At 53.3% G+C, this 258793-nt stretch overlaps 15 protein-coding genes across 25 annotated transcripts; 7 read left to right on the top strand and 8 right to left on the bottom strand.

The window, feature by feature from the left end:
- The first annotated feature begins 37243 nt into the window (after positions 1-37243).
- TNRC6A (trinucleotide repeat containing adaptor 6A) lies at positions 37244-84343 on the top strand. 9 transcript variants are annotated; one of them, XM_065645225.1, is made up of 26 exons: positions 37245-37364; positions 38037-38084; positions 40412-40447; positions 47459-47549; positions 50963-50984; positions 59270-59608; positions 63581-63628; positions 66146-68731; positions 69541-69705; positions 69869-70044; positions 70351-70431; positions 70883-70934; positions 71965-72107; positions 72766-72903; positions 73114-73242; positions 73352-73429; positions 73690-73900; positions 74482-74514; positions 77084-77215; positions 78699-78857; positions 79177-79317; positions 79833-79940; positions 80160-80378; positions 81092-81162; positions 81253-81392; positions 81606-84343. In XM_065645225.1, the coding sequence occupies exons 1-26, from the start codon at positions 37360-37362 to the stop codon at positions 81979-81981; spliced, it is 5727 nt and encodes a 1908-aa protein (XP_065501297.1). In that variant the 5' UTR covers positions 37245-37359; the 3' UTR covers positions 81982-84343. The 9 variants fall into 9 exon arrangements, with proteins under 9 accessions (XP_065501304.1, XP_065501297.1, XP_065501296.1 ...); XM_065645224.1 differs by having other exon boundaries at positions 80157-80378; XM_065645232.1 differs by lacking the exons at positions 63581-63628; positions 74482-74514 and adding an exon at positions 72449-72595 and having other exon boundaries at positions 37244-37364.
- Positions 84262-88751, bottom strand: LOC135994583 (uncharacterized). Of its 2 annotated transcripts, XM_065645234.1 has the most exons (9): positions 87626-88751; positions 87370-87482; positions 87240-87298; positions 86949-87106; positions 86656-86818; positions 86380-86571; positions 85417-85638; positions 84594-84747; positions 84262-84455 (listed from the first exon to the last, which is right to left on the bottom strand). In XM_065645234.1, exons 1-9 carry the CDS (start codon positions 88224-88226, stop codon positions 84381-84383), a joined length of 1737 nt encoding a protein of 578 aa, XP_065501306.1. In that variant the 5' UTR covers positions 88227-88751; the 3' UTR covers positions 84262-84380. The 2 variants fall into 2 exon arrangements, with proteins under 2 accessions (XP_065501306.1, XP_065501307.1); XM_065645235.1 differs by lacking the exons at positions 84262-84455; positions 84594-84747 and adding an exon at positions 85072-85147.
- LOC135994440 (collagen alpha-1(I) chain-like) lies at positions 88282-91047 on the bottom strand. The gene is made up of 4 exons (XM_065644979.1): positions 90546-91047; positions 89643-89762; positions 88658-89476; positions 88282-88334 (listed from the first exon to the last, which is right to left on the bottom strand). The coding sequence occupies exons 1-4, from the start codon at positions 91045-91047 to the stop codon at positions 88282-88284; spliced, it is 1494 nt and encodes a 497-aa protein (XP_065501051.1).
- A 1106-nt stretch (positions 91048-92153) lies between these two features.
- NDUFAB1 (NADH:ubiquinone oxidoreductase subunit AB1) lies at positions 92154-95358 on the bottom strand. The gene is made up of 4 exons (XM_065644939.1): positions 95008-95358; positions 94342-94429; positions 93055-93166; positions 92154-92326 (listed from the first exon to the last, which is right to left on the bottom strand). Exons 1-3 carry the CDS (start codon positions 95320-95322, stop codon positions 93075-93077), a joined length of 495 nt encoding a protein of 164 aa, XP_065501011.1. The 5' UTR covers positions 95323-95358; the 3' UTR covers positions 92154-92326; positions 93055-93074.
- Positions 95359-95580: 222 nt separating this feature from the next.
- Positions 95581-104247, bottom strand: PALB2 (partner and localizer of BRCA2). The gene is given in 14 exon segments (XM_065644649.1): positions 95581-96000; positions 96795-96943; positions 97749-97836; positions 98200-98316; positions 98484-98645; positions 98924-99009; positions 99462-99623; positions 99883-99966; positions 100567-101360; positions 101474-103366; positions 103722-103803; positions 103880-103939; positions 104018-104127; positions 104130-104247. Coding segments are annotated over 14 exon segments (4137 nt in total). The 3' UTR covers positions 95581-95768.
- On the top strand, positions 104189-109101 carry DCTN5 (dynactin subunit 5). The gene is made up of 7 exons (XM_065644651.1): positions 104189-104254; positions 104412-104480; positions 104592-104710; positions 105224-105335; positions 105893-105995; positions 106264-106355; positions 108762-109101. The coding sequence occupies exons 1-7, from the start codon at positions 104207-104209 to the stop codon at positions 108780-108782; spliced, it is 564 nt and encodes a 187-aa protein (XP_065500723.1). The 5' UTR covers positions 104189-104206; the 3' UTR covers positions 108783-109101.
- An 884-nt stretch (positions 109102-109985) lies between these two features.
- On the top strand, positions 109986-115071 carry PLK1 (polo like kinase 1). Its single transcript, XM_065644650.1, has 10 exons — positions 109986-110366; positions 110602-110770; positions 110870-111014; positions 111452-111545; positions 112327-112546; positions 112857-113015; positions 113213-113290; positions 113751-113905; positions 114319-114501; positions 114865-115071. Exons 1-10 carry the CDS (start codon positions 109986-109988, stop codon positions 115069-115071), a joined length of 1791 nt encoding a protein of 596 aa, XP_065500722.1.
- Positions 115072-116141: 1070 nt separating this feature from the next.
- ERN2 (endoplasmic reticulum to nucleus signaling 2) lies at positions 116142-126669 on the bottom strand. Its single transcript, XM_065644668.1, has 22 exons — positions 126568-126669; positions 124347-124464; positions 124029-124062; positions 123395-123467; positions 123077-123149; positions 122815-122937; positions 122628-122729; positions 122142-122403; positions 121958-122036; positions 121719-121869; positions 121010-121131; positions 120642-120818; positions 120125-120374; positions 119763-119853; positions 119462-119651; positions 118976-119075; positions 118576-118775; positions 118291-118438; positions 118067-118194; positions 117729-117852; positions 117443-117510; positions 116142-117375 (listed from the first exon to the last, which is right to left on the bottom strand). The coding sequence occupies exons 1-22, from the start codon at positions 126667-126669 to the stop codon at positions 117184-117186; spliced, it is 2907 nt and encodes a 968-aa protein (XP_065500740.1). The 3' UTR covers positions 116142-117183.
- Positions 126670-131641: 4972 nt separating this feature from the next.
- On the bottom strand, positions 131642-138136 carry UBFD1 (ubiquitin family domain containing 1). Its single transcript, XM_065644927.1, has 7 exons — positions 138030-138136; positions 137530-137790; positions 137252-137460; positions 136078-136143; positions 135767-135872; positions 133245-133327; positions 131642-132011 (listed from the first exon to the last, which is right to left on the bottom strand). Exons 1-7 carry the CDS (start codon positions 138055-138057, stop codon positions 131901-131903), a joined length of 864 nt encoding a protein of 287 aa, XP_065500999.1. The 5' UTR covers positions 138058-138136; the 3' UTR covers positions 131642-131900.
- Positions 138137-138200: 64 nt separating this feature from the next.
- On the top strand, positions 138201-145263 carry EARS2 (glutamyl-tRNA synthetase 2, mitochondrial). Its single transcript, XM_065644926.1, has 9 exons — positions 138201-138421; positions 138869-139024; positions 139878-140067; positions 140348-140820; positions 141572-141680; positions 142556-142709; positions 143535-143665; positions 143793-143928; positions 144506-145263. The coding sequence occupies exons 1-9, from the start codon at positions 138364-138366 to the stop codon at positions 144587-144589; spliced, it is 1491 nt and encodes a 496-aa protein (XP_065500998.1). The 5' UTR covers positions 138201-138363; the 3' UTR covers positions 144590-145263.
- Positions 145264-145484: 221 nt separating this feature from the next.
- GGA2 (golgi associated, gamma adaptin ear containing, ARF binding protein 2) lies at positions 145485-155785 on the top strand. Its single transcript, XM_065644977.1, has 17 exons — positions 145485-145512; positions 145933-146017; positions 146104-146179; positions 146650-146748; positions 147974-148097; positions 148389-148492; positions 148963-149043; positions 150415-150552; positions 151330-151411; positions 151893-152012; positions 152273-152437; positions 152685-152740; positions 153021-153139; positions 153939-154112; positions 154676-154841; positions 155271-155381; positions 155644-155785. Exons 1-17 carry the CDS (start codon positions 145485-145487, stop codon positions 155752-155754), a joined length of 1839 nt encoding a protein of 612 aa, XP_065501049.1. The 3' UTR covers positions 155755-155785.
- A 732-nt stretch (positions 155786-156517) lies between these two features.
- Positions 156518-175161, top strand: COG7 (component of oligomeric golgi complex 7). The gene is made up of 17 exons (XM_065644679.1): positions 156518-156831; positions 157218-157366; positions 157868-157984; positions 158165-158333; positions 160150-160232; positions 161008-161130; positions 162858-163056; positions 165083-165210; positions 165796-165950; positions 167105-167221; positions 167727-167792; positions 168587-168773; positions 169811-169951; positions 170402-170485; positions 171412-171526; positions 172212-172355; positions 173753-175161. The coding sequence occupies exons 1-17, from the start codon at positions 156666-156668 to the stop codon at positions 173917-173919; spliced, it is 2310 nt and encodes a 769-aa protein (XP_065500751.1). The 5' UTR covers positions 156518-156665; the 3' UTR covers positions 173920-175161.
- Positions 175162-177603: 2442 nt separating this feature from the next.
- SCNN1B (sodium channel epithelial 1 subunit beta) lies at positions 177604-193311 on the bottom strand. Its single transcript, XM_065644921.1, has 14 exons — positions 193272-193311; positions 191145-191373; positions 187916-188234; positions 186563-187019; positions 185524-185717; positions 184596-184699; positions 183955-184118; positions 183401-183508; positions 180136-180253; positions 179498-179573; positions 179255-179312; positions 178936-178997; positions 178580-178655; positions 177604-178141 (listed from the first exon to the last, which is right to left on the bottom strand). Exons 3-14 carry the CDS (start codon positions 188224-188226, stop codon positions 177776-177778), a joined length of 2094 nt encoding a protein of 697 aa, XP_065500993.1. The 5' UTR covers positions 188227-188234; positions 191145-191373; positions 193272-193311; the 3' UTR covers positions 177604-177775.
- Positions 193312-202571: 9260 nt separating this feature from the next.
- On the bottom strand, positions 202572-215758 carry SCNN1G (sodium channel epithelial 1 subunit gamma). 2 transcript variants are annotated; one of them, XM_065644505.1, is made up of 13 exons: positions 215651-215758; positions 213962-214286; positions 212453-212747; positions 211823-212016; positions 210767-210870; positions 210159-210322; positions 207240-207338; positions 205935-206052; positions 205462-205540; positions 205316-205373; positions 204913-204974; positions 204636-204711; positions 202572-204281 (listed from the first exon to the last, which is right to left on the bottom strand). In XM_065644505.1, exons 2-13 carry the CDS (start codon positions 214276-214278, stop codon positions 203892-203894), a joined length of 1956 nt encoding a protein of 651 aa, XP_065500577.1. In that variant the 5' UTR covers positions 214279-214286; positions 215651-215758; the 3' UTR covers positions 202572-203891. The 2 variants fall into 2 exon arrangements, with proteins under 2 accessions (XP_065500577.1, XP_065500576.1); XM_065644504.1 differs by lacking the exon at positions 215651-215758 and adding an exon at positions 214698-214780.
- On the top strand, positions 215265-238419 carry USP31 (ubiquitin specific peptidase 31). The gene is made up of 16 exons (XM_065644503.1): positions 215265-215864; positions 224328-224465; positions 224936-225024; positions 226089-226181; positions 227292-227427; positions 227919-228063; positions 228838-229021; positions 229710-229821; positions 230405-230499; positions 231020-231097; positions 231598-231727; positions 232900-233019; positions 233167-233392; positions 234156-234314; positions 234999-235151; positions 236189-238419. Exons 1-16 carry the CDS (start codon positions 215265-215267, stop codon positions 237718-237720), a joined length of 3990 nt encoding a protein of 1329 aa, XP_065500575.1. The 3' UTR covers positions 237721-238419.
- The last annotated feature ends 20374 nt before the right edge of the window (positions 238420-258793 follow it).

Here is a 258793-nt window from a genome sequence, read left to right as displayed (position 1 = left end):
AGGATAATGTTGTGCACGGGCAGATGTAAAGCTCCGAAAACTAGGACACGAAATTTAGTTAGAACCCCTAGTAATTGTTTCGCATTTTAAAAGTAAAGGCCATGAAGGAAAAATCTTACATCCATTGTTTAACGAGAGGGAAGAAAATGGCTAAACCAGCAGCGGTAAATGCGTTTGCTTCATCTCCACCAGCTTTGGGGAGATTTAATTTAGTAAAATACAAGGCTCCCGGGCTAAAGAAAAAGAGTACGTTAAACAACGCGTGAGCTCCATTTTTGACAGCTTCTGCCAGCTGCCTTTCCTGATTCTAAAGGGATCGTAGGTGTGATGGTGAGCGGGTGGTGGGTTGGTGGCGAGGGCTGTGCTGCCTGCGGGAACAGCGGGCTGGGGGGATGCTGTGGGAGCGCAGGGGATGGGGACACACTGGGGGACATCTGCTCTGCCCCACAGCAAACCCCAAAACCCGTGGCTGGGGCCTACGACAGTGTCACCAGAAGAGTGGTGACATGCCAAGTCCCCGGTGGCCGCGGTCGGCGAGGAGCTGCCGCCAAGCTCCGCGGTGCTCGCCACGGTCAGTACCCGCGGGCCAGAGGACGCCGCGCTTTGCTGCACAGCCCGTGAGAGGCGCAGGGCCAAACCTGACACGGAAATGTCCCAGCGCAGGTCCGAGCCTGCAGAATCCCAGTGTCCGCGCTGGGTGGGAGGCGTCCGGCTCTCCGGGGTTTGATGTCCTTCAGCCCCCTGGACACGTCACCCGCAGGTAGGTCCCCGTGGGTAAAGGCACCATTGTATATTCTGTAGTGTCCTTCGCGTACCCGTCCTGCCCGCGGTCACCCCCACCCCTCACCGTGCTCATCCCCTTCGACCAGATGTTGGGGTTTGTGGAAGGAGGGACACGATCTGATTTCTGCACGCAGCTCGCTGTGTCCCGAGGCTGCAGTGTTCGTTACTGGACGTTCTAAAGTTCCGAACCTCGATGCCGGGCAGAAGCGCAGCTTGTAAAGTAATGGTTGGGGCCAAGTTGGTTGTTATATTCTTGCCTCGCAAGTTGAGGTGTTCATTCTTTAGAGACTGCGTTTCGTATTGAAATGGGATAAACTGAGATTTGCGTTTTGCATCGTTGCGCTGGAACTGTGGTCCACGGGAAGGTTTTTAGTATAAAACAATGGCTTGGCGAGCTCAGCTGCCCACGCGGCTGGATCCTGCGTGACCACAGCAGCCGCGGAGCTGCCCGGTGTGCGGCCGCGGGGCTGGCGGGGGCAGCTGGGGCTGGCGGGGGCAGCTGGGGCTGGCGGGGGCAGCTGGGGCTGGCGCAGCCTGGGGAACCCGCCGGCTCTGGGCCGTGGCGTCACCTGGGGGGCTGCTGGGGAGGGCACCTGGCAGGAACGTCCCCTCCTCGCGGGGCACCTGTTAACAAGTCAGGCAGAGAAGGCAAAGGCAGCCCAAGGTTGAAGGAGGCAACACCTCGGAATGAAACTAATTAAAAGGAAGAGCTAATCAAGGCCTGGAGCTCTCAGGAGCCCCACTGGGCTGGGGGGAGTGCGCCGTTCTGGGGAAGGAGGCTCCCAGACGGGGGCGGTGGTGACGCTGGCGGGGGTCCCGCCGGGGCGGGCAGCGGGGCTGGGTCCTGCCCGCGGCTCAGCGTGCTCCTGCCCCTGACACCTGCAGTTCTCTTCACCTGTTCATCTCCAGCTGAAAAACACGCTACCTGTGAGGGCAGAATCAAATAATACAGCAGTCGTTGTCTCTTCCAAAACACATTTAATGTTTTAAATGTCTGCAGATGGATTTTGCTCTCTCTGGATGCCACACCGGAAGCCGTGGGCTCCTCGTTATCTGTCACTTCTTAGCTTCTGCCACTGCTGGTGTTGAATCTGTTAATCACAGTTACGCTGGGAGGTTGCTGCTTTAAACGTTCCAACCTCTGTGCCTTTTGCTGAGCTAAATCCGTTCGTGAGGCTTCGTGGATGCCTGAGCGCTCTGCCCAGGGCTGGCGCTGGGCTTTCCTAGAGACAGAGTACAGCCGTTTGCTTGGGGGGAGTGTCTTTCATTTGGCCCCCCTAATGTATCATCTTGGAGTCAATTTCAATTAAAAGTGAAATGTTCGGGTGATTCCCGGCCTTTTAATTCCTCTCTGTGTAGAATATGCTGTAAATTTGATAAAGCATAAAACTAGGTATTGGAAAGCCAGCGCAGGCACTTCTCGCTGCCTTGTCCAGGGGGGCACCAGCTTACAAAATAACAGGCTTGCTTTTGTCCAAAATCCACCTTGTTGGCCTTTTTTTGCTAGATATTTGGTGGTTCTCAAAGCATTTACCTGCAGCCCATCCCGGCGTTGCACCATGTCTCCGGCAACATGCGGCCCCATTGGCTTTTGTGAGTACAAACCAAACCCTGACACGCAGTGAACAGGCGGTGGCTCCATGACGGACACGGGCACCCGCTTCCCGCCGGCTCAGGAAAGGCGAACCGGAACGCCGGGGGGTTTCTTGCTCCCTGCTCGGTGTGTGCCGTGGGCAAGCTGGCAGCGCCCAGCCCGGGACACGCGGTGCCGGCAGCACGGGTGCCCAGGGAACCGCGGTGCCCTTGGAGACGGTCCCGCTCCGCAGCACATGTGGGATGGTGGCACCCGTCCAGACCCACTGCACAGTGTTCATCGTCTGTGCATAATGCCCCATTGGGTTGTACCGGGCTGCTCTAGGCAGGGGAGACGGCGGGAGGGTTTTGGAGGAGGAGGAGGATGGTGATGAGGAAGATGCTGCGTGGAGGACGGGATGCCAGCAGGACTCCAGGACTTTGGCTGGTGAACCGCGGGGGATGCGGGTGCCGGTGCTGCCCCAGCCCAGCCGGTGTCCCTGGCGCCAACACGGTCACAGCCGAGCCTGTGACACAGGTTTCCCTCCATGGGCGGCGGGGGCTCCACTCGCGGTCACACCCTGATCAGCTGCGGCAGAGCCCGACCTGTCCACACATCCTCGCCTGCTCCGGTGGAGACGCCTCTGCCAGGTCCATCAACACCTGTTCCTTTGAGAGGCAAATGTGAGTTGAGTAATTAGCAACCATGCATTTGGTGGCGAAATTCCTCAGCTTTAGTTTATACGAGCTCTGCTCTGGCGCGACCCCCCCAGCAGCCCTGGCTGGGTCCCCTCCCACCCGTCACCCCCCACAAATGGGGCAGGACGAGGATTTTGCAGGCAGGTTTTTCATCCACATCTCGTGTGTATTTGCACACGCCTGGGCTTCTGTCGCCCTTTTGTGAGCAAAATGGTGGTTTGGTAGCAACGAGCAAGGGCTCCTTGCCAAGTCTCCCTAATTAAGATTAAGCATATGCAGATTTGCCTTGTTTTCAGCTAATGACAGCTGCAAACAATAATTTGTCGTGCTTGCTGACTGTTGATTGGTAAGACGAGGCCAGGTGAGGGTTGAACCCAATCTGTGCTGGCCGGGGCTCAGCCCGTGCCCTCGGTGGTCCCAGCGCTGGGCTCTGCTGGAGCTGGGACTTCTCCTGGTTTGTTTTCGGCGCTGCCATCAGCGCAGACAGATCGTGATGTTTTCACAGGAAAATCAAGATAGATGCCTGCATACGTATCTGACATTTGTAGTTCCAAGCCGGCCGCCTTCATCAATTTTCTACAAGCTGAGAACCAAAGCAGAGACTAAACCGTCCTTCGCCAGTGCAGCTCAGGAGGCACCTTGGCATCTCTCCAGAATGCCTGGGCTTTTTAAGGACATTCCCAAAAAGAGCTTGATTTCATTATCTTTTAATTATTATTAGGCTGATGAAAGAATAGAGCTTTTTTGACAAAAGGATGCCTGAACAAATCATGTACTCGGTGTCACAGATGAAGACACTCTGTGTTGTTTTAAGGACAGCATGGAAATGAGGACATGGTGGAAAAAACAGTCACTGCGGAGACATAATTATGTTCTATCTGACATACATTCCGCTCGGCCATACGTGCCCCGTGGCCGTGCGGCTCTTCCCCGGCCCGAGCCCGGCGGAGGGGACACGTGCGGGTCGTGTTCAGCCGCGCTGGGGATTCCTCCCGGGGTGTCTGGGGGATTCCTCCCGGGGTGTCTGGGGGATTCCCGTAGGTCTCTCCCAGCATCCAGGGCACGGGGCAGTGGGGGCACCCCTGCAGCGCCGGGGGGATGCCCAGGGCAGCTCCTGCTCTGCCCCACGGACGGGGGTGCCCTGAACACGGGGTGCTGGGCTGGGCTGCGCCCCGGAGCTGCTCGTCTGCCGGGTACGTCCAGGCTGCCCGTGCTGAGAGTTCGCGTCCCTGACCCCGAGGGCCCCGAGCAAACCGCGCTGGGTCTGAGAGGGGACACGCGGCAGCCCGAGGTGGGGAGGAGGCAGAGACACCCCTGTCCCACCCGTCCCATCCCGTCCCCTCCCGCTTGCAGCCTCAGCCGCTGGCCCCGTGTCCCCGTGCCCGGCGCTCGGCTGTCACTGGCCCCGTCCCCGGCACAGCGAGTCCCCGGCTCTGAAACGAGCCCGCTCTCCTCCCATGGGAGCTGAGCCAAACGCTCAGACACTTCCGAGACCATTTCGGAGCGTTCCTGATTTTAACTGAGTTTACTTAATTATTATTTACTTTGACTGAAGGAGCTGTTGTATTTAAATAACTCTGTTTTTGCCAAAACGCTGTCACGGAGAAGCTGCTTTCCCGTCGGGAGCCCTCGAACGCGGGCTCCCCTCCCAGCCCCGGGCTCGGCGGGCGGGAGCGTCACGGCTGGTGCCGCCGCTGCCCCGGCCGGGACCTTTGTGCTCTTTCCAAACGCGCCTCGAGCGCTGCCGGTCGGAGCCGGCGGGGCTGGAGCTCTGGGCTGCGCCGCAGCGGGGCACCCCTCCCGGGGTGAACAGCCCCCTAATTACAGACAGCAACAAGAACCAGCAGCTGAACTGAATTATAAGCAGACACCTTCTCATTTCAAATCATAGTGTGGGCTTGGTTTTCATTCCTTTTTTTTTTTTTTTTTTTCCCCCTTGTTTCTCTTTTTTTGGGGGGGGGGAGGGTGTTTGTGTGGAGGGGGTTTTGGTGGGTTGTTTTTGTTTTGTTTTGTTAAATTACAGTTAAACAGCTTCCAAATTGTCCTCGGAGCTTGAAACACCAGCTCTCGACAGCTGCGACTTTCCATCTACCACCGACGCTTTGCCATCTCGCGCCTGGGGACAGAGCCAGGCAGGTGACATTCCACGGGGACCCGGATCCGGGTGCCCCCCCAGGCTGGGTGGGCAGAGGCTCTGCTGGGCTCCGGGGACTCCCCCCGCGCCGCCGGCAGGACGGACGGACGGACAGAGTGGAATCCTGCTGCTGTTCCATTCCTGAGGTCAGGGGTTACGTTTGGGATCCCACCTTGGCAAGGGGGCCCTGTCCGTGGGTCAGCTCGCGTCCGCGGGCCCTGGGCTGTCCCGGGGAGGCTGGGGGAAGGCAGCAGGAATCCCAGAGGGCTGAGCCCGGCAGCCCTGCGCTGGTCGCTGAAACAGCCGTTCACTGAGAAGCTGCAAAGCAAACTGGAGCTGGGCGCGTGGGCAGCGGCGCTTCCCTCCCGCGCCGGTCGCGCTGCGGCTCCGGTGGGTGCGATGGTGTCTCACGAGCATCTCACGTGTGGCTGCTCTGGCTGCCCAGAGATCTGTAGCTGCCACATGGAGGAGACAGGGAAAAACACCCATTTGTACGGGACTGTTCTCTGATCCAAGCTGCTGAATATTTAACAGAAATCATTTGTGACCTATATTCGGCATAATTGCTGTTATTGCAGGGTTGGCGGCGGCAATGTCGGTGCAAGTACCACAGGACGCGGTTCTCTCTGCATTGGTTGTGCTGGAGGGAATTGGGGAGGGGGCTCGGCAGCACCGGTGTTGCCTCCGGCCGCTTCGCCAGCGTCTCCCTGCTCCCCAGGGCTCCTGCTGCCCCAAACCTTGATGCAAAGACCGTGCAGGTCTAAAGAAAATACAAAGCAAATCTAATAGTACAAGGTGAGATCAATCCCACCATGATGCTCGGTGCGTGGAGGGGCCTGTGCCGGGGGCTGCCCCAGGGACCGGGGTGGGGGTCGCCCGAAGGTGCATTTCAAGCTGTGGTGCTGGTGCCGGGAGCCTTGTCCCCCACCCCTCACATTGTCCCTTGGCCCGTCGTGTCCTGATTCGCCCAGCTCAGGTGGCTTGTGCAGGACGAGGGCGGCCGGACCCGCTCCCTGTGGCGAGTGCTGCCCGCCGGGCGGGGGCTGCGCCGGTGCCTCCCCCTCTGCGGGCGCTGCAGCATCGCCGCGATTGCCCCGCTGAGAACACCATCCCATCCTGCACGTGGGAAGGATTTTTGCACCCAGTAACGCTACTTTCCTATCATTTGGTCTCCTTATTTGGTATTTCTTTAATAATTAGTGGCAGATTTTGCACTCATGTTTGCAATTATCTGAATGCCTTTGGGACATGTTCTGCCAGATAATTGAATCTCCTTGGTATGTGACTGCGAAGATTGTTAGTGAGTGCAGGCTGGAGCCAGAGAACGTTTTGGTGTCATGTTAAGACAAATTAGGCTTTTTCATTTTAAAAAACTAAGGGAAACAACACATTTTGCTTTGCTGTCATCAGCAAAAGCTTTGCTGAAAGCCTGTGTTGGAGAGGGAAATACATTATTATCAGTAATTAACTGGATGTACAATTTAATTACATGCAGTGGTGCTTTCCTGGGCTGCAGCAAATCCCCCCGTGCCCGACTCGTGGTGCTGGCAGGGCTGGGGAGCAGGACAGCGGGTCTCCGGCCGGACAGACGGACGTCTCCGTGCAGCCTGGCTGGGGGGACAAGAGCGGGGACCCTGTGCCCAGCCCCCCGCGTTGGTGCTGCCCCGTCCCCTGGCAGCTCCCACGTCTGCGTCCCTGTCCCTTGAGCTGCTCTTAACGTTTCACTTTTTCTGTTTTAGCACATAGCGCTGGGATTTACTGTGCCGATCTAGGGAAAGGAAACTCCCAGCTCTGGAGCCGTTGTTGACAGTAAGTGCTGTGCAGCCCCTAAAAGCTTTGCCACGTGAAGGCGAGGGGGAGCAGGGGTGGGAACCAGCCCTTCGGCTGCAGCCCGAGGCCCGGGGACACCCCCGGTGGGGACAAACCTCCGGGTGCCCCTTTGCTCCCGCTCTCACCTGGGCAGGTCGGGGTGTTTGGTTCCCCTTGTGACAACACGACGGGTGCACGAATCCCTTGGGTGTCGCCCCACCTGGTGGTCCCGTGGCCAGTGGCCGTGGTGGGGGGGCGCAGCTGGACCCCCCAGGACACAGCACCCGCTGCGCTGCTGGCACTGAGGCAGCAACAGGGGCCTCCGAGCACGCGTGTCCCGTAGCCTGCAGGCGCATCGGTGCTCCGTGTCCTGCCAGCGCCGCCGTGACCTGCCCACGGCCCTGCCCTGGCCACGGGACGTCTGACACGGGGTTAACGTTGTGCCAGCCCTGCATGTGCCAGCCCCGCGTGTCCCTGCCCGGCGTCCGCGCTGCGCCCCAGCCACAAAGCGGTTAATCGCCGTTGATCGCGGCGGCGTGCTCGGCGCGGCTCTCGGAGGCAGCGCCATCCTCCCCGCTCTCCAGGGACCTCATGGCATTTTGCCCAGATGGCATCGGGCTGTGTCTCAAGGACATAACACGGCGCCTACGGCTCGGTGCGGCAGCGCTGGAGTGACAGATGAAGCCGGGGCGCTCCGTCATCTCTGCCGAGAGGGAAAAAAAGCTCCTGAAAATGCCGGGTCTCCCGCCGGCCGCTCCCTTTCGCCTCCACGAATGAGCTGGGACCCGGCGGCCGCCCGGCTCGCGTGGTGCGGGGCAGCGCCGGCCGAGCACGCGGGGTCCCCACGCTCCACAACGTCCCCTCCCGCCGGCAGAGCAGGTAGGTGACGTGTCCCCGCCGTGTGACCGCGTGCGCAGCCCATCCCGCATCCTCCCGCCCTGGCCCGTGTTTGGTGGTGCCAGCGCCGGGCAGGGCGCTGCGGGGGCTGGCGGGGCTGCCCGGCACCAAGGGGCTGCCCGGAGCCCGCGGGTTTGTTTTCTGTCGTGTCTGCCCCATGCTGGGCATCCCAGCAGCCTGCCCAGCGCAGGAGCCCCGCTCCAGCCACGCGGTGTGAATTTTGGGGCTGTCGTGTGCAGGGACAGCAGCTGGACTTGATGATCTTTGAGGGTCTTTCCAACTCAGGATGTTCTATGATTCTGTGATCCGCAGCTGTGCAGGGAGAGGGCAGCACCCGGGGACCCCGCGCCGTGGGCTCTGACCCCCGTACTGACTGACCCCCACGCTGACAGCACCAGCGGTGTTAAATCCTGCTCTCCTGGGCCTTCGAGCACCGAGGGGACACTCACACTGACCCCGACGGGTGGCAGCATGGGGGACAGTTGGTGTTTTTGGGGGTGACACGAGAAGCGCTTTGCTGTGCTTGTGCCGCGCTCGGGTCCGGGTGCGGGGGGTTCTTGGGGCGCTGGAGGGAGCGGTGGTGCACGTCCTTCCCACCCGGGCCAGCGGGGTGGCCGTGACACCAGCTGTGTGACACGTGGCCCTGACACCTGTGATGTCCTTGCTCAGCTGAGTTTTCTCCGTGCGTTGGCTGCTGGAACCAACAGGGAGATGATGACATGGGGACGGGAACAGGAGGGCACGAGCTGCTCGCGGGTGGGAGCTGTGGCCACGCGTCACCCGTTCAGTGACAAAAGTGTCTTGGGGAGGGACCCACCATCAGACAATGGGCCAGGCTGGCACCGCAGGGCTTCATGCAAGTTGCCTGATCCCAGTGGTTTTCCACCCGTTTTGGCTCCCTGGATTGGGACAGTGCTGGCATTGATCCCCCTCCCCATCAGCTGAGCCTCTTGCACCAGCTCTGAGCTCTCATGGTGCTCTGGGAAGCTCAGCGAGCGCCTGTTACAGCACCGGCACACGCCAAATTCACCAACAGCACCCAGCACGTCCCACCGATGGGAACAAGACCCCAGCCCCTTGTTCCCCGTGCCCAGAGAGGAGCTGGCACAGCGGCTGCTCTGCCCTCACCCCGGTGCCGGGAGTGGGAGCTGCAGCCACCAGTGCCCGTGCAGGAGCCGCCGTTTCCCTGCCATGCACACAGCTGATTTAATATGAAATGAAAACTGGGTTTGTTTTTCTCTTCCCCCCCCCCCCCATTCCTGCGGCGTGTGGCCAACAGAGTGTTCCCTTGCCGCGGTTCGTTAGAGCCGGCACAGCCGCAGACACTCGCTTCCAGCGGCCGCTGTGTGCCGGGAATGCCAATGAAGCTGCCGGCACGCAGCGAACTGCAGAGCGTGTTTGTCCTGAATGCAGAATAATTAATGGTTTAGAGGAATCAAGTGAATTATGCTGGAGCTGTTGCCCAATTAGTTAAACTAATTGCAAAGTAAGGAGGGCTACCAGGGACCCCGGCGTCCCACGGCAGCCACGGTGTCCCCGTTGCCACCCAGCCCCAGCCCTGCCGCAGGAACGGCACCGAGCTGCACCGCTTGATTTTCATAGGGAAAATGTTCTTATTTGTTTGTACGTCTGTGTGCACACAGAACAAGATTTTTAATTTCAGGCTGTCGATGCCCAGCAGAGCTGTGGCTGGTTTGTAACTGGGTCTTTTTCCCCAATATCACATTCCCCCTTAACGGGTCTGGCCCCCGAGGGGTCGCGGTCCCCGTGTCCTGCCCCAGTCGCCACTGTCACTGTCATTGCCAGCAGCGGGATCAGCCCCTCCGGTCCCATGGGCGCCACGGGGAGGTTGTGTCAGGCAGAGCGGGAAGAGATGCTTGTTTGTGGAATCACAGAAATGTATGTGCGCCGTTACTTTCTGCTTAAAATTGTGAATATTTCAAATACTGCAAAATTCTGCACTTAATACAGCAGGAACAACCCCTCCGAAGGGTTCTGCCTCTAAGTCTGGCTGGAAAAATAGATAGATATATCTACGTATTTCTATATATGCCTGTATATATAGATGGGTGAGGGTTTCCGTAGGGTGGGGAGCGCCCGCGGTGCCGCTGCGGGACCAGCCCTGGCTTTGTGCGGCGGGGCGGCCGGGCGGGCGCTCATTGAGTTGTGCTTCCCCCTGGATCCGCTGTGACAGATCACAGCTTGATGGAGCCGCAAACGCCGAATAGCGACAGAGGCGTCAATTTAGTTATTAACAAAGGACGGGATTCAAATGGCGCTGGCACAGCTCCAAGGCGCAGGAGCTTATGAGGAGCGCAGAGGGTGTATTAAATATTCATCGAAATCTTGGCATTTCGTTCCCGTCTCTCACTCTCCTGCCCCCTCCCCCCCAAATTATTTGGTTCTAAAGGTTAGAAGCCTGCTTCAAAAATTAATTATTTCATTAACCCCTTATAAATTAGATTTTTACAAGTAAGTTTTTTAGGGTTGACGCAAAACGGGTCATAGTGGCACTTCATCAGGTTTGCTCGTCACGTGAGCCCTGACCCCGGGCACGTGACGGTGCCGACCGATGCTCACGGCAGCATGTGACCCTAAATGCTACGTGAGCTCAAAAAAAAAAAAGGAAAAAAAAAAAGAAAAGAAATTTAAATACAAAAATACAAGCAGGTCTGTCTCCTGCCGTCACCTGCCCGGTGGTGGCTGAGCCGTACCTGCCGCCCGGGGACGGGCGGGCGCGGGGAGCTCCGTGCCGCCGCCAAGCCCTGCCCTCCTGTTGGCACCACGGCTCCCCATTTGGTGAGTTAACAGATCCTTCCAGCAATTAATTGGCGCGGCGCTGCTCATTAGCATGCCGTGCGCGGGCGGGCGCTCCGCCGCGTGCAGCCGCGCACCGCGGGAGCCGCCGGCCGGCCCTGGGGAGCAGCGCGCTGCCCTCGGGGGTCACACTGGGGTGCGTGTCGGTGCCGCCGCCCTCCCGCCGTATGGACACCGCGGTGCTGCACAAAGGGCTCCCACGGGCGGGGGTCCGGGCGGCCGCTGGTGCTGCTGCCTCCACGCCGGGCTGGGAACAGGGACGTATCCCCAGCGGGGTGGCTTTGGGGGGGCTGGTTCCCTTCCCTTCCCCATCCAAGGGGCTGTTGGTGCCGGGTGCTCGTGACGCTGGGCTGCCGATCTCCAAGTGGCGGCTCTCGGACAATGTGGGGTTTGTTTTGGCGCTCGGCCGGTGCCTCGGTGCTCCCCAGCGATGTCCCCGCCGCGGTGGGGCTGCTCGCTCTCCCCTGCGAGGGGAACGAGGGTTGAATCCGTAATGCCGGCGGCGCGGGTGCCGGCACAGCCCAGCCGCGGGGCCGCAGGAGCCGGCGCGGCGATGCCCGACATTAGGATGCAGGTCCACGGCATCTCCCTGGAGACCCTGGGAACCGAGCACTGGGGACCCGCTGTCTGGCGGGGCTGGCGGCCGCGCTGGGAAGGGGCAGCTGCAGATGAATTACCGCCCTGTTCCAGCACCGGCCTTTGTTCCTGCACATTGTCGGAGGGAAACCGGGGAGAAAAGTGAAGCGGCTCGGGCGCAGCCGCCGTGCGGGGCAGACAATGGGCCCAGCCCGCTCACAGATCCCACCGTGCCAACGCAGCCAACGCAGTTTTAAGTATCAGTAACAATTTTTTTTTTTGTCCTTGAACTAATTATCCACAAAAGCTCTTTTGAGCCGACACTGAATGTGAATTGCTGTTCTGGTGTGGCATTGTAACTGTAGCGATCCCATATTTAATACTCCGGGCATTCCCGGGCGATCATTAGCCCCTTTGTGCCGCTGAAGGAAGCCATATGTTTCAGAAACATCTTTAAAGATGCTTGCAGAAACAACAAAAAAAGGGATTTCTGTGTGTTGCTGAATGCGGCTGCCAATCACCCGGCATCCCGCGCTGGCTCCCTTGTGCTCGCCTGGAACGCGAGGCGGCGGCAGCTTCGGTAAATATGAGCTTGTGTTTCTAGTCAGGATTTGCAGTCTGGGGGAATGAGCTGTGCAAGATTTAATTGGCACAAATGTCCGCCCTGCCCCTTTTGCACATTTGCTGGCTCTCCCAAGTCTAACTCTTTTTTAATTTGATTGCGAGGAAGCAACTTCTGTGGTGTTGCTGCTTGAGAATAATTTTTCTCTGCTGCTTGTACGGATTTTTTTGACTTGCAGCTAGCTCTCCCTGCGAACGAGCCCTTGAACAAACAAGCAACCCGGGCCCTGCCGCGCCGTCCCCGGCTCATTGCTGCGGCTCTCTCCGGAGCCCTTTGCTCACACCCTGTATTTTTATTCAGTTTAACTGGCTTTGTAATAGTTTCGTGGCAAGCAATTCTGCTCCCATCAAAACTCGCTCATGTGAATGTTCCCCTGTGGTATGAAGGAGACAAATAATGAGGACAATCGATCCCTGTCAGCTGCACGGGCACAGGCGAGCGCGGCACAGCCGGGCTGGAGGTGCCAGCACCGGGGCTGCAACCGGCTACCGAGACCCACGTCCTCAGGGAAACAGCCCGGGCTGTGAGGAGCAGGAGGCTGCTGCCAGCAGCCCCGCAGAGGGACAGGACCTGGGAAGTTGTGTTCAGCTGGGTTTTAATCTACAAGGGCTTTGAGTGCAGGTTTGCCCCTGGGCGCCGGCCGCGGGGAGCCCTGTGCCAGGGCTGGGGTGGCTGCAGCCCCGTGGTGGGGTCACAACCTGCGCCTGTTCCCCCAGGCACCAGGAGCTGGTTCCTGGGTCCCTTACACGGTGCCACCGAGAGGACGTGGCGCCAGACCCCCGCCAGCCTGGCGTCCCTCCCCGTGCCGTGTGGAGCGCACAGTCCCCACGTTGCGCACCCACAGCCCTGTGTGCGTGTGTAGCGGTGGGCACAGCTCCCGGTGGGTGCCGGGACCTCTCTGCTGGGTGTCTCGGGGGACAGGACGCCCCTGGGTGCAAACCTGCTGCGGTGCCCCAGTTTTGCTGGCCAGCGAGTGGGGTGGCTGAATCCCACCGCAGCATCACCCCAAACCACAGCAGGGAGCCTTCCTCCCCCTCCTCCTCCTCCCCCACACGGCCTACCCCCCGCTTCGGGGCTGGCAGCAAAGGCGGGTCCTGGCAGGACCAGCTCTTGCACCCCGTGCCCAGCTCCCCAGGCAGGACGGACCCCCGGGGCTGCCCCCGGGCACTTTTCTTTCAGACTGGCTGCCTTGCCCGGCGATTCACATGCAGATCACCCTCCTGAGCAGCTCCGGGAGCCGCAGGTCAGCGGAGACAGCCCGTGCAAAGCGGGGCACAGTCACCGGCCGGGAGCCAGTGGGGTGCCAGCGCCTGGAACCTTCCCCCGGACCAGGGACCTTCCCCCCGGGCCCGCGGTTTGCCCGGCCGCTCCGGCCGCAGCGCCCCCGCACCGCCTGGGTCCCGCAGCTGTCGCTGCTGCCGAGTTCGCTTCGTAGCCGTGGGTCCTGCTGACACCCCGCTGCCCCCCGCGAGAGCGGGAGCCCCGAGGGCCGAGCCCCAGGACTGTCCCCGCAGCGTCCCAGCCCTCGCAAACCCTGGGTGATGCTGCGCGGTGCCCGGAGCGGCAGGAGCCACCCGAGAGCAGAGGAATTCCGAATGAATTCATCAAAGGCTGTTAACAAATGGCTGGTAATTAAGAAGGCTGCCAGCAAACGGAGGGTTTGCTGTGTGTGGCCCCCAGGAGGCTGGTGGGGAGGCGGGGGAGCCCGGGCAGGGCTCTGGAGGGCGCCTGCTCCGGCCCCAGCCCTGCTAAGCCGGGCTTTGTAGAGCCCAGCCTGGGCACACTGCGCGGGATTGTCCCTGTGGGCTGGCTGTTTGCTTCTGCTTGTTCACGTTGATGTCCAGCTTCTCCTGTGATAGATTAAAGCCCGGGGATCTGTTTCTTCCCCAGATGCAGTGCCACATAGTGTAGGAATGGATTTAAACCCAGGTGGGCAAAGCCCATCCCTGGTCCCACTAGAGGAGGGTCCCTGTCCCTGTCCCCCCCGACCCTCATCTCCAGCTGTCCCTGCCTGCCTGCTCTCCGGGTGCCCCATCCAACAGCTGGCACACGAAGCACTGCTCTCCGTCTTGATTTAATAAGTATCTGGAAATGTCATAAAAGATTGTGTGATATATCACATATATATATGTGATAATAAAATATCAGATGCAGGAAAATGACTAGCCAAAAGGCATTTGAAAAAGGGAAGAGTGTAGACACAGGAGATTAAGACACTAATTCCCATCCCTTGTATGTCCTCCATCTTCCCATGTCTTGACAGACAGAAACAAATGCCCCCTCTTCCTGTGGAGCACTCTCGGCCTCTCCTTGCTGTACTGGAACCACGGGGTGCCCGCAGCCCATTTATTCTCAAGATTTGATGCTTTATCACTTTCAAAGGGACGACTCGGCCAGCTCATCATGCATTCCCACTGTAAGCACTTGCACGTAAAGAGCAGATAAAGATTCTGATGGTAATAGCTAAATTTGATTTTTGACACTCTGAAGTATCTCTGCAAATTAAAGACCTGCAATTTGTGCCTTTATTTAGACCGTGCAACAAGACAACAGGAACAAAGACAAAAAGCAAAATGAAATATAACTCACATGAGTGTGGAGGTGCCAGAGGGTCCCTCTGTAACCTGGGCTCTGTGAAAGTAAGAGCTGTGGGTTGTTGGGTTTTTTTGTTATGAATATAGCTTTGAATCAAATAAAATGCCAGTAAATTCCCAAGCCCAACACCAGTGCAATTAAGACAGGAGCCAGATCAGCAGCTAAGTGATGGATGTGTTAATGTTTTAATAGGCTGACCACCTCATAAATAATTTGCCCAGTTCTAGAGTAACTGACCTGGTCACAGTGGTAATAAAGGGCTGTCCCCTGGGTTCTTGTTCAAAGGCTCAGCAAACTCTGCCAGGGAAAGTCTTAAGTGGCTTTTAACAATATATATTTTATATCATTAGAGTCTAGTGCCCTGCTAATTCAGCAGCCAGTGCAAACACCCTCAGTTCAGCTCTGTGGATATTTCAGTTCAAAACGCCCAGAAATGATAACCCAGAGAGACTTCTGCGGGCGATGGGGACCTGTGTGCGGAGCGTCCCGGTGCAGCGCGCTGGGGTGGTTTGTGAACACACCGGGACGGAGCCCAGCCCGGGGAGGGGGCCGGGGCTCCCTCCAGCTGCTCTCCTGTGTGTGTCCGGGGTGTTGCAGTTGTTTAGCGGGTGTTCCTCGCGTGCGCTGGCCACTCCTGCCCTGTGCCGGGGTTCCCCTTGCACGCCCTGCAGTGCATTCCAGCAGCTCTGCTCAGCCTGGGGCGGGCAGCTGCTTCCTTGTGAGGTTTTCTAACCTTTGTCATCATGGTGGCCAGGCAGCTCATGGCATCTGCAACTCTACCCGTAGCCATAGTGTGTTTCTTTTAAAATTTTTTGCGCTGTTAATTCAAGCTTAACAAAACTCGGCTGCGTCTCAGCAGGCTGATGTTGTTTTAATTGCGTGGTGCTGTGGGATTTGTCGCATTAACCGCTTTGTGGTGTCCGTGGGATGGGCCAACGTGGTCGTGTTTCTGTAGCTGCAGATATGGAAGATACTGAACACCGGAGTCATTTGTCAAGTAAAATCAATGGCAAACATCTCCAGTGCTGCTCCTCCAGTGTAAGGGACAGTGAGGAAACAGCCCCGTTTTGGAAAAGGGACCAGTGCGGTGACCAGACCGCGCTTTGCCGTCTGCTGCTCTGCCGGGGCTGCCGGGCGCCCGTGTCGCCTCACCAGAGATGGAGAACCATCCTCCCCAACGTCCCTCCTCCTCCTCGCCTGCCCTCCTGCACACGCAGCCTCATCCCAGTCATCGGAGGCAAATGTGGCTGTAATGAAAAGTAAATTTAATATCCTTGCCCCTATTTTTGTAAATTAGTTTAACCGTCAGCTACAGAATAAATGATACCTAATTAACCATTGGGGGAAGTTCACGCAGAAGCGCTTGGCTGTGAGGTGATCACAGGGAAGCACGATCAGTGACGGAAAATGAACAAGATGCTGGCTGTAGGAAACTGTAATTACAGAGGACTGACATACTGTGAGCTGTTTATGATAATGAAGAGGTGCATCAAATCAAATTAACCTTAGTTATCTAACACAGAATGCGCCGAGGACTTGTCTCGCTAGATGCTAAATCCAAAACTGGAGCAGTCGCTGAAGTCAGAAAAGCGGCTCCAATGCAGGCACGGGTGGTGGCTTTTATTTAAGACGGTTGATTGTGGCCGGCCGGGCTGTGCGATGGCAAAGGCCGGCGCAGGCAGGGAGCCGGCAGAGCTGCCGCCGGCAGCCCGGGACGCCGCAGCGCTGCCGGGAGCCCCATCGCCGCCGGCTGCGTGTTGGTGGGGGATCGCCCACGGCAGCATCGCTGGGCGAGCGGCCGTCGCCGCCGAGCCCCCGCCGTGCGCCCGGAGCCCCGCACTGCGCCCACAGCAAGGTGGGTGTCGCGCCCGGGAGGGGGTAACAAAGCCGGGGGGTTGGTCTGGGCCCGGTGGGGTCTGGCTGCAGGACGGCAGGAGGTTCCCTGCCCGGTGTGCCAGGGATGCCACCGGCCGCTCCCCATCTTGGGGCACAGGATGCGAGTGCCACGGTGGAGGTTTCACTCGCCCGCCTCTCTGCCCCACCGAGGCTGCGGCGCTCGCGGGAGGAGCGTTCCCATCGGGATCCCTTCACAGTGACGGGTGAGTGACCTTTCAAATTAACCCAAACGCCCTGTTAAAGATTAATGAGCTTTCTAAACAAGGGTCCCTTCTGTGCGCCGGGCTGTTTGCAGTGCTGCGCATCCCTCTGTGCCGGAGGACGGGGTTGCCGTGCCGCGGCGGGGCTCTGCCATGCTGGGGATGCTGGAGATGCTGGCACAAGTTCAGCGGGGCCGGGGGGGTCCCGAGAGCCCCAGGGAGGGGGCGAAGGGGCAAATACACTTTATGACAGTGGTTCTGTCAATAACATTAAAAGGCTGTTTGCGTCAGCGGTGTTTCCGTGGTTAAGGGGATGCCGGCCAGGCGCAGGTCGCTCGGGGGCAGCTGCCGGCTGGCACGGCTCAACCAGGCAGAAGCCAAGGGCGAGAAAATGAACCAGCCTAATAAAAATGCCTCTTGCTCATAGTGTCCCTGTCCTGATGGCCTGCTGACTATCCGAGTACTTGATTTGCTTCTGAACATTTTGTTCCATGTTGTTTTGAATTGGTTTGTTGTAGAAAATATTTGCTCAGTGCCCTGTGTGCCCACGGGGGCCTCTGGGGAGCCGAGTCCCTCCTCGGGGAAAGGATTCCTCTGCAGGACTTCCCACTTGTTGGCAAACCACAAATTGCATCTCCAGTGAAAGGCTTTCATCTGCGTAATTCAAAGTGTTGATGGATTTTGGAGCACCTGCTGCCCGGCGTCACAGCCTCGTGGGCTGCCCCGCGCCTCCCCGAGCGCGCTGATCTCTACCCTGTGCTGGCAGCCCCCCCGTATAAATCAGCACTCCAGGCATCATCCCAGTCATTCCTCTTCTTGTGCTGGCTTTGAGTCCCAGTTCATGGTGGAGGGCGACGGCTTTTGTGGTTATGAGTTAATTTTGCTTCTTTCCATCAATATGAAAATGTCTTGTGAGTCCTGAGAGTTAATCACTATTATATGGGAATAGAGAGAGGAGATTTTCTTTAATCCCCTTTAAATGGTCTCCAAATGAGGGTTCGAACAAGAATGACTAATGACAGACATGGTTAAAGTAATTTCATAGGTGAAGCTTTGATGGGAGCCCTCCCAAGCCCAGGTGTAGCCCTGGGGGACCATGCACTCCATGCTGCACATGCAGACCTCCTTGCTGTAGTGCTTGAATTAAGCAAACTAGTTAATTTCTGGTTTGTTTTTACCAGAGGATTCCCTTTTTCCATTGAAAACATTTTTCTCTATTTTCTGCAAACCTTTTACTTAGCACTGCCAAATATAATCTCACTAATGGGTTACTAAATCCAGATTCACTTAATAGCCAGCTACATCTCTCATATCTTATCCAATACCTCTCATCAAAGGGTTCCCTCTGCACATACATTTGTCTTTCAAGAACTGATAGCAGTAATGAAGTATGAAGTCAGTGAAATGTGTCTGAGGAACTCTCCGAAGAGGATGCGTTCAGCTGTGGAAAACTGCGGTGGTAAAGCTGTGGTACCAGGTGCATCTTGGATAAAGCACCGGCTCTGTTCCGCGGCACCGGGTCTGTTCCGCAGCACCGGCTCTGTTCCATGGCACCGGCTCTGTTCCGTGGCACCGGCTCTGTTCCGCGGCACCGGCTCTGTTCCATGGCACCGGCTCTGTTCCGTGGCACCGGCTCTGTTCCGCGGCACCGGCTCTGTTCCGCGGCACTGGGTCTGTTCCGTGGCACCGGCTCTGTTCCGTGGCACCAGGTCTGTTCCGCGGCACCGGCTCTGTTCCGCGGCACCGGCTCTGTTCCGTGGCACCGGGTCTGTTCTGTGGCACTGGCTCTGTTCTGTGGCACCAGGTCTGTTCCGCGGCACCGGCTCTGTTCCGTGGCACCGGGTCTGTTCCGCGGCACTGGGTCTGTTCCGCGGCACCGGGTCTGTTCCGCGGCACCGGCTCTGTTCCGCGGCACCGGGTCTGTTCTGTGGCACCGGCTCTGTTCCGCGGCACCGGGTCTGTTCCGTGGCACCGGCTCTGTTCCGTGGCACCGGCTCTGTTCCGTGGCACCGGGTCTGTTCTGTGGCACCGGCTCTGTTCCGCGGCACCGGCTCTGTTCCGCGGCACCGGGTCTGTTCCGCGGCACCGGCTCTGTTCTGTAGCACTTACCACTGTGATGCAGTTTTGGGGTACAAGCTCTTCCTCCCCCTCAGGTAATTTCCTGGCAGAGCAAAAGTCTTGCAAAGCTGATGTGAGGGCAGGGAAGACACATCTGACAGACCAAGGCGATGATGGGGTTTGAATTCAGGTTCCACTTGACCGACTCTTCGGGATTTCCTCCGGTTGTGGCCTGGGGCAGCTGTGGAGCTTCCCCGTGCTCCAGCCCACCGTGCTGCTTATTGCTGCTTATTGCTTATTGTCTGGAGAGGCAAAATAGCTACTGTTTATGAGATACTTGTAAAAAGCTGAATCTAAGTGCTTGACTGGGTGTCTCTGCCCTGGCCTGTCCCCGTCACCTCCCCGCTCGGGCGTTCTCTTGCATTCTCTGCACGTTCAGCTGGCACCGGCTCACTCGTGTCCTGGCTCCCCTGGGGACTTCGGGGACATGTTGCTGTTTCCCTGAATCCCTGTGGAAGCTGCAGCCTCTCCGGCTGCTCCTGTTTAACACCACTGCCATGTGCTGTCACTCGCCAAACTGCCATCTGTCCTTACACACCGTGAGCAGCAAGAGATCCCCTTCTAGGCCTGTAAAACAGCAAAACGTGCACAGAGAAAAGTGGAACAATACACGGGACAAAATCAGGGTGTCCCATCCCTTCCCCACAGTGTTGAGAGTGATTAATGTGACACTATTGCTGTCCGTCTTGTGTTTGTCTAACTATCATTTTCTTGTTGTTCACATCTCTGGAGACCCGATCTGGCGGGAATGGCTTGATGGATTATGTATGAAATACAGGTCAACACATCCAAGTGTTACTGCCTCATAATTTGCTGCGCCACAGAGGCCAATATAGATGCCTTGTGTTATTAATTATACCAATATATTTTCATGAGTAATGTGATTAATTAGGCTGTATATATTCCAGTTGCAGGCCTGTTCTGTTGCTGTGTTTGTTCTTGGATGGAGGTGGTTGGCGCAGAGAACAGGCAGCACCTTGGACTGGATCTCGTTCCTTCTCTTCCCGGGGCGGCGGGTGCTGGGAGGGTCGGCGCTGCCGGGGCGCCCCGGCTGCTCCTGCACCGCAGCCGCTGCCCGCGGCCGCTGCCGGGCTGGGCGTCAGCTCCCGGGTGCTCGGCGGCGGCAGAACGAGCAGGGAGATGCTGAACCGGCCCGAGGGAGAGTCCTGCCCGGGGCAGCCGGGGTCCCGCGCCCGGGGTGGCTCCAGCCGCGAGCCAGAGCCCAGCACTGGCCTCGCTTGTAGCGCTGCGAGGATGAACGGCATTTAAAATAAACCATAGAGACTCGTCTGCTCTCGCTGAACTTCTTAAAAAGTATGTCAGCGAAGTCGTTCCTGTAACTCATTTTTATTTTCCCTTTACAAGCTCAAAGTGCGGGATCCAACCCGCGCTCGGCGTGGTCCTGTGCCGCTGGCTTACGACACCTGCGGGGTTCGGGTTCCGAGGTGGTTTTAACCTGTCACAGGCGAGAGCCTGATAAGCTGTTGTCAGTCTGCACAGTGCAAAGACGGGACAAAGAGTTTGCAGCTTTTTTGCAGCGTGAAGATATTCACAGAAAACAAGATTTTTGACAAAAGCAGCATCCTTCCCAGCTTCCCAGGTGCACTTGCTCGGTGTCGGGGCTTCAGCCTCCCTGGCAGTCCGTGGCCTGTGTCCCTCGCTGTGTCACAGCCAGCACTGGGACCTGGCAAGTCTGTGGTCGCCCTGCTCAGCATCACCAAACCTTGGCAAAGCGCCGGGCTGTGCCAGGCTCCCCGGGCTGAGGGGCCTGTGCCTCGTGTCCTGCTCTTGCACCCGGAGCTCCGCTCCCGGCACTGCAGCGGAGCTGAACCCTCTTCTGCCTTTTGTTCCCATAAAGGTCAAAGAGGAGTCACCGTCCTTTAAGTGCCAAGAAGAGGCCTTCCACCCTCCCGTGCAAGAAGACTTTGAACAGTAAGGCAGCTGCTTTTTCCTTCCCAAACGGTTGCTGCATGATTGCATGTGCATTTATTTTACCCTGGCTGGTTTTTTTCCAACTTCTTGTCACGAGTTTGATGGCAAGGGTTTGTTTCTTTACTTTTTCCTGTAATTTATCCTTAGCAGTCTAACATAAACAGTCATGTCGGTGATGGGATGTTGTCCTGTCCTCCCAGTGACGCCTGAGTTGCAGTTTTCCCATCACGTTATTCATTCAGTGGGGACGGCAGGGACCGAGGGGGTGTTAGTCCTGGCTTCTCTGGAGCCTCTGGGACCCCTCCGGGGGCACCGGGAGCCGTCTCTGAACCGCAGCTCCACGGGGTCCTGCAGCACCCAGCTGGGGGTCAGGCTGGTGTCAGCCAGTGGGCAGGGGGACCCCATTTCTGGGTGACTTTACTGTCTCACTGGAAGGGAGTGACTTGCACCCCTCAGGGGACAGAGGACAGCGAGCTGGCAGGGCACAGGGTCAAACCCCGTGCCACTAAGGCGGGCAGGAGCTGCTCCAGGCGCTCCTTTGCCATCCCTGCCTGCAGAGGGAAGCAGCTCTGTGGCCCTGTCCAAGTCTCTGACATTTTCAGAGCGCTCTTCTTCCTCCTTTGCTCGAGAGCCAAAGCTCTCCCGGTGCTCTGGTGGGGCTGGGGCAGGCAGAGCCCCCTTGCCCTGTGCAGGGCCGGCTCAACGCCGGAGTGGCAGCGAGGGAACGATTTGCTGGACGGGTCCATCCAAAGGCAGAGCGGCACAGACGGCGGGTCAGCTGCGGCCATTCGGCTGTGCGGGACCTCCGTTGAATTATGGCCATGGTTGCGCTTGGCACGCAGCCTGACGTGCAATCCCTGCCAGGTCGCTGTTCGGGATCTCCAGAAGCTGTGTCTGTCTGTCTGTCTGTCTGCAGCCCTCATTCAGGCCGTGCCATCAGCTCGGCCCGGCCGTGCAGAGGCGGCTCATCACCTCCGCCCCGGCGCAGGGTGTTGTACCAGTAAAACTGTGCGTTGGCTGGGATCACCGATCCCGCTGGGAGACGGGCAGAGGCTCTGCCAGCTGAGTCTGGAAGGACGCGTGCGCCCTGCCCTGTGTCAGAGCACGGTGCTCGGGTCAGGGTGAGGATGATCCCCCCGTCCTTCTCTCCAGCTCTGCCTGGAAGGCACCGGGGAGCTCAGCATGAAGTGAAACCTTCTGGTCCTGCCCAGGGATTCACCCATAAGCCAGGGAGGAGCCTCCTTTATTCTACATTTAGTTCTTGGGATTGACTGCCCCCTGGGACAAGCCCATTGCTGAAAATGCGTTTTAGAAGCTATGGTCACAGTCAAAATTAAATCAGAAAATGAACTATTACTCAAAGTGACTGGGAGTTGCTCAAGATTTATATGCTTTGGGCAGCTGGAGCTCCATTTGCTGGGATACCTGGGGAAGCCGCCGCCACTAGCACACCGTGACCGTTTGCAATTTCACACCGCTTTAAACTCACTCTCATTGAGATCGGGGAGATGAAAAATGTCTTTATTAAAGGAAGTCGCAGGTCCCCGATTGGCTGCTGAGTGTGTTCTAACGTGAGTGTGGAGGGCAGGAAGGGTGCGGGGGCGGCGCGGGGGTCACCGAGCTCCCAGGGGAGCTGGCAGGGCACAGCAGCTCCACACAAAGGGTTTATCTTTGGTTTTCCTGCTGCTTGGAGCAGCTCGAGGTGGTTGGTGGCATTTACTTTGGGCCGGCCAGGTGGGCTGTGAAGCCTCCACGGCCCCGCAGTTCTGCAGGGGTGGGGGGACGTGACCCCCGCGGGGTTCAGCACAGGGCTGTGAAACACGGGGACGCTGGGGACAGCACAGGGCTGTGAAACACGGGGACGCTGGGGACAGCACAGGGCTGTGAAACATGGGGACACCGGGGACAGCACAGGGCTGTGACACACGGGGACACTGGGGACAGCACAGGGCTTGGCTGTCCCACAGGCCAGCACTCAGGTGTGCATCTCACTACCCATGCAATATCACAGGTTTTCCCGTCCCCTTCTTTTGTGGCTGTTTGTTCCTTGTCCATAAATCTGCCGTAGTCCCACTGTAACGCTCGCTCCTGTCCCCTGCCCTGGTACCCGACCAGCTGCCCTGCAGGGGTGTCCCTGACCAAGTGGCACCTTTGCTGCAGGACAGCAGAGAACACCCGGAGCGCTCGGCTGCTTCTCACCTTCTACGTGTCAGAGCATCCCGGGTGCCGCTGTACCTCACCTCTGGCTGGGACCCTCCGTGCTGGTACTGCCCCCAAACCTGGTACACGTGTGCACACGTGTGCAATGTGCTCAGTTAAACATTCTGTTATTTGTGCTCCTACAAATAAGAGTCTTGGTGAGCGATCCCTGCAGGCATCCCGCAATGGTTCACACCTTGAGCAACAAACAACGTATGGCAGAGGTGGAGCTGCGCGGGGAGGTGGTTGTGCTTCCCGCTGCTCTTGTTTCTCCAGCAGACCTTTGTGGGTATTCACTCCCAAATGATCTTTTATCCTTGCACTTGTATCTTTACTCCAGGAATCATGCACTAAACCTGAAGTCAAGCACAGACCCTCCTCCCAGCTCATCCAGCCCCAGTTTACAAAGGGCTCTGTTATTATCCCTGCATCCACACTCTCTAACCCTGTAATTAGATGCTTAGACTATGATTGCCCCATTGTCCGCTGGATGGGTTTAATCATTCTTTTCTCCTACAGTGGCAATTTTGTTCCAATTAATTATTTCAGTTTGAACAGCAATAGCTGGTTGAGTTTAGAGAGAAATTAAAAGGGTAGAGGAGGATAATGAAGAGTGAGCTAACTAGGGAGAGATGCGAACAGCGCTGTGCTTTTCCCTGCTGCTCTTCCAGGCCCTCGCCTGCTCCCCAGAGAGCTTTTGGGGGCTGGAAAGTGTTCTCGCTGGAAATGGGGATCCTGCAGCCACAGAAGCGCTGCCTGGCTCATCCCTGCCTGGGAGGTTCTTCACTGGGTCTGATGGAAAAAAGAGGTTATGCTCACAGTCCAGCCCGGGAGGGAAAGCGTTTCTCATTCAGGCTTTAATCAACGCATCTTAAACCAGTAGAGACAGGGTAGGTTTTGGCTGGTTGCGCCATATGCCTTGTGTTTTCCCGGCCAGTGAACACACGTCCCAGTTCAGTCCCAGCTGAACAGAACCTGTGGCCACGTCCCATGAGACTCTCCTGGGAAGCAGCTGCACAGTGACGCGATGGTCCAGGCGGGACCTGCGAAAGCAGAACAAGGTGCAAAAGAGAAGTGATGTCTGGTCCAGCATTTGCAGGTCAGCACCCCCTGAGAAAGAGTCTCTGCAGTCCTGGCTCTCGCCAGCCCCGGGGTGGTTTCCAGAGCAGCGTTGCCGCTTCCACGTGAGCGGATCCGGCTCTGGCTGGAGGAGAAGCAGCAGGACAGGACCTTGGCTGGCGGGACCCCGGGGCTCCCCCAGCCCCACGTCCCCCCGCCTGCTCGCGGCCAGGGCTGCCTGCCAGCGGCACTCAGCCGTGCCCGTGCTGTCACCGTGCGGAGCGTTCGCAGCAATCTGCAGAGCAGCATCTGGTGGGGTTCCTTCCCGCGCTGAAACATCTGGCTGCTTGGCCAGCTGGCAGATAGGAGCTGCCAGCCAAGGGCAGACACGCATTCCTGGTTTACAGCGCCGTGGCGAACGGGAGCAGGGGACAGGGCTGGTGTGTGCAGGGAGGAGCAGGGCAGCTCCGTCGCTTTGCTGTTCCAGTCTCTCCGTTCCCCCAGCTCGCGGCTGCACCTTCCCTTCCCGCGCGGGCAGCAGCAGCAAGCCGGGGCAGCCGCAACATTCTGGGTCCGTTCCTGGCTCTCGGTGCAGCGCGAAGAGCCTGCCAGAGCCACAGCACCTCTGCGAGCCCATCCCCAATGCTTCTGGCCTCCGTTACTGTTAGACAGCCGTGTTTTTTCTGTTGGTGTGGCTGGGGGAGCAGCAGGGCTGGAGCACCTGCCGGGGGGATGCTGGGGGGTTCTGTGAGACGCATTCAGCCACAGCCAACAGCAAACTGTGATCACCAAATCACTCATTAATTTAGTGGAATGACCAGCTGGCATGGGCACCATTCTCAAGGTGATTTGGGATGCAACTGATTGGAATTTTAACAAATTTTTTTTTTAATGTTAAGATTAGACAAGGTTTTGAAAGGAGAGGAAAAAAAATTTAATGCCTTTCAGGAGTTACAAAAATGCTGCCTGTGCAATTCATGTATAATTCAATGAATTCAAGAGTGGTTTGAATATTTAAATTATGTATGATCAAAGCAATAAAAAAATCTGCATTTCCTCACTCGGAGCCCCCCAGACATAATGCTCCCAAGCATCCCCTCCCCAAAAGGCAGCTCCTCACTTCCCAGATCTACGGAGCCTCGTTACTCCAAAGAAATTGACTTCAACTGGAAAAATACAGCGGATAAGTGCAGCCACTGTTCTTTAATAACTTGGCGATGCATCGCGGCTCCGGCAGCGCTGTTGCCAGGGCAATGGCCGTGGCGGCCGCAGGGCAGGCCTGGGGAGGGTGTTGGGCACAGTGCAGGGTGCAGGAGCCCCCGCGCTGCCCACACACTGCCCGCACGCTGCCCGCACGCTGCCCGCACACTGCCTGCACGCTGCCCACACACTGCCCGCACGCTGCCCACACACTGCCCGCACGCTGCCCACACACTGCCCGCACGCTGCCCGCACGCTGCCCGCACGCTGCCCGCACGCTGCCCACACGCTGCCCGCACGCTGCCTGCACGCTGCCTGCACACTGCCCGCACGCTGCCCACACACTGCCCGCACGCTGCCCGCACGCTGCCCACACACTGCCCGCACGCTGCCTGCACGCTGCCTGCACGCTGCCCGCACGCTGTCTGCATGCTGCCCACACGCTGCCTGCACGCTGCCCGCACGCTGTCTGCATGCTGCCCACACGCTGCCCACACGCTGCCCGCACGCTGCCCGCACGCTGCCCGCACACTGCCCGCACGCTGCCCACACGCTGCCCACACGCTGCCCACACGCTGCCCGCACGCTGCCCACACGCTGTCTGCACGCTGCCCACACGCTGCCCACACGCTGCCTGCACGCTGCCTGCACGCTGCCCGCACGCTGCCCACACACTGCCCACATGCTGCCCGCACACTGCCCGCACGCTGCCCACACACTGCCCACACACTGCCCGCACGCTGCCCACATGCTGCCCACACGCTGCCCACACGCTGCCCGCACGCTGCCTGCACGCTGCCCGCACGCTGCCTGCACCAGCAGCAAAGCTCTGGAGGGGAGCAGGAGCCCACCGAGCTGCGACCCCGGCACTGCCGCCTTTCTCAGGCTCTGCAGAACAGCAGCCCCAGCCCTGCCACGTGTCCCCCAGGTTTCTCCGGGGGTTGTTGGTCCCATGCTCCAAACCCCGTGGATGCGTCCGTCTCCTCTCCCAGCTCCTCTGCTCCAGGGCTGGGATGCGGCAGCTCCCCGGCTGCAGCCATGGCCAGTGGGGCCAGGAAAAAAAGGAAAAAACACAACAAAATGCAAAGTGCTCCCTCTGCCCCTCCCCTGCCCTCTCTCCAGATGCTGTAAATTTTCATTAGTATTCTGTAATTTAATGATCTATTCCCAGGAGAAAATTAGTCTTCAATTTAAAAAAAATCCCTGTTAATTTAAGCATAATAGTAGAAGAGCGATGTGAGTGTGGGATCCCCGTCCTGCAGCTCCTGCTCCTCCCTCTCCGCAGCCTTGCAAAGGGCAATTACGAGGGAGAATTTTAATAATACACTAAAGTCCTTTTGAAATCTCCCAAACAATTCTGCAAAGAGGTTCCTGGGGGCAAGAAAAGCAATTTCCTCCTGAAACAAGAGGTTATTTTGAACTGGGCGAACACAGCGATGCAGCCGAAGGTTGATGCTGGAAGCCAGGGGGAGGCAGGGATGTGCTGGGAGAGGTGTCACCGCACAGCCCGGTGGGAGATGCTGTGGGTCCCTCCGTGATTCATGATTCTATAAGGCTGCAGAGCCTGGCTGTGCCTGCCTGCCCCGGGCCGGGGCCGGGGCACCTCTCCCCCGTGCTCCCCGCTGTGCCGAGGGCGGTGCAAAGCCTGCGCCAGCCGGGAGCCATCTCCTCTGCAGATATTGAGACAGATGATGGTGGCTTTGTTCATTAGAGGCTGTGGCAAAGGGTAGGTGCTGGGAGTCTCTGTGCTGGTGAAGAGCTGCGAGGGGAGCTCATTAACTTGAAAAATTGGGTCCAGAGGGCTCATTTGTCTGATACCAGTTCACTGTTTTTTCTAGTAATGTGGAAAATGAGACAGGGGGATCTGAGCCTCTCCTCTGTGACCAACTCTTTGATTTACCCCTTTCTTATTCATGTCCTCTCTTTCAAATTGCCTTTAATATTGTTTATTTTCCCTAGGTCTTAAGCCTGCCCATGCGGAACACAACCCTTTGCTCCGTGGTGCCCACGGGACAGCCCCGCCACTGCTGCACTTTTGCGCCCTGTACCGCAGGGATGCTGCCCAAGGGGCCGCGATGCTCCCCTGGTCAGGCCAGAGCAAGGCTGGGGAGGGTGGAGATGGGGGCTTTGGCTCGTCCTCTGCCTCAGAGAGGGGCCGCGGTTTGGGCTGAGCTCCGAGGAGAAGGAGAAGGCTGCCGAGCCCCCGTCAGCGCTTCTGCCCCCAGCAAACGGGCGTTTGGCATCTCTGCTAATGGGCACCAATGTAAGTGACGTTCCCTGCACAGCCAGCCGTGCCCCGAGATGTTGTTAAATTAGAAGTGAAATCTATTTCCTGTTTAAAGAGAAAAAAAAAAAAAGGCGAGTGAACTCAGAGTTAAATATAGTTATATGATATGTAAATGAATCTGACAACTGAGTGAATAAAAAATGAAGCTTTAAATTATTGAAGGGTAGGAGGAGATGGCGCATGCAAATAGCATTAATGTGGAAAGAGGCAGCTCTCTGAACAGGGAAAGGAGGTTTTGAAATATAATTATTTCTTTTAAGAAAAGGGCTACACATTAAACAAAAGCCAACAGAACCCACACGTGTTTATTTCAGAGGTCTTTCCATCCTGCCACTTTATTCTCCTGGCTTTTTTTTTCCTGCTGCAAAGCAATGAGAGAAATCGAAGGCTACTGAATTTTTTAGCTTTAATTAAAATAAGATAAATTAAGTTTTGATTGCTACAAGAGAATAAGTGAGGCCCAGAGATGGCCGATCACAGGCTGCCGTTGAGAAGCCCGGGAGAAGGTGTTTGCTAATTGATTTAGTGAGGACGGGGTTCCTTGGCCCTCAGAGCCATCACAATCCCAGCCTGGTTTATCACCCACCTGCAAAGCCTGACAACTTCCAGCACGTTTGCAGAGATAGCACAGACTTAATTTAAATGGAGAGATACGCGTCCTGAGATTTGAGCCCGGCAGGAGGGGGCAATGGCACCTGGACCGTGAGGATGCTCTGGGTGCTCTTGCTCCAGTTCCGCCACGTGTTGCAGGGACCGCGGGGCTGAGGAGGATCCTCCGCAGGCCGGCTCAGGAGCATCTGCAGAGCGATATTGAAAAATAGAAAACTAGCTGGTTATTTTTATCAGCGGTAAAGCTGACAAGGAATTCTGGCGGAATGGGCACTCTGCGAGTGCAGTAAATGTCCTCATTACCTTCCCCACAGCTATATTTATGCCTCTCTGACCCTCTTCAGGACTGACAGGGCAGGTTACGGCTTTGCGTTTCCTAATTCAGTACATGATGGCTTGGGACGAGTTGTTAAAGCTATAGATCAAAATGTCATTTATTAGAAAAGTGCGTCCCTGGGGATTCTTATCCTTCGTTTATTAGTTGTCGTGTGCTGACAGTGTGCTGTGTTCTGTCTAATCTGTCTTTCCAGCCCTCATCGCGGCATCACCTGAGAGCTTCCCAGGGCTTAAAAAATGTTTTGCTTCCCGCTCCCTTCCGTGCTCTGCGAAGCCAGTGAGGGCTTCAGGATTTATGAAAAGTGCATGGGATTTATTTTCCCATTCACTTCCGAGTCACCAGTGGCGCGGGGTCCACCGCTCCCCGCAGCGGAGGAGTGACCCCAGGAGCTCCCCCAGCCCGGACGCTGCTGTCGCAGGCTGGGGTGCTGCCGCGGAGCAGAGACCTCAGGTGGCCCTGGCATCCGGTCAGAGTTCATTGAAATCATTCTGAGTAGTGACTGGAATGCCTTTTTCAGAGAATTTGAGCGCTCTGCAGGGGCTGGATGTGCCGAGCTCAGGCTGTACCTCTGCCCGGGTTTGTGCCTGCCACACTAACCCGTTAGGGCAATTCCGCCCCCCCGCAGACAGCTTTTGCAGTGACGAAGTGGGCAGGGAAGAGTTTTCTTCCTTGGATCCCCCCCTCATGTTCACCGTCTGCTTGGGGGATGCTGTTCATTCTGCTTGTCCGCTCCTCAGACCAGCAAAGCCCCGGAGCTGCGGGAGCTGCGGGTGCACACGCGTCCACCCGCACGGCCTGGCTCCCAGCTGCTAGGCAGCAGGAAGCTCTCCGTGCTAGATGAAGGTGGAACTGGCAAATTCTGCCACGTTTGAGTGAGACACAGATTTTGCCACTGAGGCTCCTTTGCAGGACGCCCGGCAGCACCCGGCACAGCACCCGCCTCCCTCCCCGGCAGACCTGGTCACGGGGCTCGAGGAGTTTTTGGAAAAGCTCCTTTCTCAACTCTAGGAAGTCCTCTGTAGGATATCTGTCTCACTTTACAGACTTTCTGCTGCTTGAACCGTCGCCCTTGGGCAGCTCTCCCTCCATGAGCCCGTGAGGATGCTGCCCTCGTCCTCCCGGCCGTGGTACCCGCGTGCCCAGCGCAGGGTGTGTTTGTACAGCGCTGGGCAGTGGGGGAAGCGAATAACAACCTGACCCATGCTACAACGGAGGCTAAACCTGCCTTGCTAATGATCTGACTGTATAAAACTCAGATCTCACCACAACCCCGAGAGCTGCACAGAGCTTGGAGGAAGCGCTTTTCCTCTGAGCTGAGAGCCGGCTCTGTCCTGCCTGGGGAAGAGCTGCTGTCGATTTTGTATGGCCGACCCGTTGGTAGACCAGCCACCCTGTTCTCATGCCCGTCCCTGGTCCAGGGAGCACCGACGAGGACTGTGGTGGGGAATCTGACGGAGCCAACCCAGTGCTTGGGTACAAGAAGCCCCGAGTCTCCACCTTTCTGTTTGAAGCACATGCGCTGCCCGAGAAACCCCTTCCCTGGCCTTGCCCCCCCAGGACAGCCCCGGTCCAAGGCACCAGCGTGACAAGGAGCTGCATCTGGTCCTGCCTGCCAGGTACAGCCCCTCAGCTGGGCACCGGAGCAACCACTGACCCTGTCTCATGGCTCCAGTGGCTCCCAGTCCATCCCAGTGCGGGTCCGTTCGTCCCCCAGTTTGGCCGCCGTGTCTCCATGGCAACGCGCTCGCCCTGCTGCAGCATCCTCGGCTGCCACTTCCAGCGCCGCATTTGTATTCCCAGCCTTTGTCTCCTGCTCGGCGCTGGCAGCCGGCCAGGCCAGGCATCCATTTCAAAGCAGCCTTTGTTTTATCAGTGAAATAGCTGGTCAGAAATACACGAGGTTTAAGCAGGCCGAGAACAGCATTTCTTTGCTTTTCTTCTTCCGCCCAGCCAAGATGCCTTCGCCGGGCAGAGCTGTTACCTGCCCCCCAGGAAAGCCCCGCAGGCGGCACATCTCCTTGCCAAAAGCGGCAGACACGGGTCTGTGCCCGCTGCGCTGTGTCAGACAGGCAGGAGCAAGCGGGGGGAGACATGTTCTTTCTATGTCCCGCTACCTGGGCGGATCTGAAATTTTCTTTCGCAGTCAGACGTGTCATTTTCAGAGCAACCCTGTCCCCGGGGTGGATTTGCTGAACTGCAAAGCCCCGTGGCTGAGACCCCGGTCCCTGGGCAGGGGACAAAGCTGCTTGGAGCACAGGAGCCCGAGGGCAGGATCCTGCCGGGCGCTCTGTCCCTGCTGCAGGGGCTGAGCGCTGTTCGCCGTTCCCAGCCTTGTTGCCAGGGGAGGTCAGGGCTGAGAAGATGTGTTGATATGGCACATCTGCCCAGTGTGCACGGATATACGCCGAAGTGTGGGTGTAGGTGCATTGATGCAGGTTTAGTGGAGACCTTGGCTCCCAGGCGCTGTGCTCCTTGGTTCTGGTTCCTCAGAGGTCCTTCCCCAGGGTGGGGACACCAAAGGGGACACAAAGGAGGGCAGTGGTGCGTCCCTGCTGAGGTCCTGGCGCTCCCCAGGGCCCCCCGTACGCTCTCAGAGCACGAGGTGAGGCAGGATGAGAAAGGAGAGGGTGTGGAGAGGGGTGAAGACTTTGTTAAGGGCAGAAGCAGAAGCCCCGTATCTCAGCCTTGTCCAGAACTAAGGTATCTCCAGGAGCAGCCCATCCTCTGATAAAGGTGTCCTTGGGCAGCAGGAGCTGGGCGGCCCTGGCGGCGGCTGTGGGGAGTTTATCTGGCAGCAGGAGGAGGAGGAGGAAGGTTTCCAGCCCTGGAAAGACCCAGAAGAGCAACCAGGAGCACCAGGCCAGCGATTACAAAAAAAGCCCAAGCGGAAAAAAAAAAAAAAAAAAAAAAAGCCTTTTGCAAGAGATATAAATAAAAATAGACAAAAATGAATGAAACACTGGGGATATACTCTGCAATTTTTGTCAAGTCAACACAGATTTGGAATGAATGCGATTCACGCACTGCGCACCTGGAGCCAGGGACGGTGGAGCTGTCGGTCCAGAGCAGCAGACCCCAGTCTCTGTTATCAGAGAATTCTGGAGTGTTTGATACTGTGAATCTCGGCTGTCCTGCAGTGCTATGTGGACACACCAAATAACTATTTTCAGGTACATTCAGGAGCAATTTAAATCATCGAGACTTTAAAATTAGGGTTCTGAAGTGCAATGCAGCCCTGGTAAATAAAGATTGGACATGTCTATTGCACTGCACCGCTTAGGAGAGCGGGGTTGCGGGGACGGTGTTATTGGCTGATGCAGAGTGAAATCCAGGCTCAGCGATTCCATTTTGCAGTTGGCAGCTTTCCCAAACGCAGATCAGGGAAAGCACGTCGGACTGGCTTTAAAACACAGGGAAATTCTTTATCTTTTATAATGTTTTGCTGATTTGAAGGGTAGGATTAAACTCCCATTTAATCACCCCAAGTTCCTGCTCTCCGCTGCTCTGATCACTCTGTAACCATGATGATGCTGGGAAGGCGCTGGGAGCCTGGAGGCAAGGCAGGGAATTCTCTCCTGAGCACAGATCTGCCACTGTTTGCTGCTGCAGCCTGCGAAACAGGCACCGCCTGGTTAATCATGAGCCTTAGCCCAAGATTTTATTTTCTGGCTGGTTTCCTGGTCTGTTTGGAAGGCAAGCCCAACCCTCTCCCTTAGCGACTTGCAACTTCGTCGTTTGTGTTTTCTCCTCCTAATTATGGATCCTACAGAGACCCAAATGTTCCTCACTAACACAGACAGCCCGGCTGATTTAACGGGGCGGCTCCTGGGCAGGCATTGTTTGTATGAGTAAGCACTGCCTGTAGTACCTTTGTATCGCCACCTCTCACCATCGCTGAGCTATTTTTAAATAGCTCTAAAAATGCATCCTGTAAATAAAGCCTCTACAATGAACAAGGAGAGAAGCTTCTGAGCAGAGCAACACACAGAGCCCCTGTGTTAATGAGGAGACTGGTTTCCCTTGTCTGTCAGATCAGCTCATTTAGATTATTTAAGTCAAGTGCAATTTTGAAAACAATCTGTTTTGCTCGTGACAGCATCTTCATTCTGTGTAATGATGCTAGATGTAGCAAGCGGCAAAGGGTTATTGACGGCAAATTCTCTCCTTTCCCAGGCCCGCACTTCTCATGTCGCTGGATAACAGCAGCCCCTTGCTTTATTCTCCCCAGACATTAAGCAGAACGTATTTTCTAAAGTGTTTGCTTTCCAGCTCCGCGCTGGAGCCTTCGTTTTGCGGGAAGCCCTGACAACAAACTGCAGATAACGCGGAAGGGTGGAGTGGATGGGAAATGTTGAAATGGCACCAGTTCGTTTTTAACTTGTTATCAGTATGTTTCTCTGTCTCCTGTATTCTCTCGCTCCAATTATATGAAAATCCCAATTACAAAGCTCCTGGGGGTCCGCAGGCAGCGGGGCCGGGTGCGTGCCGGGCTGGCAGGGTGCAGGTGTGGCTGCTGTTGCTGGGAAAAGGTATTTGGGGATCACTGCCCAGGAGGGCATGTTTACCCTGTGGTGGAAATGTAACCACAACGATCCGTCTTTGGCAGCTGCCTGGATGCAGGGCAGGGTGTTTGCCCTTGGGTAGTTGTTTCCACGATTTCTGATTTCTTCTACATCCATAGTGCTGTGGAGACATTCAAGCACACAACCAAAAAGTAGCTGACAGTCTAACCGCAGTGTTAACACCACCAAATACAACACTGCCCACATCTCCAGCGTTGTGCTCAGAGCGGAGGGTCAGCCCGGGAAGCAGCGAGTCTGTTCTGCGCCGGAGATGTGCGGGGAGGGTCTGCCCTGCACCGGGACCCCTGGCTTCGCCCCTTTTCTGCGCGGTGCACGAGCGCCCGCGAGGTGACCGTCGCCTGGTGACACCTGCGCTCAGCGCAGCCGGCCCGACCGTGCTGTCGATGCGAGGAGGAGCTGACGGGATGAGGAACAGGGTCAGTTAATGCCGCAGATCTGCTGACAGCGCATAACCAGCTGCAGTAGAATATTTACAAGGCAGAATGGAAGCAATTGCTGCAGCGCTCCAGTCGCTAGGAGCACGTGCATAAATAAAATTAGAGAACAATCTAAAATAATAAAGAAAGCTACAGACCTTGACTATGAATTTTATTGACAGTGGTATAATATAGTTAACAAAATGACAGAACAGGAGTACATCATGCATTTATTAGCCTTCCTGAGGCCAGACTTAGCAGCAGTCCTCCTACATCAAGATAAGATAAAACAGGACTGCTGTGAATGAAACAGCAAGCTAAATCGAGTGGCAGGAAATAACGGCTTTCAGTTACACACTATTACATGACAATGCAAATTTTTTCATATGAAGAAAAATAAACGAGACCAAAATTAACTTCCAAGTTATTAGGAGAAGTTAAGAAACTGATTTCAATTTGTCAGTGCCCTTTTAAGTACATTGAAAGTAATACAGTCGCTTTATGCACGTGCACACTTGGCTCACAGCAATACAAGCTGTATTATTAAGCCTCTAAGGAAAGGACAAAAATACCCTTACTGGCCACGCTGCATTGTCATAAATGCTCATCTTCCATAATGTAGGATCTTCTTCAGGTGAAAAATACTTTCCTCTGTTCATGCTGACAGAAAGACAGTTGATATTGCAGCGGATTCCCAGAGACAATTGCTCGTTTGTGCATTTATTTCACAGGTGAATAACATAGCATTCATTTTCTCAATAGCATTAATAAGAATGGTAAAGGCCAACTGCAACTGGGCTGGTAAATTCTGGTGATAATGTGCAAGCTGGACACGAAAAGAGAGTGAGAACTTCCCTCTGCCAACAAAACCACTTATCTCGGCGGCTCTTACCATAGAGCAGACAGGATGACGCTTATTTACATGTGAACAGCGGAGGAGACTTGAGAAGAAAACTTAATTCCTGAACCGTAGGCACCTACAATAACAACTCAATAATAGCTTTTAAAGACTGTTTTGCAGAGATGTGGCTACAAGTGTGACACATCCTCACTGCCAGTGCACCTGGTATGGCACCGGTTCCTTCCCAGTTCAAACCTCCTAAGCAGAACCCGATGATCTGGTTCCCTGTTTCGATGCAGCCTGCTAAGAGGGGCACGTCTGCGTCTAAGGATTTTACCCTGTGGGCATTGGAAACTAGAGGTAGAAATTAGCCATAATGTTTTCAAATGCAGGTATGTTAAACGGGCTCCAGATTTAAAAGCAGTACTGTAAGCAAGCTTCTTATTCTATATGTTTCTTCTTTACCCAGTAATAACACTTTAAATTGCTCTAACTAAACTTAAAATACATTTACTCTGTGGACTTGGACAAGGAAAATGAGATTGTTTCTCTTTCATTTTGAGGCATTTTGCAGCTCTCACTTTCTCAGGGTTTGGGCTACAAGGAGCCAGCGCAGCGTGAGTTCCCCCTCCTATGGACAGATCTCTACGAACCCACCGCTGTCACTGCCCCACCGCTGTCACTGCCCCACCACTGTCACTGCCCCACAACTGTCGCTGCCCCACCGCTGTCACTGCCCCACAACTGTCGCTGCCCCACCGCTGTCACTGCCCCACCGCTGTCACTGCCCCACAACTGTCACTGCCCCACCGCTGTCACTGCCCCACCGCTGTCGCTGCCCCACTGCTGTCACTGCCCCACAACTGTCGCTGCCCCACCGCTGTCACTGCCCCACTGCTGTCACTGCCCCACAACTGTCGCTGCCCCACCGCTGTCACTGCACCACCGCTGTCGCTGCCCCACCACTGTCACTGCCCCACAACTGTCACTGCCCCACAACTGTCGCTGCCCCACCGCTGTCACTGCCCCACAACTGTCACTGCCCCACAGCTGTCACTGCCCCACCGCTGTCACTGCCCCACAGCTGTCACTGCCCCACCGCTGTCACTGCCCCACAACTGTCGCTGCCCCACAACTGTCACTGCCCCACCACTGTCACTGCACCACCGCTGTCACTGCCCCACCGCTGTCACTGCCCCACAGCTGTCACTGCCCCACAACTGTCATTGCCCCACCGCTGTCACTGCCCCACTGCTGTCGCTGCCCCACCGCTGTCACTGCCCCACAACTGTCACTGCCCCACCACTGTCACTGCCCCACCGCTGTCACTGCCCCACAGCTGTCACTGCCCCACCGCTGTCACTGCCCCACCGCTGTCACTGCCCCACAACTGTCATTGCCCCACCGCTGTCACTGCCCCACAGCTGTCACTGCCCCACCGCTGTCACTGCCCCACCGCTGTCACTGCCCCACAGCTGTCACTGCCCCACCGCTGTCACTGCCCCACAGCTGTCACTGCCCCACAACTGTCACTGCCCCACCGCTGTCACTGCCCCACAGCTGTCACTGCCCCACTGCTGTCGCTGCCCCACCGCTGTCACTGCCCCACAACTGTCACTGCCCCACCGCTGTCACTGCCCCACAACTGTCACTGCCCCACAACTGTCACTGCCCCACAGCTGTCACTGCCCCACCACTGTCACTGCCCCACAACTGTCACTGCCCCACAGCTGTCACTGCACCACCGCTGTCACTGCCCCACAGCTGTCACTGCCCCACCGCTGTCACTGCCCCACCGCTGTCACTGCCCCACAGCTGTCACTGCACCACCGCTGTCACTGCCCCACAGCTGTCACTGCCCCACAGCTGTCACTGCCCCACAACTGTCACTGCCCCACAGCTGTCACTGCCCCACCGCTGTCACTGCCCCACAGCTGTCACTGCCCCACAGCTGTCACTGCCCCACAGCTGTCCCCTGCCAGCCTGTTCGCTCCCCACCTCGCTCTTTCTTGATGTGACTGTTCTCAGTTCTCTCTCACTATTCCCTGCCAGCCCTTTGACTGGTTTGAGTTTTCTAAATTAATTTCTGGGATGTTTTTTACTGAAGCCAAGTACAGTAACATGGAGTGTGGCTCATATATTCCTCCCTCTTCATTTTACGTGTTTGATGTTAGAATATCTCTGTGTAGTTTTTGGATTAAGCTTTGTGTTCACATAAATCAATTTCTAGCTAGGTTTGCAAGCGCTAGATACTTTTTAGCACCCTCTGTCAACCCAATGAAGTCAGCAGAAGGACAAAAGAAAGGCTTATCTTCCTCTATGGTGGTTATTTAGACATTAGTGCTTTTCTCCCATCAGTTTTGGTAGAGTTATCAATGCCCCAAAGTTCAGAACTGAGCTGAGCACAGCAGCAGTGGCCGGGAGCTGACAGAGCTGCCCCACAGGGAAAAATCCGTGTGGAAATGTGTGTATGTTCCTGCCTGAGCCTCGTCCTGCACCGCTGGGCAACCACGGGCCTTTTCTCTCAGGTGTTTCACACCACAGCACATGGAATTACGTGTGAATTCCAGGACAGGGCCCACAGCGATGCAGTAACCGCCGAACCGACCACCTGGCCAAGGGACGGTGCTGGGGAAGGTCACCCGGTCCCCACGCTGCCCTGGCTGGTCACAGGGGTGTGTCACTGCGGGGCTGTGTGTGTCACTGCGGGGCTGTGTGTGTGTCACTGCGGGGCGGCCAGGCCGGGGCACAGAGGCCCCTGTGACCCCCGGGCCCCTCTCCTGAGCGGGGCGGCCGCCCGGCCCCGCACACACGAAGCGAACGGGCGGCCCGGGGCAGCGCGGGCCCCTCGGCGGAGACTCCCCCGAGCCCCCGGGCCTGTCCCGCGGGGCCGGCGGGGTGGCCGCAGCCCTGCCCTCCCTGCCGCGCCCGGGCTCCCGCCGCGGCGCCGTGTCCGGCAGCGGGCGCCCCGGAAGTGCTGCGCGGGGCGGGGTTTCCCTTCCTGTGCGGCGGGGCCGGGCCGGGCGGGTGAGGAGGCAGGAAATGGCGGCGGTGCTGCAGCTGCAGCTGCCGGGCCCTCCCGCTCCGCACTGCCGGGCCCAGGCCGCCTAGAGCCGCCGCGCCAGCGCCGGGCCCGGGCCGCAGCCACGCCGGGCCGGACTCTGAGCACTTTACATACATGAGGTAGCGGGCGGGGCCCGGCCGCGGGAAGGGCGGGCGCCGCCGAGCTGAGGCGCCTGCGGGGCCGCGGGCGGGGGAGGGGCCGTGCGGCCGAGGAGCCTCCGCGCCCGGGGCGGCCCCGCTCGGGGGTGGCGGATCGGGCTGGCGGCCCCGCTGCGGGGGGTGGGGGATCGGGCTGGCGGCCCCGCTGCGGGGGGTGGGGGATCGGGCTGGCGGCCCCGCTGCGGGGGTGGCGGATCGGGCTGGCGGCCCCGCTGCGGGGGTGGCGGATCGGGCTGGCGGCCCCGGCGAGTCGGGGGCCGGGTGCCCCCGGGAGCGGGCCACGGGAGGGGCCGCGGAGCCCAGAGCCTCGGGCTCGGTTTTGTTGGGTCCCGCGGGGCTGCGGCCCCTCAGCGCCGGGCTGCGCGGGGAGGGTTCCCGGGTGCGCTGAGGCAGCGGGACGGGGCCGGGCCGGAGCAGCGCGGTGCGCCGGGGCTGCCGCGGCTTCTGCCCCGCTCGCCTCGCTGGCCCTGGGCAAGCGCATCGTGCGATTCCTTGGCAATCCGCGGGCTCCCGCTTCCTCCTCCAAACCCAACATATGGAGCTCGGTGTGCGTCTTAACCCCGCTCCGCTTTTATTTTTCACTTTGTGCTGCATTGCTGTTGACATGGAAACCAACACCACTTTCTGTTCCAGAGAATTGGAAGCTAAAGCTACCAAAGAAGTCGAAAGAAAACTAAGCAGGTAAGATACTCATTTAAATTCCCTCCCACAGTTCAGATCAAGAGTTAGCCTTGGGCTAGAAATCGTTGTGGGCTTTATCTGGAGCTTTTATCTCATGATAATTGTAATGATAAAACCCCCTTGAATTTGAAAATGTCCTCTATTGCACAGAGAAATCTCTGCAATTTTAGTTAATTCTATCAGCTAAACACCTTTTTAGCATGGTTTCTTATGCAAAATAAAAATATCAGGCTCTATAATAGAATTTCTTTAATAGGGTAGGTTTTTGAAGGGGAGGAATAACTTACTTTTCTGTAACAATAACTAACAGTAACTAAACAATGTATGGAGGGTTTGTTTGCTTTTTCCTATACAGTTCTTGGTAAGTATCGTTGGGAGCCAAGAAGTAGTTGCTTTTGACTAGAAATTCACTTTGAACTCAAATACAATGTATCTTGCCATATAACTATTAGAGTTTTGCCTCTTTACGTGAAGAGTTAAAGACGGTGAATTTCCCAGTAGCAGTTATTTGAGGACTCTGTAGAATGGACAGTTCCTTCTTTACATTCCTTAGCTGAAGAGTCAAGAGTTGAATGAAGAATTCTGTGCCTGTAATATACACCACTTTTGTATTTAAGAAGTTATTTATTCTCCACCATTTATTTTTAGTAGGGTGACTTGCTTGCAAATATTTACCTCTCTGTTGTTGACATTCTTTGTTTTCGACTTTTGTCCTACTTTCTTGTTGTGTTCTCTTCCAGTTAGGCCTCAAAGAGACTTTTGCTTGTAAATTTTAAGGGCACTTCCACTAGGGCCATTTGAAATGTGCTGAAACCCTGAATATAACTGATGGAGTATTAGTTTTTGTTGCTTTGTCTTTTTTCTTATTTACTGTGCCTAAGCAGTCTCTAACTTCCAGATTGATTTATGATTGCACTGTGGAAACTGGTTTTCCCCTGCTGCCATGGGTGTCTTCCTTTCTTAGGTGATATGCTTAGGCATTTATAATTTTTCCAGTTTTGTTACTGAAATGTATGAAATCTTTCAGATACACTTGGCATATTGCTTTTAAATACAATGTCAAGGTCATTGTTAAATGGACTTTACTCGAAGGGAATGATTTCAAATTGCAACTCTTTAAGTAATCTGTCCACAAAAGGCACCAGAATGCGGTGTAAATAGAAAAAAAAATCATTGGCATTCTGTGGAAAGCACTCAGTGTCTACTTGATGCCAGAAGCGATTTCAGGACTATATTATTTAGATGAACCGAGTGCTAAGTTCAAAGCAACATTGTGGTACAAGTCTCAGTTCTCTGGTTTTTGTGAGTCCTGTCCCGCTGGCAGAGGGACAAGAGGTGACAGGGAACGATGGAGCTGCCCTGACTTGGGGTTCGTGGGCTGGGGACAGAGCCAGGTCTGGGTAAGTGCTGCTCTGGAATGGGACTCTAGGTTCTCTGACACAGAGGGATATGTTTTATGCATTTAAAAGACTCAGAACTGGCTTTAATGATAATGTACCCGTTGTTTCGGAAACCTGCAGTCTAGCTGGTTTAGGTTTAGCGAGGGAGTTTTCATCACGTGGGCACAGAGCCTGATAAAACTGTGCCATGCCTGCTCTAGATCCACCTGATTAATTGTTTTACTGTTGTAGGACTCAACAGATAGCCCTCATTCTTTCTGTAATGTCATTATTTGCAATCTTATTAAATTTGCAGTGCCCTAGTCAAATTGTAAAAGAGCAAATATCTTTTCCTGGGAAAGGTAAATAGACCTGTGCTACAGTTTTTCTTAATCTAAAATTGGATGATGTATATATGGGATGCTGGCATTGCTGCAGGGATGTTGTGAAGTCAGCTTTGGAGTTTATGCTTCTAAATTAATGGGCAGAAAATACTTTTTTATATTACTAGAACTCTTGGCCTGGGCTGCGGGTTCACGGTCGGATAAGTATTATGGCTTTTACTACAGCTTGTCCAGTTGGAGTGATTAGTGCTTTAAACTCAGGATTAGTAATTTGGCTTGTTTGGCCTTTTGGAAAAGAATCTTCATTTAATCCCTGTTCTCTTACAAAATGCAGATATGCCTGGTCCTATGCAAACACTTCTGGTCTCAAAAATAAACATAGTGCATGATTTGCAACAGTAATTCAAATAAATCTATTGCACACTGTATCATTGCATAATGTTCCAAATTAAATGTCACCTGTTTAATCTGCTGCTGAACAGGAACTGTCCATTATTAACTGGAGAAATGTGAGAGTTAAATTTGGTTACAGTCGGGAATGGTAAAAATCACCATTTCGTTCTTCTGATTTAAGAAATAACTTTTTATTCTGTTTGGTAAACAGGGCTTTCCTGCCTCATTTATGTGGAACTGAGAGAAGGTAAATATCTGAAATATGTTTGCAATTTATTTGTTTCCAAACACGGGAGTTAGACTCCTACTTCACAAGCATGCACGTTACAGGGAAGATGCACACGCTGCTTTTTCTCACCTGTGTTTCTGCTCTGGAGATTCCCTCTGCATTGCTTGCAGACTGTCCATGTTCTAGGAGAGGAAACTTTTTACCTAAAATCGTGTAGACCTCTAGATTTCATACATGTATTCTACTAACTTTCTGCTGTACTTTTTTTTCCCCCACTCTTCCATGTTAGAATAACCACCATATTTCCATGAGGCTTTCCTTATTTGCTTCAAAAAAAGATGAGATGGCTCGGTGATAGAGGCGTAGAGAACAGTGAGAACTGTAGTAGTTTCTGTTGCTGTTTAAGCACTTGATTTTCTGTTGGGCGTTTGGGGGTGTGGATTTTCTCCTGATAAAGTTTTTGTGGGAAGACTGCTGCTGTCATATGGGACAAGTTTACTGCGAAGGGACAGCATTCTCTTCATACATCTCAAGACCTTTGGAGGTACTTAGGCAAACCCATGCGTTCCTTTCTCCTCTACACACACTTTTCCAGGTCATGCCTCATTGTCAGGTTGCCCCCATAAGGTAACTTGCGATTACCTTTTCTTTTTGCAGCCTTAGTGCAGACGCGTTGTGCTTGTTGAGTCTGCGCTGGTACAGAGGAAGCAGCCCAGTGTCCGGGCGCTCTTAGGTTGAGCTGCTGGACTTTGCAGTTGTTTGGGTTCATGCATCTGCTGCAGGTACCCTGTGTGACCAATGTGGCTATGGAGATGCAGTTTAATCTGTCATCTTCGGTTCCCCGTTTGTAAATGAAGGTAGGGACTGTTCAGTAGTGCTACTACTGAAGTCTTGTGTATTTAGGTTGTAAACTTCTTGGGAAAGAGATGTGCATTTTGTAGGCTTGTGTAGTGGAGAACATCGCAGGTGGAACTCCAGGGCGAAACTGTAACACAGCCATTATTCCAGAACTATGACATCTTTACAGTGCGTGTAGTTGGGAGCATGGTTTAGTTGAGCCAACATCTGCAGCAGGAAAACAGGAAAGACAAGTGTATTCCAAGTCATTGATAGTGGTAGCCGTGGTAGTTAGAATTCTATTGCTTCACTTTTAGGGTGATCATTTAAAGACTGAGGTATTTAAAAGCAAAAAAGAAAGTAGCTGACACGTTTACTAATTAATTATTCATTGAAGTAATTGTTTCAGTTTTTAACTTGGCAGCACCTCTTCTATATGTTAATAGCTGGAAAGAATTAACACACACACAACATCTGTAAATAAGTGGTTTTGTTTTGTTATCGGTGCCTGAGGCTTTCTTTCCTCCTCTGTAATATGCTGAGTGGTTTTAGTTGCCAGAATGTTTCCATTTAAGGCACTGGTGGGTTTTGTTGGGGTTTTTTGTAAAGTTCAAAGTACAGTTTTCTATTCCATAAACTTGAAGAGTGCTCTTTTTGGTGTAGTATGCTATTTTGTGGGAAGCACTGATAAAGGAATTGGAGGATCCTTTTTCAATCAAAATATGCATTTTATAATTGTTTCTTCTGTAATACTGGTTTAGTAGAAAAGCTAGCTATTGGTTTTTATAGAAACTGAGAAATCTTTTTTTTTGTATTTTTATGTAATTGCATAATTTAAAAAATGTTAGGGAACTTGTTAGAATACAGAAAAATTACTGAAACTTAGTCTCGGCAATATATTTGAAAGTCAGTGTAAAATATCAGACATAGGTTGAACAGATACTGTGTGCATGCGTACATGTTCACCGTCTTTGCAGAACTGTAAAAGATTTTTCAGTGCCAGATCCTTCAGTGTAGCTGTCCGACAGTGTTCCACTGGGGCATCATGAGTTAATTTGTAACTGGAAGGAAAGCAAATGGTGGAAAGCATTTATTTCTTTATTTCCCCAAAAATTTATTTTATATATTTGTCACTGGCAATTTTAGAGTGGTTTCAAAAGCCACTGTGTACAATCACTGCTAATTCTTACTTTGGTGTTTAGTCCATGTAGTAAATAGGTAAAAGGTAAAAGTCCATAACTAGTTGGGCAGAACTGCTGGTTGAGGTTTGGTAGCAGTTGTGCTGGTGCTGCTCCTATGTCCAGGATGGGCTGAGGGACATGCATCCTTTTGGGAAATGGACCCATAAATCTCTTTTACCTGCAGTTAGGAACACGGGACTGCTCAGAGGGTGGCCGGTTGTTCAGCTGGGCTCCTCTGTCCAGTGGCAAAGTGCTTCCCCTGCGCCACCCCTGCCCGCTGCTGCCTGAGACCAGCGCCACGCGGCGTCACCCATGTGCCGGGACCAGCACCACATGAGGTCACCTGTGTTCGGCATGCAGGGCCACAGCAATGGCACCAAACCCTGGCAGGTGTTTCAGAGGCCACCTGCCCACAAGGCCTTTGGGAGAGCCGCTTCCCAGCCCGGCTTCTAGGAGCAGTTGTGGGCAGGGCAGCGGTGTATCAGAAGCTGTGCAGCGGCGTATCAAAAGCTGTGCAGCGGTGTCTCCAAGCTGTGCAGCACCATCTCGTGGGCCCCGTGCCTTCTGCAGGGCTCGGCAGCGCTGTGCAGAGGTGTGTGCTTGGCCAGCAGCTGCCAGCCGGGAGCTCTGCAGCACGTTTGTGAGGGGCTGTTCTGTTCTCCAGCGTGCGGACCCCAGGGCCCAGCGGGGCGATGCTACTGCGCAGATGGTTCGGTTTTGGTGGGTGCTGGTAACTGGCATTAGTGGGAGCCGCGACCTGCTGCATCACAGAGCTGGAACTCCCTGTGTGCAAGTGATAAACACTTGCAGAGATAAAAACCGAGTTCAAGTCATCATAATGCAGTGCCATGTCCTAGATCTTAATTTGTGTCAGAATTCTTTTCGTAACTATAATTTCCTCATTGAGGTGACTAGAATTGTAATTTTATTGTAGCATAACGTTTTCCTTTTGTATATTATAACAGCAAAGATAGCATGTTGCACAAACATTAATTACTGCATCCTCAGTATGTCTTTCAGGGAAAATACTGGTGTACTTGGTGCTCCTCTTCTGTAACGTAAGAATGAAGGTTAAATACGTGTGTTTCAATCCAGGTATTTTTACAGTGCTGGAGCTTTTGAAATTAAAGATCAATGTAACTTTGTTTTCAAGAATAATATAATGTGTGGAGTACTTAGCAGGAATAGGTAGCTAGTAAAGTCTAAAATGTTAAATGGCAAATACTATGTAATACTTCTCTTTCTCAAGGAGCAGCATTAAAAATGTAGCTTGTTTATTATATGTTCTAATCGGTGTTGGAATCCGCTGCATAAATACTGTTATTTGCTGTCTGTTGAGACAGCCGTGTGTTAATGTGTTAGAACAGAGGAAACTTGCGCTTTCAGCTGTCAAGAATGGAAATTCAGGAGTTCTGCTTTAGATTGTGATGACTTGGCAGGCAAATCTGAATGTGTTTCTCTCTGAGAGGGTAGCAGGGATGGGACGACCTTCCTTGAGAGATTTGGCTTTCAATGAAGAACATGGGCAGTAAGGGCCTTACTGTTGTTGTTATTTCACTGTACAGCACGTTAGTTCTGCTTTCCAATCACTGAGGTTTAACGTTATAATGGTAATCTAATACTCTTTTAAAAACTTATCATGAATGGGTATGGTTTTTTTTTCAGGGGTCATCTAGGGTCCTGGTGCTAATCACAGGGGGGTTTTAATGTGTTCTGAGCTGGCTTTGTCATCTAAAATCTATTTTTCTTAAATACTTGAAAACACATTTTCTTAAATACTTGAAAACACTGAGGGTCAGTGTGACCAGCATCAGTTTGGTTACAAATGCTCAGGATGCCAGACAGCAAAGGACAACACTGATGTAGTGCACGCATGTCACTGCGGGTTGATCATTACCTCAAATTTGCAAAGCATTCAAGGGGTTGCTTTAGCTGACGCTGGCCAGCTGTAATTGTTTTCTGTAGTTAACCCGATGGCTTAGTTGTCTGTGAAATACTTTTTGATACCTAATTACAAATGTAAGATTGCTTTTTGCTGTAACACAGTCCTCAGTGGATCTTGTAGCCAGATGATAAAACTATGATAAAATGCAAACTAGCCAAGTTGAATTTGATAGTTTGTGATTTGTCTTGCAGCGCAACTGACATAGAGGAGTGTCAGAAATAACATTTTTAGGTTTTGTTTTTTCATATCTTAACACATCAGAAGGAATTATTTTAAAAAAGAAATAACGTACACTTGCTGTCTGTTATTAGAAAATGCTAAAAGCCAGATTTTGGTCTGTGGAAACTTTTCAGAGTGGTGGTTGGTCCGTCTGTGGTATGTTACTGTGTGTGTGTGGTGGAAAGAACACTGGGGTTGTTTGGCTGCTCCGTGTCCCAACGGCCGCAGCTCTGCGGCTGGTGACACCCGCGGCGGCACGGGGCGGGTCTGTGGGAACTTGGAACAGTCACCCTGCGAGGGGCGGGGGAGAAAAGGGATCTGGGGTACAGTAAATCAGTGTCATTCCAACAGGAGGGAGCACTGGGAAAAGAAACAGGTAGAAGATGAATTTGGATTTGCAGCGAGAATGAAGATCTCGGCAAGCAGGGATGAAAACTGCTCTGTCTGTGTGGTAGTTGCTGTACAGGCACACGTAGCCATGCTCTGAAGAGTCTCTGTTTACAGAGAGAAATCAGAAAAAGTATTTGTAATTAAGAAGGCAAATACATGTTAATTTTATGAATATAAAACTTTCCTCTCTCCATACAAATAGATTTTTACCATCTAGATAAAGCATAACTGTTGTCCGGCAGTATTAATACTATAAAAATAGATTTGAGAAAAATGCTTGAGTTACCCAGAATGTCATCATATGATATTTTTTTTTCCTGTGTGCTAATATTAATAGTCTCAGAAGTTTCCATGCCCTATAAATATTTGAGGTATTGCAGACTTTCTTCTTCCACAATGAATATCATGGAGAGTGCTACCAGATCTCTTTTTGTTTGAAACTACTGTTAACAATAGCCAAGTGGCCACGAGCTTTGAAATTTAAATATAAGTATTGTTATTTCGGCCTTGTCCTTACTGGGAGGAGAACCATTTGAACTGTCCCAGCGGGACAAAGGAGCAGTTCAGAGCTCGCATGGGCAGCAGTAATGTGGCTGTTGGTGTTCAAAGCTGCATTTTGGAGGCAGACAGGACCCATTGTCACAAACGGGGTGTAAATTCTCTTCCATCAGCTGTTTCATGGTGTTTTCTTTTACAATAGTAAATAACCTGTGTGACTCGATTGGGTTTTACTGTCCAGAGATCTCCAGAGCAGCTTTGAGCCTGAGCACCTCTTGCCACTTCAGCTGCAGCTCATCAGACGCAGCGGGTGCAGATTTGGGAGAACGTCAGTTCCAAACGAAAAGTTTAAAGGACAGGACTTAGGCTAATCTTGGGAGGTTATTCCGAGAGTGAATTTGCTGTCTTCCTTTCCTCAGTTGACACCTGTGGAGTCTGTTCGCACATCCCACGCAAAGTATCGTAGAACTGAGGTTGGTCCGCGGGCCGTGGGTGTGCACTGGAGCGATGGGAGGATTCGGGACAGGGAGGGGTGTGTGCCGGAACCCAGGTACATCCTGCACAAAGAGGGCTGGAAAAACATTCTCAACCGATTTTTTTTTTTTTTTTTTTTTTTTTTAATCTCATCCACCTGACTATATGGTCAGGGCTTGTGGGCCGAAAGTGTCCAAGCTTTTGGACTTGGAAACATTCCTGACCTCGAAAGGGCACAGAGGAGTCTTGCCAGCGGCCTTTCCAGTGCCCTGAAGTGCTTTATTCTCCCAGTCTCAAACTCTGAAGTGACTGAACATGAGTAGGTGGTCTCTCCCCTGCCTTACGGTGTTCTAACGAAAGCAAACTGCTGCCACTGTTTTCTTCTTCAATTCAGCTATATTGTTGCTTTCTAAACTTCAGAATCCTGCTTTCTGTGAACAATTGTTTTTATCCTCATGTATGAAACAAGTAACTGATCCTCGGCTGCACGTTCCGTGTTGTCACGAGCTTTTTGCACCATTAGCCCAAATGCTTTTTTATCTGCCTGTTACTGCAGTCTTTTGTCAGCTTTGGGTTTGTTCTCATTCTTACCCAGAATCACTGCATCTCTCCAAGCGTGGTCTTAAATAAGAAGTTTGGGTTTGTTATCCTGAAATGAGTATCGGATATTGGTTCCTCCTGGCTCTGATAGCTTGCGAGTGTGCTTGCACAGCTGCAGTTCTTCCTGCTTTTTGTGCTCTTCATGTTCTCCCTCTTGTCTTGCCTTTGCTGAAGTCTGTTTTTAAACAGCATCATCTGGAAAGTGATGTTGCTGCTGAGCCTTCTGGTTTAGTGTGTAAAATTTGTATTAAGTGAATTTAGATTAGCGTTATAAGTTTTGGTTTCACTTTTGCCGACGTACAGTTTTGTCCCTGGTGTAAGACGCTCTAAAATTCCTCTGGTCTGACCATGCTCTTCAGTTTGCATCCCTTCTTGTTCACGTGTCCCTTATGTCAGCACTACTGCCCATACAAATACACAGCAGCCGAACCAGCCCCTGCTCTGGCAGGAGAATGTGTGTGTGGTTGTTTCTGGCCGAGGTGCTGTTCAGGATCCGTTTGCTGGCCGGGCAGCGGGGCGGGTGCCACGGGCTGCGTGGCCGGGGAGCCCATTGCTGGGCGTGCGGGAGAGCACAGGGTCACAGGAGCAGGTACAGATTAAACAGCATCGGAATTTGCGCTGGGTTTTGAATCAAATTAATGTCTAAGCCTTCTTTGTAAGTTTTAGAAAAAAGGAAGTCTTAACTTGTAGCTTGACACTGCATCAGCTCTTAAAGTTTTGTCACTTGTGATTTGCAATGAAAATATAGTCCCTGCAGAAATGTTATCCAGTTAGAAGTAAAATTCCCCAGTTCTGTTGTGTCACTGTGAAATAATTGTTCTAAAATGATTCTAAGTGTGTACAGATTGTATTTTGGGAGAGTTAATTACAAACTGTGTGGTTCAGGGATTTAGTGCAAGAAGAGGAAGAACAGTTGATGGAAGAAAGGAAAAAGAGAAAAGAAGACAAGAAGAAGAAGGAAGCTGCTCAAAAAAAGGTATGTTGAACATGAAAAAGCAAAACCCCGTGCTTGTGCATTACTTCTGTGTCATCACCAGTAAATACTGGTTTAGCTGTTGTTATTCAGAAGTGTTTTCTGCTTAATGGTTCTTTAAATGTACTGTCAGTTAGTGGTAACTGAGATATTGAACATCTTAGTTCCTTCAGAGATTAAATATTCTTCTGACGTGACCATTCTTTGTCCTGATTATCACTTGAAGTGGTTTCAAGTTTGAATATTTCCTCAGTGTTAGTGCATTTATTAGTAGAATAAAATTGACAATTATTTTAAGACAGAGGCTTCCAGCTGTATCCTTACTTTAGTGTATCTTGTCCTTCAGTATAGAAATATACATGGCATAACACAATTTGCATTAGGGAAGGTGAATAAAAAGAAAATATTGGCAGCAAAGGTATTTTGGGATGGAAACATCCCAGCCATGTTTGTAAACACTTCAGAATTACTGTTTACTGCCAAGATATTAGTCATGGTCAGTGATTCTAAATATTAACCCTGAGTCTGAGAGACACTTGTAAATCTGGTTTTAAACCCACGGCCGTTTCAGGCTTGGGTTTGCTGGCTGGTGGTGGCAAAGCAACCCTGCTTATTCCGATGATTAATGCTAGATATTTATTGCATAGTTAAAAATCAGCAGTCAACTCTCTTTGTTGACTTGAATCAAGGTGTTTGTTGTGCACCCATACAGAACTAGGTATGGCCAATCTTGCAACAAATCTAAATGGAATAGTACAGGAGGAGTACTCTTAGGAAAGGTATTTGCTTATATTTCACAATAAGAGTTTCTTCTCAGTAGCTGACAGCAAAGCTACCTAATAATTTTTGGACCTCACTTGTAAATTGATAAGAACTTTTCTTCTTGGAATTCTTATTTAATCAGAAATTGTAATGGGAAAAGAGCTGGTTTATTTGTAGAATTTGAATCTTTTAAATAAGTGGGTCTTCATAGCTGACTTTCTCTTCCAAAATATAGATTATTTTCATGAGTTTGAAAGGCATGTTCGAGAGTGAGATTTGTAGAAGAAGTAAAAGCATAAATGTTTTTTGCAAGTGGAGAGACCAGAGCTTTGCCTAAAGCTGCAAGTTCTGCCTCCACTTGGCTGCGGAGCCCGGGCTGGGCCGATGGGAGCAGCCCCCGCTCTTCACCACGTTCACGGAGCGGGGACTCAGTGAGCAGGACGGGAAGAGGCTATGGCGGAAGAAGGAGCAGGATGCCACAAGGATGCTCATCTGCATTCCCGGAGAACTTCGACTTGATCTAGATGAAAGAGAATGTACCTCTGAAAAACCATGGGGACAAACAACTGCCAGTTAACTTGGCTGGTAAAACAAAGTCCCAGTACAGATGTGGCTTGATTCTGCATTAGAATGAAGACTTGTTAATGTAGGTCAGAAAGAAGGGAAAGTCCCTTTTTGGTTCTGTTCATATTTGTGAGTAGTTTTGGACTGACCAAAATTGCTGTTTTTGTCTCGTAAGCTGACTTTTTCCGTTCGATCTCCTAAGAATGTGCTGGTTTGTATTATCAACCATAGGCTCTCCAGCAAAAAACTTTAAAGCATTTAATTGTGCATTCAGTACTGATACATTTTGCAAGTCCTTAGCTGACATATGTTCAGGTTAGTGGTTTCGTTTTGTTTGGTTTGGTTTTCTTTCAGAGAATAGCACCCTAGTATAAAAAGCAGGCGGGAGCCTTATCCTATGACTCTTTCTCTCTGCTGATCTCTTTGGGTGCTGTGGGTAGTCAGAAGCTGGGGAAAAAAAGAAGTATAAGTTGTCTCGTTTTCTTGTTCATGGGTCAAATGCCAAGCTGATGAATTGATTTTTTTTTTTAATTATTATTTTTTTAACTCAAGCTCATTTGAGTGAAGCTCTGACCTGCTCATAACATCACACTGCGTCTGCACACCAGGTTCCCTGCCAGCTGCACACAGACCCTGCAGCTCAGCTGCACACACAACTTCGCAAGTCTGAAAAATATTTTTTTTTAACCAGATTTGTTGAACCAAGAGCATAATGAAGAGTTGTGGCTCCATGTAGTACAGCAGCTGCCTCTGGGGGGCTCAGGAGGAGGGCGATGGTGTTGGAGCAGTGGGGCGGGTGCGGGTGAGGTGGGCACGGCCGCAGCTCCCTGTGCTCCGGAGTTCTGTACGCTGGGTGAGCGGCCGTTGGCTTTGAGTTTGCTGTCCTGACACCAGGGGCTGACGCGGTACTGCCTGCAGAGTGGATTTGCTGCAGAAGAGATTTTGCAAGTGTCTTGGTCTTTAGCTATTTTTAGCAATCTCTTAAGACCATAAATAATAAAAAAAAAAAAAGATGATGCTCAAGGTTTCTTGGGAGCAAGAGTCTACATTTTGAACTATTGGACAGTATAACTTAATTTTTTATATGTATTGTTGCATTTATCAGTTTAAGAAGTTGCAAAAGAGGGTTTTTCTGTTAGTGTACTCTGGATTTCCAGGCTGTGGCACTGAGAGTCATTAATGAAGTGTCAGTAGGCAGCCCTGACATTGCTCATGTCGGAATCTCACCGAGTCTTACTTCAAATCAGTGAATCCAATTCTTCTTGGATTCACACGCTCTCTCTTCTTTTCTTTCTCCTCAAGGTTTTAATTATATGCAATAATAACATAAGAATTATAGCAAATTTATTACATATTATGAAGATACACAATACAATAACTAAAATGGGTTGTATACAGCTACTAAGGTGACCATACCAAATCAAATCTCATTTTGCTTCGGCAGTAATGCATTTTAAAAGTCATAATTAAGAAAACTCTAATTTCAGATAGGAAGAACTGTGATTTGTGCTTTTGAGAGGCCCTTCATGAAGTCAGTTTCAGCACGTTTTAGAGTTAAAATGGCAAAATTAAGGTGCGCTTCCATACAAGAAATGCTTTTCTCCCCATTTTTATCCTATGATAAAATGTTTTTAAAATAGATCTCTCATTTTGGCTGTATCACAGGTGTAACCAGTTGAATCGTGGAAATGAGAGACTTAAAGCTTTTGCATTTGCTTTGTTAGTTCTTTTAAATTTCCAGGCCCTCCCTCTTCCCCTGCCACATTCTGCAATAAAGTGGCGGCCGTTCCTTCCTTCCAGGCACAGTTTTAAACTCACTTCTAACATCTTAATTTGCAAGTTTAATTGTCTGTTTCATGTAGTTATCTTTCAAATTAGCGTTGTCTTCTATAACAGCTAAACAGCTTTCTAGGCGTAAGGAATAATAGGCATGGGTTAGTTAGACACTTCTGAAGTAGATAATTAAATAACTTTAAAAGATTTTAAAAGAGGAAAGTCAAAAGCTCATGTTCCTTTATCAAGTGGCATGTGCACATGTGGTTTTTCTCTTATCTGCACAAATCACTGACACTTCTTTTTTCTTGTTCTAGGCCATTGAACAAAAAATCAAAGGTAAGTTAGAGTTATTTCTATTCTGTATATTATTTCTGCTTTTTAAAATATGTTGGATCAAACGGGTCACCTGAAAACACCTCTTGACACTAAAATATGGGATCCTTGAAACTTCAATTGCACTTTTTCAAACAGTGACCACAAAAGACTAGAAGAGTAATGGTGGCTCAGGGTTCCTCCCAGGGACTGGACTCTGCTGTTCTTCCTATTTGCTGTTCTTACGTACTTGTACAGCACCAGGTATATATGTGATACCTGGAGTTCTTTGCCTTATTTGCTCTTTTCCTTTTCTGCTTTGTTTGAAAAGTGCACGAGCACTGTAACACTTCAAGTATGACCTTGTGTGTAGAGATCCACGTAATGGATCTGTTGAAAGTTAATTTCCAGATATTCTAAGTGCAATAGGGATTGGAAATGCTTGGTAGACAAGTGATGGCTATGTCTGGCTTTAACTGCTATTGGATGTGGAGGATTCCTCCTCACAAAGCGATGATCAAATTGACAGTATGTGAAAGCTGTAATTTCGATGTTCGGTGGTGGGCTGGGAGCACCCTGGTTATTCGGAATGTTTCTGGGGTTTATACTGGCTTCTATAAATGGGAAAAAAAAAGATTCTTCTCACTTTAATTCTAGTTTATAACCTGCTGGTTGGGAAGTGGATAATAGTTGCATAAGTGATCAGGTGGAGTGCTTGCTGGATCCCTGGGCTTGGGGGCCATTTGGTTTAATTTGGTACTTGTGCAGTGGTAGGAACAGGAGCTGGGAAGCCCTGCTTGGCAGAGACACGATTACTGGTGGAAAATCAAAAGTGTTTGAAGTGCTGTTCTGGCATGAAGGCAGTAAGATGGTGGAGGACGAACTGCACTGGGGAAGAAGCAGAGAGACAATTGGAAGTGTCCGTGACGGGGCATGTTGCAAGGTGCGTCCTGGTTGGCGTGTGGTGGAAATGGAGGAGGCAAGTTCTCCTGCCAGGGGCTGCGGTGCCAGGTATCAGGAGACATATTCATGTCTAGTTTCTTGGAGTGCCGTGTGTACTGCGTGTGTTTGAATGAAGCAAACAAGCCATGGATGGAGCAGGAGCAGCAGGTTTGCAGTGTGCGAGGGAGCTGCGCGGAGGGCAGGGGCCCAGCCCCTCTGCCTGTGCACCCGGGGCTGCGGTGGGGCTGGGCGAGCAGCCGGGGCTCAGGGCAGCAGCAGTGGCAGCAGTGACAGTGACAGTGCCCGTTCTGTAGGCACTGGCAGTGACAGTGGCAGTGACAGTGGCATTGCCTGTTCTGTAGGCGCTGGCAGTGACAGTGACATTGCCTGTTCTGTAGGCGCTGGCAGTGACGGTGGCAGTGACAGTGGCAGTGCCTGCTCTGTAGGCGCTGGCAGTGACGGTGGCAGTGACAGTGGCAGTGCCTGCTCTGTAGGCGCTGGCAGTGATGGTGGCAGTGACAGTGGCAGTGGCAGTGCCTGTTCTGTAGGCGCTGGCAGGGCCAGTGGCAGCAGCGGTGGTGGTGGCAGGGCCAGCAGCGGTGACGGTGGCAGGACCAGTGGCGGTGGCAGGACCAGTGGCAGTGGCAGGGCCAGCAGCGGTGATGGTGGCAGGACCAGTGGCGGTGGCAGGGCCAGTGGCGGTGGCAGGGCCAGCAGCGGTGATGGTGGCAGGGCCAGTGGCGGTGGCAGGGCCAGCAGCGGTGATGGTGGCAGGACCAGTGGTAGTGGCAGGGCCAGCAGCGGTGATGGTGGCAGGACCAGTGGCGGTGGCAGGGCCAGTGGCGGTGGCAGGGCCAGCAGCAGTGGCGGTGACAGTGGCAGGGCCAGCAGCTGGTGTTCCGTCTGTGCCGCCCTGGGGGTTCTCTGGGCTGGCCGGAGCTCCTGGCCCCCCAGCCCCGCTCTGCTCGCTGCAGTCAGTGGGAGTTCTGTGGTTGTCTGTAGGCACAGAACGGAATACTTCATAAAACTGCTGGAAGAGTATTATAATTAATAAATATTCTGCGTTTGTTATCTAGAGGACCCTTTTTCAGGCAGCGCATGGAATTGCATTTGAAGCGCAGGCTGAGCGTTTGTTTTTTTCCATATATTCCTGCCATAAAGGCTTCTAAGATAATATACCAGATTTAGAGACTTGAGAAAGTGTTTGGTTTTATTCTGAAGTAATAAAATATATCCGAAAAGGTAGTGAAGAAGGAAAATGAGCTGGTACTTTGCTGTAAGGTGCATTTGGAATGAAGGTCTGGCCTGTGTTCTGTGCTGCGCTGGCATCCGTGCGTCACATCAGGGCCGGGGCTGCAGAAGCAAATGGCTAAAAATAGCCTGAGGATGGGAGGGCAGCAGTTGTGCTGCTCCAGCTACCTGACGGGCATCTTCACAGGGAAAGAAACGCCTCTTTTTGAAGGACAAAGTAAATCTCTTATTTTTTTTTCATTTTCTCCTTGGAGGCCTGATGTTTACTGATGGAAGTATTACGTTCCAGCTTCAATGTTATGTTATTATTAAAAGGGTATTTCAGGAAGTTTAGCAGGAATTTAGAGAGTTGTCAGAGGAACACAAGCTGGCGATCCTTCTGAAGAATAGACATTCGGATACAAAACTTTTTGCAGCAGTTTCTATAGGAACAAAATTCGCTGCTTATGTTGCACATAACAATTTCATTGTTTCAACAGTTTTGCCTGCTTGTATTCAGGAAGCAAATTAATGTTTCATTAGTTTCCAAGTTTCCATCACGTTAACATCTTAAATAATTTATTCTGTGCATGAGCTGAAGATAAAATACAATAGTATAGGATCTCTAAATAATTCAGAATTATGTTCCTTCTTTCAGAAAAGTAGCTGGTTAAGTAGTGGGGGTGGGTAGAGAGGTTATTTTTCGGTTTTAAGTATAGTTTGGATGACTCAAAAATGTTGGTTTAGCGAAGGCAGAAATTGCTGTTGTACCAGCTGAAGCAGCTACCAGCGTGCATGCAAAATTATGAAATTACCTTCTGAGGAAGTTAATAGTGCTGATTTTTTTCCTCTTATTCAGGATTGGGAATGGAAGTAATGAAGATGATGCTGATATAGATGCTTCTGGTTCGAGTAGCATTTTGATACTGTAGTATTGTTAAAAATGCATGTACATAATTCCTGTGAATTTCAAGTATTCTAACCTGTCTAGTTTTATACATCTGGTTTTATTGGAAGAGAGAAGAGGCAGTTCCTAGGAGTTGGAGATGAATGTATTATTTAGTAGCTACGAGGAGGTTTCTGAGCGCGGCAGCTCACATCACTAATGTGTACATCCACAAGTGCCTGCCAAGCACGCTTGTACCAGGGATTTTAGGAAAAATAAGTATAGTTTGAAAGTCTTTATTTGTTGAGAATACTGTAGAATTGTCAGTTGTCGTGGTGTTCCTTCTGGCTTGGCAAAATACGTATTTTTGCTGTGGTTAATGCTAGTGCTATTAAAGACAGACAAATCAATCCATTTACCCCGAATTTCTCCTAGAACAGGACTCTGCAGGCTGTGCCGCAGCCAGGAGTAGCTGATGATAGGTCAAGCGCTGAAGTGAACACTATTTCAGAAGAATGTTGGAGGTTTGCAGTGTGTACTCACGCCAGTAACCGTGGGGTGCTCGGCGGGGTGGCGTCTCCTCAGGAGCTGCAGTGTCTTTTCACACTCTAGTGTATGCCGTGGCCCCCAGGAGGCCCTCACACAGCTGGGGGTGCCGTGGGGTGCTGGGGGGTTACTGGGAGCGGTTTGTGCCTTGGAGCTGAACTCGTGTGCCGGGCTCTGCTCTGAGCTCCCGCGGCGCAGGAGGCACAAAGTGCAACTTCTGCTGCAGAACAGACTCCACTTTGAATCAGCCACTGAAGCGGAAAGTGCTTTAAAAATAGCTGGGTGTGGAATTGAAATCTTTGACTCATATTTCCCACCTTGGAAACTTCTTATTCATTTTCTTCTCTGTGAAGCAAAACTGCGTGAACACACTACTCTAACTCGTCTGGGTTTTGTTGTTTGCGTTTGTTTGTTTGTTTTCTTTTCACTTGCCTAACTGTGCTTTTCCTGATTGGAAAAAACTGTTACGTTACCTTTTAAATCTTAAAAGCAGATAGCAAAAGTGACCAGAACAAGCAATGCTTGCTGTTAGAATCACCCGTAGGAATGGCACACAGCTCACCTTTGTGCGGATCAGCAGGGGTTAATGAATTGGCAAACAGTTAGATATTTTCCAGATCAGCTCGCTGAGCTTACAGCTGCGGCCATTTTTCCACCACGAAAATTCTAGCACTACATCTTACGTGTGTGAGCCGAACGCCAGGCTGCTCTGCCCGCCCCGCAGCGTCCGCCCTGCCAGCCAGGGGGTCAGGAGGGACCCCCGCCCGCTGGAAGAGGTGGCTCCAGCAGCAGCCGAGGAAACGCTGCCATGCCAGCCTGGGGCTGCTCTTTGTGTGCTTCGCTAGACCATTTCATCTTGGGACGCTGATTTTTGGGCGAGCGCGAAACTGTTTTCCATCTGCATTAAAGTTACTGAAGCAGCTGCCATTTTTTCCTGGCGGGGGAGTTGCGTCCCCGGCCCCGCTCCGGGAGCTCCGGAGCAGTAAAATGACACCATGCTGCTCCTCCATTTTCTAGTGCAATCTGCAGCCTGGGACAGCAACACCAGTTGGAAGCGTCTGTCTTTGGAATCTCTCTGCAAACTCTTAACTGCACCATCCCCTGCTTTGTGGGTTTGCAGCAGGTTTGTTCTTCATGAAAATCTGACATTTTTAGTATTCGTTTCTGTAAACTTGCTAGTACTAGTCAAGTAGATTAACTGTAAGTCTGTTAATATTCTCTTTCTGCCTTAATATGATTCAAAATCAAATATTGCTGTGCAGAACAAACTTCTATTAAACAAGCAACTTGTTTGTAACAAACTCAAATATTAAGATAATGATTAAGGACTGTTAGAATTTATAGTAGCCATATTGGAATATTAATGTATTATTTATTCTTCTGAGAAGTTGTGGGCCAGAAAATGTTGGACAGGATAAATTGTGTAGCTTAAAACTTGGTTGGTGGTACTTAGGGCAGCAAAGGCAAAGGAATTCTGCTGCGCTGCTCATTAACGTCAGTTTGAAATTAATGTACGAATGTCAACTATGTATTCTCTAATGGAACTGTATTGTCTGCTGAGATTTCTATGTAGTTTTCTGAGCACAGTAGAAAGAAGTACCATCATTGCTAAGGAAATGAATGCGTAGAATACCTGAAAAATGTAATTTACTTAAACCATTGATGAAGTCTTGTTCATGCTGTGGCTTCGGGGCTGGCTTGGCAGGCGCACCTGGTTTATTAGTTGTACTCTTTAAAGCTGGAAGTGGTTCCACTGGATTCTGTTACAATATGCACTTTGTCTTAAAGTATCTTTAATTGGGAAAGTAAAGCATTAGTGTTGCTGTGTTGCGGTACTATCCTAAACATCCTACTGCAACTCTGGATGATTGTACTTGATCTCAGAGGGGCGGTTGTGTGGATGGAACCGGTACTGGAGGAGAACGGAACCTCGTTGAGCACGTGATGAGGTGGGTGTTGGATTTAAAAGCTCTTCGAGCAAGGTGTGCTTTCCACTTCAGCTGACAGGAGAAAAAAGCAAGCAGTTCAATAGGCGTAGAGCAGGCTGGGGGGGTGTGTGTGTCCCCGAGTGGTGCCGTCGCTGCGTGCCGTCGCTGCGTGCCCTGGCTGTGGTGCCCTGGCTGCGGTGCCGTCGCTGCGTGCCCTGGCTGCGGTGCCGTCGCTGCGTCCCCTGGCTGCGGTGCTGTCGCTGCGTGCCGTCGCTGCGTGCCCTGGCTGCGGTGCCGTCGCTGCGTGCCCTGGCTGCGGTGCCGTCGCTGCGTGCCATGGCTGTGGCCGGGCTGGCATCCGTGGCGCTGGCAGCACACGCTGTGGGCACAACCGCCTTAACCAGGAACAGGCATCGGTGTCAGGCAGGAGGCACATGGGTAGATCAGAAAGTTCACATTTGGGCAGTAGTTACCCAGATTGAGGTATGTGATGACTTTTTTTTTTTTAATTTCAAAGCTTGTTGCAGTACCTAGACCAGAGAAATGTGCTAAGTGCTTACAAATTCTTAGCTACTTGCTAAAATAGCAAAATCCCCAAGGATTAGTGATTTTCAGGGTTTTTAATTGTTTTTAAAACAGGAAAATTTTAAAATAAATAAATGTAGGTAGATTTAAGACTACTTTGTGAAATTCAGTTTTGATCATAATTTGGTTTTGCATTATATGCATCAAAATGTGCAAGGAATCAGAATCACCTGCTCTCTTGATATAGGTATCAACTGAAATTGATGGAATCTGATATGGCATTGGTGTTTGGTGGGGTTTTTTTTATCAACTTGCCAATTTATCTAATAGCTTTTGAACATTGTCTGTTCCCCGTTCTCCATGCATTAAATTGCCTTATGCCCAGGCCATTCCTCTCCGTAATTCTGTCCCTCTGCAGTCAGGTGTGAAATGGAGAGCGCGGGGTCGGAGCTGGGGGAGCTGCCGAGGCTGCGGCCCCCCTGCTCGGCCCCCCTGCTCAGCCCCCCTGCTCAGCCCCCTCCCTTCCAGCCTTCTGTCAAACACATCTCTCTGGCCACCTGTGAAACGAGCAGGTCCCCACATTTTTCTTTATCTACTTTTCTTAAGTAGCCTAAATATAATATTCCTTTAAAACACAACTAACTCGGTTGCTGATTTTTAGGAGAGATTTTGTCCTCAAGGCCTTCACATTTGTGTTTTTCAAAATATGTAACTGTGTATTATAACAGAAATTTTAAAAAACAGTTATAAGCAGCACTGACAGATTCTTTAAACAGAAGATTAAGGAGTTTATTTTCCTTTAATGTTTATTTTGTATTACATCTATCTGTTCCTGAAAGTGAACGGTAAAATGGTCTTTAAACAAAACGAAAAAAATGTAGAAGTCCCAGACAGCTACATTTTCAGTCCTGCAGTACCAGTATTCCTGCTGCGACACATCTGAAACTGAAATGGAACAGGGCAGGGAAAAGGTTTAAGATGCTGCTGCTCGGACCCTCAGGCTGTGGATGTTTGCATGCTGCCAATGTGCAAAACCGTTCTTGACAATAAATACAGTTGTACAGGAGCTGAAGGCTGGTGTGTAGAGCCAGAGGCGAGCGTTCCCGAGCTGTGCCCTTGCTGGGAGCACAGGAACGCTGTTTCCCTTCGGGAACTTCTAAAACCGCTGGTTTCATTCTGTGAAGTTCTGGATAGAGATGGTGACCTGACCAGGGGGACAGTCAGTGCTGCGGGAGCTCCTGGGCGAGTCTTGAGGTGTCTCAGCCAGTTCCATGGTAAATGTAAATAGGCTTTATGGAGGTCTCATCCAAGAAACTGGAAAAGTGCATGCAGACATGAGTAAGAGAAGGGGTCGGGAGCGCAGCTGTGGTGGTGGCTGGGTAGCGGCAGCAGCACAGGGAGCACCCTCCGGCTCACGGTCTCGTCCCACCGGGACAGCCCGTTCACCAGTTCTGCTCCCGAGCCCCCGGCCTGCGGCTCCGCGCTGAGGCTGGGAGTCACGGGTTTCCCTTTACTCAGCATCTGAGTTTGGTGTGTTCGCTCACAGTTGACTTCTGCAAATGATTTGACCTTCATCTTGCCCTGAAGTGGCCATGCTGCCAGGACCGAGCGGTAACGTGGAGCTGCAGTTGCGCGTTTGGCATTTGATCAATGCTGGCGCAGTCCTGCCAAGCTGGGAATGGGGATACCTGTGTCATTAACTATTCCTGCTGGCAACAGATTGGCTTAAGGATATTAATATATTTTCCTTTGGATGTTAAGGTTGATAAAGCAGGCAAGTCTTAACAATGTGTTCTTGTTCACCTCTTGTTCTTTTGGGGCAAGACCGTAACATTTTCTTTATACATAGAACGTAAATTTCCCATTGGAGTGAGTTTTTTGGTGGTGGTGTTTTTGTTAGAACTTCAATATTTTTTAAAATAAAGTTTAAATGCCAAAATAAACTGGCATAGTGCTTATTTGTCAGGAGAAGCTATAGGAAGCTTGTTAGTAGTCGCATACTTTAAGAGAGATAACTTTGTTAGGAGTGATAGCAAGACATATTTCTTACTTCCAGATCTGTGCCATTAAAGCTGTGAGATTGTGGGATAATTGAGCTTTTAATGAGGAATGAGTTACAACTTGAACCAGAAGCAAATGCTGCCATTACATCCTGTATAAGCACACCTAAGAATATTGACTCAGTCTTCGATATTTCGAGTTGCTGTTCTCCTGAGTAACTTTGTCCAACTCTCTCTTTCCGGGGGGAGCAGTGCCAGAACAAGCCAAGGCCAGTGTCAGCCAGTCCCAGCCCCAGCCCGGCCCCTCCAGCGGCACTTCCAGCGGAACCAGCACCACCAATAATGCCAAGCGGGCCCCAGCCAACCCCCAGCAGCAGCTCTTGCCTCGATACCCTCCTCGGGAAGTACCACCGCGATTTCGACACCAGGAACAGAAACAGCTTCTGAAACGAGGGCAGCAGTTACCGCTTATAGCTGCAAACCTGGGATCGACTCCTAAAGTATTAAACGGCCAGTCGGGAGGCAGCACCGTCACAAGTAAACAGCCCGTGACCAACGGAGAAGTGCCGAACAGCAGCAAAAAACAGCCAGGTGAGGGGAGGTACCTTGCTTTCTTTCATGAAAATGGAGTCGTTTAAATTCAATTATCAGTGAAATATTTGACCTAATATTATTCAAATTTTAAATGTAAGCTGGAGCATGATGAGTGTTTTCCTGTGTCATAGCTTAATATTAAACATCGCAGGAGGGTTTCAGCCCCCTTTGTGCAAGTTTTGTGCTGACATGTTAGACACCCAGATTGCTCATTGTTCCAGTGGTGCCCAGTAGAATGTCTGTTTCTGAACGGGTGTTGAAGCCAATGTGACCCTGTGTTCTGAAGTTCCCGTCCTATCCGAATAACGATCCGAGCGTGGGCATGGTACAAAGCATCTGTTTTGCATCGGGTTTTGATAGATCTCACAGGGAAGGGTCTTCCCAGAGCCTTCTGAACAGCATCTCAAGACTGGTTTTTTCTTCATATCTGGAGATATAGATCGGGTACAACTTGTTTAGAACAGCAGAGTTGCTTTTTCTTGTTAGGTCAGAGGTTTTTCTTTGTTCATCTACCTGAAGTTTGGTTGTCTTACAAAATGGATCAAACATTACCTTTATTACTATTACTATTTGAGTATAGTTATCGTTTGTTATTTTGGCTTTTTAACATTCTCTTCAAGTACCCTTTTAAGAGCAGTAAACTCATCTGTTACATGTGCATTGTTTGCATTCAGTGACTGTACTAGCATGGAGTGCCCCAAATTTTGGTGACAATAAAAGCAGTCTATTTTTGGTTGGAAAAAAGTAGCTTTCTTTATAGGGATCTAGATTTTCAAAAGGATTTGGTGTTAGTGCATGCTAACACTTAATACACCGGGCAAGTACTTTCTTATTTTTATACTTGTATTTATTTTTTGACATGCACGTGGGAGTCATGGTGTAACTTGCTCCCACAGATAGTTTCTTCTGAAACTTTACTGAATTCCCAGTGTTTCTCAAAATCAGTGTTTTATACACTACAAAGGATGTCACATTGAGCTCCTTCAGTTACAAAAAAGATTTCTGGAAAATAGCCTTGATACTTTAAGTTCTAGTTCCATTTGGAGCTGCTCTGGTCACTGAATCCTGAAGCAGCAGTATTGAAGGTGGAAGTGAACAATCAAAGCATTGGAAGCAGTTCATCCGTGTGCCCCAGGAGGAATGTTTCCGATGTTACTTTCCAGTATTATTTTTGTAACATACTGATGGAACTCTTAAACCATTCCAAGAAGTGATTTTTAAGTAGTTCTTGGTTTGGTTTGTTAGTTTGTTTTGCTTCACCTGTGTAATTTTCTTCTTGTCCATAGTCAGGTTTAGATTAACCTTTCATACACCCACTTCCTTCTAAGATGAAGCTTTTTCTCCAGCATATGCCCTTTACTGGTCAAACTGTGTGGTAGCAAGTAGTGATTTAAATTAAAAATCACATGTAAACTTATTTAAGAAATATTACACTTTCTACAACCTATTAAACCTCCTAATTGTACCTGGAGGACTTTTTGAGTATACTGGCCTTCATTTCCCATGTTTTGTAAACACCAGCCCAGTATTGAGTTGGTCAGGTTCCCATTAGTGTGTTGTGTTCTTCCCAGTTTTGCCCGATTTTGTGCTGGTGTGGCCAGTCCTGGGGCTGGGACACGTCACCGTGTCCCATGCGGTGCTGCCACTACGGAGGCAATGGCTTCACCGGGAGCAGTTCTGCGGTTTGAATAGTATGTGAGTTATCTGAATAACGTATCTACATGTCCAGCTGGGGAGTGAACGGTTCTGAGAGCCCTCAGGGGAGAGGAGGGTTGGCCAGAGTTCCTTCTTTCTTCGGAAGATGGTTGTGTTGTCTGTAGCGCCCCGTGGGGTCCCTGTTGGCTGTGTTGGCCGAGGTCACTGGTCGGGATGGACCAGCGGGTCCTGAGTCTGTGCGCTGGAAAGATCTGCCCTCCGGTATAACCAGCAGTAACGTCTGGTTCGGATGGTTTGTCATGTTCTTTGAGAAATGTGGGTAAGATGATAACATAAAAGAAAATAATACCTCAGTACTGGATTTTTGTCCTGGTTTCAGAATCCTTTGTGCTGAACTGCCAGGGAGGTGATGTGGAGGCTGTTGACACCTTTGGAGCTGAAAGGAAATCATCCCGTTTGCTGGCCCAGCCTTGCTCTCCCCAGCTCCTCTTGTAGCCTCCAACAGCAACTTCTGGGTGCTCTCCTTGTCGTTGTCTCTGAGATTAAAAATCTCATTGCATTTGACTTATCCGTAGATCCCTTCCTAATGAAAGAATATCCCTATAACAGGCTATTTGAGTTAACAAATTTTATACCTTAAGAGAGTATCTTTGAAAATTGTTAAGTACTTGACTTTTTTTTAGAAGCATTATTTAATGGATATCAGGATTGGTGTGTGTTTTAGGGCTAAAAGAAAAACTGGAGTTTGAAATGTTGAAGTCAAAATTGCTGGAATGGTTAAGAGCTGCAGTTGCTGTATCTGCCGTTCCCTGGAGCAGGATCTGTCCCAGCTCAGGGCTCGGTCTAGCTGGGTGCTGGGTGCTTTGGAACAGCCAGGGAACGCAAGTACTGCACAATTTAAAGTCTTCCTCTCATTGCCCTGCCCACACTACATTTTTAAGTCTCTGCTATTGGGAGAATTTTTGAATTATATCAATGGGGAAAAAAAATCTCTAGTGTTTTGTGTGGACAATAGTCTTCTGCTTTGAAAATTAACCCACTTTCTTTAGAAGATTAAGCAGGGGTAGACCTGTGGGTTGTTTTTCTTCTGCTGGTTTTTAGGACATTTGGCATATCTTTTTAATAAAGACACGTCAGTGAAGCTCACGCCATGTAGTACTTCTGAAACAGACAGTCTTGTGCCAAGCTGGTTATTTTAAGAAATAGACATAAGTAGCTCTTTAGCAGAACATTTTCATACCCAGCTCAGTTGTTTGTTTTATTGAAATTTTCCGCCATGTCTAAACTTTAGGTGAAAGGAAGGTCTGGAGTGCTGCCTTGGTGTGTTTGTTTCCCCCTGTGCTTGGTAATGCATCGGAATAGCCAGGTGCTTATTCCACAGTGAAATGGTTCACACAGCGAACTGCAATATTCGCCAGCACTAACTGCTCCCAGCTGCGGCCAGCGAGGAGAGGACGGAGCCCTGGGGCTCCCACGTCGGTCCAGCCCGGGGTTCCCCGCTTGGCGCGGGGGCTTGATCCTCAAAACCGTGGTACAGCCAAAGCCTTGGGAAACAAAAGATTCTTCCTGTACCTTCAGGGTTTTTTCTTGGTTATTGCAGGAGCCAGGGAAGGAGTGAGCAGTTGGGATTTGCAGCTAGTAGGGACAGAGGTTGATTTTATCTGGGAAACATGGCCTTAGATGTAACAGTGATGGTCTCCAACTGTAAAATGAATGAATTTGAAACATTCACTTTGGTTCCATGTGCTCCCTATAGGACACTGAAGAGGCAGAAGTGATGCAAGAGTGGTCAGTGGAAGTTCGTTATCGCACACTGAGGTTCAGTCAGAGCTGGACCGTACTTAGTTATTTCCGTTTGCTAAATCACCTGGCAAAAGAAGGACTCTCAGCTGGAGAAAGTGTGCCATTCAAATGAGATACAGGAACTTGGTCAAGTTTCAGGGCTGACCTCTGAAATTCTACGTTAGTACAGTCAAAACTTAACTGGTTTTGATTTCCATTATTAGAAATTCTTCATCTTATTTTATATAAATCAAACTTCTAAAATCAAGGAGGTGTTAAATTGGATAATTAAATGCCAAATGTATGAAAACTAACTACTAGTGGAAATACTTAGTAGAAGCAGGCAAATGGCCAATGAACGGATGTGCTGCGAGAGGGGCAGCTCAGAACTGCTGCTCACCCCCGTTCCAGCCGGCTCCCGGAGCCCTTTCCAGCAGGGCTGCCCAAGGGCTCTGGGGACTGTTCTCAAGGGGCCAGTTTACTGCAGTAACACTTCAGTAATTTTCTTGCTTTTTTTTTTTTTTTTTGTAGGCATGCCTCCCATTCGGGACTTGGTGAGCCACTCCCCTAACCAGTCAGGTTAGCTATTTAAATCTCACCTTGGTTCGCACTACGGGTGTTTGTAGTAGTTATGTGTTTCACGCAACTTTGTCTGATTTTTTTTTTTAATTAATTTTTTTATTCTTTGGCTTATGTTTTTTAATAGCATGTGCTGTGTGAATGACTGACTTAAGTAGACTTGCTCTGTGCCATTACATATTACATTTGGTTAAACATTTTTAATTTTCAAAAATGCATCAGAATTCATACCAAAAAAAAGCATTTTTTCCTAAGGACCAAAGGTACAGTAATTGGCCAGGTACAGTGTTGACAGTCTGTGGGTACCAGTATGTACTGGAATTGGAAAAGGAGATGGGGGCGTTGAGATTCAGGTATTTCTTCATTTACACTTCTCAGTCCTACTGTTTAGTTTAGACCATGTGATGATACTTTAGAACAAACAAACTACTGTAGAACATACATATGGTTTCCTGCAAACATTTCCTGCAGGGTAACTCATAGCTAGAAAGCATTAAATTATTAAATTACTGAAAAGATCCTAGCAGATTACTGAATTGTAAGAAACTCAGGTTTGTGTAAATGGTTTTTTTTGTCCAGGATTTAAGCAGCAAAAGTTCAGTTGTGGCTTCTAAATAGTTTTGGGAAGAAAACCAAGAGCAGCACTGCAGGCTGCTCCCGGCCGGTTTTGCAGTGAACCACACGTAGGATGTTGTCAGCTGTAAATTTTCAGTGTTGAGGGTGTTCTTGTGTTATCTGCCAGGTATGAAAAACTGGAGATAATACCTTGTGTATTTAGTATTTGTATACTTTCAGGAGTTTGTGGGTTGTGGAGATGCAGACAGGAGTATTTCAGAACAGCAGCTCATACTGGAAATCACTTACATGCTTTTGTGTCCAGGAAAAAGATTGTTAGTCAGGGTAGTTTTGTATATAATCAGATAAAATTCTGGATGACTGGAAATTAATCATGATGTGCTGTTTGTATCTGCTCGTTACAAACTGTGTTTCTCGCGTTGTGGTTCTAACGGAACCCCGATTGCTTCAGCTCTCTCCAGCTCCCCCGTCCCAGTGGCGGATCCCGCTCGGGGCTGCTCCACGCCGCCTGCTCTTCAGGCAGGGTCTTGGCTTAGATTCTTTATCACTGGAGCGTGAATAAAGCTGATATTGATTAAATGTTAGTTAAAAATAGACCAGAACTTGTTGTGCATCAGTGTAATACTCAGTAAACTATCCACAGTAACTTAAATGTGAGCTGTTTATTTGTCCCTAAGCGTTGGTAATTGTAGCTTTTTGTCACTGTTGGCTCTGTCTGTTAAAGTGAACAGGTACAATTTCATGAAGGTATTTGGGCAAAGCGACTATACCTTCCAGTCTGATGTAAGGAATGTGCTGTAAAATCCGCTAGGAATGAGCAGGAGCTATAAAACCTCTGTTCTCTTATCTCTAGGTACATATATTTTGAATATTCGAAGTAGAGGCAAAAAAGGGAATGTTACAAAGAAAAGTTGACATTTTCTTTTGTTGAAATCCCGTATGTTTTAATGGGCAGAGCGATGCAGTTTGCTGTGTATCCAGCCATCGAGCGTACACTAGTGTGGTTATTCTTTCAGCTCAGGCAAATACTGAGCGAAAACACTTCACTGGCATTTTATACTTGTGTTCTGTTGCCAACTTCATTACTATTTTTCACACTTCCACAGCCTCATCTTGTGTTGCACCTGTCTGGCTGTGTTTTGATGGAACGGTTGCGGGGGAGTTCTCTGCAGTGAGGCTTCAGACATAGGAGATGAAAATCGATAGTACTTCTTTTGTAGCAAATACTCCTTGGAGCCTGTATTTAACCATGGAAAGTTTATAAGTGAATTAGGATGTATGGCTTCTTGAATCCCAGACATGATCAGCTTATTTATTGAAAAAGAAACAGTAGTTCTCATATAAATGAAAATGAGAAGTATCAGTTCAACTACTGCGCTTAATCGGTACTTCTGCGGGAGCTGAACTTCACATTGGTCGTGTGGGTTTTTGATCCGATTGTTGTTGTCTAAAACACAGTATCTTAAATAACTTGTATTTAGAAATCATAGATCGTGTATTTTAATGGGTTTGCGGGTGTGCGCGTTTCTCTGGCTATTGTCATATGGCAATTGGTACTGCTAGGTCAGTCGAATATCCTGGTTAGATTTCTGCTTTTCAGAATATCTTTGATTTTATATAGTCTTTAGGTTTTTGTATGTATGTTTTTACAAGATACTTTGTATATGGTGCTATAGAGTATTTTTTAAAAGTGTGCCTTCAGGAGTGGCTCTTCGTGCTGTTGTGAGTGCGGCTGTGTGTGCTGGTGTGAGTGGTGTGGGTGACGCGTGTTCTCAACATCTGTACTCAGAAGCTTTCTCTGGCATCTTCAGTGACCCTAGTGTTAAAATAAGTAGAATAATCCTTGCCTTAGTATCTTGAGACTATTTCACCTCTTCTGCTTAATGAAGTAATAATACTAAATTTATAAGAATGCTCTTGGACTTTCCTTCTTCTCTTTAGATTTGAACCACAGTGCTCTAGGATCCCATTATGAAAATTCTCACTGGGGACCAGTCTCTTCAAATAGCGACTCCAGCACAAACTGGGACAAAGTTATTGTAGACGGCTCTGACAAAGAAGCATGGCCATCAATCACGGGCAGTGACCCAGAGCTGACTTCAGAATGTATGGACACTGACTCTGCCTCTAGCTCTGGCTCAGAGAGAAACCTCGTTATCATGGCTTCAGGGAGCACAGGTGGTGACAATGATGGCATTCGAAACGGCATTGGACACGGTTCTCAAAATAAGTTTGTGGTTGGTAGCAACAGCAATAATGTGGGCAATGGAAGTATTAATGGGCCGTGGGGTTTATCCCATGGAACCATAATAAGCACATGTCAAGTTTCTGTGGATGCTCCTGACAGCAAATCTGAAAGTAGCAACAATAGAATGAATGCTTGGGGCACCATAAACTCTTCATCAAATGGAGGGTTAAATCCAAGCACTTTGAATTCAAATGGCAACCATGGTGCCTGGCCTGTACTGGAGAACAATGGACATGCCCTGAAAGGGTCTGTGGGTGGTAGCGCTGGCACAAGTATTCCGTGCAGTACCATAGGTCAGATAGCGAATAGCCAGAGTGTTAACTCGAAAGTGGGTGGTTCAGCCCATGGTTCCTGGGGAAGCCTTCAGGAAAATTGTGATTCTGAAGTAAATGGTACAAGGAAGGTTTCATTCAGTGGGCAACCTCAAAACCTTAACACTGAAATGAATGGACCAAATAACACTACTAACTTTATGACCTCTAGTTTACCAAACTCTGCTGGTTCAGTGCAGATTAACGAACTGCCTAATAATACAGGGCACGGGGCCTGGCGTGTGAGCACAATGAATCATTCTCAGATTCAGGCCTCTCCAGTTACAAATGGCACTTCCATTTCTCATCTTAGCAACGGTGAGGCGAAAAATGGTGGCTCTTACGGTACTACATGGGGTGCCTATGGTTCTAATTACTCTGGAGACAAATGTTCAGGCCCAAACAGCCAAGCTAATGGTGACACTGTGAATGCAACTCTAATGCAGCCGGGCATGAGCGGGCCTGGCAGCACTACCTTTCCAATGAGCGGGAATAAAGGAGGAGGGGTGTGGGAGGCAGGGCCAGGCAGCTCCCCGAACGTGCCTTGGGGAGCTGGGAATGGGGCCGGTGCTGGTGGGAGTAGGAGAGGATGGGGCAACCCTGCCCAGAACGCTGGCACCACCATTTCAAACGGGGAATGGAGTAAACTGCCCCCTAATCAGCATTCCAGCGAAGGTGTGAATGGCAACAGCAGGAAGTTTACAAATGGGTGGAAATCTGCTGAGGAGGATGAGCTCAACAGCCAGAGTTCTGCTGCTTCTCAGATCACTGAGCAGAGCAGCGCATGGGCCAAACCAGGTACGGGGGACAGTGAAGGTAGTTCGGAGAGCACTGGATGCCATGAAGACAGAGTAACTACCGAAGGACAGAGTCGGGAGAGAAGGAAAGTTGACCAGCATACGTTACTCCAAAGCATAGTGAACAGAACTGACTTAGATCCACGTGTCCTTTCCAACTCTGGTTGGGGACAGACTCCAATCAAACAGAACACTGCCTGGGATACTGAAACATCACCGAGGGGGGAAAGGAAAACTGACAATGGGACAGAGGCCTGGGGGGGCTCTGTGACACAGACTTCCAGCTCAGGGGGGTGTGTGGATAGACCTAGCCCTAATAATAACGATACCTCATCTGTATCAGGGTGGGGAGATCCAAAGTCTGCTACAAGGTGGGGAGACTCCAAAGGGTCAAACAGCCAAGGGGGGTGGGAGGAAGATTCTGCTGCTACAGTAATGGTCAAGAGCAATCAATCATGGGGAAGTGGCAAAGAGGAGAAGTCGTCTTGGAATGACGCTCAGAAGATCAAACAGGGATGGGGAGACGGACAAAAGGCCAGCCAGGGTTGGGCAGTTCCTGCCGGTGATAGCTGGGGCGAAAACTCACGAAGTAACCATTGGGGTGAGGCTAAGAAATCCAGTTCGGGAGGAAGCGACAGTGACAGATCAGTATCTGGTTGGAATGAGCCAGGTAAATCAAATTCTGTCACTTGGGGAGGTAATAATACAAACCCAAATAATTCTTCAGGATGGGATGAGCCTGCAAAGTCTAATCAGAACCAGGGCTGGGGAGACCCTCCGAAACCTAATCAGCCTCAGGGCTGGGGGGATTCATCCAAGCCAATCAACTCTCCAGAATGGAACAAACCCGATGTTGGCTCCTGGGGAGCTCCGGCTGCCAGCACCAAAGCCCCGGGCTCCGGCTGGCTGGGGGGGCCCATGCCAGCGCCAGCCAAGGAGGAGGAACCCACCGGCTGGGAGGAGCCGTCCCCCGAATCCATCCGCCGGAAAATGGAAATTGATGATGGAACTTCTGCTTGGGGCGATCCGAGCAAATACAACTACAAAAATGTGAATATGTGGAATAAAAATGTCCCAAACAGTAGCAGCAGTTCAGACCAGCAAGCACAGGTACATCAGCAGCTACTGTCTTCAAGTGCCATGTCTAGCAAGGAGAGCAGTTCGGGTTCTGGTAAGACTTGCTTTTACGCAAATTTGAATCTTTTGATAATTGTTAAACAATTATTTTGTTCTTGCTTCATATAACAGTAATTTAGTTTCAAAGCGGAAAGGGGAAGGTGCCAGTGAAGTACTGGTTTTATTTGTAAAAAAGTAACAGCAGTGCTTGTAGATATTTGATATTTTAATACAGATTGGAAGATCTGTTACAGTTTTAAATAGCTTGAGTAATAAAGACTAGACAGCTCTACTTGAATTCTGGGGTGTGGGAGCACAGAGAAATTATTTGAAGTAGTATCTGAAGATCAAAAGTATTTTTCTTCATTAGATTCTAAAACGATTAAAACTTAACGTTGCCAAGAGCCGTCCCAAACCAGCGCTGGGCTGCTGCGGGCAGGTGGAGGGTGGTGGTTTGATACGGACTCAGGATCAGACTTTCTGATCTTGCAGTTGGAGAGCCCTGAATAAAGACGCTTGCAGAGCAGCTCGCATGGTGTTCAGGAAGTGGTTTGTGCTCTGTCTCTTTTTCAGCTGCAAAGAGGAGTAGCTTAAATATGAGCAGCTTGTAGGAACTTCGTATCTTGGAAATTTGTGGTGTTGTCAGAACGTAATTCTTTACATACGCAACTTGTATTTGCGGGGGGGTAATGGAACAGCTTACTGTTGTAATAATTACTTTCACGCAGAATGTAAATATGTACTGATATGCTTTTTATTGTATGTTACGGGTCTAGAAAAGGCAAACGTTTTGAGTCTCTTTAGATAGATAGCCTTTTAAATGCTGTTTAAAAACCTGCCAATAACTTGTACTGCTTTACAAAGGTTGGGGAGAGCCTCCTGCTCCAGCCACTACTGTAGATAACGGGACTTCGGCGTGGGGAAAGCCCATGGACACCGGCACCAGCTGGGGAGAGCCCATCGGCGACGCCGCCGGCACCTCTGGCTGGGGAAACGCTGCTCTGGGGCAACAGGCTCCAAATAAACCCGGTGAGTGAGTCCTGCGCCGGCTTGGAGGAAGGTGAAATACTGCTCCAGAAGCTTTACTTTTTGAGGGCTTTTTTATCTTGAAGTGAATGTAAAGCTAACTTGTGTGTAAAGAGCAGTCAGTTGCTACTGAAATGTTAATGTGCTGGATTTTTTTCCCACCCAGGGCCTAAATCTATGCAAGATAGTTGGTGTGGAGATGATATGCAGCTGACAGGCAGTCGTCAGACCAGCTGGGAGGAAGAGGAGGATGTAGAAATTGGAATGTGGAACAGCAGTTCTTCACAAGAAGCTAACCCATCTTTAAATTGGCCACCATATATGAAAAAAATGCCCACAAAGGTAATTCTGGCCTGTGAGATGTCAGGCCCAAACCTAAGAATGCAAGTTGGCCATGGAGAGGAAAAAATTTTAAAAAAGCAGTGAGGTTCCTGAGCGCTGCTGCTCTCCTGGTTGGTAAAATACCCCCCAGAGGAGGTTGAGTCAAGATTTTTGCACTGTTGTCACTTCTAAAAGCGAATTCAGAACAGATTGCTGCACCGAGTACCGTTAAGCTTTAATCTTCATTCATAACATTTTATGGTGTGATTTAAGTGGTAGGTGGTAAACATCTTCTGAGTATCACAGGAATTCCTTTCTGTTTTTAAGGGAGTAATGAAAGGTGGAAATAAGCAAGACGAAACATGGATCAATCCATTCATTAAGCAATTCACGAATCTCAGTTTCTCAGTAAGTATCTCCCTTTACCTGGTTTCACCGCTGCCTTGGAGTGTTGGTTAAAATGTACAAGGGTTAAAATGCTTCACTGCCTAATGTTCACTTTCATAGTATTTTTCGGTTCCTTTCTGTTTGTCTCTCCTCTGCCACCTGTCCCTTTTCTTTACATCCTCATTACAAACAGACCTATTTATTGATGAAAAGTGTGTGAACATGCCCAGGTGTTCATCTGGCAGTCTGCTGGTTTCCTGAGTGTAACATGAGTATTTTGGTGAGGAGACCTGTGTTCAATGGCGTAACTGCTAAAGAGAGAAAATGCTTCAAAACAGCAGCTGACTTGTCTTGATTTTTTTTCTTGAATTGAATTGAATTAGCTTGAATTGAAATAGTATATATGAATCTCTTTGGTTTAGCTTTTAAAAATATTATTATTAAATAATGATGATTCATTTTATTACTTCAGAGAGAATCACCAGAAGAAACCATACAGAGCAATAAGATGGACATGTCTGGAGGTAAGAACAGGAGAACCTAGCTGGGCTTTATTGCTTTCCTTTCCAGTCTCTCTTTTAGTTTAGATCCTTCTGTAAATTACTTTTTCAAAACTATATATAATATATATAGTTATAGCTACATATAGTTAAATATACATTTCCCTAAAGAAAAGGAATACCCTTGTAGAGGAAAAAAATAGTGCGTGTGAGTAACGCTACACACCTGAATCATCTGGTTGCTCTAGTAATATTATCCCTAAATCAAGCTGAGCTTATGTATTAAGCTGACATGACAGAATGTTCGCAGGGTAGGCGGGTTGGTTCCTGCAGTGTGAGTGTCTAGATTGCCTTCTGGATGCCTTCACCAGACATACCCAGAAATGTTCCCAATACCACACTTGCTCGTTGTCGTTCATTCTTGGAAACACATTTTCAGTTCTAAGAACTAAATTAATACTGAACAATTATTTTAGAAATGTTTAAACCTGAGTATAAAATTACACTTGAGCAGTTTTAGCTTTATTTGAATCGGTTGAATTTTGTGATTCCTCTAGCTAATAAAAACCAGTATAATTCTTTAATACATAATAACAATAGATTATAATGATAGGGTACTTAATTAAAAGTAATTGTAGCATTGCAGTTTTTATTGTCGTTTGATACTACTTCAAAGCCAAGACAATGTTTATTGCTACTAAAAATAAAAGTTGCATTCACAACTGGAAACTCAAGTTTAAACTATTATACTTCCTTGTTTTTAAGGGAAAACTGAGAATAATATTTGGTGGAGCCTAGCAAAATCTGGTGACACTTTGCTGATTCCAAGTTTTAAGTTGTCTATAGCCATTGATTTGTAGTGTTTCCTTTACCTTTTCAGTAAAGCCCAGATAGCTTAAAGCTGAACTGATGTTTTCTTATAGTATAAACTGATGTTTTCTTTTGTTAGTATGTAGCTTGAAAGCAGCACTAGGTCAGCCCTTCCTAAGCATGAACTGGTTTTGGAAAAGTGAATACCCTGCAGTGTTGTAGCCGCATCTCTCGCCTCTCGTAGGGTTATTGCAAGACAAACGGATGGAGATGGATAAGCACGGCCTGGGGGTTGGAGATTACAATCGTGTGGTTGGAAAAGGCCCCGGTTCTCGTCCTCAGATTTCCAAAGAGTCTTCCATGGATCGCGGTCCTTACTTCGATAAGGTCAGTGGGTGTCTTGGGGGTGGACACTTCTGACCTCCCTTGACTCTGCATTCTAAGTAGTTACTGTCTGCTCCTCACCTTTCTGCGTTGAATGGAGAGGAAAGTTAGGGCTTTCTTGTTAATCTCTAAGATATACTTTATTCTTTTTAACGTACTGATATATAATAGTAGCACTTTCTGCAGCCCGTTTGCAGATAACTAACCTGATCTCTTTTGTTTTCTGCCTGTTTCCTGCTGGTGCTGGACTGTCCTGTGACTCTTCCCTTCTGTGCCCGGCCATGGTTTCTCCCTCTGCTTGCTTGCTGGCTGGTTGTTGCGCCTCGGTTTGTCTGTCCCATCAGGATGGCATTGTAGCAGACGAGTCCCAAAACATGCAGTTTATGTCCAATCAAAACATGAAGCTTCCCCCTTCAAATAATGCACTACCTAACCAAGCCCTTGGCTCCCTAGCAGGGCTGGGTATGCAAAACTTGAATTCTGTTAGACAGGTAAGGCTGTGTGCATATCCTTGGCATGTTACTTGACAGCATTGAATACCTTTTGATTTAACATCCTAGCTACCGATGTGTTTGTGTGTTTCATTTCTAATTCAAATGTAGAGGGGTGGGAGAAGCAGCATGAGAGGTTCGTTGTCGCTAACTGTGCGTCCTCTCCCCAGAATGGCAATCCCAGTATGTTTGGTGTTGGTAACATAGCAGCACAGCCCAGGAGCATGCAGCAGCCTCCAGCACAACCTCTTAATTCATCTCAGCCTAATCCACGTGCTCAAGTGCCTCCTCCATTACTGTCCCCTCAGGTAATTCACTATATAGAACATTCTATGTATAAATTACCAAAAAGCTGCTTCAGAAAATTGTGGTTTGCTTATTGGTGTTGCTGATACTTACTCTGTAAATATTTGAAAACGTATTTGGCTCCGTCAGTGTTTCAGAAACGAGGTAACTGTCAGCACGAGGTTATGATATTCTACATCTGGTCTAACTCTTCGCACTGGTCCGTTTTGCAGGTTCCAGTATCATTACTGAAGTATGCACCAAACAACGGTGGCCTGAGCCCACTTTTTGGCCCACAACAGGTAGCCATGTTGAATCAACTGTCCCAGTTAAACCAGCTTTCTCAGATCTCCCAGTTACAGGTAAGCTAACAAAGCCAGTCACTCTGTGTTCTGTTTGAAAGTCTAAGTAGAGACTTACATCAGCTATAAACTGTTCTTAAAAAAACCACCACAAAACACTGTCTCGTAGCGGTTGTTGGCTCAGCAGCAAAAAGCGCAGAATCAAAGAAGCATGCCTTCTGGTGGTCGTCAACAGCAGGAGCAGCAGGTAAAGAAACACGTTTATTATTAACTTTTCAAACTATCCTCAAAATCTGATTTTCTTCCTGAGCCGCATTTCTTGTTACAAATTGTATTGAAGTGTGCAAGAGTGAATGGGGTTTTGGCAAGTTTAAAGGAGTGACTTTGCTTAATGCTGGGGTTTTGCTGTGCTCGGCTGTGTGGAACCCAAAGATGTGCTTCGTTATCTTGCTTTAAATGCAGAAAAGCTTTTGCTTATTTATAGTGTGACTGCTCTGGTTTTTTAAGGGTCGATCTCTTAGTATGCAGCAACAGATGATGCAACAGTCCCGTCAGCTCGATCCAAACCTGTTAATGAAGCAGCAAACTCCACCTTCTCAACAGCAGTCACTCCACCAACCCTCCATGAAATCTTTCCTCGAGAATGTCATCCCCCACGCTACTCCTGAGCTGCAGAAAGGGCCATCACCAATAAATGCGTTCAGCAGCTTCCCGATAGGTGAGTGTCTCCATGCTCATTTCATACGGTCACTGAGTGCTTGTGTGACACACTGCATTTCTTTTCACGTCTCCTGCCTCCTCTGAAAACAATAGTGATTGTAATCCTGGTAGCACTTAGAATTACTGCTTCCATTACAATCATTTCTGGGGCTTATCCAGTAACCTTTGTTCACCAAAGAACTTTTTTCACAAGTAGTTCATTCCCAGAAGTTGACTGTATTTCACTGCAAAAAAAAAAAAAAGGTCTGTCTCCTTTTATTTCTTTTTTATCCTCTGGGTCCCAAGGATGACACAAAGTCCTTTTGTAGTTATGATTCCTGGAGCTAAAGGACTTTTAGAAGTAGAATCCATACAAAGAATACATTTGTGTGGTCTTATTTCTTTGGATTTTAAAAATATTTTCAATGAGTCTGGAATTGCATAGGTAGAACAAAATGTTTATTTCCATTTTAGTGGTTTTGTCCAGGAGAGAAAACTTGTAGCTCTGCATTTTTAAAGAATGGTTGTCTCATTTCAGGCAAAATGTCAGAACGTTTATAAATACAAACATCACGTGTTTCTTTCTCCCTACATTTCCAGGCTTCTGTCCAATTTCTACTTCAGAAATTCCAGGCTCGTATATTTTCTCCTTACTTTAGGTCCCTTTTTAATGCTGCCTTATACTTAGTACAACTGTTCACCATTTACCTCTTGTTCCTTATTCCTGTTTTTTTCCTCCTCTTCAGTTTGCTTTCCTTCTATGTTATTCTAATTGGGTCCTTTCCGTTGGGCTCATTTCCTTTGCATCCTCGCTGCCCTTTGTAGCAAAGCCTGTGTGATGGAGCCGCTGCTGCCCGCCGTGTGCTGCAGGCGGGTGTCCGGGGGGGGCCAGGCCATGCTGTGCTGCATGTGCCGCCCGGGGCTCGTGCTGTGGCCAGTCCTGGCTCCAGGCTGCTGCTGAGGAGCTGCTGCTGCTGCTCAGCATCAGGATCTACCAGCTGCGTTTGTTCCAAGGGCGAGGTGTACACGTGGAGTTCGTTTAACTATTAGAGACATTATGTGAGGCCTAATGAAAGGAATATTTAACTTTCTCACCAAACTTCCTGCTTAGTAATTGCATCCTGCCTACACTGGGTTCCTTTCTGTTTCATTTCTTGAGTGGAATTGTTGTGTCCTATTGTTAACAGCTGCTTTCTCGCCTTAATCATTGCCACATTTCAGGAACCTGCAGTGCATGTAAGATGGCTTTGAGATCCCTCAGGAATCAGCTGCAGTGTCCGTAAGGATCCTGGGGGATCCCTTTGGGGTGGTGCTGTGTTGAGCTCCGTGTCGCGCAGCACTGCGCTCGCTCCCCGGCACAGGGAGAGGGGCAGGAAGAAGTCAAACTCGCGGACTGAGATACAGGAGGTTTAATAAGACAAAAAAGGAAGGGAAAAATAATCATAATAGCGAATATACAAGACAAGTGATGCACAATGCAATGGCTCGCCACCTGCTAACCGGTGCCCAGGCAGTGTCCGAGCAGCAGCCCCTGCCAGCTTCCCCCGCTCACATACGGAGCGTGACGTGTCCCTGGGCTCAGGTGGGGTCAGCTGTCCCATGTCCCCTCCCGGCTCCTTGTGCGCCCCCAGCTTCCTCCCTGAAGGGGTGAGAAGCAGAAAAGGCCTTGACGCTGTGGAAGCAGCTCAGCAGTAACTACAACGTCCCTGTTTTCTCATTCTCAGTCCAGAACACAGCACCATACCAGCTGCTAGGGAGAAAATCAACTATCCCGGCCGAAACTGGGACAGCCAGGTAGTGATATGAGCAACTGGAGCCACACGCAGTCCGCAAATAAAAGCTTAAGGGTAGAAATAGTAGGTTGCTGGAATGTCTTCACCCTTTGGTGAAGAATTGAGCCCTGCAGCCCATGGGGGCCCGTGGGGAGCAGGGGATGCCCGAGGGAGCCGGTGACCCTGGCAGGGGCTGTGACCGGTGGAAGGGACCACGCTGGAGCAGATTGTGAAGAACTGCAGCCCATGGAAGGGACCACGCTGGAGAAGTTCCTGCAAAACTGTCTCCTGTGGGTGGGACCCCACGCTGGGGCAGGGGAGGAGTGCGAGGAGGAAGGAGCAGCAAAGACAACGTGGTGAACTGACCGCAGCCCCCAGTCCTGTCCCCCTGCCTGCTTGGTGGGGAGGTGGAGAAATCAGAGGGAAGTTCAGCCTGGGAAGAAGGAGCAGGGGAAGGTGTTTTAAGATTTAGTTTTTATTTCCTATTGTCCTACTCTGATTCGATTGGTAATAAGTTAAGTGAATTTTCCCCAAGTTGAGTCTGGTTTGCCCACGATGGTAATTGCCAAGTGATCTCCCCGTCCTTATCTCGGCACACGAGCCTTTTGCGATATTTTCTCTCCCCTGCCCAGCTGAGGAGGGAGTGGTAGAGCAGCTTTGGGGGGTCCCTGGTGTCCAGCCAGGGCCAGCCCCCACGGCCGGGAGCTCGGGATCTTGCAGACATGCCAGGGGCCAGGGCGTGGGCAGGTTGTTCAGGCCCAGAGGAGCTGGTTCTCACAGGTATTTAGACTGGTTTGGCTTGACATTGTGTTGATTCTCTCATTTTGAAATGCAGACAACAGCTTAGAAGAGGCAAAGAAAAGTTCGTTTGTTTTCTCTTAGTGAGGTTTTGATATTCAGTGTGAACAGGATAAATGGAGGAGTGGGGCAGTATTACTGGTTCAGAAGCCCAAATGGGAATGAGGTGGTAAGTGCAGACACCAGTGCAGAACTTCTGCTGAGCCAGGGGGGTACAGACACCCCCTCCTGCCGAGCAGAGTGACTTGTACAGCCAGCGTAGCTCTTCGGTGGACAGCGCTTCTGCTTCGGACAGATGCGGGCGCTGGCTGTGGTGGGGCTAGACTGGCGTTAGAAATGCCACTTTTTTTAGGTGTTGACATTTTTGTTTCTCTGGCTGCCTCAGTGGCTCCTTCCACTGATATTTCTGCATGAAGAATCAGCTGAGAACTTGGAGCGCTTTGCATTGCTTAGCTTAGCTGCTGTCTGTAGTAAGTTCACTGTGTTCAGTGCTAGAATGTTTCTCAAAAACAAACTTTGAAGCATGAAATAACCATAGTAATATGCTCTTAAATGTTTATTAGGGCAATAGTGGTAATTAGCAGAAGAAAAACATTGAGTCTGTGTTTTTCATGAGCTCTGTATGTTTTCAGGAATGAACTCAAACTTGAATGTAAACATGGATATGAACAGTATTAAAGAGCCACAATCTCGGTTGAGGAAGTGGACTACAGTAGACAGCATTTCTGTGAACACATCGTTAGATCAAAACTCCAGCAAACATGGTATGTTAAACGCGTCACTGAGTAGCATTTGACATTACACATCAGATTTTCACGTTCCGGGTATAAAATGCACGTTTTCTGTATTTAGGTCTGTAGTTGTAACGACTGTGTTGCCTTTGGCTGTCAAAGTTCGTGTCGTGCCGAACTCGGCTCACCTTGTGCACAGCCCTTGGCTTTTCTTGAATGTCCTGATTGCACAAGTGATCTTGTGACCAGATTTAGTAGAAACATTGTGCAGGATTCCTTTTTAACCAAACTTTTCTTTAGGTGTGACCATCGCCACTAGGTTTACCTTAATCTGGATTGGAATGCTTCATATACTTTTAAACCAAAAGCTTTAGATTTTGTAGTTTTCTTTCCCCCCACCCTGCTGGCCTTAAGGTGATTTGTGGGGATTTAACTCGGTGTGCATGCTTACTGGTCATGTCTGACATGTTTAATTGCAGGTTTTGGTTATGAATGTGTACGTTTGCATCCTAAAAGTAAGGAGAGCTTAGAAGGGATAGACTAGTACCATTGCTGTACGTAGTTTTAGTGGAGGTGGGCTTGGTTTCTTTGTATTTCATTCCAGTAATCAGGATTCATATGACTTTTCAACTGTTTCAATTGCTTGAAATCTCATCCAGTAAAAATCTGAGTCTATGGCACAAAGGTTCTGTTTCTAAAGATAGTTATAGAATGTCTCCAGTCTCCTGTTACTGTTCAGTCTTCAGATTGTTTGGATATTTTTAGATTTGTCAGCTGGTTTAGTACTGTGACATAAGGTGCTGCCTTAAGCATCTAGCGGATGTGTCCTGTACTGCACCGGGAACCTCTGCTGGTCGTGCAGGTGAGCGCAGGTCAGAGGGCGGTTACTCCAGCGGCAGGTAATGTTTTCTGAAGAGTATTAGGAATTTGATTATTTGAACTCCATATTGCATGGAATCGCTAGTAAAAGTCATTCCCTTGGAAATGAAGAATATCTTTGGCTTTGCTGTCTAGTAACTTCTTGAATTTTTCCTTACAGGACTTGGACAGAATCAAATTGATTCTGTACAGTGCTTTCCTTCCTTGCTCTGCCTCCAGTGATTTTTTTTTTTTAATTTTTATTTTTTTTCCCCCCTCTTCCAGGAATCTGAGTAGAATTTACAGAGCTTTGCAGTAGCTAAAGATCCTTCAGTTTTGTAGACATTTCTTCCACAAGCCCTCCCATCGTGGAATATATTCACTACCCCTGTTAGCCAGCTGTGCTTTCACAGAATGCTCTTACCCTCTTGAATTAATATTTTACTTAAAAGATTATTCTTATGGTTTTCTCCTGAATTATTCAGAGACATTTCATTTTAGATTATATAATCCTGTGTGACTTCTGTATAACCTGAGATCATAAGGGGACAGTATGCTGCTATATATTTCATGAATGCTTTACAAGGACATGTTTTCATATAGATATGTAAAAATATGCTATGCAAAATATTTGATGACTTTTTTTTTTTTCCACTAGGTGCTATTTCAAGCGGTTTTAGGCTGGAAGAGTCTCCGTTTGTTCCCTACGACTTTCTGAACAGCAGTAATTCACCAGCCAGCCCTCCTGGATCCATTGGGGATGGCTGGTCCCGTGCCAAATCGCCCAATGGCTCTAGCAGTGTCAACTGGCCACCAGGTACGGCCCCGTGCTCATCACCTGCGCAGGGACAGGGACATGGCACAGAGCACCGAGGCCGTGTTCTTAGCAGATCAAAATCAAGAGCAGTAGTTTCATTGCACAAAGTACGTTGCCATGCTTTGAGATTTTACCCTGGTGAGATGGGACCAGAAAAACTAGAAAGGAAGTGAATGAAGTGAAAAGAAGACTAAATTGAGTAAATGAAATGCTGAAAAGGTGTTGGAGTTTCAGTCGTTAAGGGATGAATTGTTTAGACAGCTGTCTCCTGCTAATAACCAGCAAACAAAATAAGCTTCTTTTCTGAATGTGTTCCTAGAGTTTCGGCCTGGGGAGCCATGGAAAGGTTATCCAAACATCGACCCCGAGACTGACCCTTACGTCACTCCTGGCAGTGTCATAAACAATCTGTCAATTAATACTGTGCGGGAAGTTGACCACCTCAGGGACAGGAACAGTGGTATGTTCAGATGCTGCAGTTTCTAATTAATGCTGTACTAATCTTCCTTCAGTCCCAGAGGCAGACTGTTTACTTGGAGATGTGTTTGCTACTTGCTCGTCTGTTTGTTTATCGTTTGTATTGTGGATTTCATGGCTGAAAAGCTCATCTTTGGCTCCAGCAGCACCACTTGATGCAATGCAACAGATGTTTCAAGAATGCGGGCAGAGCGAGCGAACGCTGCTGATCTGCATTCTGATGTAATTGTGTGCGCAGGGAGGCAGCGTGTTTGAAAGCAGGCAAGCAAAACCCTGCGATCGAGCCACTGCAGAAATGCAAGGGGCTTTACTTGCAGCGAGCACAGGGTGCTGCCCGCTGCGGAGCGTTTGCTGCCAGTGCCTCTGGGTCAGGGATGAGCACAGAGGAGCGAGAAGATCCCTCGTCTGACTGTGTTCGGCCTGGACTACAAATCCTGCCTTTTGATTTTATTGCATTCGTGATGCACTGTGCTGTGACCGACTCTGTCTTTGTCGTAGGGTCATCCTCATCTTTGAACACCACGCTGCCTTCAACTAGTGCCTGGTCATCCATTCGTGCCTCCAACTACAATGTTTCCCTCAGCAGTACAGCACAAAGCACTTCAGGTGATGTCTGCTCACCTTGCTCTGAGCTGGTGTTTCTTCACGTGCTTCGGGGAATACTAAATATTAATAAAAAGTACTCCTGAGGTCCCCTCTGAGCGGTAACTTCACTGATTTTCCAAGTAGCTATTTCAATGTCACTCTGATTTAGCAGTTTTTATTTGTAGCAAGGTGACAGTTCCAGCATAGTGATTATGGTTGTCTTTCTATGTCTTTTAGTAGCCAGAAACAGTGATTCCAAATCAACGTGGTCTCCTGGATCAGTCACTAACACCTCTCTGGCTCATGAGCTGTGGAAGGTCCCTTTGCCACCTAAAAGCATCACTGCTCCGTCCCGCCCACCCCCGGGGCTGACAGGCCAGAAACCACCGTTGTCCACTTGGGATAATTCCCTTCGTTTGGGTGGAGGATGGGGAAATTCTGATGCCAGATACACCCCTGGTAAGGATGTCTCTTGTGTAGGAAGGCTGTGTATGTTGTTGTCAAGCCGGGGAGTCTCCTGTGCATTTGTGAGGTCACCCGTCACTGTTGGGAAACATCTGTGCCATTTGTCTCGCCAAAAGCAGAAGCTGATCTATATATCCTAAGCTGCATTGCAACAGACCTTCCACTGAATGAAACGGAGGGAGGGCTGGGTGTTGTGTGCAGCAGTAGCGTGGATGGCACTGGGGGTTTTCTGTCCTTGGTGTGAACCATCTCCAAGCGCTTTCGGAGTCTGACTCTGTGCAGCTGAATGCACTTGCCCGTTAAGCATTTTTCAGAGTGGCTCATACCGTAATGAATTAGATCCTGGTAGCACAGGAGTCTTCAGACAAGCTTCAGAACTATTCTGAGCTTGCAGCAAGAGTCAAAACAAATATCTTTGTATTTTTGCTTCAATTATGATTATCTGACAGCAACATAGCTACTTATGACTGTATTTAAATGATCACAATGCTTCAGGAAGTAAATAAAATGAGTAGGTACAGACATCAAGTCCTGTACCATCCCAAAGTAGCGTTCTAATGGTTTTAAGTCTGGAAAAGATAAGTACTACATGAGTTTTTCTTGCTTGTGAGTGTTCCCGTCAGCCCGCCGCGCAGCTTCTCGTGCTCCCCCTGTGACCCGCTGCTCAGCGTGTCAGGGCACTGACTCCTGTGTTTTCCCTCTTTTAGGTTCAAGCTGGGGTGAGAGCAGCTCAGGGAGAATAACAAATTGGCTTGTTCTAAAAAACCTTACACCTCAGGTAAGGCTGGAGCGGGCGCGGTGCTGGCAGGCGGCTCGGCCGGAGCTTTGCACGGGCTGCTCTCACGTTCTGAATTTGTTTCATCCTCAGATCGATGGCTCAACCCTGCGTACTCTGTGCATGCAGCACGGTCCACTAATAACATTCCACCTTAACCTCCCACATGGTAATGCTTTGGTCCGTTACAGTTCAAAAGAAGAGGTAGTGAAGGCACAAAAATCTCTGCACATGTAAGTTCTTTCTCTTTTTTTAGTCTAAGTTTTAACCAGCTGTGAATGTTTTGTTGGGTTGGAAACACTTTCTGTGTGCAGGGGCACAAGAACTCTCAGTGCCAGCTGAACATCTGCTGGGCTCGTGCCGAGGTGTTTGCGGCGCTCGGCAAGTGCAGAGGTGAGGAGGAGGATGGACTGGTGGTTTAAAACCTGCTTTCTTGTCCTCCACAGGTGTGTATTAGGGAACACTACTATTCTTGCTGAGTTTGCCAGTGAAGAGGAGATTAGTCGCTTCTTTGCACAAGGCCAGTCTCTGACTCCGTCTCCTGGCTGGCAATCTCTGGGATCCAGCCAGAACCGACTTGGATCCATTGACGGTTCCCACTCGTTCTCAAACCGTAATGATCTAAATCACTGGAATGGTGCTGGGCTGTCGGGAACTAGCAGTGGAGACCTTCATGGCACTTCACTCTGGGGGAGCCCCAACTATTCCACGAGCCTGTGGGGCGCCCCGAGCAGCAGTGACACCCGGGGAATTAGCAGCCCGTCCCCCATCAACGCTTTCCTTTCTGTTGACCACCTGGGTGGAGGTGGAGAGTCCATGTAACCTTTTACTTTTTTCAACTAATAAACTGTGACCTCAAGATGTAACAAAGCAGCACTAATTTGGACTTTTCACCTACAGCAAGGGGGTCACCTGTGGAAACAGTTACTTTCTGCACATTTTCCACTTTGTTTTAGCCCAAAACATATCAGTTTGAATACTTGAATCATGCAGGCCAATATTATAATGTGAAAAAGTATATATTTACACTTCCAGATAGTGCTATCCATATAAAACTGCTTGGAATGAGCTCATTTGTGTATATTCATCATGTTTATTCTTTGAATTCCATTTTTTTTTTTTTTGCATTTTGCTGATAATGTTGGAGTATGAGCTTTTTTAACTTTGCACTGAATGGTGTTCTCTCTGTCTAATCGGCAATATCGGGGAGGCAGCAGTTCACGTGTAAATGTTTACTCAAGGATGTTCTTAACAAACAGTGTGCGCTCTCTACTATGCCTTGATGTTTGCCTACCTTACCGTGGTGTTGTGGCGTTTAAAGATCAAGTTATGATACTGACTTAGGATTATGAATGAAAGTATTGCACCAGTTTTTTCATGTATAAAACTAAAGAATTTAGCTCTACAGTTTAAAAAACTGTGGCCACAGCTGTGACTTGCAACCCAGCCTGCAAGCCAGGGGGGTCCTGCACTTTCAATAGGCTTTCAATTTTGTTTTGGGGGTGCCCGTGTTGGCACCTTCTTGTTTACAGAATATTTTTTTTGTTTTTTGAGAAAAATGTTTACTCTTCCATCATTTTAAAAATTTTTAAAAAGACAAAAAAAAAATTGAGAATGAAAAAGATGCTTTCTATCTCTGGGAATAATGAACAGTGTTTGGCCATGTCCTTTTGTTTTCTATTCCTGTATCCTAAATCAAAGAGCATGGCTCTCAGGAAAACCAGTTCCCCAGTAAAAACTCCTTGTAGTTTCTTATAGGAAAAAAACTCAACTTTTAGCACTGATAATACTTATTGCTCTGTAAGACTTTTCTCTGCCAAAAAAAAATGCTTCAAGCTGGAGTTTGACATACCGCTTTCTGACGCTGTCTTTTTCTTAGTGAGTGGTGGTGGTTTGCTAATAATCTGTAGTTATACGATTTTTTTGTAATCCCATCGAGTGGCTCCGTTTCTGCTCTTGTGACTGTGTTAACGTTTAACTGTCGTACCTTAAAGCCGAACTGAGTAACTATGCATTACTGTAACCAAGGTCTTGGGCTTACAGAATTGTTTGTTGTATAAAAGTTTTAAATGTTTAAAAAGTTCTCGCAAATACTTTCTTGCAAAATAACGAGTTACATCTTTTTTTGCCACAAAAGGTATTACATGATGCTTGTTTAGTCCATGAATTAAAGACTAGGCAAGGGTAAAAAATTTTAACAGTGCAGAAATCGCCATCATTTCATTGCCTTGATTCTAACTGTTTGTGTCCGAAGATGCAAAAGAAGTCAGTGGCTTTTAACTGTTTACAAATAGAATGTGATTGTAAAATGTACAGTTTGGTTGTGTTTGAATTATGAAGTTTCTCCAGATATTAATAAATCATGATGTTTTTGGCTGCTCAGCATATAACTGTCTATTTTTTGTGACTTTATTTGTAGGCTGTTTTCTATACAATGAAAATATCAAAACATATGATAGCTCTGTATTCCCATAGTTTGATTTTCTTTTAGCAAACATGATTTTTTTATGAACAGATCTGCATTTTATTCTAGCAAAACTCTCCCTCAACGTACCCACTCTGAGATGAGAATCTAAGGGTAGAGAACTGCAGCTTGCTTTTCGTTTTCTATTCGAGCACCTTGGGATCCTCTTGCCCTCATCCTCGGTAAAACTTCAACGCCCCATTTCCAAACGCCCCCACCATTTGTGCCCAGCTTGATGCTCAAGAGGACATTGCAAATAAGGAGAGCATTTTGGAAAATAAACTTTAATGCTTAAAACGTACTGGTGTTTAAATTTATACCTCATTTACATTAATCATGATGAACAATGCAGCAGCGCTTAATTTGTATTTCACTTTTCACAGTGGCTTAGCTTGTTCTGAAATGGCTATAGGGCAGACCATATATGTACATAGTATGATGTGACTTCAAAACTCTTTTAAGACTTTATTTTCCAGTTGCCGATGTAAGTCATTAACTCGTTGGATGCCAGCATTGTGTGTTACCAGACACTTCTCTGTACCTACGTACGCTGAACCGCTGTCCGGCCCAGGCTGGCTGTGCAGGCTGCGACCGGGGCCGAGCGTCGCGGGGACGCTGCCCGGTGGAACCGATGTCACACCTGCCTCGATTGTATTGTCCAAGTGTTTGAAATCCCTTCACTGAGCTTGTTACGTGGAAATAAAATGTGGTTGGTTTTACGAGCTGAACCTGTTGCCTGTGTTTTGGTGCGTGGGGCTCAGGCCGTCCAGCTCCTCTCCAGGCTGCCCAGCTCCATCCCCTCGCAGAACGAGTGGGGCCGTCGGGCTTTGTGCTGCGGAGAGACCGGCATGGGCTGCTGCACCAGGAGCTGCCGCCCCCCGTGTGGCCGCCCCGGGACGCTGAGAAGGGCGCAGCCAGGGCCCCCCCCGGCTCTCCCACCACCCAAAGCCGCTTCCCACCCCCTGCTCACCGGGGGCTGCCGGGACAGCTGCTGGAGGAGCGGGAAGGGCGTCCACGGGGTGGGCTCCATGGGCCAGCTCGACACCGAGATATCGCTGGCTTTGCCCGAGTCCACCATGGGGTCGTTCACGCTGCTGGAGCTTGTGTCCCAGGCGTAATGGAGACTGGGAAGAAAATTAAAAGAAGGGGGAGGAGGGGGCAGGAGTGAAGCTGTTGCTGACAGCAGCCCGGGCCCCTCAGCAGTGGGACCCTCAGCAGTGGGACTGTGCTCGCAGATATTTTGCTCCCGTGGGCGACGGCTTGCTGCACCGTGTCCGTCTGCAAACGCGCTGCAGGTCCCTGAGCTCAGCACAGCAGCACTGGGCCCATCGCTGCACCGGGGCTGCGTTCAGCCCCCCCGGGTCTAGTGACCTTTACTCATGGAACTGGAAACTTTCAGGGCCCTTTTTCCGTTTACACCCCTGGAAGCTGATAAGACTTTCTCATACCCACACACACAACCACGCTGTTTCCTGCAGCTCTGAACTCTTCTGCTGTTAAATCAGTCCCCAGCACACAAAGCTCCTTGCATAGGGTGGGAAAAAAACAAAACAAACAAACAAAATACACACCACAAACCCACTTAATTTCTCCTTGGACACCACAGGCTGCAGCGGAGCCGCAGCTCCGCGGTGCTGTTGGTAAGTGCAGGGAGGGCAGCGCTGAGCATTGGCTGCAAAGCAGAGGCACCAGGACAGGCTGCTGTGCCCCAAACCCCTCGCTCTCCGCATCACCCCTCCCCTGAGCAAAATAAAGATGAGCCCTCACTCTGGGGCTCAGCAACCCCCCCGTACCTGGGCTGGCCATCGGGGCGGGCGGACAGTGCCAGATGCTGCTTGGGGCCGTGGGTGACGCCAGAGTCCTCCCGGCAGCTGCAGCTGCTGCCCCAGATGTGCAGGTGCAGCAGCTCCTCCGAGGTGCTGAACGCTGGGTTGTCCAGAGAGGTGGCCGAGGGTGGTCCAGAGCGCGACCAGTACCGGGCTGAGACGTCGTCCAGCCGGCAGAACCGCCGGTAGCTGTGGGGACAGGCAGGGGCTGCGGTGGCACCGGGACACACGGACACACACCCACGGGCACACACAGAGACATGTGCACAACTCCCACCCCAGTGACTGTCCTGCAAGCACAGGGCGCAGGTTTCCACCCAAATTTCATGGCCCCAGGGCCCAGCCCCACACCCTGGGTGGGAACAGAGCCTGTGACACCAAACAACATCTGGCCGCAGCCCCACAGCTGTCACGGTGGTTTCCTCGGGATTGGGGCTGTGCCGGAGCCCCCGCTCCCCCTGCAGCCCCCGGGCGGAGCCCAGCGCGGCAGCCGGCACATGGGGGACACCCCACTGGGGGCATCGGGGTCCCTGGGACCGTGTATGTGGGGGTTCCCCTGCCCGTCTCCTGCGTCTCCCCGCCATGTGCGTGCAGCAGCACAGCCAGGCCTGCAGCCTCCTGCCCACACGCTGCTGCCCCAGGGCTGGTGTCCCCTGGGCACCCCCCGCCACTGCCAGACACACAGACACCCACCCCGCCCAGGCTCCGTGCGATGCTGGTACCGGCACCTCCCGGGCCCCGCACGTGCTCCCCAGCCCAGCACCTCCCGCCCGCCGCTATCGGCCGCCACAGAGTGTTTTTCTTGGCAGAGCTCGGCTGAGCCCAGCCCTGCCCGAGCGGCAATGCCGGCCCTGGAGCTGCTGCCACCGCCCCCAGCACCCCGGGGAGGGGCAGGGACACCCCCGCCCAGGGCCACACCAGCCCCCTCACCTGCTGCGCGTCTGGTCCGCCCTGGCCTCCAGCAGCAGCACCTTGAAGCGGCGGATGGCGACGGCGGCGAGGACGGCGCCCAGGAGGATGATGCTGAGCAGGACCCCGGCGGCCATGCCCAGCAGGCTCTGCTGCGTCACCCGGTAGTCACAGTGCAGCCCCATGAACCAGAAATCGCTGCCGACGGGGCACCTGCGCCAAGGGGGAGCATCAGCCACCAGAGGGGAGGGACAAGGGACAGCACCCGTCACCCCCGGCTGGCGCTGGGGCACTCACTGGCACAGGGGCCCGCGGTCCGGGAGGTGGGTGCAGATGCCATGGTTCTTGCAGTAGTTGCGGTGGCAGAGGGAGGTACAGGTGGCGTTCCCGGCCGCCCCGGCCGCACAGGTGAAGCCGGCCTGGCAGGTGAAGAGCTCAGCGCAGGGGTCCAGCGGCCGTTCTGCAGAGACACGGCTCCGGCTGTGCCACCCCCTTCCCTCCCCGCCGAGCAGAGCCGGGAACAGGACGTGCCCGCCCTGCAACCTGGAGGGTCCAGCGGCCGCGCAGCCCCGTGCACACCCCACACTCACCCAGAGCCGCGTTGTGCAGGACAGGGGCATCACCCACCGCCAGCCCCCGCCGGGCAGCGCCAGAGCCCAGCGTGGCATCGAGGAGCACGAACAGCCCCGGCACCGGCACCTGCTCTGCCGCAAACAGCGCGTCGTACTCCAGCACCACGCTGCCCTTCCTGCGGGGAACCCACGGCTCGGAGCCCCAGCTCCAGCCCCACACCCCGGCCCCACCGTGGCCCCGCAGCCCGATGCTCCCCATACCCTCCATGCCGGGAGCATCTCACGCTGCGGGGCCAGGCAAGCACTGACCTGATCCTCGTCACCTCCAGCCACAGGAACCCGGGCACCGACATGAAGAGGGGCGAGACCTGTGCAGGGAGGGAGCTGAGCGCGATGGGGCCCAAACAGCAGCCCCCCGGAACCCCCGTCCCGCACCCACCGTGCGGTTGAAGCTGCGCAGCAGAGCCCGGCGCTCAGGGGACCCGGGGTCCTGCAGCGCAGGGACGAACCCCATGTCCAGCACCAGCTCACAGGGGACGCGGAGGACAGAGACTGTGAGGGGGAAGATGTGGATCAGCACAACAGCGCCCCGCTGCCTGCCCTGGGGGCCACCGCTCACCCCCCCAGCTGATGGCTCCTCAGAGCTCTTCTCCTTCACTGTGCCCAGGCAGAGGGTCCCAAGCCCCCAGACCCACCTCTCAGGAGGGGTGGCTGATCCTCCACGATGAACACCCGGGGGGCCCTGCCTGCCCCGGCGGGGGCTGGCGTCACTTGGGGGGTGTCAGCGTCCTGCCACCCTGCAGGGCTGCTGGATGGCTGGACCAGGTCTGTGTCCCCAGCAGCTAGAGGGGACCCAGGGCCCCCACGATGGCCCAGAGTCCCAGGGGGCTCGGTGGGTGGCTGGGGGGACTCTGGCACCATGGTGGGCAAGCGAGTTGGGGGCCCCGGCATCAGCCCTGCCACATCCCCCTGCAGTACAGCGGCCCCGGGCTCCGGCGTGACCATCCCCACGTCGCTGCGCAGTGCTGGGCTGGTGGCAGCCGTGGTGGCGGTGACAGCAGTGACGGCGCTGCCCATAGCAGTGGTCAGCCCCGGGGAAGGCACAGGCTGGGATGGAGGCGGCTGCTGGGGGGGTCCGGGGGCTGCAGGGGGGGCCGGGCTGCCCAGCTGCCGGCTCAGCGGGGCAGTTGCTGCCCAGGGCTCAGCGTCACCCACTCCCACTGGGGTCCCCCCCTGGATTTGGGGGGTCTCAGCAGGATCCCCCCCCGAGCTGGCATGGGGCAGCCAGTGCCCCATGGATGGCCCTGCCAGGGGGGTGCCCACAGTGGGGCCGAGCCCCAGGACACCCCAGTCAGTCCCCAGGGTTGGTGACGTGGGTGCTGCAGAGCCACTGGCTGGGACAGGCTGTGGGGAGGGGGGGACATGTGGGGACCCCGGGCTGGCACGGGGCACTGTGCTCTGTGCCACTGCGGTGCTGCCTGGGGCCACCGCAGTGCGGGGCTGCCCTGGCACGGCTGGCGGCCACGGGGTCTGTTCCCCGGGGACACGGGGGCCAGGGGGACCCTCTGTGTTGGGTGGCCCAGACAGCCCCAGGCTGGGGGATGTCACCCCTGGGGTGGCAGCCGTGGTGCTGGGGACAGGCGGACCTGACCCCTCGCCTGCAGCCGGCAGTGGAGGTGGGCCCGTCCCCCCGGCTGGCTGGGCTGTGCTGGCCACAGTGTCCTCACGGCCACCAGCCCCCAGGGACAGCACAGAGGGGCGAGGGTCAGAGGGGGGACCCTGTCGGGCAATATCTGTCCCATGCCATGGGCGAGAGTCAGACCCCCGTCCTCCCACTGGCCCCGGCAGCCCCTGCTGCATCCCCCCCAGTGTCCCCATGGGGCTCAGCAGCCTCTGCAACCCCCCCGCAAAGGGCGATGTCCCAATCGTCCCCTGCACAGTGCTGGCTGTAGCCGGTGTGCTCGAGCGGGTCCCTGGGCTGCTGCCCCCCAGCGAAACAGTAGCACCCAGACCCTCCCCGGCCCACGGCTCTGGGGATGAGGAGCCGTGTGAGCTGCCCTGTCTCTGCGCAAGCCCTGTGGGGGACCCCCACTGCCCCTCGGCAGTGCTGGGCACTGTTGCGGAGGATGGTGAATGCAAATGGGTCCCCTGTGCGGTTGTGGCACTTCCCGCCATCACATTTCCTACAGGCTCAGTCCCAGGGGCAGATCTGGTGGCAGAGACTGTGTCTGGCCTCGTGGGTGCTGGGGTGCCCGCACCGGTCACCCCCAGGCTGGCACTCGGTGGCCGCTCGCTGCCTGCAGCTGCCTGCTCAGCGGTGCCCGCAGGGAGCGGGGCCCCCGGGCGCTCGGTGGCTGCTCCATCCCGCGCCACAGGCCCCGGCCCCTCCCTGCCTGCCCAGGGGCCTCTGGGACTCCCCCAGGGGCTGGGGGGCTCGGCAGTCCCGGCGGGGGTCCCAGGGAAGGGCAGCGGCTCAGCCTCCGTCCGCAGCTGCCCCACGGCCTCCGGCATCGGCGCCCACGCTGTGCCAGCTCCTCTCTCCGGATCTAGGGGCAGAGGCAGGAGTGGGGGATGCTGAGCAGGGCTGACCCACGGACGGGACCCCACAGCCGCCAGCTCGGCACCCCGGGCCCCAGTGGCACCAACACGTGGCCGGCACGCGGCGTGAAGGACAAAGGGCTGTGAGCAGGACAGCCCCAGCCCCGGCAGTACCTGTCGGGCAGCGCTGCCCCATCGCGGTCCCCAGGTGGGCGCAGGGGACAGCGGTGTCCGGCGTGGAGCCCGTCCCGCTGCCGAGCCCCGGGCAGAGCTGTGCACAGCACTCCACGATCACTGCGGAGAGGGCAGCGTGCGCTGGTGTCGGGCATCGGGCATCACGCACCAGCATTGGGCAGCAGCACTGGGCACCACGAACCACCCACCCACGGGCAGCAATGCTGAAGGAGATGCTCAGGAACGACCCAAACCCGGCTGGAAACCACCTGCCTTCGTCTCAGCAACCAAAACCGATCCTGCCCCACATACTGCCATGTGCTGGAAACGCCCGTTTTGCCCCGACGCAAACCACGGTCCGGCAGAGCCGCCGTGTGCTGGTACCGGCACCGCCGGGCCCGGGCTGAGCATCGCGCCCGCGGCCCGGCCAGGACCCGGGTCCCGCTGCTCCCGGAGGGAGCGGGCACCTTGCCGGGGTCCCCGGCAGCCCCTCGGCCCCGCTCTCCGCCTGCGCCTCCCGGGGCTCCCGCTGCTCCTCCTGCCGCAGCACCGGCCGCCTCCGACCCCGCGGGGCCGCCCGGGCCGCCGGTTGCGCTCACGGCCCCGCTCCCCCCAGCGCGTGTCCCCGGGACCCCGCGGCTGAGCCCCGCTGCGGGTCCCGGTGACCCCCGAGCAGCCACCACCCACCGCCCCAGCGCGACCGGGGAGCCCAGACCCACGCGAGCCCGCCGCCGCTGCCGGCCCCGCCGCCGCTGCCGGCCCCGCCGCCGCGAACCCCCCGAGCCCGCCAGGCTGCGCCGGCGCCGCGCCCGCAGCCCCCCCGAGCCCGGCGAACCCCGCCGGAGGACCCGGGGCTGCGGGGAACCCCCGGCCGTGCCCCCCGCTCCCAGCCCCGGCGCTCACCTGCGGCGGCCAGGAGCCGCGGGAGCCGGAGCCGGAGCCGCTCCATGGCGCTGCCGAGGCGGCAGGAAACCCCCGCTGCGGCGGGCGGAGGCGCCGGGAGCCGCAGCCCCCGGCCCGGTCCCGCCCCACCCGCCCCGGCCCCGCCCCGGCGGCCCCGCCCGGCCCCACCCGCACCCCGGGGAGCATCGGGCCGGGCGGCTCCGCGCTGCCCAAACGCTGCGGGAGCTGCGGGACTCCCGGGGGGAACGGCCCCGGCCGGTCCCCTCTCCCCGGCTCGGCCCCTGTCCCCCGCCGCGGGCCGCACCGCCGTGCCCGGGGACAGCGGGGACACGGTTTCTACCCGCCCGCCGCTACCACCGGTTTGTCCCAGAGCAGCCACATCGGAGCTGCCGGGGCTCCGGGGCGCGGGGTGTCCCCAAGGCCACCTCCAGCCACGCCCGGCCCACGGCAGAGGCTCCTGTAGGACACCTCTGGCTGCATGTGACTGCACCTCTGGCTGCATCTGCCTGCGGCTCCTTCAGCAGATCCCCCAGGGCCACGGCACCGAGCGAGGCCAGCGGCACCGGCACCCTGGACACAAAGGGACGGCTCTGCAGCCACCGCGCTCCTGCCGCCGAGCCCGCGCCTCGTGTCCATACCCACAAAGAGAGAAACCACCACGGATGTGGTGGCCAAAATGACTGTTTCCCCCCAGTTCAGCTGTGTCCTGTTCAGAAGCTGTTTGAGCACAGATTTGGGGTGAAGGAGCGATTAAGGAGTTTCCAAAGGCACAAGCCTTGCACGCACAACGAAAGCAAAACTCAGGCCCTGGAGGCGGAGGGTCACCCAGCACCGGGCGAAGCCAAGAGCGAAGTGCAGCTCCAGAGGAAGACCCGAGAGCAGCCACACAGGCACCATGTGCAGTGACAACGGACTCGGGTCTATTTTCCATCCTCCGTCACCCCGATTGCCAGAGGACACATTATCAAGTGACACTTCCTTGGCTTGCAGCCCAGCAGCGCCTCTTTGACATATGAAAGTGTTTCTTGGCTCAGGGGAAAAACTGTGTAGTGTCCAGAAATAACTTGTTTCTGTCTCAGGAGAGATTTAAAGCAAGGCTCCCGTGCTGAGATTAGTTGGGCCGACAGAAACGTGGATGTGATTTTGCTTTTCAGCAGCGGGAAAGTCATTCCCCACCTTGATTTTCCATCATGAAGACAGAAGCCTTCCGAACAGAACTTGCTTGTTTTTACCAGTACTGATGAAGAGTAAAGGCAGCAGAGGGGCAGTTTATCAGGAAGATCAGACACGAGCAGCGAGAGCAGTGGCGAGCGACCACACCAGCGGGCACGGAGCTTTGTGCGCAGCGGCACAAGCCGCACAGGCGCTGCCGGCGGTTTCGCACACGCAGGGAGGAGCAGGAACAGCAGAACATGCTCAGTGAGACACTCAGCGCTGCCACAGCCACCAGCAGCTCCCCAGCGCTGGGGCACTGGGACCAGTAACAGCCCGGGCTGGGACGGGAGTTGGAGCGGGGGCAGCTCCTCGTCCCTGGTGCCCCCACACACTGAACACCAACACAGTTGGCCACCCACAGAGTGTGAAACAGAAAAGCCATCAACGCAACAATGGTCTTATATATTTATTCCTTTTTTTTCCTTGTTTTTAAAGGACAAAAGATTCAGACAGTTTTAAATACAACGTCCAACTACAACTTTCTGATGAAAGCAGCAACAGTTCAGCGTGTGCGTTCACATTCACACCCGCTGCCACCAGCCCAAGCCTCGTGGCAGAGACATCTCCTGTTAAAAAAATAAAATCCACATATTCAATATTTCATCAAGCAAGAACTACCACGTTTCGGCACAGAAGAAGTGGGTCAGGCAGACGAGACCAACACTGAAGAACAGCGGGGACAGGCACGGAACAAGCCCACAGCTCTGGAATCGCTGGGGTTCCCCTGGATCAGAGCAGCCGCAGGCACAGGCCCCCCCAGGGGGCAAGTGTGCACAGGAACAAACAGGAACAACCAGGAGCCGGAGGATCTGCTGCTGCAGGCCCAGGCCAGGGCTCATTTCCCCTGCAGCCCCGAGCGCAGTCGCTCCGATAACCCTTTCCTGCCCGTTTCCCGCCTGCCGCCGTGCCCGGCTGCGGCTGCTGGGGAGGACACGGTGGCGCAGGGCAGCTGGAGCTGCGCAGTCCCACCTCGCACAGCCAAGGAGCGCCAAAAAGATGCATTTTCATGACTGAAGTCAATTTGCCATTGGCTGTTAACAGACCTGTGGATAATCTGACCGTTGGAAGTGCCACGCAGGGCAAGGTGAAGGTCGCCGGACCCCACATCCTCCTCCAGCAGCAGATGCCGCAGAAAACGCAGACACATCTCCCTCCCCGCTCAGAGCGGGCGGCTGCTGTCACCCTGGAGCTGCCACACAGCCCTTTGGCGGCGTCACCTCATGCCACACACTCCCCATGCGCCCTGTGCACACCACCATCCCCAAGACACTCGCAGGGGCACGTTTCTACTCACCCGCCTTTGAAGAGCTGTTTCTATTCATAAACATCCTTCTTATCTGCAATGTAATCTACTATCTCCTGCGGGCACATTAACTTTTCTGCATCTCCATCAGGAATTTCAAACCCTGCAAGAAAGTGCACAGATTCAGCCTCAAACAATGGAAACAAGGTGAAGGGAAGCAATTCCTGCTGGCTCAGACACGGCTTGGCAGGGCACGGCCGGGGGTGGCTGCTCCGTGTGTCGGAGCCAACAGCTCAACGCTGCGCTGAGTCCCAAGCCACGTTCTGCCTCACGCGACATCGCCTGTGGAGAAGGGACCAGGCTGAGCCAGCCAAAAGTGTCCCCGCGCCTCCTCAAAGCCACGAGCACCTTCTCAGAGCTGTGCAGCCCTGTGTGTGGCAAGAGGGGATGTTCCTGGGGACGTTCCCGGGGACATTCCCAGGGACCCCGGACCAGGCAGAGCCCGAAGCCCCAAGTTCAGGGGCTGCTGTCAAAGGTTTGTACGATCAACAGCTCGCACGGAGACACAGCCGGGGCAGGAGCACAAGGGCTCTCAGCGGCGGAACTGCTCAGAAATGCATTCCAGAAAATGTATGTTCTTCTCTCTAGCGCTCACGGCCACACGCTGACACTCCACCCACGCTGCCCCATAAGTGGATTAAATATCTAGTGTTAGCAGTTGCTCTAGAGGTGAAACATCTGCTCAGGTTTCAGAGAATGACCAAACCTCAGGGATGTTTATGGCCCAATATGACAAATTAGGCATGTATGCCAGAATTGAAGAGCTTTAAATAAGAGCAGGAAGGAGGCTAAAATGATGTAAAAAGAAACTTGGAATATAACCTAACAAGGAGAGAACCCCACTTTTTGTCTAGTAGGATCAAGTACTGAGGGTGAAAAAAATTCCAGTGAGGGAAAATCTGGAGTATGTGTGATTTCACAAGCAGGAGCCACAATCAGCTCCAGATGCAGCCTTGGTGCTAAATGCAACACCTGCTGCCTCCACCACCCCCTCCCCAGCAACAGGACGGGCCGCGCAGGAGGGACATGAGGACAGAGCCCTCGCTGCTCCCGGACACACCCAGCAGATGGACAGACACCTTCTCCTGCCTCCCGCCAGTGCCACCAGCAACCAGCACACGTTCTCGCTGACAGAGAACCGCACGATTTTCTCTGAATTACATCAGAGAAAAGTCAACGTGACTATTCACAGAACTAATGCTGGTTTGCTGGAGCTGCGCATAAGGCTCAGCCAAACCCAGGCAGGGACGGATCCAAGCGCGAACAGCCCCAAGTTACCGAACTCGTCTTCCATAGCCATGATGATTTCCACTTGGTCCAAGCTGTCCAAGCCCAGGTCCTTCATGAAGTGGGACTCGGCTGTGAGCTGCAGGGAGGAGAAAACCACAGGTCAGCTGCCGTGGCCACTGTGGGCGGCTGAACCTGAGGGGAACCACCGGGCTCAACCGGGCCCCACGACCACCTCCATCAGCGGGGCCAGCAGCACTGCCTGTCCCACCCGCACAACCCAGTGCCGCAGCTGGGCACTGCGGGCACCGCAGCACCGGGCACTGCAGCACTGGGCACTGTGGACACCGGGCACTGCAGCACTGGGCACTGCGGGCACCGGGCACTGCAGCACTGGGCACTGCCAGCACCGGGCACTGCAGCACGGGGCACTGCAGCACCGGGCACCGTGGACACCAGGCACTGCAGCACCGGGCACTATGGACGCCAGGCACTGTGGCCACTGTGGCACTGCAGCACCGGGCACTATGGACGCCAGGCACAGTGGGCACTGCGGCACTGGGCACTGCAGCACCGGGCACTATGGACGCCAGGCACAGTGGGCACTGCGGCACCGGGCACTGCGGCACCGGGCACTGCGAGCACCCAGCCCCCCGGCCCCGGGCCGCACGGCGCTGCCGGCCGCCCCCCCGCCGCCCTCGGCCCGGCCGCACTCGCCTTCTCCGGGTCGATCTTGTCGTAGAGCTTGAGCACGTAGAGGACGCGCTCCTTGATGTCGGCCAAGGTGAGGGGCGGCATGTCGGAGAAGCGGCGGCACGGCGGCCCGCCCGCCCGCAGGACACCGGGCAGCAGCGGCGGGCAGCGCCGGGCCGCCCCGGGCCGAACATGCGGCTGCGGCGGCGCCGGGGCCCGCGGGCGGCGGGGGCAGAGGCTGCCGAGCGCGGCGGGCCGCGGGGCGGGCGGGGGCGGCCGGGGCAGGAGGCGGCGGACACAGGCCGGGCGGACACAGGCCGAGAGGACACGGGCCGCCATGGTGACCTGTTCCCAGCGGGCACCGCGCCGCCACACAGCGCGCGCGCACGGCGGACGGGCGGGGCCGGCAGCGCCCCCTGCCGGCCGGAGGGTGCGCTGAGCGGAGCCCGCGGAGCAGAGCCGCCCCGGGCTGAACCCCCGCAGACCCGGGCTGAACCCCCGCAGACCCGGGCTGAACCCCCGCGGAACAGCTCTCCCAGAGCCCCCGGCACGCCCCAGCACAGCAGCAGGCACAGAGTCATTCCAGAGCAAACCAGAGTCGTTCCAGAGCAAAGCGGTTTAATGTCATTGCACGCAGCGGGGCGCCCGGCAGCGCCCGCGCAGACGGTGCCCGCCCGAGCGCAGCGCAGCCCCGCAGAGCCCGTTACCGGCAGCCCCGGTGCACCTGAGCTGAAGCCGCAGCCTCCACCGGAGCTGCCGGGGATGGGGCCCTCGCCCCCGCCCTGTCAGGCCGCTCCTGGCTGGGGCTGCCGGTACCGGTAGAGGCAGACGGTGCCGTCCCGCTGCCCGGCCAGCAGGCAGGTGCTGTTGGTGGCCCAGCGGGCCAGTGCCCAGCTCCCCGCAGGGCCCGGGGGCAGCAGCGCCGTGCAGTGCCCCAGCAGCAGGTCCCACACCGCGATGGTGCCTGACGTCAGCACGGCGGCAGCAGAAGTGTCCTTCACATCACCCTCCAGGTACCTGAGGGTGCACACACAGGTCACAGTGCTGCAGCTTGTTTGTCAAAACACCGTCACACCGTTTTGTAAAATGAGCTAGTTTTAAATGTAGAAAATTAATAAGAAAGTTTAAGCCAGCTGGAGGAAGTCAGGTTATGTCAGATGCTGTTTCTTCAGTGCACCCAAGAACAAAGGCTGTCAAGACAACCCTTCCGCAGCCTTGGTACATACTTGGAAAATGTTCATTAAACCAAGATCTAAACCCGCTCACACCTGTGCACGTAGGAAGTACGACTATGGGTGTGAGTGCACTGCACAACTGAGCCTTAAAGAGCTTAGTCTTCAAAATGCAAGACTTCGAAGGAAAAGGTCATCTGACTGCAAACAGCTGCTGAACATAAACAAACCCAGCAAAGTGCTCATTAACGGCACAAAGGCTCAGAGCTCACATTTGCTGACATATCCTCAGGGGATTTTGCCTGATGAGCCCAGTTACAGCACTTCCACAATCACTTTGTGGGGGGAGAAAGACAAAAGCGTCCAGCGTGCAGAAAACTGACACAGAGCTCTGGCGCGCGGACCCCCTCGCGTGGTGATGCTGGCAGCTCCCGGGTCAGGACACAGGCTGGCACGGGAAACCGGCAGGAAACAGCCACCACCCTTCCCCCTCCCTGCCCGTGACAGGACAAACGGCAGTGACGGCCACGGCCTCTTGTCATGGGCAAGATGGCAAATGGATCCTTGCCAGCAGCGATTGTCCCCCAGAACCACCAGGAAGGAGTCACAAAGGCAGGACACAGTCCCCACAGTACTTGCCTTCCAGTGAGCCCGGGCGGGAGGGACGAGAACATCACCCCTGTGCTCCTGGCTGTTCTGGGGTTGAACGCGACCACACGGAATGCAGGGTTTCCATAGGACTCGCTCTCTTTGGCATGTGGATGACTTAAAACAACAAACAGAAGGCCCTGGTACACAGAGGAAAAATACATCACTAAAAACAACAGTGAGAGGGGAAAAAAACCAAAGAATTTTACACAAATTAATTGCTACATTCTCTCTATAATTGAAGCCCCACAGACAGTGATGCATTATTTTTACTGAATAAAAGGAAACGGTTTATTTTCCTTATCAAATTAGATAAAAACCAAAGCAGCTGCTGACTGATAAGGGCTGATGCAATACAGCACAATGACAGCTCAGTGACCCAATGGACTCATGCACTTCTCTTTCTACCTGAAAAAGCTAAACTTCCTGTAGGATAAAGTGACATTTAAAGCAAAATTTCTGGGCTTCATTTTAACGCCTAGGAGCTTTTAAATTTAACAAGATTTCCAGGCAAGCCAGCACAGCTGAAAACAGCGGCTCTCTGAGCAGCCACAGGCCAGCAAAAAATCTGCTGAGACAGATACTCTGAGGAAGTCTCCGAAGAGTCTGACTAAAACATCACTATTGGACGAGACGTTCTTGTCCCAAAAAGTTTAATGCTCACTTGAAACAATTAAATCCTGGATAAACTACACAAATCCACCTGGAATCACAGTGCAGGGGGAAGCAAGCATCTCATTTCATTAATAGACTGGAGAAAGCCAAGAGTTCAAGGTAGCTGGCATGGCTTATTCCTCCTAGTTAACCTGTTCTCCTTTGAAATATCTTCAGTGTATCTAAACAGAGCTGCTATTTCAATCCACTCTAGAAACCCTCATCCTTTAAGTCCCCATCACAGTCAGTGCAGTCCATGCATAAACCGCACATCATATTTCACAGACGTACAGAGTCGGAATATGCTTGATGGCAGATGGAAGCTGGGTAGGAATAACCAACGCGCATCTTCTTCAGGAGCTGGCCTGTCTTCAAATTCCTGCAGTTGGTGAAAATACAAATTCTGACTGCATTTCCATTCTTTATCGGTTATTTTCTAGTCATAGTTACATCACTACGCAAGACAGACACAGTTTTGGTTCCACATAAACCAGACTAAGAGAAGAGGCCACAGGAAGAGATGCAATGAATATGCTGCAAAAGCAAGTGGAATTACAGCAGCATGGTTGGTTCACTGGTACCCACTGAACAAAGTCACGGCGCTGGACTGTGGGCCCTTGGACAAGGGTCATTAACAGGCAGATCAGCTGCCAACCAACACTCCTGTGCACCACCCGCCGCCAGCCCTAACAGCCACTGCGTACGCCTGCGGAAATCCTTGAGTTGCAAAGGAAACACTGACCAAATGACAATGCTGTTCACTGTGGTGGTGCCAACTAAGGCGTCGCCCATTCCTTCTACTTCAGCAAAAGCTAAAACAGTTTCTTCGGGGGGCATCAAAGTCCATCCGTCCTTGATCCTGAACAGCAGACAGCAAGTGAGAACAGGCAGTGGGATCACCGTGTGCTCTGTACCCAGCACACCTCCAGAGAGAAGAGGAACCCCACGCTTTTCTACATCCCAGATGTTTCCTTGCTTTTCTTCCACCTGCCACACTGAGACCCCCCCCAAAACAAGCAGACTCACCTTCCCGTCTCCGAAAGCGACGTGATTTCCACTTGCTGCTCGTGCGCGGTCCTGCTGCTGCTGACCAGCCTCCTGTCCTTTAGCCCAAGAACAGCTTTTATATTTCCAGTTTTTACTAGTGATTGCTTCAATGAGTCATTCTCAGAAGATATTTGCAAGAGCCTAAATTAAGAGAAAAGCAGACCTAATGACAGAAGGAAGCATAACTCAAACATGCCATGGCGTATAAAAACAAGCATTTGTTTAAAGTCTACCACCTCTAGTGGCAAATAAGAAAGTCCTTCTAGTTGATTTTTAGAAATCCCTTCCATATTTTCCAACTGTTAAAGCAACTGAGAAAGTGACACATAAGTAAGAGATAATTTCAGCCAGTACACAAGAGGAGAGTTAAACTGCAGCTATTCGAGGTGCAAAGTGCTAGCAAGAAATAAATACAACACCTTATTTCTCCAATCTCCAAATCTCCCAATGCTATACACACGAGATTACAGGTGTCCGGCAGAGGAACGATCTGTATCACAGGAACCTAGGACAGCAAAACAAGAATTCAGTGTCACCTACAAAGTCCCTTTGAGTTCATTCCCATTTTCTAGAGTGTTTCAAGTAAAATGATATGAAGCAGAACTAATTTTCAGACCCAGCAGAAGAAGTACACTTAGATTAACAAACCCTGTTGACATAAGAGACAAAAAATGTCTCCAGGGAGCATGAGGGGAAGGAGCACAAGTCAGGGGCTGCAGCCACCATTCAGTACATGAAGCATCAAATTCCAGCAGATAACACAAGCCCACACATGCTACTGGCCTTCTCCGTCAGCAGTGCTAAACGTTCTCCTCTGCTGCCTGATGGAATGAAAAATTTATGCCACCTAGAGAACCAACCTTGGACCCAAGACTGCAAACTCCTTCTATCTTGGGAACTGACGCACTGGGCCAAGAAAGTTGCCCCAAATTCTCCAAATAAGGATTGTGTTCATACCTCTCCAAGCTGCCAGGTATGGACCTTTCCCCAGTGGTCAGGTGCCAGAGGTCTCCAGAGGGACACGGCGCTCTCGCCCGCGGTCACCACGCACAGCTCCCTGCTGCCCGCTGCTTCCCACCACACGGCACCCACGTCCACGGCGCAGCAGCTGCACGAGTCCTGCCCAAAACAGAGCAGTGCTGGTTGGCTGCTGAGAAACATCTATCTGACCTGGAGGTTCAGGCTGAGAAAAACCATCGACATTCAGTGTGATGAGAATTGCAGCATGCTTTACCACAAGTGAAGACAGACCTGATCAAATGAGACAGCAATCTATTTTGTTCAACTTGCCATTCTGCACTTTCTGTGGCATTTTTGTTAAACTGGGTATTAAAGAGCTGCTACTGACTCAGTAAACAATTATCCAATGTTATCCCACCTTTATCTTTGATACAAGCTGCAAGCTCTCTTCTCTCACGCCATCAAGCAGTACTGGAATCAACTCTTCTGCTACACCTTTTTTCTGCACAAAGAAGTAAAGAATGAGGATAATTCAACTTTGAAATTACATTCAGCATCTGCAAGAATGAGGCAGAAGTGTGAATTCACTCTGCATGCGGTTCCTGGAGAGCTCACGTAGCAGCACCTCTTTTTGTACTTGCATGTCTTTGAAAAACAAGAGATCCCAGAAGACAAGTTATTTCCTGGTTTCACCTGAAAATTGTCTTTTACCACCACCGCATCTCCCAGCCTTCAGACATGAGTCAATCAGTACCCATCCTGCACACAAGTCTGTTAATCTCCTTTACCAAATCCTAGCTGAAGATTTTCCTTAGAGTAGACTAACACGATGTGGGCACCAGAAACTTTTTTTTCGTATACACAGTTCAAACACACATCCTGCAATGACACACATTTCTGGTTTCAACAAGTAAGATTGTAAAGAATTTGCTCTTGAGGTCAAAAGACCTGGGGCAAGAGATGAAAACCAAACATTTATTAAGTCAGCTAAAAGCATGCAGAGCTAGCAGCAAAGAAGTCTTTCCTCTAAAGTCAGGTGAGACTCTGGAAAGCGGATTTGCCCACAAAACCTCTGGTTTAGTACCCTTGGCCAGCTTGTTACCTGTTCAGGGGAAGCTCTGCAGGGTCTCTGCCGTTTGCTCTCTGGCTGCTGATGCTTCTCCATGGGCACAGCCTCATCAGATTTATTATCAGGACCTCTTTCAGCTTCTAAAGGAAACGTTGTACCTCGTTCCTCCTCTTTTCTAGCAGATCCTGCACCATGGCTGTGAGAGCGCAGGGGAACGGCAGAGCCTTTGCCTTCCCCATCACCCAGGCACTGGGAGGAACGCGGGCTTGCCTGTGAGGGGGGCGTGGAAGGTGAGAGGGGGAAGATCTCACTGCGCCCTGACGGTACCATGGCTGGGGTTGCACCCACCACCGGGAAAACAGATGAGATCTGAGACTCAGCCTGGGTGGCAGCAGCAGCTAGGACAGTCCCCATGGGAGTAAACAGCAATTCATGGGTGGAAAGTTCCTTCTTGGAAGCTGGGCTTTCGAAATGAGGTAACCGAGGCAATCCATTTTCAAAAGGCAAACTTGAATCACTTCCGAGACTTTTTTCTTCTGGATTCATTTGTGTGTCTTGTGTGTGTTCTGAAGCTGCACCATCTCCAGACACACCAGGGACAAAATTCTCCAAGTCATTTACAGGGGAAGATTCTAATTTCTCAAGTTTTAGTAGTCCAAATTCCTCATCCGGTAAGTGAAAGTCGCTGATCCCCAGCTTGGGGAGCAGCCACTGCAGACTGCGGAAGGAGAAGAGAGAGCCGCAAGTACCGGGGGCCACGGCAGGGAGGCCAAGAGCAGCAGGACCCTCTGAGCCCACTGAACAGCTCCATCCTCCTTTGTTTTCATCTAGACAAACACAACAAGAGAGAACATTACATCATAAAATAACCAGCAACCAGCTTTTTCAGAATCTCTCATCCCAATTAATGTTTATATTGATGTTGATACTGATTAAGTACCTTTTGGGACTCGACTGGCTCCCTGTCTTGCAGAGGAACGCAGGGAGCGCCGAGGAGGGACGTTAATCTCTAGCAGCTGCTCAGCCCTGCAGGCTCCTCGCACATCCCGATTCTTGACGTGCTCCACTGGACATTTATCAGCCCGACACAAATCCAAGTTGGTTGCTGGCTCTCCTGTACGGCTGGCAAAAGTTTCATTCCCTGGGTTCTGAGAATCGCTGTTCTGAAGTAGATTTTGAACCTTTTCTAATGGAGGATTCCAGCACTTGCCAAGCACTTGGCTTCCTGCAGCAGGGTCAGCGCCTGCTGGCTGCACAGCACCCGTCACTTCTGTCTCTCCACGAGCCGCAGCAGCAAACAACCCTCTCTCAGCTGAAGATGATTTTTCACAGTTTTCCTTTTTGCTCTGGCACTCACTGGACAGCAGACTGCTTTCCCTCAGTGCTGTGAGATCCAAACTCTCCTGCAGTTCCTGCGACACTTGATGCACAGGGCGTTTGCAGGTCGACTTTCTTCTTCCCTTTTGTTTCCTCTGCAATCGTCTCTGACCTCGATTTGTGCCAATGACACTGTTTTGAGAAATCGATCCCAGTGAAGTGCTGCTGCCACTGGACATGGGAGGAGATTTCTGAGGACTGCTCGAATTTGCTGGATCATTTTCTGCACTGAGAAAAGGGAATGGCATGATCTCTGACTCCAGATCATTTTCAGCTCTTTCTTGGGAGGGCTGATCTGAATTTGCATCTTTTTGCTTGCACTTACTTCGCTGACTTTTCTTGCTTTTGCCCAGCTGGCTGAGAATTACAGCATCGAGGTCCACTTTTCTCTGGCAGTTAGCCATGCGTCGAGTTGTCCTGACATAGTACTCAACGGGAAAGAGAAGCCCTTCAACCACCGTGCAAGAGTTCAGCGTGCTTTCAGGAGCTGCCACCTCCTCTGAATGAGAAAGTTTTGACTGAATTTCAAGCTGTTGATTTTCTGACAGTTCTTCAATATTGCCCAGAACTGTAGGAAAGGGATGTAAGCTCTTAGTGTCACTTTGATTTCCTTCATGGCTTTTGCTCTTGGTAGTTTCACTGTTATTTCTGTCAGCAGGCAATACTTCATTTTCTGACATGAAATCCAAGAGCCTACATAATTCTTCCTGATCTCCACACATACTCTCACTGTGCGTTTGTTCTATTACACTGGAGGAGTCTTTTCCTCCATTGCCACTGGTATCCAGTAAAACGGAGTCGCTGTTCTCCGAACATGGCCGTGCAGGCTCCTGGTTATCAGATGAGGCCGTGGCCCCGGGGCACTCAGGCTGCCAGACATCGCTGCTGTCCCCCGGCGCACACGGGGACAGCTCGGGCGCTCCTGGAGGGACAAAGTCCTCACGAGTGTCTTGCGCAGCTCCTACTGCTGCATCAGGAGGAGCAAAACCGTTTTCTGCTCTCTGCACAAGCACTGGTCTGGATGCTCTTTGAGCACCTTCCTCAGTGTTTGACAGACCGCTTCGCCTGAAGACTGGCGACCGAAGCTCCTCAGTACTGGCAATTTGGTTTTTCACCATCTCACCGGTGTTGATTAGAATCACATCACGCACTGATTCCTTTTTATCTGATGCCGGAACCTTCGTCCGCCTCCTCAGCTTCATCAAGCTTCTGGAGGCCCGGGTTTTTTTCTCCTCGGGGGCAGGCCCGGCGGTCCCACAGCACAGGTGTTCCTGGCTGCCCTGTGCACTTCCTGCCTGGGAACCATCCTGCGGGCTGAGCTCTTTAGTGAAGAATCCAGGAACCTGTTTAAATGTGACAGGTGCTTTCTTCTCTGTGTCAGGATCAGAGCAGGTTTTGGTCTGTACCTGAGAGGTTCCATGTTTGTCAGCACTAGGAGATACGTTATCTCTAGAACCTGTAGGAAAAAATGTCACACGTGTAAAGTACTCCCAGCAAAGTCCTGTCCAAGAAAAACAACACACAGTATAATCAGATGCCTTTGGAAGGAGAGGGATCAGAGCGCACTGCAGAGCTGGCGAGGAGGAACCAGAGATGTTATTGCAGAGCACGGAGCAGCAGGACGGGCGGGGGGGTGTGGGGACAGGGGATGGGGACAGCGGGGACAGGCAGCGCTGGGCTCTGTCCCGGCTCGGCCGGACGGCCCGCGGGGGCTCCGAAGGGCGATGACGGCCGCGCCGGGACCCCCGGGCGAGGTCGAGGGGGAGCACACGGCAGCTGGCGGGGCCTCCGGGCCGCCGGCCGCCTCCTACCTGCGGGGCTCCGCTCCCGCCGGCCGCCTCCCGCCGCCGCGCCCCGGCCGTGGCTCCGGGCCCGCTCCGCTCGCCGCGCCCGCTGCGAACACAACACCGGGCAGGGCTGGGACCGGGGCACCGGCACCGCCCGCCCGGCCCCGGCCCGGCCCGCTCACCCGCAGCCGGCTCACGGTCTCGCTGTACTCCCGCCGCAGCAGCGCCAGCTTCTCCCGCAGCTGCAAGACACAACGCACCGGGCTGGCACCGCCGCGCCCGCCGCCCGGGGCCCCGCTCGCTCCCGCCCGCCGCCGCACCTTCTCCTTCTCCACACCGCTGAGGGCCCCGCCGGCCGCCGCCTCCCCCGCCGCGGCCGCCGGTCCCTCCATGGCCGCCGCCCGCGGGAAGCGCGTGTCCATGGCAACCGGGCCGCGGCGGAAGCACTGCCTGGCGGGAGGAAGTGACGCGACGGAAGCCGGGCGTGGCCGTGCGGAAGTGGCGCCGCCATGGAGCTGAGCGAGATGCTGTACAATAAGTCCGAGTACATCGAGACGGTGCGGGGGGCACCGGGGGCCGGCTGAGGGGCATCCGGGCTGGCTGAGGGGCATCCGGGCCGGCTGAGGGGCCGCGGCGGGCTCGCCGAGGCGCTGGGGTGCGGCGGCGGGGCCTGGCAGGCGACCGCAGTGACCCGGCCCTTCTCTCTCCCCGCAGGCGTCCGGCAACAAGGTGAGCCGGCAGTCCGTGCTGTGCGGCAGCCAGAACATCGTCCTCAACGGCAAGGTAGGCGGCGGGAGCGGCTGGAGCAGCCCGAGCGCTGCAGGGGTCTGTATGACAACTGGTAACACGGGGAGAAAACGGAGCTCGTTTATTTCTCTTTGTTTTCTTCTCCAGACAATAGTTATGAACGACTGCATCATCCGCGGTGACCTGGCAAACGTGCGGGTGGGACGGCACTGCGTGGTGAAAAGCCGCAGCGTCATTAGGCCGCCCTTCAAGAAGTTCAGTAAAGGGTGAGAGGTCCCTTCCTTTAGGGGGATTGACGTTAAAATCCGTATACCTGAAGAGTGTATTGGCTTGGCTGGGGTCTGTATGCAGAGAGCTGTGCTCCTTGAACAGCAATTTGCTGAATGATGTCCCTCTAAACCTGCCTCTCCCTCAAACTTTTGGCTTTTCCTTGAGGGTTGGAGTTCTTGTCAGACGCAACACAGAGAGGCTGGGGTATATTAGAACAGCCAAGTGAAGAACATGTTTCGCTTGTTCTTTGTTTATTCACAACGTCTTCCTGTTGCTCACTTGGGCCACCCTGTAGCAGGAGACGAGAAAAGCCCCGTGGCTGTTTAATTTTCCGTAGGAAGTCCAGAGCCTGTGTAATCTTCCTCAGGTGCTGTTCAGTTTTCCTTAGTGTCAGCTCTGTCCCTGGTCCCAGCCCTGGCTGCGGTAGACTCCGCGATGTGATTTGGGGTGTGAGTGCCGCAGATCAGTCTGTGCATTGTACACTGGAACGAATCCCTCTCCCATCACAGGGTGGCTTTTTTCCCTCTCCACATTGGGGATCACGTCTTCATAGAGGAGGACTGTGTTGTCAACGCAGCCCAGATCGGCTCCTACGTCCACATAGGCAAGAACTGCGTCATTGTGAGTGCCGGTTCTCACTCTTTTCTTTAAACTTTTGGGAACTCTGGAGGCTTTGTAACAATACCGGAAAGGTATCCGCACTGATTGGCTGGAGCAAGCACGCTCATCCCTGCTGTTCCTTTCTCCACCTTTTCCCTCTGCACAGAAAGTGCAGCTTTTAGTTTTGCTGGTCTGTGGATAGCGGGTCCCAACAATCTCGTGGCTGGTGCGACTGTCCGGGAAGCACAGCCTTTCCACCTGGTGCCAGTGGAATTGTGTTTCTGCACAAATAACAGAGAATAGTCAAGGTTGCTGTCTGCCGAGTTAGAGAAGGCCTTGCTGGGTTACTCTGTGACTCAGTTTTTAGGTTCCAGTTTGCACTTTGACATGTGTCCAAAAAAGAAAGAAAGTGAATTCTGTTGGGAAGAGCAGTCAGTCAGGGTAAAGATTTATTCCCGTGATTCCTTTCACAGAATGTGATTTGAGCAGTTAAACTTGTTGAAATTTAGGTAACTTAGCAGCAGTAAGCAAAAGCATACAGTATTTTCAGTATAAACTTTATGTAATCTCTTTTTTAGGGTCGTAGATGCGTTTTGAAAGACTGCTGCAAAATCTTAGACAACACCGTGCTACCTCCTGAAACAGTTGTCCCACCTTTCACAGTCTTCTCGGGCTGCCCAGGTACGCTCCCGCTTACTTCCCTTGCACAGAATTGTGGATAACATGGATATTCTTATTTTAAAATGAAATTGCTATAGCAAAGTTGCCTCCTGGTGTTTAGTGTTTTACAGGAGCGATTCTGCTGTGTTGCTCTGCATGAGAAGAGCCCTTTGCTGTTCTGTTAGTATTTACTGACAATTTAATCCAAGTCACTGCTTTGAATGTTGAATATAAGCTTATTTCTGCTTTTCCCTGCCAGAACGTTGATGGTTATACTCTTTTCTTCCAGGACTCTTCTCTGGGGAACTCCCGGAATGCACCCAGGAGCTCATGGTCGATGTTACAAAGAGCTATTACCAGAAGTTCCTGCCACTCACTCAGGTCTAGTAGCCCGTTTCCCACGTTTCGGAGCGGTGAAGGCAGCAGGACTTGCTGGGCAGGGAGAGGGACATTCAGCGGCGCAGGGCTCGGCTCTGCGCTGCTCTGGGCACTCTGCCCGTGTTCCCAGCACTAACACTTGACCAAGCCGTCCCTCATCAAAGCTGCTGTGTCATGTCGTTTAAACTTTGTGTGCTCATTTGAATGTAATTCACTCCATGTTGTCTTGAGTTGTGCCATTAAATGTTCTGGCGCTAGGAGAGCTGATAGAACTCCCTTTAAGGCACATCCCCTCGTTGCAGCTGGGGAATGAGGCAGAGTTGACAGCGCTTGCTCTGCAGCCTCAGCTTGTCTTTCATGTCCGTTCTGTCCCTAACCCAAAGCAGGTGGGTTTCCGTTCACTAGAAGCGTTCTCCATCCCAGAACGAAGTGCTGTGTGGCTGGTGTGTGTTATGGGCAGTTACTCAGCAGGGTTCATTAGACCCGCTGCTTCCCTCTGGACAAACACTTGCTGCTCTGCAGCCTGTGTTGAGGCGATGGTCTCTTGCTTTCCTGTGTGCGGCCCTAGATTCTCTCCAGTCAGGACAGGGTATGGTTGATGGGCCTGGGCCTGGCTCTGGGGCTCCTGGCTGACACGCCGCTCTGTGCCTGGCCCGGCAGGACACTGCTGACCTGCAGCTCTGACACAGACGTCAGTCCCGCACTCTTGCCCGTCACGCAGGGTGAGGATGCTCATGGCTGTTGCGTGTGCTCCCTCCTGAATATTGCAGACCTTAAAGAGCCAAAGGGCTTCGGGAACAGGATTGCATGTCGCTCACAGAATTCACTGCAGCAGAAAGGGAGTAATTAAAAGCAGAAACCAGAGATGGGTCAGCGAATGCTGCATTTGTCCCCACTTATTACCCAGTATGTATATTTGCAGAAAGCTCTTCGTTGCTTGTCTGCATTGTAAAACTTAAGAAGGAGGTTCAGACTTCTTGGAAAGAGTGAACATTTCATTTTGGGTGTGTAATAGAGCAGGAATAATTCTTGCTGGGAGCAGCTCTGAACCTTGGAGATGGCTGACACTCGCGTGTACCTGACTGTGTACAGACAGGTGGATCTGCCTGCTCCAGCTGTGTGATATTAAAACTGAGTGTTGTCCTTCTCTAGCTCTTAAAACTGGGGCTCCTGTGTATTGTAGAGTAGCAGCTGGGGACCAGGAAACGTATTTAGTGACGTAGTAGGTGAACGGCTGTGAGATCAGCAACGCTGGAGCCTTCAGCTGCTCTGTTATACCGACACCTTACATAGCAAACAGCTGTACGAGTACTAAAGCGTGTAGTAGCTGCTGATAATCAAATGTAAAACCCCCAACTGGTTTGTTTGTATTTTTACTGTACATAAATTAAAGCCTCTTCAGTTGTTCAAGTGACTCAAGGTTGTGACTCTTCAAATCAAACTTGAGAGTAGAGCGAGGTTCCTGCTGTGCCTGAGCTGCAGCCCCTTGTTCTGTGTCAGCGCATTAAAAAAGTGAAGTACAGTGTGAAACAGCTGCTTCTTTCTGCCTCTGAGCTGACGACTTTCCCCACAAGTGATTCCAGGAGTGCTGTTTTGTAGTGGCTCTGACACAGAACGTCTTTGCTTCTGTTCTTTGGGCTGAAGTGAGAACCTCATCTGGTACAGGCTAGAAGTGCTGGCTGAGCGGCAGCTGCGTTCCTGGAGCGGGAGCCGGGGAGGCGCAGATGGAGCTGTGTTCCTGCTGCCGTCTCCGTGGGATCAAGGCTGTCCGTGTGAAAGGCCCAGGCTCGCCACTTTTTCTACCTACGTGAAAAAGTGTTGAATGTTCCTTATGTTTGTACCACAGGCCGCTTCGTCATTGATTCCACCTTCCCAAAACACTTAGTCCTGCTGACCAGCTCTTGCACGAGCCAGTTGCGGTGAGGGGCTATAAGAGCCCTCCCCTGTCACAATCCCCAAGTTTGGGGATCCCTGCAAGATTTCCTGCAGGTCCGATGTTTCGGTGTTTGTGCTGCCGCTCGGGAGCGCGACATTGCCCTGTGAGCTGGCTGTGTTTGGTGAGGAGCGGCTGTGTGTGCTGTGTCGACATGGTGTCACTGCAAAGTTTGAACACCAGGTAGTTTCACCCGGGTCGCTGGATTGGTGGCCGCAGTTGGGCAGTGTGGAGCTGTGCACCCCAGAGGGCTGGGAGCGGCGGCTGCCAGGCTGAGCAGGAGGAGTTTGTGAGTGGGAACGGGGCAGCAGCTGGAAAACCCGAGTGATGCCGCCCCACGATCACTGGAGCAGCGCAGGTGTGGTGCATGGAGGGACATGTGGCTGCACAGTTACGTGTTTCTTGGTCTGTTTTTCCCTTTAGCAGACTGAGTCTATCCTTCTGCCTTAATTAAAACTCTTATTGTCTCTGTTAAGGTGGCCTCTGCCAGGGTCTAAAACCAAGTCACCACTGAAGATCTCAAATGTTCAGCACTGTTAACACTCCTTAGATTTGGCCACTTTATCCTCCTGCCTGCGGAAGCGTCCCTGTGACCTGGGCTCACCTCTGCGCCTCTGCCAGCCCTGGAAGGACAGCGTGTTGGGCTGCAGCGTGCTGTGACACCCGGGGGGTGACACGTCCTGGTGGCACTGCGGACGTAGCACAGTGCAATGACCATGAGGTCCCAGGCAGGGCTGTGCTGTGCAGCGAGGGCAGCTGGGGGTGCACGGGGAGCAGGGAAACCCCTCTGCCTGGAGTCTGGTACAAACACAGATCGCTTCAAACACCCAGTCGCTGTGTTGCTTCGTTCATCCCGGCTGCGTCACTCCCGGCGGCTCTGAGTGGGGCTGTGTGTCTGTGGGGAGAGGGAAAAAGCCCTGAGTGGGGTCGGGGACAGCTGCGCTCAGCTGGGACAGCGTCACCGGGGGAGCGGGTGGGATCGCACAGGGTAACATCAATGGGAGTCCCGGGTGAACGGAACGGGGTCCGCACAGGAGCAGCGGCCGGAGGTGTCACAAACCGCCGCGGGACACGAACCGTCTGCGGCAGCTTCGTTCCCGGAGAAAGCCCGTCACAAACGCCCCGTGCCGTGCGCTGGGAGCCCCGGGACCCCCCGTGGACGGCAGAACGGGCAACCGGAGCGGCGGGAGCCGGGCGGGGGCCGCGGGGCTGCTCCTGCCGCGGGAGCTGCGCGTGGGGAGGCGGCCCCCCGCGCCCCGGACACCCCCGCGCCCCGGGCACCCCGGGCTGTCCCGGGCACCCCCGCGGTCCCGCAGCCAACGGCCGCCGGGGCACGCACCGCCCGGTTCCCGCCCACGTCTCGCGGGGAGGGGGCGTGTCCCTCCCCGTCGCCGCGCCGCGCGTCTCTGTCCCTTTAAGCGCGGCGGGCGGGCGGGGCGCTCCCATGGTGCCCCGCGGCGGGCGGCGTGGATTTTAAATCCTCTCGGCCAATGGGGAGCGGCCGTGGGCGCGTAACGTTCCGGAGCCGCGTTTGAATCGGGCAGCGCCTGCCAGCGCGTCCTGCCGCGTCCTGCCTGCGCTGCCCGCGCTGCCCGCTCCTGCCGCCCCTGCCGCCTGCTCGGCCTCCCCAGCCTCCCCAGCCTCCCCAGCCTCGGCCCGGCGCAGCCCCGCTCCCCAGCACCGCAGCAGCCCGGCGCAGCATGAGCGCGGCGGGCGGGAAGGCGGCGCGGCCGGTGGCCGCGGTGGAGCCGGTCCGGGCGGGCAGCGCGGCGGCGGCCGGCGGGAAGGAGGTGCCGAAGGTGCTGACGGACCCGCGGACCCGGCGCAGCTTTGTGCGCGGGCGGTTCCTGGGCAAGGGCGGCTTCGCGCGGTGCTACGAGCTGGCGGAGGCCGAGAGCCGCGAGGTGTTCGCGGGGAAGGTGGTGCCCAAGTCGCTGCTGGTGAAGCCGCACCAGAAGGAGAAGATGTCTATGGAGATCGCCATCCACCGCAGCCTGGCCCACCGCCACGTCGTCGGCTTCCACGGCTTCTTCGAGGACAGCGACTTCGTCTACGTGGTGCTGGAGCTCTGCCGCCGCAGGGTGAGGGGCCGGGGGGACCCGCCGGGCCGGGGGGTGTCGGTGTCACCCGTTGCTGACCGTCCAGCGCTGGAACCGGCTGCCCAGGGCGGTGCTGGAGTCACCATCCCTGGAGGGGTTGAACGGATGGGAGATGAGGTTCTCAGGGACAGGGGGCAGTGCCAGGGGTGGGGGAACGGTTGGACTCCCTGATCGAGGGCGTCTCTTCCAACCAAAACAATTCCGTGATCCCCCGCAGTCGCTGCTGGAGCTGCACAAGCGGCGGAAGGCGCTGAGCGAGCCCGAGGTGCGGTACTACCTGCGCCAGACCATCCTGGGCTGCCAGTACCTGCACAACAACCGCGTTATCCACCGCGACCTCAAGCTGGGCAACCTCTTCCTCAGCGATGACATGGAGGTGAAGATCGGTAGGTTCTGGTGACCCCGCACCCTGCCAGCCCCCCGTGGCAGGGACCACAGCCCTCCAGGGCATCTCCAGTCATGCCCCATCTCCCCGTCTCTCCCAGGTGACTTTGGCCTGGCCACCAAAGTGGAGTACGATGGCGAGCGCAAGAAAACCCTGTGTGGGACCCCCAACTACATTGCCCCGGAGGTGCTGGGCAAGAAGGGGCACAGCTTCGAGGTGGACATCTGGTCCATCGGCTGTATCATGTGAGTCAAAATGCCTCTTGTGTGGTCGCGGGGACAGGTGATCCCTGTGGTCCCCATCTCATCAGCCCCTCTGGGTTTCAGTGTGAGCTGAAGCTTTGAGTGTTCCAGCCCAGAGCTCCTGCCCTGGCTGAGCCCCGGCACGCGATCCCCCCGTGCTGCGTGCAGGCTGACAGGCCGTGCAGCACGGCTTCTCGGGACACTCCGCACAGCCCACACTCCCCAGCTGCACCTTTCCCCCAGAGCACTAGATCCCAGCTTTGTTTCCAGGGCAGGAACCAGACCCAGCACACGTAGCTGTCTGCGCGGCTGCGTGTCTGATGCCAAGTGCGTTCCCTCAGCCAGGAAAGTCGCAGGGCGTGCTTAGGATGGGGTCACATCTGCACACAAGTCTGAGTCTCTTTTGCAAAACTGACACCTTTGTGTCTGTTAACATGCAGGTACACTCTGCTGGTGGGGAAACCGCCTTTTGAAACTTCTTGTCTAAAAGATACATACATCCGAATCAAGAAGAACGAGTATACTATTCCCAAGGTATGGAGCTTCCCATGAGTGGACCTGTTTACCCGGCAGCAGTTCTTGGTCAACCTTCAGCTGCACCATCCTCTTCCTGGAACTCACTGGGCTCTTGCATAACACTGAAACTGCTCTTACTGCAGTGCCATGAAGGAGATGTGTCAGTTGGTGGTGGAGTGAACCTGCAAGACCACCTTCCTACTGGGGAGGCAGCAGGTCCCTTTCCCTGTAATCCAGCAAAATTCCAAGCTGGACAGTTGGCATGTGGGGTTAAGTGGACATGCTCAAGTCCATGAGGCCTGGGCCAGGTGCCCAGCTCATCCTGCTGTGGTTGAGTCAGTCTTGCTAAAGTCAGCCAGCTTTAGGCTTTGCATGCTGCCAGGAGGTCGCCCTCCGTGCTGGCCCTTTCGCTTTCCCCAGGCTTGTGTCCTGCTTGCCTGGCACAACACAGGAGCTCTGCTCCAAGCAGAACTTCTCCCACATTGTATCTCCAACACATTTGCCACTTGTCAAGGTTTGATTGCAGGGTGACAAACTGTGGCAGATGTATTGTTAACCCTCTCTACTCGTTGCCCCTCTTGCGGGACGTGCATCCATCCTTATCAGTTCGGTGACCTTGCATTCCATTGCTATGTCTACCAAAATATGTATCTAACTTTCAGAAAAGTGCAGTTAGTAAGAAGACTTTAGCTGACAGGAAAATTCACTAAAAGAGAAACTCGTTTTTTAACAAAACCAGGACACCACTAGCGCGTGTTGTCCCCTAACCCATCTCTAAACTCTGATGTCTCCTCTTCAGCACATCAACCCTGTAGCTGCTAACCTCATCCAGAAGATGCTGAGGTCTGACCCTGCCACACGCCCGACCATCAGCGAGTTGCTGAATGACGAGTTCTTCACGTCGGGATACATCCCCAGCCGCTTGCCCACCAGCTGCCTCACCATCGCACCGAGATTTTCAATTGCTCCCAGTGGACTGGAACAGAACGGGCGAAAGCCGCTGACTGCTCTCAACAAAGGTATGAGCGGGTGTCCGGGGTGAGGCTCGGCGGGTGGGAGCCTCCCTGGCCTCCAGCAGGGCCCACAACCAGCCATGGGGAGCGTGGTGCTCCCTCCCCTCACAGTTCTTAGGGAAACCTGGAGCGTTTTGTGAGTGAGAGGGCTCTCCTCGCTCTCTGCCCAGAATCAAAGCAGGGAGGAAGCACCAGCACTAGCTTTAGCTATATGGTATGTAACATGTTTCCTATAGCTAGGGTAGAACGTGAATCTGGTGCCTTTAGACACCTGCTCCCTGGGCATCCCGCCACACTCTTCTCTTTCCTGACGCAGGACCGGACAGCCCCGCGCTGGAGGCCCTGCCGGAGAAGGAAGATGTAGCCGGGCTGCGGGAGCTGGGGGATGCCGTGGACTGCCACTTGGCTGACATGCTGCAGCAGCTGACGGTGGTCACCTCGGCCAAGCCCTCCGAGAGAGTGGCAGTGAGACAAGGTGAGGCTGGGGACAGCCCCGCAGGCACCTCCTGCATAACTTGTTTCTCTGTCACTCCAGTGCCGTTGTCTGAAGTGAGAGGCTGGAAGGCTGAGAAGCAATGGAGTAGCTACTTACCTTTCTTTTGGCCTTGCTTGCTTGCTGGGGTGCACAAGATGCTGTGAAATGTCTTCTAACAAACTCCTTTCCTTTTGCAGAAGAAGCTGAAGACCCAGCGTGCATTCCCATCTTCTGGGTTAGCAAATGGGTGGACTACTCAGATAAATATGGTCTAGGTAAATCACACGGGGGCAATACTGCAGCCTCTTCGAGTTTCTGAAGAGGATGGGGGAGGCTCGGATTTGGGTGTTGCATAGGTCTGGCTCTTTAATCACATATTCCAGTGTGTGTGGGCAAGACCACCACCAGGAACAGTACCCAGTGAATGTTACCAAACATCACCCCTGGCCGCTTTAAGGTGCAAAAGGACTCCTACTGCCCTCGCCCTGCAGCGAGCACCTGTGCCCACCATGGCCCTTAAAGCTGCTGCTGCAGCAGGAGATGCAACAAGGGAGGGTGACAAACCCAAAGGAGAAAAAGTGTCACACAGGCCCCCACAGAGAGGAGACTCTTGAGACCTGGCAGGGACGTGGGGGGATGGCTGAACCCGCAGATGACACAACCTTCTGCCGTTGTACTTCACACAACCGGTGGTCCTGTGTATTTGGAGGCCTAACAGACTCCCTTGTGAACCAGGTTATCAGCTGTGCGACAACAGCGTGGGCGTTCTCTTCAATGACTCCACTCGTCTCATTATGTACAATGACGGGGACAACCTGCAGTACATCGAGCAGAACAGCACCGAGTCCTACTTCACCGTGCGCTCCTACCCCTCGGCCTTGAACAAGAAGGTCGGTCGTGGGGCCAGGAGCCCTTGCCTGGGGGGCGCTCCAGTGAGGCTGCTGCCAGCGTGTTGGGGTTTGCTGGCAGGGTGGGTTCTGGGGAGAAACACCAGTGACTGGGGGTCATGGTCACTCTGCCTCTGGCCCCAGGGGCAGACACTGGCAGCTCTGGCTGTTTCTAGTTGCCATCTGAAGCTCATTTATGAGCATCTTCACAGAATTAAGTGCTCACAAGCTTTGCATGTGCTAAAGTGTTCAGTGGAGCGAGTATCAAGTATCACAGACCAAATTAATTTTGAGTGTGAGAATTTGCACAAGTTTTGCAGTGACCCCTCGAGTTCTGGAAGCTGTAAGGATGCTCTGGGCTGGCAGCAGTCCTGACCTCCCTGGGTTGCTCTGCTCACAGCCTCTCCCCTCCGCAGGTAACACTACTGAAATACTTTCGGAACTACATGAGCGAGCACCTGCTGAAGGCGGGTGCCAACATCACGCCACGGGAAGGAGACGAGCTGGCGCGTCTGCCCTACCTGTGCACGTGGTTCCGGACCCGCAGCGCCATCGTCCTGCACCTCAGCAACGGCACCGTGCAGATCAACTTCTTCCAGGTGAGCCTGCTGCTCCGCTCTCCAGGGCCGCAGCTCCAGCGGCTGCGGGATTCCCGCTGTGCCGGGGGCAGCAGGAGGGGACAACCTGAGCCAACACTGCCCGGTGAACCCAGCACTGGGAGGCCCCTCACTCACCTCGCTGACACTTAAGCCACGCGGACATTCCTCACGAAGGGGCTGTCCCTGTTAGCAGGAGGGAGATGCTGTGCAGGTGCCATGGTCTTGAGCTGGCTGGGCAGGTCGATTTGCCTCCCTTTGCTGCAGCAGGGTGCTCACTCAGCACGCTGCTGGGATGGTTTATCCTGAGAAAACAGTCCCCGAGGAGCAGGGCGCTCAGGGTGACCGTGTGCTCTCTCCCCACAGGACCACACCAAGGTCATCCTGTGCCCTCTCATGGCTGCTGTCTCGTACATCGATGAGAACCGGGACTTCCGCACGTACAAGCTGAGCCTCATCGAGGAACACGGGTGCTGCAAGGAGCTGGCCAGCCGGCTCCGCTACGCTCGCACCATGGTGGAGAAGCTCCTCAGTTCAAAGTCCAGCTCAGCCCGTGTGAAACCCTCCGCTTAGACCTTGTTCTTGATGGACTCCACATCTGTGCCAAACTGTCCCAGCTGTGGAGGGGGAGGTCTGGCAGCATCGCTGCTCGCACGGTCACCTCCCGTCGCACGGCTGGGCTCCCACTCCGGGTGCACTCTGGTTGCCATAAGGAAGCCCCCGATGTGGTGGGGATAATGTTGTTCATTTTGACTGGTATCCAAAGAGGTTTCTTGCTCCCTGTTCCTAATAGCCTATTTTTTAATTGCATACCTAGTCTTTTTTTCTAATTTCCCGAAGCCTGACTTGGAAAACAGCCCTCCTGTGTGAAGCTCCTGGGCCTTGAGATAACAAAGCATGGGGAGAGCACAACTATCATGTAAGTTATTTGTACATGTCTGTGCCGATGCTCCAAGCTTTTGTTGTCTCTTTTAGAAATTCCAGTAAGATATTTAATATGCCCAGGGTGAGACTGAGCAGTCAGCCTTTTAATACTGAAATTAATCTACAAGAAACCTAAACTTTTGTATGTTACATAACTTGATTAAAGACTGTTTTCCTGCAGCATTCCAGGCTCTTGTGCTTCTCTTTACCTTGCTGTGAGGGCAAGAGCAGCACTTTGCCTCGGCTGCCCCTCCAAGCGAGCACAGTTCGAGCGCTGAGCTGAGCCCTGGCCTGGGCTCTGCACAGCCACAGGAAAACAGCAGCAGCTGGTGATGGGAAATGGAGAGAGGGTTCATTTGCTTGGGAGATGCTTGTCACAAGCAAGAAAAGCCCAGGGATTGCTCCTGGAGTTTGTGCTGATGTCCCCAGCAGTGCTGCAGGGGAGGAGACCTGGGGATATCACAGGAGATGTGCTCTGACCTGCCCTCCCCTTTCTTTACCACATGAAAGATGCTAAAAAATGTGACTACATAAATAGCAAAAGTCCTCTACTGTAGTAGGCTTTGTCAGGAGCCCAGTTGGCTTTGCTGGCTTTTCTTCTCCACATTGCTCATTGCCAGCACCTTCTGCTGCTCTCAGGCCAGTTTATTTCTAAACAGGACATGCTTTTTAGTTTAGTTTGGGGTTTTTTTTATAACATTCTGTACAAAATGCTCTAGGCCATACAGTCTCCTGAAAATAAACCAAATATACACCCCTTGTTATCCGTGTAACAAAACCCCACACCCCAGCACATAGAAGAATCAGACTGTACAAAATTATTGCTGTTTGAGAGATCCTTGCCCAGGGCTCCAGCTGCCTCCTGGGAAACTCAGGAACTCCTGGAGCTGTCAGAACTACAGCAGCCCTGGGGCAGCAGAGGCTGCGGGAGCTGCAGGCACAGGCTGTGCTCAGAGGGAAGGGAGCCCTGGGACAAGTGGGAGCCCTGGGGAACTGCTCCTGCCCAGCACCTCTGCTGTACAACCTGCTCAGGGCTCCTGGGCACAGGGCTGACATGGGGGCTCTGGCACAACACTGGGCTGCTGGTGGCCAAAAGGAAGAAGACCTTTTTCTCAGCCCAGCCGAGATGAAACTGTTGATTGTGGGGATTGTGCTGGAGGCCGTGTGCCTCCCCCGGGGCTGCTGGCACTGCTCATGCAGCAGCCCTGATGCAAACAGCGGGTCCAAGCCTGGGCAGCTGCTGAAAGCCCAACCTGCTGTGCCTCAGCCCTGGGCTGAGGGATCAGGTCCAGTGACAGGCTGTGTCACAGCTGCATGCTGGCCACTTGTCCGAAGAGCCACTTCCCTGGGTGTGTGGCACAGGATGAAGCTGCAAGTCCCTGGTGACCACCCCGCAGGGACCAGCACCAGCGTGGCTCTGTGGCTCTGCTGGTGCGTCCCTGACGCAACACGCATTTTTTTCTTTCTTCTCAAAGCACAAGGTCCACCACAGAGATTTTTCTTGCTCTCTGTCACAAATGCTGCTGAGTCTGGCTCTGAGTGTTTGCAAAGGCGGGTGCCCAGACGGTCCCTCTAGGTCGACAGCCAGTACCACCCTCCGCTCGCTGCTTCTGGCCTGCGCTGTTGTAACCCACGTTACAACCACGTTACTCCGCTCTGGGGAAGGGGGAGGACGCTGGTCCCAGCTGCTGCGGGACGGGGCGGTGGGGACGGGCAGGGCGCAGCAGCCGGGCACCGTGGGTGTCGTTGCCGTCTGCCCCCTCACTCGCCGCCACCGCCCGGGTCCTGGCCGTAGTAGGGCTGGAAGAGCCGCTCGCGGGCGCAGCCCCTCATGGCCCCGTGTGTGTGCAGCAGCAGCCGCGGGAAGCGGGAGGTGAAGTACCGCACGAAGCCGTCGGGGACGGAGCCCAGGGCCGCCTGGACGTCGGCCGGCAGCTCGTGGTAGTGATGCTTCTGCGGGAGAGAGCGCGAGGTGAGCGGGGGGCTGGCAGCAGGGCCGCGGGGGGCTGGGGGAACGTACCTTGTTCCGCATGGCCCGCAGGAGGTCGCGCACGGAGCCCCCCTTGTAGGTGCGGAACTTCCTCAGGTCTGGGAAGAGTGGGAGAGATGCTGAGCAAGGGGGGACGTGGCCAGAGCGAGGGGCACGGGGCTGCCGGTGCTGCCCGCCCCGGCAGAGCACAGCGAGCATGGCAGCCTGCGGCAAACCAGGGCTCTGCCCTCCCAGGGAAGGGCTGGCACGTTCACACACCCTGATTTTTGGCCCCTGCACACGAGCAGGTCCTGCCCAGTAACGGGCCCAGGCTCACCTGTCTGCAGCGGGAGGGAGATGTGCATCCTCCAGTTGGTCCTCACCACCGCCCGCCCCCCCGCCTCCAGCGCCGACACGATGGGTCCCGCAGCCGGTTCCTTCTCGATGCGGTCACTGACGTCCTGTGTGGCCAAAGCGGGGATGGGGGGAACGGCACTGCCGCCCAGCACTGGGGAACAGAGCCAGGACCAAGGGGGAACAGAGAGTTTGGCCCTGGCCCGGACCCAGGGACCCTCCACCCCTCCCAGGAGTAGCTCAAAATGAGCACATTGACGCAAACACAGCTGTTCCCAGCACCTGTTTTTCAGTGCACACCTACGTTCAGCACACGCTCACCTGAAAGAACTGCAGCTGCTTCTCCTGACTCCAGAAAAAGGGATGCACGAGGACGGCGGGGGCCGCGGGCCGGCACTGGGGCTCAGGGCTGAGCATCGCCGCAATCAGCTCCCGTGCAACGACCTTGTCTGGCAGGTGAAAAAGCACACTGGAGAAATAACCCCCCGAGAAGGGCTGGGAGCTGCACCCCACAGCTCAGGGCTCCCCGTGGGGATGGGTCTCACCGTGAGCCTCCTCCTGCAGGCAGCTCAGCTGGTACCAGCCCGACAAGATGTTGGCCTGGCGCCGCAGGCTGTCCCCAAACGCGTGCTGCCCCCCTGACAGCACATAGTAGAAGATGCAGCCGGCAGAGAAGATGTCCACGGCGCAGGTCTGCAAAACAGAGAGGGAGACGGGACCTTGCAGCAAAAGGCGAGGAAGGTTTCACCTCCCGCAGTTTTCCATTCTTTTATTGAAAACGAAGGGCTGAAGAGCACGTGGGGGGGGGGGTGCATCTGCAGCTCACTGACCGGGTTCTCCTTCGGGGCCTCCTGCAGCAGCTCGGGCGCGATCCAGCCCTCGGTGCCCGGGATGCCGGAGCGGAGGCTGAAGCTCTGTCGTCCCCCCTGAAGCTTCTTGCAGAGACCAAAGTCAGAGATGACGGCTCGGATCTGGCCGTGGCAATTTGGGACGGAGATGAGGATGTTACAGGGCTTCAAGTCCCGGTGCACTGCGCAAGAGAGCACAGTGTCACCTGCCACCGCGGCGGCAGGGCTGGCACTGCCACCAGCACAGGGCTCTGCCTGCACCCTGCATGCTGCTGCCCGAACCCCAAGGGATGCTGCCTGGACCCCGCAGCCTCAGCTGAGGATGGGGCCAGGACATGGCATACGACTTTCCTGCCCATGTGTTGCCCTCCTGCCCTCTCACCGATGCTGAGGGAGTGGAGATGGGCCAGCCCGGCCATGGTCTGACGCAGCACAGACACCGGGTCCAGGCCGCGACGATCGAAGCCGGGGCTTTCCACGTACTGGAACCACACAGAGGTAAACAGAGATGAACCAATGTGCCCCTGGTTTACTGAGGTGGAAAGTGAAGGCTTAACAGGAGACTTCTCGCTGGGCTGAGGGTGCCCAGAAGGGAATGGGGAACAACTGCCCCTGCCATTGCCGAGGCTCGGAGCTGCCTGCTCCCTCCTGAGAAGGGAAATCGGCTGGACAACAAGGGCAGGGGCTCGACTGAGCCCAAAGAGGCTCCAAATGCAGGAGCCACTGGCTGCCAGCCCTGTCCCTGGGCACGCACAGCACGCTGCTCCCAACAGCACAGGCAGAACCCCGGGGACCGACCTGCAAACACAGGGATGGGACAGCCCAGATCAACCACCAGCCCCAGCAGCAGCCCCAGGACCGGGCTCACCTCCTGCAGTGTGGCGGAGCAGAGCTCGATGGCAATGTAGTGGAACTGCTTGTCCCTCTCGGTGCAGAAGTAGCGGACGACATGGGGATGCTCGTCCGACTCCCGCAGCAGCTGCACCTCACGGTCCACGAGATGAAAACACTCGGGCAGGAGGCGCTTCACGGCCACGTTCCGGCCATCGAACTGTCCCCTGCACGAGGGTCGATGACGGTGTCCATGCACAGCCCTGCCCAGCCGGAGCAGAGCCCAGCACGGCTCACCTGGGAGTGACACCCAGACTTGTCACAGCCACGGCACCCACCTGAAGACAAAGGTTCCTCCAGCTCCGTGGCCCAGCACGTCCTTGGGATTAAAAGAAATTTTTCCAACTACAATCACGTCTGGTTCTGCATCTGCAGAAGAACAGGAAGCCAGCCATCCTTCAGCCTGTGAGCCTTAGTCCTGTATGAAGGACACCCTGTTCTTTAACCACCCAGCCCTTCCTTTGGCACTGTTACTCTTGCAATCACTTTTGTGCCCATGCTTATCCAAGGGCAGCTCCTGCATCTCCTCCCACCCCAGCTGGGCTGCAGCCTCATCTGTGGGGCATCTGCTCCTGCTCTGGGTGACACCATCTGCAGACAGAGATCCCCACACACCTCACCCATTCCCACCTGCACGCACCTTCAGCAGCTGCCGGCACAGCGGGATCCGTGCTGACCATTCCGTTAGCCAGGTCCTCCGGGCGGGCCGAGGCGCCGGAGCTCTGCGAGGGCTGCACCGTGCTGCCCTGGCTCAGCCGCGGCTCCTCGGGCTCCGCAGGAACCTCCTCCCCAGGGCCCCGGCCCGGGAGCAGCATCTGCTGCTGCTGCTGCAGGAGCTGGAGCTGCTGCTCCAGCTGCCGCTGCTGCACGACCTGCTGCTGCTGCAGCTTCTGCAACAGGACCCATGGAGCACTCAGCCCCTGTGCCCAAGGAGGCTGGGGCAGCATGGGGCTGGGCACAACATGTGTCTGCACATCTGTCCCTGCACCTGACAACAAGCTGTGCAGCCCTCGGCTCCATCCCGCAGCGGGTACGGGACACATGGGAGCTGTGCAGCTCGGTGCAGCCCCCGCACCACGTGCACTGCAAGGCCAAGAACAAAGGCGCCCCTGGCCCTTGGGCAACGGGATTCTGCATGGGCAGCAGCCAGCACTCACCCTGAGCAGCAGGGCCAGGACTGTCCCCCCCAGCAGGGCTGTGCCCACGGCGGCCAGCAGCAGGTCTGCGGTGCCGGGTTCGGGGTACACCTCCAGCTGCTCCCCCGGCGTGGGCTCCGCTGGGGGCTGCCCCTCGCTGCGCACAGCTGGCTCCTCCGGGCTGCTCGGGGCCAGGAACTGCAACACACACCCAGGACTGGGTGACACCAGAGGGACAGACTGCTGGAACCCCCCCGCTCCAGCCCTGTGGGCAAGACCCCCCTCCTCGTGCCACCCCACGCTGGGGACCCACTGCCCAGCCCCTGCAGGGACCCAGCGCTGCCTGAGGTCCCCAGCACAGAGGGGGAACCAGCAGCTCCAACACCCACATCATCGAATGCGGTCCTGGCAGGAGGACCCCGGGGAATGATGGTTTCCGTTGTCTTCCTCAGGTTCTCGGGGAAGGCTCGCAGCATCGTCGTGTGGACCACAGGAGGCAGCTCGTGGTGTCCTGTGATGGAGAACAGACATGACCGTCAGTGGTACTCTGGTCACAGCACCAGTCCCCCGTCCCCACAGTGCCACTGTGCCTGTGCCAGGCAGGGTGCGCCTGGACAGGGGGTGTCACTTCTGACGGGAGGCACAGGAACCGCCACAGTGACAACCTGCCGGCTCTGTCCCCTGCCCTCAGCACGTGGCGGGGTCTGACCCTCCTCCTCTGCACCCCCCGCCATGGCCCCAAGACACCACCCTGATTTCCAAACATGCCAACAGCCATCACACCCGCGACAGCAATCACAGAGCAGGTTAATTAAGCCAACAGCTGCACGCAGGGCTCAGTGCGCAACAGCACAGCCAGCCGCACAGGGGACTGTGAGCTGGGCTTCAAAATGTCCCTCCCAGGGGGAACAAGGGTGGGCTGCAAGCAGCCCCGAGTCATGGCAGCCCCCGAGGGTGAGCCACAGACTCGGCCCCACTCACCCAGTTGTGCAGAGCAGCTCGGGCTGCCCCCCAAAACACGCCAGCAGCTGGGGCTGCCCCCCCCAGACACCCCAAGCATGAGGGTACAGGGGATGCCCGTGTCCCCAGGGTCCACACCTATGAGCAGCCACTGGTTTTGGGGCGAGGTGATGCTGCCTTGTGGGTACTTGACGTCGGTGCTGGGCATGATCTCGCACTCCCCCGACTCTCTCATGGTTACATCGTCCGTGGTGGGGCCGTCGATCCTGGCCAGCGTGATGCCCTGCGGCTGGGGTCCGGCAGCTCCTGGAGCACCGCGCAGCCGGGACGTGCGCCCGCGGCAGCACAGCCCGCACGGGGACAGCGGGGACACTCACCACCAGAGCCACGCTGCCATGGACCAGGGAGGTCAAGGCGTAGAAGCCGGCTGCGTGCTTCCCCACGTAGAGCGCTGGCCTGCAAGGCAGGGACACGCATCAGCCTCCCACCCGCCACGGCTCAGAGCGGCCGAGCACAAACAACGCAGCTGCCACTGGCTGCCACAGCACCGGAGCCACATACAGCAGCTGGGTCTTGGTGGCGGCGAAGTCCCGCACGGCCTGGTAGCTCCAGCGGAGGAGGGGGATGTCCTGCGAGTGGAAGGTCAGGTAGCGCAGGGTCTCCATGGCCAGGTTGAGGTGGGGGACGCGGCGCAGGCTGTCCTGGTGCCACACGTAGATGCCGACCACGGGCGAGCCGTAGTTCTGCGCCCACAGCACCTCCCCGCTCTCCTTGTCCAGTGTCACCACCAGCCCGTCCCCACTCGAGGCGAAGTGAGCCATTTCTAGGCAGAGCCAGAAGGACGGGGCCATGCGGCCGTGCTGGCCATGGGGCTTCGTCCCCCTCAGCGCTGCCACTGGCCGGGGGCTGTTCCCGGCTGCTCTGCTCGCACGAGCCGCAGCCGGTGCAGCACCCGCCTTCCCCAGCAATCGGCACAGCTGGAGCTGCCGGCCACGGCAGCGCCACCGCAGAGTCCCTGCGCAGCCGGTGGCTCCCGCGGGCACTCACTGTAGGGGTAGGACTCCTCGCAGAGCGGCGCTGAGTAGTCGGAGAACGTGGCATTCCAGCGCAGCTCCCGCGACTTGGTGTCATACATGGTGATGACGTACTCTGGGGACAGGAGCAGGGCACGGGGTCACTGCCCAGCGCCCCGTTCCTGGGACTGGAGGGACAATGGGGAGCGGGACTGGCTTACGGGTACGGCCGATGTAGAGGAGGGGGCTTGACGGGCACAGACCATCCCAGGCCTCCGTTGAGAGAGTGGTCTGCTTCTCTCCTGACCTGGGGTCCACGATGAACCAGGTGTCCTGCTTCTTCCCTGAGAACAAAAATACATTTTTCCATCAGTCTCTGCAGCTCTGCTGTCTGTCCCCGAGAGTCGCCCACCGGGCTTCCTCCCGTCGCCCCCCACATCCCCATCCCCGCTCAGCCCGGCCCCCGCGCTGGGCTCAGCGTACCGGTGTAGAGCACGCCGTCCGAGCTGCGGCACGGTGAGGACTGCACCAGCTCCGGGATGGTGAACGGGAGCTTCTGCAACACAGACGGCAGCGTGGGTGGGGGCAGGACAGCCCTGGGACACCCGCTCCTCCTCCCGCTCGGCCCCGCCGCAGGACAGGCTGGCGGGGAGGAAAGGTCCGGCTGGGTTTGCTCCACACCGCTCGGCTGACGCCTTCCCGGGGCCGCGGACCAGCTGGAGCAACCGAAGGCCCTGAGCTCGCCCCGTCCCCAGCCCAGTGAGCCCTGCGGCGCAGGGGGATGCTCACAGCCCCACTGACCATCAGGCCTTCTTTGTTCTTTCCTCCCAGGACGTACAGGCTGCCGTCGTTGGGGTCTGGCAGGAACGCTGGCCTGGAAAGGAGAGAGGAGGGTGAAACGTGAGCTGTCCCGGACACATGCCAAGGGCTCCAGAGGAGCCACACTGCAGAAACCCCTTCAGCAGTTTGCTCCAGGGTGATTAAAGTCTCCTGGAAACCTCCAGCCCTGGATTTGGGAGGAGACGATCCCCCCGGGTCAGCACCGTAACTCCACCTGCCGCCCCCGCCCCGCGGCCGTGCTGGCCGGTGCCCTTTCCCCCCGGGAGCTCTGCTCTCCTGCTTTCCCCTGCGCTTCCAGGGGGATTTCCTCAATTCTCCCCTATTCTTCCGCACGTGCTGGTGCTGAGAGCTTCCCATCTGCCTGCAGAAAGGCTGCAGTTCAGCGGCAGGGAGCAGCTATTCCTCATCTTCACGCAGGAAGTGCCAGCACAAAGGGCAGGTTTAAGGCGAAGCCACGGCTTGGGCTGGGGGTTTGTGTCTCCCGCTCTGTGCCGTGAATCGGCTGGTTTGTCAGGGCAGTCGGCACTGCCGAGAGCCTCCTGCGCAGCCACCACTGCCGGCCCGGCAAGGGGACTCTGCCCAAGGGGACACTCACTCTGCCACATAAACCGGCACCTGCAGAATGGGATCTGAAACAGAGAACGAAAGGCAGACGTCAGCGGCCGATCCCCGCGAGCAGGACAGCGTGGCAGTGTTTACCCAGCGCTGCCGTGCCCAGCCCACAGCGTGTTTGCTCTTCAGACCCAGAACAGGCACTGCCGGCAGTGGGGTCTTGCCCCCCCAGCCGCTGTGCAGTGTTCACTGGCCTGGAGGAACCACTGGCCCAGAGCGGGACCAGCAGGAGCCCAGCTGGGGGTGCATCCCCAAACCTGGGGGCCAAGCTGCGAGCCAGCAGCCCCAGGGCACCACTCACCATCCTTCAGGGTCCACTTGATGTCCCCAGTGCTCTTGCTCACTGCGTGCAGGTGTCCATCCAGAGTGGATACGAAGAGCAGGGTTTCTGGGACAGTCACAGCACCAGCTTTGAGGCACTGAGGACAGAAACATCGTCTTTAGAGAGCAGGGCCAGGCTGGGGGATGAGCCCCCAGGGCTGTCTGATGTGCTCCGCAGCCCCTGCACCGAGCAGCCCCCCGCACTGCGCACACCACGGGGCAGTGCCCAAAAGTCTCTTCTGGTCCCCAGTGAGTCACAACTGGGAGGGAGAGTAATTTAGTTCCTTGCACCAGTGTATTACATTTGCTTCTTCCTCCAGCTCCACCTGCACAGGACACCCACAGAACTGCACCTGCTGACGGCTGTTCGGAGGTGCTGCGTTTTATAAATCTGCAGCAAGAAGCCCCAGCACTGAGGTTGCAGTGCTTGCGGCGAGTGGCACCACCAGCAGCGTGTGGCACCCACGGTCCCGGCTCCTGCAGCACTGGTCCCGTGCCACCGGTGCAGTCCCGTCGCTGCTCCCAGCCACAACTCCCGGGTGCCTTTCTAAGTGTGACACAAACAGCCGAGCTACCGGCTCCTTCCAGAAACAAACGAGTTGGGTGACTTTTCATGCCAGAAATGCAATTAATGGTCACCCTGGCCTTTGAAGCTATGGATTTCAGCTGCACTGACACTGAGGGAGTAATTGCAAGCTAACGCTGGGAAGAGAAGCTGCTGCTTCTGTGTGCAGTGTCCGTACAGCGAGCGCCAGCTCAGCCAGCGGCACACACGCCAGCCTCACCCCGTTGGCAAACAGGGACCAGCAAACAGCACAGGGACCCAAAGGGGGAGGCCAGGTAGGGCTGGCTGGGCCATCCCGGTGCTGGGGAGCCAGCGCAATGCCGGGCTCACTGCTGTGCCCAGACCGTGCCCACACCTGAGCACGGGCCCGTCTGGAGAGCAGAACCTGATGCAGTGACAGACCAGCCATGGTGCGGTGGGGCCAGGGAACACGTTCTCCCTCGAGTCACTGGAATTCCTCCAGCTCCCACAGCCCAGCAGCAGCTGCAGGTGCCAGGTCACCTGTTTCCCGGCTGTTCCTCCTGCCAGGAGCATGCACCAGCTCCCTCCCAACACACCTCACACCCACTCCACTGCTTCGAGTCCTATTCTTTTGTTTGCCCTTCTTGCTTAATTTTTAAGCCAGGTCAGAGCGAGTTTCCCCGCTCTGGCTTTGACCAGAGGATGCAGTGGAGCAGGCCGAGGGGTGGCAGCTCCTGTCACCGCTCCCCAGCAGCGCGTGGCCCCGCGGGCCGGTTCGCTGCTGCTGCTGCGATGAGCCCGGCCAGCAGACACAGAGCTCTTGCGGTGTGGCCACCTGCACCAGGGAAGCAACCGAGACCACTGAGCCCTCCAGCTGTCAGAGCTACAGCGGGCTCTGTGCTTGCGGGTGCTGCTTTTCCCTCCCCCCCGATGCTTTGCAGTTTTTTCCATCTCTTCGGCAACTACTGTTTTGTGGGTGACAGGGCGCTCAAACAACGGCCTGGCTGCCCAGCCCGCTCCCCGCACACCATGGGCAGAACCGGGAGCACTGGGTGCCTGGGAGCTGCCACCCTCCCCTGTGCTCCCAGCCCAGCCCAGGAGCGCAGCTGCTGCTCCTCAGGGGTGTCCGCAGGCCCTGGGCTCCCCAGGGCTCCCCCACGCCGGCCGGAGCTCCGCCACGGGCTCGGGGCACGTTGGCTCCCCCGGTGACAGCGGGGGACAGGCAGGGCCAGCCAGAAACCCCGCGGCAGCGCCCGGAGCAGCACCGCTGAGCCCTGCCCAAGGCCGGCACGGTGCCCTGTGCTCGGAACGGCACCACGAGCTGCCCCCGGCCCCATCGGGCAGCACCTGCCGGGCAGCAGCGGGCAGGAGGGGCCGAGGGCTCCCGGGGAGGGGGCCGCTGTTCTCAGCCCGGCCGGGCTGGAGGCGCTTTCCTGGGCGGAGGGAACAGCCCCCGCCCTGGGCGCTGGTGCTGCCCCTCCGCCGGGGCGAGCGGCGCCGGCCGCCATCGCGCACCCGCCGCCACCGAAACGTGCGGCCCCGGGACCCGCCCCCACCCCCCGCACAGCCCCCGCCGTGGACACCGGCCCCGGCCACCCCCCGCTCCCGGCCCCGCTCCCGCGGGCTGGGGCTGCGCCTGCCGCCCCCCGCTCCCCCGGGCTGTGCGCGGCCGTACCTGCACCGGGAGCGCGAGCAGCAGCGGGAGCAGCAGCAGCGGGAGCCCCCGGAGCAGCCCCCGGAGCAGCCGCGGGCGCAGCGGCGCGGCGGGGCCGCCCATGTCCCGGACATGCCGGGGCCGCGGCGCTGGAGCCGGGCCGGGCCGCGCTTATCGCCGTGAGTCAGCGGGGCCGGGGCGGGTCCAGGATGCTGTTTCCTGCCCCCCCGGGCCGGCCCCGTCGCCCCCGCCGCGCCGTCGGTGTCCCGGCCCCTCGCGTTTCGCGTTCCCCGACCCCCGCGGGCACCGGCCCCAGCACAGCAGCGGCTTTCACACCGATCTGCGGAAAATCCCTCTCGCTGGTAAGGCGGGACGGAGCGGGACGGCCCCCCCGGCCAGCGGCACCTGCTGCAGGAGCAGCACCGGCCGGGCCCCGCCGGACACACCGAGCCCGTCACTCGCCTCCAGCTTCGCCCCCGGGAAGCGCAGGGCAGAGCTGCTCACACAGGAGCAATTCCCAACAAGACCGACCGGGGGTGAAGGGACCCAGCTCCCCCATCCGTGAATTACGCCCGTGCCCCTGCAGGTCGGGCACACCTGGACATTAAACTGCACAAGAACCTGCCTCTTTGTGCACGTTAGGTGGACTAGAGATCACATTTTTGAACTTTATTTCAGTGATAATACTATTGAACTATTGTAGCCCTTTTTTTTTTTTTTCAAATGCCACCCAAGGAAACTCTCTAAAGCCGGAAACAAACACGAGCAGCATCTGTCCAGCGTTACAAAGCCGCGTCCGCTGAGCACCTGTTCCTGTGGGCTGTTCCACAGCAGTGGGGCCTCCGGCACAGCACCGAGCTGCCTGCACGTCCAAATTACAGTGAGCATACTCAGCACGAGGACATCTACAGTTACGAACAAGATTAAACCCCGGGTTTGGAGAGGGAACTAAAAAATTGCCCTGTAATTCACAGCCTTTTTGTATGAAGTGACATAGGGCAGCAGGAGAGCCAACCCCTCGCCCTGGGAGGAAGGCACCGATGGCAGCAGCGCTGACGAGCGCGGGTTCCTGTGGATTCCTGCTGCATCCATCTTCCTGCCAAAAAACAAACTACGAACCGTTTGTAGTTGTTCACAGTTGTTCATGCGGTCGGAAGTAGATTTGCACGTACAGAATGATGAAACACTCAAATGCAGAAATACTTAATTATCAAACTTTAATTCATAAGACTAATCTTACAGAATAAATCAATAAGATAACCAGTCAAGGTTACACTTAAAAAAATCCAGCAGTGCAAATCTAAGACTAAATATGTCATCTCCCCCTCCCCCGGAATAGGCAATAGATTATTTAAAAATACCATAATGCATGGTACTTACATATTCCATTTAAAATAAATCTGCAGTGGACACACACATCTAAGACTTTTTATTTTTTTTTTAAATATATAAAACCAAAGAATTAATTGCTTAGAATACAGATAAGACATAGTGAACTTCCATGAGCCACAGAAAGCGAATCCTTGGCTAGAAGGTAACACAGCCGTATGTTTCATACAAGACTTGAGACAGCTCACCTGGTCCCCATCCTCCCTCCCCCAGTGACAAGGACATCAATGAACACAACAAGGTGCTAACAATCCAATCCTAACGGTGCGAACGGCTGGAGTACAGAACTGAAAACGGAAACAGCTGTGTTGGAAAAATCAAGTTTGGAGGAATAAAAAGTAAACAGAGGAAGGACAGTCTGGAACCAAACATGGCAAACGGGCGCGGGGAGCGGGTGAACCACAGAGGAACCACTTCTCTGGCCCTTGGCGTGAGAGAGCAGATAGAACTGCGTAAGTCCAGCGTTCAGCACGTTGTCTGCATGTGTTACCAGTTATGATGTATTGCATGTTAACAGTTTCTTATCTAGTTCTTTGTATTCAGGTCACTTTTTCTCTTTCATCGTCATAACATCCTTATTTCAGTTATACATTTCTCATCAGCGTCATGAACGGAAATTAATGATTTATTTTAATCTAAAACTTGATACAAAACGCTTGTGGGTAATACAAGATTTCCATGCAAGATTCCATCTCCGTTCAAACCCACACAAGGTTTAGCAATGTACTTTGCATTCCCAATGCAACACTAACCCAGAACTGGTCGCGCTTGGGATGCACAGAGCAAAGGAAGGAACACTCGGCTCGGGACAAGGAGAGGTGAAGAAAGCCGGGGTGCTGGGCACGGGGAAGGACAAGGGACAGCACGGGGGGACGCCACGGGAGGGGGGTGCAGAGCTGCGGGGGGAGACACTGCCTGGGCACAGGAGCTGCAGCCCTGCGGTGGGGGAAACGGCGGCGTTGTGCCGGGGAAACCCGGGTTCACGTTACGGGCGCTTCAATCCCTGGTTAGTAAAGCCAGCAAAGCGCTCAGCACAACTTCACAGCCCAGAACGTTCACACGGAATCACACAGATAGACAACGGGGATTGATCTCCATCGACAGGACATCATTGAATTGTCATTTAACTGAACGCGTGGGAATCACCAGATAGAACCATAAACTTCCTACGGCAGATGACGCGCTGGATCCCAAAGCAATCTTTATCAGCCTACTTAAAATATTGGTTATATTTGCACTTTACTCACAACCCTTATGTCTTACTGTGGACTAACTGCCAAATTCCTCCACAGGGCCACTTGTTGTGCTGAGTCTGCCCTGGAGACGACCACAGATATCAGAGAGCAAAATCCCAAGCGAGGAGAGAGGCTGGAAACGGCTCCCGGTTAGGCAAGCTGTGACACTACCCAGGTCAAGAGATGGGGTTTTCTTAGATGTTAATGATCATTAGCCAAGGTCAGTAATTGCCTTGGGAAAACTGGTCTACACCAGAAGATACAAAGCTCCACAACATTCCAAAAGAGAAAAGATCTTAAAAGCAGTGCTGCCAAGTTCAGTTGGAATATTCATTTCAAAGAACTCCCAAGAAACCTCCTACATTAAGCCAACAAATACCAATTAAAATATTTTATGTAAGTATTACTTCCCTGTACTTCAATTCAGACTTTGCACTTAGAACAAAAAAGTGAAACAACCTCGTTTTTCAAATAAAATGCAACTTGAAAAGAAGCACCTACATAGTATCACATCTTCTTGTAGTATTTTCTTCTCCATGTTTGAAACTGCTTTGTAACCCCAGTTTTTATATTTTCTTTTGAGATGAGGTTTTGTACCTGGCTGCAGCGACTGTGCCCTTGGGAAGGGGCAGCGGGAAGGACGGACCCTGCCGGCCCCCCCGCCTGCTCACTGAGCGGCACCGGCACCGCGAGGACAGGAGGGAACAGGGCAGGAAAACGCTACACGAACGTTCGGACGGGCAGGTCCCAGCACGTCAAGTAGCGAGAGGAAGCTGGTAATCACAGAACCAACCAGACAGCAAGTTAAAGGTGACCCCAAGCGACAGGGAAGGCCCGCTTTCTTTATCCTGTGGCGTGTATTCTCCACCAGGTACTGAATCTTAAATTTAAGCCTTAACACCGGGATTGGCAATTAGAAATGTGATAGCTGCATTTAATTTGTAATTTTACCTCCAGCTAACTGATGCCAGCTCCAGTCCCTGCAGCTCCTGTCCCCCCGCGTTATCTCAAACACGCTGCGGGGGGCTTGGACACAGAAAGGAAAGGTCTCAAGCTACAAGAGTAACAAGCACAGCACTAGTTTATATGAAGGATATGAAACACCTTTAAATTTGGATTGCATGAATGTTCTAACTGAAAATACAAACCAAAAGTTGCTTATGTTGCTATCAAGAGTCTACAGGTAAATACGTAATATTAACACGTACCATAAAGTGAACACTTTGCCCAGCCTCCCAAATAAATGCTCATTTGGGAACTTGCACCTGCCGAGATTCAACTGAGCTGTATCAAGGAGAGTGAGAAATGGCCACGGAGTCCATTAAGATCAGCTGTCCCTACAAGGCTGTTTCTCCTTGAGTTTCACAGAATGTTGAGCTACTTGCATTGCACAAAGTCAGGCCTACAGTGTTAAAAACAGAACAGCAATCTGTTAGGCGCAGGTTTAACACCGAGCAAGACTGATTCAGTCTGACTGCATGATACAATCTGTTCAGGACTGCAAGGTCCGTTCAGAAAACCTGAGAGAAATGGCACGTGAATGGCTGAGATGACACGCAGAGTGTCACAAACCGACGGCGAGGAGCGTGTGTCAGACGGGACGGGATGCAAGAAATTCCTGTAAACTTGAGCAAGAGGAAAAGCTGAAAGGTGATTTAAATTTCAAAAGATCGGTTGCTGGATAGATATTCTAAATTTGGTAAGATTCACTGAATAAGATTACTATGAATTTTCAAATCCAGACCACACAAGACTACTGCAGCTATTCAGGATCCAAAACGGCACCTGAGCTTCTCTGTCCCCCGCTCCCCACCCTGGACAAAGTGGGAGGTCTCTGGTTCCCACGCTGCGCAGGACCCTCGCGGGGAAGCAGCATCGCGGCGACCGCAGCAGCGTGACCAGGAACACGCTCCCGAGCCCGCGGCACCGGGGGCAGAGGCAGCGGGAGGGCCGGGGCGGGTGGCACGGGTGGGGACGGGGAGCAGCACCGGGTCATTGTGGTCACAGAACAGCCACAGTGGTTTTCACCTGCTGCAAGCATGCTACACCCAGCACCCACCCCCAGCTTCCAGTACTGAAAACAGGGGCAGGGGGGAGAGAGAAAAAAAAAAAAAAAAAAAAAAAGAAAAAAAAGAAAAAAAGAAAGAAGCAGGGCATCTTTGGGTTAAAAAAAAAAAAAAAAAAAATAGTTTTGCTACCAAAGAGTCAAACCTGAAATAAAAGGGCCAGCAGAATATGGCTTACTAAACATTGATTTTGCATACTGTTTATTTTTAAAAAACTGTTTCTGAAATTCTCAGTCACAACCAAGTAACTAAATTAAGTCTAACGCTTGTAACTGAAAGATTATGAAAATATTTGTTTTTGTTCAAACCATGTAAAAAATCCTCAATAATACATTGTAATATTTTCTTTTTAAAACTAAATTGGAAGATCAACTCTCAGCAGATTTAAGTGTATTACACACAATATTTTGTGAATTAAGATTTATTGATTTCCATTGTATTTGCTTTAAATATGGTTGAAGCTGACTGCAGAAAAGGGATGTGAAACTTTTAAGTTAAAAGTAAACTAATGGTGAAAGAACATCACCTCTGGCTTCCATCAATGCCTCGTTTATCATATTTTATTAACAAGTTCCAGGACTATCACATCCAGGGACGGTGGAGGCCTCTCCCAGCAGTGTCCTTAGCTTTGTGTCATTTTCCTGTGCCAGAGGTGAGCGTGCTTTCAAAAATACTGCCACTTGCCCAGCACCGTGTCTTTGATTGCATCAACATATTGAGTTGGTACCCAATAGACCCAGTAGTAAGATGCTTCTGTTGGGCCCAGCTGAAACGCCTGCAAAGTTAAAAACGACAACATTTACCAACGGGAAACACAACAGCTGATACCAGCGGACAGATATAGCTCATCCCTACAAAAATCAAACCAGTCTCTTATTCCTACTGCTGCCTTACAGCACTTGGTGCACACAGCATGTATTGGGTAAGCATTTAAAAAACCATTCGGCAGAGAAACAAGAACTGCAAAGTGCCCGTTCAGATGATGAGCTCTTTCCTTCCACGATATCACAGCAGCAACGAAAGCTCTCGGCCATTTGAAAAACACGAGGAAACTATTCTGGAAGACAGAATCTGAAGTGTAACTCGAAAGAAACGACCACAATGCCAAACAGGAACTAAGACAATGACCATGTTGTCACGGTCATAGCATTTCACAGAGTTTTATATTTAGGTATAAGGTCCTGTTCCCAAGTGCTGTCAGCACAAACAGGAGAGGAGCAGCAGGGCATGCAGTAACCTCTGCCCTTGCTTCAGGGTAAGAGTTTATTGGAGCATATTCTGCAGAGGATATTTTCTTACGTGGGTGACCAAAAATCAAGTATTTGTACAAAGACTGGATCAGCACCCTCCTGCAGACAAGAATTTTAAAGTATAACATTTCCCCTTTCTTCCCCTAAAGAAGGAAACAGACTTTTATAAGGAACTTACTTTGATGGTCAAAGTTAGTTAATGTACTTTGCAAAGCGAGACCTTCAAAAAACCCATAGATTAAAAGAAACAGCCAATAATTCAGTAGAATTAGCAGAGCTCTCTTCTTAAATGTGTAACTTTTCTAGACCAAATACCAGTTTTTCATAAAATTACACATGGAAAAAAATGTTACAGCATCAAATCACTGTTTTATTTTAACCTTCAGCAAGGCCTCTTGTTTATATAAACAGAAACTAGAAATTAAACTAGATACAGAAAAATACTACTAACATTAAAAAATCAGGAGCTATATTGTATCTTGACAGTTTTAACACTGTCACAAGACAGAAGATATGAAATAATGCTTAAGCATTTAATGTTGGTGTGAAATCACGCCAGGTTTCTATAACGCAAAGAGCAGATATTCCGTATGCCACCCAAACATGTGCCCCGTGACACGGCCCACGGCCGCACTCCCACCCTGCAGCACACGAGCGGTGCTGCTGCCACCTCCGCCTGCTCCCCTTCCAAAGCCTCACTCTGGGTATTTGCATGACGGAATTAGACGGGATATTATGAAAGTAGACACTTTACTCACCATCATGTGATAATCCTCATGTCCTTCAATAGGTTCACTCACCACATTTTTAATGGACCCCATGGGTAACTTTTCTGTTCTCTCTACATTAAAATTGATCAAAGGATTATTTCTGAGGGATGAGGAAGCAGCATTTCAGATTCATTTCAAACAGCACCTCACGGCTGCCAGCAGTTCCTCACGTCCGCAGGCTCCTCTCTGGGTGACGCTGGGCACCCGCTGCCGAGGAGACGTTTCCCACATCCCACCGCCGAGCTTTCCAAGGAATCCACAACTGGATCACACAGTTCCTCGCATTTTACACCTCTGCACCGTATTAAGTGTGACAGCGTGCCCAATTCAGGCCTGAAGTGAGCGGGTGAGGGGAAAACCCTGCCTTTGTTTAGCGTTTCCCACAGGAACTCCACTCAGACTGCGGGATTACTCACCATAGTGAAACCTGGTCCAGGTGTAAGACTATTCGGGACTGAGTTCCAAGGATTAAACTAAGCTCTATGGAAATGACAAGGCTTAAAAAGCTGAATGAAGATAGGACACTAACGCTTTGAAAGCCTAGTCCTGGTTTTACCCTGAGGCAGCGTTCAGCTGTTACTGTAGAAGCACAGGGAAATATTAATGAGCAAACAGGGAAAGAAATGAGAAACCGAAGAAAAAGATTAATAGAGTGACATGCCAGAGTAATGTCAGCCCGCCAGAGGCAACCAACGTGAATAACAAAGTATGCGGTTCCTGGCAGATGTTTCTGTCTCAATTCTGTCCTCACTTCTTTCTGAACACATAACTTCAAAATTTTTCCTTTCAGTTCCAGCTTTCAGTGCCAGCTTAAAATTATCTTCTTGGACATAGGACAGAGAAAACCATAAACACTCTACAAAGCAGAAACTGAACTATGAATTTCTCAGATATACCTAACTAATTTGTGTGATCCAGAAAAAAAGCACCTACCTAAAAAATGCACACAGGGAGAAAAATGTAGCGATGTGAAGACAAACATTCCCTACCTAAGCTGACTCCGAAACACCCCACTCAGACTCGCGACATTCATTTGTTGAGTAAAATCTTACTTTGCACTACTTTAGCATCCTGCAAACCAATTATTCTTCGTGAGATCTCAGCAACAGACAAATCCGTATTATCAGTGTCGCTATGAAAATGACACCGAGCAAGTGAGAAACATCCACCTACACCAAACCTCGGAGTACAAAAACATACAAACTGACTAGCCGAGCAGAGGGGGGCTGGGGGGAAGCAGCAGATTCAACTCTCCAGGACTAGCAAGTGAAAAACTGCATTAAACACCTGGTCGGTTTTACTCCAGCCCTTACGTGGCAGCACCTGCCACGAGTTTCTCAGAGCAGGAAGGAGTTTTCCCCAACCACCGCCAGCAATCACGACCGTTCCCCAGGGAAGGGAGCTGCTGCTCATTTGGAGAAGTAGGGAAACAGGTTACATGAAAAACAGCTGACTACAAGAAGAATCAAATTTCACAGTTTAAACACCACTCTAGAATACTTCAGAAATACTAAACTTGAAACTCATCTAGAAGATGAAGGAAGAGGATTAATTACCTAAATACTAATAATGCATTTAGAACACATTACCAATAACAAAACGATGTGGCTGCCCAACCTATAGAGGAAAAAGAACAATGTCTTGCAGCATCACTGCGTCCAAGAGAAAAATCACAGCAACTGATACCGATCGAGGTTTTAAAGCCAGAAAAACCTTCCCAGTCAAGTCTGTCCTACAAGGGAAGGGTCAACAACTTCTGAGATTTCTGCTTCCTTTGGCAGTGACGCAGCAGCCGGAGGCGCCATCCCAAGCTAATATTAGGATCCAAGGAGGTGACTGTCCCGGACAGTGAGCAAGCGCTGCTGCTGCTCTTGCTCATCACTACAACACTGTCCTGGCCACCGCAGGGGAGCTGGGCTGCCCTGGGGGGTATAGGGGACACGTTATCAGCACCAGCAGCTCCTCCTGGCACCGCTCAAGCCGTAAACTGATTCCTCTGCACAGCAACACGCACCAGAGTTCCTGCAGCTGCACCTCGCTGAAACAAGACACCTGACTAATTTTGGTTGGAAGGACAGACAACGACAGAGATGCCAGAACTCCGAGTTTTAATCCCGGTCTTAAGATTCCCTTTCGAGTCTTAGCCAAGTCATTGAGCCTCTGTACGATGTTGGCCCCAAACCAATGTTTATGAAAGTGCTTTTGAGATATGCCAGAAATGCCAAATATTATCATTTACTTTTGCGGCTATGAATAGCAGATTGGAACATTGTTTTACTGGCACAACTTAACTCAAGTTTTTCAAGAAAAGAAGTAAAATATCAAGTAATACTCAATGATCTGGGAGAATGGCATTTGAGAAGAGGAAGCAAAATTTAGTTGTGAAGTATCACAATACCAACATTATTCCCTAAGCACCATTTAGACACACCAGAAGCTATTTCTAGGTCACGCAACTCACCTACAGCCCAATTATCAATTACTCATGTCAGAGTTTGGGAGCTGCTCACCTTTTGTTCCAATCCATAGCTGGTCTTGCTCAAGTTTAAAGGTCAATCTGACTTTCCCCCCTGACTTGTTGTACATGCCCGATAACGGCACTGTTGGCAGCCGCTCCTACAAAGAGGCAACACAGTAAGTGACGGTGAGGGACTCAGACAGGAAAAGCTACATTCTCTTAACTTCTTAAGCATAAGCATGATCCATCTTTCCAGTTTTCTGCTAAGGTAGCAAAGAACGATTGAACCAGCAAAGAAAAGTCTCAAACCACAAAAAAGTCTCTCTCTTCTGATTACAACATCTCAAGTACTTACGTACTTACCTGAACACCTTTAACAGAAGGCATCACATCATCGGGTTTTCCTTTATCCAATACTTTTCTGTGTTGCTACAACATAAAAACAGAAATTAGAATTTACAGAAACGCGAGAGAACTTCTTGATTTACTTCCAGCTGCACACTTGACTGTATCCTGATAGCATCAAGAGACAGTTAAGGACTGTTCATGGTCATTTATCACACAGGAAACGGTAACTTTCCAAGTTAACTGAGCACTTTCTACGGCAGTCTAAAGAAATTATAGAAATGAATAAAACCCCAATATAATGCAAAGGTTAACATCCTTTCCAGAATATACATATACATAACTATATATCTATCAAAAATTTAAAAAATCCCGAGTCCCACTTTACTACCGTGCATGCTGAATCACACAGCTGGCATCTGGTGAGACAGATTTAAAGTAAAGTGAACGGCAGAAAACGCTCCACATCTGACAGCGCAACGTGTGGCAAGGCGGCCACAGCCATGGATCAGAGCAGCGGTAACTAGAAAACCACGCTCATGGCTTGTTCGTGGCTGAGTACCTTTAAACAGCAATGGAACTTACAGTGAACTACACTAAATTCCAGAAAAACAAAAGCATGTTTCACAAAGTTCAGCAATGCACTATTTTATTTTTAATCAAGTTTACTTTGAGGAAGGTATGGGGCTGGTAATACCTGGAGCTGAAAACCCTTTCTCAGCCCCACACCACAGCAGCACCATCACCAACCAAGCTGCGCCGTGCTCTGCTCCCTGCTCGAGGAACATTCAACACCCGCGTTCCCTTCAGGGCTGGGACGGCTGGAGGAACTGCTCTCACTGGTCATTTCGGCAGCAGCTTTTGGAGATCAAATTGTTTTATGCCAATAAAAATTAATTATTTTTTGGATAGAAATAATCTAGACTGTGTTTGAGCTAACAACCATTAAATATTTCGATTATTTACCCCTGTCTGAAACGGCAGGCTGCACCCAGCACCAGCGCTGCTGTGCAAAGCCCCAGGCTCTGCTACACCCAACGTCCCTCTGCTGCCGAACTCTGCGCAGGACCCTTCTAGCGCTCAGCTGCAAGAAAATAAACCCCACCTGCTCTGAGGAGGAACAGGACCCAAAAGCGACTGCAGAGTGACACAAGAGATGCGTGTAAATGACCGCGTTTGAGCCACCACTAACCTTTTGTCTGCAGAGCGGCTCCTTCTTATTTTCTTCAGCTTTGACCTCCTGTTGAGCGGCTTCTTTCGGTGTATTTACTGCTAAAACGTCATTGATGGTAGAGCCGACGACCATGATTTTGGCTCCGTTTGTCACCTTGATCTCCCGCAGCGTTTTCTCCTCGGGCAGCAGCCCCTTGAACATCACCTTCTGCATGGCGGGCGGCAGCCCTGCGGGGAACACGCGTTAGGGCCGCGGGCCGCGGGGCGGCGCGCAGGGCCGGGCGGGGGCCCACGCACCTGTGAGCGAGTGGATCTTCTGCTTCAGCTCGGCCCCCGTGCTGTCCAGGCAGAACTTCACGTCGTACTTGTTCTTGTTCCAGATGACCCGCAGCTCCACCAGCTCCCGCCCGCCCGCCGCGTCCCCGCCGTTGCTGACAGACGCGTCCGGGGGCTCCGGCCGCTCCCCGCCCTCCGGAGGCCGCCCCGCGGCCGGCGAGCCGCCCTCTCCACCGCAGCCCCGCGGCAGCTCCTCCGGCTCCATGCCCGGCTCCGCGGCACCTGCGGGAGCGGACAGGAAGAGCGCGGCCGGCGGCAGGGGGGGACGAGGGACGGAGGGACGGACGGACGGACGGAGGGAGCGCGGCTGCCCCGGCGCGGCCCCGCTCCGGCCCCGCGGCCCCGCCGCCGCCCCCCGCCCGCAGCCGCCTCCCCGCGCCGCCGCCTCCCCGCCCCGCCCCACCCCGCCCCGCGGGGCCGCTCGGCCGCCCGGCCCCGCCGCGGGCAGCGCGGGCTCCTACCATCGGCGGCGGAGGCGGCAGCGGCCATGATGATTGTGTACAATCCGCCGCGGGGCGCGCCGGGAAACGCCCGCCGCCGCCTGCTGGGCCGCGCCGGCTCCCGTAGCTCCGCCCCCTCCGCCCCTCCCAGCGCGGTGGGCGGGGCGGGCAGGGCCTCCCCTCGGCCCCTCCCGCCGCCGGGGCCGTGCCCGGTGCGGCCCGCGCTGCCGGTGCCGCGCGGCGGTGGGACGAGGGCGGTGGCGCCTTTACGGGACGCCCCGCCCCCCGGCCGCGGGGATTGGCTGCGCGCCGCGGCCGGAAGCGGCGCCCGCGGCCACGTGGGCGGTGCGGCGGGATGGCGCGCGCGGTGGGAGCGCGGGCGCCGCGGGTGCGGTTCGGGCCCAGCCCCACAGGTAACCCGGGCCCTCGCCTCCCGGGGGCTCCGCCGCGGGCGGGGGCGGCGCTTTGTGTTGCAAAACGAGAATTCAAGCACTTGGGGAGCCTGTGCCGGGGCTGCGGCGGCGCTGCCGGGGCTGCCAGACACCCGCTCGCTCTGCGGGAGCTGCCGCTCCCCGGGCCGGCTTCGCCCTGTGCTGCGGAGATACAAGGCGTGGCTGCGGCTGGTGGCGTCATTCCAGCGGCGCGGCGCGGGGGCCGGTCCCTTCCCGTGAAAAACCAGGGAAATGGCTTTTCCCGCCGCCTCGGGGGGTGCCACCGCGTGCCCGGGACCCCGGGGGGCCGGTCGGTGTCCGCAGCGTGGGGTCCCCGTGTCCGTGTGTCACAGCCCCTGCCCGCCGCGGGTTAAAACCTCTTCATCAGGCCTTAAATTATAATCTTCTCCGCTTTCCCCACTACAACAGGTTTCCTGCATTTGGGCGGCCTGCGGACTGCTTTATACAATTACATTTTTGCCAAAAAGCACCAAGGGACCTTTATTCTGAGGGTGGAGGACACAGATCAGAACCGGGTGGTGCCTGGAGCTGCAGAGGGAATCGAGGACATGCTGGAGTGGGCAGGTACTCAGACACGTTTCATCTTTACTTACCGAGAGGTTCTCTTCTTTTTAGATATTAACAGTACCCAAATTGGGAGTATTTTTCACAATAGCAAGCTCTGTAGTGTTTCGGGTGATGAATTAGTTGAAATATAGTTATTTCTCCAGTGAGGCATCAGCACAGTCCTACTGGAAGCAGGTTTTACAGCAGGGAGAACTGGTTAGGCTTGGCTTGGTTGCCTAAGTGGCCCAACGTGCAGTCGTAACAAAGATTGTGCACAAGGACGTGACGGGAAGGTCAGAAGTTGGAGCTCACAGACCTCGCTGTAAACTGCCAAATTATGCATGGAGTATTTGCTAAAAGAGATCTGGAGGTGGACTTCTCATTTTAATCCTCTGCTGCTTTTTGAGCTTAAGTGCTAAAGGTGAGGGCGATTTTAGAATACAGAATTATGATAAATTGAAGAGCCAGATCCCACAGGTGCTGCCATTCATGGGTTTGTAAGCTGTGAGGGACTGGGACTGTCGCATTGATAATAAGATTTGGACTAGGTGAAATAACTGGCCAAGGCCTCACTGTGTTTCTGTGGTGAGAGTCTCCTTTGTGGTCAGAAGGGCAGACGCTACCTGGTGTGCGCACACCTGGCGATATTTTGCTCCAAGTAGCGTATCATTGCTGCTCAACTATTTACCGGCTTCTGGTGTGTTCTGCTTGTCACTTCACACACGCGGTTCTTTAATGCTGGTGATGCTGGCTGCTGTTCGGCTCCTGAGTCCTCAGCTGGCTGCCCCGGGGCAGGAGCCGTCTCTGCGTGCTCTCCAGAGCCTCACTGTTTGATCTGCGCTCTCTAAGTCCCGTCACACGGATATTGCAGGTATTCCCCCAGACGAGAGCCCTCGCCGCGGCGGTTCCGTCGGGCCCTACCTGCAGTCGCACCGGCTCGAGCTGTACCGGAGCGCCAGCGACGCGCTGCTGGAGAGCGGGGCCGCCTACCGCTGCTTCTGCAGCCCCCAGCGCCTGCAGCTGCTGAAGAAGGAGGCTTTACGGAACCAGCAGACCCCGCGGTAGGACTCCTTGGCCCCTGGGTGCTTCCCTTGGTGCCGCACGCTGGTAAAACCCCACAGAATGCGCGGCAGCAGGACTGTAACCTCGCTGCCCGAGAGAGGAGCCAGCGTAACCCTCAGGCTTAGGGCAGCAGCCTCCAGAGATGAGGTGGTTTGACTGGACGTGTATGGGGCAGGTTACAGCTAAAATTCAGGGACTGATTTAGAGATTTGAGAATGTGAAAATGGCTTATGAGGTTGGCCTATGTCGAACTGAGACCTTCATTCTCCTTTCTCTAAGATACGACAACAGGTGCCGGCACCTGACGCCTGCAGAAGTGGCCGAGAAGCTGTCGCGGGGCCTGGACTGGGTGGTGCGGTTCCGCCTGGAGAAGGGCGTGCAGCCCTTTTGGGACCTGGTGTACGGCTGGAGCAGGCACGAGGTGGCGGACGTGGAGGGCGACCCGGTGATTCTCAAGGGGGACGGCTTCCCCACCTACCACCTGGCTAACGTGGTGGACGACCACCACATGGGCATCAGCCACGTCCTGCGGGGAACCGAGTGGCTGACGTCCACGTCCAAGCACCTCCTTCTGTACAGAGCCTTTGGCTGGGACCCCCCGCAGTTCGGCCACCTCCCGCTGCTGCTGAACAGGGACGGGGGCAAGCTGTCCAAGAGGCAGGGGGACATCTTCCTGGAGCGCTTTGCTCGGGACGGCTACCTGCCCGAGGCGCTGCTGGACATCATCACCAACTGCGGCTCTGGCTTCCCAGGTAAGCACAGGCTCAGTGCCGGACACTCCTCTGTGCTGACTCTGGGGAAGGGGTGACGTGTATTTTAATAGCTGAGCACCTTGGCAGTGCTTGAAGGGATGAGGAAGCAGGTGTCAGGCGACCGGTCAGTCACTGAAATGCCACCAGGGCTCTGCAGAGCTCTGAAAGGCTGGGTGGTGTGCTGAGCAGTGGGAATCGTTCTGTGCAGCCATTCACTTTGAGTCTGATGCTTAGTGGGCTCCCATTTAGGATGGCATTCATTTCAAGGTGAAGAAACTGCCTGTGAACTTTTGGGAAAACTTGGATTCTGTGGTTAATTATCGCAGTGCTCTGTGTTACGTCTGTTGCACTTCTCGTTTAACCTGAAAGACCATGAGAAGTTGAATCAACATCTCCCTTTGTTGCTGTTGCTGTGTGGGGATCACAAATTAACTTGCGTTTTGGGAACTGTGCTGGGGAGTGAAACCTTCCTTGGGCAGTGGAGCCTCCCGGCTGTTGGTGCTTTTTGGCTGTTCGGGCTGTTCCACGTCCCCGTCCCAGTTCCTCGCCCGGCTCTCAGGAAGGGCAGCGTCCCCGCCGTGAGGTCCCTCCTGTTTGCTGGGGTACGTCCCTGCTAACACCGCGAAAAGTGGCTCTTCTGTGTCACTTCTTGGTGCGCGGCTGCCCCAGCCCGAGGCTCATCACAAAAAGCAGTGACACCAGTTCCCGCAGGACAGTGCGTGTGTGTCATTCACTTTTGGTTACTTTGCAGAGAAGCAGATGGGGAGGACTTTGGAGGAGCTGATCTCGCAGTTTGAAATAGGCAGAATTACATCCCATTCTGCCCTCCTGGATCTTGAACAACTGCCAGAATTCAACAGGTATAAATATCCGCGGTAACTGTAAAATTAAGAATGTGTACATCAGTGAGAATTTATTCCTAGTGCTTGGTTTTGTTTGGCGATTTTGTTTGTTGGATCAAGTATGGTCCCAGTGCAGCAGCTTTTTGGCTGTGATATAATGAAATAGAAGTTTTGGCTCACACCATCCTGTCTCTTCTCCTGCGCTCGGACATGGGCTTTGTGCTACGAAGATGCTGAGGGGTCTGGAGCACCTTTCTGATGAAGAGAGACTGAGAGAGCTGGGGCTGTTGAGCTGGAGAAGAGAAGCTGAGAGGGATCTGATCAATGGGATCAATATCTCAGGGTGGGTGTCAGAGGATGGAGCAGACTCTGTTCAGTGGTGCCCAACGCCAGGGTGAGGGGCAACGGGCACAGACTGACACACAAGAGGGTCCATCTGAACATGAGGAGAAACTTCTTTGCTGGGAGGTGCCAGAGCCTGGAGCAGGCTGCCCAGAGCGGGTGTGGAGTCTCCTTCTCTGAGACATTCAAACTCGCCTGGACACCTTCCTGAAGTCCCTTCCAACCGAAACCATCCTGTGATTCTGTCACCTGCTGTGTGGCGAGGAGGATGCAGGGTCTGAAGTTTAGATCCAAAATAACAGCTAAAAAGAGGCAGCACTTGCAGAGGGTACTTCTGCAAGTGCCCCCGTGTGCTGCGGGGAGGCTGTGCTGCTGAGTTCCCACATCTCTGCTGCACTGCACTGCGGTAGCACCAAGGCTTTGTTGTAGCGTCTGTCTGGGGTTTAATGTTGCTTTTCTAACAGTTTTAACTGGTGAATGTTGTGAGGTCAGAATAATTAGATCAAGTCTAACTCAAAGCAGTCCAAAAGCAGTTTTCTTCTTTGTTACAGGGTTCACCTCACCCGTCATATTGAGAATGAAGGGCTGCGACGGAAGCTAATCAGGGAGTTGCAGTTGCTGGTGGAGCAGGTCTTTGGGGATCAACACGTGGATCCCGAGATTCTAGAAGAGGAGTACGTGGAACGAGTCCTCCTGCTGAGAAAAGTACGAGCAGTGCCAGCACCATGTTTTGTGGGATTCCTGGGTGACGACTCAGCCGAGTCCCAGCACTGCTTTGATCTGATCCCGAGGCTCCGCAGCCTGCAAACGGCCGTCACTGCCGGCTGCAGCAACCACGTGCACGCTCTGCCAAAACCTCGCAGTGTTGTTAGCCGACCGGTGGGGATGGGCACGGTGAATGTCCTGGCGGTCTCTGCAGAGTCGTGAGCTCGTCTGTACGTTGCTGAGCCCGCAGAGAGCAGCCTCGGCAGAGGGAGGACGTGTCCCTGCCATGGAGGCAAATCATGGAATTGTAGAATCATAGAATCATTCTGGTTGGAAGACACCCTCAAGATCATTGAGTCCAACCATAACCTAACTCTGGCACTAAACTGTGTCCCGTAAGGTTTTCTGTAGGGTTTTCTCAGCAGATCTCCGGTTGGTGCTCAGGCAGGGCTGTCAGCAGTGCTGGATCGGGGCAGGTGCAGCTTTGTCCAGAGGAGCGTTGCAAACCTCCCCGCCGCACTTGCTGTGGCCGCGGCTGCGGCGGGTTGTGGGGGGAAGGTCCCTGCGGGGACACGGCTCAGCGCCGGCACTGCTGGCCAGGCAGCACGTGGTGCTGCTGCTCGGCCGCTGCTCCAGCTTGGGAAGCAAAGTCAATCAACCCCTTTGCATTTGCCTAAATGTCAGCGGTTGCCATTTCCTCGAGCAGCGCGGAGCACAGGGCACTGGGGTGTCGGGTCCCTCTTCAGCCTTTGTGAATCCAGGCAGGGTGTGTTTGCTCCCCACAGCTTAACCCTCAGCCCTGACAGCTCTGCTTGCTTTCTGCAGGGCCACATCAGCTTCCTGAAGAACCTGGTGTCGTCTGATTATTCTTACCTGTGGGTTAGGCCATTGGTGTCCCGAGAGCAGCTACAGACTGTTTCTGCAGAAGTAGATAAAATAGGAAAACTAGTCTTAGGGTAAGTGTCTCTGCCCAGCTCTGTGCCCGCCCCAGAGGCAGCCGGCAGCCAGTGAAGTCGTTAGGTGTTTCTGGGGAGGAATCCTGTGTTTTGCACATCCCCTGTAAGAGAGTTTTCTTTCCTAAAGGCTCATGACAAGGCAGGCAGGTGGTTTGACTATGGAGGAGTTGAACAAAGAGCTGAGAAGCCTCCAGAAGCAAACCCAGGAGACAAAGTACAGCAGTGTGATGAAGCTCCTTCGCTTGGCTCTCAGCGGGCAGCAGGTAAAAAATAACAATTCTGAGACTGGGACCTTCGTTTCCTTTTTTTAAACACCTGTCTTCTCTCTGGTAGCAAGATACTGGTATTTGGACATCTTGCAAGAATTGACATCAGTCTCTGTGAGGAGCGAATGTACCGATGTACAGCAATTCTGAAGAAAAGGCTGTTCTGAAAGTTTCAGAAAGGCAGAAGTTGTCAAAGTGTGAATATGCTGGTCACAAATCTGAAGTTAGAAAAACCTCTGGACCAGCTGTAGGGAGTGTTGGCAAGGCTGTAGGTTTTGGGCAAAACTGGGATTTTATGTGCAATCCGCTTTTACAAAGTCCAAAACCAAGTTCCACAAAAGTTCTGGAGAGCCTTTTCCTGGCTTAGGCTGTGGCATTGATCCTTCTGGGTCAGTTTGACCCTTCTTACTGTTTTGCTTCAGGAGGAAAAAAGCGCCAAACGGTTGTTTTGAGGTTACTGACAACCCCCCTGCCCTCGGTCTAACAGCAATCTGATAGCTGATCCCTCTGTCGCTTCCGCCGGGGCTGAAAAGTGTGAGTTTCTGTTTGTACAATGACTCTGGTGTGTTTGCAGCACGGACCGAGCGTCGCTGAGATGATGGTGACCCTGGGACCCAAGGAGGTGTGCGGGAGGATACACAAAGCGCTCTCTAGCTGACCCGAGACAGAGATGACACCGACGCTGGGCCGCGGACTCGGACGGTGCAGGCAGCACGTGTGCTTGTCCTAGACCTGTGTTCTCTGACCTCAGCGTGATCACCTGTGATCGGATGAGCTGGTGTTAGCCCAGGCAGGTGTCACCGTGAAGTTCCCAGGTCTGTGTGTATCTGCACTAAGCATCAACTGGTTTGTCTGGGAGAGGAACCCCATACAGAATTAGGTCCATCCTTCTGCTTTCGTCTCATGCAAGGAGCCTCGTTTCCCCGTTGGGAGAAAGAGACTTTTATCAGTGCTTAAATTCAGACCACGTGGACAGACAGCGATGCCGTTCCTGATACCAGCATGGCTCGTCTGAACCGATCGGTCTCTTTCTGGAGAGGCAATCAGGGTACCTACAGCTACGACTACACAGGATCCCAACAAATACTGCGGGGAGGGTGTTTTAAAATATATATAAATATGTTATATATGTATATGATAGCTGGGGCCCTCTTAGCTGCCCTGGTGTCCTGCCGGGCTGGGTGAGCTGCTGGGAGAGGGGAACTCTCCTCCCTGCGCGCTGTGTCATGCGTGTGGTTCTGCTAAAAGGATCACTGACAAGGAGATCGGGGCGTTTTTTCCTCTTTTTGGATGACAACCTTTTAATTATTAAATTAACGTGGTGACTTTTGATTCCGGTCTGACCAGCGCCTGCTCCGCGCGCCGGCGAGGGGAGGAGCAGCCGTGGGGCTGGCGGTTGGGGGGGGGTGTTCTACGGAGCCACCGCACGCCTACGGCAGACGCTTCCACACCACGAGAACTCGCGTGGGCTCCCAGGGGGGTGAGCGGCGCCACGCGAGGAGCCTTGGCGGGTGGATTTGCTTCCTGCTGGCGACAGGGTGCAGTGAGAGCCCATGGCCGGGGAGCTGGAGCGCTGGCTCAGTGAGTGGGGCCGGGGCTGGTTTTGCCGCTGGGATGGGCCATGCGGGGTGTTGCCAGAGGTGAAAGCTGTGCCGGTGTCCGGCACGGCCAGGGTTGCAGCGCTGTCCCGCCTGTAAAGGCTTCTTTAGCAGTTTCTCGTGCTCCCTGCTGAAAGCAACATTGAGCTGTTGCTGCTTTGAACACCTCAGTTTGTGACTGCAGCTCTTTAAGAGTGTGTGCTCAGGACTATATTTTTAGGCAGGTTTTAGTACCAGCTGTTTCCTGCTCGTCCTACGTTTTCCATTTCTGTGTCTTGTACAACAAGCCCTGAAGCAGCTGGTGGCACAGCGAGGTCTGAGCCGCTTCCTGCCTGTGCCGCTCGCTCGCTCGCCTCTCGCGCTGCAGCCGCTTTTCCTTATTTTATTTTTTCCCCTGTGTAAGATAAAGCCACCGACCCAAGTATCCCCGAGGAAAACTGGGAATGCATCCAGCGGTTTTGTGACCAGGTGAACGCTGACACGGACGGGTAAGGCAGACAGACAGACAGATTCAGCAGCATTTGCGTTTCTTGGGAGCTCGTGTGTTGTCTGACTTTGCTCTGCCCATCCCCAGCCCGTCGCTCGCCCCGAGGCTGCTGGCACACAAAATCCAGTCCCCGCAGGAGCTGGAGGCTCTTCGGGCGCTCACGGTGAGTGCAGGGAGGCAGCAGCGACCTGGGGCAGGGTCGGTACCGCTGTCTGTCTCTTGGCCGTCTGTCCCTTTTAACCTCCCACCGCCCGAGGAATGCAGAACGCAGGGTGTCACGATGAGTGGCCGCTGCCGTTCCTCCGCACCTCGTTCTGCTGGGGTGTTTCATGCTCTGCGGCTCTTGCGGTTTGCCCTGAGTTACCACCGCAGGGTCGATGGCCCAGAAGTTGTTACTGATGGGTAGAACGGTGGGCAGACAGTGCTGGACATGCTGCTTAGGAAGGCTGGAGGAAGGAAAGGAGGCTGGAGGAAGGAAAAATACATGTACTTGCTGCACAGCTTCCTGAGTATCTTGGGATTGTGAATGCAGTACCAGCATTCTTAGATTCAGTATTATAATGGCAAAGTTTTCAAAAATTCCCCACGAGCTGTGTGTATGGTTTTTGTCTGGTGCTGGTTTGGTTCCTGCAGGTGCTCGAGACCTGTGTGAATAACTGCGGTGAAAGATTCCACAATGAAATCGCAAAATTCAGGTTTCTGAATGAGCTGATTAAAGTGCTTTCCCCAAAGGTAGGTGGTCCTGGTTACGCTGGACGTTGCAGGGGGGACACACTGTTTATTTCGCACTGAATGTGAAAATTTAGGACTAATCTCAGATAGAAGTAGAGCAGAATCTGTTCTGTGCCCCCAGGCACAAGGACTGGATGTGAATCCCCCTGTAAAAGGTGTAAACCAGCTCTGAAAAGGTTTTCACTTGTGGCTTCTCCCAGCTCTGCTGGGAAGGTTGGGGACTCTAGAGGAGCTTGAAATTGTTCTGTGACCCCTCAGCCTGTGGCCCTTTTGCCTCACGATGATTTACAGCACGTTGGTTGTGGAAGTGGCAGAGGACAGGAGCTGCCCAGAGCCTGTGCCGTGGTTCTGTGTGCCCTGTCCTCAAACCCCGGCAGCACGAGCAGCGCTGGAGCTTCTCAGATAGCCCTCCCAGCAGCCCAGTGCTCCATTCCGCTTGTCCGCGCGTCCCGCGACGTTCGCCCTTGTCTGGGCTGCATTTTCCATCACGTCACCTCGGTGGCAGAGCTGCAAAATGCTGATTTCAGAGAAATGTCCAACCAAACAAGAAAACCTCTTCTCTTGGCCCCAGGTTTGGTAAAGCTATTTCAGTGAAACAACAAAGTTTAAAAGACACGTCACCACATGTGTTTGTGGTTTTGACAGAACAGGGTTTATTTTATGAGTTTGAAATGCCTGGTGCTTTGGAGGTTTGCGTGTGGCTTTCATCATTCTCCTTCATGTTTTTATAATACATTAAAGTGAGTGCTTGTAGGCAATAATGAGAAAAACCAGAGAAAACACCCAGATGCTGAAAAAAGACAATAACTTTCATTTCTAGTTTTGTTCAGTTTTCATTTGTCCGGGTCTGGGTGAGCCAGCGGTGCTATTTGCATTGCGGGCAGTTAAGGGAATTAAAGTCAAGCACAGAACTGTTTTCACTAAAATGAAACAGCCCATTTTTGGGTTTGGGCTCAATAACTGTTCAGAGAAGTTTTGACATTTTTTTGATTATCATATAATATTTATGTAATAATCATACGCATAATGGCATTCCTTGTATCTACAGCCACAGTGGTACACACTGTTTCCTATACCACAAGATATAGTCGACAACACTGTGAATAAAGTGTTAGGAATCCATCTGCTGCTTGATCTCTGCACATAACCAGCTTGGGGCAAGACCTGTATGCCATATCTGGCACTAGTTATTTCGTTTTAATTGTTTTTGTTTGTTTGTTTTCAGTACTATGGGATCTGGTCTTCAGAAAAAGTCAAGTCAAGAGTCACAGAAATAATATTCAGTTGGACAGTCTGGTTTCCTCAGGAAGTTAAAATCCGGGATGCTTATCAGATGCTGAAGAAACAAGGTTTAGTTCTGTTATTCCTGTTTCCTTTTTCGCCGACGAGTCACGCGGCTGCAGACCACAGAGCTCTGCCCTCCACTTTGTGACTCAGCTTTTTAAAAATGTGTGCAAGAGAAAAGAGCAAAGGCCACACGTACAAGGCTGTTCGTGTATTTAAGGCTGTGTTAACTGTTCAAAAGAGACTGAGCAAGAGCAGCCTTGTTGAGCCGGGCTCAGGCTGGGCTGTGCTGCACGGAGCAGCTCAGGACAAACCGGTGAGCGTCGGGGTCTGAACAACGTTGTTATCTGTTCCAGGGATTGTAAAAGAAGATCCCAAAGTGCCAGAAGACAAAATTTTACCTCCCCCTTCTCCCAGATCTCAGAATTCAATTTTTGACACAGACGAAGAGAAATCCAAGGTAAACCTGCGGGTTTTCATGCCTGCTCCCCCTCTGATTTGTACTGATGAGAAAACACAGTTGTATTTTGGGAGCTTTTGCTGTTTCAGATGGAGTATCTTCAGAATAATGCTAATACTTGTTGCTGCACAGCAGCTAAAGAATTCTTTGATGCTTTGTCAGAAATTTTTGCTTAGTAATAAGTGAAACTTTTTTACATTAAAAACATCAGTTTCTATGAAACTTTCCCAGGGGAGGGTTTCTCCGGGTCTTCCTACAGAAGTTCTGCAGAGCCAGAGTTCCTGTCCCGAACAGTCTGTGCAGCAGCTGTACAAGGCAGCAATATAATCTGGATTAGATCGTGGGACACGAGCCCACACGTTGTTCCCAGGGTTACAGACACGATGGCAGCAGCAGGTGCCCCTCGGTAGCCACTCGTGTGCCATGTGCCATGCCGGATCCCCCCTCACCGCTGTCCCGCTGTCCCGCAGCTCCTGGCACGGCTGTTGCGGAGCCGCCGCTCCGAGGACCTGCAGGCTGCCAACCGGCTGATCCAGAGCACCGTCCGAGAGGTGGGGACGGCAGAGCCGAGGGGTCTGTGGCCAGGGAGCGGGGTGGGACTTGGCAATTCGGTTTTTGACAGTGGGTCCTCTGTACCTGATCTCCATGATGCTGCTCCAGAGCAAGGATGAATTTCAGTATTTGTTATTTGAAGTTACAGTTCGGGATTGTTTTGTGGTGTTTCCCTAAAAGCTGCCATTGCCCGGCAGAGGGGATACGCAGAGCCAGGAGCCTGCATGGCAAGATGCTTCCATGCCGGGGATCCTGGCAGGAGCACAGCGTTAGTGATAGAAAGTCTCCAAAAACACACTCAGCTCCCAGGTGGAAAGAAGCCGCATCTGCCCAGAACTGCCTCTTTCTGCAGCGTGCGTTACCACGTCTGCTGTGTCTGCTGTCATTGTCCACTTGAAAGGGCACCCCCGTTCTCTGCAGAAACAGGAGACTGGGTCTGGTTTAACGGAATCCCCGCAGCAGTTCTGGGAGTGCACTTCTGTGTGGCAGAAACCACCAACTCCCAGCTCTAATTTTGCAGCCTGACTTGTGCCTGTGCTGAAATGAATTCTCATGGACCAGCAGCCTGGGCCGGGGGCTCTGTCCTCCCCTGGGCCGGGGGCTCTGTCCTCCCCTGGGCCGGGGGCTCTGTCCTCCCCTGGGCCGGGGGCTCTGTCCTCACCCTGGGCCGGGGGCTCTGTCCTCCCCTGGGCAGGGGCTCTGTCCTCCCCTGGGCAGGGGGCTCTGTCCTCCCCTGGGCAGGGGGCTCTGTCCTCCCCTGGGCAGGGGGCTCTGTCCTCCCCTGGGCAGGGGCTCTGTCCTCCCCTGGGCAGGGGGCTCTGTCCTCCCCTGGGCAGGGGCTCTGTCCTCCCCTGGGCCGGGGGCTCTGTCCTCCCCTGGGCAGGGGCTCTGTCCTCCCCTGGGCAGGGGGCTCTGTCCTCCCCTGGGCAGGGGCTCTGTCCTCCCCTGGGCAGGGGGCTCTGTCCTCACCCTGGGCCGGGGGCTCTGTCCTCCCCTGGGCAGGGGTTCTGTCCTCCCCCTGGGCCGGGGGCTCTGTCCTCCCCTGGGCCGGGGGCTCTGTCCTCCCCTGGGCAGGGGGCTCTGTCCTCCCCTGGGCAGGGGCTCTGTCCTCCCCTGGGCAGGGGGCTCTGTCCTCCCCTGGGCAGGGGTTCTGTCCTCCCCCTGGGCCGGGAGCTGCGGGGCAGCATGGACACCGGAGCTGCTGGGGGGCCAGTCCTTGTCCTCCCAGTGCCTTGTGCCTCCTCTGCTGCAGTAGGATATTAGTGGGAAGCAGCTGCCCAACAAGTGTGACCCAGAGTGACTTAGCCAAGCACGTGCACAGGCTGTATCAGCCAAATCATCATCTGCTTTTATTTCATTTTTCATCAAAGGAACAAGAAAAGTCAGCTAAGGCATCCAGAAGAGCGAATGCCATCAGTGAAGTTTCCGAGAATGTTAAACGTATGGACGAATTACTGGAAAACTACAAGAGACAAGAATTATCCAAATCTGACCAGGAGACCCTACAGGTAAATATGCCTTTTCCTGCCTAAGAGGTTCTTCTGTCTGGCCGTGGCTGGGAGGGCCTCAGGCAACAGGACTCAAAGGGCAGCATGGTGTCCTCAGCTTCTGCCAGGGCAAGAGCACGACCACGGCAGAAAGAGTTTCCAACAACATTGATGGATAATGGTCCGTCCCACCAACGTAACAGACACTGGGATGGAACTGTGTCCTACTGTGCTGCTTGGAGTTTCTGCCCAGTTCAGCTGCTCTTCGTGTGGTGTCTGACGGGGAAGTGGTTCTTGTTCCAGCAGTGGTGGAACAGACGGAACCCCTGTGCTGGGCACAGCTCTGTGGGTGTGACAAGCTCTGACCAGAGAAGCACAAATCTGGGTTCTTCAGCTTGTGCTCTGGTTTCTGTGATTCCTCATTTTTCTGCCCAGAGTTCCTGGTCTGCTGCTGTTCATAACTATCAGTGAACTGAGGAAATGTTTGATGTCACTAATAGGGCTGTCAGAATAGATTTATGGTCTTAAATACCTGAAACTCCACTAGGATGCCAACCAGACTCTCAAATCAAAAAAAAAAAACCCAAACTTTAAACAGGTTAATTTTTGTAGGTAGGAACTGTGGCTGTGTGTGACGGCACAGTCAGGAGTCGGCTGCTGTGCATGGCCACCCGTGGGCTGGGCCTGCGCAGAAAGTGCATCTTCTAGAGGCAGCATCCTTGTAGGTGGTCACAGAGACAGAGAAGTGTGAGTGTCTGGGATCTCCTGAGCAATGACGTGAAACGTTTCCTTCCACAGACTCTGTTTCAGCGCTGCGAGAAGCTCCGGCCGCTGCTCTTCCGCCTTGCCAGCGAGACAGCTGATGACGACGAGGCTCTAGGTAAGAGCCAACGCTGTGCTTGGATTTCTATTCTGAAGTGATGCCTTGCTGAATAGACATCTTAAACAGCAAACCTAAGAGCTCAGCTGTGCCTCAAACATCTCATTCATACCTGTGAATGCCGGGGTTCTTCAGCTGCGCAACCCTGGATTATAGACTCAGGTACACTCGGAGAACCCACAGAGAACAATAAAGTGCACTGAGATGGCAGGAACTGTCAGTGCTCTAGAGACAGGATCAGATCTCAAAGTGATCGTGGTAAATTAGAGAGAGGCCAGAAATCAGCAGATGGATGTGCAAAATGCTGCACTTCAGAAAGTGGAATGAAAAGCAGTCGGGAGCTGCAGGGAGGTCGTCCCACCAGCCCGTGCTCCAGGCAGGTCTGGGGGTGCACGGGACCTTCCTCAGGAGCAGTCTGGAGAGGCCGGGGATCTGACCCCCTCCTAGAACATCAATATTTTGTTTCTTGTCTTGTTTCCAGCTGAGATTCTGCAGGCCAACGACGAGCTCATGCAGGCGCTGGGGCGGCACAGGCGGGTGGTCGCTGGCCACGAACACGGGGGTGGAGGCGGCTCAGCCCCCGGCCCTGTGGGTGCTGCAGGTACGAGCATCCTGCAGCGCTCGCGCTCTGCTCCCGCCTGTTGGGGACCAGCGGCGTCCAAAGGGAAGTGCTGCTCGGAGAGTAAATGTGGAGAAAACCCTGTAACACAGGAAAACTGTTACGTGACCATCTGGTTTTACGTATGGTTGATAGAAAATATTGCTGAAGTTCTTCACTGTGAGCCCTTTCAGGCGTGCCTGTGCCATAAACATTCCGTTCCTTTCAGGAGGTTTCTCTTTAACTCTCTGCTGTTCCCCCAGCATGCCAGCCAGCCCCAAGGCGCACGAAGAGCTACGCCCTGATTGACTTCTCCGAGCTGGAGGCCACATCCCAGTCTCCTGCAGACCAGTTCGCAACCGTCACCAGCTCCCGGCACGGCAGCACAACCTCCGCCTGTCTGCTCGAGGAGGATTTAACCTCCTTAGGTTTGTATGTGCAAGTCAGTGCAGTGTTACCCTGTGCCATTTAATAAAGAGAGGAGAACTTAGACTTAATATCGGTCCTAAGGGAAATGAGACCCTTTTAGCTGGGGGGGTGTTGTAAGTTTTCAAGAATGTAGTTTCTTTGATGTTGTTAGACCATGGTGAAACTGCTGTTAGACAACAAAGGAAGAACCTGTGGAAATCCCTTGTTTTCTGTAATTGATCTGTGATATTTTGGCATCTTCCTTAGGTCTCAGCAACTCTCCTGTTGTACAGAAACCACCACCTGACTTTGGCTTAGCAGAGGTGAGTGATCCTCAGATACTTTAGTCCATAAAGTTCAAAGGGCAAAATCAGATATTATTCTTGATCTCGCTTTCTCTGGCAGCCTTTTTTTACACCACTCTATTCTGTAAGGAAAATGGAATCCTCCTGCAACGAATTTCACAGTTGCAGTTTGCAACCAGATTACTCATAATTATTTCTACTTTAAGTAGTGTGATTAAAAATGAGGTTCTTTTCAGTGCAACAAGTCTGATTTTTGCTGATGTTCTGTGGCATGGACCAGAAGTGCCGTGTTTTTCAGCCTGCTGTGCACAATGGCCACAGTGCGATGGTGAGCGCAGTTGGAGCACTGGGGCTGCAGGAGTCGCAGGGCCGGGCTGATCAGCTCCCTCCACCACCCAGCACCGAGACCTTCTCTCTGTAAGCAAACTCTGCCTATACAGCCTGACTTTGGGGATGAGGATATAGTGTTTTATAGCACGGAGTTTTGGGAAAACCGTTCAACTACAACTGGTTAGTGATGGCAAGCTGTCCATCCCTGCTCTGGCTCGGAAGCAGCAGTTCTGCACCTGTTAATTGCACTTTGTGTAATTGCAAACTAAGACCTTCCGAGGGTCAGAAACTTGGGGAGACAAATCCCACGGCTAAGTACCAAGGTGACCTTGAGCTAAAGGAACAAAAACCTTACTTTGTAATAGCCCGTGACTCAAAAAACACTTTCCCCAGTGTTCTGCAGGCTGTGACCAAGTAGTTTCCAGGCATTCAGTGGAAACCTAACAGTTTGTGAACCAAATTAAATCATTAAATCTTCAGAGCAGGTGACCATTACGATACACTTGTCTAGTCTGTTGTAATGCAAGCCAGGAAAGTGTACTGGAGACTCCCAGCTTCTGGGGTTGTCTCTGAGCTAGAATTTAGTTTAATCTCACTGAGTAGAGCTCCAGAGAGACTGTGTGCAGGGAGAGCAGACTTCCAGAGCCCTGAAACAAAGTTTCATGATAGTAACAGAAATCAAAATCTGCCTTAAAGACAGCAGCTTCTTCCATATAAAATAGAGGCAATTTTCAAATTTCTCAACAAGCCAGAGACCGTAAACTTGTACTTTCTTTACTCCTAGAAGGGATGAGGGATTTGGAACACAAATGGACACAGCAGAAGATGGTATATACCGTGAAGCCTCCCCAGTTAACATAAGCTTTCTACGTGCTTTTCTTTCCAGGGATTTCTCACCAGTGAAGTTGCCCTTTGCAGATCCTCCAGCCAGCTCAACGGCAGACGCTTCACTGTCCAGCCCTGGCCAGGAGCCGCAGCCTGCTGCCTCTTTGCATCCAGCTATCCATGGGGCATCTCTAGAAGACCTTTTTGTTCCTTTAATTTCAATTACACCGAGTAAGTGCAACAATTTCTGGGCCCCAGCTCTGCTTACTAGAGCTCCTCTGTGATTTTTGCAGAGGTACAAGCCAAAGTGGCTTCATGTTGTGTGGGTTGGCTGGACAAAACAAATGGCTGTTCCATGAAGGACTTGGTGTATCTGAGAATTTGAGCAAGTGCTGGGGGCTGTGCCGTGGTCTGGATGGGCTGATGGTGACACCCACGTGGGGATTCACCACTCTGTGGTGACAGGAGGCCAAGTCTTGTAAATGCTGAGGAGTTATATTTTACTTTTCCCATAAAATCTGTTTTGGATTCATACCTGACATTTCTAGCTGACTTAAAATCTGAGCTCTTAGTCTCCCTATCTCTAAATTAGACATTCAGGTTCTTTTATTCACCTTAGGGGTAAAATGGAAATCCCGGGCAGGTGCTGTATGCTGCTGGGTCTGTGAGTTTGCTGGAGGAAGTAAAAGTCTGTACTCAGCTTTCCTTTTTGCTGTTCTTTATCCCGTCCTTGCTGTTCTGCCCCGAGAAGGGAGGGGAATCCATGCTTTGTTTCCATTCTCTCGCCCCGGCAGGCAGTGTCTGCCCGCTGACCGTGTACGACCGGCACGGGTTCAAGGCCATGCTCCACTTGTCCGGAGAGCCGGCTCCTGGCCGCCCCGACGTGCTGGTGATGGTTCTGTCCATGCTGAGCACATCGGCTCAGCCAGTTAAGGACATCGTGTTCCAGGCTGCGGTCCCAAAGGTGAGAAGCCTCTGATGAGTAGCAGAGACTGGGACTACTCAGAAATGTCCTGAGGAGAGGGTTCGCCATTTCTTGCTTAGGACTTGCCTTGCTCATTGGAAATTGCATGGCTCGTGTTCTCTGAATGGTGAATCTGTTGCATGGTGGTGCCTGTTTCACAGATTATGTCCCTGGCCTTGAGACAAGTGGACAGGGCTCCAGATGCGCTGCTTTAGCCTCCTGGGTATGGCTCTTGTCTGCCCGGGTGTGTGCGGCACACAATTGTCTCTTGAGGAGGATCTGCTGTTAGATGCAGGCTGTGGAAGGGCACACTTCTCACTGAATGACAAAATCTGGCTGACGTATCTTTAACCAGCTCTGTGGTTTGGTAATGCTCCAAGCCCTTTTTCAGCGTGGAGCAAAAAGCATTCCTCTTGTTTCTTTTTTCAGACCATGCAAATCAAGTTACAGCCGCCATCGGGCTCTGAGCTGCCTGCCTTCAGCCCGCTCGTCCCCCCCGCCGTGGTGTCCCAGGTCCTGCTCCTTGCCAACCCCCAGAAGGTACGTGCAGTGACATGGTCGGTGACGGAGTCGGCTGGCGGAGCACTGGGACTGTCACTGCAGTGGGTGCGGTGCTTGTATGAAAAATGGGGAGATGCAGGAGAGGGACAGAGCAGTCTGGACTGTGCTGGGAAGACATTTTTCCCACTGAATCAGCTTTTTCAGAGGGCAATTCACCGCAGCAAGGCTGCGAGGGGTGAGGCTGAAGGGGCACAGTCCTCTGCCCCCAGGACGTGCCCCTCTCTGTTCCGTTCTGCCGCAGGATCCCGTCCGGCTGAGGTACCGACTGGCCTTCACGCGTGGTGTGCAGCCCTTCAGCGAGGTGGGAGAGGTCACCGGCTTCCCAGCCGCGGCGCTCGGGGGCAGCAGCTGAGTTCAGCAGCTGGAACGTTGCTGTGTTGCCTTCGTGGCGGGAGGGACCGCGAGCCACCGGCGCCGGCCTGGACTCCATACCGGCCCCTGTCCGTGGGATCGGCCGTCTCTTCCCGCTGGGTTGTGTGTGGCGGGAGGATGATCCCCAGAGCTCCCGTCCCACCCCAGCCCTTCTGTGGTTCTGTGACTGAGGGTGACCCGGCAGCTGCCCCGGCCCTTTGCTGGAGCTGCCGCTGCTCCCCTGGAACCCAAGTGCTTCTTCCATCCAAGTGTTTCCTGCCGCTTTCTCAGCCAGTTTTCCCTCTCTCCTGTTACTTCTTATTTTGAATTAAAACAAACAAACCAACCAACCAACCCTGTACCACCACTTGGCAGCAGAGCGGCTGGAGCAGGGCAGGCTCCGGGTGTTCCGGGGGCGGAACGGGGGGCGCGGGGCTCGAAAGGGCGGGGTGGGATCGGCACGGGTGTGCTGGGGGAGCGAACGGCCGAGCAGCCCCGGCCCCGCCGCTCGTCCGGCTCCGTTCTGCGGGCTCCGGGGCTCCGCTCCCCGCCGGGGAGCCGGGCCGAGCTCCCCTCAGGCCGGGCTTTGCTACATCCCCGCCGGAAGAACGACCTGCGGTGTCTCTGGCCGCTCCGGCGGGCGGGACCCGGGACCTGGGTCCTGCGGGGCCCCGCCCAGGACGGTGGCCGGCAGGGCCCGGCGCAGCGGTACGGTGGCCGGCAGGGCCCGGCGCAGCGGTACGGTGGCCGGCAGGGGCCCGGCGCAGCGGGACGGTGGCCGGTAGGGGCCCGGCGCCTCGCTTCCCGCTGCGTTTCTCGGTGCGTGGCGGGGCCGCGGCTGCTGGTGGCCGGTGGGGCGGCGGCTGTGGCCGGTTCGCCCCCGCGGGAGCCCAGGCGGGCCCGGAGGCGGCGATGGATTTCTCCCGGTTCCTGTCGGATGACTTCGAGGTGAAGGGCTGGGTGAACGCGGCGTTCCGGGCCGTGCAGCAGGAGGCCCCGGGGAAGGTGGACGCCCACGCCGCCACGCTGGTGATGAAGCTGCAGCTCTTCATCCAGGAGGTGAACAACGCCGTGGAGGGTGAGGGACCGCGGCCCCGGCCCGGGCAGCTGCGCGTTGCATCTGGGGAACAGTTTCTTCCCCAAAGGGCTGTGGGGCATGGGAACAGGCTGCCCAGGGCAGTGCTGGAGTCACCATCCCTGGAGGGGTCGGACAGACGGACATGAGGTTCTCAGGACAGGGGGCAGTGCCGGGGGTGGGGGAACAGTTGGGCTCTATGATCTGGAAGGTCTCTTCCAACCAAAATGATTCTATGAGAAAGCACATATTTAAATTTAAAAGATAAAGTTTTGGTTTTCACTGGTTTTCTTATGAGATATGGAAGATTATACAAGTTTATTGAAAAACTCTCTCTTCCCTGCAAGGGTTCTCAGGCCTCCTCACTGTCCCGCTTGGTGTTTCTGCAGAAACCAGCCACCAGGCTCTCCAGAACATGCCCCGCGTCCTGCGGGAGGTGGAGGTCTTGAAACAGGAGGCAACGTTCCTGAAGGAACAAATGATCCTTGTTAAAGAAGATATCAAGAAATTTGAACAAGACACAGCTCAGTCAATGCAGGCAGGTTCTTGTCTTGCTTAGCGTTTATTTGCAACTTGTGAAATTCTAAAGTTTCCAGACTTGTTCAAATTAAACAGCCGTGTGATCTCAAGATAGATAAAAACACTTCTTTTAGCATTAATAGTAGGAAAGTGGGTGTGACACAGAGCAGTGCAATCTGTATTTCCTTCGAAACAGCTCATCATGTTTTAGTCCAGACAGTTACCTGGTACACCGATTTCTGGCCAGATTCCTGTCTGTTGGTAGTTCGGGCACGTAGGATTTTTCAGGCAAAGTGGATACTAAAAGTGCAAATCCAGAATTCAAACTGACCCTTTGTTGTTTGATGTTGGAAATTGATTTAACATCTCCAGCTCTTTCAGCCAGCTCCCTCCTCCTTGTAACGGGCATGATCATTCCACCCAGTTTTTAAAATCAAACCAACAGTAACTCCAGTAATACAAGTATCTGTGGCACCTGTCTTTAATTTTGATGGGCAACGTTACATTTTTTTTCCTTCAGGTCCTGGTAGAGATTGACCGAGTGAAATCTAGGATGCAACTGGCTGCCGAGTCGCTTCAGGAAGCAGACAAATGGAGCACGTTAAGTGCAGACATTGAAGAGACTCTTAAAACACAGGTAGATCCCCATTATTCTTTCTGTTCTTTGTGCCTTCAGCTGTCCAGGGAAACTGTGTTTAAAAATAGGTTTTTCAACTAACATTGAAACACGTACCTGCTTGGAAGCGGTCATTTTGAAGCTGATAGCAATGCTTTCTAAGGTCATGTTTGGTAACGGGGTCGCTGTTCACTCGTGCAGGATGTGTCTGTGATTTCGGCCAAGTTGACGAGCATGCAGAGCAGCCTGGCCATGCTGGTGGACACACCGGACTACTCAGAGAAGTGCGTGCACCTGGAGGCGCTGAAGAACCGGCTGGAGGCCATGGCCAGCCCGCAGATCGTCGCTGCCTTCAACTCCCAGGCTGTAGGTCAGTGAGTCTCCGCATCATTTACTATCAGTGCGGAGTTTGTTTTCTTTAAAAAGTAAAATGTTGTTTGAGTGGGGAGTTTATGTCCTGAAGGCTTCTGGCCCTGGGTTTTGTGCTTTTTCTGGTGGAGCCGGATGCCGTGACACGTTCTGTGCTCCGCAGCTGCTTGCGGTCTAGCACATCTTTGATTCTCCTGCAGCTTGGTGAGCGTGTGGCCGTGGTGGGAAACAGGGAAAATGGGGCTGGTTTCGTGGGCTATGTGGGTGTGTGGGATGGGGCTGCAGAGGCAGGGCAGCCCAGCTGTCAGAGTTCAGTTAAGCACAGGAGCACTGCAAACAGGCAGTGCTGCTCAGGTGAGCAGAAGGCCTCTGGTTTTGCATTATCATAGCACTACTGGGCTACAGCTTGATGTCGTAATCAATAAGGGAATTTGTTTGGAAATGTTCTAACTCCTTACTACCTTGTAAAAGCTGTTCTATAAACTCTCCTTTAGAAGATTTGATTGTTTGAACTGTTCTTTGTGCTCCTCCTTCCAACTCCCACTGTCAGCGCTTCTGAGAAACACCTGCTCCAGGTGTCACCTCCCGTCCCTGCACCCCGAGGTCCCGGCGGGTGCTCCTGCTGCACAGCTCAGGGACAGGCAAGGCTGGCAGAGTGTGACCGTGGGCAGCGGGGAGCGGAGAGGGATGCAGCGCTGCGTGCTGTGCTGTGCTCCTAACAAACAAGCTTCATCCTTTGCATAGACGTCTCTTCTCTCTCCCATTCCTCCGCTGGCTTTTCTTGGCAAAGCATCCTCTCTTCTGGAGCTGTGCTCATCACCTTCCCAGGAGGTCCCACGCCTTCTTTTCTGCTGTTGCAGTGCATTACTCTTTACAGACAAATTCAAGAGAAAGAATGATGTTTTGGAACATTTTCTCTGCTTAGGATGAAAGCAAATTGAATATTCATATGCTTTGTGAGTTCTCCTCCATAGTTGCAAGAAAGCTGCTGACAGCAAGGGTGCTGCTGCGAGGTCCTTTGCTCAGCCTTGCTACTCAGAATTATTCACTTGGAGCACTGTTCGCGTTCTCTTTCAAAGTCTGTTCTGGGCGTGTGGAGACATGGGCTTTTTTCCCATTGAAGAGATTTTCTCTGTTTACAGTGGAGTCAAGGTTTTTTCTGTAGTGCAGCTCCTATAAATGTAACACAAGTCAGTAAACGTGTCCCCAGGGAGTCTGTACGCTGTGACTTCCACAGCCAAAGAGCACCTCAGGTTACGGAGTGTTCTGCTTTATCTGCCTTCTGGGCCCTGTTTGGAAAACAAGGTCTATTTCTAACTCATTTCTCTAACTCCAGATGTATTTTGTGGACAGAACTATAGTCATACAGTACAAAACAGACTTCTGAGGAAGTCGGATTTGAAAGGTTTGTGTCAGAGCACACCGGAGGCAGCTGGTGTGTCAGTGTGGGTAGCTCTGACAGCACAGCTGAGGACTTTGTGAGGGGTGTTCTAGTTCTGTAGAGAGCAGCTTGTTTCTGGAAAATGATGATTTTCTTCTAGGAAATACTCTGGTTTTAGCTGTCTTTAATAGTAGATCCATTTGCTGGTTAAGAAGTTAAATTTAAGAAGTTACATTCATTCCTCGTGACTACCGGCTCTTGTTTGAGTGTGGTTTTTAGGCAGTTCTGCTCCTACTTGAGAAGATAAGCAAAAAAAAGGTGAAAGCGTGTCTTTTTGTACAGGCTATTGTGCGTACCCCCTCCAAATAAGAATTCTCTTGCTCGGTTAGACTAATGTCTCAACCTCTATAACTGCTTATGATTTTGTTTTGTTTAGATCAGGCAAAAACGTTTGTTAAAGTCTTCACTGAAATCGATCGGATGCCCCAGCTTCTTGCTTATTATTATAAATGTCACAAGGTAAGTATTTTGATAGTATTTTGATATGGCAGAATAAACATATGAGTTCTTGCGTGGTGTGGGCTGTAGGTGGGGCTGCTGCATCACGTATTGTACCTTTCCCTTTCGAAGGAAGATGGAACCTGTTCTTTCCGTTTGTTTCTCTGACTTCTCTTTCTGGCTCTGAGCAGCTTTGGTTACCCCCCATGTTTCAGGAGTAATTCTCCATTCAGGGCTTTGTGTTCCTTCCTGCAACAGACACAGGATATGTGTGTTTTGCTGGATTTCTCTGTGCTTTGTAGTTTGGCTTTGCTTTTCTTGGATGTGGCTATGTCAGCAATAACTTTATTGCTTCAACTTGCCAGCTGCTGACTTCTGTAAACTCTTTTCAGGTAAGATTAAAAGTTGGAATTCCAGACAGTTCTGTAGCCATAACCTGATCCTCAAAAGTTCTCTCATGACTGTGACTTTTGAGGATTAAGTTCAGGGCTGGGGCTTGCCAAGTATTTCAACTATTATGTGAGGGTATCAGTTACAGTCTCATTTTATGAGTAAAATACCAATGTTAATTAAATCTTTGAATCAACTAAGAAGCCTCTAGCTTCATGCTGAAAGTCACTTCCTTCTGTGGTCCTGAATTATAGCAGCATGTTATGCCGAAATCTGCAGAGAGGAGCCAGGGTGGGCATTGTGCTTTGGCAAAAGTGCTTTGCGTTGGGGAGTTCTGGGTGTGAAATAACAAAAGCTGGGTCTGCAGACTTTCACTTCTCTTAGGATGGTTCTTGTTGCCCTGCAGGTGCAGCTGGTGGCCACGTGGCAGGACCTTTGCCAAAGTGACTTAAGCTTGGATCGGCAGCTGACGGAGCTGTACGACACGCTGCTGGGGACCTGGCACTCGCAGCTCCAGTGGGCAGCGCAGGTGTGGTGACGGTTCGGGGTTGGTCCGCGGGTGGGGAAAGACGAGGTCGAACACACTCTTGGCTCTCAGAGCTCCGGACAGTTCATGGTGCTCGCTCGGTTGCGCTCTGCGCTGTCTCCATGCGGGACACGCCTGCGACCTGCCTGCTGGTTCCTGACCAGCTCCTAGACAAGATTTGATCTCTGGTGTTCTACCAACAGCAAGGTTGTCGTGTTATTGACATTCAAGCTGCTCTATCAGGTTCATCTGTATCTTAAGTTAAATCTAATTTCTTGGTGTTGCAAATGTGTTCTGTTGCAAGGCATTTGAAATGCCTGGATTGCTTTATCACTTGGCCCAGAGAAGCCCTCAAGGTTGTATTGGACTGATCCATGTCACTGTGTGTAAGATATCGAGGGTTCTGCTATCACCCGCTGGAGTCTGGGTGCTTGTTTTTCCTGCCAAGAATAACGTGGGATCCAAAAAAAGTTGTTGTCCTTTAGTGAAATGAAGAAATAAGTTCATATTTTTGAGCCTGTAGGAGTTTTTCATCCATGAAGGGTAAGAGATGCTTATCTTTGTGTTATGAAGCCCAGTGCAACTGCTCGGCCTACGCCGCAAAGGAGCTCAGTGTTTCCTTGAAATGTGTTTTTTCTGCCCCATGATTCGATGTGACTTATGGGTCAGATGTCAGCTTACATTTTAGCAGATATTCTTTGAACTGGGGATTGAGAGAGAGAAATGGCACACGAGGCAAAGCTCTTGTCACTGAGTCTCCTGGGCTGCTTCTGCTTTCTGAAGAATTCTTGGCCCTTTTTCATGCTGTTCAGTATCCATGGTGACCTTGCTGCGGAAGACTTGCGGTGATCCCAGCTTCCAAAGCAAATGAGCAAGAATAGCTGACAAAAGAGTCACAATAAAAGGCTGTAATGCATTTTGTGCTAGTGGAGTTGAGGGTGGTGCATGTAAGTAAAAGTTCTGAGCTGATTTCAGTCTTCCTAGCCTTTCCAGTACTGACTTCTGCCTATCTCACCAGTGATTTGGCTGGTGACACAGTACTATTTCTTCATGTTTTACCAGTCTGCTTTTTCCCAACATCTCTGTGTAAACCACATGCTCTGTTTTCAAATGCACTTTTCTGCCAGGTGGTTTTTTGAATTACTACGGTGCCACTGTGCTGCTGAATTCAGTTTTTGACCTGTGCCTATGTTCTGGTTTCTTGGTTGCTGTATTCAGAGTACGTTTTCAATGGTATAATATGTATTGACGCTGACTTGAGTGCTCAGCTGTCCTGTGTGCTGGGCCAGCGAGGTTCTTGCAGTCAGACCAGACCTCTCGTGGGTTTTTTACCCCTTGAGAGGTTTTTCAAATTTGTTTTCATTCCCTTTGGGTTGAGAGCTCACGTCATCTGAGGAATCTGTGACCTGTTAGTGCACAAAATGTCATCTTCTTGATCTGTGTATCACTGTCTTTCACCAATGGGTAATTTTATATGAATTCTTTAACAGAAAGAAGCACACACCTGCATGGTTTTCTGCCCTGGCTGTGAAACCTCCAGGCCAGGCTGCTGCTGCTGTTTCCCCAGCTCCGTGCCCGGTTGTGCAGCCCGGCTCTGCTGGCAGCGTTTGCAGACCTGTGGGTTCTGCCTCGTCTGTCCCTCCCTGTCAGGAGCTCTCTGGGAGCTGCTGCCGCCCGTCACGTTCCTCTGAGATAACGTGCTTGTGCTAACAGCTTTTCTGTGACCACAGGTTTTCAAGAACCCCCATGAGGTGGTGACTGTGCTGTTGATCCAGACGCTGGGCGCACTGGTGCCCTCCATCCCCGTCTGCCTGGGCACTGCCATGGAGAGGACGGGCCGGGACGCCAGGCTGAACAAGCTGCTGGAGCTCTACGATGCCACCGTCCACTTTGCCAAAGGGCTGGAAGTAGCGATGCTGCCAAACCTGAGTAAGGCTCTTGCGCTGAATTTTGTCTTTCTGTTCTGCCAACTCTTTGGTAAAGTTTCGTCCTGGGATTTTGCGTAGGTTCACATGCAGGGAGGGATTTTATCTTCTATGATGTTGACCAGTTACATGGCATTTGCAACTTTGTGTGTGTGTCTATTTATATATCTTAACAGTAACGATATTGACACAATACTGAATGAGGTTACTGAAGCAGACCTGTTCTGAGCAGGCTTACGGTCTTGGGTAAATAACATGTAGCACTTTTTCTTTTACAAGCATTAGTATTTCTTCTGTCTAACGGATGAGGAAATGTCTCGGGTAAGCTGTCTGTGAAACCCATTGCGAAAGATCACAAAGCATAAAAGTCAAGGAGTTTCCTGGAATTAAGTCACACCTTACTGAACAAGAGAAAACCTGCTTGAAAGCTGCATCCACTGGATTCTTGATTTTTGTTTTGTTGCTGCTGGCTTATGTTTTAATCAAATGAAAATGCAGGGCCAAATATTATTTGTGAACCGTCAGTAGTTTATTCCCTAGCAGCATCCTCAGCATTTAATTTGAAGTCTGACCTGTGCTTTCCTTACCCTGTGATGTTTGTCTTCTCATTTTGGTCCTGACTTGGCGAGTAATTCCCACAAACCACAAAGTGGTGTGGTGCTGCATTTACATAGGTTTGTGCATGACTTGAGCTGTTGGCTATTTATAGTCCTTTATTGAGTTGGTAGGGCCCCTTCAAAGACCAGGTATGGGAAAATCCTAAATTAAAGCTAATGGAGCATTCCTAATGCTGTGTTTCCTCTGTTTCATTCCTCATAACATTGTCTTGAGCTATTTAAACTGCTTCTCACTTGGTCATGTAAATTGTGATTACTGAGCAATTGCAGGGAGTATGACTGTCATGTCTGGTTTTGTTGTCTTTGTGATTACATACTCTTGTCAGTAATTTTCTATCCTTGGCTTGGTTTAATTTGTGTTTTGTAATAGAAACGATTAAAAAGAACTTGGAAAAACAATGTCAAGTTCTAGAAGATGATGGAGTATGTTGCTGAACTGTTATCTGAGTGTGTTTTTTTAAAAAAAAAAAAAGTTCTTATTTCCATCTCTTTTGCTGTGGGGTAAGATGTTTGGGAAGAGAAGTATCCCGAGAATGGAAGGGCCAGATGAGTCAGCAGAGCAGCGTCAGACCAGTTCCTCCATGTGTATGCGTGGGGAGGGTTTGGTTATGATTCACAGGACAGTTCAGGTTGGAAGGCACCTCGGGAGATGATCTGGTCCAACCTCCTGCTCCCAGCAAGGTCTGCTGTGAGTTCAGACCACGGTACTCAGGGGATTGTCCAGCCCGATCTTGAAAATGTCCAAGCACGGAGACAGCCGGACTTACGCAGGACTTAAAGTAATTCTGGTTTGCTGATAGTTTGAGTTCGCCAAAACTTGACAAGAACAGCTAGTGTCCAGTTCTGATTTGAGGAATAATCATTCAGCCCTGGCTTTTGTGTGGGTTTGCAGCTCCCTGCTCCACAGAACGGCGCTGAAATGCTGAGGTCGTGGCTCTGGTTCAGCTCTGGTCGGTGAACACCATGAAGCAGTACTGCTAAGTGCGTTGAGTTAGTGTCGATTATTTTAAGGATGAACCAGGCTTTCTGATAAATGAGAATTGCCCCTGTTTTTATGTTGTGGGAGTAATGCGTTTCACTTCTCAAACGGTTTCAATACCTTCCTTCTGCTGTAGGTTGGAATGTTTAATAGATTTTTGTCACCCAGGCTGTTCCGGAGCAGTGAGTGATAATTTTCCTGAGGCACTTGTTGAGGTAGAACATCTTGGTTTTAGGAAGCAGGTAGAGATAATAACCTTGTTTTTAAAAAATGCAAAAAAAAAATCTGTGTAGTTGAGACTTAAAGCTGTTGGGCAACATTCCAAGCCTGTGTAGGCAGCGTGCTCTAATTGAGGAGCTCCTGCATGGTACTTGGAACAAGGGTTTTAGTAGCATGTTTATCTATTTGTAGACTAAACATCTGATTCTTTGCAGAGGAGCAGAACCTGGTAAAAGTGATGGAACTGGTAGAAGCGGTGTATGGTCCGTACAAGCCCTATCAACTTGAGTATGGAGACCTGGAGGAAGAAAATCTACTCATCCAGATCAGCGCGGTGCCCTTGGTAAGGAGTGTCTGCACAGCCAGAGGCCCGAAACCTCTGCTGAATACCGGAGTCCTTGTCATAGTTATTGCTCTCTTTCCTCCTGCAATCTTTTGGTAATATTTCCTGTTTGCAGTATATTTTTATACTATTAAGTAAACTTTGTTTAAGAAATAAAGTTGATTTCAGGAGCACTGTCAAGTGGGAGGTAACTCCTTTCTTCTTCTCCTTCACCCACTAACTGGCACTGTGTAGATCTGCTGGAGAAAGACTTTACTAAAATATCATTATCAACCAAGAACCTGCTTGAGGTTTGATAGAATTTATTAAGAACAGGGTCAGGGGGAGGAAAGTCCTTTTTGTGGCAGATTCTGCTGTTGGCAGAACTGTTTTTTCCTTGAAGACCTGGCAAATGCAGGATGTGGCAGCCTGACCTTTATCAGCAGCCGCTGTGCAGGAGGGTGGAAGCGACCAGCGTTGTTCTCCCTTGAGTGTGTCACAGGTTGCAGGATGCCGAGGGAACAACATGTTACACAAGGTGTCCTGGATGCCTGGACACTCGCCGAGAGAAGGGTCGGGCTCAGCTTTGTTGTTGTTGTTATTTAGGAGCACTGGGAAGTGATGGACTGTGTCCAGGAGCTGAACCATTCGGTCACCAAACTCTTCATCCTGGCTTCGGGGGCCATTGACAACTGCGTGAAGCTCACGGACGGGCTGGGGGCCGGAGGGCTCCTCCGGGCGCTGAAAGCTCTCTTCACAAAGTAAGTTGCTTGTGGTTACCCCGCTGCTTTTATCCCGAGGCACTACAGGTATTCAGCTGCTGCCCGAGGGCTTTGGAGTTTATGAAAAATGGCTGAGAGTGGAAAGTGTCTGTAACCATAAATGAATCAGCTGATTTCCCCTCCTGCCGCTCGTTCAGGCAGTGACTGTTGCTTAGGGGAAAAGTTAAAGCTTTTTATGGCTACATGTGAGACTTTTCTCAGAGGTTTTCTATTCTGGTTGGACTGAATTTTCGTTTTAATAAATACTTTTGGAGTTTCCCAAAATGAAGTAAGACAAAGACAAATGAGGCTGATGAAAGTAAAACTCAGTGAGGAAATGTCTCCTTACTGGGACAAGTGACCTCCCATCCAGAATCGACCCAAAAGCGTGGGACACCCTAATGAGTGAGGTTTGCTGTAAGTTCATGTCTGGAAGTATCGGTGGCAGTCTGCTTAGCTCATGTTCCGGTACCGATGACCTCCTTCTTCTTTCCTGATACCCACAGAGCTGCTCACAAGGTGTAAATCAGACTGTTACCTCGCTGCCCTGTGGGGAGGAGGAAAGGGGAAAGCGCACTGCTCTGAGCTCACCTTCTTTATAGGCAATTATATAGCAGCGTGCATGCCTCCAGCTTATGGGCATTATTAAAAAAAAGGGGTGTGTGGGAAACAAAATGTTCTGCTTTTTATCCATGTTCTCATCTGGGGAGTAGCTGAGAAAACAAATTCATGAGATTTGTTGTAGCTGTGTTCCTGGAGTTAGGGCCAAGTGATGCTGGACTAGCAGTAGCCTTGTAAACTTTTTTTGGCCTTTCCTGGGAAATGTGACTAGTGCAGTGGTAACAAGAGTGGCTTACTCATACCTTGTCAGGGGAGGGGAGGCTTCCTAGTAACCCGCATACAACAAATGGAAGTAGCCACACAGCATCTGTTACTCAGAGCTTCTCGCTGTCTTCCATCAATAGTGTAGGCTGGAGAGGGCTGTGGCTGATCAGTTCTTCACATCCGTATGCTCGGAGTGGCTCTCCTGAACTCCTCTTAATATTTCTGGTTCTTTTTTGGCTCCTGTAGAGTATGGAATGAGCAAATGGCAGGACACGCGGTTATGCTGCTCTCCAGCCTGTTCTCTTATGCTGATGCTCCTCTCTTTACAGATATACGTCTGACTTCACAAATACACTGCAGTCCATACGAAAGAAGTGTAACTTGGATGATGTCCCATCAGATTCCCTTTTCCAGGAGGACTGGACTGCATTCCAAAATTCCATCCGGTAAAGGGCGTTTTTTATCCCAGCTCAGAACTGATTTTGTATGCGAGTTGGAAGGGAATGACTCGGGGACAGTGCATGCAAGCTCTCGGTGCAGAAGGCAGGGCTGTGCCCGCTCAGCTGCAGTGCTGTCAGGCGTTCAGGTTGCTGCTGCACAGCCAGTGCTGCCAGGCCCCCCACCCTGCCTGGAGCAAGGCTGCATGGCATATCACTTGAAATATCAGCAGCTCTGCGAATTTTTTCCAGTGACACTGAGCTGGCCTTAGCGACCATGACAAGAAGTAGCATGTGGATGAGGTGGCTGGGCAAAAAAAATCAGTATGTTATCAAATGGATGCAGAGTTAATAGCCAAATTAACTCTTGATGGATGTGTCCCCTGTGGGCTGTGGTTTGGTCATTGCATTTTATAATCAGCTGACATGTGTCTGAGATGGGTTGTCTGGGTGGGGGTCTGGAATTGTCTGCCTCAAATCTCACAACATGTGTGCTTGTCTTGTTCTTTCCCAGGATAATTAGTACTTGTGGTGAGCTGCTTCGTCAGTGTGGAGACTTTGAGCAGCAACTGGCCAACAGGTAAGCATTGCTGAACTTAATTCATGAGCTGTCAGCATAGGTACCAAATTGAAAGAAAACAAATCCCAAGGTACTTTCATTGCATAGACGGTGAAAGGAAAGCAGAGCCACCGCGAAGGGAAAGCAGAGGCACCATGATTCCCCCCCAGCCCCTCCCCAGCTTTTGAACTGCCAGTGAGGGGTCACAGACTGTCCAGCTCAGTTGTGTGCCCTGAGCCAGGCACACAAATCCTTTTTCTTGGACGCCTGGCTGGGCATCAACTGGGCTGCCGGACTGGGGTCAGGAAGGAATTTTCCACCAAATCAAATTGGCAACGTTCTTACCCACCTTGTGACATGGGGCATGAATTACTTGCTGAACTGAATCTAGGTGTGCCTTAACTGATCGATTCCTTGTAACCTGAGGAGTGTCAAGCACAGGCAGCTCGTAGATCTTTTGTTGCTGGTGCGCCGAGCACTGTTCACCCTCTCGTACGCTGAAATGCTCTGGTCTGACTCGAGTGCCTGTGTTTTGTGTAGGGCATGGCAGCCTGCAGCACATGGGAGGCTGGGCCTGTCCCGTGTTCGCTAGACGTTCTGAGGGCGCAATCCTTTCTTTTTCATTTCAATGTTTTTGCAGTTTTTGAGTTGCACAGTAGCCGTGAGAGTTGGCCGTAATTAGTGTCTGCCACCAGTGAATACTCTCTCCCTTGAAGTACCATAAAGGTGGTCTTGGTCCTTGGACCAGTGTGAGAACAACAGTGCTGATTTCAGAGGATTTTGCTGGTGACTTTCGTGTACTTGTGTGTTTTCAGGATTTTATCAGCTGCTGGGAAGTATCTCTCGGACTCCTACAGCCCTTGTAGTTTTTCTGGCTTTCAGGATACAAGTTCAGCAGATAAGAAGAGCTCTGTAAAGAATCCCTGGCAGGAATACAATTATCTTTTGAAGGAGAATCCATCTGAGTATGCCAGCCTCATGGAAACACTTTACACCCTGAAGGTAGCTCTGGTGCCTGGGAGAGCCGGGCTCTGTCCCGGGGGGCTCTGTCACAGGGGCTCTGTCACAGGGGGCTGTTGGGCCCACATTTGGTAGCTGAGATCTGTGTTCCCCCTACAGCCCGATTACTTTTCACCCTGAGCTGCAGCCTTTTGATGGGCTACGTTCCAAGTCTTCTGCAGAGACACTGCTTGATCCACGGAGAGCTGAAATGTCCAAGCCCAGGAAGTCTGGACTCATTCCATCTCTCCACAGATCCTGACTGTGTTTTGCAAACGTGCCTGTGTCAGTTCCGATCAGGCAGATTTTGTCGCAGAAAGCATTGGGAAGATTGTGTTGGAGCCACCTCAAATTCTGAAGCCCACATACTGGCTTCTCAAGGCTTTCTTTGCCACTCACACTCTGCTGCCTTATCCATTCTGAAATATAATTCTGCAGGATCATTCATGCATGCACGTGTGAACAGGGTAGAATGACTCGTTATCTTCTGGTGGATCTAAGTTATGCCATCGTCAGTCACATGTAGTAGTGAAGTCAAGGTTGCGAGTTCTGTCTCTCATTTCCTAAAAATGTTTTGATTTCTTTTGTACTTAATTTACCTGCAACTTGTGCAGCTCTGCCTCAGTGTTATGTTTGACTTTAAACCTTTGCTAAATAGTCAAGTTCCATAGGTACCCTTCATGTAAAACTTTTGCTTAATTCCTCGCAGGGAATCAGATAGTCATACTCTGTAAGTAACAAGCAGTTTTGCCATTGTCTCTGTGAGTTTCTCAGAATTCAGCCTGTACAGGTGCCTGACACAGCTGGAATGTGATGCTGATTCTTCGTTTTACATTTGAGGGAGCAGTGCGTGGTTTCCGCCTTGAATAACTGGTTGGAATAGGGCATCCCAAAGGAAACAAGCTGTGCCAGTGCAGAGGAGGACTCTTCTGTGTTAGGCTGGCCTAGTAAAGACCTCTTTAAGAATGTTGACATAGGTTCGCTTCAGTCACTTTAATGACTTCTGTATGTAAACATTTTTCTGTGTCTGTGTGTGTTAGGAAAAAGGGACGAGTAACCACAACCTGTTGTCTTCGTCTCGATCTGCCCTGAGCCGCCTCAACCAGCTGGCACACCACTTGGCTTTTGACTCTGTTTTCCTTCGTATCAAACAACAACTCCTGCTCGTCCCAAAGATGGAGGTGGGTGATGTGCACATCGACCTGACCTGAACCGGCAGGGCTGCCAGTGGGTTCCCCACGGTGGAGCACAGCTCAGTGCTGGGTCCCTTTCTCCGTTTCAGAATGTTTCCCTCTGGTATCACATTTCTTCCACAAACTACAGTCAGTGGAAACGTTTATCCCTGTTTATCCACAGCATTCACAACAGACAGCTGTGTTTGCAAGCTCCGATGTTTGAGATGTTGCTTTTCTAACCTGTGTGGGCAGGTGTTTCCTAGAGGGAGCTGCATGGACAGGGTGTGTGTGTTTGGGGCCCGGGGGAGGACAAGGGAAGCAGTTTTCTCTGTCTTCTCCTTTCCAGAAGTCCTTGGGTAGTCACAGTTCATGTCGCTGGCTGACCCCTTCCTAGAACACCAATAGACTTCATGCTCCAGAAACTCAAAGATTCTCTCTGCATGTTTTGCGTTGCAGGACTGGAGCTCTGGTGGCATTGGCGAGACCCTGACAGATGACCTGCCCACCTTCAGCCTGACTCCTCTGGAGTACATCAGCAACGTAAGGGCGGGCGAGGGCACGTGCTGGGAGCCCAGTGCCGGGGGAACCTCTTCTGTGTTTCCCAGTTCATAGTATTTGTTAGCATTGTTTTATGGTGGTCATGGACACTCTCAGGAACTTCAGAAAATTTCAGATACAAAGTGTATGTTTTCTGACATATTTTCAAATCTACCCTCTGTCCTGCTGCTTGGGGGATAGACGGGCTGAGTTGAGCCAAGACTTTCTCTGGGGTAGTCTTGAAATAACACTGCTGCATTGTGTAGTAAGTTTGAAAACTAAGATACTAAAGTAGAGTTCAGAAACAAACCAGTGTGGTATGTGTGCTGTGTAGAAGAAAAGGCAGGTGGTGTGAGCTCAGGAAAAAGCTGTTTTGAGTGTGGGGAGGCAGAGTCCTCTGAACTGTATCTGTACCTGGGAAGGTTCTCTGTGGCATGGATAATCACTTTATAAACAGGGCAGTACTTGTATGCCTGAAGTTATGTACCTTATGCATGTGAATTTGTGAGCATGTCCCCTGTTTGGGAGTGACATGTTTCTGTAAGTCATTATTATATTGTCACTTGAAGATGTGTTTCCTCTCTGTGGTTTTGTTTGGTTCAGTCTCTTAGATTCATCTCTAGAAAACAAGTTGCTGGGAACACTACAGAGATCAAAGATTTTATTTGGAGTAACAGTTCTCTGTACAGGTTTTTCTTAACATGATTGTTTCAATTACTGGTTCTCTGACCTTGTAAAAATTATTTCTTGTACAAAGTGTAATGATGAGCAAGAGGCAGTTTGTTTCTGAGCAAATATAGGCTGGTGAGTTGCTGTCAAGCTCAGCTTTCTGCTTTCAGGTGTCGATTACTGCAGCTGACTATTTTTTTCTAGCAAAGTACTTATTTCACATTTGTTCAGTGACTCAGCTCTTTGTGCTTTTATTCTAGATTGGGCAATATATTATGTCGCTTCCTCTCCACCTTGAGCCATTTGTCACTCAAGAGGATTCTGCTTTGGAACTGGCATTACATGCTGGAAAACTGCCTTACCCCCCAGAACAAGGTGAGACCGAAGGCTCGGCATGTCTGGGGGAAAGCTGTCACGTTGTGACACGAGATGGATGTCGTGTTACGGTAACAAAGCTGTTCCAGCTCCATTTCCTACCACCTAGTCATGCTGTTTCTTCCAAGAGTTTCTTAGTAATATGCAGGAAGAGCCTCTAAATAATTACTAGGAGTCTTCTGGTTTCATTCAAACAGAAGCTTTAGCTGGGTCTGGTTTAGTGCTGATTAAAACTGTGGTTGGGGCGCAGGGTCTGCAGTGTGACTGTTCCAGAGCTGGAGCAGCATTTCATCTTCTCGGTGCAGGGAGCGAACAGGAGGTACCTGTGGCCAGTTCCCAAACCCTGCAGGGCAGCGCTGAGCCATCCAACCCCAGGGACTCCTCCATTAACTTTTGTGGCATGTGCTGCATGTCCGCCTGCCCGGAGCGGCTGGGACTGTGCGGCAGCTCGCAGAAGGGGGAGCCTTGCTCCAGCTTTGCCTCCTGCCCTCACCCTTGTGCTGTTTCCGCAGCAGAGCAGTTTCCATTCATTAACCCCACAGAAAAGTGTTCACTTTTTTCTTTCTGGCCCTGTTTCTCTCAAAAATATATCAATAAAGTGACTTAAATCAACTTCTACGAGATTGTTACAAAACCAGCCAGTGCAGGTGGGAGTGCTGGCAGCTCACGAGAATGTTCTGTGCAGGAGATGAGGTGCCTGAGCTGGACAACATGGCTGATTACTGGCTGGGCTCCATCGCCAGAGCGACCATGCAGACGTACTGTGAGGCCATCCTGCAGATCCCGGCGCTCACCGTGCACTCGGCCAAGCAGCTCGCCACAGACATCGGTAAGCGCGATGCACATGTTGCCGTAGCACGTGGGCTCCTCTGTCATTTCATTAGATTTAACGAACTGCAGCCAGGGTTTCTGCTTTAACCGTGACTGTGTTTGGCTGGTACCCTCCATGGTGGAGTGGTTCACAGCTCCTCTTGCCAAGCGTTCTCTTGCATCCCTCGTGGAGGGAAGGGTGATGTTCCACTGGTGCTCCTGCTTCCTCACTGCTTGTGTTTCTGACTCTGCAAGTCAAAGTCCTTCTGAACTGAGACCGTTCCCTTACAAGCCAGTCTTAGCAGGAAAGACCTCTCTATTATCTTTTCAAGCATGGCACTGCTCTTTCCCTTCTCCTTGAGTGCCCGATGCTGCCAATATGTGCCATAGTGGGGGCACACAGCACGTGCCAAGCCTGCTGGGAAGTACTCTGGTGGATTCTGGAGGGAGCAGCAGGTTGATTTCTTCCATTCATTGGTAGCTGAAGTAGAGAAGATCAGCTAGAGGCCTTCTAGAAATTGCTGTGGAGCACTTGGCCAGCATCCTTTTTACCAGAGCCTCCAGGATCAGCTCTGCTGCTGCTGTTCCCTCACTGCCTGCTGCTCTGGCGGAGCTGGATCCGTAAAGTACTTTCAACATGGAGACATTGTCAGCAGCAAAGTGGGACGTAGCTGGCACGGTTTCTTAATCTCTGCTTTCCGCCGTGCCGAGTGATACAAGGAAGGTGTTGGGGAAGGTGTTTCTGCAGGGTACGGAGGAGATGGGATTTCCTTATCCAGAGCTGATGGAAGTGTCACCACGAGACCAATACAGCTGTTGTAAATGCTGGTTAGTCCTTTCTTTGCTGTCAGTCACGGATGCTGACTTCCCCATGGCGAGGCTCAGAAATGAGGATACAGACAATATCTCCTCCTCAGCTCGCCTTGAAGCGTGCTTGAATGCCGCTGCACTCAGCCTCAAACCAGTGGATTAGGGCTGGTTGCTCAGCATCCTCCCTGCCGTCCATAATTCCCCAGCTGACTTTGCATCAGTGAGCTGGAACTCCCTCCTGCCTCAACAGCCCTTCAGCTCTGCACAACTTGCCAGCGTTGTTGTGAGCTCTTTGCCTTTGGGAGTGTGACTGTGATCCTTTATCTGTGGCCGTGGTGACCAACCACCCAGAGGGTGTTGTATGAAGACACTGAAACGTAGCAGAATGTGTCTCAGTCCTCTCAACAAAACAGACGGTTGGCTCAACTAGTGTGTAGGGAGCCGAAAGTCCCCAGCAGTCAGTACAGCTAGATTCCAAACACACAGCCGTTTTCGGTGTTCCTGAGCTGCCGGTGATAGGATTCTCGCTGTCGTGAAGAACGAAGGGTAACTGTCACTGCGCGGTGTCCGTGACCTGTTCAAACGTGTTTGTCCTTAATCTTACAGATTATCTAATAAATGTGATGGATGCCCTTGGCCTTCAGCCGTCAAGAACGCTGCAAAATATTGTAACTCTCTTGAAGACAAAACCAGAGGACTACCGGCAAGCTGCCAAAGGCGTTCCCCGCAGAATGGCCAGCAGCATCGCCGCCATGAGAGGCCTGGAGTGTTAGCTGGCCCAGCCCTGCCGCCGACACGGCTCGAGGGCCCAGCCTCGCGCTTGGGTTTATTTCCCTGTAAACTTTCCAAGGACAGTGAAAATATCTCTGGGGATTAGGGGAATTTATTTCTGAATAACTCTTGGTAAATGTCTTTGTCTAGGAACAGCTTGTTCCATTTTTCCGTCTTCAGAAATGAGGAGAGATGTCCGGCAGCCGCGTTCACCAAAACCTGTCTGTGTGACCGGGAGCATGCCGGGGGCTGCGTGCTGACCGGAGACGCTCTGCTGGTCGCTGGGGAGGCCGCGCTCGTGCCGGTGAGATGACTGGCTTTTGCAGAAAACTTCAGCAATTCTGAATCTAGAATTATGGAGTAGGTGCAACCAAGATTGACCAACTGGAAGCTCTTCTACCTGGAGGCAACCGGCGTTGCTCAAGTCTGTTGTTATTCACCCAGTCAAGAAGACGGTCTCATCAGTTAGTGGCTGAGGCATGATCAAGCTCAGCCCTGAGAAGAAAACCGATTTTGTAGGTTGTTCCTTGTGCGATTAATGTATTATACTGAAAGCAATGAAGTTTACGAGAAATTTAATGGAAGTGTTGCTTTCTTGTAAAATTTACTAGAGCTCCATATATAGATCTGTGTAAAACAGCTCGCCAGCCTAAGCGTGCGTTCTTAGGGGAAAATGGGACAGAACACGGAGAGGCCCCAGAGCTGGAGTGTGGGGCTGCTGGGGAAAACCCCCCAGGCAAACGCTTCTGCTTTGGAGGGGAAACCATCTTTGTTCCCCTTGTCTGTACCCGCTGCCGCAGTTCTGTCACTTCTTGTCGTGATGTTGGGACTCGGTGGCCTGATGTTCTCCCCTGGGGGACTGTGCTCAGCTGCCCCCACTCGTCTCCTCCGGGCAGTCCCTGGCTGGTTTGTCACCCCAAGGTCTTCTCTGGTTTGTGGCACAGGTAACCTGCCGAGGGAGATTGTATTTTACCAGTGGTGCATTTTGAGAGTGAAACTGGATTCCTTTGCTGTTCTCAGCTGGACTTTAGTGATGTTTTACTACCAAAACTGCAGTCTGGGGAAGTGAGGAGAGCAGAGTTGCTTTGTAAACTCTTTGGGTTTTGGAAATTTTGGCTCCAAAAAAAATTTCAGAACAGGGAAGTAAAATGCGTCTCCTGGAATTTTTTTTTTCTTGGCAGGGATTTAGTTAGATGGTTACTTTTTTGTTTCAGAGTATGAAAATTCTATTAAAAAATCCCCAAATGAATGGGAAATTGGCTCCTGTATTGAGTTGGAACTTCTCAACTGTCTCGTTTGGCTGTGATTTGTGAACCGTTCCCTGTGCCCGCTCCCTGCAGCACTCAGCTGAGGCTTCCAGTGGCTGCACCGCTGCTGCAGCAGCAACAAAAACCCCATTGCAGGCACGTGCTTGTCTGCAATCAGTTCATTTGAGGGAGGGAGCTGGGCTGGGAAAAAGCTGAAGTCAAGTACAAGACACTTTCCACTTTTATTAGTTGTCAGACGCCCTCTATAAACCAGCAGTAACTGGAATAGTAAACCGTCCGCATCCTGCCAAAGAACATGCTGTTCCGATTCACCCTGGCTGTGGGACGGGCGCATCTTGCTGTTGTGCCTCTCCCACCCTCCGCCCGGTCCCTGCGGGAGGATTTTGCGGCTGTTCCTTGCCCGCTGCTCCTGTGGTTCTCGGGGCGCGTGGCCCCAGTGGGCACCCAGCTGGGGCTGAATGCGTGTGGGCTGGATGGGGCTGAAGATGTGAGGGCTGGATGGGGCTGAATGCGTGCAGGCTGGATGGGGCTGAAGATGTGAGGGCTGGATGGGGCTGAACGCGTGCGGGCTGGATGTGGCCCCAGCCCGGCCGCTGCCTTTGGTGGTTTGACGCAGAGCCCACCCCAGGCACCCGCAGCCCAGGCGCTGTGTTTGGAGTGCCCCGGGGGCTGGGGAACAGCCCGGCTGACCCTCCCCGTCACTCCCCCTCCTCTTTGCATCCAGGTCCTCACGACACAAGCAGCAGGCTCGTAGGGAGAGCATCTGATGCTTCTGCAGCTGTTTGGGTTCCCCCGCGAGCAGACGTTGGCAGTGACGTTACAGTGTTCTCTGTTGGGGAGAGCGTGGGGATAGTTGCCCAGGATTTTGTTCTCAGCTCTCGAGTGTTTTAAGCAGATTGCTTGGTTGTGTCTGTTGCTGGGAGCAGTGGGTTTGGACTGTTACAGAATTCTTTGGAGGTCTTTGTCCAGATCAGTATTGGCTGGCGTGTGTACACAAATGCTGTGGGATGAAGCGCAGTCCCTGCCCAGGTCTGAGCGCGGTCACTGCCCAGGTCTCTCTGTTCTGGTGTAGGAGGCTGGACCGGTGTGTGGTGCCTGGGGAGGGTAGGGTCCCTCTGGGGAGAAGGGCAGGATAAGTCTAGGATGGCTCTTGTAAGAGCTGGATTCCTCTGTCTGTACAGGAGTCCGAACCACCTTCCATCTGCCCCGTTGCTGCTCTGGTGGTTTTACCGCTGGCTGAGCTCACACCATGCCCGGGGTTTGGTGGTTTCCTTGGGGCAGCGTTTGTTGCCATTACCTTTGGAGCTAATCATAAAATTTTAAAAACTCATGAACCAAGTCTTATTAAGGCTGCAGATATTCTACACATTGTCTTGCGACTACTGCAGCAGTGCTAGAGCAGCTGTACAGCAGTGATTAAGGATTTGACTTTATCAGTGAATTTTGCAGCCAGAAGTTCCCCCGTGAGGGGCAGCATCAGCCGAGCTGGCGGCATCTCAGCTGGCGGAGCGTCCCCCGGTCCCTGGTCCCACTGCCTGTCAGCGCCCAGACCCCCTCCCGGCCGAGGGGAGATGGGGAGACCCCGGCAGCTCTGCCCCCGTGCCGGGGGTTGGAGTGGGGTCCCCCGGCCACGGTGTCCCCACTACCCCGCGCTGGGCACCCTGCCCAGAACATCGTGTTCCCGGGCGCATGATTTAACCACACGATTGTTTTTCCTCTTGAAGTTTTGCAAAAGTACTTGAGGAAGGCAGGTGCCAGAGGGTTGTGATGGGATCCCGGGAGCACTGGGGGCCAGGCGAGCTCCTGGCCCTGGGGGGACCCCAGACCCCCGACCCCTCATGTCGGGGCGAGCGCAGCACCTGCCCTTCCTGCATCAGCCATCAGCATCGTGCTGGTGCTGAACTGCATGCGCTGCCAACGGGAAACTTAGAGGCAACTTTAAAATTAATTTATTTATTACCAAGAGTGTGGTCCTATTCAAGGGCCTGGCACTTCCTCCCCACACCTGGACCTTCATGAAGTTTGGAGTATTTGTCTCTGACACACATTAACAGCCATGCCCGCCTGTGCTGCAAGTGGTAACAAACCCTGGGCAGCAAACGCAGACACGGCACCGCGGGCTCCAGAGCACAGGGACCATTTTCTTTCACTGTTACTGTTGTGGACGTTTGGGGGTGGAAATACAGCAACTTCAGCAGTCAAAGGTACCTTGGGTCCCAGCCCAAGGCTCTGGCTGCAGGGCAGCACATGCTGAGCTGTGTCCCTGCATCAAATAGCACACAGTGTCGGCACCAGAAATGGTGACTTACGGTTCTATAGCAAAATACTGATGTATACACACTATATGAGCTAAAGCCAGAACTTGACGCCGACTCAATGAGATTTATTACAGGGTTTATTAGACAGAGAATTTCACAGTGAACACTTTAAGCTGAGGAGGGGAGGACAGCCAGGGCTTTCTAGTTCCTTTCTGATTTTGGTGGAGACCAGAACATTTTTAAGCAAGTGACACCCTGAGCTCAGTGATGGCAGATGTGACACCGAGCACGGCAACGGCCACCTGCCATTGGGAGGTGGTGGGACATGCCGCTCACTCGGTTTCTGCGTCGCTGTCGGGACCGAGGACGTCGAGGGGCTGGACACGCAGTGAGTCATAGTTGGGCGGGGGGGTGCCGGGCTCGGGGGGCAGCGCCTCGTCCCTGGGGAGGGTCCCCGCGTCCTCGGGCTGGAAGCCCAGGTTGGTGTGAGCCTCCACCAGCTCCGACACCGTCGGGGGCGCATCCGGGTACCGCACCTGCGCCCGCTTCTGCTTCAGGCCCTTGCACCAGCTGATGACATGAATGACGGTGATCCACAGCGAGTCGATGATGATTTCCCCGAACTCGATGAGGCACAGCACCGAGCCCCCCATCCAGAACCCAAACTGGCCTCCCAGGTTCGACAGCAGCCACACGATCTGCGGGAGGAGGGCAGGGGTGAGCCGCGGCGGTGACGGTGACCCTGGTCCCTGATTGATCCCTGCCCATCGCTGTGTGCTGGTGCTGAGGCGGGGGATGCTCCTGCCCCAGGGACCCGCCTGCCGGTCCCTCCCCTGTGGCTGTGGATCTCCCAGGGAGCTGGTGCTGCTGCTCTGTGATGCCCCGTGCTGGGGATGGGAGCTGGGGGGGAAGAACAACCTGGGGGCTGCGAACCCCCCGGTGGAGGTGGCTCTGCTGGCACAGCCGTGCGAAGCAGCAGCACCGGGAGCAGGTCCCAGCGAGGGGCACCTCCCGGCGGGTCTGAGCAGCCCCAGGGGCTGAGCCCCGTCTGTGCGTCCGGGTGACGCGTTTCTGCGGCCGTTCCTGGGCACTGTGGCGCGTGGTGGCACCGGCGGAGGGGCGGGACGGGCACTCACCGTGGTGGCGGCCGACTCCGAGATGGTGCGGTAGTTGTACTCCTGGAAGTAAATGTTGAGCTTGATGATCCCGTTTCTGTAAGGGACAAACGGCAGCTCAGCGCGGAGCCGGGCTGTGGTTAACGTCAGTTTTAAGTGTTTGAGTTTGTCTGACCCGCTTTGTCGCCATGGAGAGCAGAGGATATGCGTGAAGCGTGTTTCAGGTTTGCTTTCTGTATCTTCCAGGCAAACATGTGCCAAATCTTGTCCTCCCTTTGCACTAGCACACGCGTGCTCTGGCCCATCGCCAAGGCTCACGTTAATCTAATGTTAACAGGCTCAGTAGAGACGATAAAGTGGTTGTTCCTTTTGCTCACCTGTCCAAAGTCACATTTGTTGACATATCCCTTTCATAAGACAGAATATGGAAAATCCAGTCCTAGGAAAACAGAATTTATTCAGAGTTGAGCAGAAGCATCCTCGCCCGCGGGACAGGAGCCCGGGGAGGAGCCGCCGTGGGGGTGTCCCCGCTCCATCCCGGGCCCTGGCACTGGTGTGTGTTTGCAAGCTGAAAATGTGTAATTTAGCAAAGAGGCACTTGCTACCTGGACATTAGCTCAGAAAATACAGAGTGATTCATGCGGCTGAGAACAGGTAATTATTAATGACTGTTTCAAAACAAGAAATGGCTGTTACCTCCGAGGCTTCAGACGGCCAGTCTGCCATGGAGATGGTCATCTTGTACTGCGTGTCACTGCAGAGGAGAGGAGAGTGTTGGCATGGAGGTTTCTCCTCCTCTGAAGTCACTGGAACTTCAGTTCTCACGCAGAAGAGCGGCCCCGCGTGATTTGCTGCCGTTTCAGACAGGTCAGAGTGACGGGACCCGGGATGTGGGATCCCCGGCACCGTCCCAGCCGCCAGCACCGCCCAGGTACTCACTTGCACGTTTCCTTACAGGAGTCAATACAAATCTGTCTGTCCCTTATGCTGGATCTCAGTGATGAATAGCAATATGCTGTTTGGTGAAAACAAAAAATCAAAGCATCTGTTTAGATAAGGACCCCACTTACTGGATTATAGCCGTTTTATGTAATAGAACAAATGTTTAGGTATGAGCCTACTGCACAGATTTCCATCTTCCCCTCTAGCCTTCCTTGCCTTGAGAAACTCAGGCAAAGCAGTCAGACAATTTAATAGTACATTTAAAATATTTTTTTCTGCAGACAGCGTTGGTAGAGCCAGCTCGCCCGTGTCCGTGGTTTCGGCACAGCCCTGGCCCGCTGCCTGCGGAGCTGCCGGCCCTGCCCGCCCCGGGGAGCATCGTCCCCCATCCCTGCGGAGCGGATGCTGCAGCGTCCCCTCTGCTCCCCCGGTACCCAGGGGCTCCTCTTGCTGTCCCTGGCTGGAGATCTTGCCCCTTCACCCCGGCACCGACCCGAATGGCCACGGAGAATCATACTCGGACAAAACCATCCACCTCCTGCATTTACAACGGCAACAACGCTCGTGGCCGCTCCCACCCGCCGTGTGCCAGGACCCCGGCAAGGCTGCGCAATTAATGATGTTCATGTTCTTACCCCAGCCTGGGTTATCTTCGTTATTGCAATAATTTACCCCTTCAGGTAAAGGGAACATGTAGTGACCACATCCACAGGTTTCAATCATGTGATTTTGGAAACAAGAGCGCAGACAAGCCTGGAAAAGGGAAGGGGGAGATGCTCAGACATGGGCTGAACCCCCGGGCCCGCCTCGTGCTGCTGAATCTGCGCTGGCCTGGAGAATTGCTCAGCTCTGAGGTGTTTTCTCTCCTTTGCCCTGAACAGCTGGTTTTGTGGCTGCACACAGTGAAGGCTGAAGCTGCAGAGAGAGCACGGCACCGAGCATCGCCAGCGGCACACACCGAGCATCCCGGCAGCACGGCACCAAGCGTTGCCGGCGGCACACACTGAGCATCACCAGCAGCACACACCGAGCGTCACCAGCAGCACACACCGAGCATCACCAGCAGCACACACCGAGCATCACCAGCGGCACACACTGAGCATCACCAGCAGCACACACCGAGCATCACCAGCAGCACACACCGAGCATCACCAACAGCACACACTGAGCATCACCAGCAGCACGGCACTGAGCATCACCAGCAGCACACACCGAGCATCACCAGCAGCATGGCACTGAGCATCACCAGCAGCACACACTGAGCATCACCAGCAGCACACACCGAGCATCACCAACAGCACACACTGAGCATCACCAGCAGCACGGCACTGAGCATCACCAGCAGCACACACCGAGCATCACCAGCAGCACGGCACTGAGCATCACCAGCAGCACACACTGAGCATCACCAGCAGCACACACCGAGCATCACCAACAGCACACACTGAGCATCACCAGCAGCACGGCACTGAGCATCACCAGCAGCACACACCGAGCATCACCAGCAGCACGGCACTGAGCATCACCAGCAGCACACACCGAGCATCACCAGCAGCACGGCACTGAGCATCACCAGCAGCACACACCGAGCATCACCAGCAGCACACACCGAGCATCACCAACAGCACACACTGAGCATCACCAGCAGCACGGCACTGAGCATCACCAGCAGCACACACCGAGCATCACCAGCAGCACGGCACTGAGCATCACCAGCAGCACACACTGAGCATCACCAGCGGCACACACCGAGCATCACCAGCAGCACACACTGAGCATCACCAGCAGCACGGCACTGAGCATCACCAGCAGCACACACCGAGCATCACCAGCAGCACGGCACCGAGCATCACCAGCAGCACACACCGAGCATCACCAGCAGCACGGCACTGAGCATCACCAGCAGCACACACCGAGCATCACCAGCAGCACACACTGAGCATCACCAGCAGCACGGCACTGAGCATCGCCGGCGGCACAGTGGGCTCTGCAACCTGGCACAGGTGATACCGGCATCCCAGCAGCGAGAGGAGTGGGCGGCTGCGCTGCCGGGACCCTTTTCTTTCTGATGCGTTTTGGCGGCTGCTCCTCCAGATTTGAAGGCACATCCTGGTGACGAGCTGCCCGTGCGTGTCACCTTGCAGGAGCAGGAGGGGACTCAGTGCCTGCTCCAAATCACACCAGAAACTGCTCATTTCTGAACTATTTAGGGCTTCATGGAAGAAATACGGAGTTTCCGAAAAGCAGTGAAAATGTTCTACTATGCCCCTAGACACTGCCGCTGTCTCCATGCTTCATAGGACATACTGACAAAGAGCTGGTTTCCACTTTAAAGCTGGGACTCTAAAAATACCTCAACATAAAGAGCAGGTTTTAGAAATCTGAATTATCTTATCTGTGAATCTGCGTCTCCCCTCGAAAGGATTGCAGCCCAGCGTGCGGGCTCAGCTCAGCCAGGCGTGAAGGCAACCGGCTGAGATCGGAGGGGGATTCTGGACGAAACAGCGCACACAGCAATAACAAAGTCTATGAAAAGATAATTAAATGTAACAGCGCCAGCTTGGTAGAACAACCAGAGAATTTCTGTGGGATAGAAAATGCTCACAGAGCTCAGTGCAACCGGGGAGTGACAGACCAGCCTGATTTTGCTGAGCGATCTCCAGAGTGATGTGAATTATGTGGCCATAGAACCCCAGTCAGCATTTAGCAACTTTTAAGTAATAATGCAATCCTTTCAAGTATTTGTTTTAACATTATATAAGCATCTTAAAAAGTAGGGTAACGTGGTCCAATTGTTATAATTATATAAAGGCAGAAATATCAACAAACCCTGCTAGACCAAAGCCCTCCCACTTGTTTGGGGTGTATTCTTCAGGTTTTGGTGTTTTCCTTATTGCCAGATCTCACCCTCCTGAAATGCTTCTCCTCCATGTTAAAGCCCGTTACAAATTAACCAGTGCTTAATGTTTACACTCTATTTTTCTGCAGATTCAAGGTTTACAAACACTCAACTTTCTCATCCCGCTCTCAAGTGAAGAACAGAAGGTCAGTCTCCGTGTCCTGCACACAAGCTGGTGTTTTTGGGGAAATGCCGGGGGCTCGAGGTCCCTGGGCTGGTGCCGCGGTTCTGCCGCCTGAGCCGGGCAGTGACCGACCAGAGATGCTCGGGAGCCAAAAGAGGGGACAATGGGAGAACTGGGGGTTTTCAGGGACCGAGGGCCCCAGGCACGCCCTGCTCTGGTTTTGCCGTAAGTGGGAACCCTCCGCTTTGGGGAGCTGAGCTCTGAGCCGCAGGGTACGAGGAAAGGACCAGCATTAAACTGTGCTCATACCTGGAGGTGAAAATATTCGCTTTTCTGTCTGGTAATTCAGACTTTGCTGGTAGGTCCCATATAGCAGGGGCTTATATAACAACAGGGATTCTGGGGGGTTTGCTATGTTTTGATTTTTGAGAAAATTAGAGAAATGACCATTTTCTTTCTCTCAGAATGAAACAGAATTCCCACGTGGCTGAGGGAACAGTAACTGCTGACGCCGTCTCCTTGCCATACGGGCTGTTTGGGGTGAGGATGAAAACCGAGGGTCAGGCTGAACTGTGCTGCCTGCAGAGCAACACTCACTACCTTTGGTGCGAGTTTTAATATTTGCATCACTAGGTCTTGCTCCTGCAATACACAGTTATCCCCACTGGATCCACTGGGATCGTTTCCAAATCCGGGGCTACTGAGCGCTCAGACTCGAGTGCGGGTTCATTACCAGGCAAGAAGGTTCCCGCGTTCGGGTTATACTTTCTACTTTGTCATTGCAGATCCTGCAGTAATCCTGCAGGCTAGTCAAAGATTTTAAGTGCTTGGACAACTTTTCCTGAGCAGTCTTATTTGATTTAGAAACATGTTTTACCTGTATGGAATAGGACGTGTTATATTGGCTATAGAGGTTTTTTACGGGGACATCAGAGCCGTTCACGGTGCAGTCGCTGTAGGGATAGCCCATCCGCTCCAGTTCATCCTGAAGAAAACCGACACAGCAGACTTCAGTGGTTACCGTTCCTCCCAGGGCCCTGCTGCCTGTTTGCTAGAGACTGTAATTCCTATATTCCCTGCCGGTTTGATAAAACTGGGACTCGTGGGGGCAGAGCGGAGGAGCTGCAGCCCGTTCCCCGGGCAGATCAGGGCCGAGCAGGCGGTTCAAGAGCAGCTTGTTTTAACACGGCACCTGCTGACATGCTCAGAGAAAGGGAACAATGACCTGAGCTCAATATTTTGGCTTCAGTAAAGTGCTTAGCCAGGACAGTTACATAAAAGTCTCCATAAACGGTTCCAGCCCGTGGCCAGCCCACACCTCAGCTCTTTTGGTTTGAGCCAGTTCAGCCAAGACTTAACACAAACTTGGTTGCAGTCCCATCAGATAACATTATTCTCAGACAATGTGCTCCCGAGGAATGCCAGACATACCACCAGCACGCCGATGGAGGTCTCGGTCCCAGCCATGGCGTAGATGCCCTGGTCCTTCAGGAAGGGGAAGCTCTTCTGCTGGTGCAGCATCAGCCGCGCCCCGGCCGCCGAGGACAGGTAGGGGATGTAGTCCTGCTGGCTGATGTCCAGGATCAGCTTCAGCCCTGGCACACGGACACGGCACTCAGAACAGGAGTCGTGTCAAAATGGGAATTTTTGGAAAAAAAAAAAAAAAGAGCCTGTTTTCTTTTTACTATGCACGGAAATGTCAGTTCTGTGGGACAGGATGGGTTCACCACAGCCTTATGTGTGTGTAAATACCCATGATGGCAAGTGCTCAGGGTGGAAATATCTGAGTGAATGTTCAGATGCTGCCTCAGATATTTCAGCTAATGGAATATTCAGACATTGCCTCAGATATTTCAGCTCTCCAGATGTTGTCCTTCTGCCACATGTAACATCTGTAGTCACGTTACTTGTTTCTGTGTGACACATTTCCCTTTTGGGGGCTTATCCCCTTCTGGAAAGCCATTCTTCCCACTGCAGAGCTCCAGAGACGCAGAACTCATCAGTCTGGTCCATAGAACAGAAATGGGCAGGGGGGACAGAGCAGCTCCCCCCTCCTCAGCGAGATCTCTTACCGAACTCAGCTCCGGGGTTGGAAGAATTCAAGGCCTCTTCGTCCATGCCCCAGTTAAAGATGTAGCAGTTACCGTGGTCCGGGTGATAGATTTGGGTGAAATTCCTGGAAGAATCATACATACAAAACTCAGACTCTTGGGGAGGACTAAAGGGCTATAAAACAGTGCAACTGATGGGACCAGTGCTTGGCAGCGACGGCTGGGATTCACTTTAAATTGCTTAGTTTGTTGAATGGCTGTATAGAAATTTCAGCCGATATAATTTCAATCAATCTGCTGTTCGAAAAAATAAAAAGTAAAGCAAGGTACTGGTGTGTACCGAGACACAGCCATGGGGATAATGCTTTGTCAGGATGGAGAGGAATTGTCTCACAGAGAGGAGACTGCAATAATTGCTTGGCCTGAGCTATGGTGATGGGTTTTGGTTGGCGTCGTGTCATGTTCGTTGATAACAATTCTCTGCTGCCCTCATTGCAGAGGGGCAGGACTTGCAGCCTGGGCTGCTGCTGTGCGCTCGCGCTTCTTGAAACTGGATCTATACATCTGGCATTCCTAAGAAACAGCGATGGCTAAAGTGCGTTCTCGGGGCCTTGTGTAAAAGCGGGGGGGCTGCACCCGGGGCTGCAGTGCTGTGCCAGGGACCCGCTGACCCAGCGCCCGGGCTGGCAGCTGCTTGTCGCAAAATACTCAGGGAAGGTCCCGTTGATGCTGTGAGTCTCGGTGTGTCATGAGCAAAACAGCCTGTCCAAGACTAAAACTCCATCCAGAAACCCTCTGGGAAATGTTGTTAGAGTTAAGAACCAGCAGGAATCTCTTTATTAACTGATATATACCTTCAAAAGAGGAAGGCAAAAGGCCGTTGTGCCTTTAGCGTCCTGTACCGTTCCTGAGGTGACAGAGAAGGGCAGGGAGCTTGACATGCACCTACTTGTAGTTGCAGGGCTCGGCCCCGTAGAGACAGGCCAGGATCATGTCCTCAGCCTGGTAGCCCATGCGGATCCTGTCCTGCAGCGGGACCTTGGCCAGGATGCTGGTGAACTGCAGGACGTACCACTCGCTCACCGCCTGCGCCGCGCTGCTGAAGTTGCGGTACGTGCAGTTGTCCGAGCCCTGATGGCTGCACTGGGGACACACACAGGCAGGTCTGTCCCCGTCCCGGTCCCATGGGGGGATGGCAGGAGGGACGTACGGCGTGTCCCCCCCGGAGGGACGTACGGCGTGTCCCCTGTCCCTGCGCTGGGTGCCAGCCCTGCCCGCTGCCCTGGGGTGAGGGGTGAGGCCAGCCGGGAGCTGTCACATCTGCCGTCACATCTGCTGGTGTTTGCAGACAGGTCCCCCTGGGGAGATGCCCCAGCTGGGCAGATTCTCCATCAGTCCCAGCAGGACCTTCACAGTCTCATGGAAAACATCACGTTTGGGTCCGTTCTTTAAGGCTGGGGTTGCCCTGGCTCCCAAGGGCTGCCCGGGCAGGGTCCCTGGAGCCTCTGTGGGTGCAGAGGGTGGGGGGCACGAGACCCACATGTGCCCCAGTGAGGGGCAGCAGCTGCAGCCTCTCCCCAGCATTTTGGGTGCCAGCCCCCAGGCAGGGGAAGGCAGCCGGGAGCCCCTGCCCCTAACGTAACACAGCTCCTTGCTGGGTTTCCTTTCATTTAGGGAGGTATATTTAGGGTATGATCCTGCTGCAGGCCCCACGTGCAGACGTCCAGCATCTTCAGCTGGGTGTCTGGCTGTGTAACCTGCAGGGGATCGGACATCCCCTCTGAAATGTGAAAAAAACCTTAAAATACCTCTCTGCTGCCTTCCTCAAAAACAAAACAGGCCTGGAGCTGTGAAATAACACAGCGTAACCAGCAAACCGCCCCTGGGCTCTGTGTGCCCGGTGCCGCAGGTGCTGCCAGCACGGGTGGCCCCCGGTCCCAGCGCCACCCGCCCCTCGCCCCCCGGCACCTCCCGCGGGACCTCCTCACCAGCTTCACCGCCAGCTTGTACTTCTTCTCTTCCGACGTCGCGTTGGCCGGGGCAGGTGAAGCAGCCGTTTCGTTGCCCATGGAGGTTTCGTTGCCCATGGAGGTTTCGTTGCCCATGAAGGTTTCGTTGCCCATGGAGGTTTCATTGCCCTCAGCCATTTCATTACCTGCGTAGGTTTGTTTACCCTCAGTGGTTTGGTTACCCTCAGTGGTTCCGTTGCCCTCCACGGTTTGGTTGCCCACAGCAGGCTGGTTGCTCTCAAAGATGTCCAGGATGTTGGGGTTGTCTTTGTCGTGCTCGTCGATGAGGACCAGGGGTATCTGGTGCCAGAGCTCCATGTTGAGCGGTGGGTAGACGTTCTCGCTGCTGTTCCCCGGCGTGGGCTGCAGGATCCTCTCCAGCGCCGCTTCGATGAGCCTGTCCAGGTCTTTCAGCAGATGCTTCACCTCCGAGTATCTGCAGGGCAAAGAGCCGTTACCAGGCGGTGTCACGGCGCTGAGGATGTGCAGCAGCTCGGCTGCGGCTCCGCTGGCCCAGACCTTGCCGGGGCCCTCGGGTCGCTGCCGAGAGACCGACGGCAGAGCAACAGGAGCTCCCGCAGGGCACGGCCAGCTCGACACCGGCATCCCAGCAGCTGCATCTGGGTGGAAAACCAGTGGGAGGACGAACAAAGTGCTGCGGTGGTGAACCCGCCAGCGCAGAACGCAGCTGGTTGTATTGCAGTAAATCACTGTAGTTTACACAAAACATCTCTAGCCAGCAGTGAGAAAAAACAACTCCAAAGTAATTCCTGTGTGTTGGTTGAGAGCATCTTGCCTCGGGCTGCACTATTGCACAGATATAAATTTAAAGCAGCTGTTACAAAGATCAGTTACTCCTTTGGAATTAGGATCGAGTTCTGTCCCTGCAGCTCCCAGCTGATACTAATGTTTAACCAGCTCTTAATGGCCGAGTGTGAGCGATAAGAGGTACGTTCACAGCGAGGAAGGAGGAAGAAAGGGATTGTGGGGAAAGATTGAGAGACCGATTCTGGTTGTGACAAGTGAGTCGAACTTCAAGTTTTCCCCAACGAGGGAAAGTTTGCAGGAGGCAATAACCATCATTAGATTAACTGGTACAGTGGGACACCTGGGCGAGCGCACAGGACATGGAGCCTCCTCTGGACCTGAGCCATCGCCTCTGTGTTGTGCTCCTTTATTTTGTTTTTAATGGCACTAGGTGACCCAGGATCATTTTCATTGATGCTCCTAACGTGGTATCTGAGACAGGAACAGGTCTGCAGTACCTTACGCCAGCAGTAGAGCTGAGGGTGTTAGAGCACGATGGCACAAATTAGGTGAAGAAAAACTTACTTGAAGGGGTTGGCGTTGCAGACTGTGACTGCTGGGAACTTCATGGTCTTAAAGCCAATGGAGAGAGAGGATGTGACATTATAGGAGAGGTAGGTGTTGATGAGGATGCCCCACTGCCAGAAGACCAGAGACGCGAAGAGCAGCGTTAGGAAGAACCAGATGAATTTCTTCTTGGGCCCCTCTTTGATGATGCGCTTGGGGCCGTGGGTGTTGGTGTTGTCGCAGTACCAGACCAGCAGCTCCTTGTAGGTGTAGCCGGGGCCCTTCTGCAGGCGGTGCAGCGCGCGGATGAAATACTTCTTCAGGTTCATCCTGCTGCCTGCGGGAGAAAGCCACAAACAGCTGTGCGGAGAGGCGGGTGCGGGCTGTGCCAGGGGCGCTGGTGCTGGCAGCAAAGCTCAGCCGGGTGGTTCTGTGGTGGGTTTGTCGCCCAGGAGGAGCTCGGAGCAGACGCTGCTCAGGGTCCCGCCGGGGCAGTGACACGGCCCCGCACCTCCCCAGAGGGTACACGGGGAGGTTTGTGTTTGCGGTTCCCAAAGCGGTGAAGGTTTCTGTCAGTCCCTTCTGGCTCCGCAGGGGTGAAGTGACTGGAACCCGCGGGACACGGCTGTGCCTGCGGTGACCGACCCGCGCCCGGCCCCGGGGCTGCCGGGGGCTGCAGTAAACGGCAACACGACTTTTTTGGATGTGAGTGTTTTCTGTGCAAACAGGTACGTGTCTGACATCGTCTGCAACCTCTGCCAGTGCTGGATGGACCAAGCGGTGCACACATGAGCTGCTGTCAGGTAGAATTCAGGCTAACGGTGTTTAGTATTCAAACTAATACAGGGCTTAAGACAATTTTCCTTAGAAGTAGAAAAGCATTACGGTGCAGCAGGCTGTCGGAGGGGCAGGAGCAGAGGACCTGGCGCCAGCAGCGCCTTTCCCAGCACCAGGAATGTGCTCGGTGCTGCTGCCCGCGGAGCCAGGGCAGCCCATTGGTTTTTTCCACCAAATTCCTTTGTCTTTCAGATACTATCGGTATGCTCCTGCTGCTCATGTGAGGGATGCTGCATATTTTACATTCATATTGTGAGTAAATAGAACATTTTGTGCTGCTATTTTAAGGTGAGAATTTGTGTTACTAAATCTTGATATCCCGAGGCAGGATTTCAAAACAAACCCGAGTCAGCTGTTTAGAACATTTTTCAGATTTAAACAGTAAGAGAACAGAATTAAAGATTAATGCTGCATATAACTCAGCATCCTAGAAGAAAGAGTGCTGAAATAACACATCGATATTTCAATAATGAGCAGCACTCAGCAATGCAGGAACTAGATTAACACACAGTTACTTGCAGATAAACTCCCAAAGGTCCCGCAGAGCTGAGGGGTGGGCACAGGCCTCTGCAGAGCGGTGGCAACCGGCTCCGAAAAAAAAAAAGCTACTGCTGGTTCATTGATTTCTTGGCCAGACCTGCAAAATCTCCTGAGTAGTATATCCGGAGTTTGATAAAAGTATAAGCCCAATAGATTTTATGACGTCTCGCTCCATGATGCCAAGAGAGACGATGGTTTTTGTTGCTCACGCTATTCCACATGACGCTGGACACAGCCGAACACTCTGAACATCTCTCTTGATGGGAGAGCCCTTTGGAAGGAAGGAACTCCAGCAGTTCCCTCCAGGATCTGAGGGCGGGCTCTGCTCCCATGGGAAAGCGTTTTGTTCTCCAAGGAACACGTGTCCCAGGACTTGGACCTCCCAGACCTCCCAGACCTCCCGGAACTCCTGGATCCCACTCCACCCGTTCATCACGGGCTCGTCCTCCCCGAGCTCGTGCTGCAGCGGCTCCCACCCGGCTCCTGCAGAAGGTTTGTTCACAGTTCACATTGCTTTGGGTGCTCGCTGGCTCTTGGGTGGGACTGTAACGAAAACAGGAGCAGCAACCTCAGCCTCTGCTTAACCACCCGCTGCTGGAGGGAAGACGCGGCACGTGTGGCCGTTCTGCCCGAGCCTCCTCTGCGGGCACGAACACAAACCCGTCCCAGGGCACCGCCTCAGCATCAGCCTCTGCTTTATAAAACTGTATTGGCAAAATACATTTAAATCCAGAGAGACTAGCAAGGCAAACTAGTAAATATTTTCCACCTTTTAAGAAGTCCAATAAAAGATTTAGATTAGATTAAAATTTAAAACACACCCACGCGGCGCTGGGCAAGCTCCAGCCCGGCAGGACCTGCCTGGCCACATGCCCTGCGGCCGCTGTTTGCTCTGCCCGGAGCCGCCGGCCCATGGAGGGACCGCGCGTGTCCTACGCATCCCTCTGCATCGCTCATCAACCTGACACTGCAGGAAGAACTTCTTATTTTTTTTTTATTGTTTCCTAAGGCTGAATTTTAACTTTTTTTTTTCCCTGATGGCAATGCTGAGATGTACTTTGTTGAGGAGCACACACAGAATAAAAGCTCTACTTTCATAACTGAGTAAAGTTAAAGAAACTGAGCAGCTAATTTTGATGCTGCTTTATCTTTGTTCATGGTTTTGCAGAAGCCATCAATACACTTGTTCTCCACCTTGAATTTATTTCCATTTAACCGGCAAACCCAAGGGTGCTGTCTGCAGAGTCGCGGCACGCTGGCGACAGCGAGGGGCTGATGCTGCGCTGGGGAAGGACGCCCAGCTCCAAATCAGTTCTAAGCAAAGAGTGGAGCACCTTCTATTTCACTTTATCGCTTCAGCTCACCAACCGTAAAAACTCTGTGCTGAAGGGCAGCTTTTTCACATTTTTAAGTTAGATTCAGGCCACAGTGTGGAAAATAAGATTAAACTATTTTTTAGATATGTTTTAAACTGATTCAAAACATGGGTACCTGCCAGAGGGAGCACAGGCACAGGGCTGTGGACGGGAACGGGGACAGGGACGGGGACAGGGATGGCTGGAAGAACATCCTCAGGCAGGATTCCTGCAGCATCCCTGGCCCGCCATGGAAGCACACAGATCCCAGAATTAAGAAACCAAGTTAGCAAAGGTGTGCTGGCAGTACAGCCAAGCCGACAGTCACCGGTTCTGCCGGGGACATCTTAACATGGCAGCAGAGTGAAGGACTCAGGTTTACTCTTCCTTTAGGTATAAACCGTGATTTAAACAGCTCATTTGATAAAGAAATGGCATTAAGCAAAAGCTGCGCTTGACCGTACTTGGATGACTTTTTTCAATCTTTTTTCTCATGTTAATAGTATTCTTCTTACCTTTATTTCCAGAATGTTTCCAAACGACCTTGTTGTTTTGCTCTCTCTGTGAAAGCCGCTCTGTGCGCGGTGCCCCGTGCGATGGGGAGCCCAGGCCCCCGCCGCGGGGGTCTCCTCGCCCCGGCACAGACGCTCAGTGCTCGGATGCTGTAGTGGGCTGGAGGGGCTTTGGTGCTGGGTTTGGTGCCAGCCTGGCGCCCGTCCTGCTCTCCCCCATCAGCCACTGTACCTGGAGCAGAGAAGTGACACGTGAAGGACGACCAGACCCACCCTCCATCAGTACACAGGTAACCCCTTCCCACCGGCCCGGAGAAGGGGAGTGGAGGAGCAGAGCAGGGCTGGGGACCTGATGGACACACGGCATGCAGGGCATCAAAATGGTTCCAGAAACCTGTCCCTGCTGCCGCCCTCCACCCCCAGTTTTTGCGCAGCGTGGGCAGCTCGGGGGCCTGGACATTTGGCAGCTCCCAGCTGCCACTCGCTGGTTTTGTTTCTTGTTTGACTGCTCCACTTCCAAGGCCCCGGTCAGGGAAGAGGAACACGCACCTATCAGGCTCCCTCAATCCTCTGTCTCCTTTGCAGTTTTTATTTCACACTGCTCTGTTTGCAGACCCAGTCCTAATGTGCAGATAAGAACATCAACCTCGCGCCAGCCCGGGTGAAACTCCACCTCACGCTGCCATCAGACTCCCACGTTAGGAAATGATGGTGTTGACTGTGTCGAATCTCCTCTGGGGTTTTCCTGGGCAATTGCCACTTCAGGGAAATAGAGACATAAGCAAAACCCAGCACAATGCTGGGGGACCCGGGGTGGTACCTCGGCTGCAGAACCACCCCGGCACTGCTGGCCCTGACTCTGCGGTGGATCAGGACCTCACTGGGACACAGACAGTCCGGCCTCTTTGGGCACCACCTGCTCCTCAGCCACCTTCTCCGGGGCCTGGTGAAAAGACTTTGTTTTCCCAGAGGGAACTTTTATGCTATCCTGTGGTATTTTTGCAAGTTGGAGGAAAGGTTTTGATTGCATCACAAGTTTACAGGTTGGCAGTTGGACAAGTGGAGCAGTAACGTGTCAGCGAGCAATGAAAGCCCTTTCTGAGCCCCAGGTCACAGGGTGCTCAGCAGATGCTTGGCCTCATGTTGTGTGTGCAGAGGAAGCTCAGACGCCCACGGACACCCCGGTCCATGCAGGCGCCTCCAGGTCTCTAATCCCGATGGGCACGCGTACAGCACTCCAAGAGTATTTACAGTCTGGAAGTTCAGATAGCATTTGACTGACTTTCTGTTCCCTATATCAGATGGTCCATCCCTTCTTCCCCTGCCTCCCTAAGCCTGCATTTCCTGTGATGTCCCTGTCCCCCAGGATGATGACAAGCCTTCCTCCGCACATGCCAGTACGGTCACATTGCTGAGAATTAACTCTGCTGCTTGTGCAATGAATAAGGTGAATCCTGGAAGGTAAGTGGAGCAAACCCCCCAGCAGCTCCCTCCCCAGCCCCAGGTCTCTTGTCCTGCAGCAAGGCGGGTGTCCCAGAGGGGGATCAACCTCTGCCCTTGCCTGGATGCAGCAGCGGGGGTGGATGCACATTTCCCACAACAAAGGAAACGGACGGTGAAATATTCAGAGAGCTGCTGTTTGCTTCCATCCCTTTTATCAGGGCCATTAAAGAAACCCTCTGTAAACAGAGTTTAAATAAGAACAACTACACCTGAGTGCACACCGCACACATCCACCGTGCCTGACCGGCACACCACCTGCCCCACGGCTGCAGAAGCAGCGGCACTGGGGTGCTGGAGCGGTGCAGACACCGCGACCCGACTTCAGTTTGTAATTCCACCCCCCAAAAAATGTCAACAAAGGGCTCCCCTTCTTTTTCTCCCTCTACAAACAATACTACGCCTTAAACCCGTATCCTCCACCCCGAGAAGCAGGGGGACAAAACCCCGAGTGGCATTTAAACCATGACACTTCGCCTGACCCACGCGCGTCCCCGCCGGTCCCTTCGCCCCGAGCCCCCGCGGGAGCTGCCGGTCGCCGCGGGCATCCTCGGGGGGGGCTCGGTACCCAAGGGACCGGCCAGCCCCCCATCGCCCTCCCGGGCCCCCCGGCTCCCCGGTGCCCCGTACCTGCCCGCGCGGCTCCGGCAGCGCTCCCGGTGCGGGCGGGAGCGGCCCCGGCGCCTCCCCCGCCGCCGCCCGCCCCATCCCGCCCCTCGGCGCTTCCCGACGGGGCCTCTGAACCTCCCTCCAGCCCGAGCGGCTCCGCTCCCGGCGGGACTCGTCCAGGCTTCCTTGAGAGCTTGCTTGAATTTTCTCCCAGAAATTTTGACTTGCTCCCAACATCTCCCCCCGGGACTCGCAGCCGCTTCTGCTGCTCCTGCCCCGCTCCCAGCGGCACGAACCTCCCGGGCCGCTGCCCGCACGCCCCACGTACCAGGGGAGCTGTGCCTCCACCCCACCGCGAGGACATGAACACCGGGCCTTGTTTTTCCCAAAAAGCATTAAAAGTTCCACGAGAAGGGCGGGCCGGACCAGGACCGGGGCTGGTGGCACCGCCTGCCCCGCGCTGCAGCACGGACCTGTGCTTCTCGGGCTGGTTCGAGATGTCCCCGGCGCCAGGACATCACCCGGCTGCTGTGGCTTCCCCTGTGCCAACCACCACCAGCGCCAGCTCTTTGGCACAGGGCAAATGACCACAGGTGACTGCACTAGGATTTTGAAACAGTTTTATAACCCTTTTTTTAAAAAGATCTCGTATATTTTTTCTTAAAGATCTTATAACCTTTTTTAAAGAAAGAAGTATAAGATCTTACGATTTGGTTTTTTTCCTAAAAAAAGCCTCCCTGAGCAGCTGTGTTTACTATCAAGCCTGCTGCTGGCCATGCTTTCCTGGGAGTGTTTTGTACACCGTGCGTCTGTCAGTGCGGACCTCAGAAGATGTTGATGCTCAAATAGAAGGGGCAGGACTCCGCCTCAGTGGCACTGGTGGCTGAGCCTGAGAGGTGACGATCTCTTGCCAGGAGCAATGAGCTCTGCTTCCATAAAACAACAACGAAATTAAAGACTAAGCAGCTTTTCTGTTTGCTTCTGAGGGTGGAACGTGAGCAGCTCAAACAGGGCCGGGTGCCCTCATGAACACGCTCGTAGCCCAGTTGCCTGTGACTTTCACGGTGGTTAGCATGCGCTTCTGCATTTTATGACTTAATCTTATGTGTCTTGCACACTGATTTCTGTTGATCCTTCAGGGCAGCTGGGGAAACACATGCCCCTCACATTTATTTTCTGTGTTTTCCTGCACTGGGGCCAGCGCGCTGCACAGCACAGGGTGAGATCCCTCAACCCAACACTGCTGTACAAACATGATTTAGAGGTAAAACCCTGAGCATCTTGAGTGACTGTGGGAGATGTTAACTCCTCACAACACAACAGCGAACGTGTATAAACCCCCTTGGAACTATAAATCACTGGAGAGCAGCAAAGTATTGTAAGAGGTAACGATTGCCTCTTGCTAGGAAAAGTAATCTCGGGTTCTTGTTCAGTCAGGACTTGGTCAGATTTTCCCAAATGTCCTCGTGTTTTGTTGTTTGGGAACAAAAGGGATTTTTATTTTTAAATTGCACAAGTGTACCTCTTGCCATTATGTCAGAAGCGGAATGCGGGATTGTGATTAAACAGTATTTCCAAGTGAAGCTAGAATGAACAGGTTTGATGGGGAGTACCAGGACTTACCCAGTTTCTAACCTCTGTCCTGTCAAAATAATTGCCCTCATATCACTACTTATTTCCCTGGAGAACAATGTCTGTTACCAGCACTGGCAGCTCTAACATTGAAAATAGAGCAGGCTGCATTTGTTCAGCGGTTTGAAACATCAGCTGTGAGGCCAGAGAAGCCAAATGACCTTGAATTTGGCTTGACTTTGCGTTGTCTCTCTCGCTTGCTTCATGGGAAAGTTTATTTCATAAGCAAAACCCTCCTGCTAAAAATACAGCTGAAAACCATGCTGGCAAGCTCCTGTGCACCCCAGGCATTGTGTTGCGAGTCGGGGTGTTGTGCTGGCGCGAGGCACCGCTGACAGCAGCTAAATACAGCTGAGAAACTGGATACACGGGACAAGTCACCCAGAAAATGGCACCATTGGTCGAAGCTGTAGTGTTTCAAAAACATCAACTGGTCCTAAATTTATCTGGTAAAATGAAAATATTTTAATGGTGGCTGGAGTGGATACAAGGGCTGAAAGGATTTCTGGAGCCCAATGCAGAGACCCCAGGACAGCTCTGTAGGGAGGAAATCACCCCAAAAAAACAGCCCTATTGGGAGGGATGAGTCCAAGTCCCTGGAAAAAGCACAGGAGTCGTTCATATCTGATTGCGTGTAAATCTGCATCGCTTTGGGCCAGGTTGTGCCCCTGGGCACGGTGGGTGGGTGAGGTCTCGGTGTGGGGTCCTGGCTCTGGTGGCAGCCGTCAGACCGGAGGTCACCCCTTGGTGCGCCAGGGTTTGGTGAGGACTCAGAAAGGCTCTTGGGGCTCCAGAATCGGGAGGGGAGCGGTGCCGTGAGTCCCTGCCCGGCCCCTGCGGGACCCCCTCCTGGGCAGCCCCTCTCCCAGGGTGCGGGACGGGGGGACCGGCCGCCCTGCCCGGCACCACCAGCCCACACGCACCCGCTAATTACACGGGATGCGGCAGGAGCTGCGAGAGGTACGTGTGCAGCATTAGTCACGTCTGCAGCCTGGCTTCCCATCCGACGGCTCTGGGTGTGCAGGGAGGAGTGTGCCGGTCCCGGCACCCACCCCTGTCACCAGCCCCTGTCACCATCGCTCGCCCCACGTTGGCGCGGCAGCCCCGGCGGCGGGGACGCTGCTCCTGCCCCGCTCTGCCGAGGGAAGCCGGGCATCACCCGTTCCCGTGCAGGGTGCAAACAGCCTCATTCAGCACTTTAATAGCTCGGTTTATCGGGTGCACTTTCAGAGACATGCTGTCACTAAACAAAATAGAGTAATTTAGTTGTGACCAGTAAAATCACAGTCAAATGATAGCGAGCATCTCACCAGCCAACCCGTACCGGTAACTGCTGCGTATAAAACCTTTTTAACTGACCTCTGTTTGCGTTACAAAGATCAGGCAGTAAAACCGAGGCTGGTTTTGTTTTACAAGCAGCAGCAGAAGGGAGGGCAGTGTCTGGGGCTCGGTCGGTGCTGGGGGCTCGGTGGGTGCCGGGGCCGCGCTGCCGGGTGCGGTGCCACGGCGCTGTGCCAGCCTGCCAGCCACGCTGCGGGGATGGGGCAGGCCCAGCTTGGGCCCGGCTCAGGCCCGGCTCAGGCCCGGCTCAGGCCCGGCTCAGGCCCAGCTCAGGCCCGGCTCAGGCCCGGCTCAGGCCCGGCTCAGGCCCGGCTCAGGCCTGGCTCAGGCCCGGCTCAAGCCCAGCTCAGGCCCGGCTCCCTTCAGCCGCAGCCTCCGCACCGGTGCCCACGCCAGCCCACCCCCCGGCCGCACTCCGTGCGCGGGGGAGCCCGCGGCTCCGGGCGCAGGACGCGCAGGCTGCGCGCTCGGGCGCCGCTCGTCACCCACGGGGCTTCCCCAGACCCCATCCCTGACTAATGCCTGTGACACGCAATTAGTTGCGCTCATTTGCCTTTTCTGCTGCAGAAGTTTACTGGAAAAATGAACCTGCCTGCCTTTACTCCAGCCTCTGACAATGCCGTAGCCGCGGTGGGCTCTGGAGATGCCACGGTGTCCTGGCACAGGCCAGGCAGCGCCAGCGCGGCGCCAGCCGGGCCGCAGCACCGTAAAGGTCCCCGTGGGCCGGTGCTTTATAGTCTGCTCCCATGTTCTGGGGGAAATGTGAAATATTTTGTGACTGATGAATTTTTATAACAAGAACAAGAGCGAGGGATGATTACCCGTTGTGATTATCTAGGGGAACAGGTTGTACCCATCAGGATTCATTATGTAAACTTGGGTGAGAAGGTCTTAAAACACAAGCAAGGGAAGGTACCGCGGCGAGAGGCGTTGCGAAAACAGAGTGATTCACCGTGGCCCCGGCTGGCACCTGCACCCCGCCGCGCGGCACAGGGACCGCATTTCCCTGGGACCGTGGCACATTTTAAACTGCAGGTGAATAAATTTAGTGAATACACACATTTTTCCATCTGTAGAAATATATTTAGGCAAAGTACATGAGTGTAAAGAGACAGAAGTGATCACGTATCAGTGTGCCGGGTGGGGCTGGGTGCGTTTGGAGCCGCTGAGGTTTGTTCTCTGGCAGGAGGCAGGTCAGGGATGTCACAGTTTGTGTCACTGAGCCGGACAGAGGCTCCGCTGCCGAATGTCCCCTCCTGTGCTGCACCCTGCCTGCACCCCTGAAACCCTGCCTGGGCCCCCGAAATCCTGCCTGCACCCCCAGAATCCGCAATCCTGCCTGCACCCCCGGAATCCTGCCTGCACCCCCAGAATCCTGCCTGCATCCCGGGAATCCTGCCTGCACCCCCGGAATCCTGCCTGCATCCCCGGAATCCTGCCTGCACCCCCGGAATCCTGCCTGCATCCCTGGAATCCTGCCTGCACACCGGGCAGTGCAGGGATGCTTGGTCCTCCAGGGGACGCAGCCTGGGATTTCTCCTCTCTTTCCCCTCCAAGCATTGCTCACAGCCCCAGCTGTTGCTCCTGCCGGGGTTTGCCAGCGCTGCCGGCCCAGCCCCACTGCTGGCGTTACCGTATGTGCTGGCAGAGGTGTGGGGGCTCGGCGGCGGCTCTGCGCCTCCCGGTCCGGCCGGTTCTCCGGGAGATGCCAGCCCCAGGATTAGCGCCGCAGTCGTGTCCTGGCACGTTGCTGCAGAGGGAGCTGCTGCAATCGCGGGTTCACCCATGACGCACGCTCGCCTGAAACCCTCCGGCTCTGCCACCGCTCGGGTCCGTGCTGCGGATGCTCCAGCTCCCGGCGCCCTCCTGGGCTGGTGGGGATGCTCAGACCCGGCACACGGCTCCAGGAGGCCCAGCGCTGGCTGCGTGGTGTCACCCGAGACGGGCAGTGGGACTTTCAAGCCAAGGCAACAATTTCATACAATAAAGTTACCGTCTGCCAGCACCCTCAGTGCCACACAGCCGCTGGCCGCAGCCTCGGAGCCGGGCTGGGCCCCAGAGCAGCGCTGGTCGGGGGCTCTGGCTGCGGCTCCAGCCGTCGGCACTGCCCGTCGGGAGCGGCTGGAGCTCCGGTGTCGCGCCCAGCGGCTGAACTGGCACCCTGGCTGGCGGGGACTCGGGTGGGCTCTGTGGGTTTGCAGGGGGATCTGAGCGGGGATGCAGCCCTGCCAGCCCCTTCCCGGGCGCCTGGAGGAGAATCCTCCTGATGCCGGCAGGTAGGGAGCTGGCTCACCCTGCCCTGAAGGTGGAGGGGTGAAATTCAAACATCCACAATCTCCAGCCCTGTGTCCAGGCCTTCCCAGGGCTGCAGCTGGTTCCAGGGAGCTGTGGAGGCTCAGAGCCTGGAAGCAGTTTCCATAGGCATGTGCTGGAGATGCCTTTCCCAGCCCCATTTACATTAATGAGGCGTTTAACTCCCAAGCCCTTGGTGGACCACTGCAGCGTCACCCGGGTGGCCTTTAACCCCCTGGGTGCTGCCCGGCTGCCCGGCTGGAGCAGCCCTGAGCTGCCCCTGGCTCCAGGGAGGCTGCAGTGTCCCCCCCAGGCTGATGTCCCTGGGGGCTGGGGACACGGTGCTTGTCCAGCTGGGACCCGGGTGGGGTCAGGATGTGTCACAGGTTCGCCAAGGAATCCATGATTTATTGTTCTTTGTCACATCCTGGGCAAGTTTTTCATTGCATTTAACTGGGAGATTGGATGCTCCTGTTTTTCTCTTGATTACCAGATGAAATTTTGTCTGTCAGGGAAACCACACATCGGTCTGCATTTGGCCATCCTGTCTGTGAGTCACTTTTGTGCTGCTGTTCATGCCAAGGAGTGAAACAGGCTGAGTCAGGGTGAGAGTCTTGTTTTCCACCTGGGACAAGCCTTTGCCAAGCAGTTTTGATTCTCGAAAGTACTGAAGCAGCAGGTCCCGCTGCTGCAGCCGGTTCGTCTCTGCACGGCTGCTCCTCGCCGCGGTGTTGGCGGCCGGTGTTTGCACAGCGGTGTCAGAGCGCGGGAGCACAGGGACAGCCGGCGAGGCCAGCGCTGGGACCGGTCCCTGCTCTGTGGGCACTGCCACCGCGCTGGGACAAACCCACGTCCCAAACCCTCCTGGCAGGACAAGCGCCCGCGCAGCCCTTGCTGTGCTCCTCCGGGGGGGCAGCTCGGGACAGCCGCAGAGATCGGGCACCCTTGCAAGCGAAACACCTGAGCTGTTGGGGTTAGGCTTAGTTGGGAAGATTTTGCTGGAAAAATCAGATGGGGCCTGTGCCCCTGAAGGCTCTTACTGGGCAATCGTGTGTTAAGCAAGATGAATCTGGTCCTGGCTCTGGCTGTACCCCCACAACGCGGGTGTGGGGGTGTCCCCTCCCCAGCAGGACAGCGAAGGGCCATCATGCTCCGCGTGTCTGCAAACTCTGTTTCTGTCTGGGCATCACTTGCTGGCAGAAGCGCTGGTGTTTTCCTGCTGCCCAGCAAACCTTCTCTATGCAGCTGCATTTTGCAGCTCCTCAGCCCCCAGCAGCTCCTCCTCACCCCCCACTCTGTGCCCCCGGCAGCCGTGGGAGCTGTGGTGAGCGGGGCGAGGTTTGCCCACCACATCCCTGCTGCACGGCCCGGAGCCGGCGTGCCGCAGCCTTCCCCTGAGCCAGCGGCACCTGCCCGCTGCGGTTTGTTTCGACACCGCTCCCCAGCCCGTCCCTCGCCCCGCGCCGGGGCCGCGCTGCGCTGCTCCCGCCGGCGCTGTGGTGGTTGGTGCCACAGCCGCTGCCCCCCGCCCTGGGAGCAGGGGGTGCCGGCTCCGAGCCCCAAGCCCTGCCTGGGGCTGGGGGCTCCCCCCACACAGCGTGAGTCTCCGGGGACTGTCCCCATGGGAAGAGACCAGGATCCCGCCCAACCACCGGAGCAGCAGCTGTGGCAGCGGAGGAGGCGATATCATGGAGTCACAGAACGGTCTGGGCTGAAGAGACATGCGAAGCTCCTTCAGTGCCACCCCCGCCATAGGCAAGGGCACCTCCCAGCAGCCCAGGCTGCTCAGAGCCCGTCCCGCCTGGCCCGGGACCCCCCAGGGATGGGGCATCCACGGCTGCTCTGGGCAGCCTGGGCCAGGGTCTCGCCACCCTCATGGGGAGGAATTTCTTCCTCATGTCTAATCTAAATCCACCCTCTTTCAGTTCAAAGCCATCACCTCTTGTTCTGTCACCCCAGGCCCTTCTCAAAAGTCCCTCTCCAGCCTCCTGTAGGTCCCTTTGGGTACTGGCGGCTGCTCTAAGGTCTCCCCAGAGCCTTCTCCAGGCTGCACACCCCAGCTCCCAGCCTGTCCCACCCAGAGCTGCTCCAGCCTCTGAGCATCTTCGCAGCCTCCTCTGGACCGTCTCCAACAGGTCATCACCAAACCACAAATTTTACTGCCTGTTGTTCCCATAAACTCCAAGCTGGGTTTCTCAAACGCTTTGAGTTTATGATGTTTAGTGTGTATGTGTCAAACCTAATTCTCATACTGTCCCAGGTATAATAGTTTTCTCTGTTTAAGATGACTCAAGACTTGCGTAGGGTTCAGTGTTTAATTCACAGTGAAGCAGTCAATTTCTGTAGCTGCTCTGTGGCTTGCTCCCCACCAAGAGTTGCTCATACAAGGAGAGAAGGTGCTGCACCTGCCCTGAGAAGTAGACACAAAAAGCACCTACAAAAACCCCATGCTTTTCTGAAGAGTTTAAAGTGACCGTTCATGCCAAGAGTGTCTGTCAGGACACACGTGCTGGGTTATCAACTTTGCTCTCAATCAAATGATATTTTCCTTATTAGAAGTGCAGTTGTCAGGTGTAAAGTTTGACCAGTCAATACACCTGCATTCTGGCAGGATTGGCACACCTCGGTTTATTTTAAAAGGCTTTTGTTTTGCTCTGGGTAACCTGTAAAAATACAAGGCTTTCTGCAATCGCCACTGGTTGAAGTGTCATTGGCTTTACAGCTCTTGCCGAGGTCTGGCTTCGCCCTAATAAACTCTTCGCTGTGGGACTTTGCCTGCACTGGGAATTCCCCGGTACCCAGGGGACGTTCTGGGACCCAGCCGGTGACAGCTGTGTGTCCGTGTGACACAGCTCCTGGCTGCCACCATGGTGGGCAGTGTGGCTGCTGGCCAGAGTCGGGGACACAGTGACACTCGAGGCCACATCCCTCCGGCCCCAGAGCAGCGCGGTGGGATCCCAGCAGCAGCTGCGGTGGGATCCCCGGGGCCAGGCTGATTGTGTGATCAGCACCAGCTGAGTTACTGGGGCTGGGGCTGCTGGGAGAGGCAGGGGCACTTTAGAGCCTGACGGCAGCTGGAGTCCCTGCCTGGGCAGTGGGGAATGTCCTGTCCCATTCCATCTGTGACCTGGGATCCTACAGCCCTGCTGGTCCTGCCGTCTGTCCAGTGCTGCTGCTGTCTGTCCTGTGCTGCTGCCCACACCGGTACAGCTGGGAAGCAGATGAATTGGGGTATGTCCCACTTTGCAATGTTTGCTGGTGTTTTCCCAGGGAGATGGTTGGTTGTTTTTTCATTCCCAGTGTTCATAGGAGGTTGTGCTTTGTAAGAGTTGGAGTCAAAATTGACCCTAGCAACTACCTGCATGTGAAGAAGGTCCTCAGTTGGGTGTTACAGAGCCAAAGCAGCACCAAATGGGGAAGGAGGTGACTTGTTGCGAGATGCTGTTTAGCTCTGAGGTTTGCTGTTATTTCCACCACTGCTGTAGTTGTGACAGCTCCCACCTGTAGCACACAGCGGGGGTGGCCCTGGTGTGCTCAGCCCTTTCGTGCCCCTGTGTTTTACTCCAGGTCTGTTCTCCACCGTTGCAAACAGGGCAGGTCTCATGTACCGGACGCTGTTACTGCCTGGTGCTGTCTTAGAGGTGATAGGGATGAGCAACCGTTTGCTCCAAGCACCTTGTCATTGTGTGCCAGAGAACGGGCTCTGAACAGAGCAAACCCGGTCTCCTCCTGCACTCCCCAAAGGACTGTCCAGGGGTGGAACTGCTTGGAGACACCTGAGGTTCCAGCATTTTCAGTCACTTTGCTGGTGAGCAGGGGCTGCCGGCCCTGAGCCCCAGGAAGGGACCTGAAAGCTCCTCCAGTGCCACCCCCGCCATGGGCAGGGACACAGAGCCCACCCAGCCTGACCCTGAGCCCTCTGCCCTTGTAAGAAGATCCTCTCCAGCTTTCCTGTAGGTCCCCTCTAGGTACTGGAAAGCTTGCATATTGCTGATTTTAAAAAAGAAAAAAACGCAGTTATTCAAAAATATATCTTTATTTTTTTTTAATCAGCTATTTAAATAATCCAGTTAAAATATGTTTTATTGCACATTAAAGAACCTTTCTGAATTCTCAGTGTCCTATATAAAATAAGCTTATACAGAGAAAGGAGAAGAGAGACTTTCTTACGTGCACGCTCTCACTCACTCTTGCTCTACACGAACCCTGAGCAGCCAGCCCGGTGCAGGCGACACCGTCCCCAGCACTGTACGTGTGCTCTGGGCTGCTCCAGGGGCCGGCTGCGGTGGGACTGGAGGCGGGGGCGCTGGGCCGGGTCTCCCCACCGCGCTCCTGCCCGCGGCGCGGGCGGCGTCCGGCACAGCGGGTAAAGGAGGAAACACGCGGGGTGGCTGTGGTGCTGAGGAACGGGCGGGCGTACGTGAGGAGGACACACCGGTGGGCAGATGGGCCTCTCGCGGGATCTGGTTCCCCCGGCACCGCCAGCACCAGGACAGCGAGCCAGGTGCCACAGGAGGGCAAGTCACTGCCCAGGGCGAACAGGTAGAGAGCAGCCAGGTCCCTCTGAGGCTCCTGAGGATTCAAGTGTGGCTAAGGCCACGCGCTGCTTAATGAGCTCCGATGAGGTTCCCTTTAATGGCCTGAGCTTGAGCAATGTAAATGGAGCGAGCTTGCAGAGTATGCAGTTCATTATTGCAATACAAATTAGACTTTGTGCCCTCTTCAGATGATTCTTCTGAGATGACTTGGTTCCCCTACTCCAGCTGTGTGCTAACTTGCTCTACAAGCACATCTGTGGCTATTCTCACTTTCCATGTCAGAATAAAGAGCTCCTCAGGCCACCTTTGGAATTGGGTCCCTAATGAAAATTCAGCTTGAGAGCTTGCCTTTGATCCGTTTTGTGCTCTTCCCAGACCTTTGTCGTCTCCCTTACTACAAATGTCATGCTGCGCTCCTGAAAGCCCCGGGTTTTTCCCCCAAGTCGAGCCACACCGCAGAGAGCAATTAGCGCTAAGACTCAGCGTGGCATCAACCTGCAGTGGAGCAATCCCTGCCCACGCAGTGGGGTGTGCCAGCTGGTGCCAACGTGTGACCCTGTCTGATGAGCCACCCCAGCTCAGGGCTATGTCCTGCTCCTGCCACCTCCTGCAATGCTACTTGAGAGTGGATGATGCTTGAAGTTCCCAATGTCTCTGAGCCCTTGGCTTTTGTGTCTGAGCTTTGCTCGGAAAAGCTTTGTCTGCAAGTTCAATCCCTGAATATGGGTCTGACCCACCAGCCCTTCAGTGCTCGTTTGGACGTGTGCCCATCACCCCGGACACGTGGGTCCAGCACCCACCTCTTCTTTTGGCACCTGGGTGGGTGGATAAACAAGCGTCAGTGCTGCCCAACCTCTAGCGTGTCGGGCAGCTGCTCGGTGAACGCAGCCTCTAGCCGCAAAGTGCTGTAGTTGGGGGGGGGAGTCCTGGGCAGGGGGCTGCCCTGGGGCAGCGGCAGGCGCAGCGCCGTGTTGAAGGTGGGCAGGTCCTCGTCAATGCAGGCGGGGTTGTCGTGGCCCTGGCTCTCCGGATCACTGGCCTGCGCTGGATTCCCTGACCTGTCCCTTTTTCGGTTGTTCCACCATTTCTTTGCCTTTTGCCATTGGCGTCGCATGACAATGGAAAGTGAGTCGATGAAGAAGACCTCCACGATCTCGATGACGCAGACGACCGAGCAGCTCATCCAAAGGCCCAGCTGGCCTCCGAAGTTGGAAAGAAGAGTGACGAGCTGGAAGAGAGGAGAGCACAAAGTTAGCGGCTCCTGCGGGCACTGGACGTGTGCCCACGGCACTGTCAGGGAGTGCAGGGAGGGTTTGTGTGAGCGCTGTCGAACGCGGGGCCCCTGCTTGGCTGCCCGTGTTGTCCTCTCCTGCTCTGCTTCAGCAGGAGCTGCCGCTGCCCACGGGCTGCCCCGCCGCAGGGTTGGGACTGGACACTTGGAAAAGTGGCTCCAGACGAAAGGCTGCAAAGGGCAGGATCGAGCACCCCAGTTTCCTGGCCCTGCCTGGGCGGGACCCTCCCCGGCCAGGTGGAAACTTCCAGGCTTCCCAGGGCTGAGCGGGGAGCGGCTGCGCTCGCTTACTGTGTTGGCAGGGTTCTCCGAAATGAATCTCTCGTTCAGGTCTTTGTAGAACACCATGAGGTTCGCGAGGTCCGTCCTGAGAGGAGACACAGAAGGCAGGCTGAGAGTTTAGTAAAACAATAACATGAAACATACTGAAGAACTATGCAAATAACCAGTTGGACCAGTAGGGCTGGGCTGCTCCAAGGGAGCTTTCTCCCCAATTGCCATCATTAGGGCTGCTGAGATTATATCTGAGCTTGAGGTGCAAGCCAGAAACACATACAGGAAAACTTACTTGTTCAGCTTCTTGTTGATTTTTTGCCCTTTGTCCCAAGAGAGAACTCGAAGCATCCAGTCCTGGAAAAGAGACCGAAAATACTGCTGTAACTGTGTGCATGTGTGTGAAAATCCCCTGGGAAGGGAGCTCATGCTCCACACCTCCTTGGACCAGTTCGGGTGCCAGAACTGAATGCGTGTGATGGGCCAGCTGTCCCGGGGGCACCTCCCAGCCCACAGCTGAACTTCAGTTTAATGGTGAACTCCTGGAGGGGAAGCCCAGACCTGGACACTACAGACTGAGCATCACTGAAGTGCTAACGAGCACCCCAGGGCCCCCACTTCCCGCTGAACCTCGGGGTTTATTTAATGCCTCCTTGTGCCGCGATGCTGCCACCCCTGGAGTGCAATGAGGAACCGACCTCTGACACGGCGGACGGCCACTGGGCGATGCTGGTGGTGAGCGCCCACTCCTTGAAGCTGGGGAGAGAGGCAGGCTGTGAGCTGCCAGCGGGGAGCGAGCTCCCCCGCACGCAGCGTGTCGCCCCTGGTCGCGGGCAGGACTCACCTGCAGGCGTCCTTGCAGATCTGCTGGCAGCCCAGCTGCTCCTTCACGAACTTCTCGTGCAGTTTGTAGTAGCAGTACACTGCAAGAGGGAGCAGGACACGTGTATGAGTAGATAGGAAGAAAAGCAACGATCTTTTGCTATGTGTGCTGGAGTGGGGCTTCTGGGGTGTCGGTGGCCTTTGTGGCCATCATCTGTGTGGTGGGGATAAAACCCTATAAACATTGCAAAATACTCAGAGAAGTGGCTGTCACTTCCTATAAGCATGAACAATTGCCTCACCCAGTCAAGCCCTCCACTCGACACTTTTGTGGTGCGCACAAATGACAAGCAATAAGAACGAGTGTCAGAAAGGAGTCAGTGTGAGCAGCAGAGGCAGCCTCGGGCTCTGCGGTGGGCGCTGGGTGCGGGCAGGGCCGTGCCAGCTGCGCAGGAATGCGCTGACGCGGGCGATGCGGAGGTGTTGGACACTTACTCCAGTTGGGGTTCTTCTTGTAGTTGCAGTACTCTGCCCCGGCAGGCAGGGGCTGCGCGTACTGGGCGCAGCCGCACGAGTCCACCATGGCCTTCTGAAAGCAGGAGTGCAGGCAGATCTGGGGAGAGAAACCAGAGCTGCAGACTGGGCAGCACGGGCTGCGCTCCCGCAGAGCCAAGGTCCAGGCTCATGCGCCCCAGAAGCATCCTGCTGGGGACAGTAGCAATATGATGGGAACCCCCTTTCCCTGGGCCTTGGGCTCTGCTGGAGAGAACATAAACACAGGCAGAAAGTGCTGTGGGGGGTTTAGGCTCTGGTGAAAGAACTAAGAATGTAATCCTCTCTGGGGGGTTCTGTGAGTGCCCCGCTTCCCTTACAGCCATCAACAACTTCAGTGCTGCAGTAGCTACAGCCAAGGAGAAGGTTTTGTGTCTGCCATGGCACGTGGCCGATGAAACAACGAGGTGGGGGACATGACTCCCTGGTGAAAACGTTCTCAGCTTCCACCACGTTTTGCTGGTGCATATTTGGAGGCCCGAAGTTGTGAGGATTAACAGGGCAGCAGAGTCAGTGATTTGTGCTAAAACACTTGATTGTTGGAACAAGCAGGAACTGAACTTCTCTTTTTGAAGTCCCAGTCATGAAACCTTTTGGTCACAGTCCTTTGAGTCCTGAGTTTTGGTGAAGTACTGTTACTAAAAACCTGAGATAATGTCTGTGTGATCCTACCTGCCAATTCATCTCAGCAGATTTCAGGCATAATAACCCATAAAATAAAAATCCAGCCTGGGCACAGCCTTTGCCGTAGGCAGCAGCTAATGTAATTACAATTTTTCAAGTGGAGGGTGCCAGAACAACGACACCATCCAAGAGGACCCAATTACAGAAACCATGCAAAATTAGTGGAAACTTACTCTGTAAACAAACATCCTGCTATCTGGATACTGATTAGATGGTATCTGTTATTCTTGGAGTCCTAAAGGTCACAATTTCTGGCTTCAAGGGTTACTAAGCTGCAACATTTACTTGGCCAATATTTTCCAGTCTCACATTGCTTGAAAATTGCCTAATGAGCTCATGTTCTCCCTTTATCTACCAGGGCGCCTAAGGGAACTTCAAACATCAACCACTTAGGAATAAAACTTGGATTTTTAAAAGTGCTGTGGTATTTTACATCAGTGGTTAAAAGCGGCGACCCTACAGCTGGACTGTTCACAATCTTGGATCCTGAACCAGAGAATATTATAAAGGTTTTTATGAATGTAGTTTTCAAGCAACTGATAAAACCAAAGGTAACATATTTACCTGGAGTGAGTAGCTCTTGTTATAGAGATTCTCCACTGGTATGTCCGCACCAGTCTCCGTACAGTCACTGTAGGGTTTGCTCAGCTTGCAAGACCGAGTCTGAGAACCAGAAAAGAACAAATCTTGGTTTTTGGAGTTCACAGAAAAAAACCCAAAGGATTTAGTGGCAGTTCATCAGGATTCTGAAACTGTAAGTGATGGAGCAGGCTTCAATGGCATGTTTACCTTCTGCCATCTCAAATGATTTGTCAATCACTTGTCAGAACAAGGGGGTTTTTGTTTGTAACGTCCATTTCCCAAAACACTGCTCTGGCTGGGTTATCTGCTGTCTTCCTTGAAGCCCTCTGCAGGAATGCAGAGATGGTATAACAGTAACAGTGAGGACTTTTGAAAGCAGAGTAATTCATGTGTATGTTTTCTCTCATTGCTCAGCCCTGGAGGCTGTGCAGCATTTATCCTGCTGTGTTTGTGTTCGAGAGAAGGGCCAACGCTGCTGGGGTCTGGTTGGTTTTCTGTGAAGACCCAAACCCTCCTGGGCTGTTGTGCTGCTCCTGTTCTGTGGCTAAAACAGCACTTCAGGCTCCGCTGGCGCTCAACAGCACCTCTTCAGAATCACTCCAAATCAAAGGTTCACATCTCCTCCAAGGCTTTTTCCAGGTACTGCTTTGACCTTTCTCTCCAATGAGTGCTAACACTTTTTCCTGTTCTGCAATCTGCCTGGAGAAAAGAGCTCTGAAATGCCAAGTGCATCCCTGCAAGGTCTGAAACCAGGGCTGGGAGCCCCAGCTCCTGAGCAGCTCCATCCCTGCACCCCGCAGGCTCCTGGCCTCGCTCAGCCCTCAGCTCTCACTGTCTTTCTGCAGTAATTACCCACTTCAGACCTAAGAGAGTGGCCTGAGATGACAAGAAATGCCACCTGTTTAGGAATCCATTAACCTATATTTCTCTACAGAGTTTAAAATTAGGGGCTGATCCTACAAAGGATCGATTTAGGAGGAACCTGAGAAATGCCCGCTCACCCGCAAGGCACTGAGCAGAGATCTGCAGCTCAAACCCTACAGCGAGCGTCACCGCTGCGTGGATCAGCTCTTTTAGAAAGATGCTCAAATCCCTCTTTGGAGGGAACACAGAAATATGCCATTTCAATATTAGAGATGGATTACTTACGAAAATTAAATGAAAACAGCTTTTGGCATGCTTTTAACTTCCGCAGGCAATCTAATGCCTGGACACCTGCCTCATGCCTCATTCTGCTGCTGGATCTTCTAGCAGACGACAGATCCTTTGTACAGAATTTTTTTTGTCATGGCTTATACTCCTACAAAAGCTTACGTGTTCATTCAGGTGCTGAAACAATTTCCAAACCAAATATTTAACTAAAGCACTGCAACTCCTACCAAGTGATGCCTTGTTTGCATTCCAAACATCTTGGAATATTTTTGGAGGCGGGGGGGCAGTCCTAGTACATGGCAGAAATACAGGAGCGGTAACCGAGACACTGACGCTCGCATTTGAAAAACAGCGGCTGCCACGCTCCAGCCTGCAGCGAGCAGCATTTTGTGCGATGCGCGTCCGCTGTGCCCTCCTGCGTGTGTCTGGCTGCGGGTGCGAGGACTGACGGGTGCACGGGTGTCCTGGCAACCGCGCTGCCCGGCAGGCTCCCTGCTCTCCTTCACTGGCAGAACAGCAAGCGGCAGCTTTTGGGTTGAGTCCAGAAGGGGAGTCCAGCTTCCATCTCGCCGCTTAGGATGCAATCAGATCGCTTCATCCTGCCAAATCTTTTCAACGTCACCACGGAGATATGTTCCGTCCTGGTTGTTGCACTAGATGCAACAGTCCAGGTCTACTGCGCCACGTAAATATTACATTAAATACTAAGACTCTGTCTGCAGTGACTTTCTCCAGTACAGTGTAATAGTTACAAAGGAAAGAATCTTGTGAGACTTTTCATCCTTTGCACCATCCTGGTTCTCCTGTTCACTTTTTGTTTGCTAGGCAGCACTTTTCCCCACTGGTTAGACCAAGCAGTTGCTGCTGGTTTTCCAGACGGCTGGGGATAGTTAACTATCTGCACATTCTAAAACCGCCAGCCCTGTTTTTAATGTCTTTTCTAATGCATAGACTATCTTGATCTGGCACACCCAGCCAGGACTGATAAGCAGGCTGGCTGATGCATCTCACCCAGCCATCGGGGGAGAAAAGGCACAACTGAACTGCTCCCTTAACAGCCCATCCAGATGAAAGGGGACAGCCCGCTGGCACCGCTGGCCGCTCTACCCAGAGAAGCCCCTTGGGTCAAATGCCTTGTCTGTGCTACACTAATGGGGGAACCCTGGAGCTGCTGCCCCCCTGCCCTTGCTGACAGCAACAAGGGGCTTCACTAAGGTGGCAAAGGCACTTACTGCCCAGGAGGGTTTCATCAGCTGGGACAGCAAGAAACCCAGCAAGAGGAGACTTACACCCAAACAAACAAAAAGGGTTGTGCTGCAGTCGTTCCTACAGACCTGACCCTAACGTGGGTTCCCCACAGCCCGAGCTTGTTCTCTGCCGCCCCTAGAACCTGTGTGGGCTGCAAACTAAAGTGAAATGGGGCACTTGACTACACATTTCTGTGGTTGAGGATTTTGCTGTGAAAACAAAACAAAAAAAATCCCCTGGAAAGGCAAGGGGTTGGAGAAAACGGAGAACAAACAAAATCCCAGCAGCTGTTTGGTTTATAAAGAGCTGATTTTCCAACAGGAAAACCTGGTTCAGAAAAGTGCTATCACAGGATTTTTCTCAGGGCACTTTAGCTGCTCACGTGTGAGGTATCAGATGCCTTCCAGCTACTGGTTATGTTCAAACATCATATCAGCTCATATTTACACCCGTTTCAAGGAAATGGTGCTGTGCACCTGGAACAAGGCTGCTGCCACTCACAAAGTGCATCCCTATGGAGGTGGCTGCTGCTGTCTCGATTTCTGTGCCGATGTCTTCAATGAAGGGATATTCGTTCTGGTCGTGGACAATGATCTTGGCTCCCGTCGATGTCACCAGGAAGGGGTTGTAGTCTGCTTCATCTATGTAGAGAACAACCTGCAATCCTGGAGGAGAGACAGGGCAGGAGCAGTTACACCAGCAGCCAGAGCCGTTTTGCTGCTCGGGGAGGGCAGCGCGGTCTCCTTAACGTTATCTGGCCTCAAGTAGAACTGTAACAACCATGCAAAACCTTTGCAGTGCCAGACTGAGACACTTGCAGCGAGTAATGTCCCTCCGCAGCCCCAAGTACAGCAAACAAATAATAGAACGTGGCTGGAACTTACTTCAAAAAGTTATATAACTGGGAAGCAGTAATTTCAGATGGAAAACATTAGTGATGCAATGATATTATCTCTGTATTCTCTGGCAACAGTTTGCACTAGTTCAAACAAGCATTTCCCCAATCAGCTCACACATCTAGAGCCAACACATCAATCACCCTCCAGCACGATCCAGTTCGCTGAGCTGCTCGTTATCTCACAGTTCCTCTGCAAACGCGGTTTCCTCACCGTACTCGCTGCCCGCGGTCGAGGTGCTCAGGACCGTCCCGCTTTCTCCGCTGTTGAAGGTGTAGCAATTGCCATGCAGGGGGTGATGGAAACGAGTGAAGTGCCTGGAACAAATCAAACACTGCTACAATGCCCTCTGCAGTTGTAACTGGCTGTGGGAGAAAATCGGCGGATCGGGGCTTTTTGTTTCGGCAGAGACAAAGCAGAACTGGATAGCTGCTTTTTTTTTAGCAAGCAGTTTATTTTGCTGGAAAGTGTGGGTCTTTTTCTTAATATCTTGAAACTACATGGAAATATAATCTGGTTTAATAGCATCAGGCAGTGAAAAATTTAGGAGGTTTTCACGTGGGAACTGGGGCTCAGAGCATGGGGGAAGCGGATTTACAGAACAGAGGAAGGTGGCGGCGGAGGGGACAGCGTCCTCTTCCACTGGACAGCCAAGTGTCTAAAGGAACACGAACCTTCCTTTTTCACAAAAGATGTCATAGCTACTATCAGGCAGGGGAGGCTGAGGACACACCTTTGTGATTCAAGTATGTTCATGTCCTTCCTGCGAGCATCCCCTCCCACTCAAGCAAATGTCTCGATTCCAGGAAGAGATGTCGTGCATTTGCACGATTACATGCACAAGCAAATTGCCTTCAGTAATGAGAGTTACACTGCAGTTCGCTTTGTGCATGGCTGTGGGGAAACTGCTCAGCCTGTGTACAGGTGCAGTTTTATCCCCACAAGGCACGGATTAACTCTGCCGCTGTCCCCAGGATGAGGGGACGGCTCCCCTGCTATCCGGACACACAGGAATTGAACTGCCACCATCATGTGATTGATCATTAGATTTGATTCTGCCAAAACCCATGGGTTTATCTGAAACGTGGACAGCAGAATTAAGACAAATGAAAGAGCATAACAGAAGTTCACAAAACCACGAATGTTTGCTTTCATTTAAAAATGGAAATGATTCCTGCTGGAATTCAGCAAATACCAAATATTCAATTCCTATGTATTATGTACTTGGAAATAAGCTGTTAAGCTGGCAGGTATTTTCTGTGCACTGACCTTTTGTCACAAGATAGGCCATCAAAGAAACATGTCAGTAGAAGGTCATCAGCAGAATAACTCAATTTTTCTTTAGTCTCCAAGGGAATTTGAGCCATGATGTTCATGTAATGCAGCTTGTACCATTCTTGGATAGCATTAACACCAGAACTGAATGTATAAAGTGCACACTCACTGCTGTTGTTTGCATCGCACTGATAATTACAAAGGGGAAAAAGCATTTCAGATGAAATGAAATTATGTATTCTACAAGGTATGCGTGATACCATTTCTCTTCCACAGTAATAACCACCTAGAGGTTATAGTGGCACAAAGGGGATAAAGGGACATCAAAGACCCTTCATTCAGGGCTAAGTGATACGATCAAATGTTTGAGGCCCAGAGGAAAGGTCACAGAAGGCACTAAGTCTATTTGCGCAGACTTGAGGTGAGCGTTTCTCTTCCAGAGAGCTGGAGCCAGCTCTGCAGGCAGCCAGGGAGCCACGGCAGAGGAGCCAGGGGAGCGCATGGACTGTTACTCACTACAAAGCCACCTAAGTGAGCAATAAAAGTGGCGGGAGGGACACCAACCCAAAACACCCCTTCGTTGCCTCACAAGGAACCTGCTGACCAAGGAGCAGCGACACTCACCAGCTGGAAGCCAATGATATCACTTGAATCCCCAGAGTTCACTATGGACGAATCCTTGTGGAAGACGCTGCCCTCTATTTTCCTCTTCCGGCCGCTGCGAAGGTCAGTCGCTGTCCTAGAGAAATCCTCAAAGTGCAGCAGAGGGATCTGCTTGAAGAAGTCACTTGCTGTGCTGTTCCACTCATCCACTGACCGGCGCACCTTGGACTTGCCCTCTGAAAATCCGTAGAAAGTCTCCAAAGCTTTTTTTGTCTCCTTGTCCAGTTCAGATAAATAGTCTTTCATGGCACTGTACCTGCATTGGAGACAACGTGACAGAAAATGACATCCCACCCCCGTCTCACCTCACCGCCCGGCTGCAGCATTTTGCCCCTCACACTGTGAATCTCATCGCCCAGGACAGAATTCTCTGTCAGGGACTCGCATCGATCCCTCACTACCACATCAGGTCACAGCGGCGCGAGCAGACACAGCTGCACCCGCGGCCAGGACTCAGAGCAAAGACCATCAGAAGCAAAGCAGCCTGAACTGCAGAGAATGCCCCCGGAAAGTCCCGAGCTCCTTGCAGGCTGTGTTAGCAGCCCGGGGAGGCAGAGCATGTGGAAATACAACTGCGTTTGTGCCAGGAGGCACAGGAGAGCTGGATCGCCCGCAGGGACTGGGGTGGGTAGCCGGCAGCAGAACAAGTATCAACATAAAGTGTAATTTGGCAGGAGAAAAAGTATTGTTGATTGAAAAAGTCAAAGCATCCTATAAGGAAAAAAAGAGGCAACAAAGGAGTGACAGATGTTCCTTTTCAGGAGATGTTTATAAATATGTAAAGGGTGGGTGTCACGAGGATGGAGCCAGGCTCTTCTCGGTGACAACCAACAGTAAGACAAGGGGTAATGGGTTCAAGCTGGAACACAAGAGGTTCCACTTAAATGTGAGAAGAAACTTCTTCTCAGTGAGGGTGACAGAGCACTGGAACGGGCTGCCCAGGGGGGTTGTGGATTCTCCTTCTCTGGAGACATTCAAAACCCGCCTGGACGCCTTCCTGTGTAACCTCACCTAAGTTTTCCTGCTCTGGCAGGGGGATTGGACTAGATGATCTTTTGAGGTCCCTTCCAATCCCTAACATTCTGTGATTCTGTGATTCTGTGACGGCATTGTCTATAATCCTGGAACTTTGGTCCCGGGATAAAGGGAATTTGAAGTGAACACAGAGCCGACCAGAGACTGTCTGGAGCAGAAAGGTAAATCGACTGAGTCTAGCTCAGCAGGCAGCAAGTGAAGGGTGCGATCATAATCCACATGTGTCTGAAGAGCGTCGGCACAGAGGTGAATACATTACTCAAAGTGCGGTACAGGGAAATCCCAGGGCTGGGAAGGGCTCCTGGTGCGCAGCGCTGCGGTGCAGCAGGGAGGTGTGGGAAGGTTTGGGGCTGGGCTGGCGAGGGGATGACAAACTGGCCAGGAGCCGGGTACCCCCTGCCAGCGCTGCCGGCCGCCCGGCACCCCGAGCCTTACTTGTAGGGGTTGATGTTGCAGATGGTGACGGCGGGGAAGGGCAGCTTCTGGAACTGGACGGTGACAGAGACCGAGGCGCTGTAGTAGTTGATGAGCAGCTCCGCGCACTGCCAGAGGATCAGCCCCACGGCGCTGAGCGTCAGCAGGATCCAGATGAAGCGGCGCAGGCGGCCCCGGGACACCACGATGCGGCGGCAGCCGTGGGTGTTGGTGTTCAGGCAGTACCAGCGCATCAGCTCGCTCAGCGTGGGCGCCTGCGGGCCCCGCACCGGCAGCGTCCTCTTGATCCGCGCCGTGATCTTCTTCCCGGGGGCCATGGCGGCGGCTGCGGGGAGAGACACGGGGAGTGAGCGCGGCCGGCGGGATGGGGACAGGGGATGGGGACAGGGGATGGGGACAGGGGGTGGGGACAGGGGATGGGGACAGGGGATGGGGACAGGGGATGGAGACAGGGGATGGAGACAGGGGGTGGGGACGGCGGCCGGGGCAGCGGGGGCCCGGCGCCGTTTGCCGTGTCACCGCCGCAGCTGCCACCGCCGCGGCGCGGCCGGGAGCGAGCCCCGCGCTGACAGCGCTCCGCCGTCGCGACGCCACCGACTGCGGAGCCGCCACCGACTGCGGAGCCGCCACCTGGCATCCCCGCCCGCGGCGGACGCTTCACCGTGAAACAGCGTTTCCCGGAGCAGGTCGCGCCCGCCGAGGCAGCGCACGGCCCCGGCGCTCCCGCCCGCCTCACCTCGGCCGCCCGACGGAGCCGTCCTGCGCTCCCGGCCCCGGCGCCCCTGCCGATGGCTGGACGGGCAGCTGCCCCGGCACCTACCCCCCGCGGCGCGCCCCGCCCGGCCCGCCCCGGCCCCGCCCCCGCCCCCGCTCCGCGGCCGCGCAGCGCCGCCCCACGGCGGCCCCCGGGCCTGGCAGGAGCGGCGGGGCCGGGCGGGCACCCGCGGGCAGGCTCCTGCGGGCCGCGGCGGGGGCGGAGAGCCCCGGGGGCCGCCGCGGGCGGGCTGGCGCGGTGGCGGCGCCTCCGCTGGCGCCCGCGGGGCCGGGGCGGGGTCCCGCTCGCCCCGCCCACACCGTGGCCGCCCCGCCGCGCCCCCCTGCCCACAACAAAGATGGCGGCGCTGCGGCGGCGCCTGCCCGCCGCCAAGGTGGCGGCGCGGTCACGTGCCGGCGCGCCCCGCTCCGCCCGCTGCATGGCGGCGCCGTGAGGCGGCGGGGCCGCGGCGGCAGCGGCCCGGCGGGCGGGATGCGGCGGCCGGCGGGCTGAGCGGCCGGGCGGGGATGCGCGCTGCGCCGCGCAGCCATGTCGCGGGTGAGCGGCCCCGGGCCGGCCGGCAGCGCTAAGGAGAAGCGCTCCTTCAGCAAGCGGCTCTTCCGCGGGCGGGCGGCGGGCGGCGGCGCGGGCTCGGCCCCGGCCCCCGCCGCCGCACCGGCCCCGTCCCCATCCGGGCGGTCGCTCGGCGGGTTCATGAGCCGCGTGTTGAAGACCCTCTCCACCCTCTCGCACTACAGCAGCGAGCCCGAGCCCCGCGGCCCGCACGCCCCGCGCCTGCCCCCGCCGCAGGCGGCCGGCGGCCTGGGCAGCTGCTTCCCGCCGGGCCCGCCGCGCAGCCCCGAGCCCCCGCCGCGGCCCGCCGGCGGCCCCGAGGCCGTGCCCGGCGTGGCGGGGCTGCGCAACCACGGCAACACCTGCTTCATGAACGCCATCCTGCAGTGCCTCAGCAACACCGAGCTCTTCGCCGAGTTCCTGGCGCTGGAGCAGTTCCGCGGCGGGCCGCCCCCCGCCGCCCCCGCTGCCGACGAGCCGCCGCCCGCGCCCGGCGAGGTCACGGAGCAGCTGGCGCAGCTGGTGCGGGCGCTCTGGACGCTGGAGTACACCCCGCAGCACAGCCGCGACTTCAAGGTGAGCGGGCCCGGGCCGGAGGGGCGGCTGCCGCGGCTCGGGGCCGGGAGGGCCGAGTGCGGGGCAGCCGGGCCGGCCGGGCCCCGCCCCGCCGCGGCTGGCCCGCCGGTGCCGTCCCTTCTGTCACGGGGACCACACGGCCCGGGGAGCCCCCCGCCTGGCCGCCGGGCTCGTGCGGGGCTGCGCGGGGACAGGCCTGCGGTGGCAGCAGCGGACCCGTGGCCCTGGTGCCAGGCCGTGGCGGGGCCTCGTGGCTGCTCCGCGCGCTGGAGCGGCGTGAAAAGCCCCCGGCCCCGCGGGCCGCGCTCCGGTGGCTCTGGAGAGCTGCGCCGGCGCCCCGCTGTCCTTCGGGAGACGCCGACCCCGGCTGGCGCGGGCGTCAGGCCGAGGGGCAGCGTGTGTCGGTGCCGCCAGCGCGGCGGCCGTCCCCCCGCTCTCCGTTGTCCCCGGGGCGAGCGCGCTGCCGCCGCGTCCCTCGCTGATGGTGCTGGAAGCCGGCTGACGGCTCCGCTGCCTTTTGCTGGTGAAAGTGCCTGTTTTGCTGTTTCATACCTCTGTCACGCTACCGTTACAAAAGTTGTGAGTAACTGTTGTGGCGCCGGGAGCTGCGAGCGCGTCCGGAGGAGGTGACAGCCGAGAGGGGCCTCGCAGCCGCCCCGGGCGCTCGGGACTTCGGGCTGGTTTGGGGAGTGAGTTGCAGGGTGGACGGTAACTAGTTCGTGTTTAACGCTGTGGCGCTGGCCCAGCTGCAGCCCTCGTGCTGTGGTTTGGTCCGACGGTGCTGCGTCCTGCCCCGCCGCGGGCTCTGTGCTGTCCCCAGGAGCTGTGGTGACAGAGGCCACGGTCTGTGCACCTGTGGCTTAAAGACACCCCACGGTGGTTTGGGATGAAATGAGATACCAGCGTTTTAAAAGCGCTCCAGGCCCACTCTGCTTCTCGAAGCAGTACAGACATTGTGAAGTCTTACTGTAACAGCGACGCCCTGGCACATAAAACAGTTGGCTGTGTGAAAGAATGAGGGGGCAGGTGGTGGCTTCCACACCATTAATTTAAAGACCTTTGCTTTAGGGGAATTTTTTTGCAGAGTGAATTGAAGAGGGGATGCACAGGTGCATGAAAATACAGAATGTCATTCACACGCCCTCTGGCTCTTTGCCTTCGATTGAGATGGGGTGCAGCGGCAGCACATGGAGTACCAGGGTCTGCTGTCCGTGGGGTCTGTGGGCGGTGGGGTGGCCGAGAGGCTCCTCCGAGCTGTCAGCCGTTTGGAGCGACACCCCAGCACCTCGTCCCTTCGCGTGTCCTGTTCCGGGGCAGTGTCACCCCGTCACGGGGTGTGCTGGGGGGCGGCAGGGCCTGCCCTCTCCGCAGGATGCCGCGGGCGCTGGCTCCGGCGCTCTCCGCGTTTGGTGGAGCGGTGCTGGGGGAGCTGATCCGCCAGTCCTGGCAGCACCACAGGGCACTTGCCTTTATCATAATCCTTCACCACTCTAGAGCGGTCTGGCAGGAGGAGAAATTGTGGATTTCTCCTGAGTAATAACAGGAATAAAAGGTTGTGAGAGCAGAATTATCTTTTGCTGGCGTAACTGATAAAATCAAAGGGGAGAACAGACCGCTTTCTAGGCCAAGAAATGCCATTTATACAGGCCTGTGATAGAGGTGCTCAGATAAGAGTGACAGAAGGAGGGAGAGAAACAGGTCTGTAGATTCAATTAAGGCCAAGTTCCAAGTCTCTCTGTTTTTTTTAGAGTGGAACTTTCTTTGCTTATTTGCAGGCGTCACTAACGGTAAGCGAACGCTTTTCTACTCATTGTTGATGTAGCAGCAGCCCATCAATCTTCCACCTGCCAGGTCCCTTGGAGCTTTCCAAGAAGTGTCTTTGCTGGGGGGGATCTTGTCCCGGTAGGTCCCGCTCAGCACCACATAACATCAACAGCCAGTGTCTTGCTCAGAATGGCTTTGTCATTATGTCAAGTACTCCTTACGGGGTCAATTACTTTTAATAGTAAGTTAACGCCTCCAAAGACAGTTAAGTAGTCTGAACCTGCTATTATATTCTGCGTTCTTAATTAAAATTTTTTCAGCAGCAGATTTGCACAGTTAATTTAAAGATGTAAACAACAGACTTAGATTTGAGAAAGGTGAAGATCGGCGTTTTCACTCTGGAAACTGCTGCCTCTCCCCAAAACAAGAACAACATCACCCTCAAGCTTGTTTGAGATAGAGGGTGGAACATTCTTTATCTTCATCACTTTATTTTTTTTTTTTAAGGGTGAAAGATGTTTTCAGGACAGTCATCTTGCATTTTCACTCCAACAGTAACAGTTATTGACGGTAATGTTTATTTGATAGTCAAAAAGCTCTTTAACCAGCATGCTTAGAAATCCATGTGTGTTTGGTTTGTTTTTCTTTTTTCCCCTTTTGGCACTGAGTATAATTGGGTGAAGACACTTCCTGATTCCTAAACACTTATCTGCAGGCGCTAAGCGTATTTTGGGATAAAGGATAATACTTATCCTCTTGCTCATTCTTATATCTGTAGGCTTTTTTCTTGGGGCAGAGGAAATTCTTTTCTAAGCGAGTGTCTCTGAGTCCTTGCAGACAGAGGCCTTTGAGGGGATGAGTTTCTAGATGCTCTTTGCCTTTAGCTGTTTTTTCTTGGTAGTATTTTCTTCCCTTTTGGGTTGGTCTTCAAGAAATGACCCATCCCACAGGTTCATGAATCACGTAGTGCTGCTGCTGGAAACAAGAAAAATGCCATTAAAAGAAGTGGTTTGTATAAATGGTTTGCGTTGTGACTGCAGGGCCGAGGGCAGCCCGGCCAGCGCTAATGCACGGTGGGGGCAGGTGAAACGCTCACCCGCCAGCAGCTGCTGCATCGCCTCTGCTCCATCTGCTTGAAACGCAGGATCTCTGCCCGTTTCTGCATTTTAAACCTGACATTTCTCTCTGCCATGAGAAAATATTTTTAATATTTTTTTTCTTTCCAGTCCTCAGCATGGATCTGTGCGTGTGGAGTGCTCTCTAGGTGTTTGCAATGGCCCATCCTCAGGATCAGCTGCGGGCAGGGCACCGGGAGGCTCTGGCACCGCTTGCTGTCTGTGACGGGGGCAGCGGTGCTGTGGAAGCTGTGGGTAAACTCTGCTGTCCTGCTCCGAGGGGTTTGCTGCCCGAGAGCGTCTGCTGGTGCAGAGGCCGGGCGTGGGACGCGCGGCTCCCCCAGCGCTGGGAGCGGGGGCCGCGGGGGCTGCGGCAGCAGGACAGGGTGGGGGAGGACAGGATGGGGCCGTGGGCACAGAGCGGTTTGTTTCCTCGGGCTGGGAGCAGAAGGGTCCCGGTCAGACAGGACAGCAGCACGGTGGCAGAGGCGATGGATGGTGTGTTTTTCTCTGCTTTGGATGACTTTCCAGTTGGTCCTGTGCTCGTTTGTAGTTTAACAATTGTTTTCTTCCGATTGCTCAGTGGTTTTTATTTTCCTGCCCAAACAGAGCTGTTGCTTTCATAACAAGGACCAATATTGCAGCTTGTGCTTCCTCTTCCCCTTTGTGATGGTGTGACAATGGTGACAAACATCCATTGTGTGAGCAGTAGCTGTGCTTTGGGTTTGTTTTTTTCCAGGGAGCTGTCCTGCCTGCAAAGTTTCTGGGAGTGTCAGATAGTGAGGACAGAGAGGCCTTTGTGATGGGGAGTCAGTCTGCAGCGCTCGGAGGTGATGATGGGGTCTTAGGCAAGAAGGATTTTTATTTAAACTAATTGGGCTTGAAAAATTTTATATACTTGTCCAAATCCTCAACCTTTGCCTTCTGTGGAGTTCCGCTCTCCTGTGATGATGAGGCTGTGTTCCGCCTGAGCCTTTCTTCCTAGCTAAGCCAGCTGCACACTGAAGCATGTCAATATTTATTATAACAAGACCCTTTGTATGCTAGAACTGTGGTGATGGCTTTTTTTTTTTGTCCTACAAGATGAAGACTGCCTTATTTTTGTGACCTGCAGTGTGTACAGCAAATACAGCAAAACCATAACAACTTGAGTTGGATTATCAGAATTAGATCTGAACCAGGAATGAGTCTCTGTTAGCAGAGCAGGGATTATTGTGCCAGGTTAGTAGCACTGCTTCCATATTTTTTGTTCTTTAAACCTGCATTTAGTGTAAGGTTTCATAGTAGCTGTGTGTAACTCTTACAGCTTCAAGGTGCTCGCGTTTTGGAGATGCACTTGGTTTAAATACTGTGCTTGGGATGAGCAATCTGTCGGCATTTCCTGACTCTCCTTTACTGAACCGCTTCACGCTTGTGGCATTCCCCTGCTCCTTAGCCCCACCGATTGCTCTGCTAGCGTAGCAACAAAACAAAACATTACTGTAGAACAAAATCCCATTTCTGCTGTTGATAAGGATGAAGGTCAGCAGCAGCTCCCGCGCAGGGCCTGGCAGGACGTGTCCGACTGGGAACGCAGCACCCGGCAGCTCGCCTGGCACCACCGAGTCCCTTCCTGTGAGCTTCACTCTCTCATTATGTGTTGAAGAAAGGAAGTTAATCAGGATTAACTATGGTTTAAGCCTGGAAGGGTGAGAGTGGCTGCTGGTGCAGGATGGCTGTCAGGCAGGGACCGGAGGGGTGATGCTTCTTGTCTGGGCTAGTTCAGTGTGGTGGGGAACCCGTTCTGCACGCTGCTGTGCTGCACAATGCCGTGCTCCTCTTGGTTTACTTTTTCAAGTGGAATAATGAGCGGCTGTGCTTGTTTCCCCCCGTGCACAGGTGGGACCCGGCTGGCGGGGACGGCTGTGGGGCCGTGGCTGTTCCTGGAGCCCCTTCCCTGCGAGCTGCCCCCGGAGCCCAGCACCTCCTGCTGCCACCCTGGCTGCTTCAACAGACGTGCTCCTTTCAAAACTCCCTTTCTCTGCCTTTTGGAGAGCCGTGGTAAAGCTTGGCAAGGGAGATGTCACCTGTCCCAGCTGGACCGGCACCTTGTGCTCAGTGCTGGGGGCACAGTGAGCCCAGCCCTGGCCAGGGAGGAGCCCTGGTCCTGCGGGCTCAGCCTCAGCCCCAGCCCGGTAAGCAGGTCTGACCACGCTGTCTCCAGGCACTGCTTTCCGCAGAGAGGATCCTCTCGATGCAGAGAGGGGAAATTGCTGTTTGTGTGTGCGAGGGAGTCACTGAGCTAAACGCTCTTCGTGAGGTGTCTGCTGGAGAAGTTGCCCAAATACAGAACTGTGTCTGTGGGATTTATAAAAGAAAAAAATGATCTGGTTGAGCATAACTTGATGATGTTCAATGAAAGATGAAGAATAGCCTTTCTTTCCTGCTCACGTGTGTCATTGTGTCAGGTCTCTAATGAGCTGGCTTCATCCGTTCATGTACAAAAACCTTCCCACAGCTGCTTCCTACCAGAGGCGCTCTGGAAAATAGCAGACTGACACTTTTCCTCTAGTTGTCTTTGTGATCTGGAACAATAACAGCAGCAAAGGAGAGGCCAGTAGTTCAGCTATGTTTGGATTTATTTATTGCATCTATTTAGAGCAGTTGATGAATGATTATTAAACTTTCAGTGGGCTGATAAAAATGATAATGCGTCTTTGCTGTAAATCTGCTTTGTAGATGGGCAGGGACTGGTTTGGTTATCTAAGACCCTAATGCAAGCGCCCTATAAGTGTATGCGATCGATCTGGAATGATGATTTTCCCCCTCTTATCTCCTCTGACGGTGCCACTTCCACGCAGGTGCCGGTGCAGGTGCCCTGGTGTCGGGGGGGGAAGAGGAGGGAAGGTTTTGTTCCTTCTGCCGAGCGGTGCGGGGTTGGTGGGGCAGGACTGACAGTCACGGGAGTGCTGGGAGGGAGCCGCAGGGTCCCTGCGCGCTGCCAGTGCCTCACATCTGCAACAGCTGCACCACAATCGTTCCTGACCCGTTCTTCATACCCTGCGGTGCCGGACAGAGGCTGTTAGATGCACCACCTATCCTTACAGCAGCACCAGATTAGAGGCAGAGGATTAAAGGCTATGAGGAGTTGGAAAATGTGGTGTGTTTTAATGTTTTTATGTGGTTTTTAAACCAATAGCTGCTTAACTCTGTATCTGCAGCCAGTTGCAATTGCTGTCGCTTTACTGCGGTGGGTTCAGCATAAGCAGGACCAGTAAAACAAGGTGGTGCCTTCTCTTACTTGATGAGCAGAAGAGGAGAGAAAGGTTGAGGTTATGTTGTGACTTCTACCTGTTTTTGTGTGCAGTGATCTTTCTGCAGCCTGGGAGGCTGAGCAGGTATCTCGGGGCGTGGGTGTTCCAGCTGTGGCCTCATCTGCAGCGAGGTCCCTGCTGTGCAGGTGTCACCTGGATTGCGCCGTTCCAGGCGGAGCGGAGCTGCCGTGGCCCTGCACTGTGGCAGGGACGGGAGAGCTCAAGTGGAGTCTCGGGAAATACATACAGAGAGCTTCAGGCTGGACAGTGCTTAGTGGTGAGATGCTTGCTTGTTTTGCCCATCAAATGTTCCCAGAGCCATTCGGGAGTCGCTGGTCTGGCTCACCCAGAGGCCGCAGCAGCGATGGCAGGAGCAGCGCTGGGAGCACACGGCTGCTGCTGGAGTGGTTTTGTAGCGGAGCCTCTTGTGGGGCAATTGTATCTGATTTTTTTTGTAGTGCTTCCTGAATCACTTCCAACATCTTGTGATCCGTCTCCACAGGCAGCTCTTTATCCCTTGTGCACTCGGGCTGTGAGAGTGTCGAGGAAACCAGAGCAGTGATCACGGAGATGCTTCTGAGATGCGGAATGACACGGATCCAGCCAAGGCACGTGGCTGTCGTGAATCCTCAGGGTTCTCTGCAGGGTGCTGTGGCTCCAGCAGCTCGCTGTGGGATGACATGTCACCAGGAATGTGTGTCAGTAGAAGCCAGTGAGGGTCTAGACTGGACTGATGCGCTGGTGACACTGGGAGAGAGGTGACAAGGGACTCTTGCCTGGATTCCTGAAGTCCTGACTTATGTCTGTTGTCATACAGACACCTCCCCGCCCCCTTTTTTCTGGAAATACCAGATTCACTTCCTCCCAGCAGTACTAAAGACCTTTTTATCTTCAACTCCAGTGTCTAGACTTGGACTTAAAGTGTGGTGGTAGCACCTGTTGGCCAACTTCACTCAAACAAACTAGCCCAGATGAGGCAGCCGGCTCTCGGCACTGGCCTGATGATAACCAAACCTTTTGATATCTTAGTGCAGAGAAGGCTGTTCGCTGTGGGGGATGTTTCAGCACCTCTCTTGGCCGTCTTTGATCAGCTCGGTGCTGAGGACAGCGAGCTGTTGTCGCTGCGCCCGGCGCTGCCGCCCGGCGGCGTGGACACGTCACCGCTGCTGCGCGGTCTGCAGGGGACGGGAGGGACAGCAGGTGTCCAAGGCAGCTGTGCTGCTGGAGACGTGGACAGCGGTGTCAGACCAGAATCTGCAAGGATGGGTGCTGTATTTTCATGGGTTGGTGTTCAGTTTCAGAAATTGGTGCAGTGTGAATAATTCACTAGGCTTTCTGCTGAGAGAGGGCAAGAGGAATCAGGCCGGTACCTGAAGAGGCTTAAGATAATTTTTCGGATCATGTTTTGTCACTTTTTTGTGCCAATGGATCTTGTTTTGCTCAACTGGAACCGGGGCAGGCTGTTGGGTCCCCTCCGGTCCCTGCAGACACTGGGGCTGTTTCTCCGCGGTGAGTGGCCTCGCAGCCCCGTCCCACACTCACGTCTCGGTGGGCACCGAGCAGGGCTGCACCAGGCCCACCGGCCGGGGAGAGGCGAACCCTGCTGGGGACCGCTGGCTTGTTTAAAATGCTGTTTGTTTTTTATGTGGGAGGGTGCTGGTCCCTGCGCAGGCAAGGGCAGTAAATCTGTTGTCAGAAGGGCTTGCGCAGATGTAAAGAGAGCAGATTATTTCTGTTTTCCCTTGTTTTGCTGCCTTGAGGCAGGTGGACAGATTATAAAGGATAGAGAGTATATGTTTATCAGTCTTTTCCCGTCTTTTTCATCACCCTCCCCCTTTCTGATGACCCCATTTTCTAGAGGGATAAAGCGAGCAGCCCAACCTCATTTCTCCGATCTGTTGCACGGTGATCAGAGCGATGGAGGAGCTCTGGTCCCGTGAGCCCCTGGTCCCCGCAGCCCTCCCACGGGGGCTGGTGGTTCTAGTGCTCAGCTCATTGAGTCCCAGGTTTGCCATAACCGTTTCTGTTTAAACGATGATGCAGTTCCTCCCTAAGCCCTGCCGTAACCCCTCTGCGCTGCTGGGGGAGCAGGTACCAGTTTGCCCAGCGAGGCATCAGCTGCTGCTGTGACTCGGGTGCGGAGGGTCCCGAGGCTGGTGGCCAGTCCCGGTGCGGGGAGGACAGTGCCCAGCTAGAGCTGCCGGCAGCCCTGGCTCCGAGCACGAGGGCTTGGTGATGGGAAGAGCCCGATTCTCGCACTTCTGCTGCACGTCGTGTGTGTCTCTCTGCAGAACATCGTGTCCAAGAATGCAATGCAGTACCGTGGGAACGCCCAGCACGACGCGCAGGAGTTCCTGCTCTGGCTCCTCGACAGAGTCCACGAAGACCTGAACAACGTGGTAAATTACAGCGGCGTGTCTCCGCTCAAGGTGAGAGGTTCTGCTGGGAGCCAGCGTGGGACAGTGGCTGTACCTTGGCATACAGCCATTCTTTTTAAACTGGATCTGTGTGTTGGTTTCTCAGCTCCGATAGTGTGTATGGACCAAAAGCTTGGGTTAAAATACTGTTTGTTTCTGGCCCTGTGACTGTAGCCAGCCATTGCACTGACCCCTGGTACGTGCTCCCCAGTACAACCTGGTGACATTGTGCTCTGGGAGAGCTGGGGGGTGTCACCAGGAGGGGCTGCCAGACATGTCAGCGGGTGTCAGAGCCCGCCTGGCTACCTCCATTCTGCATAACCACCGCCTGAGCAGAGCACGCTTGGTATTTAAAAATCTCATGACATTTTCTGGTGGTTTTGGGCAAGGAGGGCACAAGTTTCACAAGGAGAACTGGAGCCATCCAACATGGTGCACCCCCACGCTTGGATGCACTTCTGGGGTTTATTCTTCTCTTTCAGCCACCGCTGGAGGACGACGTGCTGCTTGAGGGACCAGCCTTTCCAATCAGTTGTACTTTTGTGCAGGAACTCTTTCAAGCCCAGTACAGGTACGATATTTTGTAAATTTTTAGGCATTATTGCATGTACTGGTGACCCCAGTATAATTCTACCCTGACACTAGCTCCCAGTACAGTTGAGACTGATGTCATTGTGTTAACAGCTGTTTCTGAACTCCTGCTGAATGAAGTCTAAACTAAGATCTTGCTCCAGAGGAGAGTTTGACTTCTCCTAATTGGGTGTATTCTGTGGAAATCTGTGGTGTGTACTCCCTCCTCCCGTGCCCTGACGCATCCTGAAAGCCCATCAGAGGAGCGCAGACCCGGGCGCTCGGTGCTGCGAGGCTCCGCGGGGGTGACGGGGCCCGGGAGTCTCCAGAGCTCCTGTAACCTGGCGCCTGGCAATTCTGAGCTGAACCTTTCGCTATCACTTCAGGGGTTTCTCATGAGTTTCCCACACTTCATGGGGAGGGAGCTTTCTCATTTCAGAACTAATACAAGAAAACAACCTAATTTCCAGTGTTTCTCGATGGCTGTATCGGTGCTGCTATAAGAATTCTAATTGCTGGGCTTTCCCCTGATATTTGCCAAGGCTTCCTGTGCAAAGGAGAAGCCTTAAGCCTGGTGTAAACCACAAAGCCAGCGTAAGGTGCAGATTAATTCTGAGTGTGAGAGATCCATTGTCGGGAGCGTTTCCCTTGTAAGAGGGATCTGTTCACCTGCTATGCTGACTGTCGCCAGCCCTTTCCCGTCACCTCACCTCCCTTCAAACAGAAAATCCTTCCAGACCTTCCATGCTGGAGCTACTGCTGGTGAATTATTAATTTTGCAGTGATGTTTATTAGAAGCTGGTTTCAGTGACTGGAGCGAAGTCTTTTCCTGGCATGCCCTGTAATGAACTTTGAGGCTAATTACTTTAAAAGGTATTAGAAATCAGGAGCCCGTCATTTCCAGCAGCTGTCTGTACAGCCTCTGCAGGGCTGCTCTGTGTGGAGAAAGAAGAGTAGAAAGGGGCAGCCAAGCTGACATGCAAAGGCTTTTGTTTGTGATTTGATGGATTTTCCATTCCTGATGGAGTGGGTTTAACTCCGTCCTGTTACCGATACTTGCACCAGGTCCTCTCTGACGTGCCCGCATTGCCAGAAGCAGAGTAACACCTTCGACCCGTTCCTCTGCATCTCTCTGCCGATTCCTCTGCCTCACACGCGGTACGTAACTGTCTTGAACTAACGCTGGCTGTTTCCCATGCATATAGTGTTGTTTAATTTGCTGCAGAAGAAAGAGAGATGTCAGCAAAATCTCTCTGGTAAGTCTTTAAAAAAGATAGATAGGACCACGGGGGGCTTAATTTTTTGCTTTGCAGGTAAATTGGAAAATTGAGCCTTTTACTTGTTTCAGAATGGCCCTGCGCCCCCACCCTTAACTTCCTTTAGAATTAATTTTTGGGAGAAAAAATGTCTTTGCAGGTAACTCAAATATTTTGCTTTTGACTTAATTTATAGCATTTAAAATTAAAAAGGAGAAAAGGATGGAACACTTTTTAAAATTCCTTTAGAACAGTCTCACCGATCACTGCAATTTCAAAAAGTGAATCTCCTGCAAAATGTTTTGCTTTTTGGAAAGTCAGCTGTTGCCAATAAAGAAAAAAGCTCCAGAGTGGAAAAAAAAAAATGCAGATGAAGCGTTCAGAGCAAAGATAGAGATGCACAGCAAAGCTACCTGTGGTGTGAATAAGCAACTCCCTCACCTGGTGTTTTGGATGCAGGTCTTTTGGGCTCAAGAAGCAATGGAACAAAGTAACGAAAGAACGTATGGAATATGCCGATGTCACATTTGGCTCAGGAGTCCCTGCTCCAGCACCCAGGAGCTTTCGGGAGGGGTCTCTGGCTGCCCCTTGTCCCCTCCCGAGGTGCTGCTGGGGACAGGGCTGAGTGCAGGGACAAAACAGGGCGACCGTTCCCAGCAGCAGCTTCAAGATGCTGCCTTGGACTGTCTGAAGCCACGTTACAGGATTCTTGTTGGAAAATTACAATTGCCCTGTAATAGAGAGTTTTATTTTTAACTTTGTGGGGCTTTTTTTGAAAGCCTTTGTGCTTATGGGAACAAGTAACTCCAGTCCGTGTCGTAAGAAAGGAGTCTTTGGAAGTCAAACATATTTGTCCAGCTGCGGCTGAGCATAGCGCTGGTGTGAGTGGATCCGGAGTGCCGGGGGGTCCCTGTGGCTTCGGGCAGCCCAGGTGCCCCCCGGCTGGGCTGACGGGGGATGCCCAGCCCCGAGCACTCAGCACAGCCCCAGCAGCTCTCTGTCCTCTCCGCAGCCCGCTCTACGTCACCGTGGTGTACCAAGGCAAGTGCTCGCACTGCATGCGCATCGGGGTGGCCGTGCCCATGGCCGGGACGGTGGCCAGGCTGCGGGAGGCTGTCTCCTCCGAGACCAAGATACCCACGGAGCAGGTAACGGGCCGAGCTTGTTGCCCTGCCCTCAGCGGGACGGAGCGCGGAGCCTTTCATCCCGTGTTGGGTGTGTAGGAGTTCAACAGGGAAGGTGGGGTGGGGATGGTCGGGATGGTGCTTTTCCCCGCGCCTTGGCTGTTTGCAGCCCGGCGATGCTGGGAGAGCCATCAGTGGGGTGCAGAGCTGCCTGTTCGCCCGCCGATCCGTGTGCGCTGGCAGCCAGGGAGCCACTGCACACCGATGGGGAATTTCTCTGTAGGAAGAGCTTCAGGAACACTGTCAGATCCCACCAAAACCCCTTTGCATACTACCTTTACCCCAGCTCCTCCTTTATGGCAGTCCTTTTCCCTCTTCCTTCACCCCAACTGATGCCAGGGTGTTTTGAGGAATGTCTTCTCCTAGCAGGAAAATGCCAGTTGAGAGATGGGATAGGTCAGCTGGAGCAGGCATGGGTGGTTTCATGGGCACTGGTTTGCTTCTGCTGACTCTAGATCGTGCTGACGGAGATGTACTACGACGGGTTTCATCGATCCTTCTGCGATACTGATGACCTGGACACCATTCATGAAAGCGACTGCATTTTTGCCTTTGAGACCCCAGAGATCTTTAGGCCCGAGGGTATCCTCAGTCAGAGAGGTACGTTGATAACTCTGCTTAATGCCCACCGCAGGTGACCAGGAGACTTGTTTTGGAAAAGGATGTACTTGATAATAAAAGTCCCACAAGTAGTTGATGTTCTTGTGTATTGATTTCAACTCTGACTTTGTCCAGACTCATTCCAGCAGACTTAATGGCCTTGTCAGCAGGGAGGTTCTCAAGAAGTGATTTACACTCCTGTCTGCCTCTTCCCAGGGCTGGTTCTGCAGGCCAGGCTGGCCTAATGTGAAATCTGTTGTCAGGCTTAATTTAAAGATCTGCTGTGGACCAGATGAAACCATTGAAATTGTGTTATTTAAAATCAGATTGCCGGTGATGAATAAACAGTCTCAGGAATGAACAATCACTTTCAAAGCTGAAAAAGCTCTGCTGCTCTGCTTCTCCGGCTTGGTGAAAGGGAATAATTGCATCCTGGGTAGATGGAGTATAATCAAAGGCAAATTTTATTATTGGCGGTAACAAGTAGGGTTTCTGTCACTTCAGCTCTTCTTGCAGGCAGACAAAGCTATGAATACTTGTAGAAATTACTGTGAAAAATGAGTTAGGTGAGCACTTATGAGTAATTTCTTTCTGTAAAGAAATAGTCATTATGAAAAGTAATTGCTCTTTGAAGCCTTCCTACAAGCATTAAAAATGGTCTTGATTCCATACTGACCTGCTCCTCTGCAGCTGAAAGGAGGTTTCTTACAGGGGCCATCAGAGCACTAAAGGCAAATGAAATAGCAAAATGTTTCCTTTCTCCTTATTTTTCAGGAATACATGTGAACAATAACCTGAATAACTTGAAATGTGGCACTGAGCACTCCCGAACAATATCCTACTCTCAAGGAACGGTGAAGTCTGGAAAACTGGAGCAGTCCTCTGCGAAACCAGCAGCGAACGACAAGATCGTCCTGCTGGTGTGTAACAGAGCATGCACTGGACAGCAGAGCAAGAGGTGACTGGAGCTTCAGCTACTCCTGCCTGCAGCCTGAGCTGGCCCAGGGTTTACTGTAGTGAAAGTGTGAGGCAAAGGAGGGACAGCTTCTGTTTGGTGCTAAAGAACATATTGATCAAAAAACTTGAAAGAATGCAGCAAAATATTCCTAATTTGGGTGCACTTAAACTAGCGTGTTAAAACAGTGTCAATGGGAAGGGGTGAACGCAGGGCAGTCAGAAGGACGCGCCATCCCCACAGAGCTGTCTGGGGTCAGAGCAGCCAGCACGACTGACCAGACCCTCTGATGGGTGGATGTTTTTGATTGGAGTGCAGACGGGGTGGGGGAAGTGAGAAATGACCATGGCAAAGGCATTTGTACCAACCGTGGACTGAGAACCGTCTCAGCCGCTGCAGTTTGTTTCACAAAACACTGTCCCAGCCCGGCTGCAGAGCTGTGAGCGCAGAGCAGCGCTGCAGCCCGTGGAAAAAGGCCCTTTGCTTGGGCAGCTGGAGCAGCGTTTCCTCACAGTTAAGCACCTCTCCTCTGGAGACAAGGTTTTAAATGCCTTATTTCTGGGGAGTTTTATCTAAAGGGTGAGCTCCGCCAGTGCCAACTGAGGAGAGTGGCACTGTCAGAGTTTGGGGATCCTATTGCTGAGCAGAATAATTGTTTAATTGCTCCTTCAAATGCTGCTCCTTCCTGTAGGTTTGGTTTGCCCTTTGTGTTGCATTTGGAAAAAACAATTGCTTGGGATATTCTGCAGAAGGAAATTCTGGAGAAGATGCAGTATTTCCTGCGGCCTGCAGCTTGCATGCAGGTGAGGCAAATGGTTCGTCTGTCTGGAGACTTCAGCTCTGTGTGATGGGAGCTGGTTACTCGGAGTGCTAAACATCCTGCCCACACTGAACTGATGGCATCCCCATGTTTCTCTGTGCAATAATGTCAAAGTCTGGTATTCCACCTCTTTGGTGCTTTTGTATATTTGTGAAAGGTACAGGTAAGATTAGACTGGTCAGGTGAAGAAATTGCATGCTTCACTTCCTTCCTTGCCCCCAAGAAGTATTTGAGATTAGTGCTGCTGTGTACACTGGAAATCCACTGATTGGTCATGTTTGCCTACAAGAAAAGCTGAAACATTTGCTTAGTGACAGCATGTTTCTGCTGAGGCCCCCCTGGGTGCAGAGGGTAGAGCGGGGTGTCTGCTCTGGGTACAAAGGCTCGGTTGCTGTCCCTCACCCTGTTAGCTGCTTGGCATAGGCGGATTGGAGACCTTGTGCGGTTGCTTTCTCATGTACTTCATCCTAGAAGGTGTTTTCCGTGTCAGCCGGTGCCGAGGGCGGGCTGCACACAGGTGAGTGGGGCCGGAACCACTGAGATAGTGTCTGCTCTCTTTGCTGCAGGTTTGCCCGTTCAGCCTGCGAGTGGTCAGCGTTGTGGGCATCACGTACTTGCTACCTCAGGAGGAGCGGCCCCTCTGCCACCCCACAGTGGAAAGGTGAGGTGGGCCTGTTCCCCGGGGCAGAGCGGGTTTTGTGGGCTGGGAACCCAGCGTGTGGCCATGCAGAAAGGGACAGTCCTGGTGGGGATGTGTGGGGTGGAGGAGCAGGGGAGCAACGGAATGTCCTCAAGCAGCTGTGTGAGGATTGCTGGGTTCTGTGTCATGCCATCTGGAGTCTGTCCTCCTTGGAGATGGAGAGCAGAATGAAGGTATTACTCCCTCCCTGCTTTTTTTTTTTTTCTTTTTTAGTGATTGTTATTCTTTAGAAATTTTTGTAGAAGCCTGTTTTGTCAATAAGTATACGTTTATTTACAAAATTAATGTACTTAGGTAGATGCAGTTTGCCAGCTTTGCCCTGTCCTTTGCTGTATGAATTCCTTCTCCTCCTGTGCAAACTTGGGCTGTGTGGGAGCAGAGGAAGGATGACGGGCTAGTGAAGAGAAGTTTTATGCATGTAAAAGGTAACGTGGGCTGCGAAAGGAAAGGTGGTGTAACTGCTGTCTGCTCCTCTCTCCAGGGCATTGAAGTCATGTGGACAGGGGGGAACCGCTCACGTGAAATTAGTGGTAGAATGGGACAAAGAAACGAAAGACTAGTAAGTATGAAGTAGAAAGCCTTAAAGTGTGTTCACCTCGAGAGCAATGCGTGCAGCTTGCTTGTGTGAACTGTGCACCCTTCAGCAGCCGTGAGACCCCTCAGAACCTGTCCCTGTGCTCTGGCCCCCATCCGCAGGGGCAGGCCGGGGCCGGTTGTCCCAGACCTGCTCTGAGATGGGGCCCTTTTCTCTGTAGCTGGGTTTCGCATTATGGAGCAGTAGTCTCACCTGTGGCTCCTTCCCCACAGATCATTTGTGTGAGAGTTTGTGGGTGGCGAGTGCTACTCGCTGTCCGAGACAAACCACAGTGGGTGCCCATGGCTGCTCTTCACCTCTAGGTTTGGTTGTGCTGCCCTGGCAGGATCTCCTGCCAGTCAGCTCTTGCTCATGTGTAATGGGACAAATTCAGGAAAGAGCTGCTGGCTGTACCTTCAGAACAGCTCTCAGCAGCACAGCGAGCGGGTGGATGTGCAGGTAACTGTGGTGTCTCCCTGATGCAGCTTGTTTGTGAATACAGAAGAGGAGTATATTCCAGACTCTGAAAGCGTCCGCCAGCAGAGAGAGCTTCATCACCAACCTCAGACATGCACTTTATCTCAGTGTTTCCAACTCTACACCAAAGAGGAACAGGTAGGGACCATACTCAGGAGGTCTGGCTGGTCCATGAGCTGCCTGATCTCCCACCCGCAGTGGAGTAGCTGTTTGCTGCAAACATTCATCTGTTGAGACAGGAGAATAAACTGGTAACACAGCACTAGTTACCAGCCCTAACAGTTTCCTTGTAGTGAGGAGGAAGTTGTTGAAGATACTGCTTTTGTGGTTTTTGCCCCCGAGATGTTGATATGAGAACTTACTCCTCTGTTCTGCAGTTTCCTCCCTGTGAAATAGCAATGTCTTTTCTGGCATGCATTGTGAGGGTTAGAGCAGTGTGGCTTCATGGGAATGCACTGCTCTGTCTTGGAGCAGCTGTGAGTTTCCAAGCCTGAGCAGGGCTGGGTGGGCTCCAGGCACCCCCGTGGAGTGGGACCCCCGACCGGCGCTGAGCTCAGTTCTCCAGAAGCGTGGCCGCTCTCCTCCTCCAGCTCTGCTCATGCTGCTAAAAAGGGATGGGCTGGGAGGTGGACTGCAGACCTCAGCTTTAATAATTTTGGAGACTCTCTTGTTGCTTCTCAGAGGTGAGAGAAAAGTTGTTTGACACATTAAAGCTCTCTGGCTTCTGAGTTTTCTGAGCTCTGGGCTGTGGAGGGAAGCGTGTGCTCTGTTTGTGTCTTTCAAAAGACACATTCTCCTTGGTGAACAATGGAAATCTGCAGTTTGTAAGTCTGTGCCAATGAGACATTGGAAGGAAGAGAGTTTCCAGAAGGCAGCAAGGTATCAGGGATGAAATTTGAAGTACACCGGTCTTCGTTCTGTTCTGATTCTTTCTTTGCTGCTGTTTTTCTTGTGAGAATACTTTTACTCAGGCTGCCAAGCCTGCCTGCTTTCTGCCTTTGCTTTTTCTTCTCCCTCACTTTGTAGGGATTGGAGTTCCTAAGGTGGAAACAGCTTCTCTGCTCAAGAGCACTAGTGAATTCTGTCTTGCGTGGAAAGTGCCTCCTGTGTGAGGCGCCCGTGTCTCTGTGCTTGTCACTGTTCTGAAAAGGTCTTTGGGAACCCTGCATTTCCAATGAGCCTGAGAAATGCTGGAGTGGGTGGGTGACGGGTCAGTGTCTGCATGGGCTGGGGCAGCAGGGGAGCAGTGGGGTAGTGAAAGCTGCCTTGGAACTTGGAAACTAACACCCACTCCTGCCTTTTCCTTGCAGCTTGCCCCAGATGACGCGTGGCGATGCCCACACTGCAAGCAGCTGCAGCAGGGTAGCATCACACTGAGCCTCTGGACCTTACCTGATGTCCTCATCATCCATCTCAAGAGGTTCAGACAGGTAAGGATGTCTGTGGTGCTGAGGACCGCTCAGCTGGGCAGCGACCTGACCGCGCCACCTCTTCAGAAGCAGTTGTTCTGCCCTGCGTGTTCCTCTCCAGACATGGTGGCCTCGCTGCCACCGCAGCTCATGCTCTTCTCTGTGCAGGAGGGAGACCGAAGGATGAAACTTCAGAATATGGTTAAATTCCCCCTGAGTGGTTTGGACATGACTCCTCACGTTGTGAAGCGCAGTCAGAGCAGCTGGAGCCTGCCCTCTCACTGGTCACCGTGGAGGCGACCGTACGGTCTCGGGAGGGATCCTGAGGACTATATCTATGACCTGTATGCTGTCTGCAATCATCATGGCACCATGCAAGGGGGACACTATACAGGCAAGTATCCTGCGATATTATGTATGTTAGATCCTTCCAGAAAGAAAAAGGTTATGTTTTCTGGAGGAGTAGCCTTTGTGACTTTGAGGAATGGAACGATGGTGGCTTCAAATCACCTCATGTACGTTCCTTTCTCTGCTATCTTTTTTTTCCTTCAGGGTAATAGCACCAACCTTTCATGTTTCAGAAATGCTCCTGGCCACACAACTTAGAACCTCTGTAGCTGCAAGAGGCTGTGACACACAGGAGATGTTTGCAGATTGCTGGTGTGCACAGCCAGTTTATGAGCTCCTCTTGGCTTGTTCCAGCAGCTGCCGGAGCACCCAGGGATAGAGTTGCTTGGTGGTTCTTAGGATCTGCATGATTTCCCACAGCAGCCCAGGAGATGCGTGTGTCTGCTGTTGCCCTTGGGTGTATGTCTCTGGGCTGGGTTGGCCTGGGTGGGCTCAGTCAGAAGGAGGTTCAGTGGTGGAGGAGACTGCTGCAAATAACAGAACATGATGTGAACAGAGCCACCCCAGATGGGGTTCTGTTCTGAGCTGGACAAAGGAAATCCTGAACTGGGAGCTGTTCATTGTATTCTGGTGGGCTCAGGCCCCATCTTGCCAGTCAGACTGGAAGAGGATGTGTTGCATGAGTAAATCTGTTCTTTCATCCTCCTCCGAGTCCATCACAGTGAATAAGGTCATGTTTAAGTTCTCATACAGCAAACCTGAGAGCAGTAGGAGCGAGGAAAGTCTAATAGTAACGTGTTTTCTCTCAGCATATTGCAAAAACTCGGTTGACGGCCAGTGGTACTGCTTTGATGACAGTGAAGTCCAGCAACTTTCTGAAAACGAAGTCTGCAAGCAGACAGCATATATTCTTTTCTACCAGAGACGCACAGCAATCCCGTCATGGTCTGCTAACAGCTCTGTGGCAGGTAAGTCCCACTGGCCTTGTCAAGGAACGGTTACAGTTTGTCTCTCATGTATACTTTGTCCTTCTGAAGAATTTTCTGCCCGACTGTGCTTAAACCCTGCTCTCTGTCCCAGGGCTCGGTGAGCCGTGTCTGCTGTGTGCCAGGGCCAGGGAACCCCCGGCTCCGCTGGGCAGGCCGGTTGTGCCAAAGAGACTAGGGACGGGGAATGCCCTCCACCCCCACGGGTGGTTCTGCTCAGAGCTGCCCTTGTCAAAACTGGGACATCAAAGCATGAGGAGCTCGTTCCCCCAGCAGTGCCGATGGTCTCGGGTGAGCAGCCAGTGCTGAACGTGCTGGCTGAATCCCTGGTGAGCTGGGGGCTGGCACAGGATCAGTGGCTTGGGAAAGGGCAGGGCTCGCTCTGCCTTTTTGTGGCAGCTGGAGGACCGCCTTCCACCTGCGTGCTGCTGCACGGTTTCTGTGATTCACAGCACACTGGCACAAGTGCAAGTCTGTCTGCCATTTACAGCTGTAACTAGTTTATAAGAGCAAAGGCTTGTTCTCTCGGCAGTATCTGGATGCGGGGGCTGTGTGGGCCAGCTCCAGGGGTCTATCACAGCCCGTGCAGGACGGACCTGCCTCCGGGCAGGTTTCCCATGTGCAGCTGCACTCTGCTGGCCTGATGCCTGTGCCTGGTTCTTGCAGGCTCCACCAGCTCCTCGCTCTGCGAGCACTGGGTCAGCCGCCTGCCCGGCAGCAAGCAGCCCAGCATCGCCTCGGCAGCTTCCTCGCGGCGCACCTCGCTGGCCTCGCTCTCAGAATCGGTGGAGCTGACTGGGGAGAGGAGTGAAGATGATGGTGTGTATCAACGCTGCAGCACCCGGGCTGCTAGTCTTTCTGGTACAAGATACCTATTAAGATAGGGGCAAAATACATAATGACAAGGGACAGTCACTTGAGCAGCTGGGGAGGCCGGCACTGTGTCCATAGGAGCAGATGGGTTCTGGCTCAGCTGAACTTTTCTCTGGTATGAAAGGATGGAGAAAAGCAGGGCAGGAACCTTAAGGAGCCTTTCAAAGAAAGGAAATACTGTCATCCAAACCCCTCAGTCAAGAACTACTTGTGTTTTTTGTGGGTTTTGCTGCAGCACCTTTGCAGGGAGGCTGGTGTATCTCCACAGCTTAGCACAGGTACCCATTGCTGCGGCTGACTGCTCCCAGGGAGGTGAGGAGATACAGTAATTCACTTGCGTATGCAAATAACTGTTCAGGTCCTGGCTTTGCCTGGCTCCTCCACCTAGTGCCTTATAACTTTGAAAATGTGGAGCTTCAGGGGTCAGTCTGAGCATTTTGAAGCTGGTAGAGAGATGTCCCCGCAGCAGCGTTGTGACCACTGGCAGATCTGGCCATGGTAGTCACAGTTCTGAAATGCTTGTTGTTGTACTTTGTGTTTCTAAATCCAAATACATTGCTTTACCTAAAGAGGCAGGAATCCTACTTTGCCTTTCAGAGGATGGTATGGGAAAATAATCTTTACAGAACAATGTATTTCTGGGAGCACAATCATAGCTGGTGAACTCATTGCTAGTTTCAAGGGTTTCCAGGGTGCAAAACCTGTGTTTGGTCTCCTGCTGCTCAAGGATGGGAGGAAAATCTGGATTTTCAGTTACAAGTTTCAGAGAGTTACTTCTGGGTGACCACTAGCAAATAACAGTTGTTGAATTCCTTATTCAGCTTTTAAGCAAGAAGCTGTGCCTGCAGCAGGCACGAGGAGAGAGGCAAGGTGGTGTAGCTGGGCAGTCTGACTCTCTTGGGAAACAGCATCTGTGGATGGGTGGGATAAACCGACTGCAGGCTTGGTTTTCATGCTGAGGGTGTCCTTTTCTTTCTCTGCAGGAGGATTTTCAACTCGTCCATTTGTAAGAAGTGTCCAGCGTCAGAGCTTGTCATCTAGATCTTCTGTCACCAGCCCGCTGGCAGTGAGTGAAAATGGGGTCAGACCCTCCTGGTCGCTCTCTGCAAAACTGCAGTTGCGTTCCAACTCTCCATCCCGCTTCTCTGGAGATTCCCCTGTACATACCTCTGCTTCCACCCTGGAGAAGATCGGGGAGGCTGCTGATGATAAAGTCTCCACCTCTTGTTTCGGCAGCCTGAGGAACCTCTCGAGCAGCTACTTGGAGCCCTGTGACGGCAGTCGACGAGAGCACAGGGCGGCTCGCAGGGCTCCCTTGGCTGTCATGGAAGGGGCATTCAGGGAGGAGTCTGTTGTACGGACATCTAGCTCAGACCTCTCAGACGGGTACAGTAAAAGCTCTGTGCAGACAGACAGGAATTTGGACCCTTTTGATAACAACAATCAAATCGCTTTTGTTGATCAGAGCGATTCCGTGGATAGCTCTCCGGTCAAGGAGGTGGCAGCCCCCAGCGGGCCAGGGCTGGCTGCAGAGAAGGCAGAGGGCACCCCTAAGAAGGTTCACGGCTCCAAGGGAGTTTCTGAGCCAGACAAAAGTTTGAGGAAGGGAAGGACAGTCTCATCTACCCGAGAGACCAAAGGCTCTCACTCTTCTCCTCCTCCACTAAGGAGTTCCCAGAAAGTTTCCCGGTCTAGAAGTAAGACAGACTCCTCCAGGGCCAGCGGGCGACATGGGTCTCCTGCTCCTGCTCAGTCTAGGAAGGACCATGGCACGAAGCCCCTCGAGGCTCCTGTCCCATCGGCTCAACAGAAGCAAAAGTCAGGTTCTCCATCCTGCACAGCTGCCAAGAAAACCCCATCAGGCTCATTGACTAAGGGCTCTTCTGCTGGGAAGAGCCGGACTTCAGACCGAAGCCTCAGCAGGGAGGGCTCTAAGATAAGTCTGGGGTCAGATAAAACGAGCGTTACCAGCAGCTCAAGAACGAGCTCCCCGCGGATAAGCCACTCCCGGAGTGACAGCAGGGCGGTCGACAGCAAGCACGTGCGGAGCTCCTCCATGGCTAACCTGCGGTCTCCAAACACTGTTGTGCGTTCTGGTCTGAAGAGGGACAGCAAGTCGGAGGAGAAAGGATTGTCTTTCTTTAAGTCAGCCTTAAGGCAGAAGGAGACCCGGAGGTCAGCAGACCTGGGGAAGACGACAATGCTCTCAAAAAAGGCAGGGGTTGGCAGTTCCAAGTCAGGCAGCAAAAATGTGCTGGAAGACAAATCGGAGAGAGGTGTAGTCCCACCAGCCTCTCAAACCAATGCCAACATTACTGCAAAAGAAAAACTTGTCCCAAAAGATGCCACACCCAACAAACATTCTCTGCTACCCAGCCGCAAGTCCAAGTCTTCTCAGCTAGATCCTGGAGTCCAGTCTCCTCCTTCCAGTGGCAAGCAGTCCGCTGACAAACCGCTGAAAAAATTACCTTCCAGCATGCAGGTGTCTGTACGGCCTTCTCTGGAACCTCAGTGAAATGCTGCAATCCAGGTGTCTTTTCTTCTGCTGAGAAGCTAATTTATTCTGAGCTCTTGTTTTTTTTTGTTAATGTGCCTAATGTATGTTTTGAGGAGAAGTTAACTGCAAGTTGTTAAAGCGCCTTTTGATTCTGCCATCAAACCAAATAGCCACAGGCAGCCAGCACTGATGCAGGTGGTGGAGCTGGGGGTCGTTGAACATGAATGCAGCTGTCCCATAGCGCTTGTACAGGAGTCTCTTTGTAGAAAATGCAACAACTTTCTGCAGATTCAAGATTTGAAATCTGAAACCCGGTTGTACTGACACTAGTGTGCTTTGCAGAGCTGTGAACTGATATTCCTTTGGTCTTGCTCTGAGAAGGCTGTGTCCATGCTGGTGTACGGCCCTGTTCTGAGCTGTGGAGGATGCGAAGGAAACTGGAAGGGAGAGACTGCCGCTTCTTTGTGCTCTCTCAGCCCCCTCTTCCTGCTCCCCTCCATTTTTCAGGCTTTCTAAAGGGCAATATTTCAACACTAATGTTGTTTCTCAGGTATATACTCAGCCAGTATAGGAGGGACTAGCATTAGTGGATGGACGGAAAGGTACCTGTGTGTCCATGTGTACATGTATCTGTCATAGATTTCGTTTTTGCATTCCAACAGCAGAAAGTGGTGGGGTTTCTTATGAAATGTAACATGACTTTTTTGCTGCTGTGTCTATGAAGAGTTTTACTTTGCCCACCCCTAAGGCGACCCCTGCCCTGTCCTCTTTACTCGCTGTCTCTGCTGAAGCACTACCCCGAGCACCAGAAGTCGCTGAGCAGCAGCTGTTGCCAGCTGTGCCTGCGCCGCACAGGGCGGGAGGTGGTGGCAGTGCCACGGGAGAGCTGTCCTCGTGCACCCCAGTGGGCTGACACTGGTAGGACCCTGCTCAAACTCCTAAGCCAGCAGCATTTCCTAATGTCCTCAGATGCTTCATCGCTTAGTGGTGTGAATATCGCATCCGTTATTTATAGGAGTAACACTGAGATAAGCCAAGTGTCACCATCTCCTCTCTGCCTTCTCTGAGCATGCTTTCAACAAGCCCCTTCCTGCGGCTTGGGGGCTGCACCAAGATACTGGAGCAGTCAGTCGCGTTCTCCAGAGCCTGCCGCGTCCCTCCCTGCGGTGTGCTGCTCCCCTTCCCCGCGCGTCTCGGCAAAGCCGTCCCCTGCGTGTGCGGTGAGTCTCTGCCAGGGTTAAACACTACATTGAGGGATGTCTCTGTTTACATGCCCTTCTCACGGGGGAGATTCCTCACGTTCTTTAAGATTCCTCTTCAAAGGTGGATTCCTTAAGTCCTTTTATATACATGCGGTGTAATATTTTCTTTTTTAATTTCATGAGTTTTTATTAATGTGCTGCTTATCCTTTCTGTACATCAGCAATGTGCTGCGCAGGTCCTGGCGTGCAGCCGCTGGGCAGTGCTGGGCACGCTTGTCTCCTGAATCAGGTGCCTGCCTGTCCCCACTCGTGCCTGGCAAAGGTGCTCCAGGCTCAGCTTGTGGATAGACCTGTTTGTATGTTTTTTCTGTCACTGTAACAAACCACTCTAAAACACGTAGGAACTAGGAACTGGTCTGCTCCACCTCCTCTTGGGCTGGTGTCCCTGCAGGAAGCCTTGTCCTCAGGTCTGCTGGGCACGCTACTGCTCCGTGGTCACTTTTTGTCCTGGAACATCTGCAGCAAGCTCTGGAGAACGGTGTTTCGGGGGGAGCAGAGAGCTTGGGGAAAGGCAGCGGGTGTGTGGAGCGAAGCTGGGGTGCTGCAGAGCCCGGGGTGCTGCAGAGCTTGGGGGTGCAGCAACCAGAAACAGAGATTGCATTACTCGCTTCTTAAATGTATGACTTGGATTATTCTTGGATTATTTTCTGTTCTATCCAGCAGAGCAGATGAGACTTGCTTCAGACTGTAGTACTTAAATTACTCCCTGAAATGTGGATGTTGAAGTATTTGTTTAAGGTTTTATCTGTATTAAGGTCTTGCGCTGTGTTGGCTCTTCTCTAGTAACAGCTCTTTGAGCAAGAATGTAATTCCCGTGGCTAGTGCTAGCTTGGCTTGGCATCCTTTAAATCGCCAGAGCTTATTTTTCTGTGTTTTACCATAGGACATTTAGGAAAGGTTTTTTTTTTAATCAAATGGCACTTTCTTTTCATGCCATTGTTCCCTGAGGAAGTTCAAACTGGAAGCTAGTGTGTGATTTTGAGGTGTGTTGCTCCTGTGTTGCATGCCTGGACCAGAGGAAATGTGGAGCCTTGTCCACATTGGTGTTGTAGCTGGATGCCGGTTCCATATGTTTGTACCTGGGGCATGAGAATGGTAACTGCACAAAATGGGAACGGGAGGTCCCGGCACCCAGTGTGGCTGTAGCTGGCATGAAATGCAGTCGAACTTCTGCAATCCCATGATATGCAACCTCGCTCTTTTTCTGTCAGTTCCCCAGAATTCCTGCTGGCAGTTGCTGCCGGCCCCAGCACTCTGCTCTGCACGTGCTGCCAGCCTGGCTGTCGTGCCCGTCCCTCTGCACCCGCAGCTCTGGCGCAGGCTCCTCGCTCTGCAGAGCAGAGGCGGCCGCGCGGGCAGTGCCGTCTGGGAGCGGACAAGGTGCTGCCAGCCCGGTGTGTTCTCTGGCTCGGGGGCCTGACGCAGGGTGTCCACAAGGAAAGGTTCTGACTGACGGGCGCGTTGTAGTTCTTGCAGTTCTTGCCGAGTGCAGGGCACGCAGCGTGCCCAGCCGGCCTGCGCAGCGCCTGGAGCCGCGGTCCCTGCTCTGTGGCTGTGTCCATTCTGCAACAACGCAGCTGTTTGCTGCCACGCTGTGTCTCTGCTTATTGTGTCACAGATTTCCAGTGGTCTTTGAGCTTCCCAGTGCAGGAGTGGGCTGAAGGGAGCAGGGAACATTGATGTTCATTGTGAGCATGAAGCCAGGCCTGGTCACTCTTAAAGTCATGGCTCTATCAGTGACGTAGAGTAAATATTTCTAAAACTGAATGTAGGTTATTGCAGGCCCTACTTAAAAGTGATTTGGGGAAAAGCAGCATCAGTCTTTCTTCCCTCCTTGCTTTAAATCAGGCTTATTTCTTAGCTCTTCCCTGCACAGGAATTCCTGTCCCCGTGTGCAGCGCTGTCCAGGTGTAGGGATGTGGGGTGGCAGTGGGGAACGCTGCAGAGAGGGATCTGCCAAGTCCTGGATGCCAGCCGCGCTTGGCTCTGCTCAGCCTGGCAGCAGGAGGGCCGAGGCTGCTCTGAGGCGGCCGTTCAAACGCCGTCACCTCTTACAACTGGGGTTTGGCTTCAGCGGCACTCGTGCCTGTGAAGAGGTGGGTTCTGCCTCCACCGAGGTCACTGCTGGCCAGGGGTGTCCACCTGCCCCTGGGTGGTGGCACGTGGGGCCTGGGGGTCCCGTGGCCGTTTGCCCAAGGGGCACAGGAACGGCTGCTGTTGGGTCTGCCGCGCCGGTCACACCAGGCACGGGGCAGCTGGTGGGCTGTGCCGGTCACACCACGCATGGGGACAGCCCGCAGGGCGGCTGGTGGGCTGTGCCGGTCACACCACGCATGGGGACAGCCCGCAGGGCGGCTGGTGGGCTGTGCCGGTCACACCACGCATGGGGACAGCCCGCAGGGCGGCTGGTGGGCTGTGCCGGTCACACCACGCATGGGGACAGCCCGCAGGGCGGCTGGTGGGCTGTGCCGGTCACACCACGCATGGGGACAGCCCGCAGGGCGGCTGGTGGGCTGTGCCGGCTGCAGCAGCCTCGGGACCCCCGACCCCAGGAAAGCAGGAGCCGCATCCTCTGAGGGCTGTGCCGTGTGTTTCCCGTTTTGGGCCGGACTCGCCGTGTGGCACTCCCAGGTCACTCACACCATCTGACACTTGCTCCCATCCCCGGCGCCAGCTCTCTGGGTGCGGGACAGCAGCACCTTCATTCCAGTGCTAGATTCCTGCTGGAGTCACCTGAAGAAATGGTTTTTACCCTTTTTGAGCTACGTCTTTTGGATAGTGTTTAGTAGTATACAAATTATAAGCACATTTTCAATGACGTGTATTAAAGAGGCACCTTTTATTTGTATTAATCACATTTGATATAGACAATTTGGTGCCTGCAGTTCTCTGTAACTTGTGTCTCACTTTGGGTGTATAAATTGTTAACCCTTTCAAACTTACAAAATATGGCTAAATAAAAAAAAAAGATGCTTAGGATAGAAAATTAGCAGCTTAATTACAGTACACTTATTCCACTGCAAGTGCCCTCATCTGTCCTAGCTGCAGGGTTGTTTGCTTTCCAAAGCTGAGACTCGAGCATGACCCCGTTTTTCTCAGTGCCGCGGCAGTTTTGCATGGCAGCGCCAGACCCATGCATGCACTGACCGACTATGCAAGCGCCTGCTCGGGACCAGTGCCGTGTGTCCGGGCTGCGGCCGTGAGTCCGACCCCTGCTCGCTGCGGCCGCGTGTCAGCACGGGGGAGCACGTCCCGGGTTCCTGCTTTGTTTGCACATCTTTGATTCTTTCCTTTGCAGAATTCTGCATTACTGACAAGGCTGGAGTGTAGCATAACGTCAAAGGGATCTGAAATGTTGAAATGAGAACAAACTGGATTTCTGTATTGTATTGTTTTTTTCTTTTTTTTTTTTTTCTTTTACCAGGGAAAACCTGATCAGTGTTCTGTGTGTAGCCTGCCGTTTCCCATGTATAATGGCGTGTTCTACATTGTAAGAAGAGGCAGTCACCTGTAGCCGTACGAGCACTCAAAGCGAGGGGTTTTGTTGGATTTCCATGCTGGGGGAGCAGTTCCCAGTGGTTGGCGTGTCGCCTGTACTGGTGGCGATGGGGCTTCTGCTGCCTTCCCGGGCAGAGCCGTGCCGGCTGCCGTGGTGACCGCGTGTCCCCTTCCCCTCCAAACCGCGGTGACGCTGTGTGCCGGTGGGTGCTGTGGGGTGCGCGGCCGCCTTGGGGACGAGGGGCGGTGTCCCCAGCAGCACATTTGGGTGGCACGAAGTGCGGATCCCGGGTTCCTCCTGGTGTCCCCGCCACCTGGCAGCACCTCGTCTGGCCAACTGGCACCGAGAGGCTTTGGAAACAACATTCCACGTAATTTTACTGTTCTCTCTTTTTGTGTCTTTGTCATTTGCCTACTAATCCAAAATAATTTGGCAGTATCTGATGTTATCTGTGGAGGGAACTGAAATTTAGTTTTAATCTGTGGTGAGATCAAAGTACTACATGGTTTTCTTGATAAAAGCACCATAAAGCATTTACTATTAGGAGCGTTTTGTAAAATAGAAGTACCTGAAGACTTGTAGAATATCTATATGAGGTCTAAAGGTTTAGGGACTGCTGTTTTTTTAAAGGTGATAACACTCGATGTATCTGCAACTAGCGATTTTTAAAAGACACAGATTAAAACTAAGTGTAAACACCAATTCCGTTTCACTCTAGGCCCTGCCGCACAAACGCATTGCAAGAACGTCAGCGCTGGGTTCCTACGGCATTCGTGCAGCGCAATAAGAAACCGTTCTGAGGTGCTACATTGCCCTGGGTAGGGTGACACAAGGGAATACAGGCTATGAGCAGCCAGATTATTTCCTTGTGGCCTTCCAAGTATCAATTTGTACAGATTTGCTCACCAACTGTGCCTCACCATTGATTAAAATTGAATTTTAAGTCCTGTTGCAAATGCAGTTTCTCTTCTGGACACAATGTCAGATTTTACACTGGAATATCTACAGTTCTAAAAACTGCATGTCACATCACTGTACACTGGTACTGGGACGTGGGCTTGACCACACCTTTGATATTCTCTTCTGTATTTTAATGTTTTTGAACTGTACAGTAATCTGGAAAGCAGGCTGTCTTTACTTGGGATTGAGCATTGTACCATAAATTTTAAATTATTTGAGGACAAGTGCATGAGACTGTGTCAATGCCTTTTATTATTTATTTGTATGTTTTATTATTCAAGGTGTATGCACTTTTAATATGCAGAATTTATATTTTTATGTTAAAAATCATTTTCTTTCAGAAAGAAGAGTTTGAATATGAGGATTTGGAATTAAGTGCAAAAAGGGGAATATGTAATAAAATACAATAAATTTATTACTAGGCATCCTGCCTGAGCGAGCGTTTTTCCAGGTGCGCATCGCCACGTGCCCCGCTCTGGCTCTCGGGATGCGCCGGGCGCCCCGCGGGGACCCCGCTCTTTGTTCTGGGGTTTGTATGGGCCGCGGGTGCTGCCGTGTGCTGCAGCTGGGAAGGCCACGGCCGCCCCGGTGCCTCCGTTGTGGGTCTCTGACCGCGGTGTCCCGGCCGCGTCCCCGGGCTGTGGCGGCAGTGTCCCCGTGTCCCCTTTGGCAGGCAGTGCCGGTACCGCCCGCGCTGCAGCTGCTCCGTGTCCCCAGCTGCTGTTGCGATGCAGCGCATGGCTCTGCTCCTTGAGCTTCGGTTCGGTTATCAGACTTTTTTAATGGTTCTTCATCGAACCGAGCTTTAAACTGCACAAGACTGGTAGTAACTGAGTGTTTAATTTTTGTGCTGCTCCAGCTCTGCATCCTAATTAAATGCTCTTCATTTAGCAGGGTGTGCAGTGGTGAACGCAGATGGGCAGCTCCTGCCTCTGCGCCTTGGCCGGGCAAGGAGGATGAGGAGGACAGAGCGAGGTGGGAGGAGGAAGGTCCGTGCTCCCGGCTGCTGGCGGGGGCACCTCTCTGTCCCTGTCCCTGTGGGTGGCTGCGTGGTCTGCAGGTGACACCTGGGCTGGCCAAGCTGCTGTGGGCAGGGCTGGGAAACCTTCCCCGGGCTGTGGCTCCGCTCTGGAGGGCAAATGGGCTGTGAGATGCTTCAGCCATCCTGTGTGTCACCTCGGCTGAAGAGCAGGAGGGAGAAATGGAAGTCGTCGTGGCTGGATCTGCCCAGGAGCGTTTCCACTGCGGACTCGCATCTTCCCGCTTGGCTGAGCCATCAGGTTGGTGTGGTAGGGGCTGGTGCTCGTGCTTCACAAACTTGCCTTTAAACGGAGTTTTTGATTCTTAAGGTTTCTTTCCCATCCCCTCTCCTCTCCCCTCCTGTGTGCGTTTTTGTCTTCCCACTCTGAGATGCAGCAGCACGTACCTGCCCAGACGCACAAAAGCATTTCTCCAGCTGGAAGAGAGGGCTGGGGGGTTTGTGCTGCTGCCGGGGCTGCTGAGGTCTGGCCGGGCAGGGCTGTGCCCACCGTGCCGTGGGGCTCTCGCCAGAGGGTGGCAGAGGGGTGACTCGTGTCGTGGACTCTTGCCGTGGCATTGGGCTGGCTGCTGCTGTTGGGTTCTCACCTCCGCTGTGTTCCCGCAGCAAACACTCAGCTCTGCAGAGCACGGGATGGCTGGGCCTGTCCCCTGCGCTGGCTGTGTCTGCAAGTGGCAGCTCATGGGGCTGATCTGCTCCAGGAGGCAGCAAGGGCAGGGATGTGTGGGGAGAAGGTAGAGTCTCTTCTGCTTTATCCTGGCCGGTCCTGGGGTGAAGCACTTCTGCAATGTACCTTTGGTGTGAGGAACAGCCTCAGCCCAGCCTCCTTATGCTTGCAATAGCTTTTTCTGTATAAATCTGGTTGCCTTCCTGTCTCAGGGCTGAGAGTATTGTCACCTCTCCAGCCCTGGGGACAGCAGTGAGCTGCACTGAGCTGCGCAGTGTGCTGTGATCTCCAGCTCCGGATGGAGTGGGGCAGGGGCGGCTTTGCTGTGGGATGCTGGCGGAGGGAGCGGAGCCGGAGCCGGAGGGAGCGGAGCCGGAGCCAGCAGCATCGGCCACAGGCTCGTCCCTGCACTGCTGGGCTGACGGGAGCCTGGTCGGGAACCCAGCACCTCCCAGCTGTCTGAGCTCTGGATCAGGGGAAGAGTATGTAGATAGGGGACTGTTCTGTCTTTTTCCTAATTGTGCTGAGCTTTCTGAAATTACAGCAATGGCACTTGTGATTGCCATGGTCACCCAGCAGCCAGTACTAGAACCTCGGCCCAGCACCGGGAGCTGCACAGCCTGGCCCGGGGGTCCCCGGCCGCACCCCTGGGGTGTCGGGCACCACCGACCCCTCCAGAGCAGGCGGGGGGGTCAGTGCACCTGCCCCTGGGGCTGGGGGCCACGTGGGCAGCCCCAGCCTGTGCCATGGGATCTCATGTGCAGCTCTTGTCCATGTTTCCGTACACCCCACTGGGAATCGGGAGCTGGAGCCGACCCTCCTGGGGCTGCCTGCGGCGCTGGGCGATGGAGCTGGTGACGGTTCCCATCCTTTTATTGCGTACCAGAGAGAGTAATTACTTCACGTCTTGTATGGAAATGGGGATGACAGATGTCATATTAAATCATAGGGTCATCACTTATTTATAGGTGATTACATTAAAGAGATATTAATATAGCCAAAGGCTTTGCAGAATTAGAGTTAACGTATTTTTGTTTATTATATTTGCCAATATTTCTCCAATCCAGCCAGGTTTTTATGGCCACTTATTAAATAGACAGCTCGCTGCAGGTCCCTGAACCTAGCTGGAAGGGTGGTGAGAGGACAGTTAGAAAACACTTGAGAACTTTGATCTTGGAGTGATTAAATTTTATTGCCTCCTCGTTTATGAGGGTGCGCTGGCAGGTGCTTCATGTGTGGGGAAATGACGCGAGGGCAAGCTGGGACTCCAGCGGCGATTAAATCTGGGTCAGCAGAGGAGGCTGCGCTGGGGCGCGGGGCTGGGGCCCGCAGATGCTGGTCCTCGGCCGGGATTAGCACCGTGCTAAACCAGGATTAGTTTATTGCAAAACGAGGTGCAGATTTCTGACACCCCAGGAGCAGGAGTGTCCCTGCGTGCCTGGTCCCGCAGGGCTGCGGCTGCCTGGGGGGCCCCGGCGGAGCCCCCAGCCCGTGTGCAGCCGAAGGAGCCGCAACAGCCCTGGCTTGGCTGGGGGACCTGGGCCTGTGGTGGCTCCGTTCTGTGGGGGCAGCTGCTCATTGTGCCACTCGGGAGGATGGAGGTGCGAGGAGCTGCCCGCTCCTGCCCGCTCCTGCCCGCAGGCAGCTGCTCTCTGCTGGGATATTTATTTACACCCAGCTGCCTCCCAGAGCCAGAACAAAACCCAATCTTTGGAGGCTGTCAATAAATTATTACATATTAGGCACTGTCATCCATACCCTTGGACTCTTAAATTTTGTTCTAATTAGAGTATCGCTTTTCCTTTCTCAGCAGTTTTTCCCCTCTGCTGAGTATCGATCCTTTCTCTGTGGGGATCTGACCAACTGTTGACAATTTATGGTAACATAAAACTAGTACCTCTTACAGCAAAAACCCCGCTTTTAATAAAAGCCGCTGACACCAGCCTCTTGCTGGCAGCCTAACCTGACTACCAAATGGATTTAGCAGTTAAGACCGTGCTGATGCCCCGGTTCTTTTGCACATAGGGACTTTCACTGTAACACTTAATGGGCTTTCAATTGTCATAATATTTCATAAATACATATGTACCTAATTGAAAGCTTTGAGGCTGATAGGAAGTCCTGGGAGTGCTCCTGATGCCCCCCGGCTGGTGAACACTTTATGTGCTGGTTACCGGGGCAGCCGAGGGTGCACGTTGGGTCGCTGAGGAAATCGCTCTTTCCATCTACTGGGGGGAAACTTATAGTCAGGTTTTTATTACGTGCAAAGAGCCTGCTGATACTGGAGATACCTGATGGCATCTCCCATTAACCCCTGAGCACAGTGTTGTGCTGATGCAATGTGTCCCTTGCCACGCTGGTCCCAGATCTTGCTGTGCCTTGGTGGCTGTGGCGGCTCCATTTCTGCACCTACAAACCCCACTGGTCGGTTTGCAAAGGCTGCGACATGCGGTGTGAGCCCCTTCCCCGCGCGGGCTGGCGTGCAGCCCGGAGCTGGGACAGCTCCAGTGCCCGCGGGGCTCGGTCCCCGCCGCCCCCGGGGCCGCCCTGCGCTCAGCTGCTGCGGGGTGATGGACACAGACCTGGGGACAGACCCCGGCCACCCCCACAAAGTAAGTGATTTTGCGGTCGCTGGGGTTTGCTTGCGCGTTGAGGCCGCCCCGAGGCTCCCGCCTCACTGGGGAGGCTGGTCCTGCCCCCTCTTTGCTGCAGACCTTTACATGGGGGAAACCAGCACATCATTGGCTGCTGGAGCAATTTGTCAAGATGCCACATGGCTCTTTTCGTGGCTCTTTTTCCACATTAGTTTCATCCAGTGAAAAAAACCTGCATGTCCAACATAATGACCCAAATTTCTTAATAAACAAATGCAGTGTGGATGGCTGTGTGTTTCCACTCAGTCTGAGCCAAACTGTGATAAACTGATCCTTCCTGAAGGTATTGAATATTTCTCAAACTATTCATCAGTCCCACGACAAATTCCTCTGTCAGCCCCAGCTGACATCTGATTTTAAACGCTTCTTCAGGCCCCGGCACACAGCGGCTGCCTGGGAAGCAGGGACCTTATCATTTTTTAATGCACTGCAGTTCTGGGCTGATGCAATATTTATTACAAAGCCGTTATTTACCAAACAAGCTGGAGCATTTGCGGGAACCCCTGGGTGGGGGGATAACCCAGGCTGAGGGTCTGGCTGGGGTGTCCTAGCCCCAAAGGCCACAGAACCCGGGTCTCCAAAGTGCCTTGGGCTGCGTGCCCCTGCCTGGGCCTCGGTGGTGTTGCTGGGGTGACAAGGAGCGGGGACAGGACGGGGAGGGCAGGGGACGGGGCTGTGAGCAGGGGGCTCTGACACTGGGAAGCCCCCAGCCCTTTCCCTGGTCCTTGCTCAGCCCCCCCGCCCCTTTGCCGCTCCCCGCTGCTGGTGCGCACCGCCGGCTTTGCAGGTGGAGGCTGGTTGTGGATCCTCAGAGCTGTGGGCTGCTGCCCACCGGTGTGTCCCCACGGGCGTGTGGGGTCCCCGGGTGGCGCGGTGGCTCCCTGGGTCCCGACACGCGTCCCCAACACAGCGCTGTCACTGTCAGCTCGTTCTGCTGGGTCTCGCCAGCCCTGGAACATCTGCTCTTCCTGCCATTTGCTTCCGTCTCATTCTTTTTTTATTGAAATGAGTTTAAATTGTGTGAGAATATATTAGATTACTCTTTCCCTGTGGTTAGCACACTTGTATAGATGTGAATAAACTGCACAGCAGTGCTTGCACATGCTCTCGCTCTCTTCTTTAATCTGAAAGGAGCTGGCTCCCTGGAGAACTGGCGTGTTTCCTAACGACTTTAATGAGTTTCCATAGCTGGGGTCAGATCATCTAGAAAGGCGGTAATGGCGGGGCCGGGAGGTGGTTCTCCCCTCACCGCTGCACCACTCCGATAGCTTTGTACTCCAGCCTGTAAATAAAGCAGGGTTTGATAGCTCTGCCTGGCTCTGCGATAAATACATTTTCTCCTTTAATAGGCAGGAGTGTGTGTGTTGCAAAGCAATTCATGAAGCCCATATGACAGTCTTTAAGCATTTTAATATTTTGCAAATGATTTATCATTGGTAACAAGCAGATAATATACTCCACTTCAAGGGTATGGATTATCTGTTAAAGGCCACGTGGAAAAGGCATCTGCAAATGACAAACGGCTGCAGGGAACGGAAAGTACAACTTGTCTTTTGTTTTACAGGAGGGTTCAACAGCTTCTGCCGCAGCTCGGGAGCTGACCGGCTGCCCCGCTCGCTGCTCGCAGCCCACGGGAGAACATGGAACGGGCCCTGGCGGGTCCTGCCCGTGGAATGGGTGTGCGGGGCCGGGCGGGGGTGACACTGTCCCCCCGCGGGTGGCTCATGGGTCCCCTCCTGGGCTCTGAGCTCCCAGTTCGCGGGGGCGGCACCGCGCTCGGGCGGGGGCTGCGGGGCCGCCACCAACACGCGTGTGCGGTGGGGCCGAGCCCGGGGGGCGGGGGAGCCGGCGGCACCTGCCCGGCCGGGGGGGCTGCGCTGCGTGCGTGGCCGTGTGCGCACACGCGGGGCTCGTTGCCGCTGGGCGGTGCCCGTGGGTCGCGCTGTCCGCAGCTCCAGGGCCCGTCGCTCGGGGATGCTGAGCAGCGCGCCCGGGGTCCGGCACCCGCGGCCGGGCTGGTGCCAGCCTGGGGATGTGCCGGTGCCAGCCTGGGGATGTGCCGGTGCCAACCTGGGGATGTGCCGGTGCCAACCTGGGGATGTGCTGGTGCCAACCTGGGGACAGACTGGTGCCGGCCTGGGGACAGACTGGTGCCGGCCTGGGGATGTGCTGGTGCCGGCCTGGGGATGTGCTGGTGCCAACCTGGGGATGTGCTGGTGCCAGCCTGGGGATGTGCCGGTGCCAACCTGGGGATGGGCTGGTGCCAGCCTGGGGACAGACTAGTGCCAGCCTGGGGACACAGCCGGCAGATCAGCTGCTGGAAAAGGCCTTGCTCTGCTCATGCCTGGGTGGCCTGAACAGTCCGGGGGTGTCACCAGTGTGACATGTGCAGGGATGGAGAGCTGCCATCCCCCAGCTTGGAAAAGAGCAGCCTGGGGCTTTGAGTCTTGAGGCTCAGGCTGGGTACCCCTTGGACCCGAGAGCAGAGCTGTGAGCGTGCGGTGTGACACTGTGGTGGTGTGACACGTGGTGTGACTTGTGTGTGATGCTGTGCCCTGCCCCACGCCCCAGCCACCCACAGACACACGGGGTGTCCCCACTCCCCCGCAGAGCCAGAGCAGCTGCAGGAGCCGCCTGGTTTGGCCAGGACCTGCTGCACCCACTGCCCTCGCGCCCCGGGGGCTTGGTGGTCCCGAGGTGCCGGCTGTGGGACTCGAAGCTCTTTACTCACCTCAGTGCTGACTTTGCTCCCCGCTCCCATGTTTTGCAGCTGGTGCTGCCCAGGCCTGTCCCACCATGACACGAGCTCATGGTGACAGTGGTGACGGGATGTGTCCCCTGGGCGCTGGGCACCTCCCAGTGTGGCCCTTGCTTTGCCACGCGGGGTGGTGGCAGGAGGTGGCAGGACCCGCCGGGACCGGGGCTCCCATGGCACGGGGAGGGTGCTGTGCTGCCCCATTGCCACGCCGGTCTCGTTACCAGGAGATTAATGCTGGTTATTGGGTTGGGAGTTTTATTACCTGAATGTTTCCTCTTAGTTCCTAAAACTGACTTCATCCCAGATTTATTACCCAGCAAATAAACAAAAGTGCAGGTTTATTTTGCCTCCTTGTTCATCAGAAGGGAATGAAAATGTAAGCAAAATATTAAAAATAAAATACACTCAGTTTTACTTTAATTGATCTTTGATTTTTAACTTAATACCTTCCCCATGTTGCTGCTTCAACCTTTAATTTCTCTTGGTGAAGTGGCTGTGTTCAATGATTCATTCTGTCCCGAGGCAAAGCACACACTGTAATTGGTTTTTAACTTCCTGGAATGTCAAAGCCAGGATTGAAATTTTACGTATCACACCGCCAATTCAATACTGGCTTTAATAATAATGTTGCAGAAAGGAAGGCAGATTTACAGCTGTAGAAAAATGTAATCAAATTTTGAGGCAGAATGCAATAAGTCCAAATGCTAGTTTTCATTTGGAAGCTTGTTAGATAAATGTGGTATCACCTGAGTGGCTCCCCGATCGTTTCTGCTCTCCCTGTCGCACTGAGCATCACCGGTGGGCGCGGGGGAACAGCAGGCGCAGGATGAGCGTCGGGCGCGTGGCGGGGGCGTGTGGTGACCCCGACGGCCACGTCCTGCGGCCCAGCACCAGCCGATGGGATCGTGTGGGCGGGAGCCACTCGTGGTGGGATCTGCCTCGAGTGTCCACCCTGGGACGAGCTGCGCGACAGCCGGGGCCGTGATGCCGCGGTGCCCAGCACGGAGCTGCTGCACCCTCTGCTCTGCCGGCCGGGGCTTCTTGGGGAGCACCCCAGTACCCTGCAAATGCCAAACAAGTCATCGATTTGGGCCAATTAATGTCTGATAAAAACTAATAACCCTTCTCTCCTTTTCTTATTACCGAATGACCTCCAGCAATCCATTAGTTTAACAAACGATATGCGAGTGTTCAGCATGGCTAACGACTCTGGATTAGACCCGGTGACACCTAATCCATCAGCGCGCTGCTCCCCGCAGCGCCCGCGCTGCTCAGTCACCGCTCGGCAGCGCCTGCAGCCCTGCCCGGAGCTGGGTGCTGTGGCCCCTCATCTCTTGCTTGCTCTGCCCGCCCCGCGCTGCCTTCGAGGGGCTGGGGCTTCAGGAAAAGCCTCTTGGGGTTCAGGGACCAGCAGCCCCGCGGTGCCCAGAGCCCGGTGCTGGTGCCCAGAGCCGGGTGCCCGTCAGCCACGGGGTGCGTGCAGCTCCCTGCGCTGCCGCTTCTGGCTCCGCTGTCCCTGCTCTCTACTTACGCTGTCCTAAAAAGCTAACTAAGCTGAAATTATTTTCTTTCCTTAGAAGAGCCTTTAAATAATGTATTGCCCTCACTTGCTGTTGCTGAATGTTTTAAAAATCCAAGGGACTTTTCCTTCTGGCTCGTGTATCTGCATCTGTTTGTTGTGGGCCATGAATTGCCCTCGACAGGGGTCGTTACAAATTCCCTTTGGAGCGGCTGCCCTGGCAGCCTCACAGCAGCCGCCGTGCCGGGATGTGGGCGCTGCCCGCGCCGCGGTGGGAGGGGGCGTGGGGCGAAGCAGCAGCCGCTGCCGGGGGGAGCAGCAGCACCGAGCCTGCAGCGCGGGGCACCGGCACCGGGTGCCCCTGTCCCTGGCACGGCCAGCGCTGTCCCTGGCACGGAGCAGCAGCAGCTCTGGGGCTCCGTGCTGCCCGTTCATGTGCAGCCGTGCCCAGGGCATCTCGCTGTGGTGCTGCTGGGGTCTGCTCGGTGGGTTTGTAACCCCTGACCAGCCAGCCGGAGCTGCAGGAGCTCAAATCCAGCCCTGGCCGCTCCAGAGGAGCCGTTTCCCACCCGCCCAGGTGCCCGCAGTCCTGGCTGGCCATGCAGCTCCCTGTCCTGCATTCACATGGCAGCAAATTGCAATTAAATTCCAACCGCTGAAAACAGAGCCCCTAAAAACATCCTCCAAAAAACTGTACATCCTGGGAAATGGTGATAAGAGGTTGCTGGAGGAAGGTTAATTATGTTAGGGGAGCTGTCAGCAAAGCAAAGACGTCCTGTCCGGAGCAGTGAGAGAAATGTTTTCTGTTCTGTGCTGGTGTCCCACAGATTCTCATGTACTCTGCAAGGTTTCAAATATTATAATCAAAATCAATGCAAGCGTTGGCCGGGCCGGCAGCGCTCCGGTGCTCACGTCCTGGCGTGTGACGATCCTGGGCTGGTGCTCTCGGGCAGCTGGAGGGACATCCCGTCCCCGAGCCGCGCTCCTGCCTGGGCAGCCAAACTCAGACCTGAACGTCACAGGAAACGGAGCTCTCCCAGAAGGGCTGAAGAAAATAGGAAACTGGGTAAGTGTTAAAACCGTTAGAAATTTGTCCCATGAAGTTCCTTCCAGATACACTCCACTTTTCCCTGAAGTGGCAGTGGTTTCGCATCATGTTTCCATAGAGCGCGGGGGCTCCGCGCAGGCAGCTCTGGCAGCGGGGTCGTCCAAGTCCGGTATTTCAGCAAAGCTCTTTCCTGCAAGAGTTTGCAAAAGAGGCCCCAGCATAATTGGTGCTACTGCCGGCGCTGCAGCTAATTCTGGTGTTTTACAGCACCAGGGCTGTGTTTCCTATTGATTTCGTAGGCTGCTAATGGTCTTTTTCATACAATAAGAGGCTTTTGTGGGAAGAAATTAATCCAGTACTATCGCCAGGTGAAATTGCACAGCTTACTGCTTAGATTGCCAGGACACGATCTGCTTTAATAGTAGGAGGAGTTTTATCTGATACATTTAATGTTCCAATATTTTTATGGCACGACAGGTCCTAATGGAGCTGCGTTTCTGCCCCAGGCGTGCGGGAGGCCGCGGCTCTGCCAGGGAGGGGTGGAAGCTGCCGTGGCGCGTGGTGGCTCACGGGGACCTTTGCGGTGCGACTGTCACCTTCACCAGCCGCTGTCCCCAGCCTCGTTGCTGCCACGAACTCACATTAAGGTGATTTTCATGGTGATGGCGAGGCCGGTGCTGAAGATGACAAAGCTCTGCAGGGATGCGGATCTTTGTTTTCTCCAGGGCATAATTCTATTTTTCTTTCTGGCGGCCGTGCCAGGTGGGGTGGTGGGAGCTGCGCTGCCGGTGCCCGAGTATGAGCACAGGGTGACGGGCAGGTCCTGGGCGCCATGGGCAGGCAGGGCAGGCAGGACAGGCAGGGGCAGGCAGGACACACAGACATCGCCGTGCAGAGGGGCTCACCGGCCGCAGGACGTGCTCGTGCTCCCCTGCGCCCAGGACACGCTGCCCCCAGCGCCCGGCCGAGCAGAGCTCCATGTGCTGCTGCCTTGGAGTCTGGCGTACAGGACGTGTCTAAATGGATCGTGACAGTCAGGATTAAAGGTTATGAAATTTCTCTGTGTATCTTATGTAAATAAGGACTAATGAGGTTTTCGTTATTACCTTTAATTATCTTTTCCACAAGTGGTGGTGATTTATGTGGTGTGAGCCTGGATGGGTGACACGCACAGATCCACACGCAGTGGAGAGCCTTCATTAAAACCGTGTTTAAAAATGAATCTGCAATATACAAATTGCCTATTAAATGCTCAGAAAAAAGATTTTAAATGGAAAAAAAGCACAAACAAAGCACCAGTCCTGCAGGACCCCTGGGGATGGGTGAGCAGCAGCAGTGGGTGCCGGGTGTGCAGCCAGTGTGCCATGCCATGCCACGCCATGCTGTGATGTGCCATGATGTGCTGTGCCATGCCATGCCATGTCACGCCATGCTGTGATGTGCCATGATGTGCTGTGCCATGCCATGCCATGCCATGCCATGCCAAGCCATGCCATGCATTGCCCTGCTGCACCGTGCGGTGCTGGAGCTGGGTGCTACTGCGAGGTCCGGTGGCAGCCTGGCCCCAGACCTGCACAAAGAACTTTTGGGGAGAAATGGACTTAAACTTGCAACTTCCCTGTTGATGCTGAAGAGCTGGACAGTGGCATTGGGTGGGAGGCGAACGTGCTGTACCGAGAGGCAGTGGAGTGAGGGAGTGAGTGAGATGGCTTGGACGACTATGTCCAATTAGCCTGACATTAATCCTGGGCAAACGGGTGGAAAAACTTATGCAAGATTCAATTAATGGGAGAATCAGAGCCTGGGAATATAAGTTCATGCCTGTCAACATGGCTGACAAGAAGTAGGTCCTGTCCAACAAACCTGATTTCATCCTGTGATGAGATTACTTGTTTGGGTGATGGAGGTGATGGCACAGAAACAACAGGCTCCAGACGGCATTTCACTGGGTGCCACGATGTGCTGGTTAAAAACCTGGTGGAAAGTGGACTGGAAAATGAGGCTGAAGAAGCAGGAGGGGATGTTGCTGCTGGCGCCGTCGTGCAGCTGGGCAGTGGTGGTGGCGGTGGCCCGGTGCTGGCCAGGGCCGGTGTGCAGTGCCGCGGTGCCGGGGCAACAGCGCTCGATGCTGCAGCATGTGAATGGGGAGAGACGCGAGAAATGCTGGCGCTGCTCCGGGGTGAGGAATCGCCCGGCGCCCAGGGGCGCTGCACATCGGCGCTCTGGGGAAAACTTGGGGCTGCAGAAAACCTCAGGTTTGCTTTATTTTCCCAAACCACTATGTGAGGATGATTCTGCATGTAGCAAAAGCCGCGGAAACGGTGCCTAAAGTAAGACCCAAATCCATCTGATTATGAATGGATTTAATTAACCATAGCCGTAGCCACGCTGTGCCGGGGCTGCAGCCGCGGTTGTGCCACAGCTGTGCCATGGTGGGGCTGTGGCTGTGCCATGGGGTGGGCTGTGGCTGTGCCATGGCCGGGGCTGTGCCGCGGCAGGGCTGGGGCTGTGCTGTGCATGCTCCGCTGAGGCTGCTCAGCCCCCGGTAAACATTTCAGACCCCACGTGTCTTTCACGCCAGAGAACCCCATTAGGGTGCATTAGTAAGCCATGACTGATTGCCTTTCTTCTCTCAAATAGTACAACAGCTTTTCAAACATACCAGTAATGAAAATTTTATTGCAGCTGGCTGGATCTCCTGCAGGTCTGTTCTTTCCATCAGCGCTGGCAGGTCGGAGCCCACCCGGGCCCACGAGAGCTGCCACACAACCCGGCGGCCGCGGGAGCAGCTGGCCGGGCGGCGGGGACTGTGCGGAGGTGCCGGCGGGTGCAGTCCCAGCAGCTCCTGTCCCGGCGACATTGCTGGCAGAATGTGGTGAGCACCACACTGCCGTGGGCACCACGCTGCTGCTGGGGCTGTGCTGCTGGCCCGAGGCGGGGCTGCACTCAGGGCGCTGCATTTGGGGTGCTCTCTGCAACGCCGCCCGCTCCGGCAGCGCGGCTGGCAGGGCCGACCCTTGCTGTCTTGTCGCGGTGGGTGGTGGGGGCAGCGGTGCTGGGGTCCCGGCGCTGGTGCGGGACGGCACAGGGAGCTGGAGCGATGCTCGGGTGTGCGGTGAGCGATGGCCTGACTCCTGCTTCCCTGGGCTGACTCAAATAAAGTGCAACCAAGCAGCACCGAGTGCCTTTTACAGACTCCATGCAGGCAGGATTAAGATGTGAAGATAAAGAACGTGTAATTCACTTTATCTGTGTTATTTATTTAGAAGATGGTGAGGAAATGAGGAGTGAAATATCCCCATCCCAGCCCAGAGCCAAGCAGGGGCTGCTCAGCCCTGTCTGTCCCTGGGGCTGTCCATGGGGCAGGGCTGTGTGCCGTGGGGCAGGGCAGAGTGATGTGTGCCGTGGGGCAGGGCTGTGTGCCATGGGGCAGGGCTGTGTGCCGTGGGGCTGGGCTGTGTGCCGTGGGGCAGGGCTGTGTGCCATGGGGCAGGGCTGTGTGCCGTGGGGCAGGGCTGTGTGCCGTGGGGCAGGGCAGAGTGATGTGTGCCGTGGGGCAGGGCTGTGTGCCGTGGGGCAGGGCAGAGTGATGTGTGCCGTGGGGCAGGGCTGTGTGCCGTGGGGCAGGGCTGCACACTGCGGCCATGGGAACAGCTCCCGGCAGCCGCTGGTGGCTGCCGCACGCCCAGAAGGAGCCCCACAGCTTCAGCACCCCTGGTCACTTTTCCAGTTTCCCTCCGGAAATTGTTTCTGCCAGTGCTGTAGTTTGGGTTGTGCTGAGCGGGTGCAGTGGGGGCTGCGCATCCTCGGCAGATCCTGCGTCTCCCGCTCTGGCTCGCGGGGGCCCAGCGCGTGCGACCGCACCGGCAGCTCCTCACTGACGGGGCCGAGGGGCCGCGGGGCAGGACGAGCCAGGGCACAGGGGACCGTCCCCACCAGGCTCACCTGGTGCCTGCAGCCGGGCTGGGGCTCCGGGGCAGGACGGTGCGGGCAGGGACCTGCTGGTCCTTCCCCAGGGCTGTGCGGGGCTCCACGCTCCCCCAGCTCCGTTCCAGAGCCCACCAGGCTGGGTCCTGGCTCTACGAAAGAAGTGAGGTCTTAACCAGATGGCAGGGCTAATAAATAGCTCAAGAAAGGCAAGCTAGTACATGCAGCCTGCATCTCCTCTGCCTATCTATTGCAAATGCCAAAAGAAATCTGTCTCAGAAATTATTTCAGAGAGGGTAATTTCTGTTCCCCAGTTGCTGTCATACATTAGAAATAGCTGAAATGCCTTCAGTTGGCTACCAGCGGTGAGGAGCAGCCAGGGGCTGCCATGGATGAGAAGCACTAAAAGAAAATAAATTAGCCTCTTGCACTCAGCCCTTCCCTCAGCTGCTGAACCACAAGTGACGAGCGGCTGTTGCTTAAGTAACAACCAGAATAATGAGGAGAACAGGATCCGCAGGGGAATATTAACTCAGAGAAACAGCATTTTCTCCCCCTTTTGAAGTTTGTCCCCAGCAGCCCCCGTCCTGGTGTGGAGGTGAGCCATGTCCTGCAGGTGCCAGCGGGCGCAGGTGACGGGCACCAGCTGCTCTCTGTGCCCATGAGCAGCGTCCCAGCGGGACCTGCTGCCGGGTGAGCCCGGGCTCGTTCTGTGGAGCCCGAACACGGGTCCGCTGCACGGCTGGGAAACACCAGCCCAGATTTCCCATCACTGCTGCAGCTCGTTGCTTTACAGCCTTGGGCCATGCCTGCTCCAGTGCAGTCCGGTGACCCGGGACAGCAGGGGTGCTTCTGGCTGCTCCAGCACGCCGTCATTTGGTGGCATGAAATGCCTTAATCACAGGCTCGGTAACGCACGCCCCGAGCATTGGTGATCTGTCCGCTCTGATTTCTCCGCTTGTAGCTCATGTTGCTCCAAGTGCTGGTGTCACTGGTTCCAGTGAACGAGCCGCTGCTCGGGGCCACGGTGGCTGGCAGAGCTGGCGGCCCCACGGGTGTGTTGGGCCAGTTCTCGGAGGAATGACCCTGTTTGGAGCCCCGCTGTGTTGTAACCAGCAGTTTAAGGAAGTTCATCCCTCTGACGATGTAAACCAGGAGCATTCATGGATTTCAGTTCCTCCATATCCCCTCTGGTTCCTTTATCTCTTCTGGCTGAGTCTTCTGGGGAACATTACTCTGACTTACTGGTCCCTGTTTGTATCCACTAACAATTATATGGGGGTGCAATTTTGAGAACCACCTCATCCCATGCTGTGTGATTAATGTTGGAAATCTTCCTTCCCATTTTGCAGTTTGTGAGATACCTGTTGCAGCTGCAGCTGTCCCCAGGAGGACGCCTGCTCACTTAACGTGTAATTGCAGGGAAAACAAGGCACTTTGCTCCTAAAAGAAGGCAATGAAACAAACCTAAATGGGGCTGTTTTCTTTGTGCTCTTTCTCTCCATCACCCTTTTCTATCCATCCTACATCTGTGAGCGGTGGGGAAGAAGTCATTGCACTGTGTGCTGTCCCCAAGGGAAATACCGGGCTGTCGTCACCTTGAACTTCCCTGTGGGTGATCAATCCACAGAGCGCTGGGATGCTGGGGTCGTGCTGCCATCCTGCCCTGGATGGTGCCGATCACTGCAGGGGTCTCTGGGGACAGGTGTCGCGGTGCTCGGCTTGTCACAGGGACGTCACCGCCCTGCAGCCCAGCGG

This window comes from Caloenas nicobarica, chromosome 14, assembly GCF_036013445.1.
Source record: "Caloenas nicobarica isolate bCalNic1 chromosome 14, bCalNic1.hap1, whole genome shotgun sequence".
Taxonomy (NCBI): domain Eukaryota; kingdom Metazoa; phylum Chordata; class Aves; order Columbiformes; family Columbidae; genus Caloenas; species Caloenas nicobarica.
The sequence above is the reverse complement of the archived record's forward strand: the minus strand, read 5'-3'. Positions and strand labels throughout refer to the sequence as shown.

Bases quoted from the DNA above. Each gene is read 5' to 3' on its own strand.
- TNRC6A (XM_065645232.1), top strand. The intron at 40,448-47,458 runs GTAAATATCTGA...TGTGTGGTTCAG, and splicing joins TTATGTGGAACTGAGAGAAG to GGATTTAGTGCAAGAAGAGG. The intron at 47,550-50,962 runs GTATGTTGAACA...TTCTTGTTCTAG, and splicing joins AGGAAGCTGCTCAAAAAAAG to GCCATTGAACAAAAAATCAA.
- LOC135994583 (XM_065645234.1), bottom strand. From the start codon at position 88,226: ATGGGGCACTGGCTGCCCCATGCCAGCTCGGGGGGGGATCCTGCTGAG. The intron at 86,572-86,655 runs GTGAGTGCCCCA...CCCTTGGCGCAG, and splicing joins GACCGCGGGCCCCTGTGCCA to GTGCCCCGTCGGCAGCGATT. The intron at 84,456-84,593 runs GTGAGCAGGGGG...GTCTCTCCGCAG, and splicing joins AGCTGTCCCGGCAGCCCCCG to CACAAAGCCCGACGGCCCCA.
- LOC135994440 (XM_065644979.1), bottom strand. From the start codon at position 91,047: ATGCAGCCAGAGGTGCAGTCACATGCAGCCAGAGGTGTCCTACAGGAG. The intron at 89,763-90,545 runs GTGAGCGCCGGG...CCCTCTCCGCAG, and splicing joins GCGGCTCCTGGCCGCCGCAG to TGATCGTGGAGTGCTGTGCA. The intron at 88,335-88,657 runs GTGAGGACACTG...CCCTCCCCACAG, and splicing joins GTCCCTGGGGGCTGGTGGCC to CCTGTCCCAGCCAGTGGCTC.
- NDUFAB1 (XM_065644939.1), bottom strand. From the start codon at position 95,322: ATGGCGGCCCGTGTCCTCTCGGCCTGTGTCCGCCCGGCCTGTGTCCGC. The intron at 94,430-95,007 runs GCGAGTGCGGCC...TCCTCCCTGCAG, and splicing joins ACAAGATCGACCCGGAGAAG to CTCACAGCCGAGTCCCACTT. The intron at 93,167-94,341 runs GTAACTTGGGGC...ACTTTCTTGCAG, and splicing joins GGCTATGGAAGACGAGTTCG to GGTTTGAAATTCCTGATGGA.
- DCTN5 (XM_065644651.1), top strand. From the start codon at position 104,207: ATGGAGCTGAGCGAGATGCTGTACAATAAGTCCGAGTACATCGAGACG. The intron at 104,481-104,591 runs GTAGGCGGCGGG...TTTCTTCTCCAG, and splicing joins ACATCGTCCTCAACGGCAAG to ACAATAGTTATGAACGACTG. The intron at 105,336-105,892 runs GTGAGTGCCGGT...TCTCTTTTTTAG, and splicing joins TAGGCAAGAACTGCGTCATT to GGTCGTAGATGCGTTTTGAA.
- PLK1 (XM_065644650.1), top strand. From the start codon at position 109,986: ATGAGCGCGGCGGGCGGGAAGGCGGCGCGGCCGGTGGCCGCGGTGGAG. The intron at 113,291-113,750 runs GTAAATCACACG...CTTGTGAACCAG, and splicing joins CTCAGATAAATATGGTCTAG to GTTATCAGCTGTGCGACAAC. The intron at 113,906-114,318 runs GTCGGTCGTGGG...TCCCCTCCGCAG, and splicing joins CCTCGGCCTTGAACAAGAAG to GTAACACTACTGAAATACTT.
- ERN2 (XM_065644668.1), bottom strand. From the start codon at position 126,669: ATGGGCGGCCCCGCCGCGCCGCTGCGCCCGCGGCTGCTCCGGGGGCTG. The intron at 122,037-122,141 runs GTATGTGGCTCC...CCTGCCTTGCAG, and splicing joins GCCACCAAGACCCAGCTGCT to GCCAGCGCTCTACGTGGGGA. The intron at 121,870-121,957 runs GTGAGTGTCCCC...GCCGGACCCCAG, and splicing joins ATGGCAGCGTGGCTCTGGTG to CCGCAGGGCATCACGCTGGC.
- UBFD1 (XM_065644927.1), bottom strand. From the start codon at position 138,057: ATGGCCGCTGCCGCCTCCGCCGCCGATG. The intron at 137,791-138,029 runs GTAGGAGCCCGC...CCGCTCCCGCAG, and splicing joins TGCCGCCTCCGCCGCCGATG to GTGCCGCGGAGCCGGGCATG. The intron at 132,012-133,244 runs GTGAGTAAAGTG...TTAACTTTGCAG, and splicing joins ATGAGGATTATCACATGATG to GCGTTTCAGCTGGGCCCAAC.
- EARS2 (XM_065644926.1), top strand. From the start codon at position 138,364: ATGGCGCGCGCGGTGGGAGCGCGGGCGCCGCGGGTGCGGTTCGGGCCC. The intron at 138,422-138,868 runs GTAACCCGGGCC...CCACTACAACAG, and splicing joins GTTCGGGCCCAGCCCCACAG to GTTTCCTGCATTTGGGCGGC. The intron at 143,929-144,505 runs GTAAAAAATAAC...GTGTGTTTGCAG, and splicing joins TGGCTCTCAGCGGGCAGCAG to CACGGACCGAGCGTCGCTGA.
- GGA2 (XM_065644977.1), top strand. From the start codon at position 145,485: ATGGCCGGGGAGCTGGAGCGCTGGCTCA. The intron at 145,513-145,932 runs GTGAGTGGGGCC...CCCCTGTGTAAG, and splicing joins GGAGCTGGAGCGCTGGCTCA to ATAAAGCCACCGACCCAAGT. The intron at 146,180-146,649 runs GTGAGTGCAGGG...TGGTTCCTGCAG, and splicing joins AGGCTCTTCGGGCGCTCACG to GTGCTCGAGACCTGTGTGAA.
- COG7 (XM_065644679.1), top strand. From the start codon at position 156,666: ATGGATTTCTCCCGGTTCCTGTCGGATGACTTCGAGGTGAAGGGCTGG. The intron at 167,793-168,586 runs GTAAGCATTGCT...GTGTGTTTTCAG, and splicing joins GAGCAGCAACTGGCCAACAG to GATTTTATCAGCTGCTGGGA. The intron at 172,356-173,752 runs GTAAGCGCGATG...TTAATCTTACAG, and splicing joins GCAGCTCGCCACAGACATCG to ATTATCTAATAAATGTGATG.
- SCNN1B (XM_065644921.1), bottom strand. From the start codon at position 188,226: ATGAACCTGAAGAAGTATTTCATCCGCGCGCTGCACCGCCTGCAGAAG. The intron at 183,509-183,954 runs GTATGTCTGGCA...GGTTTTCTTCAG, and splicing joins CCTCCATCGGCGTGCTGGTG to GATGAACTGGAGCGGATGGG. The intron at 178,998-179,254 runs GTAACAGCCATT...CTGTTTTCCTAG, and splicing joins GGCCGTCTGAAGCCTCGGAG to GACTGGATTTTCCATATTCT.
- SCNN1G (XM_065644505.1), bottom strand. From the start codon at position 214,278: ATGGCCCCCGGGAAGAAGATCACGGCGCGGATCAAGAGGACGCTGCCG. The intron at 212,748-213,961 runs GTAAGGCTCGGG...TCTCCAATGCAG, and splicing joins TGCAACATCAACCCCTACAA to GTACAGTGCCATGAAAGACT. The intron at 204,282-204,635 runs GTAAGCGAGCGC...CCTCTCTTCCAG, and splicing joins CGGAGAACCCTGCCAACACA to CTCGTCACTCTTCTTTCCAA.
- USP31 (XM_065644503.1), top strand. From the start codon at position 215,265: ATGTCGCGGGTGAGCGGCCCCGGGCCGGCCGGCAGCGCTAAGGAGAAG. The intron at 215,865-224,327 runs GTGAGCGGGCCC...GTCTCTCTGCAG, and splicing joins AGCACAGCCGCGACTTCAAG to AACATCGTGTCCAAGAATGC. The intron at 230,500-231,019 runs GTGAGGTGGGCC...TCCTCTCTCCAG, and splicing joins TGCCACCCCACAGTGGAAAG to GGCATTGAAGTCATGTGGAC.